This window comes from Malaclemys terrapin, chromosome 8 (genome assembly GCF_027887155.1).
Source record: "Malaclemys terrapin pileata isolate rMalTer1 chromosome 8, rMalTer1.hap1, whole genome shotgun sequence".
Lineage (NCBI taxonomy): Eukaryota > Metazoa > Chordata > Testudines > Emydidae > Malaclemys > Malaclemys terrapin.
The window spans coordinates 98,975-384,769 of record NC_071512.1 but is presented as its reverse complement, the minus strand read 5'-3'; the positions used below and the strand labels follow the sequence as shown (position 1 = coordinate 384,769).

Here is a 285,795-nt window from a genome sequence, read left to right as displayed (position 1 = left end):
CCCCTAAATGCTTTGTTGGGAGACAGTTTTGTTTGAAATCTGGGGTGACTCTTCTGGGGCTAAAAGTATCCTTGAAATAGAGTTGCCAAGGGGGTGATGTTACTCTGGGAACCTTAGCAGAATCCATTACAGTAGAGATTAACATGATTCCAATGTGACTATTTAATTTTACACAAAGTAGTTAGCGATCTGTTCAGGTTGCAGCTCAGGAGACAGATAATATTTAGCACTTTGAATTTTCCTGAGGCCAACAGGCTTCCATTCTGAACAGCTCTGTTGGATGGGCACTGGGTTTCTATCCAGCTTCTCAGCAAGAGGGTTGGTTTGACTAATGCTACTTGGAACTGTCCATCTTTAGAGGTGACCCGAAAAGGATTATTTAAAAAAAAAAATGCTTACTTCTTTTTTTGCCCCTTTATGGATAAACGGGGTCTGAAATATGTGGTAGTTTTTTGTATGTTTTCTTTCCTGTTTATTTTTTACCCTAGAAATATTAGAATGTCAACTCTGGTGCCCCTAGTTTTGCTGGACCACTGTATTGTGATCTCGTTCACCTTAACTGAAAGGGCCAGGGCACTGAATCTTTAACAAAAATATCCTTTCTCCAAATTGTTGAGTAGACGTTGGAGTTAAATGGGTCTTAACAAAAAATAGTTTTAAGCAGTCTGGCTAAAAACTCCCTCTACTTTCAGCTGCAGCAGCTTTCCATCTGTTGTCCTTTTTGATGCCATTATTTCACTAGCTTCAGTCATCATAGCGTCTTCCATTCTAGACAGGCCCTGGATTTCTGATGTAAACAAAGAAGAACAATCCTTTCACAAGCCTTGCAGACCTCTCTACATCATGGAGAAGCAAAACAGTTAACAGGTCCCACTATTTCCCTCCCCCCCCCACCTTCATTATTAATTAAAATAATTACAACAGTAATAATAAAAAGGCACCTATACAAAGCTCTAGGCACCCCTGACAGATTTAAAGGGGTGAAACTGAGTCATCTTTTCTTCTATGCTTGCCACAGAATGGCAGAGCCTGAAATATAACTGAGTTCTTGAAGCCCAGGACCCTGCTCTACTTGCTGGTAAACACTTTTTTCCTTCATAGTGAAGCCTTCAGTGAGATTGTGCTTCTGTGTCAGTCTGTCTCCCTTGTGGCATGTGGCCAGCTGATGGCTGTGTAGATTTCCAGAGATTTTCTCTATCTGTTCACATTTGTAATGAAGGGAGGCAGCTCCCACACCAGGAGCCAAGTTCTCCATGTCACTATTTCTCAGTGGGGGAGTAGTGTTACTGGCCAACCTAGGGAGGGGCAACATCTGCATGATTTCATCTCCTGAGACAAATCTCTTGTGTCACCCCTCTCACTGATGCATGCTACAGAGGGAAGTCCTCTCCCCAGATAGTATGTGTGTGACTCTGTGGACCCTCTCAGTTCAATTACTGTGTTCTGCACTCAGCATCTTTAATCCAAGTCAGGGTCACAGAGTCAGTTTTGCTCTTTCTGGAATGGTTCCAGTAACTGCTCTGAATCCCAAATGAGCAGCCTCTGGGGCTGATAGTTTTCCATCATGCGATGCCTTTTCTATCTACATGACATATAGAACAGGGGATGGTTAACAGGGATGTCAGACACCCTTCAAGGATTCCTGAGTGGCCCTATAAATCCAGAGCAGCAGCAGACTCCAATAACTTCATTACTTTTGGGCTGGGGCCATGACACATTCTGGAGTCTGAGTTCTCATTTCACTCCATAGAGTTGGCTCCGGAGAGCAGAGTGGAAGAAACATTGTCACTTTGCCAGGGCCAGGCCTCATGCTTAAAAGATGACAACTTCCTTCCTTAAAGTTTAAAAAACAAGGAGTCCTTGTGGCACCTTAGAGACTAACAAATTTATTTGGGCATAAGCTTTCGTGGGTTGTATTCCTGTAGTAACTGGGCTGAGAAAGGGGGTACAGAAGCAGTCAAGCTGGGAGAGTGACCTTTTGCAGTTAGGGTACCCTGCTGAAAAGGGGAGTGGGTCTCTGGCATTCAGGGCACTGTGAGCCCAGGGCACACTCATGAGAGGCTTTGCACCTCTATGTCCTAGGAAAGAAGATAGGAAAGAAGTTAGTAAAGTACAGGTAGGAGCTAGCGAGAAACAGTCAAATGAAAGAGTCCCATTTAAATATAACACTTGAAGGCAAGCAACTGAATATTGACAAAATGTAAAATTGCTTATATACAAATTCTAGTTTCAGAGTAACAGCCGTGTTAGTCTGTATCCGCAAAAAGAAGAACAGGAGTACTTGTGGCACCTTAGAGACTAACAAATTTATTTAGCTATATGCATCCGAAGAAGTGGGCTGTAGTCCACGAAAGCTTATGCTCTAATAAATTTGTTAGTCTCTAAGGTGCCACAAGTACTCCTGTTCTTCTTTATACAAATTCTAGAAATCCAAATATTAAGGTGGGTGAATTACAGTATCTGGCATTAAATGAGAATGTTGGGGTCCACTAGGTATAGCTACCAGGTAACTCGGGAGAGCGGAAGGCCAAAAGTGCCGATGAAGCTCTTTTGCTCTGGGCCTATCTGAACCACAGTGACTCCATCTTGGGAACTCTCACCTACTTCTATGCTAACTGCTTACATGCTCTGAAGTAGGCTGAAGCAGAAATGTAATGTCAGCTTTTTAGCAGATGGCTGCAGTTTCACTCACACTAGCAGAAATAATAGAGATAAGAAGCGAGGGAAAGGAGGGGTACTTAGTTTGCAGGCGTCTAATCCAAGGTCGCAAAGTCTGAGAAAGTTTTCTCACAAGCTTATGTAGAGTTTATTGTAACAGTTGTCTGGAGGGAGGGGTAAGGGGAACAGCCAGACAAAGAGATGTATGTAAACAGTTTGGAGTATAAAAGGTAAAAGTTGTTTGTATTTGTTGCACTGGATTTGAGACATGCTGGTCTCCTAGTGCCATTTCAGAGCTCTGAAATAAACTTGGCTTGCTTTCTCCCCTCGGTGTCTTTATTGGTGCCAAGCACACCGGGCGACAAACCCCCTGTTTGCCATCTCGGGCCCAGTTCTGGGCAGGCAACAAGAATATTGATAGGCATTACAGACATTTGGTTGAATGATGATAATCAATGGGGCACAGTAATACCACACCATAAATATATAGGATTGACACAGTGGGGTATGCTGTGAGGGAAGTGGCATCATATCTTAAAGAAAGCATAAAGTCAATTAAGGTAAAAAAATCTTACATTAAACAAATTGTACCATACAATCTCTATAGATAGAAATTCCAAGTTTGAGTAAGAGGTGTGTAGCAGTAGGAATATACTACTGGCCATCTGACCAGGATGATGACTGATTGTGAAATGTTAAGGGAGGTTAGAGAGGCCGCAAAAGCAGAAAGCGCAATAATAACGGTGATTTCAACTATCCTCATACTGACTGGGTACATGTCCCATCAGGGCATGATGCAGAGATAAAACTTCTAGACACCATACATTGCTGCTTCTTGGAGCAGCTAGTCCTGGAACCCACAGGGGGAGAGACAATGCTTGATTTAGTCCAAAATGGAGCACAAGGGGGTGAATATAGCTGAACTGCTTGGTAACAGTGACTATAATGTAATCAAATTTAACATCCTTGAAGGGAAGATAATACTAAAAAAAATCACCACAGTAACATTTAACTTTAAAAAAAGGGAACTACACAAGAATGAGGATTTGTTAGACAGAAAAAAAAGCTGTCCACAAGCATTAAATGCACATAAGCAGCATGAGGACTATTTAAAAAATACCATAATCAAGGCTCAGACTAAATGTATCCCCAAATCAGAAAAGATAATGAGGACAAAAAGAATGTCCCATGGCTAAACAACAGAGTTATGGGGGCCATTAGAGGTAAAAAAGCATCCTTTAAAATGTGGAAGTCAGGTTAAGTATAATAGGGCAGGCCAAGAAAGAATTTGAGAAGCAACTTCCTAAAGACACAGAAACTAACAGTAAGAATTTTTTAAAGTACATCAGAAACAGAATGCCTGCCCAACAGGCAGTGGGACCACAAGATGACCAAAGTGCTGAAGGAGCACTCAGGGAAGACAAGGCCATTGCAGAGAAGCTAAATAAATTATTTCCACGGTCTTCACTGCAGAGGATGTGGGGGAGATACCTACATCCAGGGCCAGATTAACCCATAGGCTAATAAGGCTATGTAGCCTTAGACCCTCCTATTTTTAGGCCCTACTGGCCAGGCGGGGTGCAGCTGGGGTTGGGGTGGTGATGGGGAGAGCGAGCTTGCTCACGCAGCCCTGCTGGAGTGCTCCTGCCAGCAGGAAAGGCAAAGCAGCCCCTTGTGGCTTGGAAGGAACTCAGCTGGGAGCCAGCTGGCAGCCTGCTGCGTCTCCCCTTGCTGCAGGAACACGCTGCCAGGTATCTGGTTAACATTGGTGACTGGACACTAAAAATCCGGTGTCCACGGGAACCCGTGCCAGCCATGGCTGTAGTTTGAGCAGGCATTGTGTCGTCGTTCCCCCCCCCCCCCCCCAATCCTCCCCACCCCTGATTTCTCCTGAGCTCTGCTTAGCTGTCAGGGAGGGAAGAAGCTCCCTCTGTCCCTCTCCTCTGCTGAGGCTGGCAGGCAGCTCCAGGACGCTGCCTCCTGGGTCCTAGTGTCCATCACTGTCATCTTCTATGTGTGCTGAGTCCCATTTCTGGATAAGTGGTGAGTGCCTGGGGGGGGCATGGCAAGGGGGTGGCGGGCGGAAGAGGCAGTACCAGAGCGGTAGGTTGGGAAGCTTGCACAGAACCTGCACACACTCTATCCAGCTCCAGCCAGAACTATTGCCCCTCCCATGTATAAGGAATGAATTCCCACACATTTGTAGGAAAAACAAACCAATCATCCCATTCTGGATCCCAGTCCTTTAACTTTTACAGACCCTGCCAGCGAGGGGCCTCAGATGTATGATGCACTGTGTTCAATACTATATTGAACTGTACTAAAAATCAAAGACATCCCATTTTTTGCTTTAATGTACCTTTCTGTACTGGGATGCACAGGTGTGACCAGGATCCCAGGGGCAGCCAGCTGAGGTCACTCAATTAAGGTGAACTGCAAAGAATGGGGCAGATAATCCCCAACGTTGGTGGATATTTCAATACTTAGATTTACCAAGCCAGCACAAAACAGCTTCTTTATTACCTCACTGGTTGCCCAGAAACCAACAACACAGTTCCCTTAAAGCAGGGGTCTCAAACATGCGGCCCACAGGGCTATTTCCTGCGGCCCGCCAAGCAGCCCACCCCCCCCCGCCTACCTCCAGGCCAGGGGTGGGCAAACTACAGCCACGGGATTGCCCCCCTCAAGCCCTGCACCGCTCCCTGAAGCAGCTGGCATCACGTCCCTGCAGCCGGAGGGAGTGGGGGGAGCAGAGGGCGCCCTGTGTTGCCCTGGTTTCCAGGCACCGCCTCCCCACAGCTCCCATTGGTTGCACCCCTGCTGCACCCCAACCCCCTGCCCTGAGCCCCCTGCCTGAACCCCAACCCTCTGCCATACTCCACACTCCCTCCTGCACCCCGTACCCCGACCCCCTGCCCTGAGCCCCCGCCGCACCCTGCACCCTGACCCCCTGCTGCACCCCTCACCCCTCCTGCACCCCACACCCAAACTCCCTGCCTGAGCCCTTTGCCGCACCCTGGACCCCGACCCTCTGCCACACCCCTCACCCCTCCTGCACCCCAACTCCCTGACCTGAACCTCCTGCCGCACCCTGCACCCCGACCCTCTGCCACACCCCTCACCCCTCCTGCACCCCAACTCCCTGACCTGAGCCCCCTGCCACACCCTGCACACCTCCTGCACTCCCTGCCCTGAGCGCTCTGCCGCACCCTGCGCCCCGACCCCCTGCCGCACCCTTCACCCCTCCTGCGCCCCAACCCCCTGCCGCACCCCTCACCCCTCCCACACCCCAACTCTCTGCCCTGAGCCCCTTGCCGCACCCTGCACACTTCCTGCACCCCACACTCCAACCCCCTGCCCTAACCCCCTGCCACACCCTAACCCCTCCTGTACTCTGCACCCCGACCCCCTGACCTGACCCCCCTACCGCACCCTGCACCCCAACCCCCTGCCGCACCCCTCACCGCTCCTGCACCCCACACCTCAACTCCCTGCCCTGAGCCCCCTGCTGCACCCCGACCCTCTGCTGCACCCCACACCCTAACTCCCTGCCCTGAGGCCCCACCACACCCTTCCTGCACCCTCTGGGGACAGGGAGGGGGTGGAGTTGGGGTGGGGACTTCGGCGAAGGGGTTGGAATGGGGGTAGGAAAGACGTGGGAAGAGGCGGGGCAGGGGCAGGGTCTCATGGAAGGGGTGGAGTGGGGGCAGGGCAGGGGGCAGCGAGGGGGGGGTGTGTCAGTGATGCGGCCCTCGGCCCAATGAACTAGTCCTCATGTGGCCCTCCTGGTCATTTGAGTTTGAGACCCCTGCCTTAAAGTAACCCAGTCTCAGGCCTACATCCAGGTACCCAAGTCAAATATGATGAAGATTTCTGAAAACTCTATTTCATCATATAAAAGCAAAGGTTCTATCAATCCCAAAGGATTGGACACATTACCTCCCATTGCATCCGAAGAAGTGGGCTGTAGTCCACGAAAGCTTATGCTCTAATAAATTTGTTAGTCTCTAAGGTGCCACAAGTACTCCTGTTCTTATTACCTCCCAGGATAATGAATATTCCAGATCTTACCCAAATACATGCTTACAGCCAATTCTTATTAACTAAACTAAAATTTATTAAAAAAGAAAAGCGAGTATGGTTAAAAGATCAATATACATACAGACATGAGTTCAATTCTTGAGGTTCAGATATATAGCAGAGATGGTGACCTTTGTAGTTTCAAAGAGTTCTTTTAGAATTTAGTCTGTAGGTTATAGTCCAATGTCCAATATCATATTCGGGTTTTTCCAGCTGAACTGGAACCTCAATCTTGCAACTCAAACTTCCCCTGATGAAGCTTAAGCAGATCTGAGATGACAAGATCAGGCCCCAAGCCATTTTTATACAGTGTTCTAACATCCACCTGACCATGAAGTCCTGGATAAACAATAGGTTTTTGATGTAACCTTCTGCTTCCTTAACACCACCAGTAATTAGCTACACAAAGTAACATAGGGCAATTTATTCATTAGGCAGTCTATCACAAACTTCAAAGAGACATATTGATAATGATATTATTTCACCCAAGAGTCATCTAAATGTTAATATTCCCTTTTGATCTCTGAATTAATAGTTATAGTGACAGACAGGAACTGTCTGTTTATGTGGCTAGTAGCTAAGATGCACACAATTAGTATCAGGTTTCAGAGTAGCAGCCCGTGTTAGTCTGTATCCGCAAAAAGAACAGGAGTACTTGTGGCACCTTAGAGACTAACAAATTTATTAGAACATAAGCTTTCGTGGACTACAGCCCACTTCTTCGGATGTGTAGTAGGTCCTAGCCGGGGCTCGACCCTTCCGGGCAGTAGGGGAGCCACACCGACTCACTACTCTGGGAATAAGCAGTCAGTTAGTCCTGAAACTCCGGCTCTTTGGTGCAGAGTCGGAGCAACCACAGTTAAAGCTCAGGAGCCCAGGCCCTGGATCAGGGCGGGGCAAACACAGTTAGCTCAGACCCTTGCTTGCTGGGCTGAGCGGGCAAATAGTTCAGAGCCCAGGCCCTGGATCAGGGCGGGGCAAACACAGTTAGGCTCAGGCCCTTGTTGCAGGGGCTGAGCGAGCAAACAGTTCAAAGCCCAGGCCCTGGATCAGGGCGGGGCAAACACAGTTAGGCTCAGGCCCTTGTTGCAGGGGCTGAGCGAGCAAACAGTTCAAAGCCCAGGCCCTGGATCAGGGCGGGGCAAACACAGTTAAGCTCAGGCCCTTGTTGCAGGGAGCTGAGCGAGCAAATAGTTCAGAGCCCAGGCCCTGGATCAGGGCGGGGCAAACACAGTTAGCTCAGGCCCTTGTTGCAGGGGCTGAGCGAGCAAATAGTTCAGAGGCCAGGCCCTGGATCAGGGCGGGGCGAACACAGTTAGGCTCAGGCCCTTGTTGCAGGGGCTGAGCGAGCAAATAGTTCAGAGCCCAGGCCCTGGATCAGGGCGGGGCAAACACAGTTAGCTCAGGCCCTTGTTGCAGGGAGCTGAGCGAGCAAATAGTTCAGAGCCCAGGCCCTGGATCAGGGCGGGGCAAACACAGTTAGCTCAGGCCCTTGTTGCAGGGGCTGAGCGAGCAAATAGTTCAGAGGCCAGGCCCTGGATCAGGGCGGGGTGAACACAGTTAGGCAAATAGTTCAAGGCCCAGGCTTCTGTAGCCGAGCGTTGGGTGAGGGGGAAGCCTGCCACCCGTACGGAGGGTGGCAGGGGGGAACGCAGGCCCACCCACTCCACTGCGTTCCAGCCCGGGGCCCTAACAGCGGTTGCTGCCGCTGCTGGTCAGTGGGGTATCCAGACCGCAACACACTGACATAGGCTCACACTCAGTTGCAGCCGGACCGGGGTCGGCTACCCCCGGGCTACTTCCGTGATCCCCCTCACAGCCTACCTCGGTCGTTGCGCCGGGATCGGGCCAGTCCACCTGCATGGGCTCCTCTCTGCCCGGGCTCGGCGGCAAGTCTGGTAGCTCTGCCGGGAAGTCCGGCCAATGGTCCTCAGGCGGCTCCTCTGGATAGCAGCAGGGGCTGAGGGGTTCGGGTCCAGTCTCACCCTCAGGTTTAGCGGGGTTCGGTTCCCAGGGGTTCTCCCAGTGGCGGGCGTGAACGGGCTCCGGCGGCTCCTCCTCGTAGCGGGCCCGGGGTAGCTCAGGCCAGCTAGGGTCTTCGACGGTCTCCTGGCCGGGAGCTCCCGGCCGCACGTCTGCTCCCTGTGGTGGCTGGCCGCCAACTGAGCTCTGGCGGCCGGCCTTTATACTTCCTGTCCCGCCCCTTGACTTCCGGGGGGCGGGGACAGGCGGTGGTGGTCCCACCCACTCTGGTGCCGGCACGTGGGCTCCCTCTTCTGGGCAGGAGGGGAGCCACACCGACTCACTACAGGATGCATATGCATAAGTGGGCTGTAGTCCACGAAAGCTTATGCTCTAATAAATTTGTTAGTCTCTAAGGTGCCACAAGTACTCCTGTTCTTTTTACAATTAGTATCGCCTCTAATTCTCTAACAATACAGGTTTGCACTTCAAAGTTCTAGTCTATTTACCATGAATGGCCCTAATTACCATTCACATACCTTTCTAACATGACCTTAAAGGTTGGCTTTGGGTCATTCAGCCTGCAAGCTGTTTAATCCTTTCTGGCCATGTATTATACTTTGTATAAGATTCGTTGCAATTATATAACAGTGGTAGCAATAATGATTTGCATGGTTATATTTTAATTAGACAACGTCACAACAGGCAACCAAGTTCTTTCCTTATGCTCAGCCTAGTTCCACAGGCCAACACATCTTTGTACTTTTAAGGGGTTACGAAAGCACTGGAGGAAGCTCAACAAACAATGTTGTATGTTTCTCCCTCAAGGATTTTAAATCCACTTCTTAGCAGGCTATGATAGAAAGACTGACGGAATAGGCTAAAGGCAGGTTCTGTCCATTTGCTGGTTTTCTCTAGCAGTTCAATCCATCATAAAAGTTCCTCACATTTGACTTCTTTTGAGTTTCATTCCAAAAACTTGAAGCTAAATAAACCTGAAGTTAGTCCTCATTTTTCTGTCCCAACTCAAACTAACTTCTTTCCCAAGTGGAAAATGTTGGGTAAGTATGGAATGTGTGTGATTCAAGAAGGAAATGAGAAAACAGGCCAATTCCTGATGACAGTTACACCTGTGTAGCCTTATTGACTTCAGGGAGAACAGATTTTTGCACATGAATAGATTTTGGTCCCTTCTGCTTTTTCACACCTGGTATAAGCAGAATCTCATTCACTTTCCTTCCCTAAACTCTGAGCACTTTAAAGGGAAAAAAGTAAGCAAAGTCTGCTTGATTTACATATGCAAACAAAACAGGAAGCTCTCCCTTCATTCTACACCAGCCCTTAAACAAACATCAGACCTGATGTAACAAGGGTGTCACTACAGCAGCCTTGGTTGGACAGTTCTTTTGAAAGATCCTTCATGGTTTTTTAAAATGTTGATTTTCAATGAGGTCTTTTTGTTCAGGGAGGCAGAGAACACAACAGGGAATAGCTCTGTTTTGTCAGCTCCTAGTCATTCAAAAGCTGAAAGGCTTTAGCTTAAGTTTGTTTAATGTTTGTACAGTGATTTTGAAGAGCTAACATAATGCAGAAGTGCTAAATATTATGACTGGGCAACCACCTAAAGATCTGTGTCATTTTTAGCTGTTACCTTTTTCTTACAGAAAACTTAAAACAAACAAATGCAAACTGTAGGGGGCTGGTGCACACAGAACTTATGCTTAAAAAACTCATGTCAGAGCTACTGATCACACATTCTAGAATAGATAGTAAAAAATATATATATATAATGGAGATATCCCATCTCCTAGAACTGGAAGGTACCTTGAAAGGTCATTGAGTCTAGCCCCCTGCCTTCATTAGCAGGACCAAGTACTGATTTTGTCCCAGATCCCTAAGTAGTCCCCTCAAGGATTGAGCTCACAACCCTGGGTTTAGCATGCCAATGCTCAAACCACTGAGCTATCCCTCCCCCCTAATACTTAGTCCTGCCATGAGTGCAGGGGACCGGACTAGATGACCTCTCAAGGTCCCTTCCAGTCCTATGATTCTATTCTACGATTCTAATTGTGGAAGGACTTGGTGACAGAGTGTCCTGATATGGTGAATCACTGGAGATTAACTACACAAATTGGGTATCATACCACAAATAATATTTGGGTTCAGTGTGAAAACAGTAATTCATTGTCCTCAGCCAGTGCAACACTGGGAGGCAGCTTTCAGAGCAAAGCAGCCTAAAATGCAATGCCACCCAAAGTAATTTTCCCACTATTACTTCCTCTACATCAGTGGATTTTACACCTGAGTGGTTTTCTTTTACATAATAAAAGCTGGCTACCTCCCAGAGTGCAGTCAGTGAGATAGGGTGTGTGGTGTAGAGTCCATAGCTTGGGGAAAACACCTGCAGAGCTTGGCTTTGCACTGTGCCATGTAGAGAGCTGAGGGTAGAAGCACCAGGTTGAAAGAGGAGAGCAGGATGGGGAATGTTGCAGTGTTCATCCTCCTACAGACGAGCACTCCACTACCTAGCAGGAAGGAGGCCTAAGAGAAGGACAGCATAACATCCCTCATAACATACCTCTTACTCAGAAGTATCTGTTTGTTTGAAGAATTGAGTGTATTGAGAGTCGCAGGGACGTGGTGCCGGCCGCTTCCGGGAGCAGCGCGGGGCCTGCGGCGCCACGGGAGTGGCAATCCCGCGGGCCGGATCCAAAGCCCACGAGCCATAGTTTGCCCACCCCTGATGTAGATAAATGTTTGACTTCATGATTTTTTTTTTTTTTTGCAATATGTAATTCATATTTAGGCTCTTCCTTCCCATTAGCCTTAGGTCCCTCATAACCTTAATCCGTCCCTCCCTACATCAGAGCTGTCCTTTTTGGGTGACAATTCTGAAACAGAGTCCCATACTGCTGTTCCTGTAGAAGATGATGTTTTAGAACAAATTGATAAATTACACAGTGATAAATCACCAGGACCAGATGGTATTCACCCAGGAGTTCTGAAAGAACTCAAATATGAAATTTCAGAACTACTAACTGTGGTATGTAACCTATCACTGAAACAAAGCTCTGTACCAAATGACTGGAGGATAGCTAATGTAACGCCAAGCTTTCAAAAAGGCTCCAGAGATGATCCTGGCAATTACAGCCAATGAGCCTAACTTCAGTACCAGGCAAACTGGTTGAAACTGTAGTTAAGAACAGAATTGTCAGACACATACATAAACATGACTTTTTTGGAGAAGAGTTAACAGAGCTTTTTTAAAGAGAAATCATGCCTCACTAATCTGTTAGAATCCTTTGAGGGTGTCACAAGATTGATCCAGTGGATATAGTGTACTTGGATTTTCGAAAATCTTTAACACGGTCCCTCACCAAAGGCTCTTAAGCAAAGTAAGCAGTCATAGGATAAGAGAAGTCTTTTCATGGATCAGTAACTGGTTAAAAGATAAGAAACAAAAGAGAAATAAATGGTCAGTTTTTCACCATGGAGAGAGGGAAACAGCAGGGACCTCTAAGGATCTGTACTGGGGCCTCTGCTGTTCATCGTATAATTTAATTATCTGGAAAAGGGTGTGAACGCTGAATTGGCAAAGTTTGCAGATGATACAAAATTATTCAAGATAGTTAAGTCCAAAGCTGACTGTGAAGAGTTACAAAGGGATCTCACAAAACTAGGTGACTGGGCAACAAAATGGCAGATGAAATTCCACATTGATAAGTGCAAAGTAATGCATGTTGGAAAAAGTAATCCCAAGTGTACATATATAAAGATGGGTTCTAAATTAGCTGTTACCGTTCAAGAAATATCTTGGAGTCATCGTGGATGCTTCTTTGAACTTCAGGTCCGTGTGCAGCAGCAGTGAAAAAGGCTAACAAAATGTTGGAAACTCTTAGGAAAGGGATAGAAAATAAAAGAAAATATCATAATGTCAATTTCTGAATCCAAGGTGTCCCCACACTTTGAATACTTTGTCCAGTTCTGGTCGTCCCATCTCAAAAAAGTATATAGTGGAGCTGGAAAAGAAGCGCAACAAAGATGATCAGGGGTATGGAATGACTTCCAAATGAGGAGAGACTAAAAGGATTAGGGCTGTTCAGCTTAGAAAAGAGACGACTGGAGGGATATGATAGAGGTCTATAAAATCATGAGTGGTGTGGAAAAAGTGAATTGAGAAGTGTAATTTACCCTTTACCACAATACAAAAAAACAGGGGTCATCCTGTGAAATTAATAGGCATCAGATTTAATACAAACAAGAGGAAATATTTTTTCACACAATGCACAATTAACCTGAGGAACTCATTGCCATGGCATGTTTTGAAGGGCAAAAGTATAACTGGGTTCAGAAAAGAACTAGCCAAGATGATCAGGGACACAACCCAGGGCTTTGGGTGACCCCAAAACTCTGACTGCTAGGAGGGGAAGACAGAGTGGATCACTCCAACTGTCCTGTTCTGTACACTCCCCTGGAGTTCTGGAATTGGCCTCTATCAGAGATAAGATACTGGGCTAGATGGACCATTGATCTGACCCAATATGGCTGTTCTTATATTCTTATGCATCTGTCCTGATCTTCAGTTTCTTTATCTTTCAGTGAGCAGCACATCCCCTTCTGTGGTCTCCAACCTCGTGAGGAACTGTCTCCTAGAGAGCCCCATAGAGTAAATGCCACCAATAATTGATAACACAGTGTGCACAGGGGCTGATTGATAGTCCTATCAATCATCTGGTCAAAGTGCCAGATTTTTATTGCGCTAATTAATTGTCTCCATCAGAGCTGAACACAACAATAGGACATTTCAGCTTTTGACCCCCTTCACACTGTCCTGATCCACTTTAATTGCAAAGTAAGCTTTTTCCTTTGGCTGAGATTGTGTTCTGCCTGCTGCCAGGATTGGGTTGCTCTGTTGTAGGATTTAATTCAAATAAGTGTCTTTCTTAGGCCATGGAGCTTTGCCAGGTATTCCCTGGGCATGTTTCTTATTTTCAGCCACTTGGAGTTTTGAACTGAGAGATTGAAAACTGTACTGAAGCATCTAGCACTGTGTTGATGTGGTGCAGATAATAAGATGCTGAAGACAATGTTGGATATTTGTTCTTTCAACCTCTTGTAGCTTCTGAGCACTTTCCAACAGTGGTTTACTTCAGCGTCTAACATTAAACCTCCACCCAGTGCCCTTGATGCTTTCACAAAGGCTGATACAATTAAAATGCAATCAATAATTACAGCATAATGTACTGCTAACGTAACATGAAGGCATTCATATGACCCTTCAGTCTTATTATTCTAGTTCCATTTCATACAGACTAATAGCAGGTTACTAATGAAGACTGGTTGGAAGAAGGAAAACCTCATTCTCCAACATCAGTCGTGGTTGGAAGTATCTGTCTTGCAGCTTCAGCTGAGATTTTCTGCATGGTTTGTGCTTTGAGTATCTGAAACTTCTAGATACAATACTTCTGTCTCTGATAAAGATCACTGTCTTGGCTGAGACCAGGGACTCCGCAAACAGAATAGGTGATAAAGATTCCCCAGTTCAAGAAGAGGAGTTATTCACTTGAAGTATCAGTGGAACAAGTCACTCTTCCTATTGCTTTACAAAAACCCATGATCTAATGAAAACAAGCCATCACTATTCAATACTTTTAGAGAAGGGGTTTCAATTGAGAAGTTTTAGATTCTCCACATTATTAAATATGAACTTGTGTATATTTGAGAGAGGGAGCAGGTGGGAGTGAAAAGTCCCAAACTATGGTGGGGCTTCCACACATTTCATAGGTGAATAGAGCTCAGAAAGCTTTCTCTAATAATCAGCTTACTCATTTTGTTTAACTTCATCCCATTAATTCCTAGTTACACTTCTTAGAATATATGAAATAATTCCTCTTGAAGCAGAGCAACCAGACCAGATGTAATTTTTGATCCATCACTCTTGGTTCCTTAAGATGCGTGGGTGCACAATCAGTCCTGGAGTTATTAGTAACCCAAAGTCTGTATGCATGCTTCATTAGCAGTAACGACATATTCCATTAGGTCATGGCATGGCTCTCACATGATGCGGCCCTTTCCGGAAATGTGCAATGGGCAGCAAACAGCAAGGACTGATGGAAAAAGACATGACCAGAAAACAGAGGATTAGTAAATGGTCAGTTTTCATCATGGCAAAAGATTAACAGTGGGGTTCCCCAAGGAGGTTCCATCAAGGACTGGTGTTTAGTAGATTTATCAGTGAGCTGGAAAAGGGGGTGATTCATGAGTTGGCAAAGGTTGCACAAAAGAATTTAGGTTAATTGAGACTGAGGAAGTGCAGAGTGACTTAATAAAGCTAGGTGAGTAGGCAATATGATTACAGATTAAATTCAGTGTTGCCAAATGTAAGGGATTGTATATTGGAAGGAATAATCTGAACTATTCATGTGCCTTACCAGGATCCAAATTAATGGTAACCTGTCAAGAAAATGACCAAGTATCACTTTGTTCAACTCAATGACAACCTCTGTTCAGTGTGCAGTGATGGTGGTGGGGCAATAAACAAGTGTTAGGATGGATAAAATGGGATAGAAAATAATACTGAACATATTCTAATGCTTTTATACAAGTGGATGAGATGCCCTCACTTGGAATATTGTGTTCAGTTCTGGTCACCCCATCTATATCCTGTCTACGATACAAGCTACTGCCACTCTGCTTCTCCTCTATGGGAGTTCCTAACTTCTGGATTTTGCATATATATAAATTCTTAGTCGCTATAGCTTGCCAAGATGGGTGAAATATTGGCAGCAAGGTATGATTTCCTTTTAGCACAACAGCTGTAATGTCATACAGTAATTTACATATGTATGTTAAGGGTCTTCATTTTGGAGATGGGTTTTCCATTAGGCAGCTCAGCTCACATTCAGAATGTTGCTGGTGGGAAGTTTCTATTTTACATGAGTTCAGTGAGTGACACAGGGCAGAATTTTCAGTATCGTCCTTGTCATATACTTCAGAATGGGACTTAGGCAATGAAAGCAGCTCGAACTCTGTTTTCAGCCGGTGCAGTCTGACCAGAAATGCCGAGGGTGCCTAAATCTGAATGTCAACAGTTGGGGGTGGCCAGACTGTGGTCTGGACCTGGAACATTTAAGTTCTATTTTCTCAGTACCTACAAATGGAACGGGTCTCTAAAGCAGGCAGCTGAAGAAGCAGAAAGGTTCCAGTCATGGCTTTTAAATCAGTCTTGGTGGAAGCCTCTTCATCCTGGGGGCTGGCTGGGTTTTTGCATGACACCAGCTAGTTTAGTTCAGGTTTATCTGAAATAAGTAAATAATACTAATTTACTTGGCAGATTTCTACCCAGACTTCTCTTTCCTTTCCCCGCCATCCCATCAGGCCTCATTTGGCAGGTTGATGGGTGACAGGAGTGTCTTGCTGGCAAGAGCCAATCTGTGAGTTGTTGAAAGAGAAATCCAATTCCTAGCTTTTAGTGGGAACTTTCAGTCCTGTAGATGGAGTGCAGACCTTGTGCTGTGAATACGTGACCAGGGTTTTATGCCTGACTCTGCCACTGATTCACTGTGTGACACATCACAACCTTTCTATTCGTCAGTGTCCCCTCTGTAAAATGAAAATATAAACCTGTCATTGTAACATGCTTTGAGATCCTTGGCAGAAAGATGCACTATCAGTGCAAAGTGTTCAGTGACAGCTCTCTGTTGTGCACTGAAAATATGTCCCTCAATGTAATGTGTGAACAGCTCAAGGTTGGAAGTAGAGAGTGAGAAGAGACAAAGGTGCCCATGCTACATACAAGGTAACCCAGACTTCTTATATGTTACTGAACTGTAGGGCTTTCTCTGGGCTGGTTTGAGAATAAAGACAGAAAAGCTTGGGACAGATGAGAGATCTGTCCAGCTGTCTCCAATAAAGCCTTTGCACAGCTGACAAATAGCCTCTGACTGGGAATAAACCCTTTCCAAAGATGCTCAGATCTAAAACCAAAGAGCATTAGGCTGGAAAAATTAGTTGTTAATCTCACATTTCTGCAAAGAAACAAAGCAATTCCTGCTTTATTGCCCTGACAACATAATGGAGCCCCAGAGGTCCCTGACACAATCAGCCTGAGAGCCGCTAGCACTTACCAGAATTGACTTCAGTTAATCAAATGATTCTGTTAAAAATCCTATGTTCTGTGTTGGTTGCTGGCTGCTGGTCTGGGTCACTGCAAAACAAACTTAGTTCACAATCATTTTGAATGGATGGTTAAGGGAATTCATACCCCAAAGTTAATTTCTGTGTCCTGAAAATGGGGCCTGTGGGCCTACATTGGGCAGGTGCTGGGATCAGTGATATCTGAGAGTAACATCAAATGAAAGAGAGAGAGATTTAGGTGCTGAATTCAGAACCTGAAGCTGGGGGAAAAAGTCAGATCATGGTGGGTCCCATAAGACCAAGAGGGTGGCAAACAAAATGACCCTCTCTCTAGTTCCCCCTGACTAAAATACTTCTTGAGGGAGTTGTAATGTGAATAAATAAGCACATGAGAAGCACAAAGGGTAGAGTCTTTCAGCATATGTCATGTCCTGGGTAGTGATTAGTCATGGGCTCTGACCCTAATATTGCAGATTTTTGGCACCAGCAGCATTTGTTCTGGGGCATCAGTTCTACCATTCTTCCTCAGCCACAGTAAAGTAAAAGCCCTTTCCTAATGGCTACTCCATTATGACTGGATTTAGAAATTGGCTGCAATAGTGAAATTGATAGAAGTGGGAAGACTTCTGAGATGACACAACAAGAGGGTCAGTCTAAACTACATGCCAGTAATTAATAGGATTAACTCCATGGACTCCAAGGACAAGTGTACTCTCCTTCCAGGAACTGCAGCAAGGTCAAGCAAATCTGTCTTTCTTGGGCACCTTATACCTTCACCTCAAACCTCCAACACATGGTCTACACCCCTGCCAGCACAGTTCCCTCCACACTTTAAAATTAGCGCTCTCTGTTGCTGCCCTTCCTGGGGCCATTTGAAGAGCTCCCTTACCCTCCCACTCTGGAGTGCAATGGGAGCTCCCAATAATTCAAGGATTCTGAAAACGGGTACTGCAAAGAATGACTGAAGAGATCATGGATCCTAAGGATTTGAGGTTGGGGTGCAGGCTTGAAGGCACACCACCAGCTTAGAGAATTGAGTAGTCAACTTCCACTCCTTTCAAGAGAGTATGCTAATCTCTGAGATATGGATAGTCCGATATGGGCCACCTCAAAGTCTCTCCTGTTGAACCTGTTCCACTTTGGTTAACTACTTAAGATAGAGCAAGGGTGCATGAATGACTGTGTAACCTGGTGATTAAGGTACCCAGATAGAAGACCCAGCATCCAGTCTTCCCGCTCCAATGACTCTTTATTTATATACAGTAGAACAGATTCTGCAGGAGAGATTGAGCCCCCCTCCCCACATCAGAATATTCTCTAGCTCAGTAGAGCACACTGCTGAAATATGTGGGAGAGCCCTGCTCAGATCCTTTCTCCCCATCAGGTGGAGGGGGAAAGTGAACCTGGGTCTCCCACATCCCATGTGAGTGATCTCACTCCTGGGCTAAAAGCTATAAGGTGGATGATGGCACCACATCCCCCTCCAGTCAGATTTTAATGGGATCCCAGAGGCCGCCTTTGAGCACACCTACCAGACTAGATCCCATGGGTGAGATAGGCAGAAGAGTACCTATCTCCCACTTCATGGGTCACGCTGGGGTTAGGTGGGAGATTAGGTGTCCAGACACCTAGACTGAGGCAGCAGTGTGCATGCCCAGAGACAGAAACTTTCACACCTAAGGAACTTTTACAGTGGAACTGTGGCTGTGGACTCCGATGGACTGAGTTAAGGTGCCAGCAGGGTTAGGTGGCAGCTAAGCAGAGGTTTGTGGATTGTAGTGGTGCCTAAAACTGGGACATAGGGGCCTAAATACCTTTGTGGATCTGGGCCTCTGTCCCTTTGCAAATGTTGCAATGCCTTGTACTTCCAGTTGCAGTTCCACCCTAACCAATAGCAAAGGGTGAGCAATAGAGAAGGGCACAGTTAATACTGATCATAGAATCATAGAATCATAGAATATCAGAGTTGGAAGGGACCTCAAGAGGTCATCTAGTCCAACCCCCTGCTCAAAGCAGGACCAATTCCCAGCTAAATCATCCCAGCCAGGGCTTTGTCAAGCCGGGCCTTAAAAACCTCCAAGGAAGGAGACTCCACCACCTCCCTAGGTAACGCATTCCAGTGTTTCACCACCCTCCTAGTGAAATAGTTTTTCCTGATATCCAACCTGGACCTCCCCCACTGCAACTTGAGACCATTGCTCCTTGTTCTGTCGTCTGCCACCACTGAGAACAGCCGAGCTCCATCCTCTTTGGAACCCCCCTTCAGGTAGTTGAAGGCTGCTATCAAATCCCCCCTCATTCTTCTCTTCTGGAGACTAAACAATCCCAGTTCCCTCAGCCTCTCCTCATAAGTCATGTGCTCCAGACCCCTAATCATTTTTGTTGCCCTCCGCTGGACTCTTTCCAATTTTTCCACATCCTTCTTGTAGTGTGGGGCCCAAAACTGGACACAGTATTCCAGATGAGGCCTCACCAATGTCGAATAAAGGGGTCGAATAAACTGATAAGTGGCCTTACGGAAAATCTGCTTCCATTTTCCTTAGCTGTGGAAGGAGTGGAGGACTGGAGCATCCTTGAAATCTTTCTGGTTTACTTCTGCAAGTAGATGTGATTTATCTCATTCATTTTACAGTGTAGCATCCCAGATGGGTCTCACAGCAGAGAGATTAACTGGTGACTTGTACTGATATTATTTTTACCTTAAGTCTTACCCTTTGCTTTGCCTTCAAGAAGGGTGATATACATAAAGACCGAACAAAAGAGAAGAGGGGAAGTGCATAGGTTCTACAGGGAGGGGCTGTATAGAAAACCCCTAGATAAATAGTCCCCTCTGCTCTGAGTGTGCCCCTAGTGCTTTCCAGGACTTGTGTGTTTATATTGATGAGATGTAGCTGATGTAATATTCACTTGAAGGTTAAATTACTACTAATTAACTTTAATTCAGTCAGCTAATCAATAGAACATCCCTCAGTTCTTCATCTATCCACAGAATTCACACAGCAAATCATTGGCTACACTCTGCTTTCAGATTCATTCCAAGGCAATTCCAAACCAAGACTCATGTTTTCTGTACATCCCAAGTTTCTGTTTTACTCCAGATGGCGGTGACTGGAATTTTGTTGCCTCCCTCCCATACTTAGTAGTAATCCCTGCTACAAAATGCTTTCTAGAGCAGAGGTTTTCAACTTTTTTTTCTTTCTGAGCTCCCCCTCCCCAACATGCTATAAAAACTCCACGGCCCACCTGTGCCACAATAACTGGTTTTCTGCATATAAAAACTAGGGCTGGTGTTAGGGGGTAGCAAGCAGGGCAATTGCCTGGGGCCCCATGCCACAGGGCCCCCCACAAAGCTACATTGGTCAGGCTTCAGTCTCGGGTGGCAGGGCTCAGGCACCTGGGCTTCAGCCCCATGCAGTGAGGCTTTGGCTTTCTTGCCTGGGCCCCAGCGAGTCTAATGCTGGCCTGCTTGGAGGCCCCCTGAAATCTGCTCGAGACCCCTTAGTAGGCCCCAGTCCTCTGGTTGAGAGCCACTGTTCTAGAGGCTCCAGTCTACATCTCTTAGCTCTTCAAGTGTCCTGTGATCCCGGGCATGTGGTGAAACATCAAGCAGATTTGGAGGTGTTGTCTCTAAATGGATTTAACTACCCAAACCCTGTTTATTGAATAAAATTTGTGACCTGACTGGGAGGAAAAAAACAATGAGTCTCATGTCCTGCAAGAAACAAAGTGTTTTTTTTTAACCAATTGGAAAAAAGACAAAGCCAAAATCACACAAGGAATTATCTGTTGCACTGATTTTATGGATGACTTGTTCTTGTGCTATTTCTTCTGGCCATAGGTAAAGACCTAGTTATCGTCAGCATTTATCAGGTACACCATTTTAGTGTAACTGTTTTAAAGTAGGATAGAGACCCTTTTTCATCTGATTCAGACAATAACTCATTGATTCCAAGAGTGCCTTTGTCCTGTAATTATTTAGTACACAATTTAATGTCATTAAACATCTTTGAGTGGACAGAATTGCTCTAAAAGCCTTAGCTCCAGAGCTCTAATATTAGTCTCTTGGCATCCATCCCTGTGTGTGAAAAGCAGTCAGTTTGTTTACCAGGAATTCAGACTCACATTACAGGGGGAATTAGCAGCAAGCTATTAGTCTGATTCATGCACTTAACAATTACTGATCATCTCCTCCTAGTCTGTGGGTAATGGAAGTGATCAGCTGCAAATGGAAAGGATGTGGGGCTATTTTCATGCAGGCATTGGGGACAAAGCACTGTACAGTGTGACCTCTGCTAACCCTGGGGTTTGCAAAAAACCCAAACAGCAAATCACTTCCTGGAGAAGAACTAAGTAACCTATAAGAAGAGCTTCCATTAGAGACAAAACTAAGCTCAGACTCAGAGTCTATCAATTGAACAAAAGTTCCACCCTTGAGTCCCAGAGGCAAAAGTAATTAGCTACTGATTATATTTACCACTCTCTGCTTCTGCATGGGAAGTAAGAGCAGGATAACACCTATTTGTTCCTCTGCAGAAATTTTGATTGTCCCTTGGGAGTCCAGCTGTGGGGTGACCACTTTGGCCCAGATTCTTAAATTTATTTAGGTTCCTAATTTCCATGGATTTCATTGGAAGTTTGGAACCTAAATACCTTTGAGGAGCTGGGCCTCTGTTCCTAGAGCAGTCTTCAAAGGGCTGTTCTCAGAATACATAGATTCTGCAGGGATTACTCTGAAAGATCCCTTCCTTTCTAGCAGCTTTGTAGTTGCTTGTTGTTTTTAGGTTTTGCTAGTGAGGGGAGACCCTTCATCTCTTCCCTGAATCTTAAAGCTGCAATGTTATCCCACCTGTCTCAAATTCTCTGACACTGTCAGCATGTTTCAAGTGTGGGGAGAGAACATAAAAATCGGGATTTATTGTCTGAACTGAAGTTTTGCTTCAGTTGCTTTTTCATATCCATATGATGCTGATCCTGGCTACTGTTTAAAGAGAAATTGCAGTCACGTATAGCTTGCGTTGATACTCCTGTGTGATCAAATGGATTGAGCACAGGTTTAATAATCTAGGGCTTCCAAATAGCAGGCCCATCTCTGGCACCAACTCACTGTATGGCTTATGTCTCTGTCTGTTTCCTCACCTTTAAAATTGGAATAACAGCGTACCTAACTCACAGGGTGATTGTGAGGCGTACCGTATGTGAAGAGAGAGAGAAACAGTATTTATAAGTAAATATTAAATTAAACCACATTAAGGGAATTTTTAAAAAGCTTTTAGAAATCTCCGGCACTGCTTCATCTTCATGACTGATGCTGGGGTGGCTATCAGTGACAGCTGCCATTGCCCTGAGACTTCCTGGCAGGATCTCCTGTCTGATGCTGTAGGTTCCTTTACCTTGATCATCCCCATGGTACTTGAGTGGAGCAGGACATAGGGAATGAATGCAAAGGAAACCAACAGCCTTTCAGAGTTGGAAGGTAAAATTTTCTTTACTATAGATATTTTGGGTTTATCTTACATTTTAAAAAATTAATAGAATTTACATTATAACATCTTAGAAAGCTTCCTCCTTTCTCTGCATTTGATGTAAATCCTGTGCTAGGACTGGCAGAATGGAGAGTTTCTATTAAATTGTTATTCTTGCAATTATATTTAAGACACATTATGGTATCTTTAATGATCTCTATTGCACTGCCCTTTTCATTTAAGCAGGAGTCAGAGTTGTGCTAACTCCATATGTAGTCAAGAGATGGCGCCAGATTCTGATCAGTTACATCTGAGTGAGTAAATCTGGAATTATGCCAGTGATATCAGAGAACTAATCAGGAGTCAACCTCATGACTGTGTCACTGCAACTTCTACTAAAATAAGACACTTGAAAAGCTTATGGGACAGTCTTATCTATCTTAAATGATTAAACAGTAATTGAATCAGGGTTAGTCGCTGAAAATTGGGTTAAGTAAGAAACATTTACTCTACAACTTTGAAAATAAATCTGATTTACTTTTATGCAAATAGCTCTGTGTACATGTGGATGTGAATGTACAGGTGTGTAGAGAAGTAGGGTTGTGTGCACACATGCAGGTGAATAGATGTGAGAGGCAGGGGTGTGTATGGAGGTAAATACAAGGAGAGAGAAGATTGAAGCAAAAAACGCCAGTTGGGATTTCTCTAAGTTTTTGATTAAAGCAGGATTTATTTAACTTTGAAGCACCTGCCCCAGTATGAGCCAAGCATTGGTCCTGGATGTTCAGGACATGAGTTTGCAGTCTCAATCAGTGAGCCAGCCATTGGAGATGGAAGGCTAGAGTCCCAGTGGCACACTGTATATAACAAACAAAATGACAACTCTGTTTATAGTGTTGGGTCTAAGCTGCCCAGATCAAACCAAACACCTGCCTTTGTGAGAGCACTGTGCATCGGAGATAGCAGGGAAGTGGAATTTGGGAAAGCATATAGGTCTAGATCCAAAAAGGGATTTAGGTACCTAACTCCCATTGATTTAGGTACCTAAATACCTTTGAGGGTCCAGTCCATAATGCTGAGGAGAGAGGGGGATGACTACTATGGGGAACACATCATGTAGGGGCTGGAAAAGAGGATACAGAGTACTCAGGGAACATTGCATAGGGGCTTGCTAGCCCCACATTCCTCTGAACTCCTGGCATCTGTTTTATGCATGCTGTGGGGCACTGGGACAGCAATCTCTTCTCCTCCCACCACCAATCTTTGGAGATGGCAACTCCTGCTATACTGTAATAAGGAAGTTTCCAGGGAACTGCCAGCCCTAGCATGTCAGTGTCCAACCAGTGCATGGCCAAATGGAGCCCAGGGAATCCTATAACATGGCCTTCCTCAGCTTGATAATGGAGGTGTAGAAAGCACATGGGGGTCCATGCTCCCTCTTGATCCAAACAGCCAGGTGCCAGTGGGACATCTTGTCATCTGTAGATCAGCCCTCTCTGTTAATGATGGCAGTGGCTGTGACCTTCTCCAATGTGTGGAAATTAGGTGCAGCCCCTCTGCTGGGCAGTGTGGTGTCCCTGCTTCTTGCAGCAGCAGGAAGAAAGTAATGCCTCAGTGAGTGGGCACAGAGAAGACTGGGATTCAAAGTGGAAATATTACCATTACTGAAGGACCGTTCAGAGGTGCAGTGGAGAGACATAATTTGTGCATCCTGACAGGGCCGCCTGGGGGGGGGGCAAGTGGGGCAGTTTGCCCCAGCCCCGCAGGGGCCTCCATGAGAATATAGTATTCTATAGTATTGCAACTTTTTTTTATGGAAGGGGCTCCCAAAATTGCTTTGCCTCAGGCCCCCTGAATCCTGAGCGGCCCTGCATCCAGAGATGAGGGATGCTGTGGTACTCAGGCATCTGGCAAGTGACACAACACAAGATTCCCTTCCTGAGGGACAGGAAGGAATGGAACACAGGGATCAGTAGAAACATCTGACAGCTGCACATCCATTCCAGGAGCATAACATTTGCCCAGCTTCATTGTTTCTTCCAAAGCCACACACCACCTGTGTGCAGAGGAGCTGCTCCGAGTTGGTCTGCCAGCTCTCCTGAAAACATAAGCTTCTCTGATAAGGCAGTTCTTTCATACAATTGATTGTGGACTATTAACCTGCACTCAGAAATCAATATTCACTTGAACACCACATTTTTACAGGCCACTGCAGCGCAACAGAATAGCAGTTACACAACACACATGTTTACACCCAGAATAAATAGGTCATAAAATGGAACCTGACAGAGAGGAGGGAGACTGTGGAGGGGGCAAAGGGTATGTGAAGGGACACTAGGTCACTGCAGCTGTCTGAGGTCTCTGCACTGCAAATCAGCACAGTATGTCCCTAGGGAGCTGTGCTGGGTACAGCTGAACAAGCCTGCATGCTTTCTCCTAGAAGTCCTAGAAAAGCATGGCCTAGCCAGGCAGTGTCATGGAATGCTGGACAAGGTTTAATGGGACTGAGTGAAGAAATCGAGCTGAAATCCAAGGCTACATCTCTTGCTAGCACTAAGAGTGGAAGATATGGATGGCTGAAAGGGACAAGAAACAAGAGCAGAGGCCAGAGCCCAGCTTCTTTGCTTTGGCTTTGGGGCGGTTTTCTTTTACAGGCTTAAAATAATGGATTTGAAAAATGATCAAAAGGATCCTGACCAGAACCCAGAGCTGGTATTTACAGAGTGTCTGGGTCAGTTTGCCCTGCTCTGCTCTCAGGATACCATAGAGGTAGGTCTCTGCCCCCTGGGGCACCAGTCTGGTGCTTTCTGCTCTAGAGGAAAAGCACCAATTGGCCAGGTGGAGGAGTGCTGCAGGTACCTGCAGGAGCCTCTCCTTCTCCTTCATTCAAAAGGCAAACGCTGTTTGGACAGAATTTTGACTAGCTTTGTGTTTACAAACAAACAAAATAGTGCCCTAAAGTCTCCCAGCGGGCTACTCTTCCTCTTGCAGTGCTAGGAGGGGGGGAGAAGATAGTGTTGGACAACCAACCCCTGCAGTTCTAACTGCCGAAGGAGCTGAGTGAAATGACTCACTCCTAGGAGAAGGATGCAGGCCTTCCTGTTCTGGGGTGAGACTATTCAGTTCCTCTTCTCTGGAGGCCTTCAGTTCCCGAAGGGTGAGTTAGTAGGTCAATATCTGGGTGCAGAGTGAGGAGAATTATGTGGAAGGGACAAATGCCTGTTGTGTCAAGTTAAGGTGGGCTGAGCAGGAGCAACAATAGCAGCAGGGCCATTGGGGGCCAGGAAACCCCAGCTCCAGAATACACAGAGGAGGCCATGGGCATGCTGTTGTATTCAGAGATGTCTGGCCATGTCTTTGTCTCGGTGACCTGGGAAGGGAAAGGGAGAAATTAATTCAAATTGGATCGAGTTCACTCCGGCCCCTGGCTGCAGGATCTCCCATTCTGAGATTAGCACTGAGGATTTGGGAACCTACCATGCCAAGTAACATGGCTCTCGCCCCTACACACTGGCTCCTCTGCTAACCTCTGGGACAGAGCAACTAGAATAGTGATGGGGAGAGGCTCTGATACATGCACAGCTCCCTCCTTCAGGTGCCCAGAGCTGCTTGTTTCTCTGATGCTAGTTACTTTCTCTATGCCACTTTACCGGCTGCTTTGTGAAGGTAGAAAAGGAATTCATACCTGGCACATTTCTGAAGCAAGGGAAGTGTTGGTGCTGTCCCCCTGGAAGCTCAGGGAAGGCATGTAAAACAATCCTTCCTGCCCCTCCAGAGTTGCCTGGCTCAGATGCATCTGAGACTGAATTGTATTTTCTGCAGGTAGAAGTCAAACAAACATCTAAGAAGGTGCTTTCCTCATTCGCTCCCCTTGGAACATAGCCCTCCCCCGACAGGCTATGTTGGGGCTTGTAAGGGTGATTTTGCTTTGGGGAGTGTAAATACTGTATGCAGTGGCATATTACTGGGGGGGTGTATGTGTGGTTGGATAAAGTACCACAGAACAGATGCAGGGACCAATCTCACATGGTATCTGGGGTGCAGTGGATTGGTCTGAATGGGGTTTTTCCACCTCTACTTTCTGTCCTCCTCTGGGGGTGTGTCTGTGTCTGAGGTGGGCCGTGTGAGTGGCCTGAGCTGTTCTAATGGTGGGAGATTTCTCTATATCGTAGCTTAGCTCAGTGCTCGAGCTCAGCTTTGCATAGATGAGGCCACGAGTTCAATACATAGAAAATACATTAATATTAAACAATTATATAGTGATGCTGGTTTCTTTATTTGATGCCCTTTGGAAGCTTTTACAGTCAGAAAATATTTAAATCTTAATAAAGCCCATTGCTGGGATGCCAGAGATGGATAAAGGGAATAGGGGCTCTGGACACAGCTACCACTCACAGCTGGGTTTCACCCAATCTCAGCCAGCAGGATCTGAGAGCTACTGCTGAGCTGCTGGCCCAGTGATATGGTCCGTGCCAAGCTGTGATGGGTCAATTTACTATTTATTTTTTGAGCACCCAGGACTGTACTAAGTGTCTCACAGAGACACCTGGAATCCCAGGCTCTGTCCAGCAAATGAGGGTCAGAGGTAAGGGAAGGTGAGGAAGGACAAGATGATGGCAGTGAGATCATGTGGTTATTCAGTAAGCCATGGATATAGTGTGATGCTGGTTTTCTCTCTTAACCTCTCCTACCCCCTCACTTATTATAGGTGAGACTGCAGAAGTGAGTCTCTGGGAGGGGCTGAATGTGGCTAGAGAAATGACTTTGTGAACAGATCTGGGGTTAAGGTGTAATGTGGAAGAAAGTTCAGAGATGCCTGTAAGAGCAGAGAAAGGGAGTATCTAGGCTGATGCTAGTGGTGGAATAGAGAGGGTAGGGAAATGCCAAGAGGTTTGAACTTAATTATGCTGAATCTGTGTCCCAAGTTGCTTGTTGTATAGCACTTACTGAGGAATTTGTTGCTAACGAACATGCTGCGTATCTGGTCACACTCCTCCTGCTGGTTGCCACTGTTCTCGCAGGTACACCATAGCGAAACCTTCGTGCTGGAGTTACCAACATAGTTTGGTGTCATGGCTGTACCTGTCCCCAGTCCCCAAGACATGAGAATCAGGATTTGTTTGTATGAAAGCGTTCAGGTGGGCTGGGAGCAGTAACCCTCTGAGCCAATGAGTAGTACCAGCTACTGCCTCTGACCAGGGCATCACACCATGGCCTTCACACTCGTTCTCTGTGCCTCTAGAGTCCCCTGGACACGCTGCAGGCTAGGGAGGCCCATTCTCTGGGCAGTTTCTATGTACTGTAGCTAAATGATGTTTGCATGTATTACTTTCAATGCATCACAAATTATCATTAAACATAAATGTGCTGAGGCACATCTGCCCAGGGAGGAGCTGGGGGGCAGGGAGCCCTCTGCGCCGAGGCGCGTGCAGTCTGGGGGGCAGGGAGCTCTCTGCGCTGAGCCGCGTGCTGTCTTGGGTACTTGAGAAGTCGGGTGCAAGAGGGGCCAGGGAGCCTGCTGCACCCCACCCAAGTGGTCCTAACAATGAAGCACACTGATTACTGCCTATGGGAAGAAAGCTGTAAATGAGAAGATGTGCAGCCGAGTGCAGAGACACTTCTGCCCCTCTCCAGAAACAGGAGCACTGACATGTGGCAGTGATAGGCCCTTCTGCCATAACTTCCAGTTACCCCTGCCAACAAACTGATGGCCTACGGGCTGTTCCCAGATAAACGTTGTGCAGCTGCAGCCTGGCTATGCGATACAGTTCAGTGACCAAGTTAATACAATGAAGACTTTACAAACAAACAAGGATAGTCTGGAAATGCAGTTAAAGTGCCCACTCATCCCTGGCCTATACAGCTTCATTGTTAGCAGATTCATGTCTATTACAGCTGTCACAGGGAGTGAACCTTGGGATGCCGTGCCAGTTTGGCCACAACCAGCTGTGACCGGGGACATCTTAAATCCCATGAATTTGGCAGTGTCCCTGTGGCCTCTATGAAGGCTTTTGTTGGATATGTCACCAACAATGTCCCATCAGGGCGCAGGCAGCCAAACCATGAGGGAATACAGGGTTTAAGGTGTCTGCAACCAGGACCCCTGAGAATGGATGTTCATGTGGATAGTAAAAGGATAAAATGGCCAGTGGCTGGAGTGTCAGGAGTGTCGATCTCACACAGGTGGGCAGGACTCTGCTGCTCAGGCATTGCAGGATAAGCACCTTTATAAGAAGCAAGATAGATTTGGTATGTAAATTACGTGTAAGAGACATGGGGGTGATGCTGCTATCTCGTCAATGGAGGGAGAATTGGAGAATATATAGTCTCTGGCCTTGTAGGTGGCATAGGTGTTATGGATGCTAACTGAATTCCTCTTTAGGCTCTGTCTGCACTGGGGAAGGGAAAACACCAACATGGGCCAGGCTCAAGTGTCTTCAATACCATGACCTTAAGCTCAGATAAGATCAGGGCATGGACCTCGCCAGTCCTCAGCTCCATACACCTTCAGGCACACCCTCTTGTCACTCCCCCCATCCCCATGTATGCCTGAGAGCATGCTCCTCATCAAGCCTTCTTATGTCCCCCTTTAGTCACCACTTACCAATCATCCCCATGTAAGCCTTCAGGCACGCAGCATGGTTGTGCTGTGAACAGCCATCTGGGGACATGCCTGCAGGCTGACAGTTCTGTTGAAAATCAGCCAGTCGGGATCTGTAGGAAGAAGAAGAAGAAGAGCATCAGAGTCAGGACTGCTCTTTTCACTGGGCTAATGCCCCTTGCTGACAGACCTACTTGCAGATATGGTCTTTGATACAGGAGTCCAAGAGAAGGAGGCAGTTGGGTTTGATGCTGTCTTGGAAGGAGCACTCAGGGACAATGGTTTTCCGGCGTCGCTCCCCACAGAGCTCATCTTGACATGGACAGAACAGGAGCCTCTTGGTGAAATCCTCAGGGACCTTCTCAAAGAACTGTCGTAGCCTTTTGTGGCACTTACGCTGGTCACAGGTGCCTCCAGACTCTGCCCCGTTGGTGCAGCTGGAGGCATAATATGTGCGCAGATGGACACATTTCTTATTCAGGCTGCAGAAGTGAGTTGCTTTCAGGCAGGCATTTGCGCTGTCCCCTGCTAGATGTGAACCTGAAAAGCCAACAGAAACCCAGGGACAGTAAATCCCAGAGGAGATTTCAGGTGTGAGTAGGAGGAGCTGCAGGCTCCTGCAGCCCCTGGAAGAGGGCAGGCTACCATCCCGTTACACTGCAATTTAGTGATCACTCAGCAGGGATTCATGGGAAAACGGGAAGGGCATCAGGCAAGCTGACTGGGGGGGAGTGTTCGTGCTTCACAGGCTCACACCTATGTCTGTTATGGCTCACTCGCTGCCTTATGGAGCAGGAGGAGTTACTCCCCTTCCTCTGATTGCTGGGGAACAGTGTCTGAGAACAGCATTTAAACCTGGTTCTGGGCCCAGTGAACAGTTTTCAAACATTTGTCCTGCTAGTGAAGAGGACAGTGATAAGAGGAAAAGATTATGTCTAAGGTTATGTAAAGTGGTGGTGAACTCCAGCTGAACATAAAGGTCTATGAAAAGAGTTCAGGGCTTTGTTGGCAACAATGACAAAAAAGTTATTGATGTATCTTTCATGAGATTGATTCAATTCCATTATTTGAACAAATAAAAAGAATTGCTCAATGAAATAAAGCCATATCCTGACACACACTCCTTTTGAGGACAGCAACGAAAGATATGTATGATGTAAAGAGCAGTAAACTGAATGGCACATATGTTGGTTTCTGCCACTGACATTCTAGCAGTTGACTGGAAAAAATTGTGAAACACCATAAGTAACATACATTGTAAAATTATCCCCCTATTCATAAATATTCCTAATTGTTCTTAGTTAAGTTTACAAACTAGAAGGCAACTCAGGGAACACTAGACATAAGAGTGGCCATACTGGGTTCATCTAGCCCAGTATCCTATCTTCCAATAGTGGCCAACGCCAGGTTTCCCAGAGGGAATGAACAGAACAGGGAGTCAAGTGATCCATCCCATCGCCCATTCCCAGCTTCTGGTTAACAGAGGCTAGGGACACCATCCCTGCCCATCCTGGCTAATAGATCCATCAATGGCTATCCTCCATGATATGGGCAAGCCATAGGAGGTACTAAATCAGAGGTGGGTGCTTTTTTAGTAATGTATCTTTTCTTGTTAGTTGGGATGTCTTATAGAGAAATTGAGGTGCAGAAAATATCAAAGCATAGGGAAGATTTTTTTCTGTTTGGTAATGCTTTTTGGAATAAGTGGATATTGTCCAATGAAGAGGGAATCTCACCTGTATATTAACTAAACTTTTGATTTTTCTAAACAAGCTAAATGAAAATAAAAATAATGGAGAAAATGCCAATATTTATTGTATCTTAATAGTTTAAAAAAAATCTGGATTAGTTACAAAATGGAAATTGTTAGACTTGTTTCCTTGTTGGGCTTTCCTTGATGCATTTCACTCTTCTGACTCTCTCCCTTTAATCTTTCCCAACCAGTTACCTTTTGGATAGCTTCACTTACATGCAGTGCGATCTACGGATCCACCCCACTCTCTGGCATGCTGACACCAAAAGCTCCACCTGTCCATCTCAGGTCCTCTGGAGCCAATATTCCACTGACCAGTTTTAATGGGGGTATTACCTCAAAATATTTTTCCTCTTAATAATCTTCAGCCCAGTAAGTGGCCCCTGAGAAAGGAAGAAAAAGGGGGAAATGTGTACCTGTCATGATCCCTACCTGAAACCAAAGCTGCCAGCTTGTTGTAGTCAATCTTCCAGGGTTCTTCATTTGCTGGATCCTCATAAGGAGAAGTCTCCAAATTGAAATAACCTAGGCAAGGTGAGACACACATTCAGAGAGAGGTGGGGGGGGGGAACACATTGGAACCAGTTTCTCCTTTTAGAGAGACTTTCATGCACGCACAAAACATATCTGGTTGTACCCACAGGACTGGAGTTCATCCAGAAACGTACTGCTTTACTCAAGAACCAGGCAGAGCCAGCAAGAGCAAACCATGGCCCCAGACCTATCAGAGATACTGGTGTGTTACTAAGCAGCTTTGACATAGGAGTCATTCATTGGCTTCTCTGCGTCCAGGATTAGATCTAGTTTTCATTTGTTCCTTTTCAGTCTCAGCATTCATGAGGATATGTGCACTGTCTCTTTACAATGATAGCAAGGCAGGGGAAAGTTTTAGGCAGAAGCTTTTGACAGTAAAGCAGTGACAGCAGCTTTCAGGATAACATTGTTTTCTCATTTTAATTAATCCCTTGCTCACTGCTGGACAAAAGCAACTTTCTGTTTCTTTAGGTTGCAGCGTAACCTCCCTTCTCACCCCGCCCCTCTCTCTGACCCTCTCTAGTCCTGTTGGTTAGCCTGAGGGTCCAGCCCCAGAATTGTTTCGTGAACATAAACTCACCACCTCATGTCATAAGTTTTAAACCAAATATAAAATCTGTGTCCAAACTTTTTATTCTATTAATTTCTTAAACATGTATTGTAAAGCACCAGTGACTCCTCTTCCCCAGGAGGTGGGAGCCCGTGTGATGTGATTGTCCAGCAACCATCTCCAGGATTGGAGAGTGAGCTGTGGCAGAATTCTCCACTGAACCCCTCTCCTGCCCTTGTTGGGGTGTGTATTCATAGTACATAGGTTTGTGGAATTACTAGATAACGTATAAACAATGATTCCATCTCACCAAGTGTGAAGCTGGAGTGAACAGTCCAGTAGATGCGCAGGCAGTGCTTCTGTCTCCTCATGCGGCGGTGACACTTGCAATGCAGTAAAGGGCTGCTTCTGAGGTCTAGCTTTGCATCCCGGCACCTTGCTCTGGCATCAGGACTCAGCAGGAGGAAACGTGTCTTATCAAGGGAGCAGTTTTCCAGAGCTTGGTAGGTGGCATTGCAGGCAGGGTCCATCAGGCAAATCTTCTCAGCTGCTATGCAGTCTCTTGGCAGAGCAAGGAGGCCTCCTGTTCAAGTAGGAAAACAATGGTAGGGCTTCGTTCATGGAGAGAGACACACAACAATTGTTTCAGTACCATCACTGCAGACTTTCTGTCCTATCTCAGCAAGAACATCTCTGCAAAGGCAGATGTGGGAAAGTTTATTTGATCTGGGTGAGATGGAATCCTCTACCCTTGGTGTAGGACAGGTGGGGAACAAGAGCTCCCTCCCTTTAGAAATGAGAGGAAGGACATCAACAGGAACTCACATTGGTGCAAAGGGATAGCAAGAGATTATATACAAAGCCATTTGCCAGCTTTTTCAAAAAACACTCCTATGGGTGGCTTGCAATCTTCCAAACCTGATCAGGATCCGGGCTGTTCTGTACTTACATGGGACAGGAGATCCCCAAGGAAAACTCAGGTGCTGCAGGGAGTAGTGTGAGGAGTTCTCCTCTCTGAGTCAGCAGTGAGCCCAGTGCCCCAGCATGGTGCTTAGAGTGCTGTGCTTCTGGGAGTGGTGTGTAAGGGGGCTCATCCCCTCTGAGTCTGTGCTATCCCTACTGACACAGCCTGGAACTAGGTATTAAGACCTGCATTTAAAAAGCCATTTGCAGTACAGAACAACAACTATATTGAACCTACGACACTTATGAACAATGCTACATATTCTTATGGTAATAAATGGTACCCTTAATATTAACTAGAGATATATCAGTATATATAAATTTTTTGTATAGGACACTTGTAATATATCTGTCTTCCTATAATGGATGTTAATTGAAATTATTGAATTAACAATGTAGGAATCTTTGAAACTTGGCAACTTTAGGGCTCTTCCACTTAGAGAGGTATTATTTGAAGTCCCTTCCATCTGTTGGTGTTTTTCTTCTGGAGATTTTTGTGCAGGTTGATTAACTGGCACTGTATTTGCCTCCTTCTCAGGGTCACTTGTGGGAATTCATTACACTGTCATTGTCAGTTTCTACTGTAGCTCCTGTGTGAATCTAAGTGGGCCATCTCTTGAGGACAATTGTTCCTTGGTTGTTCTTAGGATACAAGGGTTGTGGCGGTAGAGTTGTCCTTGTACTTCTACCATGTATAGCCTTGGTGCTGCTCTTTGGATACCTGTCCTGGCCCTCCATCTTATCTTTGTCGTTAGGGTGCTGGTTGTACTGTCTCGAGTTCAGGAAGATCTTTGGCACCTCTCATACTATTTGCTGTCACCACTGTTTAATTTGTTCTGTCACCTTTTCCACTGTTGCTGGCTTCAAAAGTTTATTTGCTGTAGGCAGTAGAGTCTGGTTGCATGACATGTGACGCCGTGCTGGACTGCTGCCCATGCCTTCTAATTTTTCTAGTCATGCTGCCCATGAGTCGCTATCATTCTGCTATGCCTTTTTAGTAGTTTCTTGGCAATTGCGACAGCTGATTCTGCTTTGCCATTAGCCTAGCAGTGATGTAGAGAAAATGTGATGTTGTAAGCTCTTAGGTGCAGTGACTGTCTCTCACTATATCTGTGTACCACCATGCCTAGCAGAATGGGGCTTTGATTTTGATTGGGATCTCGAGGTATTACCATAATACAAATGACAAATATGTTCAAAATCTGATGCTGCTGAAAACAATGTAAATTCCCAACAGCCAAACTGGGTTCCAATATCTGTAATAACTTCTGGAAGGTGCAAGAAACCCCACCGTAGGCAGATGTGGGGATAATCTGACTCCTATTTCCTAACAGCTAGACATTGGTATAAACTCTGCAGCATGAGATTTTATATTCCTTCTAATTTTTTTTATATTTTATTAAACTCTGGGTGTTCTTGTTATTCATATCAATGTCCAGTGAAGTGATGTGGGTGACCTTCACTTTTGAGATTCCTTGATTCTTATATATAATTGATGCACAAACAATAATTAATCAAATATTAGGTCAAAAGGACAGGTGTTTTATTCTCTCCCTCATTCCACCTCCTGCTATGTGTTTATGAAATTACAGACTGTTGTGATTATGGTGCCACAAATGCGGCATTCAGTCTTCTCCCCCAGATTATGCTGAAGAAAACAATGGTTTGGGAGCAGGAAACCCTTTCTTTAGTAAACACAAACACAGTTGAGAATTATCCAAAGAGGGACAGAAATCCACAAACAACACATGACAATCAAATGGATTGCATTGTAAGCACCATCAAAAAGTCTTCCCCATATGACAGTGTTGTTGTAGCTGTGTCGGTCCCAGGATATTAGAGAGACAAGGTAGATAATACCTTTTATAGGACCAACTTCTGTTGGTCAGAGAGACAAGCTTTCAAGTTTACAGAGCTCTCATCAGCAGAAGTTGGTCCAATAAAAGATATTATCTCACCCACCCAGAACACCTGCTAGCTATTGGTTTGGCTACCAGCAAAATAGATTGTTTGAGAACATGTGGCACTAGTGGTGATGTTGCAGGTCCCAGTGACTCTTGAAAAGAGGCTGCAGCCACCTCCACCGTCTGTTGTCTCCTCTCAGATCTGCCTCTTCCTCTTGTCTTGGTGGTAGTGGTGGGACTAGGAAGTGTCTCTTTCTCCCAGACCTGGCTCCTCAGGGGCCAGCTTTCAGACCCATGAGGAGTCTTTTTACTTTGAAAAAAGCAACAGAGAGTCCTGTGGCACCTTTAAGACTAACAGATGTATTGGAGCATAAGCTTTCGTGGGTGAATACCTACTTAGTCTATAAGGTGCCACAGGACTCTCTGTTGCTTTTTACAGATCCAGACTAACACGGCTACCCCTCTGATACTTTTTACTTTGACAGGTTTCAGAGTAGCAGCCGTGTTAGTCTGTGTCCGCAAAAAGAACAGGAGTATTTGTGGCACCTTAGAGACTAACAAATTTATTAGAGCATAAGCTTTCGCGCGCTACTGCCCACTTCTTTGGATGCATATAGAATGGAGCATATATTGAGGAGATATATATACACACATACAGAGAGCATGAACAGGTGGGAGTTGTCAGAGTTGGTAAGACAACTCCCACCTGTTCATGCTCTCTGTGTGTGTGTGTATATATATATATATATATATATATATATATATATATATATATATATATATATATATATATATACACACACACCTCAATATATGTTCCACTCTATATGCATCCGAAGAAGTGGGCAGCAGCCCGCGAAAGCTTATGCTCTAATAAATGTGTTAGTCTCTAAGGTGCCACAAGTACTCCTGTTCTTTTTACTTTGAGTAACTCCCATATATTTGTGGGTTATATTTTGGTTCCAGGAACACAACCTTCTGTAAAATTGGTTCTTATGGCAATTATTGGACCCAAGGAAATCCAATGAGTTTGTCTTGGCTGCAAAGAATGAGCCTGGGCAGCTACTTTGGGGCTGTTTGCAGTTTTGGGGCACCTGCTGCTTTGGGGGAATTTATCAGCTGCTTTGCCTCCAATTGAGTTTTCCCCATGAGCTTTAAATGGTTACAAAACATCATTAAACTGGGGCAAAACCTAGAACCTGCTTAGATCACTGGTTGACCCTCTGCTGTAGAAAACGACAAAACATGTAGATAGGTGCCTCCGACCAGGAAAGGGCACGTTAGCAACAACTGGGCGCTAACTCAAGCACACACACACACACACCCCCCGCAGGTCAACTCCCAGAGCAAATGCCGATTGCTTGCTGACGCTTTCCTGCCCTAGCACCCCTTTTGGGTGGCCTGCGAAGGAACCTGTGCCTTCTTGAGAGATGCTAGCTACTCCGTGGGCCCTACGGTAAATAAAAACCACCAGCCTCCTCAGCTGACAGAATAAACCCCCTGCGAATGCAAAGTTCACTTTCGGTGAAGCATCCTATGAACAAACTTCAGCTACCATGGCCTCAAATAAATGGCTTGGCTGCATCGTCCTTATCAGTGCTACAACTTCGCTACAAAAAGGGAATGAATGTCTGGGTTGCTCTGCTGTCCATCGGCCACGAAACACCTGCTCAGAGCGCCTGATAATACAGTCCAGCCTTTCTGCTCTTTGGCACCGAAAACTTCGTCCTGGCGATAACTGCAAGTGACCAGCATGGAGCAGCACATCCCGACCGAAACTCTTAACTGTCGCTTCCGCAAACAGATACAGAGCCTGCCCCACTCTCGGGTTTGGGACCGAATTCACTCCTTTGGCCGAAACCACCGCTCGTGCGAACACGGTTGCGGCGAGTTATGGTGCTTACATGGATCGGGAACCTTAGAGCAGTTCCGCGCCACGGCGCTGGGACACGTTACCGACACCGGGTTCAAACCAGGATAGTTAACCCGGTCTAAAAACTGTCCCTAGACAAGTCGCGAGCCCCGCGGGAGCGTTTCTGGTGCTGGCTTCGGGCAGCGCTGGGACCCCCTCGCCCTTTGCTTATCCGTGCACAACAAAGCGCCTCCGCTTCCAGACCCGGCAGCCCCAACGCGCGCTCCGCTCCCGCGCAGCCGTCCGCGCTCACCCGCGCTCGCTGCGCCGCCCGAGGCTACGCCGAGCCCCTGGGCTGCAAAGCAGCGGGGCGGCCAGGGCCCCTAGGAGCCGGGCCCAGCACAGCCAGGGGCAGGGGCCGGGGGAGAGTCCCTCCCACACCCCGGGCTCCAGGCGGCCAGGAGCCCGCAGGGATCCAGTGCCGGGAGTCCCGGAGCCCGGGCGGGGGAGAGGCAAATCGCAGCCGGAGCCGCTCGGCCCTGCCACGCTCCGCTGCCCGCGGCTCGGCGCTGGCTCCGCGCCGGGAGTCGGTAAGTTCTCGGACCGCCTGTTCCTGTCCCCGCGGAGCCCCAGCCCGGCGAGTCCCCGGCAGTTACCGGCTCGGCAGAGGAGCAGCCCCAGCAGCAGAGGGAGCCGCATGCTGGAGCCGGGCAGGCGCGGAAGGTCCCTCCGGGCGCTCACATGCTCCTCCCGGCCGGGGCTCGGCTCCGCTGGGCAGGCGGCTCCCGGCTCTGCGCTGTCCGAGCGCTGAGCGGGGACTGGGCTGCGCTGCGCTGCGCTCCCCCACTGACTGCAGCCTCCGCCCCCAGCCTCGGCGGGCTCTGCCCCCTCCCCACGCACTGGCCAGCCAGCCCGCCCTCCCCCCAGCCTCCAGCCAGCCCGCCCCCTCCCCACGCACTGGCCAGACAGCCAGTCCTCGCCCCAGCCTCCAGCCAGCCAGCCCTCGCCCCAGCCTCCCTGCTGTGGGGGACCGCACGTGTGCAGCCTTGGCTGGGGCGCTGTTCTGCGCCTGGGATTTTCTACCCGTGTCTGTGGAGCTGCATGTGTCAGGTCTGGCCCGCTGGATGGGCGAGGGGCTCTGAGAGAGAAACCCGGCCCTCAGCAACGTAACGGGCCCAGGAAACAGGTCCAACACCTGTGCCCCGCGCAGCTCCGTGTTCTGCCTCTCACTCAGTACCACACTTCCATCAGCATCTGAAGAAGTGAGGTTCTTACCCACGAAAGCTTATGCTCCCAATACTTCTGTTAGTCTCAAAGGTGCCACAGGACCCTCTGTTGCTTTTTACAGATTCAGACTAACACGGCTACCCCTCTGATACTTCCATCAGATTGGGGATAGGGAAGTGCAGGCGGGCAGGGATGGGTCCCACACCCGGAATGGGTCTGCCCTGCTGGAGAGCACCGCTCACCCAAGTGTGATTAAAGAGAGAGTAAAAAGTCACTGGGGTGAAACAGCCTTTTGGGTCTGGGGGCGGGCGGGCTGAGGGGGGAGTTGTGAGAAGACAAGAACTGGGAATGGGGCTGGTAGTCAAGGTAGTGAAGAGCCCAAGGTACTGCTTGATTCTCACTCTGCTTCCAGCCTATTGGTGGAAATTATTTGTAATAAAGGTAGATTAGGGTCATTGACTAGTCGAGTGCAGCTCTCCGCTCATTTTCTTTCAGACAGGAAATTGCCTGGGTCCAAAGTGCACTAACAGGTAGGAGTGCAACCCATCTGAAAGGACACTGCAGTGACTAGGCACAGCGCCTACCGTAGCTATGGATGTGTTTAAGAAATAATATGTTTTTCAAGGCTTTGTTTGAAGTTTTTAGACATCCTGATCCACGTCTCACTGTCCCCGAACCACGCATTGATCTGCCACTTCACTGATTCTTCCCAACACAACAGCAGTTTAATGCGGATGGTGCAGAAAAAGCAGACAGATACTTTGTCTACACGTCAGACATTTCTGGTTGCTGACACTGACTGTAGCTAAACAGAACTGAACAGGTTTAACTGCACATGTAACCAAGGACACACCAAGTTCAGCATTTGTTCCAGAAAACATAAACTGTCAGTAACAAATAATATTGGTTGCACAGGCAGGGCCAGATAATGTAGCTCCCATTCTGAATGTACAAGGAATTGGTGTAAAAAAGGACAGTTACCTGTTCCGTAACTGGCGTTCTTCGAGATGTGTTGCTCCTGGCTGTTCCACAGTAGGCGAGCACGCACACCTATGTGGAATAGACAGGAGCAATCACTCGAAGAAGAACTGTTGTTTTAGAGTAATATAGGTTTCCTGTTGATTCAGTACAGTATGTATCATTCTTAAATATGTTTCAAGTCAATGGGTTAGTTAATATGTCCAGCAAATAATTGTTTCCCAAAAGTTTAAAAACATTCAATACAATAAATGGTAATATCCAACAAGAAGGTAACCTTTAACCCTGCAAGTGGAAGGACCCTAACTGGCTATTTCACATAACATCATCTTTTGTTTTCCTCTGGAACTCTGTTTTGGCTTGTAAGTACTGGGCTTTACTTCTCTGAATATTCTAAGGCAGGAAGCTCAGTTTTCAGAGTTTCTTCTTCTTCTATGTTCTGGGTTTGGTTTCTTCTTAAAAAAGGGTTTTTCTTAATGTTTTGTTTAATCTAAAACAAAATTAAAATTGTAATATCTTATCTGGCACCAACTCTGAAAGCTTCTTGCCACTGTTGTACATTCTAATGGCAGCGGCCTGACTGGCTAAGGCAGCAACCCTTCAATTTGTAATTTTTATAATATTAAGACATGTACAGTTTTAGGAAGTGGCCTTGTTGCTCCGTCTAGGAGTCATAGAAGAGGTCCATGAGAAATACAGAGCTCGATTCTTTTTGTTATAATAATTGGGCCTATAAATTTACCCTGATTGTGAGCTCAACTGCAAAAGTGAATTACAGTTAATAAAATGTCACAGTAACTGATAACAAGAAATGGTGATGTGAAAAGGTGCAAAAGTGAGACAGATGGACTGAATTAGTCCAGACAAAAAGACCTACTGATGTAACTCAAGGATTGTATTAAGGTTATGCCTGGTAAACAAGAAGAGTGGAACTGGAAATTAATAAACTCAAATTGTGTGTGGTGGAAATAGGCTTAATTCATGGACAAGATGTTGGGCTGTTCCATCCATCGTTTCCCTTTTTAGGTCCTCAAAAATAGACTTTTTTGGGGAAGGCTGGCCAGGGCCGTCCTTAGGATTTAGGGGCCCTACGCAGTATTATTAAACTGGTGCCCCTATGCTCCGCTGAAGGCAGTCCCCAGCTGGTGCCACTGACCCCAGTGTGTCGAGGGGGCACAGCCACCAACCCCGGCCACAGGCCCCAGAAACTCCCCCCATTGCTGTCACACTGGTAGTGGCTTAAGGCAGGCTTCACGCTGTCACATGGGGGCTGCATCTTGCCAGAACCCAGGGCTCTCTTGTGTTGGGGGACTGGGATTCATGAGAGGCACAGTGTATGTGGGCATGAGAGCCAGTCTGTTTGAGAGAGACATTGTGTGTGTGTGTGTGTGTGTTTGTGTGTTAGGGAAGTGTGAGAGACAGTGAGCGCACTTGCACTTTAAGTGTGGAGACTCAACAAATACATGTGACACCTCAGATTCAGGGTGGTAATGCTTGCTTCCATTATTTCATTGCTCCAAGCTCAAGACTGGGTCCTGGCTCTTGACTTTCAGGATACATATTTCCATACTGTCATCCACCAAACCCACAAGAAATACCTCAGATTCACGGTTGGTCCGGTCATTACCAATACAGACGTCTACCCTTTAGACTCTCTACAACACTGCCAGTATTCACTAAGTGCTTGGCAGTAGGACAGATAAGGAAACAGGGACTTTACTTGTACCTGTACCTGGACGACTGGCTGATCAGGGTAAGGCCAGGATGAGACCAAGAGAGTTCTAGACGGAATCTTCTCCCTGTTCTTTCAGCTGGGGCTCCTGGTGAACTATGAAAAATCATCTCTCACCATCACAAATTACAGAATTCATAGGAACTCAACTCAAGGTCAGTGCAAACATATCTGCTGGAAGACAGATTCAGGTCCCTTCAGTTGCTCATATACAACATAATGGCAAGACTGTCCAGTATGGTCAGGAGATGCATGGGATTACTATGTGATGCTGCTTGAGAGACTTAGTCTTTGGACATTACAACACGGACTAAGGACAGTGTACTCAGCCAAGCACTACATGGACAAATTGGTCATGGTACCACCCAAAGTCCTACAAGAACTTATCTGGTGGCTAGTACCATTGAATATGGGGAAGGAAGTGTCCATCTTAACCTCCTCCTCAGCAATGGTGCTTATTATGGACCCATTAGAGACAGTTTGGGGCACCCACTAGCTTCACCTCCAAATGCAAGGAGTGTTGTCTCCATACAATCTGAAGTTGCACATGAACAACCTAGAGCTGAGGGCCATCGGGTTGGCCTGTATAGCATTCCTACCTCTTCTATGGAACTCTGTAGTGCAGATCCTGATGGAAAATACATTGACGAGGCACTGTATCAACAAACGAGGTGCTTGCTTGTCCCACTGTGCCTGGAAACCACTGAGTCTGGGAATAGTGTCACCAACATGGAGTGACTCCATTGTCCCTGTATTTTTCAGGGGTCAATAATAACCTTACTGATTTCTTGATCAGAAATGTAGTAACCAACCATGAGTGGTCACTGCAGAAATCCATCCTAGACCTGATATTCTGGTGATTTCATCACCGCAGAGAATACTAAAATCTTCTGCTTGGTGTGTGGGGTGCAGGGAATGATCTCAGGATCTCACTGGATGTTTTTCTCCTTCAGTTGTCTCAAGGTCTCCTCTGTGCCTTCCCATCAATCCCTCTCATCCCCAAGATATATCCAAGAGCAGATGGGACAAGGAGGCTACTGTTCTCATGATAGCCCCATACTGGTCCAAGCAGTTTTAACTGTCAGACCTACTCCAGCTGTGCAGCCAACCTCCCATTTGCCTTCCCTCTTGCCTGGATACGGTGTCTCAGATTCAAGTACTGCATTGGGACCCACAGTCACTGCATGTGATGGGTTGGATGCTGGCTGAATGAACATCACTGAATGGGAGCACTCTAGACAAGTGCAAGAAATTCTTATGCAGAGCAGGAAAGCTTCCACTCGGAGGATCTGCTCCGTGAAATGGAAGAGGTTTGCCATATGGGTGACCCAAACCAATGTAAATCCAGTTGAAGCCCAGATCCCAAAGATCCTGGATTACATGCTGCTTCAGAAACAGGCGGGACTGGCATTTATCTCTCTAAAGGTCCGCAGAGCAGCAATATCAGTGCATCATGTGCCAGCTCGATCACATTCCATTAACTCACACCCTACAGTGTCAAGATTGATCAAGGGCCCATTTCATGTCTGCCCTCTATCATGCCCCCTGTCATGGATCAACAGGACAGTAGCTATGCCCCAGCTTTTAAACAGTCTCTTGGAGGACCCACTTCAGTGTGCCAGACCCCCACAGGGTCTCAGTCTTCCTTCAGGGTAGGTAATGCAGCCTCTCCACCTATAAGACTGAGCCTCCAACCTCCAGCACTCCTGTTTCATGCTGTTAGCTCTGCTCAGCGAATCCAATTGAGATAGAGTCCTAGTTAAAGACTTGTATGTTCTTCAGGGACTAATGCACCTCAGTAAGTATTTTCAGTGACTGCAGGCAGCGTTTTCAAAACAGAGTAGGATTTATTAGTCAACTGGAACACAGGATTGGAAGTGTTTAGGTTAGCATAGAAAAATTAAGGTTCAAACATACTCCATGTGGCCAAGCCAGCACAATCCACTAGTCACGCTGTAGTGGACTCTATTCAGGCTCAGTCTCTTATCGCTACAAAAGTTTTTATTCTTCTGCTGATAATAGCTCATCTTAATTAATTAGCCTTTTAGAGTTGGGATGGCAACTTCCACCTTTTCATGTTCTCTGTATGTATGTCTATCTTCTTACTATATGTTCCATTCTATGTATCTGATTAAGTGGTCTGTAGCCCAAGAAAGCTTATGTTCAAATAAATTTGTTAGTCTCTAAGATGCCACAAGTACTCCTGTTCTTTCTTTTGACCACTTTGTCTGTCCCAGGTGAAAGCAGTCAGCTTCTTCTTTGTCCTCTGCCTGCCACGTCTCAGTCCTTTGTGCTAGAGCTGGGAATGTGTTCAACTTCCCTGATGTGAAGTGTGGGAGTGGGAGGAGGGGAGAGGGGATCTCCTTCATCTAGGTTGCTGGGTGTGACTGTTCTGGTCATTAGGTTTCAGAGTAGCAGCCGTGTTATTCTGTATCCGCAAAAAGAACAGGAGTACTTGTGGCACCTGAGAGACTAACAAATTTATTAGAGCATAAGCTTTCGTGGGCTAAAGCCCACTTCTTTGGATGCATATCGAAGAAGTAGGTCATTAGGGCTTCCCATTGTCTCAGATTCTGCATTGATATGGGTCACTTTCAGCAGGTTCTAGACACTTCCTTAATGACTCTCACTGCATCTCAGACAGCAAGGCAACACTTACATCTCATGGCCTGTGCTGCCCCCAAAAGCAGACTTAACCCTCCTCCTCTCCTCCACGGTGTAGCAATGCAAAGTATAGAGGGAAACTGAAGTGTGAATCCCATAGGATTCATTAAAAATATTACAAAAAATTCCCACTTCATTACACCCACCTGGGACCTTAATGTGATCCTTTTGTGTCTCATGGAGGCTTCCTTCAAACCTCTATCCAAATGCTCTTTATACCACCTTACCAGCAAGATGGTCTTCTTCGTTGCCATTATGTCAGCACAGAAATTCAGTGAGAGTGCCATCATATGCATAATTTCACAGGGACAAAGTGATGAGACCACACTCCAAGTTCATTACCAAAGTAGACTCAGAATTCCCCATGAATAAGTCAATCACCCCACCATTCTTCCTTCTGAAACCTCATTCTTGTCCAGAATAAAAGAACCTTCACAGGTGAGACATTTCCAGAGCGCTTCTTTGCTTCCTAGACAGGACTATGACCCTTTGTCTCTCTCCTCATCGCTTTGTAGACATACCAGGTCTATCAATAGGACAGACAATCTCCTCACAGAGACTCCAGTGGATTATGCAGTTAATCTCCACCTATTACCAGCTGTCTGGCAAGCCTGTCCCTCTGGACGCCAAAGTACACTCACCGGAGCACAGGAGACATGGTCAGCATGCTTCAGAAAGGTGCCAACCATTGAGATTTGTAAGGTAGCCCGGTGGAGTAATCTACTGCCGTTTGTTAAACATTACATACTTGACTTGGCAACTGAGGCAGACACCAAGTTTGGAAGAGCAGTGCTTCAATCCTTATTTGAGTAGTATGACTGATAGTCCTCATACCCACCATCTGGAAGAGGGTATTGCTTGCTGGTCACCCACCGGGATCCATAGTGACACATACTCAAAGAAGAAAACAGCTACTTACTCTTCGAGATGTTGTCAGTGTGGATCCCACAACCCATCCTCCATCCCTGCTTTCAGGGCCCTGAGCTGCATGGGCTTTGAACTGCATGGAAACTGAGGGAGGGCCATGGCTGCCTTGCTCTTTCTGTCTTTGTATAGGAGCACAAGGAGGCTCGGGGCACGTGTGTGGCTCCCACAGACATTGCTAGTGAAAATAATCCAGTCTGGCATGCCTGAGCCTGCTACTGAGGGATCCGCACTCACTACAGCACCTTGAAGTACCCATCCTTTCTTCATTCTATATCAGAGTTGTTGTCTGATTATCCGAGCAAGGGGTCAGGAGTCAGGAACCCAAGCTCTAATCCTGGTTGTTCTACTACTGGTTTGATATGTGGACTTGGGCAGGTCACTTCACTCCCTTGCCTTGGTCTCCTCATTTATAAAGTAAGGAAAAACATACTTACTTCACAGTGGGGCTGGAGGGGTTAATTAGTTAGCTTAATAATTATACAATGCCTTGAAATTATAAAGTTAGGCTGCTGGTGTGCTGTGACCACCGCCTATCATCAATATTGTCTCATTATTTACTTGTTCTCCCCCATCTGTCTGTATCCATCTGTTGCCTCTTGTCTGATACTTAGATTGTAAACTACTAGGGGGAGGTACCGTCCTTTTTTTCTGAGTTTGTACAGCCCCTAGCACAATGGGGCCCTGGTCCATGACTAGGGTCCCTAGGCACTACAGCAATACAAATAAGAAGTAATGGTAAAATATGAGATAAAACTAAGTACAGTAGAACATCACTATTTCAGGTCAAATCCTGCAGTTCAGACAAATACCGCAGTTCCCTCCTCTTCTCAACAAAGATTTAAAAGCAGAGAGATGTGAGGACTCATATTACTATTTTGGGGGATTTTTTTTAAACTATAACTCTGCTACATTTGTCAGATTAGTACAGCACCTTCTGAGACACAGTAATCACAGAGTCATAGAATTTGCGGCCAGAAGGGTCAGAGCTCACTGCCTCACACAGGCCAGAGAACATTGCCCAGTTCTTCTGCATCCAGCCTGTATCTTGTGGTTGAGTCAGACTATGTTTTTAGAAAGATATTCACTCTTGCGGTAGAGACTCTGTAAGTGATGGAGAATCCACCACTCCCCTAAGATGGCATTTGTAGCTGCACAGTGAGTTGTTTGGCCAGGTATAACAGGAAAGCAGCCAGATCTCAGCTTTCAAAGCATTTCAGTACCCGTGCTTGGGACCCTGTGACACACACTACAGCTTGTTTGGTGTTTTTCCCTTTTCCTTGCTCTGCAGGTAGTACTTCAGCCTTTTCACAAAGCTCAGAGAGTCTGATAATTACCAGTCTCTCAGGACCAGGCTTTCACCAGTTTTTCCACTTGGAATCCTATAGGCCAGGTCTGACCTAGGGGTCACCTACCACTCTAATGTGTAATATCTTAGGGATCAGTTTCTCCAATTCCCCTGCACGTTCTAGTCCTTTGGCCTACTGAAGCAGCTGCAGAAAATGTAAACTGTAAACCCTGATCTGATTTCCCCAGCTTTTAGCTTCATTCCTATGGCTCATCTTTTCTCCATCGCTCTTGACGGGGTTTGACAGGTCCTGACTATTTTGGGGATAAGTAATGTCAGCAGCTTATGCAGGGGAAGCAAATGCGTGACCTTAGGGCCTGGCAGGTGAGTGAATATCCTTTATGGATATTTTGTTTTATTCAAAGCTTTAAGAAATCATCCTTCCTGTGGAATTTAGTGCTACTCTGGGATCTCCTAAATACAAAACTTCAAAAAACACAAACATTTCTGTGTTCTGAGCTGGACCTTTCCCAACCACATCTCTGTACTGTCCTGTCAGCACCCCATGTGGCAGGGCTCATTCCTTATCACTGTAGGATCTGAATGCCTTATAATATTAATGTATTTAAGATCACAAGCCCCGCTGAGGCAGAGCAGTGCTATTGTAGAGAGAAACACAAAGGGACTTGCCCAAAGTCACAGAGGAAGTATATGGCAGGGCCAGGAATTGAACCCAGTTCCAGAGTCTCACTTCACATCCATAACCACAAACCCATCATTCTTCCTCATCTTTGTCCATAAAGAGCTCAGAGAGGTTACTCTCCAGTAACTCCCTCCTTGAAAGTATCTCTTCTGCATAATCCCACTTGTGTGATGCCCCCCCCCCTACAGAGCTGGGGAAAACTGCTGCAAAGCCATGTCAGGGTAATATAAACGCCTGCTCCTGGCACAGAACAGGGAGCAGCTGCACATTCACAACCACCTCACCTCCTTCGGCTAAACCCCAGAGTCCCATGTGAATAGGACTCCTTCTTCCTTGACCAATAAAGCAAGCCAATTCCCCCAGCTTCTAACTCCTCCCCAACCAGATTCTCTCACTCTTTGTCTGAACCAAGAGCCAGGGCCACCGCATGTATCTCCCTGTGGCAGCAGGCTTGTATTTTATAGTTGTCTGCCCTTTGGAGAAGTTGTGTGGTTTTGGTTCTTACTACTGAGAAGCACCAGCCAAAGAAAACAAAGTGTTTATCAATCGTAGGGACTGCATCTCAGCCCCCTGCATGCAGGAGGCTGCACAACCACTGCTAAGCCACCCACCGCCTGCTCACACCTACATGCTCTCTGTAATCAAGGTCTCGGTCATTTTTGTTTTTTTATATGTGATTCTGGATATTCATGTCCTTTGGCAGCTCAGATTAGAAGGCAAGAGTCCCTCAGGGGAAATAGGTTTCAGAGTGGTAGCCATGCTAGTCTGTATCAGCAAAAACAACGAGGAGTCCTTGTGGCACCTTAGAGACTAACAAATTTTAAGGTGCCACAAGGACTCCTCATTATTTCATGGGAAATACTAATACCTAGCTCCTGTATAGCTCCTTCCAAAGCTGCTGACCTCGGCTAAAAAGGGGTCTTGTTCACTAGATTGCCATCAATAAATAGCACCTCCACCTCCTTTTTCTAAAGGTGTTTAGCCTGCTGCCAGCCAGATCTCAGGAGAGAGAGGCTAATGACTCCTTCAGTCCACTTTGTATAGAACTAACTCTGCACACGTCCATAACCCCACACGGCAAGGGAGCCTCAAAATAGGTTACATATAGTTAATTTAGTCTCACAGCACCACTGTTAGGTCAATATTATCTTCATTTTACAAATGGCTAAAGTGGGGAACAGAAAAATGACTGGCCCACGATTACACAGTGAGTCTCTGATGACAGAGTTGGGAATAAAAACCAGGAAGCCTGATTCCCAGTCACTTCTAACATGCCCAGCTGTGTTGTCACTTAAGGCCTTTAAACACTCCCATGAGCATCAAAGAGTCCTGTGGCACCTTATACACCAACAGCTGTATTGGAGCATAAGCTTTCGTGGGTGAATACCCACTTCGTCAGATGCATGTATCAAATGCTTCATTTATCCAGTGTATGGGGGAAGGATTGGGCTCTGGCAGAATTCATGCCTATTTTCTGTTACACCTCCTACAATCTAATAGCTGGCCCAGCTGACCTAAATAAGGGTTTTGTTACTTCCAAGAGCCTTCCCTGAGAGGGCCTGCTGGGGCCCCTTAGATGGATAATTTGTTTGACGTCTTTTAAGCTATTTCCCGTTTATTTAAACAAAATTATTATTTTAAAATTAGGCTGTTGCCCACACACCATAACTCGGGCCCTGAAGAGTGAAACATGGGGCTGGGGCTGAGAACAAAAGCGCCTTATTTTCAAAAGATTTGTTTGCAGCATAGTCTGAAGGTTACTTAGCTGTAGCTTGTTTTATTTAATGTGATCAGTGTCTGAAGAATATAGCGCAGTGGGGATTTGTTGCAGTTCAGAGGCTCTGATCACATGCAATCCAGTTTGGAGTCGAAACCAGCTCCTGCCACTCTGTGCAGCGTAGCCTCGGCTCTTCAGTGAGCAGAGAGAATCTGACAGCTGAGCCTGGGCAAGTTAATCATGAGCACGAACTGGCAGGTCTACACTACCACTTACATTGATCTAACTTTTGTCATGCAGGGGTGTGAAAAAGCCCCCACCGTGACGCAAGTTTCGTGCTGTCACACTAGCGCTATGTCGGGGAGGTGGAGTAATGATGCGGATGGGAGAGCACCCACTCTCCCATTGGTATAGCACATCTTCACCAGACACGCTACAGCAGCGCAGCTGCACCAATCTAGCACTGTAGTGTAGACTTGCCCTGAGGGCAACAGGAGGCAGACTAGAGAAAGGCTGTGCAAACACTCCTCTGCCGGGCTTAATATTTACAGCATCACAGCCCTCTCATGACAGGGACAGACACAATGCACTAACCACACATATTAGCACCTGTGCAGGACAGACAAATTAACCTAAAGTAAACAGCCCAGCGTAAGTTAGTGTCAATATTCAAAGAAACCGAACACCAACTCCACCATTTCCTGACATTGGTACTACTACCCTAAAGAGCTCTGGCTGCTCCTGCCACAGAAGGTTCAGGGACCCTCCCTTCAAATCAGCAGCCCACAAGCCCTTTTCCCTTTCTCTTCTGCACTGTTGGCAGTGGGCCAGTCCTGCCTCAGATTTTTCCCTTCTGCTTGTTCCCATACTGAACATGCTCAGAGTAGCTCCCGCATTTTGGCCTATTTGATTTGATGGCAGGAGTGTCAATAACAGAGATTCAGACTCCTGACCCACTTGGGCCAAAGTCTCAGTGTGTCACAACCGCCAGGCTAGACTCCATCCTAAGCAAAGAGGGAAACAGATGGTCCTCAGTTACTCCCACAGAAACTGGTTACTGCCTTTGGCAAGTACATGCCTGTGTGACTGCGTGGATTCTGGGGCAGCCTGTTTGGGGACCAGAAGGGAGGCTCAGAATGGGGCTTTCCCCAGTCTTTCTCCAGGGGCTGACAGCTATGAGTTCCTGTGGTGTCAGGTTAGATTTTGTCAGCATGAAAAACAGGAACATAAAAAAAAGAGAGACTTGAGTCTACTCAGTTTTAACAACAAAATTCTACAGGACTTGGATAGCAAGATATTTTATGAAAAGTACAAATCCCTTGGCTTTTGGGACATTGTTTTGCCCAGTGTTGTATTTGCGATTGGTGCTGTGGCAGTGCAGCTACTTTCCCTTTCTTTGCCCGAGGTAAAACTAAAACGAATGTGCAGTGCTGTGATCACGTTCATGGTAAGAGAGACCCAAACAGATGCTCCAATGCCTCAGGGCCAGCAGCTGTTCAGATGCCTGGTGTGCTACATTGCACACGATAACAGGCAGCAAACTCTGGAGAAGAAAACAAGCTTTTACTGCTCCTGCAGCGTGGCTGGGCAGATGCTGATTGAAGAGAAATTAAGTGACAAAACAACATTTAAAATTATTTCCCCCATTGATTTGGCAGAAATTCTGATCTGAACATGAGCTCCCAATGTGACACGATGGCCAAAAGAAGAACAGGAGTACTTGTGGCACCTTAGAGACTAACAAATTTATTAGAGCATAAGCTTTCGTGGACTACAGCCCACTTCTTCGGATGCATATAGAATGGAACATATAATGAGGAGATATATATACACACATACAGAGAGCATAAACAGGTGGGAGTTGTCTTACCAACTCTGAGAGGCCAATTAATTAAGAGAAAAAAAACTTTTGAAGTGATAATCAAGCTAGCCGAGTACAGACAGTGTGATAAGAAGTGTGAGAGTACTTACAAGGGGAGATAGAGTCAACGTTTGTAATGGCTCAGCCATTCCCAGTCCTTATTCAAACCGGAGTTGATTGTGTCTAGTTTGCATATCAATTCTAGCTCTGCAGTCTCTCTTTGGAGTCTGTTTTTGAAGTTTTTCTGTTGTAATATAGCCACCCGCAGGTCTGTCACTGAATGACCAGACAGGTTAAAGTGTTCTCCCACTGGTTTTTGAGTATTTTGATTCCTGATGTCAGATTTGTGTCCATTAATTCTTTTGCGTAGAGACTGTCCGGTTTGGCCAATGTACATGGCAGAGGGGCATTGCTGGCACATGATGGCATATATCACATTGGTAGATGTGCAGGTGAACGAGCCCCTGATGGTATGGCTGATGTGATTAGGTCCTATGATGATGTCACTTGAATAGATATGTGGACAGAGTTGGCATCGGGGTTTGTTACAAGGATAGGTTCCTGGGTTAGTGGTTTTGTTCAGTGATGTGTGGTTGCTGGTGAGTATTTGCTTTAGGTTGGGGGGTTGTCTGTAAGCGAGGACAGGTCTGTCTCCCAAGATCTGTGAGAGTAAAGGATCATCTTTCAGGATAGGTTGTAGATCTCTGATGATGCGCTGGAGAGGTTTTAGTTGGGGGCTGAAGGTGACAGCTAGTGGTGTTCTGTTATTTTCTTTGTTGGGCCTGTCTTGTAGGAGGTGACTTCTGGGTACTCATCTGGCTCTGTCAATCTGTTTTTTCACTTCAGCAGGTGGGTATTGTAGTTTTAAGAATGCTTGATAGAGATCTTGATGGCCAAAAGAGCTAGTGAAATCCTGGGATGCATAAACAGGGGAATCTTGAGTAGGGGTAGAGAGGTTATTTTACTTCTGTATTTAGCACTGGTATGACCACTGCTGGAATACTATGTCCAGTGCTGGTGTCCCCAATTCAAAAAAGATGTTGATAAATTGGAAAGGGTTCAGAGAAAAGCCACAAGACTGATTAAAGAATTAGAAAACATGCCTTCCAGAGCTTGGCTAAATAGATTGAACTCTTTTGAGTCTAACAAAGAAAAGGTTGATTACAGTATGTAAGTATCTACATGGGGAACAACTATTTAATAATAGAGTCTTCAAGCTAGCCGCGAGAGGGCTAACATGATCCAATGGCTGGAAGTTGAAGCTAGACAAATTCAAACTGGAAGTAATGCGTACATTTTTAACCGTGAGAGTAGTTAACCCACGGATCTCAAACTCAAATCACCACGAGGGCCACATGAGGACTAGTACATTGGCCTGAGGGCCGCATCACTGACACCTTCTCATATGATACAAAAGTATAGTCAAAAATGAAAAAAATGAAGAGTAATATAGTATGCTATTAAAACTCAATGTATTAACTTTTTTAAAACTGTAATGCGAAGAGGGGTTTTAATAAAATATAAACACCTGTAACTATTCCTTATGTGGTCAGTAACACTGATGATGATCTACACCAGGGGTCTCAAACATGCGGCTGTGGGCCGTTTCCTGTACTGCGTAACCCTTTCCAACCCCCCAGTCAAAGCGTAAAGTCAAGGAGACTGAGGCTCGACTAGGAATTATAAAAATGTTACAGAAAACTTCCACTCCGAGCATGTGGCCCGCAGGTTGTGTGTTTGAGACCCCTGAGTTAACCACTGGAACAATTTACCTTGGTGGATTCTCCATTACTGACCATTTTTACATCAAGGTTGGATGTTTTTCTAAAATCTGCTCCAGCAATTATTTTGGCGATGTTCTGTGGCCTGTTTTATACAGAAGGTCCAATTAGATGATCACAAGGATCCCTTCTGGCCTGGGAATCTATGAATCCCCCTTCACCTCAAGCCATGAGCTGGAGACAAACTACAGGAACAGATACTGCTGGTTAATCCTTTCTTCTCCTCCCCACAGAGGATGCAGCTTCCCACTGGCTCTAGCAGCATTTTTATTTCAGCCAAACTTGTACATTTGCCCTTTTTGATTGTAATAATAGAGCCCTGCAAATCCGTGGACATCCATGGACCATTTTTTGCAGATTGTGGATGGAGGCGGATCCAAATTTTATATCTAAAGCCCTACAAATCTGCAGATATCTGCTTTATATCCACGGATCATTTTTGCGGATCACGGATCAGATGTGGATACAAATTTTGTATCCGTGCAGGGCTCTAGTAATAAAGATGGGCACGTGGAAGGCAGCAGCGCTGGGGCTGGTGTTTGCTTTGCTCCTTATCAGCAGGATCAGGTGCTGCAGTGACTCTACCAGGAGAGACTGAGGTACAGGCCTCTCCCCCACAGCAGGACTTTGAACCACAACACAGCTGCTGTGTCCACAGAGGCAGCATCCTCCAAATTAAGTCCCTGGCAACAGGGTTTTTGGAAGTTCTCATGCCTTTGCTTTATCTTCTTACAGACATCAGCCCCCATTCCTCCCAGCAGAGTAGATTTCAACCAACCTTTCAAGGATTAGTTTAATTATATTTACTGAGTACTCAGCACGTTTAGGCTACGTCTGCACATGTCTGGGTTGAGTCATCTAACTCAGGCTCAGGGAGCTCAAAAATCACTGTGTAGATGCTCACACTCAGACTGGACCCCAAGTTCTGTGGCCCTGAGAGGGGAAGCTAGTGAAGGGAGTTATGCAAGCTCATTCTACAGGTAACTCATTCTTCCTAAGAGACACCTGCAGCTCCTGGATCCATAGATGGCAAGCTGAACTCTGCACCTGGGGACACCTTGGAGGGTCAGCCAGGGGAATAAAGAGAACAGGTTGAGTTGGATGCAATGTACTGAAAAAGTCCAATTTCAGAGGTGTTTGCCACAAGCTCCTGCAGAAGCAGCAGTATGTAGGGGGAGCAGAGAGGCTCTCTCATCTTATGGCCATGTGCACTTTGCTCTCCCATCCCGGGGAGACAGCTTACTACAGAATGGGAGATGAAACCTGGAAAAGAAAAAAAGCCAAACCACAACTCAGTCACAAATGCCCAATCACCAGGAGGAAACATTCCCAGGAAGGCAGCAGGGTGAGGCAGATCAGAGACACCACAGGAACCTGGCACTCACTCCTTTTGGTGAGTATGAAGGCTATGGTGTAAAGCTCCTGGGCTGGCCAGTGGATTACACGGTGGAGGGAAGAGTCCCTTGCATCCAGCCTCTGGGGATAAGTGCAAGATTGCCCCCTGGAGAACACACAAGAACTGTAGGGATGCCCCCATTCTCTGTGCTTCCCCTCCTGCACTGTTTCATGGAGCATATGTACTGGTGTTGACATCCCCTGCCCAGATATCAAATATGCCTAGAGTCCAGCCGACAATGGGGACATCTTCATCTCTTCACCTTAACTATACTGCAGCAGTGCCATCTGGTGGAATTGTTTCACCTAGCAGCAGCTTTGTGCTCCTCCCCAGCCCTGTGCTCCCCCTGAACTTCCTTATACAGTACCCCAGTAAGCTTTACAGACAGCTTAAGGAGCTGGCCTTGTAAGACAGCATGGAATAGGCTAAACATCTCTTCTGTCCAAGCAAACACAGACGTGGAGCTGTGCTCAGAGTCAGGACACTACAAGAACTTATTCCTATCATTGATCTTAGTTACAGAGGCTGTGCAGAAAGAAAGCTTGTGTTCCTCAGAGTCGAAGGAAGATATTTGGACTTTGTTGCTTCCAGATTGGCTGGGATAGATTGAAAGAAGTAAATGTGAACTCACCCAATCTTTCCTGCTTTGTGGGCCCCAGACCTATTGCTTTTCGGGAGCAGAAGGAACAAGGTAGAAGCTACTGACAATGTAAATAGCAAACAAATTAACATTTTCTCACAGTAGGTAAATTCAAAATTCTAACACACAGAAAAATAGCACAGATTGTGTCCAAGACAACACACTGTCCCCACCCTCAGGCCAATACCATCTCCTCTATACCATGCCTTTTCTAATCTACACTGCAGACTCCTTGGAGCTGGGACCATCTCTTACTTAGCTGTAAAGCAGTACACACTCCTCTAGTGTATGGAGAATAATTGTGTTTCAATTAGCATCAGTATTTATTTGCCTGGGTCATTGTTTACCTCAAGAACAAGACAGCCTGTTTTATTATATACATTCTCAATGTCCATGCAAAGTATAACTGGGACATAAGGATTTCTAGCCCAGGGCTCCTGTCAGAGTGCCCCTGCTAAAAGCTTCAGAGGAAGGTGCAAAAAAACAAACCCGTAATGGACAATTTTGGAATAACCTGCCCCTGAGGTCTTCCTAACTTTGGCAGTTGGCATGTGCCTTGAAACAGGATTCATATTCCTCCTAATGGGATGTTCTCCTTATCCATATAAATGGTTAACTCCCCCTCTTTATGGGTGGGAATTTCAAACTTGTCTTTTCCCCAACATTCTAAATGGAGATAATGGTAGAAGTCAATATCCTAGTGAGCCAAGCAGGAAGCAAAGATTTGCATATGTGATTTGATTAGCTGCTGTTCATCAATTCCTTAAGTGACTGTGAGATGCTAATAAGGATGCAGCAGAGATGTTATCTGATTGGTTAACATTGTTCCAGCCTTCAGTGTTAACCTTATAGAGGCTTACACATCACAGGACTTCTCAGCCAATCACAGGCCAGGATTTGGCATCTGTTTAGTCACCCAGGGGCTTCTGCCACAAGATGATTTAATAATATCCTAATGGTACAAATGGGTGGGAGTCACCAGGCTGGAGGGACAGGGAGAGCTGTTCAAATCAAGCACTTTGGTATCTGTTTATTCTGTCACTAAAGAGAGACAATTAAATGCAAAACCTAGAGTAACAGTGAGGAGAAACACGGAGGTTCCTGCTAGAAGCAGGAGATGGAAAAAGGAGTCAAAGCTCAGGCTGTGACATAGCCTGCCCTGCAATGGGGGGCACAACATTGAGAGGCAGCCTAGAACCTGGCCCGCTCTGTGCCTTCCATGTGAAGGAGGCCCCGTTTCCTTACAGACTGCTAGGTCCACCCGGGTCCTGCTCAGCCACAGTCTTTCCAAAATGCAGCATCAAGAATCAAGACCTTTTTTAACCAGCCTTCCTGTAGCATTTGTTAGCATCTGAAATGGCTGAAGGTGGCTGCAGTTTCCACAGGACAAGGCAGGTTCCCACTTTCCAGCCTCTGACTGTCACTGAGTGACCCACTTCCAAGAGAAAAAACACTGTTGCTGTGCAAGGCAGAGCCCTTCCAAGCAGTGCCCACTCAAGGCTGCTGCCTCTGCCCTCACAGCTTCATGAGACGAGCGATTTGGTCGCGTCTCCTCCGGTCTCCAGCCCACAACTTGCTCTTGGTACGGAATTTCAGCAATTCTGCCTTGTAGTCCTGGTGGTGCATTGGACAGTAGTCCTGGGGTTCACAGAGCTCCTGAGAAAGGAAGGGAAGACACATTATCCAGCTAGAGCAAGGGAACTCTAGCCAGCCCATCTAGACAATTCCAATGGTGGGAGCTGGGTCTGCTGTGTTCTCAGTGGTATGGCATTGTTTCTTTGGTTTCACCTCACTGGTAACGAACACCTACTAGTGGGCAGCGGGGCACAGTCTAGTGGTCCAAGCACAGCAATGGAAACTAGGAACTCAGTTCTAATCCCACTGCTAACACCGACTTTTCTGACTTGCTGCGGCCTTGAGGCAAGTCAGCCCCCATCTCAGAAGGTCTGAGACTCCTTATCCCCACCTGCCATTACCTTGTACTCAGGGAAGAACTCCTTGTAGCCTCCCTTCAGGACGTAGAGCTCAGGATAGTGCAGTGCAGGGTACTCATTCATGGCTCGATCTTCTGCCCTCAGATAGCGGCACCTTCAAACAGCAACATGTGGAGCTAAGTCAGACAGGCAGCAGCAGGAGTTATTTCAGCAAGGAGCACCCTCCTCCTGCTAGCAGCTGTCTTTTCCCAGCTCTGACCAGACAGGACCTGCACTCACATCTTGGGGCCCCGTTCTGAGGAGAATTCACAGTGGAACACAAGGACAATGCGTTTCTGTGGCGTGGACGGGAACAGAGGCTTCTTCAGCAAGAACTCAAAGACCTCTTCCTGCCTGTGAAAGTTCAGAGCCCCCTGCAGTGCAGAAATTGGGGGGGGGGGTTAAGAAAGATCAATTCTCAGCAACACATGGGGATACTGACATCCCAGTTCCACCTCCTACTTCAGACCCTCCCCAGTCCCCTCACCTTTATGTGCCCCCCCCGATACTCATAGGGGTAGCGACAGTCGATGATGTAGAATGTCTCAATCAAGCTTTGGAATTGCCCAAAGAGAAGAGCAGCCACCTGTAAAGGATCCAATTTACACTTAAAGGATTCAACAATGAGGGGCAGCTCCCAGCCACACAACTTCCCCTTCTGAGACAGAACTGCTCTTCTTGCCAGGCCAGCAAGAGCCACAGGCTGTGTGCAGCAGGGATTGCTCAGCCAAAAGACAAGAGAACATTCAAGTGACGCTTGTGGCTGGAAAAGGGTGCGTCTAATTATGCTCTAGTGCTAACAAGCTTTGAAGGCTGGATTAAGGAGTCTTTCTCCACATTAATGCAGTCAAGACTTGAATCAGGATTCACAAGCAGCAGCTTCAACAGGCAGGTCAAATAGCCCCCACCAAGCAGCTCTCAGGAGTAACACACAAGGATGTTGGAGGGGAGGGAGAGGCAGAGCTGGGAGCACAGGCACGCTTGGGTGGGGAAGGACACAGTTACAGACACGGGGGCAGGCCATTGCTCACAGTCTCCGGAGTGATGTATCTCAGATCCTGTTGCCTTCCTGTCACTGTTGGCAGCGCATACACCTAGAGAGACATTCTCAGTCCAGCTCAGAATCATAATAGCTGCAAGGACCCTGCTCTTCTAGATCCTCAAACTCAGACTGGTTTCCACCCCCCAGGCCCTTTGGTGACTGTCCCTGTATCCTTCACCCCCCCATCCACTGATTAAATCCATAACTGTTTCTTTGAGCACAGGATTCCTGTGTTTGCTGGGAGGTATTGCTCTCAGATCCTTGACTTACCTGCCACCTCCCTGCGGGCATCAGGATTTGATTTTGAATCAAAGATTGTTTAACATGTAGAAACCAAACCAGCTCCCTAGGAGTGTCTCGGGGGGTTACGGCCTAGGATTCTCATCCCTCTGCTGTGCAGCAAGGAAAATAATCAGCTCTGCACATCAACATTAGGTGGCTCCTTCTCCCACATCAGGGCGTACCCCTTTCGAGAGCTGGGAGACTGCTCAGGGCACAGGTGGCTGGAGCAGACACAGACCTTAGAGAAGTCCCCGATGAGCTGTCGGAAGCCATAGTCCTGATCAAGAACTTTGACAATTTCCATGTCTGAGAGTGAGGCCGCCTTCTTCAGAGTTGCGCCCTGCAACCAATCAGGCAGCCATCAGCAATACACAAGCCAACCAGTCCCTAACCGGCTACTCCACTGTGTGGCTCTGCCCATATGGGCTGGCCAACACCCGTCTTACAGTTTCCCCAAAGCAAAGGCTGGACTACCCCCTCCAAAGTCCCTGGCATAAGAATGGCCAGGCTGGGTCAGACCAAAGCTCCATCTATCCCAGTATCTTGGCTTCCAACAGTGGCCACTGCCAGGTGCCCCAGAATGAACAGGACAGGTAATCATCAAGTGATCCATCCCCTGTTACCCAATCTCAGCTTCTGGCAAACAGAGGCTAGGGACACCATCCCTGCCCATCCTGGCTAATAGCCATTGATGGACCTATCCTCCATGAATTTATCTAGTTCTTTTTTGAACCCTGTTATAGTCTTGGCCTTCACAACATCCTCTGGCAAAGATCCTCTTGGCCTTCATAACATCCTCTGGCATATCCCCCCTTAGTCATCTCTTTTCCAATGTGAAAAGTCCCAGTCTTATTAATTTCTCCTCATATGGAAGCTGTTCCATACCCCCAATCATTTTTGTTGCCTTTTTCTGAACCTTTTCCAATTCCAATATATCTTTTTGAGATGGAGAGACCACATCTGCACGCAGTATTCAAGATGTGGACGTACCATGGATTTATATAGAGGCAATATGATATTTTGTCTTATTATCTATCCCTTTCTTAATGATTCCCAGGTCTGGCTCCCTTACCTGCTCCAGCTCCTCATAGACAGGGTTGCGTCTCAGTTTCACCTTGACTGGAGTTTCATTGTCCTGGCATCTCACTATTCGCTTCAGCACCGGTCTGTCCAACTTCTCTGGCATGGATGGTGAGCGGTACAGGCGACTTCTGTTGATAGAGATCTGCTTGGAGACAGACAAGAGGGGAAGGAAAGGCAAGTCACAAGGGGGCGCCATCTCCCCAGCTCAACACTTTTGGAGCAATGCTCCCTTCCCGGAAGCCTGGGTTGCAGAGGCTCATCTCTGTAAAACCCCTTTGGAGCTGGAAGCAGAGCAGCTCCTCCTAGAATGGCAATAAGTGGCTAGTGAGCAATGCCAGCCCAAGCAGCACCCCCCAGTCCAAGAATGATTTTTGCCCTGCAGGATACAAGCTTTTCCCAGACACCTGGGCAGGTCCGATTTAATGACGTATTAGTAGGTAAGCTCACTCACTTCACTGACATTGATGTCCTGTGTGAGGAGGGGTCCAGAGAGCAGGACAGCCATGCTGGAGGACAGATTCCCAGCCACTGGTTTCTGGGGGGCATAGAAACAGCATTAATCACAAGCACAACTTACCTGAAATCACTGTCAGGCATCCAGTGACCAAGAGTAACCTGTAGCTGTATGCTGCTGTGCCCCGTGATGGAGGGAGAACACACAGCTAGGGATCTGCTAGTGTCCAGGAGGGCTGCTCACCATATCCCAGGTCGCTCCACTCCTCCAACTGTGGAAGGGGAGAGTTGAGCTCTGCATCTTCTCCAGTGGAGCTCAGGCTGCCAATACTTTGTCCAACTAAACACTATCAAAGCTACCCGGCTCCCTAGAAATATCCAGAATGCACCTAAACACCTGCTGGCTCTTGGTAGCCTGTCAGTCCAGACCAGGACAGACTCTGCAGTGTCTACTTCCCCAGCTTGTGAACTGCTCCATGAAGCACACAGTGGAGTACATGCAGAGCAGATGATGACTATGCCTGGCTACTCTCACCTCCATGTCTTCTTGTTCATTGGGGAAGAGCTCTTCAAAGCTGTCCAAGTTCTCTGCCATTCTGCATGGATGCGGTGCCACTGCAGCAATTGGGCTGCCCAAATCTTTCACTTCACACTCCTCCAAGCCCCCTGCATCCTGACAGGGGAAGAAATGGAGTTACAGTCCTGCAACTGTGCCTTGTTCCCACCCAGGCAAGCTGCACTGCAGATCCCAGACCTGCTCTGCCATGCTGTCAGTACCACTCACTGACAGTAACTCCTGATGGTCGAGAACCAGACTCCATATGCATCCGAAGAAGTGGGCTGTAGTCCACGAAAGCTTATGCTCTAATAAATGTGTTAGTCTCTAAGGTGCCACAAGTACTCCTGTTCTTCTTTTTGCAGACTCCATATGGTCAGTCTGTTAACTAATCCCAAAGAGTACTGCCTAGGGCTGTTGCAGAGCAGACTTCCCTGACTGCCGCCAGTGTCAAACCAATTCACAAACCTGTGAACTCTCTGATTCCTGCTCTCCACAGAAAGCAGGGCTTCAGACAAGGCACAGTGCCCCCATAAGAAAAGGGAGATCTGACCCAGCCTGCTCCCGTCCTCCACATCTCAGAGGAGGGCTCATCCCCATCCAGCCCTCTCTATCATCGGGGGAGGGATAGTTCAGTGGTTTGAGCATTGGCCTGCTAAACCCAGGGTTGTGAGTTTAATCCTTGAGGGGGTGCCACTTAGGGATCTGGGGCAAAATCGGTACTTGGTCCTGCTAGTGAAGGCAGGGGGCTGGACTTGATGACCTTTCAGGGTCCCTTCAAGCTCTATGAGATAGGTATATCTCCATATATTATATTAAATATCATTGGCATTATCCTCTCCACACTCACCGTATCAGATCATTGGATACTGAGAAGCCTGAAGCATTAACTCACCAGCTGAGCTGTTGCTCTCTTTCGAAACAGCAGGGACCTAGGCATTTGCCACCCTGGGTGCTTAAACCAGCGGCCCTCCTGAAACAAGAGAAAGGGGAAAGGGCCTTGAGCTGAGAGCTGGCCACATCCTCCACCTCCAGGGTCAAGAGCCTAAGACAGTTTCAAACCTCCCCCGGCATTAAACAGGCCTTGGATCTTGGTTAGGAATAGATTCAGCACCACAGTTAGTGGGGAAGGAGGAAAGGCAATTTGGGGATCTTAGAGGATTACCCCCTTCCATATTCAGTGCTTGGTAAGGATTCTGTGCTACAGAGCTGCAGTACATGTGCTCCCATCTGCCACCACTTCCAGCAAATGCCTGTGCAGCCCCCCCGGCCCCATCCAGCAGGTACTCACGTTTTCCATGTTCAGGGAGTTGTCTATCTTGTTGCCCTCTCGCTGCATGGAGCCTGGGGAACTCGGTGTGCTGCATAATACCTGGGGCTACAATGCACAGAAGGGATTGCTCACTGGGACAATGGTAAACATGAGCCCTGAGACCTGCAGTCAGTGTCCCACTGCACCTAGCCTCCTTACAACAGCCCACAGCATTTCCTGGGCCTGCTCAGATGCCCCAACTCCTCCCGGTAACAAAATAACCTGTCTCCCAATGAAGAGGAGTCACTTACCAGGAAAGATTTTACATTCTGCCTCTGTGCCTCTCTGCAGGGAGAAAAACAGTCTGTCAGTGTCCTGGGGCTTGCTCTGCTGTCCAGCCTGCACGTCCTCAGGGGGGACCCACCCACTTCAGTATGTCCCTGCAGAACTTATGCCGAATGACAATGCTCAGCACTAACACAGCACCCTGGTGATGCTCAGCAGGCAGGACAGGACGATTATCCCATTTTATGGAAGGGACACTGAGTCTCGGAGAAACAGAATCTCGCTCCAGGCCACATGGTGAGTCACTGGCAGAGCTGGGATTAGAACTCAGGGATCCTGCCCCTCATTTTACAGATCATCCCCCTATTTATGCTGAACAGGACATGGCTGGCCAGCTGCAAACTGTCTCTCTCAGATTTACAGAGTCTTGTGTAAAACTGAATAAGAAATAATACCACACCCAATGCAACTGGTGCTCCCAGGATGACCCTAAAAACCAAGTTTCCACATCACAAAAAACACTGCTTTGTCAGTAGGCTCAGAAAAGAGAGATTGAATTCTTCCCTTCAAAGGCCTCCAGACCCAAACTCCACCTGTCCAGGCCCAGGCAGGACTGAAACCAGAAAATACGTACTGCCTGGGGCCAGCTAAAGATGACGTGGGGAGCCGCTCTAGGCAAGAACCTGCAGGCTGTCTATAATCAACGGGAGGCTGCCTCATGAGAGGAACATGTTGATGAGTGTGTAGGAGAGAAAACAGCCATTTCTGACAGCAGCCTAGCCAATGCACCACCTGCTCTGGAATGTGCCCTGCATGGGTGGGCAGAGCTGGGAAGCAATAAGCTCCCATCTAGGAAACTCTGAACAAACGTCAAAGATTGTTCTCTTGTGTATGGCAGTAGTGCCCAAAGGCCCTGCTTGGGCATCACTGCGCCGGCACTGCCCCAAAGAGCTCCGTCTAATCTGAAATAGGCTCGCCAAGCGAGCGTGCCAGACAGAGCAGGGTGTGCATGTGCTGGGGGGAGGGGATCCGATCCAGCCTTAGCCATAGGGCTGGATGCTGCACAATCATCCTGTTAATTTTACAAACTGCACTCAGCCCAGTCAGCCTTGCTGTCATTACATTAAAATCAAAAAATAAAGTGCAGGGTCTCAGCAGAAGTGGTTCTTGAGGAAGGATTTGAGGGAGAAGAGACCAGTGGCCTGCTGTACTAATTTAGATGGAATATGGGCTGAAGGTGTTAACATAACCCAGTCACTGTCCAACATTAAACTCTATTAAACAAGGTCTGGGGTTTGGTATACAGAGACCACAGCCTGCTTAGTACTATGGCAGACACATCATTAAAAATCCTTTTTAATCTTTTATTAAAGATGCAGAAAAGAAGGAAAGCAGTTAAGGCATTTCAAGTGTGAAGTATTAAGTAAGGCTTTCATTTTAACATCCCTTGTTCCCTTTCCTGTTAGCTGTAAGGAGTTTTATAAGAAAAAAAACCCTCGTGTGACAGTCTATTCGATGGTCTCAAAGATGAACTAGGTAATCCTTAGTCCTGCCATGAGTGCAGGGGACTAGACTAGATAACCTCTCAAGGTCCCTTCCAGTCCTATGATAATTACTGTCCTCTTTGGTAAGAGTGAAAAGATTAGTTGAGATGAGCTGAAGCTGTTGTTGTTGCTACTTCTGTTAAAGTCCTAAACTGTCCCTTTGGGGAAAAGAAGTTAGCTGAGATTGATGACAGCTGAAGCAGCAGCACCAGCTCCAGTTTAAATCCAATCTCGTTTCATCTCAGGTGGTGGTTGGGATTCAGCTGGAGCCACTATGGGTGGCAATGTCCTCTGTCTCAGTCTGGTCAGGACGTTGCTCAGGATTAAGGTAACAGAGGCCCAGAAACCCAGGAGATGGTGGGGGTGACAGCCATGGTGGCAAAGCTTGCTTCCATTTGTTCTTCCCTATTTTCTTCCCCAAATCTCTTTCTTTAACGACCGATAAAAGGAACAGTGGGTAAAACAGCTGTTGTAATAACTGGCCCTACAACTTTACCTTAACGGTATGAAAGTTCTAAGATGTTACCTGTAATAACAGATGTTAATGAAAGTAGGTCAAATTGTTTTCAGTAATGAATGTTTATTATTTAGTCCACCAGTTAGGGCTAGTTTCTGACATACCAATTTTGGTTACTTAATTTCTGGTTCCACATCATCTGTTTACCAGGCATGATTTTAATATATTCTTTGAGTTATATCAAAGTTGCCTTTTTGTTTAGACTAATTCAGTTTGTCTGTCTCCCTTTTGTATCTTGTCCCATCAACATTTGTTGTCATAGGCTATTGTCACATATTATGAACGTTTATATACTTATTACAGTTGAGCTCATAATTAAGAGTAAATTTGGAGACCTAATTATTACAACAGGCCTTCAGATTTACTCAGAGATCTTTTTTGATTTTACCTTGCTGCTCTTTTCACATGTGAGCACAGCAATGCAGGTATATGCCAGAAATGGTGCCTGCCTGACCGTGCTGGAGAACGGGACAGGTACTGTATGGACAGCTGCAGCACAGAACTTCATTTCACCCCCTCACATGCCTCAATCATATTTTGGAAGGATCCCATCAAAGGGAATTCAATTACTGTGGCCCATTTAGTCCTTGGTCTCTTCTCCATTGAGGCTGCTGACAAACCAGTGTTTTTATGTGATATGAAAACCTCTGAACTGAGCTGAGGCAGTTTAAAAAACACACAATGCTCATTGCACATAAGAACCAGAGCCACAGAATAGAAACTACTTTTGGTTACTACTAACGGTAGCCAGATCTGAACAGCTGATTGGAGGTGAAGGAGTCCATATCATTACTGACCTTCTCCGTAAATTAATGGTGGTTATGATTAAATAGAGTTCAAAAGGAAAAGGAGTGCAAAGACTCAGCAGCTGGAAAGGAAAGGTTTGCATGACATGGCACATGGCGCACTCCATCTAGAACCTAAATGTTAACACTCCTTGCTTAACTACACAGTATCTTCCAGCCAGGAGTCACTGACATTTTATAAAGATAAGAAAACTATCTGGACAGGTCAGGAAAGATCCCTGCTACTTTTGAGGGGGAATCTCTTCCTCAGCCCAAGCGTGGTATGTATTGCCATTTCAGAGCATATCATTCTTCATCTGATCTGGCTCATTAACAGGAACTACAGATACTGTAGTGATGGGTGCTCATAGAAGAGCCCTGATATACAGAACTTACAGCCCATCCTGAGGTCCTGAGGAGTCCACCTGACCTGCAACTGAAGAGAGAGAAGTCAGCAAAACACAGTGGGCATGAGCATGGAGAATAAAGTAGGAGCAATTATGTGAAATGAAGAAAAGGCATCTAGAGTCTCCTGTGGCCAACATTCTAGGACTACCCAAGATGAGAGATTAAACAGAAAAGGATAATGGTAGGCTGAATATCAGGAATACCTCCTAGTGAGGAGACCCATGCTGTGGAATGGGCTCCAGGAAGTAACTGGAGACATTTCAAACTACAGTGGGAAAAATTCTAGAAATTATACAGCCGGGCTCAGTACTGGACAGTCCCAAGGGATGGATGAGACAAAGTTGAAGATTTTGAAATTCACAAAACTAGTAAAGCAGCGTTTTCTGCTGATTTAACTTGTTCAAGGAAGACTATATTTGTAACCTTCACTTTTAAGGCAGAGTGAGACAGGGATGTGCTCCACTAATATTGCTGATGTGTTGCAACAGCATCCCTAGGTTTATGTAAACTGTAAAAACAAATGATCCCATGTGCCAATGCTTTCCATGCTTTGGCAACAGCACAGTTAGAGAACAGTTCAAGGGAGCATTCTAAGAGAATAGCTACAACAGCCAATCTTTTCACTATAAGGATGGCAGAGTCCTTTCCACCTGGCTAGGCTGTGAAGCCTCAGCCTTGTGGAAGCTGGGCTCATTTTGGACTGTCTCATATTGAAGGGGTATACAGCTGGAGTTGAGGATTCTGAGAGTCTTGGCACCATTATTAACAATTACAAGCACTGACTGTTGGAAATGGCTAGTCAAGTGAGTTGCAGCTACTGCCTATACTATGCAAAACGTGCTTGTTTTACTTGTCTTCACCTAACCACAACCCATCTATCTGTTTAATCCACCTGCTGAATCTTTTCATAATCCCAGAATGAGAGAGTTCTCAGGAACTCTATTACTTATTTAACAGCACATAGCAAAATGAGGTACTGGTCCTTGATTGGGACCCCTAGGTAGACATTCTTGCAATACAAAATAAATAATAAAATAAAATAATGGGAAGGGGCTGAGCTGGCTGACAGTACTAGTTGTAACCAAAATGTTCTTTTGGGTCTTGCCACCAGCATAATAGCAAGCAATAAAACTAGAGCTAAGGCTCAGAATTTTGTCCCAGCCGGTCAGCTCTTACCAGCCATGTCTGGGGAATGGGTGAAATTGAAGGCAGGCATCTCCTCACCACTGCTGAGATCAGACAGATCTAGACAGCACTTTGGTGTATCCCTGCAACAACAAATCAAAATCAAAAGTATCAGGGGATGGGGAAAATTGTGACATTTTTGTAAATCAGCATGTGGACATCAAGGTATGAGACTGCACTGGATCCAACAGCAGGATCTTTGTCAGAACTCTTTTTTACATCATGCACCCACTTAGAGCCGCCGGAACCATAAGAGGTACCTTCCCCAGCCCTACGCAAAGAACTCAGAACCTGAGCTTTGTGAGCCATTTCGGAAGGTCTTGAGGTGCCTTTATAAAAAGATGAGGTTTAGTGGCCATGCTGTTCACATCAAGAAATATTTTTTTTTAAATGAGAAGCCGCCCCCCGAGTTTCTTGCAGGAGCCAGTGCTGGGACAGAGAGTCTTATAGTCCTCTTGGTTCCTTTTGAACAGGCCTTGCAGGCATCACAACCTTTAGACTAAAGTTGTTTTCAACACAGTGATGCAAACACTAAACAGCAAGAAATCCTAAATTTAGGCCTGAATTTATTAACCCTCCCCCCACCCATCAAGAGCAAGCTGCTGACCCAGTCCTTGTAGCAGGAGCACTAGTTGATGTGTTCATCCTGACCCAAGCTGAGCAAAGAGACTGCTCTTACCACCCCCCCGCTTCTTCTCCAATGCCACCTGCACTACTTGGGGACGATCAGAAGCACTATTCGGTCTCTGCCCGCTGGGCAGCCTGAGCGGCAGGTGGATGAAACACCGAAGGATTTCAGCAAAAGAACAAGCTAAGCTTGTACCGGGCCCCCATTCTGCTACGGGGCGTTTGCTGGCAGGGCGGGTGGAGGGCAGATTTCGGTTCCATTGGGTGGATGCCGAGTCTGTCCCCCGGCACTGCACTCGTGCCTGGGGCTGTTCCTCAGCCCCGCTCCCCGTCAGGAGAGTTTCCCCGCGTGCTCCAGCGCCCGAGGCGGCGAGACGGGATTTACCCAGCCAAGGCGCTGAGGTTCCTAAGGCCCCGAGCGAGGGCGGTGACCGGGGTGCGGGGCAGCTCCGGGGTGAAGGGCAGCGAGACCTCGGTGTCCCGCAGCAAGTTCAGCACCATCCTGCAGCTGGCTCGGAAGCCGAGACGCGAGCGGGGGCCGCCGGCTCCCCCGGGGGAGAGATTCCCGGCCATGGCGCCGCGGGACCGCACCTAGGAGCACACAAGCCGGGTCACCCGCGGCCCATCGCCAGGGCCTCCGGGCGCCCGCGGGTCGCGCCCCCACGCGGACAGGCGGGTCCCGGCTCACTCGCCCCCCAGCCGCGCCGCTCCGCCGCGCCCCACTGATCGCTGGCCCGGTCTAGCCCCGGGCCCCGGGCCCGCAGACTTGAATGAAACTAGAGCACGGGGAACTTAAACCTGCCGCCGGATCCCAGCCAATCACAGAGATTGTTGCCGACCGTAGCCAATCAGGGCGAGCGGGGGACGGGACCAAACACAAGAGCCGCTCTCTGATTGAGTAATGTCCGCGTGACTCGAGCGAAGTGAGAACCTATTGGGGGAGAAATGGCGGGCGGGACGTTGCTCTTGATATTGGACAGACGTAAAAGGGGTTCCGCCCATGTCTAGCGCTTATTGGCTCCGTGAAGCCAATCACCGCCCCCGGGAGCACGTGATGCGTGGGGGCGCGGTCTGTAAATATTAGTGAGGGGGCGCGCCGCTTCTTCCCCAGGCGAACCCTGCCTGGTGACGTGACGTGACGCCCCGCCCGCCAGTGGCCATGCTGCCCGCGCCGCGCGCGCTGTGCGGCTGGGAGCCGCTGGCCCGCAGGTACCGGCGCGCGGCCCGGACCCCGCAGCTGTCCCGGGGCTGTAACGCCCGGGCGGGGCAGACCTGGGCCGAGCCCCCGGGCCGTGTCTGAGCCGCGCCCCGCTCCCGTGACTCGCTGCCCGGCCCTGCCCGTGGCGCCCTGTTCCCACGCGGGGCCGGGGGGGCTGCCCCATTCCCCGCCCCCCCGAGCCGCGCCTCCGGCAGCCCTTCGCGGAGCCGGGACCGGGGCGGCTCCCCGGCGCTGGGTGCAGCGGGGGCGGGTGGGACCGTCCCTGTGCCGGTGTCTGTCCCGGTAACTAACGGGGATTCCTGCGGGGGCTTCTCCAGCGCCCGACACGCTGTGACCCTCCTCCGGCTCCCGCTGCGCTGCTGCGGCCTGCGCGGTCCCCGAGCGTGGCGCCCGCCGTGGCTGGGCCAGAGCTGCTCCGGTTGGGGCTCCTAGGCGCTACTGCAAGACACACACACAATGAACCTGGGCGATAGACTGGCCCTGCTGCCTGTGGTGGCACTCGGGCTTCATTCCGGGTCCAGAGGTGTAGGGACAGGGCATGCTTGACACCGTGTTTGCATTACTTCATAATGCTCCTAGCCCGTGTCTCACTGGGCTGACAATCCTCTTTAGGCTCAGATAAATTAATTTGGAGGCTTTGTCACCCATAGCCCCTTGGCTGCCTTCAAAGGTGGTGACTGCTTCCCCTTGGTTTAGAATCATTCTTTGAAGATCAGTTTTTAGCTGACTCAACTTATTTAAGAGAATTCTATCCCTCGTGCCGGCACTGACTTTTCAGAAGTCAGTGTTTTCTATGGGCTGAGGGGTAGGATGGGTCCCTGAGCTAGCTGCGTTGTAGGGAAGGGTTGTGAGCTCTGTCTAGAGTGGAGAATTGATTTTCTTCCATAACTGGCATACAGTTCTCTGTTTCATGACCCTCTTGTTCTTGGATGTGAAGAGCCTGCCTCTGGAAAAGCATCTGTATGTGAGAAAGACAGGTGGGTGGAAACACACATGGTATGCAGAAGCTTTCTGTCTAGATTATACATAGTTAGCAGACATTTGCCTATGGCCTTAGAGAAAAAATGCATATAATTAATGGGGCAAGAATTTCAAAGAAAAAAGAGAGCTGGTGGTGACAAATGTGTCTATTTAGGATTATTTCTATGGCTGCAAGGGAGAACATGATGTTTAATGTAGTGAGAGCTTGGGAGGAAGAATGAGCAATTTGTGCTGGAAAACATCAAGAGTGAGTTGGATGGAGGATGACTAGGGGCATAAGAGCGGCCAGACTGGGTCAGACCAAAGGTCCATCTAGCCCATTATCCTGTCTTCTGACTGTGACCAATGCCAGGTGCCCCAGAGGGAATGAACAGAACAGGTAATCATCAAGTGATCCATCCCATTGCCCATTCCCAGCTTCTGGCAAACAGAGACTAGGGACATCATCCCTGCCCATCCTGGCTAATAGCCATTGATGGACTGATCCTCCATGAACTTGCCTAGTTCTTTTTTGAACTCTGTTGTAGTCTTGGGCTTCATAATATCCTCTGGCAAGAAGTTCCACAGGTTGACTGTGCGATGTGTGAAAATATACTTCCTTTTGGTTGTTTTAAAATCTGCTACCTATTAATTTCATTTGGTGACCCCTAGTTCTTGTGTTATGAGAAGGGGTAAATAACGCTTCCTTATTTACTTTCTCCACACTAGTTATGATTTTATAGACCTCTATCATATCCCCCCCTTAGTCATCTCTTTTCCAAGATGAATAGTCCCCGTCTTATTAATCTCTTGTCATACAGAAGTTGTTCCATCCCCCTCATCGTTTTTGTTGCCCTTCTCTGTACTTTTCTCAATTCCAACATATCTTTTTTGAGATGGGGTGATCACATCTGCACGCAGTATTCAAGATGTGGGCATACCATGGATATATATAGAGGCAATATGATATTTTCTGTCTTACCATCTATCCTTTTCTTAATGATTCCCAACATTGTTTGCTTTTTTTGACTGCCGCTGAACATTGAGTGGATGTTTTCAAAGAACTAACCACTATGACTCCAAGATCTTTCTTGAGTGGTAACAGCCAATGTAGACCCCAGCATTTTATACGTATAGTTGGGATTATGGTTTCCAATGTTTATTACTTTGCATTTATCAACATTGAATTTCATCTGCCATTTTGTTACCCTGTCACCCAGTTTTGTGAGTTCCCTTTGTAACTCTTCACCACTATTTACCCCTCTCCATTCTGAAAACTGACCATTTAATCCTACCCTTTGTTTCCTATATTTTAACCAGGTTTCAGAGGGGTAGCCGTGTTAGTCTGTATCAGTAAAAACAATGAGGAGTCCTTGTGGCACCTTGGAGACTAACACATTTATTTGGGCATAAGCTTTCATGGGCTAGGACCCACTTCATCAGATGCATGGAGTGGAAAATACAGTAAGCAGGTATATATATTACAGCACATGAAAAGATGGGAGTTGCCTTACCAAGTGGGGGGTCAGTGCTAACGAAGCCAATTCAGTTAGGGTGGATGTGGCCCATTCCCAGCAGTTGACAAGAAGGTGTGAGAACATTATTTTTTTCCCTCTGTTGATATTCACCCCTTCTTGTCAACTGGTGGATTTTAGCCCATGAAAGCTTATGCCCAAATAAATTTGTTATTCTCTAAGGTGCCACAAGGACTCCTCATTGTTCTATCTTTTAACCAGTTACTGATCCATGAGAGGACTGTCTCTCTTATCCCATGAGAGTTTACTTTGCTTAAGAGCCTTTGGTGAGGGACCTTGTCAAAGGCTTTCTGAAAATCTAAGTACACTATATTCACTGGATCACCCATGTCCACATGTTTGTTGACCCCCTCAAAGAATTCTAGTAGATTGCTGAGGCATGATTTCCCTTTACAAAAACCATGTTGACTCTTCTCCAACAAATTATGTTCATCTGTGTCTGACAATTCTGTTCTTTACTATCATTTCAACCAGTTTGTCTGGTACAGAAGTCAGGCTTACCGGCCTCTAATTGCCAGGATCACCTCTGGAGCCTTTTTTAAAAATTGGCGTCACATTAGCTATTCTCAAGTCATTTGGTAGATAAGCTGATTTAAATGATAGGTTACAGACTACAGTTAGTAGTTACTTCAGAACTCGGGTGAATACCATCTGGTCCTGGTGACTTACTACCATTTAGTTTATCAATTTGTTCCAAAAAACCTCTTCTAATGACACCTCAATCTGGGACAGTTCCTCAGATTTGTCACCTAAAAAGAATGGCTCAGGTTTGGGAATCCCCCTCTCATCCTCAGCCATGAAGACCGATACAAATACAGGCAAGTCTCATCTTATGCTGGGGTTCCGTTCCGTTGTCAGCATGTAAAGTGAAAATCGCGTATAGTCAAAATTACATTGAGTGTAATGGTGGGCGGAATCGCCTGCACTACAGGTATAGTATTTAAATTATTTTTCTTTTTGTTTTAGTTTTTGCCGACCGTGCAAAGCTGAATTCGCGCATGTTAAATGTGCGTAAGATGAGACTCGCTTGTAATTCATTTAGTTTCTCCGCAATGGCCTTATTGTCCTTGAGTGCTCCTTTAGCATCTCGATCGTCCAGTTGGCCCACTGATTGTTTAGCAGGCTTCCTGCTTCTCATGTACTTAAAACATTTTTTGCTATTACTTTTTGAGTCTTTGGCTAGCTGTTCTTCAAATTCTTTTTGGGCCTTCCTAATTATATTTTTACACCTCATTTGCCAGAGTTTATGCTCCTTTCTATTTTCCTCACTAGGATTTAACTTCCACTTTTTAAGGGATGCCTTTTTGCCTTTCACTGCTTCTTTTATTTTGTTTAGCCACAGTGGCAGATTTTTTGGTTCTCTTACTATGTTTTTAAATTTGGGATACACATTTAAGTTGAGCCTCTATTATGGTGTCTTTAAAAAGTTTCCATGCAGCTTGCAGGATTTCACATTTTGCGCTGTACCTTTTAATTTCTGTTTAACTAACCTCCTCATTTTTGTGTAGTTCCCCTTTCTGAAATTAAATGCTACAGTGTTGGGCTGACGTGTTTTCCCGCCACAGGGATGTTAAATTTAATTATATTATGGTCACTATTACCAAGCAGTCCAGCTATATTCACCTCTTGGACTAGATCCTGTGCTCCACGTAGGGCTAAATCAAGAATTGCCTCTTCTCTTGTAGTTTCCAGGATTAGCTGTCCAAGACGCAGTTGTTTACGGTGTCTAGACACCTTAATCTCTGCATCCCGTCCTGAGGTGACATGTACCCAGTCAATGTGGGGATAGTTGAAATCCCCCATTATTATTGAGATTTTTATTTTAATAGCCTCTCTAATCTCCCTGAGCATTTCATAATCACTATCACCATCTTGGTCAGGTGGTCGGTAATGTATCTCTACTGCTATATTCTTATTAATAGAGCATGGAATTACTATCCTTAGAGATTCTATGGTATAGTTTGGTTCATTTAAGATTTTTACTTCATTTGAATATGCTTTCTTTCACATATAGTGTCACTCCCACACCAGCATGACCTGGTTCTCTGATTCAGATACCGCCCTTCTCCCAGTCTCCTTCCTTGCCCAGAATTCCCATTGCCGCTTTCAGGAAAGTGGCACTACATATCCCAGTAGAGATGTTGCTGTTGCAGAGTGGGACTCTTGGGATTAATCTCCCAGTAGCCTTGTAGACACTAAAGTCCTGCGGGAGTATGTAAAGCTATGGTAAGATGTGGGGCTGTAGATTTAGTTTTGTCACATTGCTTAGTTGTCATATATTTTTACTCCGACAGTTGAGATCTCATCCTATTGTCTAAGCACGGACACTTCTTGACCCTGTATAAAACATACAGTCCCCCACACTAAGAAGCTTAGTCTAAAAGATAAACAGAAAATAAGATGGGAAGAAGGTGTTACATTCAAGCATTTTCCTGAGTCACCATTTTCTGTTTTGTAGATGAGGCTGAAGGGATCCCTGCTGATGGCAATAGGTATTTGGGATGAGACCCCTTGACTTGTTCTTATGTCCTTGGTCTGATAGGAAGAGTGTATAAATCAACCACTGATACTTGCTACATTATAGAAATCTGCCAGTTAATGAAGATTTAGCTTAATTGGCAGTTGGCTATTTGACTCTTAAAGAGAGATACATCTGCATTTTTGAGTTTTGCAGATTTATAATTGTATCTACTTGACTGTTTTCCTTCCCCGTCCTTTGTAAACTCTGGGGCAAGGATTGTCTGTGTCTGTATAACATGCAGCACAACGGGGCTCTGATTCTGAGTGGGGGACTGTGAGTATCACTGCAATACACATAATCTGAGCATATGACTGGCTGCCTTGATCATGTATCCAGGGCTTCCATCAACAGACCCCAGAGCTGGCCTGGTGTAATCCTGTTGCCCTCTCCGGAGAGGTCTGACCGGTCTCAGGGCTTCAGTTCTGAGTTTCAAAGGAATAAACTGTCCCAGAAGCTGGGCTGGATCCTCTGTACCTTTATGATAAGCTGCATTGCCCAGTTTAGTTCTGCTTCCCAGGACCAAACCGATGGCTGGCTAGTCTGTCGGATGCAGTGGTCACACCTGGCTGTGACACAAGCAAGTTTATCGTGCAACAAACTTTCTTTTCCTTGGGACAGGCCCTTGTCATCAAAGCCGTTCTCCCCTGGAGTTAATATGGTCAGCGTGGGAATTGGCACAAGGCCAGGCCCAGCAAGAGGCGCCAGCTCAGGATTGAGGTGTGTTGGATGCATGCTGACCGTGTGGCTTGTCCAGGGCTGACTTTTGTGTCTCTAGTACTAACTTTTTCTCTTCACCAGATCTGACACTGAGACCGATGAGACCATCCTGCAGAGGAGACAGAAGCAGATAGACTATGGGAAGAATACTATTGGCTACCAGCACTTCCTACAACAGGTCCCCAAGTGAGGTGGTCCCTGGCTTTCACCTCCACTTCCCATATAAGCCTGCTGATTCCGACTGTGACCTCAGGCTCCCCACCAAGGGAAGAGATACCTGAAACTGATGTAAAGTGACTTCCTTCCCTTTGATCCTGCCTGAAGGCAACTTCCTTTCCCTTCCCCCTTCCAAAAGTCCCAGAAACTTGACATATTCAGGAATCTTTGGAGTGCGCTTCCTACATCCTACTGGGGTCCTATTAGTGCCATGCTCCTGCTGGGTTAGGGTGGTCTTGATGCTGGGGTGAGGAATGTTTAATGGAAGCATGTGGTCACTGATAAATGTCCTGCTTCATTCCCAGGGCCGCTCGGCAGTCAGGGATTCACCCCCGAACTCCAAATAAGTACAAGAAATATAGCCGCCGCTCCTGGGACATGCAAGTCAAGCTGTGGAGACGGGCATTGCATGCCTGGGACCCGCCCACCCAGCATCCTCTCCTGTGTGGACAAGGACTTCCAAGGAAAGTGCCTGCCAGTTGCTCTTGGCCCCTCTAGGGTCTTACAGGAGAGAGACTCTTGTAGGGAGAGGGAGGGGCAGAAGCCTAGCAACATGAAACATGGAGGATCCACCCAAATCAATGGGTATCCTTCCCAGCACTTCCTAGAATCCCTCTGCATATAGTGGCCATTACACTGAGCTGCCCTAGGCAGCAACTAGCTAGAGTGAACAGTGTGTTAACATGCCTAGGGGGGGCCTGTGAAGCGTGGCACTCTATGGCACTGAGAGTAGGTATCAGGAGCCTTATACCATAGAAGGGAGGGATTGATGCAAGCAAATCCTACCAGGTGCTCAAATGTCCCAGTGGTGAGCATAGTATAAATTCCCCAGTGCTCTGGAAAATGCTTCTCTGTGTTGTATGTGGTGTGCCTGCTTTGCCATCACCCCCAGCTGCACAGTGGGCATTGGGGAGAAAAGCACGGGGACTGGGACCCCAACTGCTGGGTTTGATGAGAGAGCAAGGACTAGGTCCAGCATCTCCTGTCTCTTCTGCCAGTGCTCACTGGAGAGGAGTCCTGCCTACCCCTCCCAGCCTGGACACAAGGAGGCGAAGGGCCTGATCTTTCCTAGGTTTGAAGCATGGAGTGGGATGACCAGTGCTGATCCTTTCCACTGACTGAGTCAGTGTGATTTAAATTGCTGTTTCTTTGCAAGGCAGGAGCTGGTGAGTCTCTCAGGAATGATGGAGACAAACTCTTTATGCGGCTTCTCAGAAGATTGGCCTGGTGCCCTGAGGCCTCTTGAAAATCTGCCAGGAGAATCACTGGGCGGACAGGTATTTGGGCTTTGATTGGGCTTGCTTTCTCCTGTTCCTGCTGGTGACAGGGACTTAGGGCAGCAGTAGGGAATGCTATTTAATGGTTCATTGTGAGCACAGGAGTACATAGCAGAGTGATCATCAGCTTGTCAGGAGGGGGTATTGTCCGTGAAGTGAAGTCTGGAAGTCTTGTGCCTTCCTCTGGACGCTCTCTGATGCTGGAAAGTATTGTTGGTCATTGTCCTGGGGAAGGGGAGAATAGGGGGGGGAAAGGATCCTCAGAGCTCAGCATCCTCTACAGGGGGACACTGCCATACTTTGGATTGCAGGCGTGTGCTTTTCACATCAGGTTTGTTTTCTTTCCTTCCTATTCATTTGTCTGTATCCTGTTTTCACAGTTTGCCGGCCTGTCATCTCCTGGCTGCTCCTCTCCATGGCTGCCCCAGATCCACTCCAACTTGCTGCCCTTCCTAGGACACACACACACCTGCCCATACTGCTCCTGGATGGGTCTATGAGGAGAGTCCAGAGCATTTTCTGCCTCTGAAACGACAGCATGTGGGAAGAGCTCAGGCATCAAGTTTCATACAAGCCCAGCTGCTAGGATCTCCTGAGCTCATGAAGGACATGAGATTATCCTGAAGCTTGCCCCAGGGACAAGGGGTGTTAGTGTTGAGGCTTGGAGCTGAGCACCAGACCACTTACACAATGCACAAATCGAGAGATAGCTGCTGGGTTTGTATCTCCTCACACAGCCCAACTTCCCATGGTGTAGAGAGAATTTGTCACCTGAGTACCTGTAACCCCAGGCATTGCAGTGAATACCAGCATGCATAGGACCAGTTCTTTCTGCTTCCCTTCAGGAATCTGTTTGCTCTCTTGGGTTCCAGGGAGATCTGTATAGAAGGGGTTGGAAAAATGGAAAGGGGGGTCAATAAAATTTACCACAAGACTCTGTAACAGCTGCTGGCTGGGTTCTTTTTCTGTCCCTAGGCCTCTGGGGCTCTGCTCACCGCAGGCAGGTTCAGGGTGGCTTTGGCAATTCATGAGGACTCAGATAATGGGGAGTTGTGATCCTTCCCCTAGTGTGGGCACTCCACAAGCTAAGTAAAGATATCCCTCTGTGCATTGATCTGTAGGAGCAGCCAGACCAGCGACGAGGGGAAATTCTTGGCAGCAGTTTGTCACATCCAGCTGAGAGGAGAAGTGGTGGGGGAGAGGAGACCACAAAAGGAACAAGGAAACCATGAGTCTTAAGGGAGGAAGTTTACCTTGCCTAAGGGTTAATGTTGCCTTAGGGGTTGCTACTGCCCTTCTTGCCATTGGTTAGAGGTGAAGATGATTAAATATTTACTGTGAACAGGTCCGTGGCGATCTGCACCATCCAACCCCTCCACGATTGACTATGATGAGCTAGGCAGGAGGCTCTGGCCAGGCCACGCTCTAGTTACCACCTAGCACTTTCCTTCAGCCTTGGGAAAGGGCTCCGAGGCTTTGAAATCCAGGGCAGGTGCAATCTGGGCAGAGAGGGTGCGGCCTGTGCAGATCTGGGCTAGAGGGAAAACTCCACTCCCTGCTGGCTCCTGCTGTAAAGTCATATGCCCTGCCAATGACCCCACCATGGGAACAGGTGATGTTTCTCCACATCCTGCCCTGACAACACATTCCTTGGGGGGCTGAGAGCCCCCCATCCTGCTGCTGGCTACAGGGTGGGAAGGGGCCTCTCCTGCTGCCTCCCAGTCCCTCCCACCCCAGGCTGGATGGGGAGCCGAGACTCTGCCTCCCCTTGTGTTGAGCTACTCCCTTTTCTCTGCGGGGGGGCTAGAGGGGATGTGGGTCCTGGGGGGAAGGGGCTGGTTTTGTGTGGGGTTATGGGGGGGGGGGAGGCTGGGGGGGAGGGGTGATGCTGGTGCGGGAAGGAACGAAGGGGGTCGGCGGGGGGGCCGCTCGGACGCCCCCCCAGACTACAGTTCCCGTCGTCCGTTGCTGCACGGTACGGTCCGAAGGGGGAGGCGCCGGGGCTGTGGCGGAGCCGGGTGCGGGGGGAGCCCCGAGGTGGGGCCGCGCCGGACCCCGCTTGGTGACTCCGGCTCGGCCTCAGCGGGCGCGTGGCGGGCGGGCCCGGCGCTGGCTCGGAGCGGAGCTGCCCGGCGCGGTGGGTCCCGGACTGGCCCCCTCGGTCTGTGGCGCGGGGCAGCTTGTCTGGTCCCATCGCCAGGAACAACCGGGGGCGGCGGGGCGCCTTGGCCTCGGTGACCCCCTGGCTCCTCCGGGCCCCCCCCCCGCCTCGGCTGACAGCCCCCTGCCTCCTCCGGCCCCCCCCCCCCCGCCCGGGCTGACAGCCCCCTGCCTCCTCCGGCCCCCCCCCCCCCGCCCGGGCTGACAGCCCCCTGCCTCCTCCGGGCCCCCAGCTGCGCCCCCGCCCCGCCCCGGCTGACAGCCCCCTGCCTCCTCCGGGCCCCCAGCTGCGCCCCCGCCCCGCCCCGGCTGACAGCCCCCTGGCTCCTCCGGGCCCCCAGCTGCGCCCCCCCTCCCGCCCGGGCTGACAGCCCCCTGGCTCCTCCGGGCCCCCAGCTGCGCCCCCCCCCCCCGCCCGGGCTGACAGCCCCCTGGCTCCTCCGGGCCCCCAGCTGCGCCCCCCCCCCCCGCCTCGGCTGACAGCCCCCTGCCTCCTCCGCCCCCCCCCCCCGCCCGGGCTGACAGCCCCCTGCCTCCTCCGGGCCCCCAGCTGCGCCCCCGCCCCGCCTCGGCTGACAGCCCCCTGCCTCCTCCGGGCCCCCAGCTGCGCCCCCGCCCCGCCCCGGCTGACAGCCCCTGGCTCCTCCGGGCCCCCAGCTGCGCCCCCCCCCCCGCCTCGGCTGACAGCCCCTGGCTCCTCCGGGCCCCCAGCTGCGCTCCCCCCCGCCCCGGCTGACAGCCCCCTTCCTCCTCTGGGTCCCCAGCTGCGCCCCCCCCCCCCGCCCGGGATGACAGCCCCCTGCCTCCTCCGCCCCCCCCCCCCCACCCCTGCTGACAGCCCCCTGCCTCCTCCGGGCCCTCAGCTGGCAGCCCTGCGTGCCCCACACCCCCCGCCCCAGCTAGCAGCCTCCTGCCACTTTCAGATACAAGTGTCAGAGCCAACCCTGAGGCAGCAGGGGGAGGCTGGGCTGATGTCCCCTAGTGCTGCTCTGGGGTCAGTGGGGGAGAAGGGGGCCTGAGGCTGGCACCTTCTCTGCTGGTCTGGTATTGCCATTGTGGTGGAATGACTGGAGCTGGACATCGGGTGACCTTGCTCTGCTTCAGTGTCTGTGTTTGATTTTCTCAGCCCCTGCCGGGAGCCCTCTCCTCATCACTAGGGTGCCTGGCACTGTAGCCTGTGAGCCTTTGTCCCTCTTTCTGCTCATGTGATCTGTGGGATCAGTTGGCACTTGGCATGTTCGGAGTGGCTCAGGGGTGAGCACATTGTTTCTCTGGGTTGAGGTTTGACTGGGCCCAGCAGCGTCCTGGATGCAGGAGGGGTGAGTTGACTTGAAAGGGTTTAGTCTGAGAATGGGAGATGCCCACTCCCTGGACAGCTGATGCAGGTGGCAAAGGGATCAGAGCAGTTGGGCTCCTTTTACAGCAAAAAGGGCCATAGGGTTAGGTTGGCTGTTTGGTTTTGCTTTCTGCTTTGGAGATTTCTCTGCTCACAGCCTTGGTGTGTGCTTCCTGCTGTAGCTTGCACTAGGTTAGGCAAATCAATTCCCTCTTGCTGTTGCATGTTGTGTGTGGGAAAGAAGCTAGGTGCTGTTGGCTTCCTCCTCTGAGGCTACATCTACACTACAGGGGGGAGTCGATTTAAGATACGCAAATTCAGCTACGTGAATAGTGTAGCTGAATTCGACGTATTGCAGCCGACTTACCCCGCTGTGAGGACGGCGGCAAAATCGACCTCTGCGGCTTCCCGTCGACGGCGCTTACTCCCACCTCCGCTGGTGGAGTAAGAGCGTCGATTCGGGGATCGATTGGCGCGTCGGCGGGATGCGATAAATCGATCCCCGAGAGATCGATTTCTACCCGCCGATTCAGGCGGGTAGTGTAGACCCAGCCTGAGACACTAAGTGTTCACAGACAGATGCCTTAAACCCAAGTCAGCCTGTTCTGTGGTAGTCACTAACCGAAGCTGCAAGGGGCGCTGCATCTGGCTTCTGGTATTAAGTGAGGTGCTGCTGCCTGTTGGTGGCTTTGCCCCATGTGGATCCTGGAGTTTGCACCTGATGAGATTAAATTGTATAAATCAGTGGTTCTCAACCAGGGGTCCGAGGCCCCCTGCGGGGCCGTGAGCAGGTTTCAGGGTGTCCACCAAGCATAGCTGGCATCAGACTTTCTAGGGCCCAGGGCAGAAAGCCAAAGCCCCCCCGAGCCCCACCACCATCATGGGCTGAAGCTGAAGCCTGAGCAGCTTAGCTTTGTGGTGCCCCTGTTGCATGGGGCCCCAAGCAGTCACCCTCCTTGCTACCCCCAATGGCAGCCCTGGTTTTTATATGCAGAAAACAGTTGTTGTGGCACAGGTGGGCTGTGGAGTTTTTATAGCATGTTTGGGGGGCCTCAGAAAGAAAAAGGCTACAAACCCCTGGTATAAATAATGCTTTGCACTCTTTAATGGCACCTGCCAGAGGAGCGTAATGTGCTTTACTAATGTTAGTGGGGCACTCTGAGGCAGAAAGAGCGGACATGACTTGCCCAAGATAACACAGGGAGCCTGTGGCAAAACTGGGACTAGGCCTCAGGAGCACTGTGCAGCCTGTCCATTAGTTATTGTAATTACTGAAAGGGCAGAATGTTTATTGGGTCACAATAAGATTGCTGATTCCACCTGCTGCCCTATGCTTGGGGTGGGGAGTTTGTTTACCAAAGTTGCTTCAGGGTTGGGGAAAGGAGATGACACTCCAACTGTTAAGGAGGGAGAATGGTTCACTTGGTTGGTGCAGAAACCAGAAGCTCGACTTACAACTTGCTTGGTCCTGGGATTACGGGAGGAAGATGAGGGCTAGCTGTAGAGGTTGGGCTCATGAAGTGTGCCTGGGATGTGGGGGCTGAAGGAAAGAAGCCTACATCGGATAGGGTGATAGAAGCAGCTAGAGCTTAGTGAGGCAAGCAAAAACCTAAATTGTCCCAGAAAGTGATGAAACAGATCCTTACGGGATGGTGATGAGCTAGTGTATTCTGGGCCTGGGAAGGCTATGATTCTGGGTGAGGTGATTCTGTGGCTCAAATAAGTATCAATAGCTTGTTTCAGGCTATCTGGGGCTTAGTTTCATTCAAGGAGACTTAGAGCACCAGTATTTTTCTCTCTCGGGCTCTAAGTAGCAAGCCTGGGGTGCACAAGCAGGTTCTCTGACCTTGGGGCTGTGCCTGATGTTGCTAACGTGCCTGTTTGTGTTATAGGGTCGGTGGGGATGGAGTGAGAGGTGTCTAGCCAGGGATGAAGATGGTAGTTCATAGGTACAGTAGCAGCATGATGGCCCTTGAACAAGACTGGACTTGCTGAAGTTGGAGGAAAGATGGCAGGAGGTAGGAGCTGGGGGCTCTAAGGTGGTCTTGGTGCCAGGCCTCAAGGAGTCATGATTGCAGAGCGACTGCAGAAACAGAGTCTGGAAGAGCTGAAATGCACATCCTTCAACGTCAGCCTGGTAAGATGTTTCTCTTCCTCAACCTTGCAGGTTTAGTCCATGTTGGAAATGGTATCAAAATTATTTTTAGTTGTGGGGAGGAGGAGTCCACATTCTGCATCTGTACTGAACCAAGGTCCCAGTGTGGCGTCAGTGGGCGCTGTGCTGCAAGATTTGTTAGCTTTCAGGCTAGCTGTAAAATTGGAGCCTGTGTGACCTGTGGTCACTAAATAGCCCCAAGCATTTGAGAGCTTAACCTGTGGCCCCAACTCAGTTAATCAGATTCTGCCCTCAAAATTCTCCATGCAGTTTTGGTGGGATTCAGCATTCCAATTCACTCCAGCCCTAAACTCTTGTGCAGTGCTGATTGCGCTCTTATTGAGGCTGTTGTCCCTGCCATGGAAGTGGCTGCATACCTGCTGTGTGGGCAGCAAACCTTGGGAGGCGTTCATCTTTTTCTCTTTTGTAGAGGTCTTTGGGATCCCTTAGGATGAAAGGCAAGTTGTTATGAGGAGAAAGTATCTTAGCAGGACTGTTGTAAGGAAGACACGAAATAATTCTTCCACTCTACTCCGCACTGATAAGGCTTCAACTGGAGTATTGTGTCCTGTTTTGAGTGCCACATTTCAGGAAAGATGTGGACAAATTGGAGAAAGTCCAGAGAAGAGCAATAAAAATGATAAAAGGTCTAGAAAACATGACCTGTGAGGGAAGATTGAAAAAAATTGGGTTTGTGTAGTCTGGAGAAGGGAAGACATGATAACAATCTTCAAGTATGTAAAAAGGGTGTTAAATGAGGAGGGTGATAAATTGTTCTCCTTAACTACTAAGAACAGGACAAGAAGCAATGGGCTTAAATTGCATCAAGAGAGATTTAGGTTAGACATTATGAAAAACTTCCTAGCTGTAAGAGTGAAAAGCACTGGAACAAATTACCTAGGGAGGTTGTGGAATCTCTGTAAGAACAGGTTAGACAAACATCTGCCAGGAATGGTCTAGACCAGTGTTTCTCAACAACCAGTCCATGGATTGGCCCCGGTCCCTGCGATCTACCTGACACAGTTTAGGAAGGCAGCAAGCATGGTATCAAAAAGGTTGAGAAACGCTGGTCTAGGTAATGCTTAAGGACTGAACTAGATGACCTGTTGAGGTCCCTTCCAGTCCTACATTTCTATGATTTTCCATAGTTCAGCATGTTACTAACTTTTTTGTAATAAGCCTGGTTTTTGTCTCCTCTTCCAACCCCCAAAATATTAACCAAAACAAATTTGTTATGCCTGAAATCTCACCTGTGGTCTTATGCCCAGAGCAAACTTTTTTTTGTTTGGGGGTGGGGAGGAATCTCTGCTACTTAAAACCCCAGTCTCTCCTTTGGGATCATTGGCCTCTGTGCATAACTCTGGTGCCTGCTTTGGATCTCTGCTCCTGAAAGGTGAGGGGGATGTGGGCATGAGAGAAGAGAGGCGGAAGCACTGGAGTAATGCATGAGTTGTTTGAGCATTGCAATAGCAGCATGTTGAAACTGACAGGTTGCTATTTGAGAGAGAGAAGATAGGTGAGGGAATACCTTTTTATTGGACCAACTTCTGTTGGTGAAAGGTACAAACTTTTGAGCTACACAGAGCTCTTCTTCCTGTCTAGGGAAGGAAGCAGAAGTTGCTGTTTGGAATTTCACTCTGTTTGGGTAGTTAACTTGAAAATGTGTTTGGGACTAAGGAGGGCTTGAAGTTCTTGACCCCTCTCCTGCATCAGCAAATCTCAGTTTTGCTCCCAGACCATACCTTGCTGCAGGCTCCAAAGTAATTTTCCAAAGGGAAATTGTGTGATAGCTCCTCCCTGCTTGTCCAGTCCTGAACCTAAGATTTACATTAGCAAATCTTCTCTCTCCCCATACCCTGTCCCTGCTCCTCTTTCATCTGAGCTTCCCTAGTTTGCATCCTGCTGTGTTGAACCAGCACTGAAACAGCCATTGGTGATCAGTAAGATCGCTTGACTTAAATCCGTGATTTAAATAACTGATTTTTATTAATGATTTAAGTCAGCAAGCAGGAAACTTTAAATAATTGATTTTAATCTTGTTTTGCATTTGTACTTTTAATTATTTTTCTAAAGAGCGGTTCATTTGCATTGGTTGATATAACCATTGAAATCTATAGAATTGCAACTCAATATAAACTTCATACTAAATTTGATACTACTTTCTGCCAACCATGAGGATATACTATATCTAGACACATTTATATAAGCTATTATATAGATCAACATACATTCATTTGGATTCTTAATTTTTACATTTTTTATGACGTTAGAACAGTTGTTCTCAAACTTATTTGATCATACCCCCTTTTTTTTGGTCTGTAATAGTTTACTCTCTCCCCTCCACCACACAAGTCTTATACCGATAAAAAAATCAACATGCAACTCTCACTAAATATTAAAAACAGTAAGGCATTGATTCAAACAGGCTTTTTTGTTTTTCACTTGAGTTGTTTTTTTTCTGTTGCACGAATGAGCCAACAATCCATAGTAATAAAAAATTGGAAAGAGTCCAGCGTAGGGCAACAAAAATGATTAGAGGGCTGGAGCACATGACTTATGAGGAGGCTGAGAGAACTGGGATTATTTAGTCTGCAGAAGAGAAGAATTAGGGGGGATTTGATAGCTGCTTTCAACTACCTGAAAGGGGGTTCCAAAGAGGATGGATCTAGACTGTTCTCAGTGGTACCAGATGACAAAACAAGGAGTAATGGTCTCAAGTTGCAGTTGGGGAGGTTTAGGTTGGATATTAGGAAAAACTTTTTCACTAGGAGGGTGGTGAAGCACTGGAATGGGTTACCTAGGGAGGTGGTGGAATCTCCTTCCTGAGAGGTTTTTAAGGTCAAGCTTGACAAAGCCCTGGCTGGGATGATTTAGTTGGGAATTGGTCCTGCTTTGAGCAGGGGGTTGGACTAGATGACCTCCTGAGGTCCCTTCCAACCCTGATATTCTATGATTCTATGATAATAAGAGCAAAAGCAAAACTGTGATTGTGGTAGATACTTAAAATGAAATGTGCATACCGTGTTGTAGCAAACGGATTAACGTACAGATTGGCAACGACTTTATATAATGCTATGCAAGCTTAACAGAAATCTATCAAAATGTACAGTGCCTTCTGAAGACCTGATATGTCTGGAGCAGCGGTTCTCAAACTTCATTGCACCGTGACTCCCTTCTGACAACAAAAATTGCTACATGACCCCACAGGGGGGACCGAAGGCCGCCCCAGGCGGGGGTGGGGGAGGAACAAAGCTGAAGTCCAAGGGCTTCTGCCCTGGGTGGGGGGCATATAACCTCAGCCCTGGGTGGTGGGGCTTGGGTTTGGGCTTCAGACTTGCTGGGGCCCAGGGCCAACACCAGCCTTGGTGACCCCATTAAAATGGGGTCGTGACCCACTTTGGGGTCCCGACCCACAGTTTGAGAATCCCTGGTCTGGAGGAATCAACTTTACTAGTTATTCATTGGTGTGAGTAAAATGTGCACAGTATTTTTTTCCTAAAGCTTCTCACGCCTCCCCTCCAGAATACATTCTGTGTCCCCCCCCAGTTTGAGTGCTAGAAAATGGAGAGTGACACATGTCTTATTTACTAGATGACTTTCTACTTGTGATTTGTGTCAAGCTACTATTGGGATGGAAATTGGAATTCAATTTCCATCCCAACAAGTCAGGAAAAAGATCTTGGAGTTATTGTGGATAGTTCTCTGAAGATGTCCGCGCAGTGTGCAGAGGCGGTCAAAAAAGCAAACAGGATGTTAGGGATCATTAAAAAGGGGATAGAGAATAAGACTGAGAATATATTATTGCCCTTATATAAATCGATGGTACGCCCACATCTCGAATATTGTGTACAGATGTGGTCTCCTCATCTAAAAAAAAGATATACTGGCACTAGAAAAGGGCAACTAAAATGATTAGGGGTTTGGAACGGGTCCCATATGAGGAAAGATTAAAGAGGCTAGGACTCTTCAGCTTGGAAAAGAGGAGACTAAGGGGGGATATGATAGAGGTATATAAAATCATGAGTGATGTGGAGAAAGTGGATAAGGAAAAGTTATTTACTTATTCCCATAATACAAGAACTAGGGGTCACCAAATGAAATTAATAGGCAGCAGGTTTAAAACAAATACAAGGAAGTTCTTCTTCACGCAGCGCACAGTTAACTTGTGGAACTCCTTACCTGAGGAGGTTATGAAGGCTAGGACTATAACAGCGTTTAAAAGAGAACTGGATAAATTCATGGTGGTGAAGTCCATTAATGGCTATTAGCCAGGATGGGTAAGGAATGGTGTCCCTAGTCTCTGTTTGTCAGAGGATGGAGATGGATGGCAGGAGAGAGATCACTTGATCATTGCCCGTTGGTCCACTCCCTCTGGGGCACCTGGCATTGGCCACTGTCAGTAGATAGGATACTGGGCTAGATGGACCTTTGGTCTGACCCGGTACGGCCGTTCTTATGTTCTTAATTAAACATGCTCAAAACAGCATTTTAAAATTGTTTTTATTTGCTAAATTAAACCATTTTAAATGTGCTGGAGACATAAAAAAGTAAGTTTATCAAAACATGTTACATCAGTATGTTTTAAATACATTAAACAAAGGAAGTATTAACTGTAGTTAGTGAGCTAACAGATTGTTTCCAGTCACCACAGACCAGATTCTCAAAAGTATTTAGGTGCCTGCCTGAAGGTGCAGAAAAGTGCATAGTGGGATTAGGTGCCTAACTCCATTGAAATCCATGGGAATTAGTTACCCAATCTGCTTAGGCACCCAAAAGTACCTCTTAGCAGAGATCAGGCCAATAGGAGTGTTTCCATTATCTTACTTTTATAGTGCCAGTGGCAACAATTATTTTCAGCAAAACTAAACCAAACATTGCAGCATCAAGTATCTGAGAGTGAAACTGACTTTTCATTGTCCCCAAAGAGTGATGTATGAGCTATATTTTAAAAACATTTTGTAATCATCTCTGGTTATTTTAGTAACAGAACAGAGGAAATTTGTTTAAATAGTAAATTGAATCCCTTTATTGTTGCCCTTTTCTGGCCATATCAGTTTTAGGATTTTGCACTGGATCCCATCCCTGTAGTATCAGATGTAGTTTTATTGTTGTGGCATGGAAGCGCCCACACTGCTATGTGCCAACGACACACACAGCAAGATGCAGTCCCTGCTGAAGGAGAACACAGGGTAAGACTAGTAACCAGTGCAGGGAGGGGAAGGGACAAAATGCCCAACCAACATTTTAAAAATCAGTATTAGTGGCTGCTATTAGTTGGCTAATTGCTGGGCTGGGAGAGAATGTTAGAACAGGATTAGATTGATGAACTAGCAAGATAAAACCTTCAACGGTGATATGTGTGTATCAAACTAGTAAAAAGTATCCCGACTCCTGAACAGCTTTCAGAGCTTTTCTCCAGGGGAGTAAAGAGCGTTTTCCCAATCATGAGGGAAACCTCCTCAGAGGGAGGAGTATTTCCCTGGTAATATGTCTTTCACTTTCTCAATGGAACAGCTTCCAGTCCCTCCTTTTAAATAGTTTCTTGCCTGGCAGCAGTTCTCCTCTAGGTGCTTGTAACATTACTGATCATGGGAAAGGGGAAAATGATCCATTCCAGCGAGGCGATACTGTTGATGTCCGTTATAACATTGGCTTGGTCACACAAGTTGGGCCTGCATAGCCTAGTGATCCAGATATTACTCCTGTCTACAGTTCCAGCCCTGATAGTGCTTTACTGTATGGAGTGATTCTCACTGTACGTCTGTATGTCCAAAGTGTGCATGAGTATCTTCTGGGGCCCAGGGCTCTGAGGTTCTCCTCCCTGTGTCTCTTGTCTGAAAGCTCTATTCTCTGTTCCAGAAGCTGTCTGTCCTGGTCTACTCTCTTCGCCTCAGCATGTTTTTGTTCTGGCCTTTTCATGTCATCAGAATTATTCTCAATTATTTCTGGCATTAAATGTCTCCCTACTGCATATGCAGCTGCACAGATTGCTGTGTGCCAGCCCTTCAGGAAGGCTCCTGTAGTTCTCATAAACATGCAGCCCCCGCAGTGAACTCTCGTCTTTCTTCATCAGCCCCCACAGTGAACTCTCATCTTTCCTCATCCATATCTGTCTAAGGGCTGAATGTTGTTCAGCTAGGTTAGCTACTCACTTGTATGTAGGGTTGCCAACCCCTCTAGGATTGTCCTGGAGTCTCCTGGAATTAAAGATTAATCTTTAATTAAAGATTGTCATGTGATGAAATCTCCAGGAATTCATCCAACCAAAGTTGGCAATCCTACTTATATAGGGTTTGGTATCGTTTGCATTCAGTGAAAATTTTCAGCAGTTAAGCAGGCTGTTGGGGAAAGAACAATGCTCAGATAGAAATCTTGCTCTAGATCGAAGTAGTATTGCCCCATCAAGGCTTTGTGAATTGGGGATGTTTGTAGGGACTGGTCAGTAACTGTGGAACCTGCTACACTTTGGTTTATTTTGATGTTCTAGGATTTGTTCTTGCTCACAGTTGCTCAGCACACCATTTTCATTGCTGAGTTCCTCAAACTTAGAGATGTCAATTGTGGAGGAGGTGGCCACAACTTCCCCTCCAATTCCAAACTTCCAGGCAGGATGTCTGTTTGCTTTTTCCCCAGTCCACACCTTCTGCCAGAGCAGAATGTCTGGCACAGGCTTGTCTCTCCATGGTTTCAGCATATCAACATTAGGGAGCAGGGGAGGCTTACCAGTCCCTTTGTTCCCACCTGCTTTGCTCCTCCAGTGTACATCACTCCTTTAACAGAATATTCTTTGCTGTCCCACCTGCCCCCACGTGTTGTCACCTTGCCAGCCTGATCAGAGGGAAGCTGTGCTCAAGGGGCTCCCAGTTTATGAAAGACAAAATGGGATCTGTGTTTGGAAATAAAGATTAAAAGAGCTAGAACTTCTCATGGGTATCAAGTAATGACAGCAGTGGGGGCCAGATGGTGAGTCAGTCAGGACTGCCTGTGCTCATCTTTGTGTGGAACTGGGAACTACCATAGACACAGAATAAAGGGAATCAAACTATAAAGCCCAGTAGTCAGAAATGGACTTTGTTGGGGCAAGCCCTTCTCTACCAGGTGCATGCAGTGCCCACTCCCCAATTAAAGGTTATTTGGAGGACATCAGAAGTTACTGGATAGGGTGTGGTGGCACTGGTCCCTCATCCAGGACTGTAGGACAGCTGGTGAGGCAGAGGCCATGCTGTTAATTCTCTCCCTCTTTTGTGGTGTCTCTTGCAGAGAGGGCTTCCTGGCGGGACCTGATCTCCTGTCCCAGCATACACTTTCAGGACAGCACAGGTTTCAGTTGCCACCACTCCCGCCTGAGTCTGTCTCCTTGCAGCCAAGACAGCTGCCCTAAGAAGAACAGCCTTCCATCCCAAACACTGGCCACGGACCCGCTCACCTTGGGGAAGACCTCTATGGTCCCCACCAAAAGGCACTGCTGCTCACCCTCAGTGCCTGAGAATTTCTTCCACTGGCATCCCCTCTGTAGGCCTCTTGGCTCCAAAGTGTGGACTCCTATCAAGCATCAGGGCAGCAGTGGAGAAAGTGCTTTGGAAGAGCAGCCCCCGATCCCAGACGATGGAGCCTGCAGTCTCAGGTTTGACCAAGCCCCAGGTGCATCTCTTCAGTGTGTCCAAGGTGGTGGTGGCAGTAGCCCCCCCTTTTTCAGTCTGACCCTATCCCGGGAATCCCTAGTCAGCATGTTGTGGGAGAGTGAGAAGACCTTGCAGCCCTTCTCCTTATCACCTGTCCAGTTCCTGCCCTCCCCACGGAGCTCTGCTTCCTCCACACCAGAACTGCTCAGGCACCAGCATGGCCTCCCATCCAGCCAGTCACAGCCCTGTGACCTGGACACAAAGAAGAATGGCCTCAAGCGGTGCCATGAGGAGGATGCAAAGTGGCACCGTCCCTCACTCAACTTCTACAAGATGAACCAGGTAGGATGGAAGGAGTAGGGCAAGAAGAAGGGGGAGCCAGGGTTTTTTGGAGAGGGGGTTGTTTGTTTTTGTGTAGATTTTTAAGGCAGGAAGGAACTATTACCATAATTCAGTCAGATCTCCTGAACAATACAGACCCAAGAACTTCACCCAATAAATGCATTAAGCCCAGAATTTCTGTTTGAGCTATAGCATCTTGGAAAGATATCCAGTCTTGACGTAAAGACTGCAATGATGGAGAATCTGCTAGGCCCTAAGAAAAAATATGCCAAAATTCCCCTAAGTAAAAAGGTAGGACTTGACACTTAATGTTAGAAAAAAAGTCAAAAGAAAAACACAGTTTTAGGCTGTTGAATATACCATGAAAGGTAAACAAGTGTCATGGTCTAGTCAGAAGGGTTTGTATCCTTGTAATGTTCAGCCTAGACAGGTAACTGCAGATGAAATTCTGTGTCCTGTGTAAATGGCTGGTCCTCTTCTGTGTATAGAAGTTGCTCCCAACAGGTGAGGATGAAGAGAGGGGCTGCAGGCTTTATGTAAATCTGTATCTGTGCTATCACTGCAGACTGGGAAGAGGGAAAATTGTCAGGGCCATGTAACTGCACACCTTGCAGACTGCTCCTGTTCCAGATCAGTCCAGGAAGCAGAGAAATTAGGGGCTGGAGCTGGTACTGCAGGCAGGGAGCCATTCCTGGTGCTATGCTAGGGAAATCTCACAACACTGGCACATTCATCCTCCTTGCTAGCACTGTTGGAAGGAAGGGCTCTGTTCTAGGTTCCTAATCTTTCTTGTTTGTTTGACAGAAGCAGTTCTCAGGAGGAGGCCTCTGTTTCTTAGACAAGTCTGAGGAAGGCAGTGCTCCATCATGGTTCTTGGCTTGCAACCCACAAGCCCCTTCAGCCCCCTGCAGTCCTATCAGCAGCTATGGCCAAGTGCTGAGTGAGGAAGAGGAAGATGAGGCAAGGAACCAAAGCTGGCATCTGGCCAGCCAGAGGACTTTTTTCCATCAGGACTTTAGTGACCTGGATCTGAATCTGATTGAAGAGAACTAGGGGTTGCATATACACTCTGGAAACTGCAGAGCAACCCCCCCCCCCCCCCGCCCAGGCGGGAGCGTGCACACCCACGGAGAAGGCGGCTTAGGCATCAGCACCGCTGGGGCTCTGGAGAGGACAGCGGCCCTGGCCAGGATGAAATTTTTAAAGGAAAAAGTGAAAAGTTGCTTCAGTGAAATGCGTGTAACGGAGGGAAGGGCGCTGACTCCTGGCTGGGGGTTCCTGCCCCGTCCCCGCCCCCAGCGGCCGCGGACCCGGAGCGGCCTGATTCCTGCAGCCGCTCCACGCCGACCGTGCGCTGGGATCAAACATGGGCGCGGCCCCGCAGGTCTGTCCGCTTCCCCGGGGCGCTCGCGGCGGGATCGGCCGGAGCGGGAAACGGATGTTGTTTTCGCAGAGAGGAACCGGAAGTGAGCGGCGCTCTGCATTGCGTCTCTATGGCTGCGCGGTCCGTTCCGCTCCGGGCCGGACGGGGCGCTGCCCAGGGACGGGAGCCTGGGGCCTCGCTCGCCGCGGACTCGGCCCGGCCCTTCCGCTTCCTACTGGGAGTCGGGAGCTGGGGCCCGGCGGTGAGTGTGGGCTGTGGGGAGGAGCGAGTCTCCGCCGGCTATGACGCCGCAGGCCTCGCTGTTCCCCGCCCGGGCAGGGAGGGGCGGCCTGCGGGGGAGGGCTGGGGCCTGCCGCCGCTGCGCGTCCGTCTGGTGAAGCCCCTCAGGTTCCCTGAGCGCAGACCCCGCTGGCGCGCGGAGTCCGGCCGCAGGGGGGCTGGAGCCGGGGAGGCGAGGAGCCGCGGCCCGTCCTGGGGGATCCCCCGCCCGGTGCTGACGCCCGGGCAGTGCGCGATTTGCTCGGCCGGATCGGGTGGGGGAGGGGCCCAGGGTTTTTTCCGTCTCCGAATCCAGCTGCCTCGGAGGGGCGAGCGGGGGTTCGGCCACCGGTGTGTGTGGCGTGGGCACGGAGTTCAGGAATAACCGTGATCTCGCACTCCGTCTCTTTTCAGCATTGCTCAGGGAATCTGAGCCAAGTATCCTGTGCAGAGGCTCCCCTCAGGGCTGCTCAGGTCAGTCTTGGCTTGTCTCATGGACAGACACAAAGTGAAGCGTCAGAGGCTGGACCGGATTTGTGAAGGTAACCCTCTATCCCTAGAGCCTTGAGGTTCCGGAGACTGCTCTGTTTCTGGAAAAGGGTGTTTGGGTGAGATGCGTAAACCTGAAACTCAGTTCCTACGGGCAGGGGCAACTGGAATGACTCTCTAGTGAAACTAGGTGCTCTGCTTTCACTTCTTTTCTGTTCAGGCCACAGCCTAGAGAGCCAGAGGATTAGGATTAAGATAATTTGGGACATCTTTAAACCCCATCACTTTTCATCTCCCAGAAGATGCCCCGTTTTTTTGTTCTTGTTTCAGTGAATGAAGTTTTTTGAAAGGCTTTAGAAGATGTAATAGAAATTTTCACAGTGAGATTCAGCTGAGACTGTGGAGGCTGTGACTATTATGAAACAATATCTAAATCCTCTGTTGTATTAGGAGTGCAAGCTAGGGATCAGGCATAGTTCTCCTTGGAGAGAGATCTTGAGGTAGAGAAAGTTTTCTAGGGTGATTATTGCCCTGCCTCCTTGCTGCAGGAAACACTTCTTCGCCCTTGGCACAGCAATCCTCCCTAGTAGTGATTCAAACACTAAGATTGATCTCTGGGAGAGTTGGCTAACGTTGGATAATGAACTGAAATATCTTTAAAAAAAGTTGAAATAAAGTTGCCAGCTGCTTATCCATTTTCTTTTCCTTCCATCTGCAGGGAACAGTTCCGTAGAGCCCTCTGGTTGCACACTTCTGGCTCTCAATAGATGCTTCCTGTCTTTGCTAATATGAGGCAGGAAGTGCCTATTAGGAGCCCTCTAAAAAGGGGGTATCTTTCAAGCCAGGGTCTAGGAGGGAAAGCAGAATGAGCAGCTAGGGACATAAGGAATTGTGAAGAACAGATGCTGCTGTTAACCTGATGTTGGTTGACCTCATCTTTTATTTCCTTAATCCAGAATATGGTGGCCACCATATCGGTAGGAGTCCTTTCCTGTTATATAACATGAATTGAGGACAATTTCTGGGAAGAGAATTCTGTAACAATATTGAGACCCTTGTTACACTTGTGTGTGCATGTTTTTTCTCATTCAGCACTACAGTAACTCCTCACTTAAAGTCGTCCCAGTGAATGTAGTTTCATTGTTACATTGCTGATCAATTAGAGAACATGGCTCATTTAAAGTTGCGTAATGCTCCCTTATAACATTGTTTGGCAGCCGCCTGCTTTGTCCATTGCTTGCAGAAAGAGCAGCCTGTTGGAGCTAGCTGGTGGGGGCTTGGAACCCGGGTGGACCGGCAGCCCCCCTGTCAGCTCCCCGCTCCCCTAAATTCCCTGTGTGGCAGCCGCCCAGCAGGCTAGCAATTGCCGGCAGTTCAGTTGTCCCTCCCCCACTGCCGTGTGCTGTTCCTGTCCTCTGCCTTGGAGCTGCTCCCGGGAGCCTCCTGCTTGCTGTGCGGGGGGCTGAGGGGGGCAATGTCAGGGTGTCCCCCCTGCTCTTGCCCCCCACTTACCCCATCTCCATAGAGCGGAGGGGTGGGGAGGGAACGACAATACGACAGGGCTCAGGATGGAGGGAGCTTGCTGGCAGCAGCTGCTGTCTCAACTTGCTGATCTACTTAAAAAGGCAATGTTCTTAGAGTGAGGTCAGTGTACTTAAAGGGGCAATGTCACTCACTCACTCTCTCTCTCTCTCTGTCTGCCATGCTGTCTCTCATCCCTCCATTTGTGCTGCCTTGTAGAGTGTTGTTAATGTAGCCTCACAATGTGTTAACTATTGAGGGCTCAGCCGAGTGCTAGTTTCTCATTTAGCGGTAAGGCACTCCCTGGGAAATATTCCACCCTCTGACTTCACCACCTCAACCAAGCTTCACAATCATCATTGCTGTGTGCAGTATTAAATTGTTTAAAACATAAACAATTAAAACTTATATAGTCTTTTGTCTGGTGAAAAAAATTTCCCTGGAACCTAACCCCGCCTATTTACATTAATTCTTATGAGGAAATTGGATTCGCTTCACATTGTTTCGCTTAAAGTCGCATTTTTCAGGAACATAACTACAATGTTAAGCGAGGAGTTACTGTATTAATACAATGCTTTGAACCTTGTTTCTGGTGAGGCTGCTCATTCTGGGCCCTCACTCAAAACTTTCTGCTGTGTCCTCTTCAGACCAGAGGCATGGATATTTCTAGTCTGGCTTCATTTTCATCATTTCTTATGAGTTTGGGGACCCTTTCACCTCGCCACTGACCATTTTCTTCCTTAATCTTTTTTATATTGTGGAAGTGTAGCTTCTTGTGCCCCTACTGGATCAGTGCTGACTTATGTATACCCCCTTGCTGATGTTAATTATGGGCTCCAGAATTCACTTGTTCCTCTTTCCTGCACAGCTGATCACTGTTGTCTTTGTCTGTAGGTATACGGCCTCCTATTGTGAATGGCCCAATGCCTGCCCGACCACTGGTTGCACTCCTAGATGGGAGGGATTGCACTGTGGAAATGCCAATCCTGAAGGATGTTGCTACAGTGGCTTTCTGTGATGCTCAGTCAACTCAGGAAATCCATGAGAAGGTAGGGAGACTAAATGAGCCTTTATGGGGATGGAGCTGACTAGCTCTGTGCCATTATGGAGCTGCAGGAGTAGGGAATGGTTCTCAGGCTGGTATGCTTTCTGTTTGTGTTTGTAGGTGCTGAATGAGGCTGTGGGAGCTTTGATGTACCACACTATCACCTTGTCCCGCCAGGACCTGGAGAAGTTCAAAGCCCTCCGGGTCATTGTGCGTATTGGCAGTGGCTATGACAATGTGGACATCAAGTCAGCTGCAGAATTAGGTATGATGACCACAGTATGTCTGTTTTGGGGTTAAAAGTGGATCTATAGGAGATTTTAACATATATTTCTTTTCCCGCGAGAGACAATACCCATGCTGGTCAACACCCACATAAAAGAATTTCAGAGAGAGCCCTTTAGGCTGGGGCTTCTTTAGATACTAGATAGAATGTTTGAACTCAAAGGTTAAAGGGCAGCTGGCCTGAGAAGAGAATTAAGGTTTCAGGTCATTCAGATATAGGGATCATGAAGATCCCTGAGTTTTGGATACAAGGAAGGCTAAATATAATCTTTGGATACTACACTTACAGATGAATAGGTCTTGCACCTGTTTAGATTCAGTTAGGTCTTTACTACAAATACAAAAACCACAAGGAAAGAACTGACTTCTTATTGGACAAGTTCAGTTCAAATGTTTAATAATCACTACTTGCCTTTCCAATAGACTTTTTATGCAACTAAATTCTGGCTGAGCACTGCATAAGGAATGGGTGGAGTAAAAGTGTCAGATATTTGGGATTGAGTGAGTGTAGTCATTGCTGTTCCAACTGCGTGTGTAGGGATCCAAATGAATTTTTTGGATCTCTATTCTATATTACAGGCTCAATCAACAGGTGTGTACAATGCTGAATCATTTGTGCTTTCACTTCCGTCCTGGGTTTCTTTCCTGGTCCTTAGTTAGCTGTTGGGCTACTGTTGTGACTTTTTAGGTCCTTTTATGTTTGTCAAGGCAAAATACTGTGGGCTAAGGCTCCAGAAAAGCTTCCTTTTCCAACTAAATTCCTAGATTCTAGGGTTAAGTTTTGGGGAAGAAGCAATTTCATCCCATTGGGCATGATTTTCTTTTCCTGGCTACTTAAAGGATTTTGTTTGCTGAAAAATTCTCTGGAGATGCTGGCCCTTCCTTGGGATCCTAAAAGTCCTCTCAAGCCAGGGAGACCTAATAGAAGCCAGTATCTAGCAGTTTAGCCAACTATCATTCCAAGAAGGCCACTGCATCAAATCCCTCCTTGTGGTGGATTACTCAGAATATATCTAGGGTTCTCTACAGTCCTTTAACATTTCCCTGCTTCCTGGCAGCAAAGAATCTTTCAGGACCTTAACTCCCTTAGCATTAGAACTTAATTGATCGTTCTTGTCTACGGTATTTTGAGTTTCTGTGTTGCTGTACAGAACAGTTGGTAGTGGTAACTTTAGTAACCATTGTTTCAAATTTAATCGCAAATGGATTTTGAGAAGGATTCCTATGGGTTCCCACTGTGTGTTTAATGACTTAGTTACCTTGTGGTTGCAGCTGCTGGGGAAGCCTGTGTTTTCAGCTTGGCCTTGAGCATCTGGTGCATGAGGTCTGGAAGAGTTCAGCCATCTCTGCTCCTACAGTCTGCTAGTAAATTCCTCAGGAACAGCTCTGGGTTGCATCCTTGGCCATGGACATTCTAGACGCTACTTCCTGTGCTATTTGTACAGCTCAGCTCTCTGATTTTGCCACATTTCTGGCAGTGGTGGTGGTGCAGTCTAAAGGTCCTTTAGAAGCAAGGCAACTTAGGAAACTTTCCTGGAGGTTAAAAGACTGCGAGGAACTTCTCCATCTCAATACAAGGCTGGATTCTGAAACTTGGATGCTCGGGTTGGTGCCGTGTGCTACCTTAGTCCCATGCTCCAGGACTGTTGCTGTCTTCTAGCCATCATGTTGTATGAGTAGAGTTTGCAGCAGAGGTGCTATAGGCGGTGCTGGGAATCTCATTTGTACTTCCTCTTTCTAGGCATTGCAGTGTGCAACATCCCCTCCTCCTCTGTGGAGGAGACTGCTGACTCTACCCTATGTCACATCTTGAACCTGTATCGCCGGGTTACTTGGCTTCATCAGGCTATGCGGGAAGGAAACCGAGCCTCAAGCATGGAGCAAATTCGAGAGGTGGCTGGAGGTGCCGTGCGTATCCGTGGTGAGACCTTGGGCATCATTGGCCTTGGTAAGAAAAGGTGACTGTTAGGCTGAAAAGGGAGCTCTGAAAGCTTTTGGGAATGTTGGTGTCTCTCTCAGCCTCAGGAATAGATGATCTCTCAGTGGCTGCTAACCAGTGAAACATTCTAGCTAACGTCAATAAATATCAGACTTCTAATTTATACCACCCGTGCCCTAGAGTGCAATGCTCCTGCCCCCAGAAGCTGGGCAACAGTCACGGTAGTAAGAACTCTTCTTTTCTCATGCTCCAGTGATCAAAAAACCTGTAAGCTTCAGATGGTCCCTTCCGGTGGTAGTTCCATCACTGTGTATGCTAGCCATGGTGTTGGGAGCTTTCTGTGTGTTTCTGATATCAGATTGTTCCTGAAGCACTTGTAGTCAGGTAACCTGTTCCCCAGTCTGTATGTTGGGCCTGTGGATCAAGGTGCAGACCTGGTTATGTTTCTCCAATGGGCTGAGTGCTGTTGGCCGCCGTAGCATGGGTGAGGGCTAATTTTCATCATGGGAGCAACATAGAACCATATAAATGACCAGTCTCTGCTTTGTCATTTCCCTGAAGGGCTATAGAACCCTTGAGTCCTAGGAATGACTCTTATCCATACTCCGGTCCCCTATCAGCTTTGTTTTGTGCTTGTGTTGCGTTTTGCTTGACGTAGGTATGTTTTCTCCTTTTGAAGGCCGAGTTGGGCAGGCAGTGGCCCTGAGAGCCAAGCCCTTTGGCTTCAACGTGATTTTCTATGATCCGTATCTACCAGATGGCGTGGAGCGATCCCTGGGGTTACAGCGAATAGGAACTCTGCAGGACTTGCTAATGCACAGTGATTGCATCACATTGCACTGCAGTCTGAATGAACATAATCATCACCTCATCAATGACTTCACTATTAAACAGGTGCAGCCAGAAGCTTGGTTTCCCCACAAAGTACTTGGGAAATGAATGAACACAAACTGCTGCTTCCACAGAGGCTGATAGCATGTGAATCCTGCTACCTCTGATGTGTGGCTCCTGCTGCCTTTGGAGGCTGGGAGTGGGTGCATCAGGGTGCCTGGGCTTTGTGCTGTGCAAAATTTGTTCTTAGGAGAAGAGGAGGATTGACACTCTCTGAATAATTTCATTTATAAAGCATGTTTTAGGTTATTAGTTTCAAATTACATTTAAAATGAGTAACTGATAATGTTTGGTAGAGCCAGGAGTGATTAGGTCCGAGGCTGTGGAAGTGCGTTCACACAGCTCTGATAATGGCCCCTCGATCCCAACCCATAGCACTCCATGCTAAGCTGGTCTTAGTCTCTCCTCCTGCCATTCTGCTGATGCCTTTCAATGCTTTCTTGGGATTGAGAACCTCCTGAATAAATCAGTCCAGTTTTCTGCAATTGTGAATCTTGTTTGCACTGATGTACTCCGCTAAAAGAAGTACGTGTCTTTAGGGTGGGAAACCTATGAGCTCCTTTTCCCCCTTCCTGTGTTAGAAGTTAGTTCTGTAGACCCAACTGGCAAGTTTTCTTCTCCCGAATTGGCTCTTAGACTTCTCCTAAGCTTTTCAGGTTACATAAGAACGGCCAGACTGGGTCAGACCAATGGTCCATCTAGCCCCAGTATCCTGTCTTCCGACAGTGGGCAGTGCCAGGTGCCCCAGAAGGAATGAACAGAACAGGTAATCATCAAGTGATCCATCCCTGTCGCCTATTCCCAGCTTCTGGCTAACAGAGGCTAGGGACACCAAGATGGGGAGCTAGGTTCCTGCTCTTTTTGAGAAGTCTCCTCCAGACTCCACGGGAAGGCAGGAATTCTCAAACACATTTTTTCCCCCCCTCTCCAGATGCGCCATGGCTGCTTTCTGGTGAATACAGCCCGTGGGGGGCTAGTAGATGAGAAGGCCTTGGCACAAGCCTTGAAGGAGGGGAGAATCAGAGGAACAGCACTTGATGTGCACGAGTCTGAACCCTTCAGGTAACACCGAAGCCACATACTCGCTGCCATCCTATGGCTCTGCTGCACTGGATAATTCTCTGGTTTCAGTTGGGGCATGGTTACACCTGGGAGGACAGAAAGGGAATTTCGCTTTCCAGCAGAAACCACATGTTTGTTTTTCCATCACAGCTTTGCTCAGGGGCCCCTAAAAGATGCTCCCAATGTGATCTGCACCCCTCACACAGCCTGGTACAGTGAACAGGCTTCCATTGAGTCCAGGGAAGATGCAGCTAAAGAGATCCGCAGAGCTATCACAGGTAACTGGGGAGGCCAGGTCTGCCCTGGTGCTTTGCAGCTGCTGTGGGGATGGGAGTTGTTTATGGGTTTCCTGAGTCAGGACTATGGAGCAGTAACTGCTGACTGTTTTGTTAAAGCTAGGTCTGCTGGGATGGTGCTCACTGACTCATTTCTGGAGCTGGAATACAAGTCACTGGTTGTCTTTGACTTATGAGGGTCTCATAGCTAATGCTGGAGAGAGATTCTTCACTCTTTCTGTCCCAAGTTGTATATGATCAGTACTGATGTCCTATTCCCCTTCCCTCTGGGGATCTGACATCTCATTCCTCCCCCATGGAATGGTTTCACCGATGGCTGCATTGTGCACCCATTTTCTCTTGGGGATGTTTGTGTCCAGTGTTTCCTGTGAAAGGTGGGGACTGGCAATTGCAACACAAGGAGCCAGCCCTTCCCTGAGATCCCAGGGATGAGGAGGGACCATCAATTCATTGAGTATTCCTCTGAGACTCTGTGTGTGTAGGATCTTGATTTAGATCTCTCCCCACCTCTGTCCTATGGTACTGAGGTGGGAGGGGCTGTTGGGTCCCTTCCTTGCTGCTTTCATGTGGAAATATTTGGGCATCTTCACTTCCTATTTGTCTCCTGCTATCCTCTGCCCTTCTTGGTGTCACCACAGGTCACATACCTGATACTTTGAGGAACTGTGTTAATAAGGAGTATTTGCTGTTAGCTGCTCAGTGGCCAAGTATTGATCCTGCAGCTGTTCACCCAGAACTCAATGGAGCTGTGGCTTACAGGTGAGAGAAGCAGGCCCTCTGAGCTCCTGCTTAATGTGCAGGTCACTGACACATGTGCTTATCTTTTACATAAAGACCCCAGCATCCTGGGTAGAGCCCTTTCTTTGGGCTTCTGAGAATTGCTCTTATCTAGCAGCATATCTCTTATTACAAGTTGAATGGAGGTAGGTTTTCTTCAGAAATCTGTCAGCCTCGCTTCTTTAGCTGGTCCATAAGCACTAAGCTTCCATGTCTGAAATTAGAGTGATAGTCTGTACCAGCTCTGGGAATTCAGGATTCTCCTGATCAGTTAATGAACCTTCTGGGCACCAGTTCTCTTGCAAGGATTTTGAAAGGCTAAGTGCTAGAGAAACCCCTTGGTATGTGGTACACTGGTGGGTCCATGAAAAGGGATCTGCCTCCTGGGAATGAAGTTCTGCACCCCAGCATGGAATTATTGTCTGCATACAGCACTCTTTCCTTCATACCACGATTGGACTGTAAATGAGAGGCATCATGGTCCAGTGGATTGGACAAGAGACTATAAACAGGTCTCTGGGGTTCTATTTTTTCTGCCACAGATTCACTGTGTGATCTTGGGCAAGGTTGCTTCACTTTTGTATTTGTTTCCCCATCAGTAACATGGACGCTATGAGGATTGTTGATGTTGGTAATGCCTGCTCAGTTCCAAGGGGGGAATCACTACCTCTTTCCCCTCCCTCCCTCCCCCCCCAAGAAATAGTCAGGGATAATGGGAAGAAAGGAAAATTTTGCTTAGAAGTTGCTAATCTCTTCCTATCACAGCCCAGGGAGGTGTATCCAGTAGCATGTTCCCCTTAGAGAATTGCAACCTCTTGTATATATTGACAATTTCTAGCCATTCAGGGTGTGTGAATGGGGTGTCAGGCATTCTGTTCTCTCTAGTAAAGACAAGATATGTCTCAAAATTTTTGGTGTGTTTAGTGTGACCCTGCGGCCATCTCTGCCCTTAATCCCCGAGCTGGTAGCTGTCTGGGAATAGGTGCCATTTGGATCAACACATAACTGGGCCCATTCAGTCCTGACAACATTTACTGTAGTCCTAGCTCAGGGCAGTTTTGTTTGGAGACCTTTGCTCAGTGCAGCATCATGACTTGCATTTCTTCTGAGCTGCGATAGCCAATTCAGAACATGTGGGTGAGGACACAGCTTTGTTGTCCTTTCCCTTTGTAGTGCTCTTCCTTAGACAGGCATGTAATCTCCACGTGTTTTCTGTTGGTTTCAGGTTTCCTCCAGGAGTAGTGGGAGTAGCAGCCCCTGGGCTGCCGGAGCCAGCGGTTGTGGAGGGGATTGTAGCTCACGGGATGCCCTCTGTGTCTCACTCTGCACCACGTACCCCTTCCCCAGGAGAGACGAGCAAACAGGACCCAGACAGAGAAATCCCCGCTGACCAATAGCATCTTCTCTCTCCCTTCTCCTCTGGCAGCAGAAAAAGTAGGGGGAGAGCTCCCTGCTAGGACCTTTTCTAACACCCCACTGAGACTGTTTCCTGTTCACACAGGACAGGAGAATGCATTTCATTACTGGCAAACATTAGCTCTTGCCTTTCAACAGATATTTTATAACCCATTTAGTTTTAATCTCTTGGTGAATCTTTCCTTGTCTGCGGCAGGAGCAGTGACCTTGCCTCCCTTTTGAAATTTAGTTTAACATGTAGTGTCCCATGACCCTGCCTCTGTTATGTTTCACAGAAAGGCACTCTCATGGGCTTGAATGCAGCAGAACAGGAGCTGGCTGAACAGGGAGGCCTCCCATTGTCTCCAATACCAAACTTGATGCAGATTTTCACTAGTGACGTGCAGTCTCAGGAAGCACAAGTGATGGGGAGTGTTCAAGCAGGACTAGTAAGATGAAGAGAAGTTAGGCATATGATCTGGTGTACTGCATTGCAGGAAAAAGAGAGCCCATGCCCAGTGCTGTGCACTGCCTTGTTCATCCTGACCCAGGTGCCTCTGAGCACAGGCATACCCAGGGTTGCTGCAAATTGACAGTGTGAAGTTTTGCTCTTGTAATGTTAGTGCTGGGCATGAGCACAAGAGCAAGAATGAATCTGAGACTACCAACAAACTGATTCATAAAAGATTTGGGGAGGATTAAAGTAAACCACTCAGATGTACTGTCTCCTGAGATGGTCATGAAGATTTAGGAGAGTCCCTGGAATCTGTGCCCAGCTGAGGGAGGGAAGGAGGGAATGCAGAAGTGTAGGAAATTTGTACTGGGAGGCAGCAAAAGTTAAAGCATTGTGAAGTTGCTACTGCTGGTCCTGTACATGCCTTTATCTCACATGCTGCTAATGCAGTTTATCCACAAGAGAAATGTTATACTAGAATCCTAAAAATTGGAGCAGGAAGAGATGTAGTTCCCAATTAGTCCATCCCCCAAGGCCAGGGAGGATTGTTCTCTTTAGGGCTTAGTCCAATGTTAAATGCCCCTTGGTGCATCTGCCGCTGTCTTGGGGGAGATGATTCTTCAGCTTACTAGACTCCACGACAGGAAGATTTTCCTAATATTCATCCTACTTTTTTTTCATTTAATCACATTACTCCTATTTATATCCTCCTGGGCCCACATAAAGTAATTCTGCTCCCTTCTTGGGTTTTACACGCTTCAGTATTTCTAGATGGTCTAAAAGCTGACAACTCTTTTGGATGACAACAATTCATGTTTTATTCCTGTTGCTCAGGTACTTGCTGGGTGTGTGGAAGCTGAACAGCCTGTGCATATAATTGATGAAGGAGAAGGGGCAGATCTTTTTGTTGTCGGCTGAGAAACAGACTGTCCCTTGTTTCTGAAGAAGGGAGTCTGGAAATTGGGTGGGGAGCAGAGGGAACTATCAAATTAGATAATTGTTTACAGTTTAGGGAACTGAATGAAGCTGTAGAACTTCTCAAGTTTTCAGGCTTTCTCATTCTTTTCTAGTTTTAAATCAGTCTCCAATCCTGTTGGCAAGTACTAGTTTATTTTGTAGACTAGTGCTGACATCTTGGAGTGACTTTTTTATTTGGGGTAAAGAGGCCAGGGAGGAAGGAGTATTTGCAATGAGTGCTTCAACTTCCCCTTTTCCCTTTTGGACTTTCACTTTGACTGGATGATTATCTAGTACTAGTGGATGTGATTTAGTTTTTCTGAGTTGTATGGTTTTTGGTTTTGAAGATGAATTTGGCTGTTTGCTAAGGTTGATGCAGGCACTCGGGTTGTGTGTTACGGATGAGACTGATTCAGTTTTAAAATTCACATACCTTCTTGGTTGCTCAGGATTTTAGAAGGTCGAACTGGGGCACAGTAGGTGGGATTAGTGGTAGGCATGTGTCATGAGGACGAGAAGCCTTTGAGCAAAGCCTGCAGCTCAGAAAAAAATTAATTGGAGGTGAAAGTAGCATTTTCTCTTTCCCTTCAATGATTTGCTAATCTACTCTTATATCTAAAAACTCAACAAGGCTATAATTTAGAAACTGCTCTCCTAATAGGCATTCAGGACAAGTAGGAAGAAAGGTTCCTTTAAGGATTCAGAGAGCTGATTGTAAATGTAATTACTATATTAGACTGTAAAAAGCAACAGAGGGTCCTGTGGCACCTTTGAGACTAACAGAAGTACTGGGAGCATAAGCTTTCGTGGGTAAGAACCTCACTTCTTCAGATGCAAGACTTGCATCTGAAGAAGTGAGGTTCTTACCCACGAAAGCTTATGCTCCCAGTACTTCTGTTAGTCTCAAAGGTGCCACAGGACCCTCTGTTGCTTTTTACAGATTCAGACTAACACGGCTACCCCTCTGATACTATATTAGACTGGTTTTTCTATCAGTAACTATTATTTTCTCAACTTGCTGCTGAAACTACTGCCTTGTATGTAAAGATCCAGGAAGGCAGATAACTTTTGGTTAAGGCGTTCCCAGGTGTGGGATTTCCAAACACAGAATCCTTTCATCTTGTCTCTTCTAGAGTGCAGTGCAAGACACTTAAGAGCCAGCATTTTTTTTTATTCACAAGTATCTCTGAAGACCTATCCAGTAAAATCTCCCTGAGGGAGGAGTGGAGAAGATGATTTCACTTGAAATGATACTGAGCTTCTTAATTCTTGTATTTGGTGCCTAGATACCGTGGTGATTGGTGTACTAGGAATACATATCTAGAAATGTGAGGACTGCTAGCTGCAGTTCTGAATGCTGATAAACTTGACCTAAGCATTAGCCTTGAGGATACTGGTTCCATTAGAGCCAGTGCCACATAGACCTGCATTTGGAAATGAAAGCGAGTGCCAGTTTGGTCAGAGCTGCCATAATGAAGATACAAATGTAAGATTTTTTTAGTTAAAATCAAGCTGAATCCTCCCCTAATGCCAAGGAAGAGCTCTCCAGCTGCTGGTGAACTATTCCAGTCATATCCCAGATAGTGCCTGTGCTTAGTATTGTTTAGCCTGGGGCTGGCCATTATCAATAAAGGGGCTCTTGTAATCAGACTTTTCATAGAACAATGGATACCAGTAGTAAAGCACAGTCATGTTCCCCTCACCAGGATGTCAAGTTCTCTTTTCACAGCACCCTCTTCTGTGTGTTATACTGATCCACAGCCCCCTGTCCCAGGTTTCATGCAGCCTGGAGGGATGGAAGGAAAATGTTTTTTTTCTTAAATTGCCTTCCTTCAAAATGAGTATGGAGCTTAATCCCAAAGAACAAAAACCTTCTATTCCAGGGTGAGGCAGGAGTGCCCTGGTCACACTGATCTGCTTATAGGAGGTGCTTGCTCTGTCCTAAGGTACATTTTGCTTGTTGGGTTCACTGCTGCTGACCAGCTTTTTTATAGAGGATTCAAAGTTTCAGAAATATATTTTTGTAGAGAATGACTAAACTGTGAAACATTTTAAAATAAAGCATGTAAACAAACCTTTATATCAACGTTCCCTGTACAGATGTCTTTCTCACTTCAATTCTCTCCTGGCTCTTGTTAGAAATGTTGTTTATTTCCTGGATATATTTTAATAAAGTTCTCCAACTTACGTGGCTGCAGTTTGGTGGCAGGGGTGGCACCAGACCCAGTGTGTATACTGAGTCTGGGCAATCAATATGAATCAATAGCTGCATCAGTCCCACTTTTTAAGCACCTTATTTCACAAGCAAATTTCCCAAACTCTTGTCATTCCCTAGATTATGTTACTATGGCAAGTGGTTTGTTTCCTTGATATTTAGTGGAAGACAGAATTTCAAGTGAGGAGGGCAAGGGCGTGAAATTGGAAGGAGGGACCTGCTAATGGTCTCTTTTTCTATACTGGTACCCGACTCCACAATTAAAGGAGGTGAGGGGGGTCTGTGAAGATGTGACAATGGGATACAGGGTCTTCGAACTCTATAGGTGGACCATGTAAATTGGGCACTCTTATTTACCCTTCCTTATAATACAAGAACAAGATTATACTTGAAGAAAATGAATAGTTACTTCCACAAGGCAAAATCAACCTGTGGAACTCACTGTCACAAGATATAATTGAAGTCCAGAGCTTTACAGGATTCAAAAAATGATGAGACATTTATGTAGTTAAGAGAATCCACCATTACATTAGATTTTTTTTTTCAATAAGGTCTATAAACCCTTGTGTTTCAGGGCATAAAACCACCACTAATGGAGGTGGGTGGTGGCTTATACCATAATTGTTTGGTGTAGGGTGTCTTGTACCTTTGAAGAGTCTGGGTACTGGTCTTTGTCAGAGATGGCCTACTGGCTTAGCTGGACCACTGATCTGATTCAGCATGGCAATTTTTGTTTTTCTGTTTGAAAAGGGAACAAATAGCACCCTCTGAAAGATGGTGGGTAGCTGAGTTTTTACTTCATTATTAGCATTACTAATAATCTCAGTAGAGAAACCAATAAATGGGCCTAAAGATTTACTTCCCCTCTCTGAGAGATGGTACCTCAAAACTGACCTTGGGGACACTAGAATAGCTTGCATTGCCAATATTCTCTGAATTCAAGGGATTAAATGTAAGACTTTGTTCCAGGGCTGTCAAGATGGCACTTTTCATTAATGCTAATGCATTTAAGTGCACTATCTGTCTGAATCCCATTAAGAATGGGACCCTTAGTAAAATGGTAGCAGAGTACAGAAAGTCAAACCTCTGTAAAAGTGTAGCTGCTGCATTCTGAAGAGGATGTGGAGCAGCATGAGGGCAAAAGGTGTATACCAGTAATGATTTTTTGTCTGTGCAAGTATAAGAATTCCCTTGCTGTCGTGGAAATGGATACTTTAGTCTAGCTATGATAAAATGTTGAGCTAAAGAAGTGCCCTGCCTGTTAAGGCAAAAAAAAAAAAAAGGGGGGGGGGGATCCAGCATGACACCCTGCGTCTTAGTCAAAGCCACAGATCAAACCTCAGCCTAGAGAAGCACTGGGTTCAGCTTTTATCTGTGGCTTTAACCAAAGCTCTTGCACAATGGATCTTGTACCCCTTAAAAGCTCTAACATCTCTGTTGGTGTCAGGCTATTTGCATAAATTATGAAATACGCTGGAATAAACCATTTATACAGTTGAGAGGAGAGCTAGCTCCATGCCATGTCAAGATCTCATTAGCAGTGAAAGCCCTCTGCAAGAAAATGAAAGTTGCAGGATATTCCTGAAGAAAACTGGGCTCCCATAGAAATTAGTAGTGTTAAGGGCAAAGATTCATCTATCTGGGGCCTTTGGCATAATCAAGTAAGCAGACTACACTAGACTGACCCACGTTCTCTGTGTTTTGTTGTCTTGCAGAGTTTAATGCTTCAGAGAAACTTAGAGATGACCTACAAAAGATTTGTGGAAATTAAAAATATGAATAAAATCCCCAATGATGAAAAAATATCTAATTGTTGAACTATTTGTAAAATGGTGTAGAGAATACATCTACCTTATTTTTTACAAAAAGATGCTTTATTATGGTCAGCTCAGATGGGTTAGTTTTTAAACTTAAAACTTCCCACGGACCAGGTCTTCAAGGAAGATGAGCATTTGAACAGACATGAAATACAGATCTCTGATAAGCTGGCTGAACAAAATATTAATATAGGCATGTATGGCCACACTTTCTGTTACTGATTCTGGAAGGGCTCTTCAAAAGAGTTCCTAACTTTTCTTCCACTAAATATCTGATAAACTATGGGGCCTGATTTTGTATCCATGGAAACTCCAACTGGCCATACCATCTTTGAGAGTCCCTATCCAATTGTAATGGCTTGAGTATCCAAATGAAAATAATATCCAATTTCTTAATTTTGTTAAGACCCACAGTGCTGTTCCCAAGGACTGTGCATATGAACTGTTTGATCCTGTTGTTTGGAGGCTTTTCTTCCTTATTTAACATTGTAGTAGGAAAAAAGAAACTATAATTCTTTTCAGCTGAAATTTTCTAGCATCAAGTTTCACTCATTGGATTTCATTATGCCTTTTTCCATTAAATTAAAGGGCCCTGTAGTATTGAATATATTCTCGTTGGTTAGATACTTAAACTGTGACCAAGTTGCCTCTTATCCTTCTCTCTGAGATAGATTGAGCTCCTTAAGTCTCTCACTGTAAAGCATGTTTTCCAGTCCAGACCTCAAATCATCTTTGTAACTTTTCTGGTATGCTTCCCAGTTTTACATAAAGGATCCCGGGACTCTAGTTTTCTACTTCTGCCTTTTCCATCAGCTGCTATTTTTTGTTTTCCAGTTTTGCTTTTTCTATGGTAAATTATGCCCATTGGCTTTTCAACCTGCCTGAGGATAAAGGTTCTGAAGACACTCAGGGGTCAGCTAATTGTGATCCCTTTTGGTGAGCTTGCACCCAAAAGCTTCACCTTGGGTTCCACCAGCTGCAACTTTGCTTTGAACATAGCTTCAAAGTTGCTGAGAACAGAGGGGTGTTTACCAATATAGCTAATCCCTGGACCATTTAGGCCCTTAAAGATGATCTGCAAAGCAGAAATATATCAAGGGTTTTGTGATTTCTTGCTGCTTTATAATATATAAAATGTCCTGAAAGGTGTTTTCAAATGGGAAAAAAAATTCCTCCCCCTTTCCCTTTTTTTATTGGAGGATTTCTTGAATGACTCAAACATTCATTAGGAGCTTTCTCAGCCTGAGCCGTTGGCATAGTCAATGTTGAATTTGTTACAGTGCTTTTCCCCAAATTTTTAAGTTAAATGTTACAACAAAAGTGTTTGAAACAGATGGAATAATTATTAGTTCTTGCAATTATTGATCTATAATTTCCTTGGTAGCGCTAATATAATAAACCTGTGAGTTCTGCAGTTGTCTGGAGTTTTCCAGGGTAGACAAAACATCCAGAAGAAACAAACTATTTTTGCTGTTTAAAAAAATGCCCAAAAACCCATTCAACCTCTTTGTACATCACAAAGAAGCAATAAAATGGCACACGCCTAGTATTTTCCCTTTGCACAGAAACCTTGAAGTGCTTACGGAATCAAATAGGCAGCCAGTGGAGTGAGCAGAAAATGGTATGATGCACTCTCTTGTGGGTGGGTTTTTCCCCTAAATAATGGCTGAAGCATGTTGTACAAGGTGGAGTTTCTATATGGCCTTCACAATCCCACTTAGGTATGCTAAATTGCAGCAAACTAACTTGGAGAAGACAAAAGTGTAGATCACAATGATTCAACTAAGGGAGGAGTGAATTTTCTAGCTAGGTTTAAAACAAACAAATGGATGTATTTCTTCACATAATATAGTCAACCTGTGGACCTTGTTGTCAGGGAGTGCTGTGAAGGCCAAAAGTAAAATGGGGGTCAAAAAAGAATTAGATAAATTCATGGATAGGTCTATCAATGGCTATTAGCCAAGATGGTCAGGGATATAGTCCCATGTTCTGGGTGTCCCTAAACCCCTAAATGCCAGACGGTGGGACTGGAAGACGTGATGGCTCTCTTGAAATTGCCCTGGTCTGTTCTTTCCCTCTAAAGTGTCTGGCACTGGCTGCTGTCAGAGACAGGCTACTGAACTATATGGACCATTGATCTGACCCACTATGGTGATTCTTACAGTTGACCTTACCCCAGTGTAGATGTGGCTAGGTCGAAAGAACCATAGTTATGCTGCTGTAGTGTAGACGTACCATAAGTGTGTAAGTCAGAACAGTGGTAAATCCAATATGACCCTGAGATGGTGTACTGCCTTCAACAGAAGATGAGATTAGTGTCCTGTCGAGCTCCTCTTAAGTGTTTTCCTCTTGCTATCATCAGCTCTTTGTTCTGATGTGGGTGAAGTGGCTGATATTCATCACTTTGTTTATCTCTTCTAGGCACTACATTATCCAATGTGATGACGCTAACGACATCTGCAGGAAAAAGAGATGCGTGCCATCTGCCTATTGGCATAGGAGTCCAAGGCATCTCGCATTCTCCTGTAGAAGTCTCCCATGTATGTTGAAAACTAGAGGAGATGGGATTGTGCCTTGCAATATTCTACAAGAGGGCTGTAGGGAAACAAAAGCTTATGAGATGACACCAATGCCTTAATATCAAAGTAAATGCCTTTATGAATACATAGATAAATTACTGTATGTGAGATCCCAGAATCATCCCAGTTTAGTGCTACACTGTCAACATGTGTAGTCAATAGTGTCTAGTACTTCCAACTCCAAATGTTCAAAAATCATGATTCAGATCCCAATAAATCATGTGATTGTTTTAATACTGTTTTTCATTTGCCTTCTGATTTGTGAGATTTTAGGGAAAAGCTGCCCACCCCCAATTTCTGTGTGATCATTTCAGGTTTAAAATCCAACATTAATGTATACTCAAAAATGTGACCTCCAGATGGCTGCTGGGGAAAGGGGATTCACTCTCTTCTAATCCCAAACTATCTCTACACACATACACCTTTATTGCACTATGCTGACTCTCTCCTTGCTTTACCAGGTCTCCTGCCCCACTCATATTTTCTCTCCAATGTTTCACCACATTCTCCTCTCCCCCTACCCGCTCTAATATTCCCCTGTGCCTCTCCATCTCCTTTATTGTCATCTCTTTAACAACCCCTACCCCCCACATTCCCTTATGCTGCCTTGATCTCCCTCCTGCCTTGTATGTTCCCTCGCATACACCCCACATTCCCATTTTTACAATTTCTTGACCATGGAACTCTCAAGGAAGTTGGCAGCCAATCTCCAGTTTCATTAGAAGCAATGGGTAGTGATGGCTTCACTTTCCCATATAACATAAAAAGATTAGAGAAAAATGGTGGCCATCTTTACTGACGTCAACCTATAATTTCAAGTCTGTTGAAGTGATGGGGAAAATGAACATTTTGATTAAGGCCAAAAATTGTAAGTATGGATGGTAGAAATCGGCAATCATAATAAACACATCTAAAACTGCAAGACTTGTGATAAAATTGCAACAGTTGGCAACTCCCGGTGTTTGCTGCTGACGGAACTAGCATAAAGAAATGTTTTTCATCTCTTCATATCCCCGGGGACATCACCCATCAATGCAACCACAGTTGTTTTGGTGCCGTAGCCTAGGCCTTGTGTACACTAGAAAGGGTTTGGCAGTAAAACTATACCATACAGCAAATGTTCCTAGTGGAGATGCACCTTAGACTAGCAAGACTTATTTTGCTTACCATAGTTCATAGAACAAAGTATGCAATACCACCAGAACAACTTTTTTGATGATATAACTATGTCTACACTAAGGCTTTTGCCAGCACACTTAGGGTGTGTAAGCTCTGTGCCAGCCAAACACAGACCAGGCCCCAGGTTGCCTGTCAGAACTTTGGGATGAAGGCTGCACTTCCCGGCCCTCACTGCTTTGCCTGACAGAAAACTCTGAACAGTAGGAGCCACCTGAAGCCATGTCCCTCATGGTACATCTTCACTACCTGCCGTATTGGCGGGTAGCAATCGATTTATCCGGGATCGATATATCGTGTCTTGTTAAGACACGATATAGCGATCCTCGAACGTGCTCACCGTTGACTCCGGAACTCCACCAGAGTGAGCGGCGGTAGCGCAGTCGACGGGGGAGCCGCGGCTGTTGATCCCATGCCGTGTGGACCCCAGGTAATTCGATCTTAGATACTTTGACTTCAGCTACACTATTCACGTAGCTGAAGTTGCGTATCTTGGATCGATCCCCCCCCCAGTGTAGACCAGCCCTTAGAGGTGTGAGCCAAGCCTCAGCAGGAGCTTCCATAAGAGTGGCCAGACTGGATCAGGCCAAAGGTCCATCTAGCCCCAGTCTCCTGTCTTCTGGGTCAATGGCAGGTGCCCCAGAAGGAATGAACAGAACAGGACATCCATCAAGTCATCCATCCCCTGTCGCCCATTCCCAACTGCTGGCCAACAGAGGCTGGGACCCCATCCTGGCTAAGAGCCATTGATGGACCTGTCCTCCAGGAATGCATCTAGTTCTTTCCCCACCCCGTGCGCTGCCCAGCTCTGCTCTGTCCCGTGGGTCCGTGCAGCGGCGCGAGGCCAGCCGGGATCAGGGCAGGCTGCGCAAATCGAACGGTCAAAGGCTCAGACGGCCAGTCAGAGGGAAAGGACGCCGCAGTGCACGCCGGGATTTGGAGGGAAGTGAGGCTGGTGAGGTGCATGCCGGGAGCGGATCTGGCTAATGCGGGGCATGCTGGGATCAGAGAAGGAAGGGGGAGCTAGTGCTAGCGCGGTGTATGCCGGGATCGGGGCGGGCCGTGCTCGCACTCAGAGGCCCAGCGCGGGGCGGCCGCTCGCTCGGTGTCTCGGGGCGGCGGCGACCGTTGGGGCGGCTCCGGAGGCTCCTACCCGGCGGGGATGGCGGATGCGGCGGCTTCCCCGGTGGGGAAGCGGCTCCTGCTGCTCCTGACGGCCAGTCCCGGCGAGGGTGAAGCGGTGGGGCTGGAGCCGGGGCCTGCCCTGCCCTCTCGGGCTTGGCGGAGCGGCACCGTGCGGGCCATGAGCGGAGCGGTGCCCCAGGACCTGGCGGTGAGACCCTGCGGGGGAAGCCCGGGGCCTAGACGGGAGGGCTTAGGCGAGCGGGGCGGCGCCGGCCTGGCAGGGGGATCCCGGCGGGGCCTGGTCTCCCGGTCTCTCCCCCCCCCCCCCCCCGGGCCTGTGCGGTGCTGGGGAGCAACGGAACAGTCGGGGCGTTTTGTCCCCCTCCCCCTGCGGGCTGGGGCCGTTCTTCCCGCGGCGCTGGGTGCTGCCTCAGGCTGTTACAACGACCCCCGCCTCACCCATGTAGCTTCGTGCTCCTGCCTCGTTAACGGCCTGGGGTGTTTCACGCAGCGCCTTGTTGGGGCAGTTGCGCCTACCCCGTCCAGTGTTGCTGGGACCATTGCGGTTGTTTCGTGTATCAGCCTCTCTTAGTTTGTTTATAGCTTATGTTTCACTTTCACTGTAGTTAGGCGCTAGCTCAGTTCTGCAGGATTTGGGTCTGGCAGAAATATCTGGGAAGGTTTAACCCAAACTGTTTCGTGTGGATTAGATAAACAGCCTTTTTTTCTAAATCAGCCTTACTTTGTGGTTTTGTACAATGAGGCTCTGCAGAGCTGAAAGGAATTTCATTGCTGCTACTGTTTTCCAAAGATCATATGTAGCCTTAAAAGTCACTTAACATCTTAACTTTGAAATACAATCTGGCCACTTGAAAATAATGTATTGTGTAACCACACTGCATTGACTTAAGACTCTGGCATTGAAGTTCCCCACTCACTCTGTACATATATGTCGCTAGGTTTGAGGAGTCTGACCACAGTGGGATGGGGTGGCTGAATATAGGAGTGATTCCAATGGTTTAGTCATCTCATTTGGGTAAAGAAGTGTCTATTGGGTTGGAGGAGTTTGGCTAATAAGGTACCTGTAAAATCTACAACTGCAATATTTGTGAGAAATTAATTCTGAAATGGAAATGGGAGGTTTCTGATTATCTGCTAGGGTTGGGGGGTGTCTATGGATTTAGGCATTGCAATACTGCGCATCAAGGTCCCTAGAAAATCACAGGAACAATACCTCGATCCACAAAGCTGAGTTAGGCTCTTGGGCATTCTGTACAATTTATGGGAAGAGCTAGGTGTCCAAGAACACAATCCATAAAAACTATCACGCAGGCAGGGAGCCACGTAAGCTAGCCAGTTGGAGGTGCCAAGGAGCAGGGTGTGCGCTAAGCCTTTCCCACCCTTCAGAGATAGGTGCCTAAGTCCAGGTTAAAAAACAACAAGGAGTCTGGTGGCACCTTAAAGACTAACAGATTTATTTGGGCATAAGCTTTCGTGAGTAAAAACCTCACTTCTTCGGATGCATCCTGCATCCAGGCTACCCCCTGATACTTAAGTCCAGGTTGCAGGGAGGCACCTAGCTATTCTTGCTGATCCATGAATGGGAAGGAACCTGCCACATGGAGTCAAGTGGGTTAGGCGCTTAATACTTTTCTTGCAGGAGTGAGTTAAGCATTTGCCTTTCTCCACATATGGGGAGGGAGCTGGTGATGCCAACTATATAACTTTTACCCCAGTGGTTAGAGTACACGCCTGGGATGTGGGAGACCCAAATTCAATTCTTACCCCCCTCTGCCAGAGGGGAAGAAGTGATTTGAACAAGGGTTTCTCTTCTTCCCCTCTGGCATAGAAGGAGGGAATTAAACCTGGGTGACCTAGGCAAGTGTTCTAAGGACTGAGCTGAAAGTATTAAGGTGAGCAACTTCTACCACCATTATCATTTCCTCTGGGCGGCTTTTGAAAGGGACCCAATCTGTTAGGCGTGCTTAGAGGTTGCCTATCAGATCGGGCTCTGTATGCAGGTTAGGCAGCCAAACACCTGTCTTCCTTTGGTTCATGATTTGCTCTGGGACTTAGGTGGGAGATAGGTGTCCAGATGCCTAGAGTAAGGCATTGCGCATGCTCAGAGGCAAAAACTTAGCCATTGAGGTAACTTTTACCCTGAAATTTTAGGCATTGAGTCAGTTTAGGTGCCTATGAAGTTCAGTGTGAGTTTAGTGGACTGCAGTGGAGCCAAAACTGGTACTTAAGTGCCTAAATACCTTTGTGGGTTGCGCCCCTAGTGTCTGGGTGCATAAAACCTTGTTAAATACATGATAGATGTTTTTGCTAGAAAGGTATTCAGGTTTGTTTATTAGCATAGGCAGCATCATTTGGAAGCTTTAGACCCAATCTGGGGAAACAGAATTGTTTCTAATTCTGCAATACCAGAGACTTATTCTGCTTTCAGCAGGAGGAATTCATACACCATACAATACCTTTATGTACTTTCTTTTGTGTGTTGTCTTCTGAAGTTCACCCTAACAGAGTTGAGTGAATTTGTAGGCATGCTTCTCCCAAAAAGTATCTCTAATGTTTGCATTTGACCAATTTTTGTCCACAGGTACTGGGAGCACATTTTGGAAGGCCTTTGGTGAAAACTCAGCCCATAAGGTGAAAAATCAAACCAAAATCTGAGGACACAGTGCTCTACATCATAGCACCTATGTACATCCAACTTTTTCTCCCTTTATTTTTCTTCTTGCCCCCGCCCCTTTGCCAGTGATGTCAGGCTTGATAACCCTTTACTCTCCTCTCATAAGTATTTATCTTCTTCCAAGCTGTCTGTGGAACATCCTTCTTGAACCTGTTCAAGCTACCTCCCTTGCCATAGTCTTTGGTGGCAGGGAATTTCTTCTGTCATATCACCTATAAAAAGTGTGAGGGATGCTAGTATACATTTAGGAACAAAGAATGTAGGCCATACTTGCATTCCGGAGGTTCCGTTCTGGGAAGCTGAGACTCTGAAAAAGATTTGAGGGTCATCGTGGATAATCAGTCCATTTGCTCACACCATCATACTGGGAGTTCATTTTCGTCTAATGTTGACCCTAGGGTGCATAAATAGGGGAATCTCAAATAGGAGTAGAGAGGTTATTTTAACTCTGTGTTTGGTACTGGTGTAACCACTATTGCAATACTGTGTGCAGATCTGGTGCCCACAATTCGAGAAGGATGTTGATAAATTGATGAGGGTTCAGTGGAGAGCCACAAGAATGGTCAGAGAATTAGAAAAGATGTCTTACAGTGATAGACTCAAGGAGCTCAATCTATTTAGATTAAGAAAGATGAAGGGGTGACTTGATTACAGTCTGTAAGTACTTAACCAGAGAACAACTATTTAATAATGGGCTCTTCAGTCTAGCAGAGAAAGGTATATAACACGATCCAAAGGCTGAAAGTTGAACCTAGACAAATTCAGACTGGAAATACAGTGTAAATTTTGAATAGTGAGAGTAATTAACCATTGGAACAATTAACAATGGTCATGGTTTGACAATATTTAAATCAAGATTGGATGTTTTTTGAAGAGTTTTAAGAATTATTTTGTGGAAGTTCTATGGCCTGTGCTATGCAGAAAGTCAGACTAGATGATCACAGTGGTCACTTCTGGCCATAGGATCTATGAAACTTAAATGGTTAGCATCCCTTTTTATTTGCTAATGTGTCCAAGTCTTACTGAGTCCTCCTCCCCCTTTTTGATGCTGACTGCTCGTGTCAGTTTTTGATTGTGCGCCCTTTAGGGTAGATGCATTGTGTGGTGTGGGTGGTGGTGGTTTTTTTTTTTAAGGTTCCAGGCATGTCTGGAAGATAAAAAATAACAAGTGGAATGACCTGATTTTCCCACTTGAATACAGTCATTGGACATCTAGAACAGGTGTGAGACATTTGCATTTCAGAATAAACATAAAGCAAATGCAGAAGACATGATTTTAAGTGAGGTTCTGGGCTGTGTGAGCACTGGGCCCAATATGTTAATATACATGTTCTTTGACTGTTTCAAGTTGCTTTAATTGTAAACTAACTCTTAAGGAAAGATTGCTGTAGTGCATTATCTGCTCTACAGGCACATCTCCCAAAAGCAGGAACCCAGCCTTTGGTGGGAATACTTTTTAAGAGGGGAAGGGTTTCAGGGCTGTTCCCTCTGACCAATTTATGGAAGGATAGTTTTATTATTGTATCTGTCATTGTTCTTCATAGTTTGTGGAGGGCTGAGATTCTAACAGCTTTTTTTTTTCCTGGTCAGGAGGATGTGACCTCTTTAAGTGATGCTGCTCTCAGCTCATCCCAATTAATTTTATACAGGTTTTATACAATATTGCGTTAATGCTTGCATCCCTATTTTAACATCATCTTGGTGCAAGGTTTTACCATTGAGCTTTCCAAATCTCAGAATCACAACATGGGGAAAGATTTTCACCAAGTATCCTGGTTAGCTACTACTATCATGGTGCAGCATCTGGTGGTGTAATTGTGTAACATTTGTTTGATTTTTGTTTTGTTGGGCACCCTGCTTCCCTGCCTGCTAGCAGTCTGGGGGGTAGGAACTTCTGTGAAATCGTAGCCCTTGAGATCAGCCTGCTCAAGAGCTCTGTAGGTGTTGCAGCTCTCATCCTGTTTTCCTTCATCACCAAATCTGGCATGAGTATTTATTCCAGAGCCCCGGATAGCAGCATAATAGGAACTGTCACAACTAGGGACGCTGTCATGGTTGGGTTGTCTACTGTGGTCGTTGGTCGGACATGGTTCTTGAGAAAAGGTTCCATCAATCTCTGTTTTGGAGTTTGGTTTCTCTTGCCCGGGCTTGTGGTGACACAAGAATGAAGCCTGGTCGCGCACACACTAACTTATACATAGTTACAGTTTAAACTCCCTTTCTGTTATAAAGCTAACTTTTTTTCCACTGTCCTCTGACCTTGCTAAAGTTTAACCATTTTTCCTGAAAACTTGTTTGCAGGGTCTTTCTCAAGGATAGTTTTTCTGTGAAGTTTGAGGGAAAATGGACAAGGTGTTTCAGAGATTTGCAGGTTCCCTAAGAGCTCTTCTCACTTACTAACAGCTTCTGTCTCAAACTGCTTGACCTAGAAATTCCAAATGTATTTTTGCTGAGCTGGCCATATTGAGGAATTTATTTCACTTTTTGCTGTTGGAGAGGTCTCTAACTTAGATAAATTGAACAATAAATACTTAGTCCAGGGCATTGGAAGGGCTAGTGCCAAGAGTGCTTAACGATGTCTGGCTGTAAGCAACAGCAGTACATAATAAAAGTTTCTCCAAGTCAATCTGTGGCTCTGGTGGGGTTGTTTAACTCAAATTTAACAGCCCATCAACATGAAAATGTCCATACCAGCTCTCGCACATGAAAATTCATAATGACCATCAGCATTACAAATATTCTTTAAAAAAACAATCCAAGACCTGCTTTTTCAGAGTGTGGGCCACATCTTAATAACAAGATTGTCTTATGGACCTCTTCCTTCTCAGTGGCTGAACAACATGGGGCGCCAGCCCCTAAATGTTATGCTCTTCAACCTCGGCACTCTGTTATTCAGTGGCAGAATATTGCCCTCCAGTATAGGCTCACTCGTCTTGCACAAAAATGATTGACGTACAGCTTAATTCCACCATGTGTATTATTTCAGGCACACTTAAATATACTCCTCTACCATGTATCAGGGGGTAGCTGTGTTAGTCTGTATCTACGAAAACAACAAAGAGTCTGGTGGCACCTTAAAGACTAACAGATTTATTTGGGCATAAGCTTTCATGGGTGAAAACCTCACTTCTTCAGGTGCATAGAGTGAAAGTTAAAGATGCAGGCATTATATACTGACACATGGAGAGCAGGGAGTTACTTAGCAAGTGGAGAACCAGTGTTGACAGGGCTCCTCTACCATGGTTACCGGTTCTCTGTTGCTCTGCCCAGTGCTTGCAGAGAGGAAAGCGTAGCTAAGCTTGTGACAAAATTGTGTGATGTGCCATATCTACTGTTAATTAAAGACTTGTTTAATCCACCACATGGTCATCTGTCCTCACATTGCCTATTGTGGCTAAGTTTACTGGCTGAGAGGTTGACAATAGAGGACACGTGGCGAGCTTTAGAGTCTGCAGAGAAAGTGACAAATAACTCTTGTCAGACCCCACTCAACATCAACCTGGGTTTGATTTACTGCAAATGTGATGGAGCCTTCTTAACCGATTTCGTACTGAACATGGAATTTGTGCTGAAGCAGAATTTCAGTGGCGTTTTAGAGGCAGTCCACTACATCAATGTGGGCAGCCACAAACCATGACGCATTGTTGAGGAGTGCAAAATGACGCAACCTCCTGGAGGTCTTTGTCACTTGACCGGATTGCATACACCAAATATTTATAGTGATCATGAAACCATCATGGTGGCAACTGTAGAAATTAATATGAAAAATTAACATTAGAAAATTATGTAATATATTCTGGGGTGAGCATAACCGTTCCCCTTCCGTTAAGATAATGGTAAGAGAGCCATTAAGTTCTTTTATGGAACCAAAAAGCTGAAATAATAGCAAGCCTCCACCCAAAATACAAGCATGTGTCACTTCCCAAAACAAAAGCACATGCAAAGTATGAGGGTGGATTTTACTTAAATCAAATTGATTTAAATCACTAGTCAGGAAGACTCAATTTAATCATGGATTTCTACATAAAAGTGCATTCTTTTTGGTTGTTATAACCTTAATACACATTCTTCACAACTCGGAGATGTAGGTTTCATTTTTAGAAGGTACACACTATACATTTTTTTTAAACGATTTATTCTGAAAACTTTTCACATTAGTTTTACAGCTGTATCAGAAAATGAATGATTGCTTGGTTATTTCATTTACCAAAGGTAATTGGGAGGTGAACTATCTGCTTCAATGATTTCATAAATAGCTCCAGTGCAACAGGTTAATCATTAATATTTGGAGGATTTTCTTGCCATGCTTTGGTAGGAGGAGAACATCAACAGACAGACATTTAAATTGTTGTTTTAGTTAAATAAAACAATGTTATGTAGTCTGGATTTTTTTCTTCAACAGCAAACATATAGTATTTCAAAAATTCATATGCTTGTTTTGTTAAATTTAGTTAAACATTTAAGTTTTTTTAAAATCAGGTTTGTTTTTGTTAAAATTGTTTTTAACTAAAATAGTTAAATGAAATATTTGTTTAAAAACAAAAAAATTAAATTGACTATCAGCCAGGTCAACGTGAGAAACTTAAAACATTGGTTTCTGCAGTTAACCGAGTCGTCTTCACCTTCGTTTTCCTGTTTGTTCATAATCTGGAAAAGAAAAACAAGCTTTCCTGCTTTTCCAGGTCCCAAACAATTTCTCAATTTGAAATGAATTAGAATATTTTCTTCCTTTGGACTTTCTACACCAGCAGAAGCTACTGCTGTTAAAAGTGAGATTATCACTTCAACAGTCTCTGAATCCAAGTGTTTAACTGACTTCCTCCAGTTCACTGATGTGACTTTCTTTAAAACATCATCAGCAAACATATATTTCTTGAATGGTTCACCCTTGGCTCTGAAGTTTATTATAGTTTGCATTATGGAGGAATGATTGCTGGATGTCCATGTCATAGCCAACTACTCTTCTTCAGCAGTTAAGGTTTGACCCTGGTACTGAGTATTGAGACTATTTGCAAGAAAATGAGCTGGAGATAGTGCTTGTTCCATTAGCTGTTTTATTGCTGACGCTGTTGAAATTTGGAAGTAACTGAGTGAGATCTTAAAAAGAGAAATATGCAATGACAGAGTTAAATTACAAGTATTAAAAAAATGATTTCCCTGCATTTTGTTCAGGACTACAGAAATAGGCTTCAGGGTACTCAGCATGTGTTCAACATTTCTCTTAAGCCCAATGTTGAGAACTTTGGCTCTGACAGTGCCATCTACTTTTTCACGATTTTGTTCACAAACTGTCATCAGATTAGGCCACTTCTTGATATAGTGCTCAAAACAGTCCACTACTGAGTTCCATCGCATGTCTTGTGGGAAAGTTAGAGTTCCTCCCACTTTTTTCAGAGCAGCTGCTGCAAAGTGGTTGTTACAGAAGTATTTTGCGCTTTCAAGAACATTAGCCTTTATTTCTGGAACACTGAAGTCTTTGGCTTGGGATGCTCTTCACTCTCCTAAATTTCTTCTCATCTTGGATACGTTTGCAGCATTGTCTGTGACCAAGCTGCATGCTAGACATTTGAATTTTTCCCCACAGTTTGTTATAGCTTTTACTGCTATTTCTTGTAAGTATTCTGCTGTGTGCGCATTTCCTGATGCATCAATTGTTTCTGTAAGGAAGACATTCTCTTCTTCTGTTGTCACACAAGCACATTGTGGACATTGCTCCACCCATCAAGACTCAGGTTAACAATTTTACGCTCTAAACCTTTTGCACACTGCTCAATTTCTCTTTCATACACTTTATCCAGCAATTTGCCTGCAACATCTGCTCTGTTGGGTGGACTGTATCCTGGTCTTAATGACTGAACCATGTTAATGAAGTGTGCGTTCTTAATCATACGGAAAGGAGTTTGTTGCATAAACAAACTGGGCAATTTTGTAATCAATTACCTCTTTTTGTAATCTGCTGGTTCTTATAATAGACTTATCTATGGTTGCTTCTGGATGATGGAGATTTTTTTTTTTCTTTTTGCTACAGGTGATATACTGTGGCTATGTGACATACATGTTGTGACTGAAACACTATAATTGGCAGATAACTCTGAAACTATAGAAAATGATTGTGATCTTGAAGGTGGCTAGTCTTCAGAATCCTGTATGTTGAGGATGGAGTCTCTTAAATAACTGCATTGACTTATTTTGTTTATTATTACCATACTGCTCATTTAGTGTTACTCATTGCATTCACTGACACTCAGTACTACTTTAAAGGTGAAATTGTAAAAGGAAGATCTGCCTATTTCAGCTATTTATTTTTTATCACAACTGCATCAAAAATGATAGTACCATAGAGTAACAACTATATTTTTTGCTCAAACATGAGAATTCAAGAATAGTCCAGAAGGAAGACAGGCAGTCCTTAAGAAAGAAGTATGAAATGAAAGTTTACCAACCTGAAGATCCTGCATGTTCAGACATGTTCCTTTTATCATCTTTAACGCAGCTTCCTCCTGAGTGGTAACAGAGGGTCTGGCTGGAGAATCTTGCTTGCATGCTCGGGGTTCTACTGATCGCCATATTTTGGGTCGGGAAGGAATTTTCCTCCAGGGTAGATAGGCAGAGGCCCTGGAGGTTTTTCGCCTTCCTCTGTAGCATGGGGCGGGGGTCACTAGCTGGAGGATTCTCTGCGACTTCAAGTCCTTAAATCACAGGATTTGGGGACTTCAACAGCTGAGTCAAGGGAAGGGGGTGGGTCAGCTTTTGTGGCCTGCATCATGCAGGAGGTCAGACTAGATGATCATACTGGTCCCTTCTGACCTTAAAGTCTATGAGCTAATTTACAAAAACAATGAGGAGTACTTGTGGCACCTTTACTTGTTTTTGCTGATATAGACTAACACCGCTACGGCTGTGAAGCTAATTTACAGATGATGGCATCTATAGTTGGGATTACTTTGCATTTATCAGCCTTGAATTTCATCTGCCGTTTTGTTGCCCAGTCACCCTAGTTTTGTGAGATCCCTTTGTAACTCTTAACCGTCTGCTTTGGGCTTAACTAAGACACTCCACCTGAATTGGCAGAGGACCTGTGGAGGTTTGTGCACCAAAAGAGATCGCAGCCAGTAGTGAAGAAGATGGAAGCTGATCACCATGAGCTTGCAAGTATAGCTCTGTATGAAATGCGTGATGGGGAAAAGGGATTCTAATCTGGTTGGCAACAGTTTTGAACAATTAAAAAAAGCAATAAATCTGGTTTGTAAAACAAGAAAAATTGGCAATAATGGAAAAATTAAGGGAGGCTGGTGATGTGTGTGTGATAATGGGAGGGGAGGATGGGGGAGAATGGCCACAAAAAGTATTGTTAGAAACATAAGGTTAGCCAGGAGAGAGTATCCCCAATTTGGGATAGGAGGGACACCAAGTTGAAGGAGCAAAGCTTGGAAATACAGGGATCCGCCCGACAATTTTTGGTTAGGTCTTAGTGGTAAACTATAACGGTTTTGATTATTGTGTGTAATAGGATCTATGAAATCCATGGGAGTAGAGAACACTGACTCAAACATAAGTTACTAGACTAGACATGCTAACAAGGCTAGCGAATCGGGGATCCAAAACTGAATCACCTAATTGGTCTCAAATGGAGACAGTGACAGGGATCAGAGTAGCAGCCGTGTTAGTCTGTATCCGCAAAAAGAACAGGAGTACTTGTGGCACCTTAGAGATTAACAAATTTATTAGAGCATAAGCTTTCGTGGACTACAGCCCACTTCTTCGGATTCTTCGGATGACAGGGATGTGCACCTATGGGAAAATGGACCACTGAAATTCAGGCAAGAAGTCTTGATAGCAGTTATAATAGTGGATGAGTGTATTTGGATTTCATTATGGCTAATTATAATAAATACCTGGAAAGGTGTATTAAAATTTCAGTCTGTGGAAATTCCCTTAAAAGTTGTCTCCTCTGTACATTTTGTGCAACAAAGGGAAGAGTTGAAAGCTAAGTTAGCTACCTCTTTTTTGAATTTCCAGGCTTTATATATGTTCAGGGTTGTTCCAGAATGCCAGTGCTATCAAGGTTTTTTTTCTCACATAAGTGACTAGTAGGTACTACCTAAATTCCAGATGAATAAATATTTTTGACTTAGCTGTACCTTGTTTTTCTAATATTTCCTGTGATAAAAGATGAATACCCAATAACAACTCCCATATTCATAAGGTTAACCAAAGTTCATTTTGAAATATTACATAAAGTACAGCTCTGACAAAATATTCAATACCACTTCTGCCTTTAGCATTCTTTCTTTCTCACTAACAGAGTAGTTTCAGTACAGAGAACTGGCAGTCTCTGCCTGATTGCCTGTATGCGTTTGGTGTGTGTACATATATATGTATAAGTGTTTGACCATGCAGGCAAAAAATCCAAACCGAGAAAGACCTAATTTCTATCCTTTACTGTTTTTATGTGTGGGACTCAAACAAAAAGGAAGGTGGCCATACACAGGAGAGAGGGGAAACACTTAAAACAAATTTATAAACTTTATTAACACTAAGAGGTAGATGATGGTTCTCTTTTTTGTCAAAGGAAAACATTTAAACAGTAAATAGGGACATGTATAAACCACTAACAACTGCAGAAGTAAAATTATTAGAAAAATTTTTATGTAATATTTTGTATTAAACATAGCTATTTTGTAAAAATAATTGTTGTGCATAATGAACACTACTCACAGGTTATTGCCTTTGGCCCTGTCCCCTTCCTCTCCTCCTCAGACGGGGATGGATACTGGTTGTAAATGTCTCTTGAGGAAATGCAGGTACACGTCCTGCGGGGTTTCAGTGTCTGATAGACTGCAGTTTTTGGACTCCAGAAGCCCCAGTATTGTCCAATTGGAAAAGTTTCTAGAGGAGGATGCACACACTCCACAGCAGCAGCTGGAGGCAGAGGAGTATGAGGAGGCAGGCGGGCACTGCACTCTGTCAGCCACCATCCTTATTAATGGATTCGTTAAGGAATGCTCCTGTTCTCTGTTATGTCTTTCCTCCTCAAAAAAATGGTCAAACAGTCTCTGTTCCTAGCCAAGGGCACTTGCCCTGAGAAAATCCTGATGCTTCTGGCTCCTCCTCCTTCATTCCAGGAAGCAGGTCCTTTGTAGAACATAAGAACGGCCATACTGGGTCAGACCAAAGGTCCATCTAGACCAGTATCCTGTCTTCCGACAGTGGCCACTGTCAGGTGCCTCAGAGGAAATGAACAGGTAATCATCAAGTGATCTATTCCTTGTTGTCCATTCCCAGCTTCTGGCAAACAGAAGCTAGGGACACCATCCCTGCCCATCCTGACTAATAGCCATTGATGGACCTATCCTCCATGAATTTATCTAGGGGAGGGAGGGATAGCTCAGTGGTTTGAGCATTGGCCTGCTAAACCCAAGGTTGTGAGTTCAATCCTTCAGGGGGCCACTGAGGGCTCTGGGGCAAAATCAGTACTTGGTCCTGCTAGTGAAGGCAGGGGGCTGGACTCGATGACCTTTCAGGGTCCCTTCCAGTTCTATGAGGTATATCTCCATTTATTATTTATTATTCTTTTTTGAACCATGTTATAGTCTTGGCTTTCACAACATCCTCTGGCAAAGAGTTCCACAGGTTGACTGTGCGTTGTGTGAAGAAATACTTCCTTTTGTTTGTTTTAAATCTGCTGCCTATTGATTTAATTTGGTGACCCCTAGTTCTTGTGTTACGAGAAGTAAATAACACTTCCTTATTTACTTTTGCCATGATTTTATAGACCTTTATCATATTCCCCCTTAGTTGTCTCTTTTCCAAGCTGAAAAGGCCCAGTCTTATTAATTTCTCCTCATACAGAAGCTGTTCCATACCCCTAATCATTATAGCCCTTCTGTTCCTGGCTGTTCCCTCTCTGGGGTTCTGGTCCTGTCCTCATGCCGGTATGGTTTTGCTGTCGGGAGCCAAAGGTCCTGCCAATTCAGAGAATTATGTTTTCAGCCTTGGGAAATAGCTGAGAAATCTCCTATATAGCATGATTTTGCTGTAGAAGGCCACAATTTTGATAGTTTTGAGGATTCCATGAATGTAACTTGTCTCCACCTGGTTCTCATTCAACTTTTGCAGCCCATAAGCAAATAGCAGAGACAAATAATGGTGAGAAATTTATTACTGTTTTTAATTGCTACAAATCATTTTATCATATTAAAGGGTTTTACAAATTTTAAATTTTAATAACTTTTGAAGGGCTTCTGGTGAAATAGGGAAATTTCTTCTAGGGGCCATGTTAATTCTTTCTATTTTGTTCCTTTAAAGGTTGGCCAGCATCTTGCGCACTGGTTTTCAAAGTATCTGTAAGGCCCCATGGCTCTAGAACCCAGACTGTACTGCTACGAGGCAGCTGACATCCAGGTTGCCATCTAGCAGCAGCTGTTTTTCCCCCTGCTCCAGCTGGTGTTTTCTGTATGAGTCTCTGTGGGACAGTGCATGCAGAAGGGGCCAAATATCAAGCTTTTTTTTTTTTTTAAACTTTCCACTGAGAGGAATATGCTCTTACTACAGTACCTTTAGTGAATGTTATTTGAGTGCTGGTCCTTGTGTATTCCACCATGGGTATGCATGCACCTGAGACTGGAGATTACTAGGCAAGTAGTGTCAGTTGGTCCACATCTGTGCAGTTGCTCACCTTGTGTTCTATATCCAGAGTGTAAGGGGCCGTGCATACTGATGCCTCTCCAGTACTTTCTTACCACTGCATGACCTGAGTCAGCATCCTCTGGTGTCTAGAACTGATCCTCTTCAACATTCTTTTCTGTAAATATTTAAAAACTTTATACTCTTAGTTAGAATCCTCACTACGGAGAATCCTCTGGCCTCTTGGAGTGGGACTTAGATTTATGCCTAGGCTCCTGGGCTTTAAGAATTGTGCCTCCTGCCCCTGCTTCTTTTCAGTCAGTGACGACCATTTTTCGTCAAAGAAGCTCACATCTCCACTAAGTGAAATGTGTGCTGCTGCTTTCCCATCTAAACTCATCTGGCTGAAGAACTCTGGCTTTGAAGGCACCTAATGGAGTGTGCCATGAGGCCTGTCAGTTCCAGGCTGAGGAGATTCCCCTCACACTCCCTGGTAAATTGGCCTGAGACATTGAGGAGGGAGCTTCCTAACTCTGCCTGAATCAGGAGTTGGTATCGCTAGGCACTCACAAACATAAGAGTAAATCCCCTCCTAGATCTTCTAAGAGAAGGGATCCCTCCCCAATCCTGCCTACATTGGGTGAGTCTTTGTGTCCTTAATTTAATGCTTTAAACATTCACCAAGCCACCCTTTGAACCTCTGGCTACCTGTTCGATGCTTCACTTATCTATGAAGGTGGCCTTCCTTGTTGCCATCACCTTGCCAAATGGGTATGTGAGCTAGAAGGCGAGGCCCTAATGGCAGATACTTCTTATACTAGATTTAATAAAGACAAGGTCTTGGTATGACTACACCCGAAATTCACTCCTTAAAGTTGTTTCAGAAGTTCACATAAACCAGACTATCCCCTTACCTGTGACCTTTCTGAAGTCTCTAGTGTAGAAAAGAGACTTCATTCCCTCGATGTGAGGCAAGCTTTGGACTCTTACCTACAGAGAACAAAACAAATCAGTCACCTAGGCTATTCCATGACTTCCCAGAGGATCTCCCAGTGGATCTCTGGGTGCATCCTACTTTATCAACTGGCAATCCTTCCTCTCCTGCATGTGTACAGGCTCACTCTGAGAGCATAGCCAGCCTCAGTAGTGTCGCTCCAAGAAGTACCTCTGCTTATCATTTGTGAGGCAGAAGTATGGTATTCCATCCATGGATTCAGAAGACATTACGCCTTGGTCCAAGCTGCCTCCTCTGCCGATGCATTATTTGGGATGATGGTTCTGCAAGCGGCCATAGTACCTATATCCTTGCCACCATTCTCCTCTTTGAGTACTGCAGGTCTGTCACCCACAGTAGAATATGCATAGGGACCACATCTTGAAGAATTCTAGTTTTGAAGCGCCAAGTAACCCCTTTTTCTGGAATGTTGTTCCCTTTGGCAAGTGGAAACTCCCTGTTGTATGGGGGAAGAGCAGATTATGGGACAGGCAGCATAATTTTTTTTTAACTGAAACAGATCTGTGCTGAAGTAGCAGATCCTTTGCTAAGAGTGTTTTTTTTTTTTTTTTCCTACCAAGCAGGACTCCATGTGGATTGCAAGGCGTGGGGACCATCTTTGTCCGAGTAGCAGATTGAGAGACCCTGGGGCACAATGATTTCTAATTGGCAAAGTGTTTTCAAAAATTTGCTTTTGAAACACACATACTCTGTAGTTGTTGTTCATCTGAAATGAATAAAATGATTGATTTTATAACTATTTTGCTTGAGCAAGAGAGGGATGGGGCAGACAATGTCACAGTTCAGCAAGGAACTCCATGACACACAGATACAGAGGAGTGCATGCCATGTGGAGATGGATGGCAGGAGAGAGATCTCTTGATCATTACCTGTTAGGTTCACTTCCTCTGGGGCACCTGTCATTGGCCCCTGTCGGCAGGATACTGGGCTGGATGGACCTTTGGTCTGACCCAGTATGGCCATTCTTATGTTCCATATAGAAGAGGACGACAAAAGTAGTTGCATATTCAAATACTCTCAATGTTACAATTGGGCATTTAGCAGTACGAGAGGATGTATTGGTTGGGAGGACTGGAGTACTTTGACTTACCAGCCTTGGGTTCTGGTTCCTGCTGCAGCGCCATTCCACCCTATAGTCATTCTCTGGCTTTAGTAACAGGGTTCTCCAGATATGGGTGGAGAATCACCTCATTGCCCATCTTGTCTTGGGGGAGGGTAGGGGTTAGAGAAGGCAGCTCCATGATCCCTTCTGCCTCTTCACCCTCTCCCTCCTGTGCTCTGCCAGACGGTGAGGCCAGTTGGCTTTATGAAGACATCGTGAGGCACTTCAGGGTCAGTATTGGAGGTGCTGGACAGCACCTGGTCCAGTTCCTCAAAAACAGTGATGTCCCCAGCCTGACTGACTGGAATATCTAGCCATCCAGTACAGGAACTTCAGATACTTCATTCTTTCCCTGCACTGCTTTGCTGTCCGGTGGATGTCTGCCTGTGCCAGCCTCTCTGTAATCTCACTGTAAAGGTGAATATTTCAACTGCTCCGTCCAAAATTGTGGAGTAGAAGGTAGTCTGCCCTTATATTGAGTTCCCAGGTATTGTTGGTGGGCCAAGCGACTGCTTTTGGCGCTTCCTTCATGGTACATTGGTATTGCTGTGAAAATAGTATAATAGGAAGTTGTTGTTCTGAGGTGGTTAATACATGTTGGACATTTTGTCGATATTGTTTATGCAGGATACCACCAGACATTAGTTTAACTATAAATTCCTTTATTGATTTCAAAGGCTAAATGCTATTTAATGCACATTTAAAGCACCCGTATAAATGTTTAAGCAAACATCACACTCATACCAACATACAGTTGTAAGTATCCGATCTTTGCTTATAACAGGAGTAGGCTCAGGATACTGAAATCCATGTTGGCTGGGTCCAACATGGACAGACAGACGTTAGTAATGAACTCTTTAAAAGCTCACCTTTTTATACCTCTTAACAAACAAGTGATGCAATTGCTGACTTTAACTAAGAACCAGTTTTGTGCAGCTTGGAGTTGACCCTTTTTCTTAGGCTGAAGAAGACAAAATTTATGACTGGGCCTCTTTCATAAGATAACATTGGTATGTTAAAGGTTCATTACAGAACAACTTTTAACCAGTTTGTAACCATCTTCTATAATTTAAAGGCTTTTTTTGAGGACTTTTCCTCCTGTCCTATCATTTACCTTTCAGGTTCAGTTTTTCTAATTAAGCCACATTCTTTCAAGGCCTTCCCAACACTACTAACAAAACTTGCACTTCATGTGACCTACACATTTTTTTTTCTCTTTTAACTAACTTATCCTACAGAACAGCACACTAGTCTGGGAGCATACAGGGGATAGGTACCTTTTATAGATTGAGTAAGGGTCAGGAAGAAAAGATTTCAGTGCATTGTGGAATTGGAAGTGCAGGACTGCTGAAAATTGAGTCCTGGTACAGGCCCCATAACCTAGTCCACGCTGCAAACGCATGGTTACAGGGGCGTGCTACACCCTTAAGTGTTCACTTACCCACATGCCTCAGGTACTCAGGTCTACTCATCCTCTGCTCATCTTCAGAAACGTGCTTCCAGGGTTTCCGTTTGGATAACGGTTTATGGCACAAAATCCTGCTTTGACACGTTTATAGTTGCTAGTGTAGACAAACCTTAATTGACTTGATCAAGGTTGTGCAGAAAGCCTGTGAAGGCAGGAAATTGAACTGGGTCTCTGGCTAGCCTCTAACTATTGGAACATCCTTCATTTCAACAGATAAAATTTCAGACAGTTACATAATTAAGGTGATTCAATTTTAGGAATGTCATTTGTATGTTTTTCCGTTTTGCATGTTATATAAAGACCTGAAATGTAAATTTTTTTCTGCTTGTTTTACCTTAGGTTGCATTTACCTTAGACCTTTTTGAGAGCACCAACAGGCTACCAATGATTTTACTACCATATGATCATGCTTGTACCATGTCTAGATTTATTTATTTAGTGTCTGCATAGTCGACTAGCCAAGTGATGGCAGTGGTGTGATGCGATGCAGTTCTTCTAGGCCACCGCTGAATCTAGTCAGCAGGCATTCATCGACAACGTGCATCATCGTCTGTGTTGCACCACAGCTGCACAAAGGGCGGTCACGAAGGCCCCAGTGATACAGGTTGGCTGCACAGAGACCTTGCCCAGTCCGGAACCTAACAGGGATCATTGGCGACGGGGCAGGTCAAAACCAGGCGGGCAAATTGTGGAGTTGGCAACGAGGGACTGGTTTGGGATTATAACAGATATCCATTCCTCTCGCCAGAGTGTTTCCGCCCTAACATCCTGGTGTGGTGGATGAGACCCTAATGGGTGACGTAATGGCAAACATGCAGCTGGTGGTTTAAAAAGGTCATTGTGCAGTGGCAGGCTTGAGTTGGCGAGTACTTTCTCCAGTAACTTGCCAGTGGCAACCTCTTGTCTGATATGAGGAGGAGCAATATTGCTCAGAACTGGGAGCCATGGGAGTGGAGTCGGATGCAGGGTGCTGGAGATGATACGCATGGCGGCAGGTAACTGTGTAACCACCAGTTTGTTGTGTGACGGTTGGCTCCATACTGGTGTGCAGTACTCCGCCACCGAATACGAGGTGGCAAGAGCTGACATCCGCAGAGTTGGACCATGAGCACCATATGACAAACCTGCCAGTTTGCTAAGAAGATTGTTGCGCATCTTAAATTTAGCTGCTGTCTTCTTCAGGTGGGCATGGTCACACCTAGATAGACCGGTTCTACTTCATGCTTCACCTTCTGACCATTCAGATAAACATTTAGTTCTCTGCTTGCGCTGGCGTGACGAAGATGGAACAAACTGGAGACTGTTTTTATGACGCTTGGCTGGAGGCACAAAGTCTTACAGTAGTTAGCTAACTTTGTCGTGTCCTGGTTTAAGGTGGCATCAAGCTCGTGGAACGTCTGGCCCTGGGTACTGCAACAGATGGTGTCTGCGTAAATGAACTTTTGTGACTCCGTTGTTGGCAGGTCATTGATGTAAAGGTTGAACAGGGTTGGCAAAAGCACAGAGCGCTGGGGTAACCCATTGCTCTGTCTCCAAGCACTCCTCTAGATGTGGTGTAAAACCAGTGTATCTGTTTGGTGTCTTGTTTACATGTGTGCTCCTCCTATTGCTGCTATGTATGGAGCTGAATAACTGGTGGGAAACTGCGGTGTTGAGGGGTAAACCTACTGTTGACAAGACCATGGTCTTCCATGGTATATGAGACCTGAATGCTAATGTAAGTAACCAGCTGAAAAAGAACTTGTCGTCTTCTCAGGCCTTCCAGCTGCCTTCATACATCACAAAGATGCAAAAAAGGGGCAAGCTCAATTTTAGTACTTTATTGGCTCTTTAGTGTTCCCCTTTGTTGCAATAAACTAAACAAAGGGTTATACAGCTTTGTCAGGCTGTCTCTACACTGCAAAAATTGGGTTCCTCATAATCCTTGGTAGAATAAGCTTTATTAGAAACTGTTTAGTGTGGATAGAGCCTAAGGGACACTTACTCCATAGGGTGGGGAATTCAGGAACTTGAGCAAGTCTCTGCTTGTCTCACCCCAAGCAGCAGCAGTGGGTTTCTATAGTTTGCTAAGGACTTGTGTACACTAGTCTCTTTCAACAAAATTTCCCAGCACCAGCAGTCAGGTAGTATAAACAAGACACCATTGGTATTCTTATACCTGCTCTGAGCAGAGTTACAGTGTAAAAATGCTACTGGCAGCAGGAGTCCTTGTCTAGACTAGTAACCCCATCAGTGGTAGATATGGTGAGAAACTTTGGGAGAATAAAGGCTAATGTAGTCAAGGCCTTACCATATTATTTAATAATTTTCTCCTTCAGACTCAGAACTGAAGATGAGATCTAATTGTCTTAAAAACCTCTGAAAACATTTTTAAAATGTATATCTGGATAAATCAAGTCCAGATGTAATAAATATTCAAATTAAGGTGTTTGGACACCCAAAACGTCTCTCTTGTTGCAGCACCCTCACCATGGCTTCTTGACATTCCAGCATGTGCGGTATGTTGCTGCCTTCCACCTCTCACATGCAAAGAGTGTATTATGTTTGTTCTCAGATCTTCTTGGCTTTGTCTTTACTTCTCTCCTCTGCTTGCCTTGCAAGAGTCTCTTCTTCCCTTTGCACAATCTCCATGTTATTGGCATCAGCTTCCTTCTGTGCAGCTCTTGCTGTCTTGAACAGCCTCCATGTGAATCTGCATTATACATCACTTTGCAAATAGTCTGAAAATATGATTATTGGTGTATGTGTATCTTTGTTATAGCCACACAGCAATCAATCCACACAAGTATTTCAGGCAGTCTTTACAAGTCATTCTCTGTTTTGTGCATACTCAATGCCAGCCATTTGGGGCAAAATAAAGAACTTATTTTCTACGCTTTGAATGTGGACACTTGAGAGTACAACCTGTTGGTCTCAGGCTGGTTAGCTTCTTCTTTATTGTGCTCCACTGTTTGGAATGGTAGCCTCTGCCACCTCTTCCTTGCATTGGTTGGCCTTGGAGAAGCTAGCTAGCAGATTTTCATGAGAAAAATAATCTGTTTGATACTGGTTCAGAACCAAAAATTGTGTAGCTCTCTATAGTTACATACAAAAACTGTACAGACTGCACACATGTCTAAATTAAGTATCCAAAGATGAAGGAAAAAGGAAGAGGGAAAACACTGAGGACGTGTCAGAAATAGTAACTGTTCCCACCACTTTGTTGCTTATAACTTCTTGAAACTTCTCACCTTCTGAGCTAGAATTTTCTAGCCTTGATCTCCACCAGAGAAATTATTTTTTAAAAAAGCTATCTGAAAATGATGGGAGGGGAGGGGGAAGAAATGTATAATGGGAAAAATTATTTTGGCAACTTTTAACAGCCCTTCTAAAGTAGAAATTTGGCAGGGTGCAAATTCTTGTAGAGTAGAAGTGCCATTCAGTATTCCAGTGAAAATTGGCTTTCATAGGTTGAATTGAGGAAGGTAGCTTGCGTGCACCCACGCATCACTCTGACTAATATTTGTGTCCTAAATTAAAAGGGCTGCCTATATATGCATAGCTAATTTTAGTGATGTAGAATTCTTAGGTGCTAAGGGAGTCTAGGAATTATTTAGGGGAGCACCTACAAATATTATTTCTCCTGTGGAGCTCAGGAGCTTTTTTTGGTGAGAGGTGGGGAAGCATGGGTGGTCTCCAGCTTCTGTCCTTCGCTGTTGGCCCTCAGGAACGTTTTGTCAATTAGTAAAAGTCTTGATTGTAACGTACAACATACCACTGATGTTTTGCACTCTCAGAAGCGTTCTTCCATCAGCCTAGCTCGGGAGGGTGGTAGTGTTACTGCGCTGATGGAAAAATCCATTCCATTGACATAAGCTGTGTCTACAATAGAGGTATGGTGGCATAGCTACAGCGCCTTAGCTATTCTGGTATAGTCCCTGTAGTGTAGACATACCCAAAAGCTTGGAATGCAGCAGCATTAGTGTTTGATTTTGAGAAGGTGTGATGTTGTTGACATGAATTGTGACCGTATGGATCATTATTGCAACCAGGGTCCTATGGCTGCACCAGGTCTTGTACAGAGGAGGTCAAGTGGGGTATCTATGGAAAGGTTGTAGTTTGCTGGTTATGATTATGCTGTCTGTCTGTGTGTATCATTTTTGTATTTGAAGTTATGAATATTGGCTGTGTACTTGTATCTCAGTGTGTTTGATTCTAAGGCCTTGGCTACACTGGTGCTTTACAGTGCTGCAACTTTCTCGCTCGGGTGTGAAAAAACAGCCCCCTGAGCGCAGCAAGTTACAGCGCTGTAAAGCGCCAGTGTAAACATTGGCTCCCAGCACTGTAAGCTAATCCCCTTGGGGAGGTGGAGTACCTGCAGCGCTGGGAGAGCTCCACATGGCAGAGGATATGAAAGGCTCTGGAAACCACTTCATTTTGTCTTCTACCCTGCTTCTTACCTCTGGAGGAACTTTCCTACAAACTGAAGCTTTGAACAAAGGACTGAATGACCCATCCCAACTATGGATGTACTCCAGAGACTTGATTTGGACCTGCAGTTTATTTCATCGCTGCCACAAGCCTGAACCAAGAACTTTGTCATTACTGTATGTAATTGATTCCATTTAACCAATTTTAGCTCTCATCTATATTTTCTTTTTATGAATAAACCTTTAGATTCTAAAGGATTGGCAACTGTGATTTGTGATTTAAAATCTGATTTGTATATTGACCTGGGTCTTGGGCTTGGTCCTTTGGGATCGGGAGAACCTTTTTTCTTTTACTGGGGTATTGGTTTTCATAACCAGTCATCCCCATAAGGAGCGGTGCTGGTAGTGAAACAAAGGAACTGGCGTATCTGAGGGAATTGCTTGTATGACTTCTGGTTAGCCAGAGGGGTAAAACCAAAGTCCTCTCTGGCTGGTTTGGTGTGCCTTAGTAATAAAGGAAACCCAGCCTTGGGCTGTAACTGCCCTGCCTCAGGCCTGGTCTATATTGGTGGGGTGGGGTCTGTGTGTGTCTCTGTGTGTGTCTCTGTGTGTGTGTGTGTGTGTGTGTGTGTGTGTGTGTGTGTGTGATTTAAGTTGCACAACTTCAGCTATGTGAATAATGTAGCTGAAGTTGACGTACTTAAATCTACTCACCGCGGTGTCTTCACTGCGGTAAGTTGACGGCAGACGCTCTCCCATTGACTCCGCCTGCACCTCTCGCCCTGGTGGAGTACCGGAGTCGATGGGAGAGCGCTCAACGGTCGATTTATTGCATCTAGACTAGACACAATAAATCGACCCCTGCTGGATCGATCACTGCCCGTCGATCCAGCGGGTAATGTAGGCAAGCCCTTAGTTGTGTCCCGCCAGAGACCACTTCGTTACAGAAGGCAGTGTCCTTTTAGTGGTTAGATTAGGGACTGAGACTCCTGGATTCTGTTCCTGTCTTCACCACTCAGTGTGTAACTTCAGACTGGTCACTTCAGTGTCTCCGTACTTCCATTTACCTGGCTGAAAAACAGGGATGCTACCTGAGAGATTGAGGGTTAATATGTTAAAGTGCACTGCAATTGTATTTTAGGGGAGGCTTAATATATTACAAAGTTTCTAGTGAGTAGATAAATCTGGATAATCCCAAACACTGACAGAAGTGTGTGTCCATATTTTAGAGAATGGAATAGCAGTGCCCACCCAATGTAAGAGAAGAATTTCCCATTTAGAGTATGCTCTCTGGACATGAAACATACTTGATTGAATAGCCTTTTAACAATTTATCATAACAGTTGGGCAAATCTGTTGGAAACTTAGGGTGGGTTTGAAAGCAGTTAAAAATCCATATATTTGATTAAAGGTCTAGAAAACATGACCTATGAAGGAAGATTGAAAAAATTGGGTTTGTATAGTCTGGAGAAGAGAAGACTGAGATGGGACAACAGTTTTCAAGTACATAAAAGGTTGTTACAAGGAGGAGGGAGAAAAATTGTTGTTCTTAACCTCTGAGGATAGGACAAAAAGCAATAGACTTAAATTGCAGCAGGGGTGGTTTAGGTTGGCCATTAGGAAAAACTTCCTAACTGTTAGGGTGGTTAAGCACTGGAACAAATTGCCCAGGGAGGTTGTGGAATCTCCATCATCGGGAGTTTTAAAGAGCAGGTTGGACAAACACCTGTCCGGGATGGTCTAGATAAAACTTAGTCCTGCCAGGGGACTGGACTAGATGACCTCTCAAGGTCCCTTCCAGTTCTATAATTCTATGATCTTTGAGAGGCCTGTTTGGAGTGTTACTTCCAGCTGGATTTTTAGGGTAAGGGGGCAACTGGTGCATGTCTTTCATATCTCATGGAAAGATACAATACCTGAAATTGGTGGGGTATGCGGGGGAGATGAACTCTTTCCAATTTTCTGTAGTCACCATGCACTTCTCTGATTTGTCTCTTTGGTAATGTGTGTGGTAGCTAAGCAGACATGACGATCTAATATTGATATGAAGCATGTGTTCTCAAGTGATACTAATTTTCCTGACTAAAGCTGAAGTCTTTATCCATGTGGGTTTGTAGGGTTTCCACCCACCTACGGTGTCTGAAACATGTTAAATATGTTTTTGTAGATCTTTGTGGAGTTTGATGGCTGCAACTGGAAGCAACATGCCTGGGTGAAAGTTCATGCTGAAGAGGTCATAGTGTTGCTGCTGGAAGGGTCACTGGTATGGGCTCCTCGAAGTGATCCAGTTCTACTTCAGGGAACTCAGATCTCACTGGCACAGTGGCCTGCACTGGTAAGTATTTGGCCAGAACAGTGACACTATGTAGGGAAGTCATCTCATAACTGAGATTGTGGATATCTTTGCTATAAACCTTTTGTTGCAAAGCCACCTCTTAACATTGCCAACTAAGCTGCCTGAAATTTCTAGGAGCTGTAATCCAGAAAAAAACGTGGGAGATGGGAAAGGTGCAGAGGGGACTTGGACAAGATCTATGTAAACTTTGAAGTTGTGAGAACCTCTGGGTTTTTCACTCCCCCCCCCTCCCCCCCGAAACGGTCTCATTTTTTAAAACATCTTAGGGCTTGTCTACACTTAAAATGCTACAACAGCACAGCTGCACCATTATAGCACTTCAGTCCGACGATGTAAATAATCCTTCTCCTCGAGACAGTAGCTAGGTTGATGGAAGAATTCTTCAGTTGACTTAGCGCAGTCTACACAAGGACTTACGTTGGCTTAACTATGCCACTCAGGGATGTGGATTTTTCACACCCCTGAGTGACATAGTTATGCTGACATAATGTTTTCAAGTAGACCAGGCCTTAGCTTAGCTCATTTATTATGAGGTCCCTGATAAGAATCTCTCTGATATAACTTGGAAAAGTTTGGGTTAAATTTGGAACTATTTTTTTTTTTTTTTTCAAACCTCTGAACCCTGTTGGCTTTATAAAGTCTGCAGAGTCCCTGGAAGACTTCATAAAAGATTGTTTCTTGAGGGCCTGGTCAATACATAAAAGTTAGGTCAACGAAGCTAGTACTGTCAGTGAAAAATTCACAGTCCTGAGTTCTAACCTATGCTGACCTAATGTCTGGTGTAGATGCAGCTAAGTCGATGGGAAAATTCTTCAGTCTACCTAGCTGCTCCCACTCGGAGGGGTGGATTACCTACAGAGTTGAAAAACTCCTGTTGATGTCGGAAATGTCTTCACTACAGTGGCGTAGCAGCAATGCTGTAGCTGTGCTGCTATAGTGCCTGTCGTGTAGATGCGGCTGTAGTCTCTGGCTGAGATTTCTTGCAGAGTCTGTAAATGCCCCTGGGTATACTTAATCTGTGTGGCTTGCATTCCTCAGGAGAGCTTTTGAGACAAGAGATGTTAATGGCTGGCAGAGCAACTAGCAGGGTATTCATAACTTGTGGACTGTAGTGCTTTCTGAGGCAGTTAGATGTTTGAGCGCTACAGGATCTAATGCCGTGTCTAGACTTGGGGGAGGGAAGAACGGGGGGGGGGGGGGAAGAGGTAGTGGGGGTGTGTTATTTTAATCATATTAATACTTGTTATCTAGCATAATTTGAAATACCACTTAGCAACTAGTTTAGACAGTTTAACATGTTTAGAATGGTTAGCCAATCTCTCCCTAGGTTAACTTTTGTGTGAATTTTGTTTTTTTAATAATCAGATTACATACATGAACAAGAAACAGAGCAGTGCAAAGCCTCTCTAGCTCACTAACTCAAGGGTTCTCAAACCAGGGGTCGGGACCCCGCGGGGGTCACGAGGTTATTACATGGGGGGTTGCGAGCTATCAACCTCCGCCCCAAATCCTGCTTTGCCTCCAGCATTTATAATGGTGTTAAATATATAAAAAAGTGTTCTTAATTTATAAGGGGGAGGTTGCACTCAGAGTCTTGCTAGGTGAAAGGGGTCATCAGTTTAAAAAAAAGTTTGAGAGCCACTGCACTAACTGGATCTGACTCTTAATTTGCAATTGACTTATTGGTTTAGTTATCTTGGATACAGGGCAGCTTTTAACATTTTAAAATTATATAAACAAATTTACCAAAATAAACTTCTGAGAAATAAAACTGGCATTTGGCTATTGATGAAAAGATTATTAGTAGCTCTTAAGGCTATGAGGGTCCCCTGTGTCTGGACACCCACCTGTACAAGGTCCCCAGTATGCCCAGGATCCTTAGATTCAAGATCTGCATGGCCTGCTCCCAGGCTTTCTTGGTCAGTGAGGACCACAATATGTTCCTCTATTGCCTTGGTGAAGCCAAGTGCAATATCTGCCAGATCTTTCCTAGATGAACCTGTCAGGCCCATGAATTCAGGCTTGGAATATTCCTCATGGACCACACAATGAGGCCACAGTCCATTCCTGACCTGTCAGACACCCCCCCCGTGCATTGGCCAGAGACACTGAGAAGTACCTCTGCGAGGATGTTGGCTTCTGGCTCTAACATCAGAGCACAGTTAGACCGTCTCAAGCAGATGTGAGGGTGGTAAGAGCAAGCACTCCCATAGGAAACATGAGAAATCCCCTTCCCAAGCTCTTATGCAAAAAGAGAGGACGTCCTTCCTGACACCTCTTAGTCAGGTGAGTCTCTGTGCTGGTATGGGAGTGTCAGGAGTTCACAAGGCATATGGTACTGGTGTCCTGTCACCCAGGGGCAAACCTGCTCCCCAAACTGTCTCTAGTTGAAGGGATCGGACCATCCTCTGGCAAAGGATACCAGTGCTGAGAGGGAAGGAGTTGGTACTGAGGACTGTGGCTTATCTGAAGACAATAACACTGGTGGCACCAGTGAGACAGAAGTCCATTCCACTCTCCAGTATCCAGTTAGATGCACTACTGTGGAGGATATTACTATTTATACAAGCCCCAGAATCGCTGATACTGGGCTTGTCTTCACTACCAGGAGATTGATGCTAAATCGACAGCAGAGTGCTCTGCAGTCAACTCCAGTACTCCAGCTCCCCAAGAAGAGTAAGGTAAGTCGACCGGAGAGCATCTCCCGTTGACACAGCACAGTGAAGACGCCTGTTGTAAGTCGACCTATGTTACGTCGATTCCAGCTACATTATTCACATAGCTGGAGTAGCGTAACTTAGGTCGACTTACCCCAGTAGTGTAGACAAGGCCACTGTCAGATCCAGTCCTAACCAGGGATGTCCCTAAACTTACTGGTACAGTTGAGGCACAATAAGGTCTCCCATACCAATGGCACTGCCAGTTGATACAGAAGCTTCCTTTTCCTCTTCATTCAGAGTCAGTGGGAGAGCTTCCCCAACTCCTCCAAGATAGGGGTCAGCCCTCACAGAGGCTCCAAGATCTCATGAGCACCTTCCCTCTCTCATGGGGGGTGGGGGGTGTAAGTGTGTGGACTCACCCCTGCGGCGCCTCTTGCTGGTCACTTCCGGGAATTAGCTCATCCCACCTCCGGAGCACCCTCTGCAGTCTAGTGTCCCGCTGCTGCTTGGCCCCCGTGTCCGTCCTGGACCCAGTGCCCTGTTGTCTGGGGTGCTGCCCCCTGGCAGTACCCCCACAGTTCTGGGTCTCCCTCCCAAGGGAACCCCTATCCCCACTTCTCCTCAATGTTCGGCTACTGCCCAGTCTCTATCTAGCCCCTGTTCACTGGGGCTGATTGCAGTATCAGCCACTCATCACAGGCAAAGGGGTTCGGACCTGCTGCCACTGCCTACCCGTGAGCTGCCCCCTGCACCCCCCAGTACCTATTAGCCTTATGGTAGGCCGCAGCCTGGGGCTTTCCAGGCTGGAGCTCCCCAGCTCCTCTGCCTTTCCCCAGCCCTGCTCCACTCAGGTACCCTGTCTCTAGCTCCCTGCAGCCAGGCCCATCTCCCTCTACAGTTAGAGGGACTCCTGGCTCCCAGTCTTTTTATACTGGCCAGCTGTGGCCTGATTGGGATGTGGCCCAGCTGTGGCCACTTTCCCAATCAGCCCAGCTTTTAGAGCTGCAGCCCTCTCCAGGGCTGCTTTCAAGCCCTTCCAGGCAGGAGCGGGTGTCCACCCTGCTACAGGGGGACTACCCAGTTCAAGACCAGCGGTACCCTTCTCCACAGGGACCACCTCTTCTCCGCTACATCCCTTTATACTGGTCTTATATGGGTCCCAGGGACCCCACTATGTGACAGCTTGAATCTATAAGGTCACATTAGGAGTCAAGACAGCTTGCCCCATACAGGGAAGAACCTCAGCCCCTTAAGAAACAATCTAAGAAAGAGGAGCAAGCTGACTAGGTGGCACCGCTTGCCACTGTGAGGGTATCGTACTTGTCCCCAAATGAAGCGATCACATCGGCCTCATTGTCACTGCCTAACTACAGAGAGTTTCAGGTCTCCCTGAGCAGAAATATGGATACACTCCACGGCCCCCTGGAGGAAGTACAGGACACCCTATATAAGCTACTGGATATTTTCCAGAGTGCTGGTCCCAGTAAGGTGGCACTGCCACTTAATGAGGCCATCTTTGAATCAGCCATGATGGCCTGGCATACTGCAGCCACTTATCTGTTCTTTTCAGAATGGAAGCATGAGAAATATTTTGTGCCACCTGAGGAACTAGTAATCTGCCACCTTAACACCCGACTCTGAACTCTTTAGTTTTGTAAGCTGTCTCCAAATGAAACAAACACCCAAGTTGGCACCCACTGATAAGGCCAAACATTTAGACTGCTTTAGGAGAAAACTTCACTGTGGGGAACTTACTGTTCCACATAGCAAGTTATTAAGCTTGAATGCTGCAGTATGATTTCATTAATTACAATAAGTTCTTAGAATTCACCAACAAACTCCCTCAAGATAGACTTCAGTTCCAACCAATTATCAATGAAAGTAAATAATTCTAGCTAGATCAACCTCCAGGCCTCAATGGATGCATCAAATTCAGCCTCCTGCTTGATGGCAACTTCCATAGTCATGAGATAGGCCTTGTGGCTCCAGTCCTCTGGATTTCCCAAAGAAGTCCATCCACAGTGGTGGATCTGCCTTCTGAAGGAAATAACCTATTCGGTTAGAAAACAAGTGAACCTTTCTATTCCAGGAGTGGCCAACCTGTGGCTCTAGAGCCATATGCGGCTCCTTGTATAGGCATCGACTCTGGGGCTGGAGCTACAGGCGCCAACTTTCCAATGTGCTGGGGGGTGCTCACTGCTCAACCCCTGGCTCTGCCACAGGCCCTCCCCCCACTCCACCCCTTCCCACCCCCTCCCCTGAGTCTGCCATGCTCTCACTCCTCCCCCCCCCCCTCCGCCAGAGACCCCTGCATGCCACAAAACAGCTGATCAGGAGGTGTGGGGAGGGAGGAGGAGGCGCTGATTGACGGGGCAACCGGTGGGCGGGAGGCACTGGGAGCGGGGGACGGGGGGAGCTTATGGGGGGGCTGCTGATGAATTACTGTGGCTCTTTGGTAATGTACATTGGTAAATTCTGGCTCCTTCTCAGGCTCAGGTTGGCTACCCCTGTTCTATTCCATCAAAGACTTAAGAGCAACCATTCACTTGCAGATATCTGTACATACTCCAGCACTGCAGAGGAAATACCCCAAGGCTCTGTATCACAGACAACAACCAGCTCCTCAACCATTCTACCATCAAAGGGCCATGGGACTGCCTAGGAAACACTGGAGAATTCAGCCTCGTAAACGCAATGTCCTCCCTTTTTTCTTTTTCCAGACTCAGCCTCCCACTAAAGAATCTTTTTGATGGGACTTTCAAGAGCTGCAAGTTAGTCCACCTGTTGCGTTTACCCATTCATTCATTTCTCTATCCCTCTTCAGGGACCCCTCTTATGAGAGGATGCGCTGACTAGTAGAGTCCCTGTCACGCTTGGGAGCCATAGAACCAGTACAGCGTAGCACAGAGGAAAATAATTTTACTTAAGATATTTCCTTATTCCCAAGAAGAAATGAAGCTGGAAGCTATACAAGATCTCAGACAGCTGAATGTCTTCATCTGCCACTCATGTTCAGAATGATCATGCTGGTCTTTATAATTCCTTCACTAAACAAGGGTGACTGGTTCACAGTTCTCAGTTTAAAGGATGCTTATTTCCACAAAGACATCCACGCTGCACACAGATTCCTGAGATTCGCTGTAGGCCCTAGACCACTACCAATACAGAGTGCTTCCCTTTGGCCTCTCAGTGGCACCAAGGGAATTCACAAAGATCTTATTGGTAGTGGCAGCTCACGTACCTCACCAGGGTTTGTCAGTGTTCCACACCTTGATGACTGGCTGCTCATGGGGAAGTCCTATAAAGAAGTACAGACAACATCCCTATCCCTATTTAGACTCCTAAATTTCTTAGGGCTCCAAGTAAATGTAGAAAACAAATACATTTGAGCTCACATGGACTATAGATTTTATTAGAACAGCCCTATATTTAACCAGAGCCAAAGCATACCTCTCGCAGAACAGATTCCAGGCAATGAAGGACCTCTTCACTCAGCTTTGGCAGAACATGCAGACAATAGTTCAAGCTTGTTTTAACTTCCTAGGTCTTGTGGTCATGTATACATGTGACACCCCTCGGAAGACTGTCTTCCATGTCTACAGGCATGATTACAGACAGTCTACGTGCACAACAAGCACAGCCTGGACAAACTGATCTTGCGCCCCCACAGAGTTCTGACCTTGCTCTCCTGGTGGAAGATGGGTAGGTGGTGTGCATGGGGGGCTCCCTTTGCCCCTCCCTCACCCACAAAGGAGATTAATTACAGACACCTCTCTGCGAGGATGGGAAACCTGCCTCAACTAACATGCAAGACAGGGTATCTGGACCCACCAAGAATCCCCTTTGCACATATACATTCTGGAGTTGTGTGCCGTTCAGAGCCTGCAAACGATACCGACGGTTTATTTGAATCCTGCATGTTCAAGTCATATTGGAAAACTTGACAATGGTTTGTATCAACAAACAGGGAGGAGCAAGGGTCACACCTCTTGTCATAGAAACTGTCAATCTGTGGAACTGGTGCATTAGCTGCCAGATCACCATCTCAGCAGTGCACTTCCTAATGATGCACAGCACATTGGTAGACAGCCTCAAAAGACTTTTCTTCAAAGACCAAGAGTGGGAACTACATGACTGGGTGATATGAAAATCTTGCCTGACAGGAACCCCACTGCCGAGATCTCTTGGTGTCTCAGGAGAACAAGAAATTCCCCACCTACTGCTCCAGAGGGGATGCATTATCATTCACGGGTCAGAACTGCTGATGTACAAATTTCCTCCCATCCCTCTTTTACTTTGCATCCTGAGGAAGATCAAATAAGATGGAGCATTGGTGATCCTGATTGCTTCAGTGGCCTAGCTCTGATTCCTGAGCATTCTTTGGATGTTCTTGGGTCTGTGCAGCCATATTCAGCTTTTCCCAGACCTACTGACTAAAGACAAGGACAAACATCCAACATCCCAACTGAGCATCCTTCCGTAAGAACAGCCATACTTCAGAACAAAGGTCCATCTATCCCAGTATCTTGTCTTTCCACAGTGGCCAATGCCACATGCTTCAGAGGGAATGAGCAGAACAGGGAATCATCAAGTGATCCATCCCGTTGCCCATTCCCAGCTTCTGATAAACTGAAGCTAGGGACACCATCCCTGCCCATCCTGGCTAATAACCATTGATGGACCTATCCTCCATTAACTTATCTAGCAGTGTGGTATTTGATGCAACAGTCAAGGATCTTGGACTAATCCACAGGGATTATCTTTTTCTTCATGCTTTGGTTCCTGTTTCCTGGAGGCTTGGTTGGCAATCACCACAGATTGATGGGTCCTTCAAGTAATCAAGGATGGTTCTACCATTCAATTTCAATACATATCTCCTTTCCACCCCTCTTCCTGATCCCTTTTCAGGGACCATTCTTATGAGAGTGCCGTTCATCAGGAAATAGACTGATTAAGCTCAGAGCAATAGAGTTAGCTTATCAGGGAAAACAGAAACCTTTTCCAATATCCTCCTATTTCCTCATATTGAAAAAGAGAGGTGGCTTGCATCCGATTCTAGACCTCAGGAACCTCAACAAATTCATTTGGTATGCCAAGTTCCACGTAGTAACTCCCGCTTCAGTTGGATACCATGGACTGGTTCATTACCCTTTACTTCGATAGAGGATGCTTATTTTCATGTCAGTACTCTTCTCCCCCCACCTGCCCTCCCCTGGAAAGGTATAAACATTTTATGGCTGTAGGGAGTCATTACCAATTCTCAGTCCTATCTTCTGGAATTTCATCAGCACCAAGGGTGTTTACAAAGTGCCTATCAGTAACTGCAGCCCATCTAAACAGACAAGGATTTTGTATGTACCCTTTGCTAGACTACTGGCTTGTGCAGGGGAAGTCAAACACAGATCATAGTGTCCTCCAAGAAACTGATGCATTTACTTTTATCCCTGGGTTTGAGGATTAACTTTAAAATGTTGAATCTGATTCTGTCATAATCCACAGAGTTCATCAGTGCTCCTGGTCTCGCTAGCAGGGAGATTATCCTTCCTATTGGACAGATTTCAGATAATAAAATACCTGATTCTACACTTCAATATTTACCCTCAAGCAACAATAAGGATGTGCCTTAAACTTCTGCGACATATAGCTTCATGTACATTTGTAACCACATTCGCCCAGTCACGTCTCAGACTGTTTCAAGCTTGGTTCAAGTCTGTTTACAGCCCAACAATTCAGGATACATCAGTGAAAGTGCTGATTCCAGCTCAAATTCTATCCTCGATGAAATGGTGGAGGACAGAAGAAAGTATATGTGCTGGAATTCTCTTTGCCCCTCTGATTGTTCCAAAGCTTTGATAACAGCTGCATCCAAGATGGGCTGGGGAGCATATATAGAGGATGGTCAGACACATGGTCTCTGGTCCCATCTAAAAGCCTTGATTCACATAAATGTATTAAAATTAAAGGTGATGAGATTAGCTTGCAAAGCATTTCTACCTGTTACACACAGTTTTTCAATCCAAGTTCTCATGGACAATTGCATGGCCTCCTAGGACTTAGAAAGGGAGGTGCAAGATGAAGCCACTCCCCCCCCCCCCTCCCCCCCCCCCCCAAGGAGCCATAAAATTTTGGGAATGGTGCATTCAGTGTCACAATCAGTCTGACAGCTCTTCTCTTTTTGGAGAGAAAAATAGTCTAGCAACCTCACTAAGCAGGACAATGTACTCTTCCCATGAATGAAAATTTAAAATGTCAGTACTAAATTGAATTTTCCAAGAGTGGTGGCTTCCCCAGATTTATTCAGTTCTAAACAGAAAATGTCTGATATTTTGCTCTTGAGCAGGAGAGAGTCAGCAATCTCAAATAGATGCATTCATGATTTTTTTTTTTTTTTGGTCACACCATTTTATGTATCTTTTTCCTCTGATCCCAAAAGTGTTACAGAAAATAAGTCATGAAAAAGCTCAAGTTATGTTGGTGGCTCTTGCTCGGCTTCACCAGTTTTGGTTCTCAGATAATAAATTTATCACACTCCCAGTTTAGGAAGATGTTATCACAGAGTCACAGTCTGATTCACACCCAGTCCTCATTGCATCTCACGGCCTGGGTGATATTTGAATGCTCTCAATAGATAAGTGTTCTTCAGAGGTGCAGAGCAGTGTTCTTTGGAGTAGAAAATTATCCACTAGGACTACGTACACCACCCATAAAGAAAAAAGTTTCCATTTGGCAAAGACTAAAGGTTATGCTCCATGTCAGTGTTCTATTCCAACAATATTAGATTATTTCTTATCTTTAAAGCACTCTGGACTATCTATCTCGTCAACCAAAGTCCATTTGGCAATGGTATCTGCATTCCATTCTCCTGTAGAGGGATGTACAATTTTCTCTCATCAGTCAGTGAATACATTTATTAAAGGGCTTGGCCACACTTTTCCTCCTGTGGGAAAGCTCACTCCAACATGGGACTTCAAATTTAGTGATTTCTTTGCTGATGGATTCCCTCTCTCTTCCCCCCGCCCCCTTTTGAACCTCTGGCAAATTGTCCAATTAATCTATCATCAGTGAAGGTAGCGTTCCTGGTGGCAATTACATCAGCATGTAGAAAAAGCGAATTACAAGCCCTAATGATAAATCCTCCATACAGTTTTTCACATGGATAGAGTAACTATGAGATTGCATCCACCTTCTATTCCTAAAGTACTATCAGATTTTCATATCTGTTTATTCATTTAGTATTCCCTCCCCCCCCCCCCCAATAACACATTCTTCACCTTTTGAATTTAAATCAGATATCTCAGATGTGAGAAGGTGGCTGTTAAGAACTAGATCAGGGGTTCTCAAACTGTGGGTTGGGACCCCAAAGTGATTTGGGACCCTGTTTTAATAGGGTTGCCAGGGCTAGTGTTAGACTTGCTTGGGCCCAGAGCCAAAGACCAAGGGCTTCAGCCCTGAATGGTGGGGCTCAGGCTTTGGCTTCAGCCCTGTAATTCAGTTTACAGGCCTCCACCGCCTGGGGCTGAAGCTCTTGGGCTTTGGCTTTGGCCCCCCCAACCCGGGGCAGCAGGGCTGGGGCGGGCTCAGGCTTCAGTCTTCCCCCCCCACCCCCCTTCTGGGGTCATGTAGTAACTTTTGTTGTCAGAAGGGGGTCGTGGTGCAATTAAGTTTTGAGAACCGCTGAACTAATCTTTTTGTAAAACTCCAAGACTCTTCATTGCTTATAGTAATAAATCAAAAGGGATGACCATTTCATCACATATTTTCAAAATGGGTACTGTATTAGAACTTCTTACGATATTAATAAGAGTCCTCCATCAAACATCAGACCTCACTCCACCAGAGCGCAAGCTGCATTGATAGCATGCTTAAGTTGGGTTCAAATATCGGAAATATGTAGAGCAGCTACCTGATCTTCAGCTCATAGATTTATGTAACATTAAAACTAGAAATTAATAGTACAAAGAGCTTTTGATCTGGGAATTTGTTCTCTTGTGCTGCTGTCAGGTGTCTTAATAGTATTCCTGACATGCACTTTCATTTGTCAGAAAATGACCGTAACGAAAAATTCTTCCCTTCATTAGTCTGTCCATAATAGTGTTTACTGCTACATGACGTGAAAGTATAAAAGTGCCCCTTTCAAATAGCGATGTATGTAATCCCTTGTGATACTTTGCCTGGGTTGCTGGGGCTCCTAGAAATATTGGGACTCAGCACTGATAAGTCCTAGTGTAATTCCACTTTCTTATAAGGAGAGTTGACTACCAGATGATTTGAAGAAAATGAAATATGCCTTTCACTTTCATTAAATTGCTGGCGGTGGCTCCTCTTGTTTTAAAATTCAGGCTCTGGGAAGTGCAAGCTACTTGACGTGGGCTATTTTTGTTGTTTGTCTTCAGTATTTATGCTGTATTTGTTTAAAAATGTCTTACTTACAATGTTAACTTCTTGGTAATGAAGTATTTTATGAATGATTGAGGCATTCCCTGTGAGGATATGAATCCTGCAGAAGGGTATTACTTGTGTCTGAGTGTCCCCCTAATCTGTTTCCAGACCCTTCATTCAAGTTTTCTTCTTCACAGACCTTCACTCCCTTAGTAGATAAGCTGGGTTTAGGCTCCGTGGTTCCTGTGGAGTTTCTTCTGGACCGAGACCTGAGATTCCTGTCTGATGCCAGTGGATTATGTCTGTTTCAGGTACTTGAAGAGGCATTCTCAGACAGAGTACAGATTTCACTTCATACCATGCTTTCCAGGTTGATTCTTTTTCAAGATGTGGTGGGGGTCCTCATGGGTATTGGGCAGATAGAGAGGGCGTGAAAAAATACAAGAATTGGCCCTGATCTCCAGCTCCATTCAGAAAGTCTTAAAGTCCCAGCTCTTCCCTATCCTTTGTTTTAGGAGCCTCTAGTTGCTGAGTGCTGCATAGACCCTCCCCATCCAGAGGGAATCATTGCTATAGGGGTTCCAAAACTGCTTGTGCATAGTGGTCTTGATCAATTTCCTGGCATATTGAGAAGCTTGTTTACTTTTGTTTTGATGGAGGTCAGATATTCTTCTCCATTAGAGCTTCCAGAATAGAGAGGCCAGAGAGCTGTGGCCCCCAGTAGTATAACTACTATGTTGTCTACTGGCTTTCTTGCATTCAAGACTTCTTTGTCATTGGCAGATGGGAACAGAGAGCCAGAACCAAGTTCTGCAGGAGCAATCTGAACTGAGAGACTCTGTCAACGCATTAATTAGTGACCAGAAACTTCAGGAAATATTTAGCAGAGGTAAGACCAACTGGCTTGCAGCTTGGGGGCTTGGATTGTGCATGAGTTTGTGTTCCGGAGAGGAGTCCCAAAACAAACAGTAATACCCATTGTTTGAAGTTCCACTCTATAAGTTAATATGTCCAAAATTCTTTGTGAGGAGAGTTTAATTATTGCTTTCTTGCAGTTAATTGGAAAGGTAGATTGCTGTTTAACTGGAATTGTCTGTAGCGATTGCTCATTCACAATCACTATAGTTAAGGTTGCAAAACAGCTTCCATTATAATCCAATCCCAGGCATTCACAATTTCCTCAAATATCAACCGTTTGGGCTGAATTTTTAAATGCTTAGTCTGCCTGAAGGTGAATTCTTCTGAAAAATAAAACGTAATCCTTTAAGCCATCTTTGCTATCTTGAAGGCCGAAAACCCACCACTTTGCTGTCTGAGATTCTAATTATGTCCTTTTAAGCATGACTGCACAAATGACTGAAGTTTTAAACTTGGCATCATCCATCCTTACTCATATGGCATTCTGACTTGCTTCAATTGCTGGACCACACAGAGGTTTGTGTGTGCTACAGCTGTTGGCTAACAGACCCTGGGTGTCTTAGCTCAGGCAATAGAGGCTCATAGTTTTCAATACAGAGGCTGCAGAGTTTGAACCCTGCTACCAATGATCTTCTTGGAGCATCACATTACATTGGTATGGACATAGTTCTTGGTGGGTACTAGTGCCTTTGGTTTAACACACACATGAATGTTAGGAAGAAACTTCTCATCCAGGCAGGTTACTTTATTAACTGTCTAGTATGGAATTTCTTGCCCTGTCTTCTGAGGCATTTGGTTATGGTCACTGTCAGTGTCCGCATACTGGACTAAATGGACTTCAGTGGTTTGATTTCTTCTGGCAATTCCTGTGTTCCAAGATTTGGGAAAAAACTGAGCATTGCACATTGGCAGTAGAAAATTTCCTTACATCTGTAGAAGAATTGTGCATACATGTCCAAGTAATTAGGCATATTAGTTGGTTCTGTGAACTTGTTTTTTTGCTTGCAGTTTACACTCAGATGGGATACAAGTGAGGATTCTTCTTCGAGTATTATCTTTATGGGTGTTCCACTTCAGGTGTGATTGTGCCCCATGAACCTCCACAGGGAGGCAAGTGTGGTATTCCGGTACCTCACCAATTGGCTACTGGAAGATCCATTTTACGATGAGACCTTATTAGTCACAAAGAAGGCTATAGCACTGTTCCTAAAGCTAGAGCTTCACCTAAAGATCCAGAAGTCTACTTTAACCCTTGTAGAAGGCCTAGAATTCAGAGGGGCATCCCTAGATGTGACAACCCCCAAGGCTTACTTTCCAATGCACAGGTTTATGACACTATCACACTGTCACTACCATCCAGGTCAGTCTTCAAACATCTGCAAGAAACTGCATTAAACTCTTGGGGCATATGGCAGCTTTGCACCTTCATAGTAAGCCATCCAAGGTTGCATCTTCACTCCCTATAGGGGTGGTTCAGAACCATTTGCCTTCCAAACAAACACAGCGTAGACAGGAATTTGTTCTCTCTGTAAGTTCCCCTAGCCTCTGTTTACCAGAAGCTGGGAATGGGCTGAAGCACTTGGCATTGGCCACTGTCAGAAAACAGGATACTGGGCTAGATGGACCATTGGTCTGACCCAATATGGCCATTTATGTTTTTTGGTAAAGGACTACCTTGATTGGTGGGAAGACTCCCATAGTGTCCATGCTGGTGTCCAGTTTACCCAGCCACCCCCAGCAGTTACAGTAACAAAGTAACAACAGATGCATCTCTATTGAGGAGCGCACCTGGACACTCACCCTGTTCGGGCTGGTGTTCTCCGAACAAGATCACTCTACACATCAAGCTGCTGGAACTCAGAGCAGTTAGAAATGCCTGTCTCTGTTTTCTGCCATTGATCAGGAGCAGGTGCATCAAGATCATGACAGATGATGTGGCCTACATGTTTTATATCAATTGAGAAGAGAGATCCCCTTCCGTTTATGACAAAACTGTAGGACTATGGAATTGGTGCATAGACAATTGTATCCATGTGTCTGCAGTATACTTTCCTGGCATTCAGGACTCTCGGAAGACATTTCTCCCAGGATTACAAATGGGCGCTGGATGCTTGGTCTCTCGATCACACATTTCAGATTTGGGGTCTCCCAGAGGTGGACCTCTTTGCCACGGCCAAGAACAAAGGTGTGCTCAGTTCTGTTTGAGAGGGGTACTGGGCCATCACTCCTGGGGGATGCCTTTCTCCTATGTTGGGCATCAGGACTGCTATATGTTTTTCCCTCTCCAACAACTTTACTACTGAAGGTGGTGAACAAGGTAAGATAGGACAAGACCAGGGTCATACCGATAGTCCCAAAATGGCTGAGACAGACATGGTTTGCTTACCTCATGCTGCTGGCAGTTTGTCAAGCAATGTGCCTCCTGACCATTTCCCATCTCCTTTCCTTCACCCTAGCCTGAGAGTTTGTCATATCGTAGCATGGCTCATTGATGGTTTGCAAGGATAGAAATGATCTGTTCTGTGGAGGTACTGTTAGACTCATTTCTACTGTTTATCTGCAATATCTACCTTCAGAAATGGAAGAGATTCAACTGTTGGTGTGATCTGTGGCATCTTTCACCTGTTTCTTCCTCACTGTCAAATATTCTGGACTACTTCCTGGAACTGAAGAAGATGGGGTTATCTATGAGCCTTATCAAAGTTCACTTGGCAGCTATAACAGCTTTTCATTCTCCCGTCAAAGGTTTCTCAGTGTTTACCTGTTGTATCATAGTGAGATTTATCAGAGTAGGGAAACTTTCCCTCAAATCAAGCGTCCATCTCAGCTTGAGATCTTAATTTGTTCTCAGATGCCTTATGAGACCTTCCTTTAAACCAATGGCAATTTCTCTACTGAAGTTATCTGTGGAGATTGCCTTCTTGGTAGCCATTACATCTGCTCCAAGAGTGGGAGAGAGAGGAACCCAAATGGCACACCCTCTCTTCACAGTATTTTTCAAAGATAAGGTTTTGCTATGCCTACACCCCTAATTCTTACATAAGGTTTCATCTGAATTCCATATTAATCAGGTCATTCATTTCTCAGTTTTCTTCCCTAAATCACATCTGACTAAGGAGGACACTATATTACATATGCTTGATGTTAAAAAGGGCATTAGCCTTTTACCTGGACAGAACTAAATCCTTTTGAAAGTCTCCCAAACTGTCAGTTGCTGACAACTCTAAGGAATCTACAATTTCCAATCAAGGACTTTGTAGTTGGATATCTGGATATATCATTCCTTGTTATCAATCTAATATTCAACCTTCTGTTGGGATATTAACCATTCAACAAAGGGATCACTCTACCTTAGTGACATTTTCCCAGGAAGTTTCCATCAATGAGATCTGCAGGGCTGCCACTTGGACTTCTGTACACACTTTTTCAAAGTAATCCATGATTCAACTTCAGCTGCTGCTTGTGAGTCTGCAGTACTATCTACAACATTGAACTACTCCAAAGCCCCCTACTCCTGCTGAGGCTGCTGCTTGTTAGTCACCTGAAGTGGAGCACCCACAGGGACACTACTTGAAGGAGAGATTACTCACCCTGTAAGTAACTGGAGTTCTTTTAGGCAAGGGTGTGTGCGTCTCTCCCTACAGGTGCTCCACTACGTGCCCTCCTTCCCCTCTACTTCAGCTTTGTGGAGAAGGAGCTGAGGGCAGTTCTCCAGCGCAGCACTATATAGCCTTGGTGTGAGGCACGAGGATGTGTAAGGCACGTGTATGGGCTGAATGAACTCTGCTACCAAAAGACTCTAATCCAAGGTACATAGGGTACGCGGCACCTGAAGTGGATCACCCACAGGGGCACACACTTTGAAGAACTCCAGTTGCTGCACAGGGTGAGGAACCTCTCCTTATAAACTCAAGGTGGAATTTCACAAGGACTTCACAGTAAAGTCACATGGTTACTCACGATGTGTGTATGTCTGGATTTTTTTTTCTAATTATTTATTCATTTGTAGGTGACAGAGGGGAAAAAAGTATTTAGGAGGGAGTCAGTTGCCTTGTTTCAGGTTCTAGGTTGAGTCTGTAAGGCTGGGTTTTTCAGATCTTCTCAAAACATAATTTTACTTGTAAATTGATCAAATTTGACCTAATAATTATTGACACAAACGTGAGCCTCAGTGCTATTTTAACCACATTTTTCAACAGAACTGTGCTTAGATGATGTATTTGCTGTGAGCAAAATCTGTAATAAAACTTGGTAATCTGTTTCCTTGCACCAGGAGACGAGTGCTTTCAACCCTAACTCAGCACACATTGCTGTCTGTATTATGCACCCTTAATGGTACAGTGCAAATAATTTGTCTGCAGATATACTCAGTTGATCTGGCTCTCTTTTTCAGGTCCCTACAGTGTCCAAGGCCAAAGAGTTAAGGTGTACCAACCAGAGGATGAAAATAGCTGGCTCTGTGGTGTTGTGACCTGTCAAGACCCCATCACTCGTCTTATGGAAGTGTCCGTGACTGAGGTGAAGGCCTGAAGCACTTCGTTTGGGCTTCTAAAACATGAGTTCCCTGCATCGCTTGGTGAACATACCATTCTCCACAAAATTTGAATTTTGTTGTCTGTTGGCTAGTGTCTCCTAAAGATGTGTAATCGCATGGTACTTCATGGACAGGTCACTTTTCTTACCTCACAGGGCTTATATTACAAAATATACAATGCACAATTCAGTTAGGGGAGGATGTAGAGAGATGCTTGGCGAGGACAAAAATATTGTAGGAAAATTGTATTGTAAGTATTGTAGGAAGTGGATGAGAAGGAGGAGAGGATATTGGTAGACAAGCAGAAGGTTACTTTTCCATGATTGTCATATTATGGCCATCAAATGCCATCTTTCTTGGCTTCTTCCTTATACGTCACCTTGGTATACACATTGCCTGAAACAGGTGAAGCATGAAGGAGGATTGCTAGGTTCTAGGGGTCAAAATCTCAGTCTGAACCCACCTTTTTGATGTGTAGTCTTGGATGAACAGGAATCCAGGTATCAGTGCTTCCACAAACTTCCAATCAGCAGACCCAAGTGGTGGGTAGCATGATGAATTATAACTGTCTTCAGCACTGACTGTTATGTATTCTTTGTTGTGAGGAGGGTTGTGTTTTGTTTTTTTTTCCCTCCAATCCTCCATGATAAAATAAAATAGGATATCTCCATTAATTTATATTTTATCTCCTAGAACTGGAAGGGACCTTGAAAGGTCATAGAGTCCAGCCCCCTGCCTTCACTAGCAGGACCAAGTACTGATTTTGCCCCAGATCCCTAAGTGGACCACTCAAGGATTGAACTCCCAACCCTGGGTTTAGCAGGCCAATGCTCAAACCACTGAGCTATCCCTCCCCCTAAGATCATTTGTATTCAGATTGAACTTTTTGGATTGTTTGGAGGCAGAACTAGTTCTGGACAGGAACCGAATTTTCTTTGCTTGAATTTTAGCCAATATGACTTGCAGGAGGAGTTTCTGGCCACTCCTTCTGAATCCGATTCATGTATCTCCTGGCTGATGAACTCTACTGAAGAGACAGGGAGTCTGTTAGAAGAGATTCTTAATTGTTTCCATGTGGGAGAGCAAGGTGACATTCTTAAGTAAGGAAGTGATCATTTGGCTCAAGAAACAATCATCTGACATTGATATTGCTAATTATTGACTGGTCTCTAATCTTCCTTTTTGTGGGGGAAGCTAATAGAGAATGGGTGGCATCAACTGACATGTTTCCTTGTCAGTTTAGAAGAAAAGACAAAATTGGAAGGGAATGAATTCAAAGTGGAAGAAGGGAACTTAAGGCTTGTCTACATTATCCGCTGGATCGATGGGCAGCAATCAATCCAGCGGGGGTCAATTTATCGCATCTAGTCTAGACGCGATAAATCGACCACCGAGTGCTCTCCCATCGTCTTTGGTACTCCACCAGGGCGAGAGGCGCAGGCGGAGTTGACTGGAGAGCGTCAGCCGTCGACTTACTGCAGTGTCTTCACTGCAGTAAGTAGATCTAAGTACATCAACTTCAGCTACGTTATTCACGTAGCTGAAGTTGCGTAATTTAGCTCGATCCCGCTTCCCCCCAGTGTAGACCAGACTTTCGTGGCAGAACTGTCTCCAGAGGTGTTCAACAGGACTGATAAATGAATGGAGACAGAAAAATGAGAACAGAGTAGGACCCAAATTTGAGGGTTAGAGAAGTTGAGAAAGGGTGATGAAACAGTTCAAAGAGGAGTGTAGTGAAAGCAGAGATGTTGACAAGTGAGGACAGGGAGAGAAGGAGGCGAGTGAGGGAAAAGAGGGTCTGCAAGCTGTCTTATGTTCATTGTTATCTCTTAGCTGGTAATTTGACTGAATATTTTTTTTCTTTCTTCCTTGTTTTTTGCTGCCCACCTCATAAAAATCAGACTGGTGAGATAAAGTCAGTGGATCCGCGACTGGTTCATGTAGTGATGGACAATTCTGTTCCACCAAATGAGGTACTGTATTGTGTCATGTCTCTGCATGTTTAATCAGGAGCTTTAGAAAGTATCCTGCGATCATTTGGGAGGAAACAACTTGAAGAGGAGTTCTGGTCACTGAGAGTATTTGAGAAGTCCACTGGAGCTGAGAGGAGGGTTTCCTATATGTATGTTGTGGACAATAAAATAGTCAGATTATGCACTCGGCTTCCTTTAAAAGTCCATTTCCTTTTAACACAGGCTTGCTGTGAGTTTAATGAGTTTGGAATTACTCTTACTGGAGAGAAAAGTTGGACTAATGGCATCTAAGGGTTGTCTTGCTTCATTCTAAGGGGTTGCACTGTGAAGGAGGCTGTCCTGGTGATCACTGCCTCTGGTTTCAGGAAATGCCTCCTCTCCTCCCTTGCTACAGCAGTCTATCTCCCCTCCTAACTACAATCCTTTTCTGAAATTTGGGGCTATTATTTCTGTGGATTGAAGAACAGGCTGCCTCCTAGGATGCTGGCAGAGTTGCCAGCTGTGTTGGATTGGAAGTTTTGCCTTAAAGGAAAATGATTTATATCACTGGAATTTATCACTATCGGTATATAAATCATTTCAAAATTCAGTTTTACTTCAAGATGATAACCCACTAACCAGAATTGCCCATTTTGCTGTTGTACCACCACCTGGCAACTTAGCTCCATTAATAAATGAGTGAAACTGTTTGCTATGGAGGACCCTGTTCTAATGTAAAAAAACAAGAGGCCGGTGTGCATACATGCAATTTTATATATTAAAAACTTCCATTGCGGTATCTGTCTAAAATAACTATTTCTGAGTTTAATGTAGTGTATCAAATCTATTATTCTAACAAATGAAATATTTTCCTTTAAGAGATGGGAAAAGAGTGGACCTTCTGGTTCTGGCCTGACAGGCTGGATGACCCTTTGCCTATAGTGATTACTTAATTTTATTTATTCTAGGGAGGGGGCCTAAAAGCAGCTAAATCTTCGAAAGGGAAAAAGAAGAGAGAGAGTATGGAAGGAAAGGATGGACGAAGGAGGAAAAATGCTTCAGACTCCGGATGTGATCCTGCAACAAAGAAGCTAAAAGAGAGGGGTGAAGTGGATAGTAATGAGAGTGATGGAGGTGAGGCAAGCAGGCCTCCTTGGAAAGGAGGCACTGGAAGTGAAACAGGGCTGGATGCAAGGGCCAAGCAGCTGCCTCCTTTTGTTCCTCAGATTAATCGCAATATTCGCTTTGCCACTTACACCAAAGAGAATGGCCGAACTCTGGTGGTGCAGGATGAGCCAGTGGTTGGTGACACACCTGTACCCTTCACTCCTTTTTCTTCAGCCGCTAGTCAAGCACTGCTGGTTGGAGCTGGATGTAAAGAGGCAGGAAAATCACTGGAACAGGTTGGCCAAAGCATGGGGGCTTCTCCAGCAGCTGTTACTACAGCTGCTTTGACACCAACAACTGTGCGGATCTCTGACACTGGCATGTCAGCAGTTACTGGACAAGAGAAACAGAAAACAGGCTGGTCACAAGCTCAGGGAGAGGTGAGTTGCCTGCAGCCTAGAAGATTCAAAGTACAACTAGAAAACTTTGGAAATATATTTTCTAAAGTCACTTATTGTAATAAGTTCCCACCCTTGGGTCTGTGTCTACAGGAACTCTAAAACCTTTACAGTTCTGGGGCATCTCACTCTCCTCTCCCTCCAGCTCTTCCCCCTCTGACATGTGGTACGTTCAGTCCTTGTGGAGGTAAAGTTTCAGTCCCTCTCACTTCCTCTTTTTTTTTTGCCACTTACCAGTAGAGATGCTTCCATGGACAGGTTTTCTGCCCCACCACAAAGTCAGCTTAAAGCTGATAGAACAACCTTTTTACATTTTCTGACAGTCTTCCAGTAGCAGCACGAACTTGGCTCATTTCTGTCTTCTTTCTTTGTTCTTGTTACATGTGAAACTGTCTTTATTAGATACAGTTAATGACTATGTAAAATGCAGTGTGTCTGAGTGAATTGTGTTGATTGAACCTTTAACTTTTGTAATCTTAACTGCTGCTATTGGAACCTTTTTTAAATTGTGCAACCTTCAAATTACCTTAATACACACTACTATATTTAATGTAATTAAGTTTGATATTCTCACATGGAAGATACTATTTAAGAGCATATCTTGCTATTAAGTATTGTACTCTGACAAACTATTGATAGAATCTGCCTGAAGGTCAAAAGTTAAACTGAAAGACATAGAAATGCACTGGAGACTGCTTGAAGATGCTTTTAGTTACAGAAGGTCTGCATATTCAAGGAAGAAAAAAGTAAAAAGGTGGAGGGAAACTGGTTAAATAACAAGGCAGAAGATTTTATGTAGCCTTTAAGAATGAAAATCCAACCCAAGAGAAACTAATAAAGTAGACTTTGCAGGTAAAAGAAGAACGTAAGAACGGTCACACAGGGTCAGACCAAAGGTCCATCTGGCCCAGTATCCTGTCTTCTGACAGTGGCCAATGCCAGATGCCCCAGAGGGAATGAACAGAGAAGGTAATCATCAAGTGATCCACCCCCTGTTGCCCATTCCCAGCTTCTGGCAAACAGAGGCTAGGGGCACCATCCCTTCCCATCCTGGCTAATAACCATTGATGGACCTATCCTCCATGAATTTATCTAGTTTTTTTTTGAACCCTGTTATAGTCTTGGCCTTCACAACATTCTCTGGCAAGGAATTCCACGAGTTGACTGTGCGTTGTGTGGAAAACATACTTCCTTTTGTTTGTTTTTAATCCTGCTGCCTATTAATTTAATTTGGTGGCCCCTAGTTCTTGTGTTATGAGAAGGAATAATCACTTCCTTATTTATTTTCACCACCCCAGTCATGATTTTATAGACCTCTATCGTATTCCCCCCTTAGTCGTCTCTTTTCCAAGCTGAAAATGGTGACTCTGAATAAATTTAAAGACTACTATGTAAATTCTTGGCGAAATGAAGACAGGCAAGCACATTAGAAGTAGGAAGCTCACTGAGTCACTAGAGCTACACAACCACTACAGTGTAAAAGAGATCATATAATGTGATTAGACTGCATAAAGGGTAAATGTTTAATTTGCAGTAGTCTCCATAACCTAGGATAATGAAGGTGGGAAGGAGAGAAATATCTCCCTCAGTGGTTATTCTTCGGACTCTTCTGAGAAATAAAACTGCAATAAATCATCAGGGCTGTGGAATATTCATCAAAGAATTTAGAGGGAACTGAAGTCCAATGTAATGGAGCTACTAACGTCATATTTTATTATGGGAGAGTGGGCACCATTGTACTGGTCTCTAAAGGCACAGAGGGAGATATTGATAATTATAGACCAATGAGACATATAGGGTGACATCTCATTGATCTATAATTATCAATATCTGAGGTGTTAATTGATCCAAGCATCTATATAAGTGGGAGTGGAAGGTTTAGATTTTATTGGTAAATGTCAGTAAATGTTAATTTCACCACAGCCACACACACATTCCCATTGATGATGATTGAAAATTACAGATCGGCAAAGTAAGAAAAATGCTACTTGAGAACTTCTTAGAGTTTGAGTTAAGGATGTTTACTTTGTATATTTTAACATATGATGTTGACAATTTGTGTGTTTAATGGCTATAAAACTTTTTGAATGTCAACATCTACTGTAATTAAATAGTTGTCTGACCCCCCATATTATCCAACACCCCCATAATTTTGCCCAACTGTGAAAATTTAAATAGATAAAAATAAACTTAAATATAAATTGATATTAGCCATTACAATTATTAAATAAAAATTGAATTCTACGAAGCCTAAATATAAGCAGAAAATGCAAGGCACAAGCAAGCCCATATTCTGTAAGGGCAAGTCATTCCTCTGTAGCCTATTAACATTCTTTAGAAAAGACTAATAAAATAAGAGTGCAAAGGAATTGATAAATAAAATTTTTAGCTCTCAGAACAGGCTAATAGAAGAGCCCATTAAAGAAATATGATTACTTTGTGTTGAGTTCATATTGTAATAAATTAAATTGCTGGAGATAGTAAAGTAGGAGGAACTATAATGGTCACAGAGACAGAAATTACCCTCAGATATGAAGAGATTTGAAATATGACATAAGAGAGATTCACTTTGGGGAAATGAAGCTAATACACCTAGGAAAAGATAATCTCAAGCATCCTACACTTGGAGTGTTCCTTCTGGGAGGCAGTAATGTAGAAAGAGTGTGAAGGTTGATCATGGTCAGCAAATTAAACATAGGTTTGTAGTGTGATGGGGCTATAAAAAAAAAAAGCTTATGGGCTATTAGGCTGCGTATGCAGAGGTGTTATGAAGCAGAGAGGCAACTGTTCCACTTTATATGGCTCTGGGGTACCTGCACCTAGAACACTGCATGCAGTTCTGGGTACATTGTTTATGGCAAGATTGTCAAATGGGGAGTTCAGAGAAGAAAACAAAAATGATCATGAGGATGCAGGGACTGACTCATAAGAAAATCTTGATCTCAATATATATAGCTTGATTGAGTGATGGAACAAAGGAACTTGGATACCACCATGATGCGTGAAGTAGAAGAACCTGATAGTTATAGAAGCCTATAAATATATGAAGGGTATAAAAAACAAATGTGATACATAAGAATGGCCCTGCTGGGTCAGACCAATGGCCCATCTAGCCCAGTGTCCTGTCTTCCAACAGTGGCCAGTGCCAAATGCTTCAGAAGCAATGAACAGAACAGGTAGTTTGAGTGATCCCTCCCCTGTCCTCCAGTCCCAGCTTCTGGCAGTCAGAGGCTTAAGGACATGGGGTTGCATCCCTGACCATCTTGGCCAATGGTCATCGATGGACCTATCCTCCATGAACTTATGAATTATTTTTTTTAACCCAATTATACTTTTGGTCTTCACAACCTCTCCTGGCAATGAGTTCCACAGGTTTACTGTGCATTGTGTGACATACTTCCTTATGTTTATTTTAAACCTGCTGCCTGTTAATTTCATTGGGTGACCCCTGACTCCTGTGTTATGTGAAAGTGGGGCTATAAGTAGGAGTAATAAGGTGAAAAAGAGAGAATCTAGGCCAGGGGTGGGCAAACTACGGCCCACGGGCCAGATCCGGCCCCTCAGGGCTTTGGATCCAGCCTGCAGGATTGCCCCCTGTGGTGCTGCGGGCCCCCTGCCGCTCTCAGAAGCGGCCAGCACCATGTCCCTGCGCGCGCCCCCCCCCCCGGGGGGGGGGAGGAGGGCAGAGGGTGCTGTATGTTACCCTTGCCTCCAGGCAGCGCCCCCCCCCCCAGTTCCCATTGGCCGGGAGCGGGGAACCGCAGCCAATGGGAGTTTCGGGGGAGGTACCTGGAGGCGTGGCAAGGGCTGCGCACGCGGAGCCCTCCGTCTCCCGCTCCCCCAGGGGCTGCAGCGCTTCCTGGAGTGGCACGGCATGGGGTCAGGGCAGGCATTCAGGGAGCCTGCCCTGGCTCCGGTGCCTGCCGCTGCCACCCTGGAACCACTTCAGGTAAGTGGCACCAGGCCAGAGCCCGAACCCCTTCTGAACCCCGCCCACCAACTCCCTGCCCCAAACCCCCTGCCTGCATCTCGCACCCCTCCTGAACCCTGAGCCCCCTCCCGCAGTCCGCACCCCTCCTGCACCCTGAGCCCCCCATACACCCCACACCCCTCCTCTGCCCCAATCCCTTGCCCTGAGCCCCTTCCTGCGCACCGCACCCCCTCCCACATCCTGCACTCCGTCCCGCACCCCAACCCCCTGCCCCGGCACTGAATACAATTTCCTCACCCAGATGTGGCCCTCAGCCCAAAAAGTTTGCCCACTCCTGATCTAGGCTAATGGTCAGGAAAAGCTCCCTAACAATGGGAGGAATCAGGCTGTGGAATAGCTAGATGCAATATTGTACCACGAGGAGATATTTCTCAGCTAGCTTCATTATGGTGATTTCAGGTTTTCCTCTGAAATATCTAGCATTGACTGTTCTTGGAGATAAGATTCCAGATTAGGTAGACAATTCATATATCAGTTCTGTGTTCCATAGTGTGACAAGGCATTAATAAAACTTGATTGGCCTTTCCACCCTTAATTTGTAACTGCCATGAGCTGGATAGTTACATCTGTGGGGGTGGCGGAAGGAAATTCCTTTTCTGTATTACTTTGGTAGACATTCCAAACTTTTAAGTTTGGAGAAAGCTGCATTGGTGCAAGTAATGATTTCTGCTGTGACTTCCCATGGCAGGTATGTGAGAAGCATGTGAAGGATGTGATTGTGTAATTAGTAGCAATGGGCAAAGTTCTGCTGGTTTAGCTACTCAATCATCTTTTTAGAGGAAATCATTTTGTTAGTTAACTCTCTTCAATTTTGTTTCAGAATTCCCGAAATTCACTTCTGACCTCTTCTGGATTTGGAGCATCTCTCCCAACTGCATCCCAGCCTTTGGCATTTGGGGATGGAAGAAGCCAATCAAATGGAGTATTGTCTCCAGCAAACAAGCCTGTTGGGTTTCCATTTGGATGTAGCACTGGGCAAGAGACTCAGAAAGACTCTGATCTGTCAAAGAACTTATTTTTTCAGTGCATGTCCCAGAATCTGCCCTCCAGTAACTATTTCACGGTCATCTCAGAGACTTTGGCTGAAGAGCCCTCTAGTCGGGACTCATTCAAACAGAGTGCGGACAGTCTGGGCTCTGGGATCTGTAAAAGTAAATCTCTTCTTGCAGCAGACACTAAACCTGCAGCCCCATCTGGCAGTTCTGTGGACCGGAAGCTGCCCTTGGAGTCTATGCCCACCCTCACTCCAGCCTTTTCACGAAGCCTCTTGAATACTCGACCTGCAGATAATCATGAAAACCTATTTTTACAGCCCCCAAAACTGTCCCGAGAGGAGCCCTCCAATCCTTTCCTGGCATTTGCTGAGAAAGCAGAACTCAGTCCTTTCAGCAGCTTTGCATCTTCATCTCAGACCGTATCTATACCCCCTTCAGCTATGGGTCTAAAGGCTGCTTCTAGCTGGCCAGAATCACACACCTCAACAGACTCTTCTTCTCTAGCTAAGAAGAAAACCTTGTTCATAACAACAGATTCCTCCAAGATGGTTTCTAATGCTCCTAGTTCAGCTGCTGTTGCTGGTGTTCAGAGCCCATCCACTGTGGGGAATGGCCGTTCCAGCTCACCCACTGGCAGCCTGACACAGCCTATTGAGATGCCCACGCTCTCCTCCAGCCCAACAGAAGAAAAGCCATCTGTTGGGCCTGGACAGCAAGACAATCCTCTCCTGAAAACTTTTTCTAATGTGTTTGGCAGGCACCCGCCTGGCTTTTTCTCTTCACAGGCAGAGTTTGCACAGGAGAACAAAGCCCCCTTTGAAGCTGTGAAAAGGTTCTCTTTAGACGAGCGGAGCATGACATCCAGACAGGACTCAGATTCTAGTACCAACAGTGACCTGTCAGACTTGAGTGATTCTGAGGAGCAGCTGCAGGCCAAGGCCTGTCTAAAGGGAATCCCAGAGCATCTGATTGGCAAGCTCGGCCCCAGTGGAGAGCGGAATGCTGAACTGCTGCTGGGAAAAGGGAAAGGGAAGCAGGCCCCAAAGGGCCGGCCTCGCACAGCCCCCCTGAAAGGTGAAGCGTTCAGGGCAGGGCAGGAATACGTGAGAACATGAAGGGATGGGATACTGTTTTTTGCACTGCACACTTTCTGTATGGCAAACCTTATTTTTCACCCTGGTATAAACCCTGCATTACTAGTACAGACACAAAATATTAGTAGGGGAAAAAGCTTGGAGTTTTAAAAAGATGTGATGTTTGATGTAAGAATATCTGCAGGTACGTTCACTAGGGAAAAAGCTAAGAAAGTTCATGGCACAGTTAACAGGGGTATGCTTCAGAATTAAAGATAACCATTAATAGACTTTCCCATTGGCATGTTATTCCACAATTGTTTATTAAGGCAGTTTTACACTTTCATTTGAAGCATATGGTACTATCCAGTGCTTTGAAGCAGAGGACTGGATTGTATACATCCTTGGTCTTGCCAATTTGGTGGACTCTAAACCATGTTGGAGGTGAGAAGAGTAAAGGGTTGGAATTGCTTGGAGATGCATTTTGCTAGTTTTTCAGCATTTTGAGTTTATACAACATTATTCAGCCAAATTGTTTTTCACATTCTGCATTATTTCTTTCTTTCTAAAATATCCATCACTGAAGTGGTATGGCATGTTTGGGGAGCCTATTGTAGGCAAAAGTTTCTATCAAAACTAGGGGGAGCAGTCTGCTGTGCAAGGGGTAACCCTGGGGTTCATTACTCTGGAAGGAATGCATTTTTCAGAGAGGATCTTGGAAAATATGCTTCTTGGAGTTGTTCATTGCTGTTGTAGTTTGACTGATGGGGTCTCATTTTTCCCCTTTCATACAGTTGGCCAGTCTGTGCTGAAAGACATGAGTAAGGTGAGAAAGCTGAAGCAGTCAGGAGAGCCTTTCCTCCAGGATGGATCTTGCATCAATGTAGCCCCTCATCTGCACAAGTGTCGGGAGTGTCGTCTGGAGCGGTACCGCAAGTTTAAGGAGCAGGAGCAGGATGACTCAACTGTGGCCTGTCGCTTCTTCCATTTTCGGAGGTGCTGAATCTCTCTGCTTCATATGTAATGTTTTTGCAGCACTTCAAACTTGTGACGTGCGAAGTATTTTGTTCTTGGACTTTTTAACTTGCCTGAGTATCCTAATGAAGGTTTTGACCATTCCGAAAAACTGTCACCTGGCTAGAGTTCTATCATTGTCCTGCAAGGAGAACAGCTGCCATTGCTGTTATCCCCCTTCAGCTAACTCAAAAGCTACAGCTATATGATACTAACTGGATGGCTTCATGCCAGGTCCCAGGAGACTGAATTTGCTTCCAAATCTCAGTAAAATTTCACTGCTGGATACTAAGGTCCTGTACTGAAATAACTATTCTTTTCCATCTTTCTTTAATGAGGTTGGGACAGAGTTAGTTGTTAGCTAGGCTAAAAATCCTAATTGAATGTTGCCAGTTCAAAGCTAATGTTGGAGAAAATATGTAACTGGCCTTAAGAGTTGCTGTCTCTCTCTCCATGGTACACCAGCCACTTTCCCAATTCCTTAATGGGTTGTATCTCTCGATCTCCTTAACCAGGCCCTCCTGACTGTGTGCTTGCATGGTTTGGAGAAAGATAAACAGCTCATTTTTAGAGAAATAAAAAGCAGTGACTCCGATGTACAGTATACTACTACTAGAAAATCATCATCTTTGAGTACTGACTCACGTACATTCCATATACACCATTATCCGAGATTTTTCCTTCTGTGGTATCCGTCGGCCGGCTCTAGCGCCCTCTGGTGCCGCATGCTCATGCGTCAGTATAAGAAGGGCTGCCAGACATGCACCCTCTCAGTTCCTTCTTACTGCCCGTGATGGTTGCTGGAATAACTCCTCTTGCTTTGGCAAGACTTCTTTTCAGTGGTTTTGGACTCTGGTTCATAGTTTGTTAGTTTAAGTACAGTTTTAGTGCATATAGATATTGTAGTTAGTGTTAGTGTAAATAGATAATCCCTATTGTTGAGGGATTCTTTTCACCCCAGGGGCCAGGCATGCCCTGGTCCCAGGGCTTCAAACCATGTGCCTCCTGCAGCAAACCTATGCCCATGAGCGACCCACACTCTAGTTGCTTGAAGTGTTTGAGAGAAACTCACGTGAGGGACAAATGCCATATTTGTCAGAACTTTTGGACCCCCCCCCCCACAAAAAAAATAGAGAAATAAGACTGAAGGTTATCCTAATGGAACCGCTCTCGGACCGGCCTCAGAGCCAAGCTGCTTTGATTCGACACCAAGCACTTCAGCCTCACTGTGAAGTGCTTCTCTGGCACTGTGCTCTGCCCAGCACTATTCATCTCCAGTGCCAAGGAAGAAGCACAAAAAGCAGAGAACCGAGAGTGCAGAAGAAGGACAAGCATGGGGAAGGCAGCAGAGTGTGACCTGCGTCAGGCAACTCCTCCATTCCCAGTCCCATGGTGGCACTGTTAACTCCACCCACAATATAGAATCCAGTACGGGACCCTCCGCTGACACCTGGAAGCCACCATGGCACCAGCAGTCTGATGGTTCCATTGATCCCTGGGGCCTTTGCAGCGGCCAAGGACTTATTTTGCTCCTGATTCCCCCGACTCTGATGGGATAGCTGCTGGCCCCAATGTCCATGAGCAGGAAGGAGCATGGATCTTGGAGCTCCTTCCTGGGCGCCCTGGGTCCTTCTAGGGTCAAGCTGACCCTGATACTGTTGTCACGACCGTCTCCAGTCCTCGGACCCCCGGCATTGAATGGAGGCAGAGAGAGGTACTACTCCACAGTGGTCACCGAGGGAGGACTTCTGAGTCTGAAGGAGAGCCCTACGTTCAACCTAAGGGCCACCACTGGTATCCAGCCTATGCACCACCAGACCTTGGCGTGAATCCCCCTGCTAGCACCTGGCCAACGGGGCAGTGGCCATATGGTAACCCTTGGGTGTTTCCCCCTGTACTGGGTCCTCCCTCCCATTGATCATACTCTGTGGTTTCCAAGAGGCAGGCAATCGCTCCTTTCTGCTTGGCACCTGACCCCGACCCTGGTATCTATGTTCAGGATGTAGTTCCCATGGATGTCATTGCGGCTGAGGAAGGAGTCCCTCCTCTGGTGAAAGTGGCTGCCTTCTCCTCCCCAGATGAGGCTGTCTTAGGGCCGAGTAGCTCACTTCCTCAGGGCTCATCGGGACCTTCTGAAGGGGATAGCAGCTAACCTGGGGCTGGAGCTTAAGGAATCATCACACAGCCTTATTGACATTCTGGCTGCAGCTGTCCAAAATGGCCTTGCTCATTAATGAGGTTGTAATGGGTTTGGTCAAGGCCCTGTGGCAAACTCCTTCTCTGCCCCCCACCTCAAAGAGGGCAGAAAAGAAATATTATGTGCCAGCAAGTGGGTACAAGTACCTATACTCCCACCCTCCCACCAGGGTCCCTGGTTGTGTCAGCAGCCAATGAGAGGGGCAGGCAGGGCCAGATGAGCACTACCCCCGAAACAAAAGAATGCAATAAAACTGGACCTGTTTGGGAGAAAAGTTTATTCAATGGGTAGCCTACAGCTGCGTATCTGGAGATACGACTACAATCTGTGGGACGACTTAGCCAAGTTTAAAGACACTCTGCTGCAGGACTCAAGGCAGAAATTCTCTGCCCTCTTGGAGGAGGGCATGAATGTGGCTGGGTCATCTCTCCAGGCAGCTCTGGATGCAGCTGACGCAGCAGCCAAGACAATAACCTCTGCTGTCACCATGAGGCAGTGCTTTTGGCTCCAGTCCTCAGAACTTCCTCACGAGGTCCAAGAGTCCATCCAGGATCTCCTCTTTCAAGATTCCTCTTTATTCTCAGAGCAGACAGACATGAGACTTCGTGGCCTGAAGGACTCAAGGGCCACTCTCAGCGTGGTCTTGCATAATATCGGACTGCTGGGTGCTAAGTACAGTGACAATCAGCTATACCTTTCAGGTCTAGGTTGGATATTAGGAAACACTATTTCAGTAGGAGGGTGGTGAAGCACTGGAATGCGTTACCTAGGGAGGTGGTGGAATATCCTTCCTTAGAGGTTTTTAAGACCCGGCTTGACAAAGCCCTGGCTGGGATGATTTAGTTGGGAATTGGTCCTGCTTTGAGCAGGGGGTTGGACTAGATGACCTCCTGAGGTCCCTTCCAACCCTGATATTCTATGATTCTATGATAAGCAGGAAGGGGTAGCGATCTGAGGGCTTGATGAGTCTCCGCAATCTCTCCGTCACATCGTGAATCCTAGCTCCTGGCAAGCAGCAGACTTTTCATTTTTTCTGGTCAGGACGGCAGATAGATGACTCAGTCCCCCTGAGGAGGGAGTCCCCGACCACCACTACCTGCCTTTTTCTTCTTCTGGAAGTCACATGCTGCCAAATTTCTTCACCGTCCTTCTGTCCCCGCTGTGCAGCTTGCTCCAATTCTTCAGAATGTTGTGCCCGTAGAAGCATATCCTGACGTCTGTTTAGGAAATCTTCGTTTTCTCTTATGCAACGCAGGGTTGATACTTGTTTCTCCAGACCTTGAACCTTCTCTTCCAACATGGAGACCAGCTTGCACTTTGTACAGACAAAGTCGCTTCTGTCCTGTGGAAGAGAGACTAACATGGCACATCCTGTGCAGGTCACGACAGCTGATTGCTCACCATCCATTTTATCTTCCCTCTAAGAGCTTCCTCAGCTGTTGCAACAACTACTCAGAGGAGCCTGCAAGTTGAAAGCCTCAGCGGGCTCTCCCCAGGGGAACTCCCAGTCAAACTCCCTCTGTTAGCCTCTCTGCTGTTCTCTGTTCAGCTGCAGCTGACTGCCATCCATCCCACCCTCTATCCTTGTCCCTCTTCAGGGACCCTTCTCATGAGCAACTCCTTGCCCAGGAGGTGCAATCCCTCCTGTGGATCGGGGCCATGGAGAAGGTTCCTCAAGACTTGAGAGAAAGGGGTTTTACTCCCAATATTTCCTGATCCCAAAGGCTAAGGGGAGCTTTGGCCCATTTTGGACTTGTGGCACCTCAATAGATATCTCAAGAAACTGAGGTTCTGCATGGTCTCCCGGGCCTCCATCATTCCTTCCCTGGATCCAGGGTACTGGTACGCCTCCCTCAATTTAAAGGATGCCTACTTTCACATTTGTGTCTTCCGTGGCCACAGAAGATTTCTCAGGTTTATTGTAAACCAGTGCCACTACCAATTCACTGCTCTCCCATTCGGTCACCTTCCGAGCGCTGGGCCTATTGATAAATGAGCAAAAGTCAACTCTTTGTTCCAGTTCAGAGAATAGTGTTTACTGGGGCAGTGCTCGACTCAACCTAAGCCAGAGCTTTCCTTCCGCAAACCAATTCCAGACTGTCGGATCTGATATCCAAAGTCATGTTCTCAGTGGGCGACACCCCTCACCTCCTAGGCAGAGGCGTGGCCAGGCAGCTCTGGTTCACGACCAATGGGAGCTGCGGAGCTGGTGCTCAGGGTGGAGGCAGCGTGCAGAGCGGCTTGGCCAAGCCTCCGCCTAGGAGCTGAGGGAGGGGGATGTTCCCACTTCCAGGGAGGCGCGGAGCCAGGTAGGGAGCCTGCCAGCCCCACCAACCCTCTCCACCCCCAACCCCCCAGCACCAGCAGAAGTCCAGGGCCACTGACAACCCCCCCCCCCCCTCCCCCGAGCATCCGTGGCACCCCTGGGCTGCCCCCGCCCCCCATTTAGTCAGGGGTATGTAGTACAAGTCATGGACAGGTTACAGGCAGAGCATTTTTGTTTACTGCCTGTGGCTTGTCCGTGACTTTTTTACTAAAAATATCCATGACTAAGGCTGTTTTAGTCATCCTGGATCACAAGCTAAATATGAGCCAACAGTGTAACACTACTGCAAAAAAAAGAAAAAAAAAAAAAAAAAAAAAAAAAAAAGCAAACCTCATTCTGGGATGTATTAGCATGAGTTTTGTAAGCAAGACACAAGTTATTCTGCTCTACTACATGCTGATAAGGCCTCAGTTGGAGTATTGTGTCCAGTTCTGGGTGCCACATTTCAGGAAAGATGTGGACAAATTAGAGAGAGTCCATAGAAGAGCAACAAAAATTATTAAATGTCAAGAAAACATGACCTGTGAGGGAAGATTGAAAAAAAAATGGGATTGTTTAGTCTGGAGAAGAGAAGACTGAGAGAGGACATGATAACATACATAAAAGTACATAAGTACATAAAAGGTTGTTACAAGAAGGAGAGAGGAAAATTGTTCTCTTTAACATCTGAGGATAGGAAAAGAAGCAGTGGACTTATATTGCAGCAAGGATTGGACACTAGGAAAAACTTCCTATCCGGGTGGTTAAGCACTGGAATATAAGTGCCTAGGGAAGTTGGTGAATCTTCATCATTAGAGATTTTTAGGAGCAGGTTAGACAAACATCTGTCAGAGATAGTCTAGATGGTACTTATTCCTGCCATTAGTGCAGGGGACTGGACTAGACCTCTCAAGGTTCTTTCCAGTCCTATGATTCTGTGATTCTATCTCTAAGAAACACAGTTACAGAAGATTAGTAACCGTTTTGTCTTTTTGTCGGGGGGATGGTTGCGGGAGAGGCGGTGCGTTGTCTCTCGCTTCATTGGTTTTAAAGCTAAATTAGTACTGGGGTGAGAAGTTTGAAATAAGTTCTTCTCTTAGAATAGAGAGTATAGCAGAAGTGCAAGCTTCCTTGATATGTTGTGGTGCCCCCACCAGATGTACGTCAGCTTTGATCTGGGGGGCTTCCTCTGTGACTGAAGAGTAGTTCTTCCTCTGACAACTGGCATTGGTTTCTGCTGAGACTGGTGGCATGCATGGTGGGTATTTTGCATGTCCAGTATAAGCCAGCCTGAGATTAGTTCTAACATGTCAGCCGTTGAAACAGTTGTCAAGTTACATCAACTTTGTCCCTGGGGACCACGTTTTTAAAGGTACTTAGGCATAGCTGCACTCAGCGTTGCAATGCTGAAGTCTCATTTTTTTTTAAAGGGATTTAAGCATTTAGGAGCTGAAATCCTATTGATAATGTCTAAATCCTGTTAGAAAATGATTTAGGCTTCTAAATCAGTTAGGCATTGTAACGCTGAGTGCAGCAACACCTAAATACCTTTAAAAATCTGGGCCTAACATTGTAGGCTGACTTTGAGTTAGTAGAGAGAGGCTCTGTATCCTATTCCCAATTCCCGATTTATTTATTTCCCCCCTGTTCCCCTACAGCATTTTTTCAGAATCTAGGAAATGACTTGTGCTAAGAGTCAGAATGGAGAACAGTGCACAGGACTTTAGATACTGTCACCTACCAGACCAGATAACTCCAGATGACTCTTATCACCGTGGTCCCTTGACACTTTTCAGTACTGTTATTTCCCAAACCTGAATCATTTTCCTTATGTAGAGCTCTCCATCACCACTTGCTTGTAAGGGATGGATCCGTTTCCTATTAGCTGCCTACTGCCGTTGCCTTCACATAACCTGCTTTGCCTTTCCGGATATAGATATGAATTGTACTGGTTGAAGAGTATAGATGTAGAGGAAACCTTTCTTCTCCTTTCTGGGTGCATGTTGTGACGTGGATGGCTGCAGAAGGTAGATGGCAACCATTGTGTTCCTTGTTGACTAGCTTATACTGTTTTGTTTCAGACTGATATTTACTCGGAAAGGTATCCTACGAGTGGAAGGATTCTTAAATCCCCAGCAGAGTGATCCTGATGCCATGAGCCTGTGGATTCCGTCGTCTTCCCCTGCAGAGGGTATTGACCTGGAGACCTCTAAATATATCCTGGCCAATGTTGGGGACCAGTTCTGCCAACTTGTTATGTCTGAGAAGGAGGCAATGATGATGGTGGAGCCACACCGTAAGCTGTTGGTTTTACTCCTTTTTGTAATGTCTGTACAGTACAGTGGAATGGGACTGAAGTAGGGCTATCAAGCGATTAAAAAAAAAAAAAAAAAATTAAACGCGATTAAACAATAAAAGAATACAATTTATTTAAATATTTTTGGATGTTTTCTACATTTTCAAATATATTGATTTCAATTACAAAACAGAATACAATGTGTACAGTGCTCACTCCATATTTATTTTTGATTACAAGTATGTGCACTGTAAAAAAAAAAAAAAAATAGTATTTTTCAGTTCACCTAATACAAGTACTGTAGTGCAATCTCTTTATCATGAAAGTTGAACTTACAACTGTAGAATTATGTACAAAAAGTTGCATTCAAAAATAAAACAATGTAAAATTTTAGAGCCTGCAAGTCCACTCAGTCCTACTTCTTGTTCAGCCAGTCCCTCAGACAAACAAGTTTGTTTACATTTGCAGGAGATAATGACCACTTCTTGTTTACAATGTCACCTGAAAGTGAGAACAGGCGTTCTCATGGCACTGTTGTAGCCGGCATCACAAGCTACTTACGTGCCAGATGTGCTAAAGATTCATATGTCCCTTCATGCTTCAGCCGCCATTCCAGGGGACATGCGTTCTGCTGTGACAGGTTCTGCTCGATAACAGTCCAAAGCAGTGAGGACCAATGCATGTTCATTTTCATTATCTGAGTCAGATGCCACCAGCAGAAGGTTCATTTTCTTTTTTGGTGGTTCAGGTTCTGTAATTTCCGCATTGGAGGATTGGTCTTTAAGACTTCTGAAAGTATGCTCCACACTTCATCCCTTTCAGATTTTGGAAGGCACTTCAGATTCTTAAACCTCGGGTGGAGTGCTGAGCTATCTTTAGAAATCTCACATTGGTACCTTGTTTGCGTTTTGTGAAATCTGCCGTGAAAGTGATCTTAAAACCAAACGTGCTGGGTCACCATCCGAGACTGCTCTAATATGAAATATATGACAGAATACAGGTAAAACACCAGGAGGCATACAATTCTCCCCCAAAGAGTGCAGTCACGAATTTAATTAATGCATTATTTTTTTTTAACAAGCGTGGAATCAGCATGGAAGCATGTCTTCTGGAATGGTGGCCGAAGCATGAAGGGCCATAAGATGTTTAGCATATCTGGCACGTAAATACCTTGCAATGCCGGCTACAAAAGTGCCATGCAAATGCCTGTTCTCACTTTCTGGTGACATTGCAAGTAAGAAAAAGGCAGCATTATCTCCTGTAAATGTAAACAAACTTGTTTATCTTAGCGATTGGCTGAAAACGAAGTAGGACTGAGTGGACTTGTAGGCTCTGAAGTTTTACATTGTTTTGTTTTTGGGTGCAATTATGTGTGTTTAAAAAAAAAACAAAACAAACCAGAAAAAAAAAAAAAACCCACAACAAAAAAAACCTACATTTTAAGTTGCACATTCACGACAGAGATTGCACTACAGTAATAGTATTTTTCAATTCCTCATACAATTTCTTCTGTTTATCATTTTTACAGTGCAAATTTGTAATAAATCTGTGTTATTTCAATTAAAACACAGAATACAATATACATGAAACTATAGAAAATCATCAAAAATATTTAATTTCAATTGGTAATCTATTGTTTTAACAGTGCAATTAAAACTGATTAATCGCGATTAATTTTTTTAATCCTGATTAATTTTTTTGAGTTAATCACGTGAGTTATCTGCAATTAATTGACAGCCCTAGACTGAAGGAATAAATTTTGATCCTCATTGTAACACTTCTACTTTCCTTCTTTCAAAGAGGTTGTGTTTCTTCCTCTAGAGTGTGAGAGAAACTGAGACCATCTTCAGGGAGTTCCCTCTTCCGTCAGAGCAGTTTGTCGTGTGAAAGAACAAATACATTGCCAGAAACTGTTAATTCTATATTAAATAAGGAAAGCAAAAATTATTTTCCTTCAGCAACTGCCTGACCCAAGACCCTGAGAAAATGGAAATGAATGTAATCTACTGTTCACATAGGCAGCTCTACTTTGGGATCGAGTAAGACTTTGGGCCATTGATCATGGATGCATATACTATTTATTGTGATTTCTTAATGGCTGAACTTCTTGAATCCACTGCTGACTGCCTGTACAACCAAAATTCACTCCTTTGCACCACCCTAACATAGTACAGCCCTCATCTCACCCCATCTTGCCTCCTCTAATGCCCCAAGAAAAAGCTGAGCTGATTATGAGTCCAGATGATGAAGATGTCATCAATGTAGCGCAAGTAGAGTAGGGGCATTAGGGGACAAGAGCTGAGGAAGCGTTGTTCTAAGTCAGCCATAAAAATGAAGAATGATCCCTCTCTCTCACAGATCTTGGGAGACAGGCCAGTCCTCGCTTACAGACAGCCCCCCAACCTGAAGCAAATACTCACCAGCAACCACATACCACACAACAAAAACACTAACCCAGGAACCTATCATTGCAACAAAGCCCCTTGCCAATTCCGTCACATATCTATTCAAGGGACACCATCATAGGACCTAATCACATCAGCCACACCATCAGAGGCTCGTTCACCTGTACATCTACCAATGTGATATATGCCATCATGTGCCAGCAATGGCCCTTTGCCATGTACATTGGCCAAACAGGACAGTCTCTATGCAAAAGAATAAATGGACACAAATCAGACGTTAAGAATTATAACATTCAAAAACCAGTCGGAGAACACTTCAATCTCCCTGGTCACTCAATTACAGACCTAAAAGTTACAATACTCCAACAAAAAAAGTCAAAAACAGACTCCAATGAGAAACTGCTGAATTAGAAGTAATTTGCAAACTGGACACCATTAAATTAGGCTTGAATAAAGACTGTGAGTGGATGAGTCATTACACAAAGTAAAACTACTTCCCCTTGCTAATTTTTTCCCCTACTGTTACTCACATCTTCTTGTCAACTGTTGGAAATGGGGCATCCTGATTATCACTACAAAAGTTTTTTTTTCCTCCTGCTGATAACAGCCCACCTTAATTGATTAGTCTCGTTATAGCTGGTATGGCAACACCCGTTTTTTCATGTTCGGGGTGTGTGTGTGTGTGTGTGTGTACACACACAGAGAACATGAAAAAACAGGTGTTGCCATACCAGCTATAACGAGACTAATCAATTAAGGTGGGCTGTTATCAGCAGGAGGGAAAAAAACCTTATATATATTTTCCACTGCATGCATCCGATGAAGTGGGTTTTAGCCCACAAAAGTTTATGCCCAGATAAATTTGTTAGTCACAATGTGTGCCACAAGTACTACTCGTTCTTTTTGCTGATATAGACTAACATGGCTACCACTCTGAAACCTAAGAAAGAACGTGTAACTTTCCTTAACTCAAATGGTTCAAAATTTTCTTCACACTTACAAAATCAACTTTACCTTTTGGCAGAAACTATAAACAGAGAGCCTTCCTGTTAAAGAAAAAATTTCAAGAAATTGAGTTTGTGAAAAAGGGAAACAGTATTTTTGTAATTAAATATATTCTCTGTTTAAGAGTTAGAACCAGTGGGTTTTCTCTCACTTTGTAACTTTTTTTACATAATTTTTAGCATGGATGTTGTAAATGTTACCTAGATTTACATAGTATGCCTTTTTTTTTTCAAAATTGGAACAAAGTTATTTGACACACCTACCAACATTTACAAACTGTAATCCTACAGGTTTTAGTTTATATTTAAATGAATTCAGATAAATGCTCATCAATTTTGATACATATTAGCAGTTTTACACCCATGCCCGCCTCATATGCCTATTGTATGTACTCCCCAGATACAGTTCATTCTTTAGTCACCCATCCACTGGTTCCGTATGCGCGCACACCCCCAGACATGCTAATTCTACGGCTTTTCCTCATAGACACGTCTAGTCTGTGGAGAAATCTCCACCAATTGGCTGCCTTTCCCCTACCTGAAAGGGAAGGGCAGCAAATCGGAGCTGCTACACATGCTGATAGACAACTTTATCCTTCAACATGTGCAGCAGGTAGAACTCTTGACTTCCAGCCACCTAAACAAAAGACTGAAGTCCTGGTGAAGTACTCATTTTGTTGATACCTAGCTGACTCTCTCAGATCAAATCCTCACCCTTCTCTGGATCTTCTTGCTTCCGCTTTCACTAGCGACAGTGAAGAGAGTGAAAATACTGCTGCCTCTTGTCCCATGAGAGAAATTATTGCCTAACCAGTGAGGTCCCAGTCAGTGGATAAGGTTCCTGGAACACCCTCACCCCACCCACCCTTGGCCAGTGCCGTTCCCTCCTTCCCCCCACCCCTACCCCAAAAAACAAACAAACAAACCACCCACTGAAACCTGAAACAAATGTGTTGCTGTCTCGTGGCTCTCCTCCCCTCTCCCACCCCCCAAGTGAAGGTCTGTATCCTCCCATCTTGCTATCTTTAGGGGGTGGCCCCGTTGTGCAGCCCCCATCCCAGAAGAGCACCAGGATCTTCAGGGGAAGGGACATGCCACTTCCCCCACCCAGCAGGGCCTGGCTTGGCTGACAGACTGAGCTATGCTAGATCCTATGATTCTGTGATCTAGCTCTGCCAGCACAAGAAGAAGCCCCATTCCTGTGGTGATATAGGGGGTTTAACCCATCACATGGGTATGCAGAGGATGGCCATAGGGGAAAGGAGGAAAAGGAGCCAGTTGGAGGGAATTTTTCCTACAGATCTGTCAGCATCTGAAAACCCAGGAAGCTGCTAGGTCTATGATTACTAAATTACTAAAATCCTATGCTTGTCATCTATAGAGGGTTTTAAACTTTATTTACAGATAGTAATTAATATGAGGTTTTCTAGTTTCACAGTAGTTTCTGTAAGTTCTCTTATCTTTTGCTGAAACTCTCTGAATCGCACAAAATACCCCTGTGCTTCTTACAGCTCTTAGAGGCTTAGTTTTTCCCCCTTTTCCGATGGTAGAAATAAGTGTCACATGATCACTACTGCAGATGTCTGTCTGATGTCAAACTGTTCTCTCCCAAACTCCCCTCTCAGGAAGTCTTGTCTCAATGAATGGTTCTATCTGTGGCGCTTCTAAGATATTTCCAAATTTACTTGGGAGAAATGGAATTAAAGCATTGTATTTGAAGCTTTTGCTGCCCACAGATCTCCTTCAGTACTCCCAAATAGCTTTTTCATTGAGACCTACTCTAGTGAAGACTGTCCTGTGCTTGAAGATAGCATGTGGGGCTACGCACTGGGCTGTACAATCCATTATCCTAGCGTTCATTCCTGCAATGTTCCTTCTTTTCTTTGTAGAGAAAGTAGCCTGGAAGCGAGCTGTCCGTGGTGTGAGGGAGATGTGCGATGTATGTGAGACAACCCTCTTCAATATTCATTGGGTTTGTCGCAAATGTGGTTTTGGAGTCTGTCTGGACTGTTACCGGCTGAGGAAGAACCGTCCACGTAGCGGTGAGTACCAGATTTGTCCATACCCCTTTTAACTGCCTAGTTTCCTGAGAACTAGCTGGGGTTTTTAAGGGTGAGTTAGGGAGTACTGGTGTTAGAGGTCGGAGGAGTTTGGCAGAATGGAGGTTTTTTCTTTTCTGTTCTGTTCTGCCCTGTACTCCCCTGCTGCCATCCTATCTTCCCTGTTCGAGTGCTTGTTCATGTTGATTCCAAGTAGGTGTGCATGCACTGCGTGCACAGTCGTTGAAAGGTTTTTCCCCTAGTGATACCTGTCGGGTTGGGTGTGGAGACCCCTGGAATCGAGCCTTTACGGTGGTGTATATAGGTCCTTGCTGACCCACCGTCTCTTCAGTTCCTTCTTACTGCCATTGACAGTTGTAAGAACTGCATGTCTCTCTTGCCTTGGCAAGTATTTTCCCTAGTGATCGGACTTTTGATTATCCTGTAAATAGTTCATTGGTTAGTGTTAGTCTTAGTAGTTAGTTAAATAGAAGTGGGGGGCATGCCTCAATCCCAAGGGTTTAAGCTGTGCGGTACCTGCCACAGCCATGCCATGACTGCTGCCCTAAGTGTCTGGGGGAGGCACATCAGACCAGATCACTGCAAGATCTCCAAAGGGTTCCGCCCGAGAACAAAGAAGGAAAGGTACTTCAGGCTCAAACAACTCCTTATGGAGGCAGCCCTCCATCCTCAGCTGGCCCCGGGCCAGCAGGACTCTGCACCGAGCACCTCTGTGTGGAGCACTCCAGCATCCGTTAGAGAAACGGCACCAAGGAAGGACTCTAGGTATAGAGCTATGGGTCTATGTGAGAGCAGCTGGGTCTAACAGTGCCACTGGTGTGCATCCCGTGCAGGGGCATCTGCCGCCAGTCTCACAGGAGTCAGCACTATTGACTTCGGGCCTGCAAAGGGGTCCGGCGAGTCGAATGCTGTTGGATTCTCCTGCTAGAGTGTGCTCCCTTCCACCCTGGACACGTTTGAGGTGGCCAGGGGCTTGATTGCCATGACGGCTTCGCAGTCCCCCACCAGCCAAGACAGACCTGGCGCCATCTAGAGGCAAGCCTGCAATGATGAGGCACCACTCACCTTCTCCGCTTGGCATCCCCGTGGTCTACATGCTCAGGTTCCTCATCTTTGGATTCAGAGGCGGATTCCTACTATTCTAGGCGCAGTCGTCACTGATCAGAGCGGCTCCGCTACAGGCAGGAGGTGGGGATGGTGCCATGGCAGGAGCTATGCAATGGCTTTTCTGGACCCTATGGTCATACCACCAGGCCCAGGGCACTTTACTCCAGGGACTGTAATTTCAGAAGGACGCACCCCTTTACCACCTTGTCACCATCCCCTGCCTCAAGGTACTGAGACAGCTTCTTTCCACAGTGCAGAGCCCCGTCCGGGTCCTGGCTCCACCACTGGCACCAAGATCACTGTCAGCGCTGAACAGCACGGTACCAAGCAGAAAGTGTCCAGAGGGACTGGAGGGCCTGGTACTGCCTAGGACTTTGTCATTGTCCTCGCCGGATCAGGCGGTGGCGGAGTCTTCGTCCACTGGGCCACCCCTCCCGTTGATAATAGAGCATACCAGGAACTTGCGCAGGGTTGACCATAACATGGGGCTACAGGCTGAGGAGGTGGTCGAGTCTGAGGTCCCCATGGTGGACACATTAACCCCTGAAGAGCCATCCAGGGAGGCATTGCCACTCATTAAAATGATTCAAGCCACTACAAATACTTTGTGGCAGACTCCAGCCTCATTCCCCTTACAGCTGAGGGGGTGGAGAGGAAGTGATGCCGATGCCCCCTTTGCACCATTCGTTGGCTGCTGCACCGGAGCAACAGCTGATGGCACCGGCAACGTGGGGCTTGGTGCACGAAGTGTACTTGGAGGTCAGGGTAGATGAGCGAGTGCCCACCCCAAAACCCCCTTCCCTGTGGAGGATGGTGCCCCGGGGCCGTGCCCAATGGTCCAGTCCTCATCCTCATCCCCGGACGAGGTGGTGGTGGGGCCCTCTAGTACCAGCCTCAAAGAGCACCAGGCCCTGCTGTGATGGGTGGCTGAGAAGTGATGGGCCTGGAGGTGGAGGAGATGGCTGAACAGGCGCTCTCGGCATCTACTCCTGCCCATGATGCATGATGGGGGTCTTAAAGGCCCTCTGGCAAACCCCATCGTCCATGCCTCCCACCTCCCAGCCAAAGGGTTCGAGTACTTGTAAACTCCAGGCTCACTGGTCCTCTCCGCGGCCAAAGAGAAGGACAAATGGGCACCCTAGTTTGACCCACAAAAATAGAGGCCAAGAGACTGGACCTTTTTGGGAGGAAGATTTATTCCACTGCCAGCCTTCAGTTCTGGGTGGCGAACCACAAGGCTCTTTTGGGCAGATGCAACTTGGGACTCCCATAAGTTCAAGGAGTCCCTACCCCAGGACTTGGCCTAGGAGTTTGGTACCCTAGTGAAGGAGGGTACTGCAGCAGCAAAATGCTCCCTCCAAATGGCGTGGGACGTGTCCGACTTGCTGGCTAGGGTGGTTGCATCGGCAGTGGTCATGAGGTGCAGCTCCTGGCTTCAGACTGCTGGCCTGTCGCAGGAAATGCCGGCCTCAATTCAAGATCTTCCATTTGATGAGAATGGTCTCTTTGTGGAGCAGAGTGATGCAAGGCTGCATGGCCTAAAGGACACTCTGGCCACCCTTCGCTCCCTGGGTCTGCACACGCCACTGCATACGCCAGCGAGGAAGCAGTTCCAGCCGCTGCCAAGGCCTTGGCAGCCTGGACAGGGGTCTGCAAGGAGAAGGGATAGAGACACGAGCTTTAGTCATCGCCACCCTTCCTCCTCCCACTCCCCCGTGCACCCCAGCCAGGCAAAGCATCTTGGGGCCAGAAGCGCTCATTTTGAAGGTGCGCTCAAGGTGCGTTCCAGTCAGCTCCTCAGATCCGCCTTGTTCTTTCCTCAGCGTCTTCGTCCCTACCATTCAATCTGGTTGTGGGTCACCTCGGACCACAGGGTGCTAGGGGGACTTGAATCTCGTGCTGTCGCAGCTCATGGGGGCACCCCTTTGAGCCTCTGGCTTCCTGTTCTCCTCTTCTCTCCTGGAAGGTTTTGTTCCTGGTTGTGATAACGTCTGCACACAGGGTGTCTGAGATCAGGGCGCTTACTTCAGAACCACCCGTATGGTATTCTACAAGGATAAGGTGCAGTTGCAGCTGCACCCAGCATTCCTGCCCAAGGTAATTTCCAAGTTTCATACTGGCCAGGACATATACTTGCCTGTCTTCTTCCCGAAGCCTCATAAATCAGAATAGGAACGCAGGTTACGTGCCCTGGACGTCAGGAGGGCGCTGGCCATCTACATTGACAGGACAAAGCTGTTTTGCAAGTCAACGCAGCTGTTCATTCATCCTGGATCACTGCCTGCATCCGCTACTGCTATGAGCTGGCGAAAGTGCCTCTGCCGGCAGTCGTAACAGCATGGATCATCTAATTTGACCTTTGTATATCACAGGCCACCAACCCCACCCAGGACCTGCACACTAAACTTAACAACCAAAATATCTTTGCCTACAGGAGACTAAACTATTATGTGCCAAAAGCAGAGAATAGGAGGATCCAAGCTGCACAGTGCCTGAGGCCCCTGCAGAGTCAGGAAATTAATTGAGTTATACTCAGATAATCCTGTCAAGTGACCCACATGCTGCAGAGGAAGGTGAAAAGCTCCCAAGGTCACTACCAATCATTCCCAAGGGGAAAATGCCTTCATGACCCCACATATGGCAAACAATTAGATCCTGAACATGTGACTGAGAGAATGTTTGGTGCCATGTCAAAAGTCTATACATGTCTAGTCTATACAAACAGACTAGACATGTTATCCCTGTCCAAAAGATCTTGCAATTAAATTTAAGATACGATGCCATGAGTGGAGTATGAAATGGGAGATAGAGGAATGGGGTAACTATAAATTCCTACGGTTGAATAGGCTGATATGGTAGGCACAACTTGATGGTTCAAAATGAGGTTTTTAAAATAAACTTCTTGTGTCTCAGACTGCCTTTCAACCCAGTCATCGTTAGTTGGCTGGCATCTGGTAGGTATCGTGGCAGAAGTAGATTCTGAGAGATTTGAAGATGGAAGGGTAGCTGCTTTGTAAATTAGTTCAAAGAAGGTGTTCTATGTGTAAGGCACAGCAGGGAAGAAGTAGACAAATGGATGGGCAAGGCTGGCAGTCTTTGACTGGAGGAATGGGAGTGTGACAAATTAAGCAGCAAGGGATAGAATATGAAGAGCTTTAAAGATTAGAATAAGAAGCTGGAACCTATCTAAAGGGGGGTGCTGTGCTCAGAGCAACATGATTTAGCAGCTTTGTTTTTGTATGAATTGGAGTGGGCAAAGTGGGAGCCAGGAAGTTGATGTGGGTTCTGTACTGATTGACTTTTACTGCATATCCCTGGGTTACCATTTCACAAAACTTTGTGCTCGCCAAAACTGGGAGGTGGTTAATCCATTGTTCTTTGCAGCCCTGAGATTAAACTGAAGCAACAAATAGTCACATAGTTTGTCTTCACTGCATTGTTAGCTCAAGGGATAACTTAGCTTTGCCACTAACCAGACTGCTGTCCACATGCAGAAATACCTAGCTTAAATAGTGCTTTGAACTCAAACCAGCTGGTTCCTGTAGTGCAGAGGAAGCAAATTACAGCTAGTAATGCTGTGGGGATTCAGCAGTTTGAGTTACAACAGCTCATCAGCTGCTAATCAAATCACTCTCTGCAACTTGAGAGTGTTTTTGTAGGGTGGTTGCTCAATCAGGCTATGGAAGCTAGGCTAGCTGGAGTGGAGTAACAAGTATATTCAAGTCTTGTGTTACAGCAGTACAGCTACAGCGCTGTGGCAATGCTCTTGTAGTGCTGTAGCAGATGCTTTCTACAGTTATGGAAGGAGTTTTTCTATCCCTGTGGTAGCTAGGTTGATGGAAGCATTCTTTTGTCAACCTAGGTGCGCCTACACCATAGGTTAGGTTAGCATAACTATGCCAAATGCACCCCCTGAGCAATGTAGTTATGTCTATCTAAATTTTAAGTATAAATCAGGTCTAACTTGAGCTAACTGTTGCAGTGAAGAAATACATACAGAAACAGCTTGCTGCACTGTAAAGCTTCAGTGACTTTTGTAGGGTAGTAAATGATCTGGTTCTGTCCGTTTCAGAGACAGAGGAGATTGGTGATGAGGAGGTTTTCTCATGGTTGAAGTGTGCAAAGGGGCAGTCCCATGAACCAGAGAATCTTATGCCAACACAGATCATCCCTGGAACAGGTAATACATGAACAGCTTCCTTCTGGTTTCCAGATATCTTCTTCCCTATTTTGGGAGGCAGGAGAGGAGGCGGTGTGATAGTTTTGTTTTCTAGTTGTCTCCTTATTTGGGAGGGATCAGGGAGGCAGTAATATTGGGGGTGGGGGGAAGACATTCTCTTGGAGGAAGGTAGGGAGAAAAAGATAAAAATAGTGCAGATAAGAATGAGTTGCTAATACAAGGTGATAAAACATTTCCAATATGCTGCTCCTAAGATTTGCAGATACGAAGCACATGACTCTTGTTTTAATTTTCAGAAGTCTTTTCAAAAGATATGAACCAAATGCAGTTTAATTTGAGAGGACAGTACTAGTGCTCTTGTCCTCTGAAGGAAAATATAAGTATTCAGTTTTATAATTATGTCTCTGACTGGATTTTGAAAGGCAGTCGTATGTGCACATAGTTATGCAGCACTATCAGATTAACACGTGTATCTTGATCATGAAGCCTTAAAATGTAGGATTCTTGTTGTGACTAGGGGGAAAAACTGGTCCTGAAGTTCAGTCAAGGCTTCACTTTATAGTTTTTATGGACATATGTACTAAAACTTGTAACTTTCTTCCTAGCTCTTTACAATATAGGAGACATGGTACATGCAGCCAGAGGCAAATGGGGGATTAAAGCTAACTGTCCATGTATTAACCGGCAAAACAAATCTGTGTTGAGACCTGCTGTCACAAATGGGATGTCACAGGTACGTGAGCTGGAAATCCGTGGATAGTATTCCTGTTCTTGATCTTTTGTGGACACTGGATATTGCATTCATAGATTTTAAGGCCAGAAGAGACCATTAGATCATTTAGTCTGACCTCTGTATAACATGGGGCTTAGAATCTCAGTGGTTTCTGCTGGATGTCTTGACTCAATCAGGATTATCGCAGAGCATCGCTACTGCTGGCACCCAGAAACTTGTTGAGGTGAGGAGCATGTTGTGCCCATCTTTGCTATCTGGATGTCTGTGCTAGGCTTGTTTTTTCTTCTGTAGAAGTTACGGTAAAAGACTTATGGTATCTCTGCCGAAACTTTGAAGGAAAAGTACAATGGGGAATATGCAATAATGCATTTCCTTTATTTCTCATGGCTTTCTGAAATATTATGCTGATTTGACATATGCATAGATTTTGCTGTCTCTTTGATAAAATTAGCAGGATAATGATGATGGGGGACTTCAAACATCCACATATAAGCAGTAAAATAGCACAGCAGGACAAAATTTTGAGAAATGATTCTTGACACTTGAAATGATTGACTGCTTCTTGGAATAGATAGTTCTTGAAGACACTATTCTCTAGTTAATTCTAAGTAACACAAATGAGTTAATTCAAGAAGGAGTAGTGCTACTAAGTGATAGTGACCACATTCTAATTAGGTAGCTTCAGCATCCTAGGGGGAGAAAGGGTATCAAAAAATGACATTAAATTTTAAGAAGGGAGACTTCAATAAAATGAGAAGGCTAATCAAAAAGACTGTTTTTTACTTCCTTTACTTTTAACTTTAGAGGTGACATAGATGCTACTTACAAAAACAATACGTCTCAAAAGGCATGTGTACTGATGAACAAAAAGGAAATGAAGAAGCCAAGGGATAAACGATTATGGCTAAATGGTACATTAGAGAGGCTATTTGAGCCAACCAAATCCTTCCACATTTGAAAATCTGACCCTAGTGAAATCATTAAACATGAGCATAAAGTACATCATGGAAATGTGAGAGGCGTATTAGAAGTGCCAAACAGTATGAGGATATTGCTGAGAAGCTAAATGATTTCTTTGCATCAGTCTTCTCTGCAGTGCATATTAGAGATATTTACTTCAAACCTGCTCTTTTCTGGCAATAAAGGTGAGGTATTATCCGAGACAGAGGTGTCAGAAGAAAAGATGCTGGGACAAACTGACGATCTAAAATAAATCACTAGGCCACCTAGCAAAAATATGTAATCTCTCATTAAAAACAGCTACAGTCCTAGAGGATTGGAGGGTGGCAAATACGTTGTACCTATTTAAGAAAAATGTCTGAGAGCAGCCTGGGGAATTGCAGACTAGTAAGTGTTATATCTGTACTTCGCAAATTGATTGAAACAATAATTAAAAATAGAATAGTGTAATATTGGTTATGATTAAGGCTATGTTTTAGTCACTGGTATTTTTAGTAAACATAGTGGACAGGCCACGGGCAGTAAACAAAAATTCACAGCCCGTTACCTGTCCATGACTTGCACTATATACCCCTGACTAAATCTTAGGGAGTGGCCCGGGGGTGCCACGGGTGCTTGGGGGCAGCGGGGCCGGCAGTGCACAGCCCGGGACCTCCGCTGGTGCTGGGGCGGGATGGGGATAGTTGACAGGTCTGGCAGGCTCCCTACCTGGCTCCACATCTCCCCGGAAGTGGCAACATCCCCCTCCCTCAGCTCCTAGGCAGAGGCGTGGCCAGGCACCTCTACAGGCTGTCTTCACCCCAAGCACTGGCTCCACAGCTCCCACTGGCTGGGAACCGTGGCCAATGAGACCTGCTGGGGCAGTTCCTGCAGGCAGAGGCAGCACGCAGAGCTGCCTGGCTACGCCTCCGCCTAGGAGCTGAGGGATGTTGCTGCTTCCGGGGAGCCCCCCAAAGTAAGCGCTGTCCAGAGCCCTCACCACATCCCATGCCCCTGCCCCCTCCCACACCCAAAATAATGCTGCGGCTGGGAGAGGGGAGCGTGGTGGCTCGAGACTGCCCCAGCAGCAGCCAGTGAGACTGGCCCAAGGGCTGCCTGAGTTACACGGGCGGCTCCCAGGCCAGGCGCACCAGCCGCTGCAGAAGTCACAGAGGTCATGGAAAGTCACAGAATCTGTGACCTCCGTGACAAACTCGCAGCCTTAGTCATGATAGAATAGTCTAACTATCACAGTGTCTGTAAAGAAAAACGGTCTCTCTAATCTGTTAGAATTCTCTGTTTCAATACAGTCGTGGATAAAGGAGAAGCGGTTGATGTAACTATTTAGACTTTCAAAAGACCTTTGATAAAGTCCCACTCAAGAGACAGCCAAGGAAAATAATAATTAATGAGAAATAAGCTACAGTACTGTCATAAGTCAGAGTGGGATTAAATAGTTAATCTTTTGCCAGGATGAAAATTAACATCAGGGTGTCACAAGGTTCTGTAATAAGTCCAGTGTTTATGTTTTATTAATGATCTGGAAAGGGGAGTGAGTAGTGAGAGAGCAAAATTTTCTTGTAACAGTTATTTAAATAAGTCAGAGAAGATAGTTAGGAAGTTGAGACCTAACCACGCTAGGTGAATGGGCAGCATGATGACAAATGAAGCTCAATGTCTGCAAGTTGTGGGGAAAAAATTAAACTGCAATGGACCTTACAAGGTTCTAAAACTAAATCCCTCTGGAGAGGGACCTGGGTATCATTGTAGAGCTCAGTGAAGAGGCAGTGTGGTCTAGTGCAGTGCTTCTCAAGCTGTCTGATGTGGGGAACCGGCAATTTTTTTCCCCAATGTGCCAGGGACCGGTGCCATATTATCCTATTTGACGCTCTTATGAGGAAACTCGCCGTGGACCAGCACCGGTCCGCGGACCACCACTTTGAGAAGCACTGCTCTAGTGGATAGAGCACTGGACTGGAACTCAGGAGTTCTGGTTCTATTCCTGACTTGGCCACTGGAGGGTTAATGATGCTTACCTTTGTAAAGTGATTTGAGATCTGCTGATGAAAAATAGTACATAAGAGAGAGGCATTTATTATTTCCTATTCACTTAATGAAAACCCCCGCTCAATGTGAAGCTGCAGGAATGGAATGGGATTGAGAATAGTATAGAAAATCGTATAATGCCTTTGTTTAAATCAGTGGATGCTGGATTAGATGAAGTGTGGGTCTGATCAGTCTGGCATTTCACATGTGCCTGTGTTTTATTGCCAGTATGAAATATTTATTCAGATTTCTAAAATGGGACTGTGGGCACCTATCCCGAGATGCCTATTCCATAAAATAAAAACACAAAGTAATGCAAAAAGACTGCTCATAAATATATCATCATGTGTTAGTGTAGCACTTAAAGACCCCAGTTAGGTATCGGAACCCCATTGTCCTTGGCATATGATAAAAGGTGAGCTCTTTATAGCAAGGACTGTTTAAGCATGTGGCAAGAGCTGATGAGTGGATAAGAAAAAAGGGGGGGGAGTTGTTGCAATGTTACTTTGCCCTTCTCAACTCCCCACAATCTCCATATTTATTGGGATTGGGGCTCCACTGTGCTAGGTGATAGAGATGGATGCATACAGGCCTGTCCCAGATTATCATTCATAAAAGTACAGATCTGATTGGTCACTGAACATTCAGATCTTGAAGGTCTTCAAGCCATTTCAAGAATCTTCATGGCTTTGGAGTTAGAAAATCAATAATCTCCACATTCTTTTAAGATGAAATGTATTCAGCCTTCTACCAGCCTCACAGCCCACCGTGTCATATTGTTGTTGTCTGGTTAATTTTTTCCCCGGTCCGTCAAAAATGTAATTCCCTTTCCAAAGTCAGCATTTGACTGCAGCATGTGTGATCTTTTTTGTTTTTAGCTTCCCAGTATAAATCCTGGTGCATCAGCCTCTGGAAGTGAGGGCACCTTCTCCAGTGGGGCAGGGGCAGTAGGGTTGGGGCAGCTAGAAATGGACACTGATCCTAAACTTGAGGCCACAGATGGAAGAACTGAGGAGTCTGCGAAAACAGAGACCTCGCCAACCAGCAACCCCACTGAAACAAAATCTAGCAGGCCACTGTGTCCAGAAACATCCCCCTCGTCAGCCTTGCACTGGCTAGCAGATTTAGCAACACAAAAAGCAAAAGAAGAAACAAAAGGTGAGGAAAAGATCTCTCCCTTAATGTTTGGTAGCAAAGGAGTGCTGCTTGGTTACCATCTTTGGAGGGAGTCCCTAGTGCTTAGGGAAGACCAGGGTCGTTCCTCTGCACTTGCCTCTTTGGATCTTTTTTCTTTAAATAGGGGTTAACCATGTAGAAACCTCCTGAAAGAGATTGTGAAGTAACATACATGCAGGAGCTGGAGGGATATGGGAGCGGGGAGGGAGGCTGGAGGGGTGGGCATATTTATCCAGTACCCATTCTGTTACATATGCTGTGTCTTTTCTGTGAGTATGTAGAAATGATCTCTTGATGTAAAGTCTAATTAACATTCACTTCAGATAAGAATTAGTTACGTTAGGGAAACCGGTGCTAAAATTAATGTTGGTATTTGGCTTGCAATATAAAGAGTGCATTTCCTAAGCACCTAGAGGCTGAAGGTATGCTTAAGGAAGGGGTGTTCCAGTTGAAGATTTTTAAACGCACACGCACACACACCTACCTACCTACTTACACATCAGGAAAGAAACGCTTCATTGCAGAAATATATCTTACAGGATATAACTGTCAAGAGTGTGACCTATTCACAAAGGCAGCATTACATTCAAGACAGGCTGGGCTAGCTCTTGTATACTGTACGTAGCTAGAAGTACAGGAATTATAGCACACAATTTTATATTTTGTTCATGGTTATCTGTGATGGACATTTTTTTAACAATCCCAGAAAATCTCTTCTGTTTTCGCTTTTCAATTTCATGTTCACAAATGTTTCCTTAGTTCTATAGGCCTAATCAACAGTAGTGTTCTCTACTGCATTTAAAATCCTGCAAAAGGGTTCTTTGTTCATTCAGAAGAATCCAGAACTAATTTGGAAGGCGAAAGCATTAGTTGGTGAGCATCTGATTCAAACAAGAGTGCAGTTCCTTGTAAATTAAATACTTCAGGTCCAAATCATCTACTGGACCATTCAAATTCTTAACCTACCATGATGTATTAAGGCTGTTGGTGAGGCATAGCTGAAACAGGATGCTTAAATTTGCAAAAGACACCTCAGTGCCTCATCCAGTATTGTACAATATCATTCTTGAGCCTTAACATCCAGGTAAACTGTACTGTGATTTGTCACAGGATTATAGCCATGTTATATTGGAGGATAATACTTGGACAGTCCTCTTCACAGGACTTTCCCTTTTGTGGATCTTTAATGATGTTTGTCTCACCCAGTTGTGATTTATCTTCCTTACAGAAGCTGGATCCCTGAGATCGGTGCTCAATAAAGAATCCCATTCGCCCTTTGGATTGGATTCCTTCAACTCCAGTACAAAGGTTTCTCCATTAACCCCCAAATTGTTTAATAGTCTCTTGTTGGGCCCAGTTGCATCCAGTAACAAAGCTGAAGGCTCCAGTCTCAGAGATCTGCTACACTCTGGGCCAGGAAAGCTGCCCCAGGTCCCACTAGATACAGGAATCCCTTTTCCTCCAGTCTTTTCTGCAGCTTCCACGGTGAGTAATGTTGTCTTTCCTGCCTTTTTTCCTGCAAAGGGGATTGTTCTAAGGGGAATTCCTTAGGGTCTATCAGTTTTATTTATATTTCAACAGAATTATTTTGGAACATGTGGTAGAAGCAAAAGCATTATTTTTCAAAAGAGCTGTAAGTTTTAACACAGTTGTTAGTTTTATGGGGCTTCATCTGGTGCAGTCATGGAGAAATTCTGCGAGGGAGGAAGCAGTTAGTTAGGTACTGCTTCTCCATAAAAGCTTGATTTAGAAGCAGTCTTTTCTCAGAGGTCCTGCTTTATTTAAGTCCATTTTATCTCTGGTGTTGGTTGTGGAGATCCAGCTATGGGACGAACTTCTAGAGGTGATTAGGTAAATCTAGAATCTGAGTGTCATGAGAAACAATGCAAAACTTTCCTCTTTAAAAACGCCTTTCTGTCCAAAGAACGACACACCACATTGACACACACCCTTCTACTAAAAAAAACAACTCCAACAAACCTCTTTCCCCAAAAAATTAATGAAGAAAACCTAAACAATCAAAACCAAAAACGCTACCCCAACTGGACTTTTTACCACAAAAAGAAAAGCCAGAGGTTCCATGAAATCCACTGTGGACTTAGCTGTTGCTGTTAATTTTTATGTGAAAGGCACTCAAATTATGCTGACGGCTGGTGGAAGAACAAGGAGAACTGAAGAACAAGGAGACAGTGCCTGTCTAATATTTATAGTAGGATACTTGAACTTTGTTTCAGTTAGGGAAGATGGGGTCTTAACAACTTAAGTTGTTTGCCATTGGTGGAGAGAAGAATGGAATGTGTTAAAAGGGAGAGGCGTTCATTACCACAGAAAACCAAGGCCAATAGTTGTGAATAGATTTTTAAAAGGCTCTGAAAATATTGACACTAAGAATATATGTAGTTCTGCAGACTAAGATGATGCAGGTGATCATCACATGCTTCAAAGCAAAGGGATTACTTCATGGGTAAGGACGGAATGTCCTATGCTCACCCCATTTTCCTTAACCACATACTCTCCCTAGCAACACTGTGACGAGGTGCATTATAGTTTCTTCGTATTCCTCAGAGAATTGGCAGTTTTCACTGCTGCTCTTCAAATGCACAGATAGGGCACAGTTAAGATTGTTTAAGTGCCTGGTGGTGACGCCATGCAGTATTCATATGATTAAGACAAGTATCAGGGGGTAGCCGTGTTAGTCTGTATCTACAAAAACAACAGAGAGTCTGGTGGCACCTTAAAGACTAACAGATTTATTTGGGCATAAGCTTTCGTGAGTATAAACCTCACTTCTTCGGATGCATAGAGTGAAAGCTTTCACTCTATGCATCCGAAGAAGTGAGGTTTATACTCACGAAAGCTTATGCCCAAATAAATCTGTTAGTCTTTAAGGTGCCACCAGACTCTTTGTTGTTTATGATTAAGACAGTGGTTCTCAACCTTTTCCATACAGGTACTGAACCAAGCCCCCCTGACAGTTAGCAATAAGGGGCACAAAATTCTGCTCCTGAAGAGAAGCATTCAGTGCAAGCCAGTGCTAGTCAGTGAAATATTCACAAGAGCAGAGCCAAATGCATCAAGAAAAATCTATTGTTGCTTTTCAAACACTCAATTAAAAGCTTTGCTACATGAAAGCCAATGAAGTTCAGTATGGAGTAAGAAAGGCCAATGTCAAGTACCCATTTCTTTATGTACGATATCAAAGAGGCCTGTACTAGGCTTTTTTTATTAAAATTCACAACTTTTACAGCCTCTTTCAGTTTCACTTGCATCTGTCTTCCCTCAAAAACTTCCCAGGGAATTGAACAGGGAGTCCAAATGGCTTGGAGTGCAATCAGCAAGATTCTAGTAACAAGGTTACAGTTTTTTGTTGTAGTTTGAGCACCATTAATGCAAATACACACATCATTGCCAACCCAACTCTTCTGGAAAGACGATTGTCGCAAAGCTTCAAAGACCCTTTCCCCCCCATACCATGTGCTCTCAGTCCACTGTAAAGCAGGCAGTCCTCATCTATGGCTCGTTCCCACTAAGACCGTATATATGATAGCTAGGGGAAAATGCACATGTAGTTTCATACAGTTGTATTGAGAAATATTGGCCCTGAACAGTATAAACAGCTGTTCCTGAACATCTGCAGCCATGTCATGGTTTTGTCAATTGACTGCATAATTGGAGAGGGAAATAGCTTTGAATTGACTGGCAATAGAGATCCCAGTATAATATTGATATTCAAGACATAGGGTGTAATCATTGTTTTCCCAATTATGAAGGTTGGCTGCTTTCAGTACTCACTGTGACACGAAGTATGATGTTTGAAGAGCTTCCTGTCCTGCAACGAGCTTGCACCCCTCCCAGCTTGGTGTCATCTGCAGATTTTTATAAGCATACTCTCCACTAATGAAAATACTGAATAGTACTAGACCCAGGACTGACCCCTCTATGGGACTCCACATAATGTGCCCTCAAAGTTTGAGAATGAACAATTGATAAATCCTCTTTGAGTGTTGTCTTTCAACTAGTTGTGCACCTACCTTATAGTAATTTAATCTAGACCATACACATTGGTTATGAGACTGTCATGATGGAGTATGTCAGAAGCATTACTAAAATCAAGACATATCACATCTATTGCTCCCCCCTCCCATCCACTAGGCCAGTAACCCTGTCAAAGAAGGCAGTTATGTCAAACAAACCTGTTTTTGTTTTGTGTTTTTCCCTTGACACATTCATGCTGGCTGTTGCTTACTACCATATTATCCTCTAGGTGTTTTAAGAATTGTTTAATTTATTCCAGTTTCTTTCCAGGTATAGAAGTTGAGCTGACTGGCCTATAATTCCCCGGGTTTTCTTTGTTCCCCTTTTCAAAGATACATATTCTGTTTGTTTGTTTGTTTTGCCTTTCTCCAGTCCTCTGGGGCATCACCAATCCTCCATGAGTTTTCAAAGATAATCGCTAGCGGTTCTGAGATTCTTTCAGGTAGTTCCTTAAGTACCCTAGGATGAAAGTTATCAGGCCCTGCTGATTTTTATTTATCTAAATATTCTTTAACCCATTCTTTCTCTACTTTGGCTTATCTTCCTTCTTGTTAATATTGTGTTCAGTATCTGTTCACAATTAACCGTTTTAGTGAGGATTGAAGCAAACCAGGCTTTAAACACTTCTTGATGTCATCCGCTATTAGCTCGCCTTCTTAATCTTTCTCTTGTTCCTAACATATTTACAGAACCTCTTTTTGTTGTGTTTTCTGTCCCTGGCTAGGTGTAACTCATTTTGTGTGTCATGTGCAATGGGTAGTTTTTTAGAAGATATTTAGGGATTAATGGTCTTTCTTTTATTTTAATAATTGAAATTTTCAGTTATTCCTGTTCAAAATGTCTGCCCTCTCTTTGTTGTCAATGGGACTGAAGCCAACAGGTACCATCAGGGAAGATGGTCTGCCCCTATGCTGTGAACAGCTGGAGACACTCCATCCCATTGAGAACGATGAGAGAGACAAAATGTACCCTTCTCAAAATGGTCACCAACTGTGAGGGCACTGTGGCTTTAGTCCCATTAACAATAGGAGATGATCACCATTTTGAAAGAAGGTAGGGAGTTCTTGGAGTTCTCTGAAGTAGAACATTGTACCCTTCAGCCTCTACTGAAGGAGAAAGTTTCCATTATGAAGAATAACAGAAAGAATCACCATTAATTCTGTGGGGGGGAAGTGAACTCAAGACTGCACTATAGTGAAATGAGTAACTTTTTGGGAAGTGTGAAGAGTCTGTGGTGTCCTTATTGAGATTAGGAGCTGAAAAATCTGTCACTATGCAAAATTTATTAAAAGGCTTACTTTTAATTTTAATTCCCAATCTAACAAATTTACTTATAAAATCTCAGAAAATTAATTCTGTTACTCAAGGTAATCTTGGGAACTATATGCTATACTTCTCATACATAAGATCAGATCATAGTCATATAAATGTAGGACTGAAAGGGACCTCGATAGATCATCTAGTCCAGCCTCCTGAACTGAGGCAGAACTAAGTATTATCTATTCTTAAAAACTCCACAACCTCCTTAGGTAATTTGTTTCAGTGCTTAACCACTCTTAACAGTTTGGAAGTGTTTCCTAATGTCTAACCTAAATCTCCCTTGCTGCAATTTAAACCTATTACTTCTTGTCCTAGTCTCAGTGGATACGGAGAACAGTTTATCATCCTTCTCTTTCTAACAACCTTTTACATACTTTCATGTTCTCATGTCTCCCCTTAGTCTTCTTTTCTCCAGATTAAACAAACTCAGTTTTTTCAGTCTTTCCTCATAGGTCATGTTTTCTAGACCTTTGATCATTTTTGTTGCTCTCCTCTGGACTTTCTCCAGTTTCTCCACATCTTCCTGAAGTGTGGTTGCCCAGAACTGGATACAGTACTCCAGTTAAGGCCTTTTCAGTGCTGAGTAGAGTGGAAGAATTATTTCTTGTCTTGCTTACAACACTCCTGCTACTACATCCCAGAATGATGTTCCCTTTTTTTGCAACAGTAAATAAGAATATAAGAGTGGCCATAATGGGTCAGACCAATGGTCCATCTAGCTCAGTATCCTCTCTTCTGACAGCAGTCAGCTTCCAAAAGCTTCAAAGGGAATGAACAGAACACAGCTATTTTCAAGTGATCCATCCTCTGTGATCCACTCCCAGCTTCTGGCAGTCACAGGCTAGGGTCACCTGGAACATGGCTTTGCGTCTCTGACCATCTTGCCTCATAGCCATTGATGGACCTATCCTACATGAATTTACCTAATTCTTTTTTTAACCCAATTATACTTTTGGCTTCACAACATCCTCTGGCAATGAGTTCCACAGATTGACTGTGAATTGTGTGCGGACGTACTTCCTTATGTTTGTTTTTAACCTGTTGTCTATTAATTTCATTGGGTGACCCTCGTTCTTGTATGAAGGGGTAAATAACAATTGGTTTCTCTACACCACTCATGATTTTATGGACCTCTATCATATCAGTGGTTAATCATCTCTTTTCTAAGATGAACATTCCCACTCGTCTAAATCTTTCTTCATATAGAAGCTGTTCCCTACCCCATATCATTTTTGTTGCCCTTCTCTGTACCTTTTCCAAATCAAATATATTCTGAAATGAGTTGACCAGAACTGCATGCAGTATTCAAGATGTGGGTGAACCATAGATTTATATAGTGGCATTATGATATTTTGTCTTATTATCTATCCCTTTCCTAATGGTTCCTAACATTGTTACCTTTTTTGACTGCCACTGCACATTGAGTGGATGTTTTCAGAGAGCTACCCATAATGACTCCAAAATCTACTTCTTGAGTGGTAATAGCTAATTTAGACCCCATCATTTTGTATGTATAGTTGGGATTGTTTTCCAATGTGCATTACTTTGGACCTACCAACACTGAATGTCATCTGCCATTTTGTTGCCCTATCACCCAGTTTAATGAGATCCCTTTGTAACTGTTTGCAATTAGCGTTGGACTTTATTATATTGGGTAGTCTAGTATCATCTACCAGCTTTGCCACCTGATTGTTCACCTCCTTTTCCACATCATTTATGAATATGTTGAACAGTATAGGTTCCAGTACAGATCTTTGTGAGACCCTGCTATTTACCTCTTTCCATTGTGAAAACTCACCATTTATTCCTACCCTTTGTTTCCTATCTTTTAAACAGTTACTGATCCATGAGAGGACCATTCCTCTCATCCCATGACTGCTCACTTTGCTTAAGAGCCTTTGGTGAGGAACCTTGTCAAAGGCTTTCTGAAAGTCCACATACACTATATGACTGGATCTCCTTTGTCCACATGCTTGTTGACTCCCTCAAAGAATTTTAATAGATTGGTGAGGCATGATTTCCCTTTACAAGAGCTGTGTGAACTCTTCCCCAACATATACTGTATTATCTGTGTATCTGATCATTCTGTTCTTTACTATATTTTTAACCAGTTTGCTTGGTACTGAAGTTACGCTTATTGTGGAAAGAGAGCACCTGAGCCATAAGGCCTGGTATGAGGCCTGAACTAAAGTAGTAGTTGGGCCCCAATGAAATAAAGCAAAGTTAGCAGAAGTCAGGCCCAGTTACATAATATGCTTGCTTGCACATTTACAGGACCTGGCAAGAACAGGCCTGGTATTGCAAAACCACAAACATTCCTAAGAAGTGCTAGGCACAGGACATTCATGTAAACACATTCCAGAAGAGTGGTACCAGGACACCCCGATACCAAGTATGGTATGAATGCACTCCCTGAAGACCACAGGGACATACTGACCCCTCCTAAAGATAAAGTCAAGATGACACCGTAATGGATAGAGCTGTTTTGATAGAATCAACATGTCTAAGATAAAAGGTGGTAACTAGCCACATCAGAGGGATAATACGTAACTTGTTTGTATCAGTGTAAAAAGAAGGGTTTCAGAGGGGGTGTCTTTGTCCAGCCGAGGGGGGAATGGAAAGTCCTGCCATTCACTGAGCCGTGTCCATAGCATATATGTGCTGGTGCTAGTGTAACTGTAGACATTGATCCGGGCAGCTAGGACCATGCTTTGTTGACAATAAACCTGGCCAACTTCCTTCGCTACGGAACCAAGTCTGTGGTCTTTCTGGGCAGTTCAGTCCGAGTCTGCTGTACAGGCTATCTGACCAGAGCCAGTGCAGCATGCAAAGAGAACACACACAACAAACAATTGACTACACTTACCAGCCTGTAATTGCCAGGATCACCTCTGGAGCCTTATTTAAAAATCAGCATTACGTTAGCTATCCTCCAGTCATCTGGTACAGAAGCTGATTTAAGCAATAAGTCACATACCATAGTTAGTAGTGGTGCAATTTCACATTTGCGTTCCTTCAGAATTCTTGGGTGAATACCATCTGGTCCTGGTGACTTAGTACTGTTTAATTTATCAGTTTGTTTCAAATCCATCTCTATTGATGCCTCATCCTTGGACAGTCACTCAGATTTGTCACCTTAAAAGAATGGCCCAGGTTTGGGAATCTGTCATATCTTCTGTAGTGAAGACAGAGGCAAAGAATTCGTTTAGCTTCTCTGCAGCTTCTTTGTCTTCTCTGAGTACTCCTTTATAACTTTGATTGTCCAGTGGCCCCACTAATTGTTTGGTAGGCTTCCTGCTTCTGGTGTACTTCAAATTTTTTGTTGTTAGTTTGTGTGTCTTTTGTGAGTTGCTCTTCAGATTCTTTTTTGGCCTGCCTAATTATATTTATATTTGACTTGCCAGAGTTTATATTCCTTCTATTTTCCTCAGTAGGATATGACTTCCAAATTTTTAAAGGATGCCTTTTTGCCTCTAACCATCCCTTTTACTCTTCTGTGTAGTCATGGTGGCATTTTTTTGGTCCTCTTATTCTTTTATTACTATAATAATTATTATTTACTATTATTATTATTATTATTATTAGGGGTACACATTTGGTTGGAGCCTTCTCTAGTGTTCTTTAATAATTTCTATGCAGCTTGCAGGTATCTCACTTTTGTGACTGTTCCTTTTAATTTCCATTTAACTAGTTTCCTTATTGTTTTAAAGTAAAACGCTAGTGGGTTTCTTTGGCGTTTTTCCCTCTGCAAGAATGTTAAATTTAATTACAATAGGGTCACTATAAGTGAGTGGTTCAGCTATATTCACCTCTTGGACCAGATGCTGTGCTCCACTTAAGACTAAATCAAGAATTGCCTCTCCTCTTGTGGGTTCCAGGACTAGCTGCTCCAAGAAGCAGTCATTCATCGTGTCTAGAAATTTTATCTCTGCATCCCACTCTCTGGTGATATGCACCTAGTCAATATGAGGATAGTTGAAATCCCCCATTATTGGGTTTTCTGTTTTTGTAGCCTCTTTAACCTCACTAAGCATTTCACAATCACCACCACCATCCTGGTCAGGTGGTCAGTAGTATATTCCTATTGTTACACACTTATTATTCAAGCATGGAATTTTTATCCATAGAGATTCTATGGAGCAGTTTGATTCATGCAAGATTTTTACTTTATTTGACTCTATGCTTTTTCACACATAATACCATTCCCCCACCAGCACGACCTATGCTGTCATTCCAATATATTTTATACGCGGGTATTACCGTGTTCCTCTGATTATCCTGATTCCATCAAGTTTTTGTGATGCTTATCATATCAATATTCTCATTTTAATACCAGGCACTCAAGTTCACCCATCTTAGTATCTTAGCATATGTATACAAACACTTATGAAATCTATCAATATTTAGTTGTCTGCCTTAAAGTGATGCAATTGAATGGGATTTTTTGTTTGTTTGACTGTTTCTCTTCAGTTCCCGTCTGCACTTTATCAACTTCTATCCTATCATCTTTTAAAGGGACACTCTATATCCTATTATAAATCCACCCCGAGGGATGTTTCTGTCCGAACTGTATGCTCCTCAACACCTGTGGCTTTCACCCAACCCTTAGTTTTGAAACTCCTCTATTACCTCTTTAATTTTACATGGCAGGAGTCTGGGTCTGTTTTGGTTTAGATGGAGCCCATTCTTCCTGTATAGACTCCTCCTTTCCCAAAATGCTCCCTAGTTCCGAATAAACCTGAATCCCTCCTCCCAACACCATAGTCTCATCCACACGTTGAGAACCTGCAGTTCTGCCTGGCTAACTGGCCCTGTTTATGGAACTGGAAGCATTTGAGAATGCTGCCATGGAGGTCCTGGACTTGAATCTCGTACGTAGCAGCCTAAATTTTGTCTCCAGGACTTCTCTCCTACCTTTCCCTACGTCATTGGTACCTACCTGTACTACAGCTACCAGCTTCTCCCCAGCACTGCACATGTGTCTATTTAGATGTCTCAAGAGGTCCACAACCTTTGCACCAGTCAGGCAATTAACCATGCGGTTCTCCCAGTCATCTCAAATCCAACTATCTATATTTTTAATAGTCAAATCCCCCATTACTATTTCCTGTCTTTCCTAATGACTGTGGTCCTCTCCCCAGGAGGGGTATCCTCAGTGCGAGAGGATACCATGACATCTGCTGGAAGGAGGATTCTCAACTACAGGATCACTTCCCATTACATTATTGACTCATATTCACTTTGTGATCCACTATAACCCTCAGATCCCTTTCTATAGTACTCCTTCCTAGGCAGTCATTTCCCATTTTGTATTTGTGCAATTGATTGTTCCTTCATAAGTGTAGTACTTTGCATTTGTCCTAATTGAAGGACATTTGTCATCCTATTTATTTCAGACCACTTCTCTAGTTTGTCAAGATGATTTTGAATTCTAATGTTGAATCTCTGCTTTAAGTGCAAAACTTAATCAAGTTAAAACATAGTATGTTCAGCCACTGATACATGTTGTCATAATGCATACGGGGGTGGGTGGGGGGGTGGCAAATTAAGGTTGAATAGCCCTTCTTCTGGAAAGATTCATAGAGAGGAAAGATTCATTTTAAAGCCAGAAAGAGGACAATGATCTAGTCTGACCTGCATAACACAAACCATTAAAATCTTACCCCGTTGTTTCTTCATCAAGTCTAAACTTCTTTTTGAGCAATAGCATATCTTTTAGTATGATCTGCAGTCTTGATTTAAAGACTTCAGCTGATAGAGAATCCACCATGTCCATCACCTTAAATTGTTCCAGTGGCGAATTACTTTCTTTAAAATGTGTGCCTTTATTTCTAAAGTCTGAATTTGTCTAGCTTCAGCTTCCAAATTATGCATTGATTATGAACCATGCTAATGCTAGATTAAAGAACCATCTGCTATCAAATCTCCTCTCTATGAAGGTGCTTGTATAACATGATCAACTGACTTTTTAACCTTCCCTTGGATAAACTAAATAGATTGAGCTTAAGTCTCCCACTATGAGACATGTTTACCAGACCTCAAATCATTCTTTTAGCTCTATTTTGAACCTTTATCCAAATTTTCAGTCCTTTTTGAAGTGTGAACACCAGAACTGGACACAGTATTCAAGTAATGGTCTCACTAATGCTATATTTGGAAATAATACTCCTGGGGGAATTCTGCGCCAAAAAAATTTAAAATTCTGCACACAGTATTTTAAAATTCTGCATATTTTATTTGTCAAAATAACACAATATAATCACACCAGTTTCAATTATTTTTGGTCATTTATTTCAAAATACCTGTCAGTAAGTATGTCTGTAATGACACAGACAACAAAAAAGATTCAGGAAATATTTTTTGACAAATAGATTCCTTACTAGGCATAGTAATACAGAACTCTTGAGTAACTGATTTAAACTACAATATACTACAGAACTGTATTTCCCGCACCCTTCAGAAGCAGTGCAAAGGCTTGGAGGAGTCGAGGGTAACGGAGGCACTGAGGGAGAGGGAAGTAAATTGATGGGAAGGAGCCTGGGTGTGAACTTGGAGGATTGTTAGGTATGGGTGGGAAAAGTATGGAACAAGGTTTTTTTTTTGGGGGGGGAGAGACGGATTGTTAGGAAGCTTCCCCCCGCAGATGCTGGTGGACCCCTAGCCCATTCAGTCAGCACATTTGTCCCTGTCCCCATGTGTTCCTGCACTCCCATGTGTCCTTGCACCTGCTATCCACATGTCCCTCCATCCCCACTCAGACACCCATTCCCATGTGGTCCTGCACTCCCCTCCCCTGTCCCTATGTGGCTGTGTACCCCCTCCCCCATTCCCATGTTTCTGTGCCCCCACTCAGCCACTCCCCTGTCCCTAGGTGTCCCCGTGTCCCCTCGCCCTGTCCCCATGTGTCTTTGCCCCCACTCAGACACTCTCTGTCCCTGTGTAGCTCTGCACGCCTCCCCCATCACCATGTGGCCCTTGCCTCCACTCCCATTCAGCCCCTGCTTCAGTTTGTCCTCCTCCACTAGCCCTTATGAGCCTCTGTCTGACCCTCCCCCCCCCCCCCAGCACTCCATGCTGTCTGTCTCCCCATAGCCACTTTCTCTTGACCTGGCCCACTGTGAAGAAGGCAGGCCACTTTCTCTTCCCTCGCGGACTGGGAGCTGCTGCTTTGTTCTATTGCTACAGTGCCCTCTGGTGGGCAAAAGGGGGAACTGCAGCAACATTTCAGCAGAAGCTTTTTTCTGCATAAAAAATTAAAAATATTCAAGGCTCATTAATTATGCACGCACGCAGTAGCACAGAATTCCCCCAGGTGTAGAATACTGCCTCCCTACTCCTACTTGGTATTTCCCTGCTTATATATCGGAGGATCACATTTGGCCTCTTAGCTGGGAAGTGAGGGGAATATGAACAACAAAAGCAAGAAATCAAAGTTACACTTTGTGTGTTTAATATTTTTTAAATATTACAATGAAATACAGGAGAAAACTAACCTTCGAGTGATTGCACATGTCCATTCCGATTTAAGTATGTGAGCGCTCCAAGCACAGCTGTTGGAGATTTTTCCCCTAGTGGTATCCGTAGGCTCAGCACTAGCACCCCCTGGTGTTGCACGCTCATAGTGCCAGTGTAAGGGGCACCCGCCAAGCCCACACACCTCAGTTCCTTCTTCCCCCCTTTGCCTTGAGCAAAGTGCTTTTAGTGGTTTCCACTGTTCCTTCATTGTAAATAGTTAGTTTCATAGTGTGTCCAAGTGTAGTTCTAGCAGTTTAGTTTAGGACTGTGATTCCTCTCCATATTCGGAGAGGTGGTACATCCCTCCCCCGGTACCGGGGCGCCGGGGTTTAAACTCTTCGTGCGGCAAGCCTGTGCCTACTAGTGACCCTCACTTGAGTTGTCTCAAGTGTTTAGGAGAGGGTCATAGAAAAGAGCACTGCAACATCTGCCGGGAATTTAAGCCCTGTACGCAGGACAGCAGCAAGGCTGAAAGTCCTACTTATGGAGGTGGCACTGAGACCCACCTCGGAGCCAAGATTGGACTCAGCGCAGAGTACTTCGGCATCAGTGCACAGTGCACTGCCAGCAGCTAGGGGCTCTCAGCACCGGTCCTCCTCACCAGTGCCGAAGAAGCAGCAGCGCCAGGGCCACCGGGAGAAGACTTGCTTGCCAGCACTGAAGGCAGACAAGCGAGCACAGCGGGATAGAGCGAGACCTATGCCTGGCCATTCTCCCTCCTCGGCACCATGAAAACAGCTGGCAGAGACACCAGTGCTGGCACCACAAACCCCAGCACTTGATTAACCTACGGCTCCGCACCGAGCGGACCAGTTTGCAATGCCATTGACGCCGGAAGCCTACGCCACCGCTAAGGAGGTAATGACTGTCGGTGCTGAGTCTGGCTGGGACACAGCAGGCGGCACCAGCAACGCCACCCAGCGGCACCAAGGCATTGACCGCTTTTAAGCTGGTTTCAAGACCAGTCTCTAGGGGAAATCTCCTCCCCCCCCCCCCCATTCCCCTTCATTGCCTCATCAGAAATGTCTCCATAGCACCAATTGCTGACACCAGGAGGATAGGCCCCACCGTGGTCACCTAGGTCATCGTCCTCAGCGTCTTTGTTAAGCTCTGACTCGGGATCCGATTATTTGAGACATTGGCACCAAAGGGAAGTTCCACGCCAGTCCCCACAGACAATGCTGCCATTGGGAGCGCCAGAAGCAGGAATGACCCAAGGGACTTGGCCTATGGACCCGTGGGGTCCAGTGCCCCTGCAGTGGCCTTTTTGGAACCCCTGGGGGCTTCCCCCAGGCCAAGGGATTGGCTCACACTGCTCCTACTCAGCGTGCTCAGAGACTGTAGTGGCACCAGTGGTGCACAGAGATACCCCAGAGCCGACCCCTGGGACCAGTGCAGGAGCAGATCCCAGTACCGTTGCTGGTGCCAATACCAGTACCCAAGTCTGTGAACCTAGGGAAGAGGCGGCAGGGGACGCTATGGCAGCGCATGTCTCTTCCTCAACATCTCCAGAGGACGAGCTCATGCTCAGAGTCTTTCCCACCGCAGGACGACTTAAGGGCCCACCAAGACTTGTTAAAGAGGGTGGCCTTTAATCTTGGATTGCAGGCAGAGGTCATCAAGGAACCTTCAGGCAGGTTCTTGGACATTGTCAGCCGCAGCCTCTGCTAAGGTGGCCCTGCCCCTATACAATGTCATTTTGGGATCAATTAAGGCCAGACTCCTGCCTCTCTACATATACAATTTTCTTTAAAGATAAGGTACAGCTGGGGCCGCACCTGAAATTCCTCCCAAAGGTCGTGTCCCAATTCCACTACAGTCAGCCTATATTTCTACCGGTCTTCTACCCTAAGCCTCATGTGAATAGGGGAAAGGAACGACTGCACTTCCTGGATGTCAGACATGGTCTGGCGTTTTATATTGAAAGAATCAGTTTCACAGGTCGCCCCATCTCTTCGTGGCTATAGGTGACAGAACGAAAGGGCTTCTGGTCTCCTCCCAGAGGATCTCATCTGGAATCACATCCTGTATAGGAACATGCTACGACCTCACAGGCGCTCCACCTCCATCTAATTTAACAGCCCACTTCACAAGGTCCCAAGCCTCTTCGGCACCCTTCTTAGTGCAGGTTCCAATCCAGGACATATGCAGAGCAGCAACATGGTCCTCGGTGCATACCTTTTATAACACACTATGCCATCATGCAGCAGGCGAGAGACTGTGCCCTCTTTGGATGAGCAGTCCTACAGATAGCTTGGACTTAATCTCTGAGCCCACCTCCAGATCTACTGCTCGTTAGTCACTTAAATCGGAATGGACATGTGCAATCACTCGAAGAAAAAACAGTTACCTTACCTTTCATAACTGTGGTTCTTCAAGATGTGTTGCACGTGTCCATTCCAAGGCCCGCCCGCCAGCCCCTCTCTGAGAGGTAGGTAAGAAGAAACTGAGGAGCGTGGGCTCGGCAGGAGCCCCTTATACCAGTGCTATGAGCATGCGACACCAGTGGGCGCCTGCTCCAAGCCTACGAATACCCCTAGGGGAAAAATCTCAGACATCTGTGCTCAGGGCACTCACATACTAAATCGGAATGGACATATGTAACACATCTCGAAGAACAACAGTTACGAAAGGTAGGTAACCGTTTTTTTCATAACTTTACAGAATAAAATGGGGGGTGAGGTTTGGCTTGAGGCATAGGTGTTATTCACCTTAGTTGGTAGTTTTACTACTTAGGGTAGCAGATAGTTCAGCAAATTTTCCAAGCCTTAACTGTATAGGACAGTCCATAGTACTCCTAACCTTGTACTGATTTGTTCACCGGTTCTTCTGCTAACGGAATTTCCTTGACAGAAAGGAACTTACATAAGGATAACATCTCTTCGATGTAACAGAAAGACAAGAGGCTTTTACACCCAAGAGCTGTTATCTATATGCAAGTTATGTAAGACTAAACTTGTCCTGTGGGTTTGTATCTTCTAGGGGGCCAAGAGCAAAGCCAGTCTGCCCAACTTCCTGGATCATATAATTGCTTCTGTGGTGGAGAATAAGAAGACATCTGATGCTGCAAAACGAGCAAGTAACTTGGCTGATACACAGAGAGAGGTGAAGGAAATGGTAATGGGATTAAATGTGCTGGATCCACACACCTCACATTCCTGGCTCTGTGATGGAAGGCTCTTGTGTCTTCATGACCCCAGCAACAAAAACAACTGGAAGATCTTCAGGGAGTGTTGGAAACAGGGCCAGGTAAGAGAAAATAAATAGGCAGGTTTTCTCATTGGAGACCCTGGTGCAGGTATTTTGAAAGTAGTATTGCACTTATAGCCTGTGGGCTACTTTAAGCTCTTCTACTCCTGCTCTTGAAGATCAATGAGTGTGAGCAATTTTGTGTGAAGTATGAGGGAGGGTATAAAATAGAGTTGAATTTTGTGGCATTCCATATGATTTTGAGAGGAATGTTTCTTAACATATAGAAACAGATGCCATTAGGTTACAAGTGTAGATTTATCTAGCTACATATACATTGCTTCCTCAGATCCATTTGGGATGGGGAAGATGTGGAATCAGACTAACCTCCAAGGACAGCTGCACATTGTCTGAAACGGAAATTTGATTTGCTGACTTTGCCTCTTAATAGCTTTTTTTGCTTGATGTGCAAGGATTGGATTTATATGTAAAAGGAAGCTGATTTCAGGTGCCTTTCTTCTATGTGGTGTTGGCCAAGAATATCCCAGCTCTTGAGAATGAGAGCGATTTGGCTGAATGTGCAATAGATTTGGCAAATTGTGGAATGAGCACCTGCCTTTCTTTCCCCAGCCTGTGCTGGTCTCTGGAGTCCATAAGAAGCTGAAATCAGAGCTCTGGAAACCAGAGGCCTTCAGCCTAGAATTTGGAGACCAGGATGTTGATCTGGTGAACTGCAGGAACTGCGCCATAATTTCAGATGTGAAAGTGCGTGACTTCTGGGATGGCTTTGAAATCATTTCCAGTAAGTGCAGGCCGATGGCAGAGTAGCACATTTCATTATCTTACTTCCCTCTCCCATCCTCTTCTTCTCTCTTCCCCCCCCCCCCACAAAAAAAAAAAAGGTAGATATTGTGTTCTAACTGATGCCCCTCTTGCTGTAAAGTCCATGCCACTCCTTAAATAACTGTGGGGCTTGCTACAGAGTGGATGATGGAATGGTGGAGAATAACGTTAGGCCAAGCTGCACTAACTATCCAACTATTTCAAACAGCAGATAACTCAGGTTTACGGCAGTGTGTATTGATGCACCTATCAAAGAGGATCAGTATCATAGGAGATCAGTACTCTTAAGGTTCCTGATTAGAGATCATGGGGGATGTCTTTCAATTTCTCGCCTACTGCTTTTTGTTTTTACCTCTTCTCCTGTGCTGTTATAATTGCTTCTGTGGGAAAGCTAAGTTGAAACTAGTTTTACACTTCACATTGATGATAAATCTCACTGCCTCCATTTTTGTCTTCCCTGGAAATAAGTTCCCAAAATGTTGGCTCTGCCGCTATCTCCCACACTTCATCCTTGAGTCTGGCTATTTCAGAGCTCTGGAGGAATGTATGTTGTGGTCCTCCAACAATATGCCTTGACAAGTGTTTTGAAGTGGCTCTCTGCTAGTTTCTTGAATACCTCCTTCAGATTGGGAGGTTTGGCAACAGGAAGGAATTTTCAGTGTAATCTGGATCCAGAGATGATTTCTTGGGCAAACCTATGGTATGTTGGGAGCAAACTGTAGAGAGGGAATCGTATTGTCAGAAGAGGTGGAAGGTGCTCCCAGACATCTTTTACCTGCCAAAATGGGCATGCATTCACATCACAAGTCTGAGTCAGTGTCCTTCAGCAATTCTAAAATGTCCTGCTCTATGAATATGCTCTATTCTGTGAAACAGGGAGGTATGCGTTCCACCTGGTGTTCAGCATATTGGTTGCTACCTTTGAGTAAGAGCATCACCCAGATGTATGATTGTCTAAGAAGCACATTACTCGTTCCTTGCATTGGGCAGAAAGGATTTTGGCGTGGTTTGGAAGCAGTCCAAGTTGGCAAAAGTGATATAGGGTGGGATTTTCAAAGTCACTCAACATTGACCTAAATCTGCTGCTGTTAAAGTCAATGATAAAACTCTGACCTCAGTGGAAGTAGAATAAGGGTGAATGATTAAGAAAACTCCACCTTTCAGGCCCAGAAAAGTTCTGCAGGGTGAGATTTAGCAGGTTAGAGGGATTCCTCAGCCTCTGTTTTGGGTGTGTGGTGTGTCTCCCCCTCATCTTTTTGATTAGTCAAAACTTGGTTTTTGTTTTTGTTTGAATATTCTAGTAGTGCCTAAGAGCCCAAACTGAGGTCAAGGTCCATTGTATGCTGGGCAGTATACAAAGTCTCTGCCTGAAGGAGTTGACAATCTAAATAAATAAGACAAAGGGCAGAGGGAAAGGATGTAACATGCTGAGTAAAATTTCTCTCTCTTGCAAGAGCGTCTGAGATCAGATGATGGGCAGCCAATGGTGCTGAAACTAAAGGACTGGCCTCCAGGGGAGGATTTTAGAGACATGATGCCTACGAGGTAAGTGAGCTGAACAGCAGCACCTATGGGATCCTGTGTTACACTTGTGCTTATTCAGCAATATAGTTCTGTTGGTGCTGTCGTCCTACTCCTGTACTCTCTGCTGTTCCTCTTTAGGTTTGAGGATTTGATGGAGAACCTCCCTCTCCCAGAGTATACCAAGAGGGATGGCAGACTGAATCTGGCCTCTAGACTGCCGAGTTACTTTGTACGGCCTGATCTGGGTCCCAAAATGTACAATGCATATGGTATGTGTGAAAAGGTCTGGAGATGGCCTTTTTTTTTTTTTTTTTTTTTTTTTACTATTCTTTACCACACTGTCTCTATCCTTTGATCTGTGTTCAGTGAACAATTGGAACATACAGAAGCTAGTGCAATGAACTGTCCTACAATGCATTAGCTTATATCATAGTAAGTACTAGTGTCTTTAAATTTGCTTATTTTCTTTCTCCATAAGATGCCATGTATATATTTGGCTCCTACTGTGCATAGTGATAGCTCTTTAGAAATGTGTGTAAATTTATAGTGCTGCAAAAACAACTAATACTAATATACACAAGAATAATATGTAGCTTTAAGGATCAGAGGGGTAGCAGTGTTAGTCTGTATCCACAAAAACAACGAGGAGTGCAGTGGCACCTTAAAGACTAACAGATTTATTTGGGCATCAGCTTTCGTGGGTAAAAACCCCACTTCTTCAGATGCATCCCACGAAAGCTGATGCCCAAATAAATCTGTTAGTCTTTAAGGTGCCACCGGACTCCATGTTGATATGTAGCTTTATATTCCATGACTGTTAATGCACTAGGAGGATTTGATGACCTCAGTATTGAGAATTTAAGATACTTGTCTTGCAACCCCCTAAGGATACCTTTACTCACAGGGAATAGCTCCATTGATTTAAATTGAACTACTTATGTGCTTAAAATTTAGCATGTATATAAGTGTTTCCAGTATAGGGGCTAGAACTGTGTATTTAGCAAACTTTTTTCTTAATGACATAAAATCATTGTCTCCCCAAAATGTCTTCAATGTTAACAATGAAAAGTTATTTAGGCCTTCAATACATTAAAGAAGTTGTTGTAAACTTTTTTGTATAGTGTCCAAAAATTTCAAAAATAGCATAAAGTTAGGCTCCTGATCCAATATTTAGACAGAGAAGGGAGGGATTTTCAAAGCCACCTATTTCAGAGTAGCAGCCGTGTTAGTCTGTATCCGCAAAAAGAACAGGAGTACTTGTGGCACCTTAGAGACTAACAAATTTATTAGAGCATAAGCTTTCGTGGGCTACTGCCCACTTCTTAGGAATCATATAGAGTGGAACATATAATGAGGGGATAAATATACACACATACAGAGAGCATGAACAGGTGGGAGTTGTCTTACCAACTCTGAGAGGCCAATTAAAAACAAATTATTTTTTCCCTTTAATTAAAAAAAAAAGCATGATTTTATCCACCCACAAAACTAAAGATGATTCTTCAGGCATAGCACATACCTCCGCCCCCACAAAGTAGGCACATGGAAGGAAAATACTGGCATAACTTTAAAAGTAAATTGCAAAGGTTTTGCTAAAAGTTTAACTTTGTAAGATAAATAAGGTGTAGGGTTTTTTTTATAGCCAGGGTAACTAACCATTGGAAGGAACAACAGGCCTAGGGATACAGTGGATTCTCCATCACTTGAAGTCTTTAAATCAGGATTGATTGTTTTCTAAAACATATGCTTTAGCATAATCACAAGATAGCACCCTTGAAAATCAGGTCACTTTATTTAGGTGCCTAAAGCAATATTTAGTGCCTAACCTCAGGCATCCAGGTTTGAAAATTTTAGCCTTGGCCTTTATAAGTGGAAAATAATTAATTTAGATCTTCCAGATTGCTTCTGCTCCAATATAAAAGTTCAGCCTTTAATAAATAAATAAATACATAAATAAATAAATTCCTCCTCCTCCTCCTAAACTGAATAGTTAAATCCATGTTTCCTATTATAGATTTACCTTAAAAACTGTTTTTTCGTTCCTCACATTGGATGTAAAATATGGTTTCTGTCTTCCGATGTTCTCACAATCACAATATTAGATTACTCTAGCAGACAATCCAGCCAAATGTTCTAATGCCTGGAGCACCTACAGGTGAGGCTGGAAACTTGTACATTTTCTTCTTTGCAGGAGAAGTAAAATTTGGTTTTAGCAGGTTCTGAATACCATGAATTCCAGTTCCATGGTACCTTCTATTCTCATATTATGTAAATTCTTTCTTGTAATATTTTCCAAAGTCTTGTTTCATAGGCAGCATTATATCTGCTTTAAATTGCTGCAGCTCACTGAGTCTTTGTAGTTAGATGTTCTTGTCTAATTATAATTAGAAAAGTTTCTTGGAGAGGCTCATGTGTCCATTCCAGTTTTAAAATCCACTGAGAAAAGATGTCTGTTAGCCTCCTGTCTAGAATCCTTAGCTAGCATTAATGCCCCATTAATGAAGGAGTAATGGACTCAAGTTGCAGTGGGGGAGGTTTAGGTTGGATATTAGGAAAAACTTTTTCACAAGGAGGGTGGTGAAGCATTGGAATGGGTTTCCTAGGGAGGTGGTGGAATCTCCTTCCTTAGAGGTTTTTAAGGTCAGGCTTGACAAAGCCCTGGCTGGGATGATTTAGCTGGGAATTGGTCCTGCTTTGAGCAGAGGGTTGGACTAGATGACCTCCTGAGGTCCCTTCCAACCCTGATATTCTAGGATTCTGATACTAGGTGCTATACAGAGTAAGGCCAGCTCTACGCGACAGACATGTATCGGTATAACTATGTCGCTCGAGGGTGTGAAAAATCCACACCCCTGAGCAACGTAGTTATACCAAACCCCCTCGCCCCGTGTAGACAGAGCTATGTCGACGGGAGAGCATCTGCTGACATAGCCACCGCCTCTCAGGCATGTGGATTAATTACGCCAACGGGAGAAGCTCTCTTATTGGTCTAGTAGCATCTTTGCTAAAGTGCTACAGTGGCGCAGCTGCGCAGTATATGAAGACAAGCCCTAAGAAAATCCTTTCTCAGAGTTTACAGTTTAAATAGACAGGACACACAGAGTAGTGCAGAGAAGATAAACAAGCAGAGTAACAGCATGATGATCTGCAAACATCAAATTGATTCCATTAATTTTTGTTTTTTCTTTTTTTAATTTTTGGATAGGGTTTTTTGGGAGATTTCCTAAACCAAGATAAAGGAAAAAGAAGGGGACACTACAGAGAGGAGGATGAGGGGACAAAGGAGGAGAGAAGGGAGGAAAAGGGGAATGGAAATGCAAGTACCAGTAAAGCAGGGGAGAGAGGATTTTTGCTATGAGCATTGCCAAAGCAAGTCTCCTCGCTTCAACTGGGAACAAATGACCTGTAGATACACAAAGCTGCAGAGCACAAATTCAGACTTATCTTCAGAGTTAATTATTTCCCTTATAAACAGGGACAGACTAAACTTCTAACATGCTGTTTTTGTACTAAACTTTTAACTAGCTTTCAATACATTTGCAATTTTTTCATGTCTATCCCAGTATGAAAAATAAACCTTTTCAGTTCTGTTACAAGCTAAGCATTTTTGCTGGGTGATAGCAGAAAGCAAAAGTAGCACGCATAGTGGGAAGCATTTCCACTCTTCCAAAAAGGAGGATATTTTTGTAAGAATTAAAGCTTGCTTGTTTTACAATATTCATCTTTTTACTCTCCTCTTTTTTCATAGGGTTAATAACTGCAGAAGACAGGCGAGTTGGTACAACCAATCTCCATTTGGATGTGTCTGATGCTGTTAATGTCATGGTGTATGTTGGCATCCCCATTGGGGAAGGAGCCCATGACGATGGTAATGTTTAAATAACTGTCTTTGGACATTTTGGGGTGTGGAAGGAGGTCTTCCTTGGGTTGTTCAAAAGGCCTTGAAATCTTTGCCAGCTATAATAAACTGCTTTGGCAATTTGGGCTATGTCTCAGTAGATGTTCAGAGGCATAGACAGTGGTCACTAGTCATTAATGCTTTTTCCAGGACATTACTATGAAAGTAATAGTGGTGTTGTAACTGGATAGATCTAACCCTTTCTTGGGGGGAAAAAACAAAGGTTACTCTGGTCTCAAACTAGAGATTTCTTATAACTAAGTTATCATGCTTCCTTCTAGATAGCTATTGACTGGCAGGCACAATGTCAAAGTTTGTTATGCCGACTTTTGCATATTAAATACAGGAGCTGTAAATTCATGTGACCTTGTTCAGCTTTTGTGTGGATCCTCCTTTCAGAAGTACTGAAAACAATTGATGAGGGAGATGCTGATGATGTGACAAAGCAGCGAATCCATGAAGGGAAAGAGAAGCCTGGAGCACTGTGGCACATCTACGCTGCCAAGGATGCTGAGAAGATCCGTGAACTTCTCCGAAAGGTATGATGGTGATTGAAGGAGCTTATGGCCTAACAGGGCCTTAGAAAGGTTTATCAATAGGGATCTTAAGCTTCAAGTTGAGTCTGCCTCAGCTGACACTCATGAGCATAAATACAGATGCACCTACAAAAATCCCAAATGTTTCCCTCTTCTATGAATATGGTTTAAGAAAATGACATGTACAGCTGGTCGTATATTCAGTGACAAACTACTATCGTGCAGCCTGGATATGGTTTATACTAGTAAATCTGTATGGGCATCATGTCCCAGTTTGAGAAAACTGGGAATGAGTTTACGCCCAAGCATGGAGGAAGTGTAAGCTTTCACTGTGGACTAACATTTCAGGGGTGAATGTGGAAGGGATACTTACTGGTACAGATGTCTTGACCTTAAAATTATTTATGATCTGAGTTGGTAGTCTCTCACATTGAAGTAGCTTAAGATCGTGTTTGTCCTCAGTATGTTGGTGCAAAGTACTTTATGAGAAGTAGGACCACTGAACTGCAATATCTTTGTATAAATGTTTTTGTATCTTTGTATTAGGTTGGAGATGAACAAGGTCAAGAAAACCCCCCGGATCATGATCCAATTCATGACCAAAGTTGGTATCTGGACCAGACCCTACGTAAGCGTCTTTATGAGGAATATGGAGTACAAGGCTGGGCAATAGTGCAGTTCCTGGGAGATGCTGTGTTTATTCCTGCAGGTGCCCCCCACCAGGTAAATGTCATGCTGTAGAGGCCATAAAGATGATGGCAAGTGAATTTGGGACACTATAAAACTGTAGTTATTTGGATTTATGATTTGGCTCCCGAAAGAACTCTGAAGTAAGGCTGCTGTCTTGGGCTCTGCAGTTCTAATAATACAGTTCTACAGGAGTTATTTAATAGTGCTCAAGCATCACATTGAGCATGATTTATATATATATATATATATATAATGTGGCATGGTGTGGGTGTAAAGTAATGGGATGAAATTAAGAAAGGGAACAGTTAGGATGAATGTGAGGAAAAAACTTTCTGATATGTAGATCTCCTTAGGCCACTGAAGAGACTCCCAAGGAAGTAGTGGAAGACCCATCACTTTGGACATCTAAATCTATGGTAGCTAAAATACTGGAGCAGGGTTTCCCAAACTGCGGTGTATGAGCTTGATGGTCTGTCAGTTCCCTTCACAGCACTTTTTTTTAAGAAGGTAGCATGTGAACCAATAAAGTTCACTAGAGAGTGTACTGTGGAAATATGGGCCAGCTGGGATCCAATAGGTTTTTTTGGATCTCTAACTTAAGATACAATTATGTGAACTGTCTTACAGGAAACTGGAGTGTTTCAATCTCTTTTTGGTAGATGTGTGTGCAGGAACCTATTGTACGTGGATTCGTTTGCATTAATTCTGTTTTGGGTCATTTAGTCTTGTGGTGTATCTAACGTCTAATACTACTACTTTTTTCAGGTTCATAATCTGTACAGTTGCATTAAAGTGGCAGAAGATTTTGTATCTCCAGAACATGTAAAGCACTGCTTCCGCCTGACCCAGGAATTCAGGCACCTATCTAACACTCACACAAACCACGAGGATAAACTGCAGGTAACTGTCAGTCCATCCTGCTGGAACAATCTCTGAGTAGATCCTATATGTTGGAAGTTTTGAAGCACTTATGAACATGCATATGGCTAGTGAATCAGGAAAAATAAATACTTTACAACTTTGGAGCTTTTAATTTGATAGAAGCATTCCATATTTTTGGCAAAAATCTACATCCTGGGATTTAGCTACCTAAGCAAAGGACTAGCACTAACCTCAAGTGAGCTGTCCCTGGACAGGAACACTTTCATCCTTACATGATGGATCATATTGCTTGGCTCAAAAATTATTAAAGTCTGGTGAGGGTAAACAGCAGAAGACAAAGCTGCCTATTAAATCTCTTGTGTTGTTGTAAGAAGTCAAGTATTAGGGGGTAGCCGTGTTAGTCTGTATCTACAAAAACAACAAGGAGTCTGGTGGCACCTTAAAGACTAACAGATTTATTTGGGCATAAGCTTTCGTGGGTACATCTGAAGAAGTGAGGTTTTGACCCCCCAAAGCTTATGCCCAAATAAATCTGTTAGTCTTTAAGGTGCCACCAGACTCCTTGTTGTAAGAAGGATTTTACCTTTGTTTCATCACAAGCAAAGACTGTCCTATTTATAATTATAAAATAAATCACGACACCCCTCCCCCCCAAGGTTAAGAAACACTGATATAGTATATAGAGCTGTATAAACAAGTCATTGGCTGTGTGAAATTTTAGTTTGTATTGACTTCGCTAGTGCTTTTTCATACAGTCTGTTGTAAAACTAGGCAACTATCTGGATGAGTTGATGTACCCCCTGGAAGACCTCTGCGTACCCTCAAGGGTATGTGTATGCCTAGTGAGAACTGCTGCACTAGACTATGTTATTCTTCTGATATAATGATGCAGATGTGCAAGTGCATCCTTAGATGAGTAAGTTGACAGAGGTAGTGAAAACAGAAAAGCTAGTAGTTGCATTCTTTAAAACAGGTGTCTACTGGTCTGAATGGGCCTGATGTCTATCTCTTAAAAGCCAAAAAGGAATTGGAAGGGCTTTATGATTTTTCCTTTGTGGCTGTAATGGCTGATCTTCATGAATTTATATATAGGGCTTGAAAAATTAAGCACATAATAATCAAAACTAAACCGGTCAGCTAAAGCTAATACTGAGCACACATGTGCATGCTTCATAATGCAGTTATGTAAACTTAATAATTAGGTGATTAGCCAGGGCACAGGCACTAGGAAATTAACTATCTTGAAGCTTTAGAATTGATAGTGTGTCTATTCCTTGTTGCTCTTCTATTCTTATACTGTTACTTATTTACTTTGCATTTTTAAAATGTTTGTTTAAAAACTGGTTTAAACTGAGTTGCATAACCTACCTGTTTCAGTGGTGAAGTGAACTCCACGATTAGGAATAAAAATCAATGCATTACAAATGGAAAAAAGAGGAAATAGATAGCAGTCAATATACGTTAGGAGTTAGGAAGGGTAGAAAATTGTTGAAGACGTCAGGGAAAAATCCATTGCTGGCAGGGCTAAGAACAATAAGGAGTTTAAGTATATTAGGAACACAAGAAACCCTAGAAATGATATAGACCGAGTACTAGATGAAGATGGTAAAATTGTTAATGACACAGACAAGGCAAACGTGTTCAATAAAAAATTCTGTTCCATTTTTGGAAAGAAGCAGGTTGATGTACTCTTGTCATATAAGGATGATAAACTTTCCAAACCATTAGTAAATCAGGATAATGTTAAACATCTAGTAGGGAATAAATACTTTTTTTTAATTGGCAGGCCTGAATAACTTGCACACAAAAGTTATCCAAGAGTTGGCTGAGATGAGCTACAAGGAGTCTGGTGGCACCTTAAAGACTAACAGATTTATTTGGGCATAAGCTTTCGTGAGTAAAAACCTCACTTCTTCGGATGCATCCGAAGAAGTGAGGTTTTTACTCACGAAAGCTTATGCCTAAATAAATCTGTTAGTCTTTAAGGTGCCACCAGACTCCTTGTTGTTTTTGTAGATACAGACTAACACAGCTACCCCCTGATACCTGAGATGAGCTGTGGCTCACCAGTGTTAATTTTAATAAATCTTGGCATACTAGGGAAATTTCAGAAAGACTTGAAGAGTGATAATGAGCGACGTTAATGCCTGATAAATGATGGAGAAACGGATTTGGGAGTCAATCAATAAAGAATTAAAGGATGAGAATATCATGCTAGTCAACGTGATTTTGTGGAAAATACCTTTGTCAAATAAACCCAGTTTCATTTTTTGATTATTACAAGTTTGATGGATAAAGCGGGTAACTGTAGATGTAAAATACTTATCTTTGTAAGATGTTTGACTTAATACTGCATGATGTCCTCATTTAAAAAATTCACATACACAATATCAGTAAAGCACATGTTAAATAGATTAAGAACTTGGAACTGACAGATCTCAAAAAGTAGTGGTCAGTGGGAAGTCATCAAATGGGGATGTTCTATTGGGGTGTCATGAGATCAGTACTAGGCCCCAAGCTATTCAACACGTTTTCATCAATGATCTGAAAATTCAATACAAAATCCCTGCTGATGAAAAAAAATTTGTGGAGGACACAAAGATTAGAGGGATAGTAAATAAAGATGACCAAGGTAGTCATGCAGAATAATCTGGGTCACTTGGTAAAGAGGGCCCATTCAATTAGAATGCGTTTTAATATACCCAAATACCAGTTATACATCTAAGAAAAGTGGAGGCAGTACCTCCTGAATTGGTGGGGGGCAGACTGTATTCTAGAAAGCAGTGACTCTGAAAAGGAGCTAGGAATCATAGTGGACAAGCAACTCAACTAGGACATCTAGGCACTATAGAAATACAAATAAATTATCGTATGAGCTCCTAGAGTGATGCTGTGGCAAAGAGGGCTAATGAAATCCTTGGATCTATAAGGAGTAGTTGAGTAGGACTAGGGAGGAGGTGACTTTTTCCTCTGGATATAGCATTGCTCAGATCCATACTGGAGTAATGCGTCCTATTCTTATGTCCACATTTTTAAAAGGATGTTGGAAAAATTAGAGGGTGCAGAATAGAACACAAAAATGATTTGAGGACTAGAGAAAATGCCTTATTGTGAGAGAATTAATGAGCTCCATTTGTTTATCAAAAAGAAGATTGAGAGATGAGTTGATGACAGAATATATGGGAGGGAAATACTGAGTACTGAAAGACTCTTTAATCTAGTGGAGAAATGCATAACAAGGAACAATGGCTGGAAGCTGAACCCAGACAGAAAATTGTGCCTAATTTCTAATTTGAATTTAAGTGAGGGTGATTTAACCATTGGAACAAACTACCACAGGCAGTGTTGGATTCTCCATCTGTTGATGTCTTTGAATCAAGACATGCATTAGTCAAAACCTTGCACTCAGTATAGAGATAACTGGATGAAATTTATGGGTCTCTGATATAGAAGTCTGACTAGATAATATAATAGTCCTTAGTCTGTGAATCTATGAATAATTTGCTCATAACATACAACCCATTTGGGCAAGAGTTTAATATGAAAGACTTAATATTTTGCCTGATCAAGTGGCCTTGCAAGGAGAAGCTTAAAATCTAAAAAGATAATAGCCAATAAATTAATCCTGGGTTACCATAAAGTGGATAAATAACATAGCAGTGCAGTTGTTTAATATTAAATTTTGCATGGGGTCTGATTTTGACATTTATATAACAGTGCTGTTTGCAACTTCGTGAAGCAGCAATAGTATTATTTAATAAGTTTAGCATTTTTGGTGTCTCTCTCTGTCTCTGACTTCATGTTTGCATTTTACATCTATTATATATTCAGCCCCCAAAGTCTAGTAAATAACTGTTTATAGAGCAGTAGGAGTCACTTGGGTTAGTGTGTGGATGCTAGATTGGATTAGTGGCCTGTAATATACAGGAGGTCAGACTGGATGATCTAGTGGTCTCTTCTGGCCTTAAACTCTGACTTCTTGCTAGGGTGGAGATGCTGCTCATGATGACAGGTTTAAAAGTTTGTATTGATTTTTTTTTCTGTTTCTTACAGGTGAAGAACATTATCTACCATGCAGTAAAAGATGCTGTTGGCACACTGAAGGCTCATGAATCCAAATTGGCTAGGTCTTAGGAGTTGCTAATTCTAACCCTCCCCCCCCCCCCATATGAAGTAAGCCTTTTCTCACAGTACATACAGGGACTGCACATGACTTCCTCTGCAGGAGCAGAGGCCTCTCACTAAGAGCTGGTGTGGTCAGTATTACATACACCCTTCAGCCACTGTTTCTACACTGCCTCAATATTGAAAGTCTGATGGAAGATCGCACTGTTACATGCAGAATTCCTTATTCTAATGAAAGGTGCCGTGTCCCTTTCCTGTGGCCTTTTGCAAATTGGAATTGCCTGGAAACCATGTGGTGGTCCTCCATATTATGATTAGAAGTGGTATAAGAGTGTGGACATTTTTCCTCATGCCTAGTTAGTCTCCAAGAAGTTATAAGGAATGTGCTAGAGGTGGGGTATCCTACTGCAGACCTAGGTAGATAGCTGCTGAATGAGTGTGATCAACAGGAGTCCAACCACAGACATACACACAATCCTCCCTAGTGCGATACAGGAAAAGGATAAAGCTGTTCTTCACACACCCCTTCTTGTAGCCATTTCTCTATACACTGTAGAATTACAGATATACAGGGAGAACCCACTGCTTTTCCCAGGAGGCTCCAGGAGTAGGAGAATTGTGTATTTAGTGAAAAACTAGGTTTGTAGTGAAACAGTTAATATTTCATGAAAGTAGATATTTTTAGTATTTTTGAAATATCACAACTGTTACTGGATTTACAAGGAAAGGCACATTACATTTAGTCTTCCTTTCAATAAAATCAAGAAATGATTTATAGAAATCAGTCTAAAATAGCACAAAATCAGCCAAAGGAGAGCGAATAGAAACTGACTCCTCACTCCCCACAGATTCCACAAAGTGAGAAGTAAAACAGGACATGTATTTTGTCCTGACATGGAGATGTTGTCCATCTCCCCCTGCACTGGTAGCTCCAGGCGATATTTCCCCAAGTACCAGTGGTAGCTCGGGATGTCTGTCATTTCCCAAAACTGAAGGAAAATTAATTTTCAATATTGGCTTTGTCCAGAAATATTTTCAGTAAATTCAGTTTGGTAGAACTGTATCCAGAATTAACTAAATGTCAGCATTGAAGCGATGATTTCATTGTCTGGGTCCATGGGGAAATGTATCTACCTTCTGCCCAGCTGTACTGTAGTGCCACCTGCAGGCCTGTTAATATGTTCACTTTTTAAAATAAAAGTCATTTACTGTACCACTGGTCCCTATCCCTTCCTGCCAGTCTCGGCTGCCTCGGCCTTCACAATGATCAAACCACACACAGCACAGCTCCGAGCAACGTTTTATGCGAGGAGAAGGGGCGTGCACAGGGGGGCAGTCCTCCATGGTGCCAGCTAGGCTTACTAGCAGAGCACTCCTGCACTGCTTCTGCCAGCTGGGGGGGATCAGGGGGGTCAGTCAGAGCCCAGATACAGCCTGGGCTCCAGCTCCCTACCCTACAGCTAGAGAGGTGTGGTAGGGCAGGATGAGCTGCCTCATGGGCAGAGGGCAAGGTCCACCCTTGCAATGGGCCTGAGTGGGTGCAAGGCCACCACTGCACTTGGTGGGGGGAGGGAAGGGTGCTGTTGGCTCACAAGTTCAGAGGGTGGAGCTGTTACGGGTGGATGGCTCCAGAGAGGCACCGTGACCAGGTGGACCAGGGGCAGTGCTTGTGATCACGAAGTTCATCCTGCTGCTTTTGGCTCCACCTTGTCACTGCCTCCCCCATGTACTGTCCTCCCCTTCCCACTCAGGCCAGGTGGCTGCTTCCACCACCACCACCCTTTAATTCCCTCAGGCCAGGTAGCTGCTGCTCCCCCATCTCCCTCTCAGGCTGGGTGACTGCCCCATTTCCTTTTCTCCACTACCCACCCCTCTGGCCCACATGTTCAACCTGTACAGCCCCCTGGCTCACCTTTGCAGAAGGATGTGGTCATCCAGTGTGTTTCCATGAAGAGTCCCAGGGTCCTAGTCTGGGAGATGATGGTGGCGACAGCATCGCTTCTCTTGGCGCTGCTTGCTGTATTCCAGGTAGGTGGATGGTAGTGAGTGCCTCATCTCTGAGCTGCCTCTGCCTCCTCTACATACACTTCACAGGTGCTGTCTAACAGCTTCTTTGACTGAGGGCAATGATTAGAACACTTAGGATCATGGCCAGAAACAGTCACATCCCTTACCATGCCTTGCTTGGTAATCACTCTGAAAGGAACTATGAAACTGGCTAGGCATGATGGTCTGGTCTCTTGGTGATTCCAACATCTATTCCTATTCTCCAGTGTCTATGGTGTACCTGTTGTCAGAGTCTGTGCGCACAAACCATTCCAAATTCAAAAACGCACTTAAAATACAGCTCCACGTGAACAATAGTTGGTATCTGAGGAGGATGAAGTTAATTCCTTAGTTCCAATTTCTTATTTGTGGGTCCCAGTTTCTTAGCCAAATACCACATTTTTTTAAATTATTAAATCTAAAATTAAATGTTTTGGAAACTTCACCATAAATGAGTGAATTTTATAGCAATTAATGCATTATTTAATTTTTCAAATCAATTTGAATAATAAATACTTTGAAATAAATACTTTGGCTATAAGTAACAAAATACTTATTAGGTCCCCCTGCAAGTGACATGTTCTTGTAACTATTAGACTGTTCTTAAGTGGATGTCCTTCTCCAAACTAAAGCATTATTCCTGAGCAATAACATAACCACAACCCCACTTCCATTTTGTAAATAGCTCTTGAATAAGGAATTAGGTTTAGACTTGGCTACATGTGACAAAATACTTTGTAGTCTCCTCAAGGAACATGTACCTGCAGCTGTTATGAAGTGATTTAGAATATGCCACTCCCAGAGCCAAAGTTTCATTTCTGGGCTAAACTTTTCCAAATATCGTACTCCTGCTTCTATTTTTGTATTTTAGTGAATGTACACTATGCATGTAATATTCATCATTCAACCAATTTTTTATAAAGCCAGCTGTAATGGTTTCACAGAAACTTATGGATAATTACAAATTAAGAAGTATATAGTACCCCTGGTTTGTCTTTAGACAAATTAAGAACAGGAAAAGTGAGTAAATTTATCATTTTACTTCATACAAGTATATACATGTATGTAGTTGGCTTTATCAACTAAATACGTAATCTCATCAAAAATTAAATGGCATTTGTATGACAATCTCTTTTCCATAAGCATGTTGACTGACATGAATTATAATCCCATTCTTTATTGACTGACTTTCATATTCGCTTTTCTGTTTTGCCCAGGATTAATGTCAGGCTCGATTAATAGATTCCAAGACCAGAAGGGACCACTGTGATCATCTAGTCTGGCCTCCTGCATAGTACAGGCCAGAGAACTTCCCTGAAATAATTTCTAGAGCATACCTTTTAGAAAAACATCCAATCTTGATTTTAAAAACTGCCAAGGATGGAGAATCCATCATGCCCCTGGTAAATTGTTCAATGGTTAATTTTTAAAATTTTTTTAATAGTTTAAGCTTTGTCATTTAATAGTGTTAAACCTTTCTCTGCTACAATGAAGATCCCTTCGTCAAATTTTTGTTCATGATGTAGGTACTTTTAATGTGTAATCAAGTCACCTCTTTACCTTCTCTTTGTTAAACTAAATGGAAAATATGCCTATAGAATCAATCTAATCCTTTAATCATTCACCAAGGGCAAGTCATGCCTGACTAACCTAATTGCCTTCTATGATGAGATAACTGGCTCTGTGGATGAGGGGAAAGCAGTGGATGTGTTATTCCTTGACTTTAGCAAAGCTTTTGATACGGTCTCCCATGGTGTTCTTGCTAGCAAGTTAAAGAGGTATTGGCTGGATGAATGGACTATAAGGTGGATAGAAAGCTGGCTAGATCATCAGGCTCAACGGGCTCCATGTCTAATTGGCAGCCGGTATCAAGCAGAGTGCCCTAAACAGGGCTGGCTCCAGGCACCAGCCAACCAAGCACGTGCTTGGGGCGGCACCTTTTAAGGGGCAGCCAATGTTGGGCTGGCGGGGGGCGCTCGCGGTGTAGTTGAGTTTTTTTCCGGCAGGGCGGCACTCGAGGGTTGGGGTTTTTTTGTTTGTTTTGTTTCGGTCACGTGACGCTGGGGGGGGGGGTGGCCCAGTGCAGCGCTCCGGAGGGGGCTGGGGTTTGGCTGGCGCGGCGCTGGGGGAGGGCTGGGGTTTGGGCTGGCCAACGCGGCACTGGGGGGGGGCTGGGGTTTGGGCGGGCCGGCGCGGCGCTGGGGGGGGCTGGCCGGCGCGGCACCCCTGGGGTTTGGGCAGCCCGGCCCAGCGCTGGGGGGGCGGGGGTTTGGATGGCCCGGCCCAGCGCTCCGGGGATTTGGGCGGCCCAGCCCGGCGCTCGGTGGGGGCAGGGGTTTGGGCGGCCTGGCGAGGCGCTGGGGGGAGGGGCGGTGTTTGGGCGGCCTGGCGAGGCGCTGGGGGGAGGGGCGGTGTTTGGGCGGCCCGGCGAGGCGCTGGGGGGCTTTGGGCGGCCTGGCAAGGCGCTGGGGCGGGGGGGTTGGCGGCGCTCGGGGGCAGTGCTGTTACAGCGGGGCGGTGCTCTTCTTTTTTGCCTGGAGCGGCAAAAAAGTTAGAGCCGGCTCTGCCGGCATTGGCCCCAAGGGTCGGTCCTGGGGCTGGTTTTGTTCAATATCTTCATTAATGATCTGGAGGATGGCATGGGTTGCATCCTCAGCAAGTTTGCAGATGACATTAAACTGGAAGGAGTAGTAGATATGCTGGAGGGTTGGGATAGGATATACAGGGACCTAGACAAATTAGAGGATTGGGCCAAAAGAAATCTGATGAGGTTCAACAAGGACAAATGCAGAGTCCTGCACTTAGGACGGAAGAATCCCATGCACTGCTACAGACTAGGGACCGAGTGGCTAGGCAGCAGTTCTGCAGAAAAGGATCTAGGGGTTACAGTGGACAAGAAGCTGAATGAGTCAACAGTGTGCCCTTGTTGCCAAGAAGGCTAACAGTATTTTCAGCTGTATAAGTAGGAGCAGTGCCAGCAGATCGAGGGATGTGATCATTCCCCTCTATTCGGCATTGGTGAGGCCTCATCTGGAATACTATGTCCAGTTTTGGGCCCCACTCTACAAGAGGGATGTGGAAAAATTGGAAAGAGTCCAGCGGAAGGCAACAAAAATGGTTAGGGGGCTAGAGCACAAGACTTATGAGGAGAGAGGCTGAGGGAATTGGGATTATCTAGTCTGCAGAAGAGAAGAATGAGGGGGGATTTGATAGCTGCTTTCAACTACCTGAAAGGGGGTTCCAAAGAGGATGGATCTAGACTGTTCTCAGAGGTACAGATGACAGAACAAGGAGTAATGGTCTCAAGTTGAAGTGGGGGAGGTTTAGGTTGGATATTAGGAAAAACTTTTTCACTAGGAGGGTGGTGAAGCACTGAAATGGGTTCCCTAGGGAGGTGGTGGAATCTCTTTCCTTAGAGGTTTTTAAGGTCAGGCTTGTCAAAGCGCTGGCTGGGATGATTTAGTTGGGGATTGGTCCTGCTTTGAGCAGGGGGTTGGACTAGATTACCTCCTGAGGTCCCTTCTAACCCTGATATTCTATGATTGATTACCGACCATCTGACCAGGATGGTGATTGTGAAATGCTCAAGGAAATTAGAGAGGCTATTAAAATAAAAAAATCAATAATGGGGAATTTCAACTATCCCCCTGTTGACTGGGTACATGTCACCTCAGGTGGGATGCAGACATAAAGTTTCTTGATACCTTAAATGACTGCTTCTTGGAGCAGCTAGTCCTGGAACCCACAAGAGGAGAGGTAATTCTGGATTTAGTCCTAAATGAAGCAAAGGATCAGGTCCAAGATGTGTGAATAAAGCTGGACCGCTTGGTAATAGTGACCATAATATAATTAAATTTAACATCCCTGTGTCGGGGAAAACACCACAGCAGCCCAACACCATAGCATTTAATTTCAGAAAGGGGAGCTACACAAAAATGAGGTTAAACAGAAATTAAAAGGTACACAGCCAAAAGTGAAATCCTGCAAGCTGCATGGAAACTTTTTAAAGACACCATAATAGAAGCTCAACTTAAATGTATACCCCAAATTAAAAAACATAGTAAGAGAACCAAAAAAGAGCCACCGTGGCTAAACAACAAAGTAAAAGAAGCAGTGAGAGGCAAAAAGTCATCCTTTAAAAAGTGGAAGTTAAATCCTAGTGAGGAAAATTGAATGAGCATAAACTCTGGCAAATGAGGTGTAAACATAATTAGGAAGGCCAAAAAGGAATTTGAAGAACAGCTAGCCAAAGACTCAAAACATTTTTTGCTATTACTTTTTAAGTACATGAGAAGCAGGAAGCCTGCTAAACACCCAGTGGGGCCACTGGACAAACGGGATGCTAAAGGAGCACTCCAAGACAATAAGGCCATTGTGGAGAAATTAAATGAATTCTCTGCATTGGTCTTTATGGCTGAGGATGTGAGGAAGATTCCCAAACCTGAGCCATTCTTTTTAGGTGACAAATCTGAGGAACTGTCCCAGATTGAGATTTCACTAGAGGAGGTTTTGGAACAAATTGATTAACTAAACAGTAATAAGTCAGCAGGACCAGATGGTATTCACCCAAGAGTTCTGAAGGAACTCAAATGTGAAATTGCAGAACTACTAAGGGCTTGTCTACACTGGCAAGTTTTGTCACCAAAAACTGCCTTTTGGCGACAAAACAGCGATAGTGTACGCACTGCAATGCCTTTTTTCCGATTTTATTGGCCTCCAGAAAGTGTCCAGGAATTCCCATGCTCCACTATGGTCAGCAGTTTGAACTCCGGTGCCCTTCAGCCAACCTGCCCCTCCCCCTTGCAAGCCCTGGGAATTTTAAATCTCATTTCCTGCTTGCTGGCTTCCTATGTGAGCTTCGAGGTAAGCATGGCTGGCTATCGCACCAAACCCGCTCCTGCTTGGACCACAGCTGAGCAGTTGTATCTGATCAGTATATGGGGAGGGGAGTCTGTTCAGTTGCATTGCGATTGACCCACAGGAATCAGGACACGTGGGCAGATTTCTCAAGGCTTGTGTGAAAAGGGCTATGATCGGGACACACAGCAGTTCAGAGTGAAGATAAAGGATCTGAGAGGCATACCATAAGGCATGGGAGGCAAACCATCACTCCGGTGGTGCACCTAAGACCTACCGCTTCTATAAGGAGCTGAATGCTATCCTCAGTGGTGACGCCACCTCCATCACCAATAGCTCCGTGGATACTTTGGAGGCAACAGAAAAGGGGTAACCCGGAGGCTGAAATTCTGGATGAAGAAGGGGAGCTAGAAGAGGATGTGGAACTCCCAGGGGGATCGCCCGGTGGGGCAGGCAGCCAGGAATTTTTCTCCACTCCAGAAGTTCTCTACAGGGAGCAGGAAGCAGATGAGACACCGGGTAAGTTGCTGTGGCCTGTGTAGGGAATCAAAAAGTGGGAGGCAGGTAGTGTGTTTATGTGAGCTGGACATTGCCCTGTGTAGCTAATCTACGTGGCCAAGCAGGGTGTCGATGGACATTGAGACCTGCAGAAAATCCTCCAGAGAGAGGCTCTGGAAGGTTTCCAAGAGGTACTTGTTGTTCCTCTGCTGCAGATTCCAAGGGATTGCAGCCTTGTTAGTTCCCCTGTTGTAGGAAACTGTCCCATGCCATTTAGCAATCACTGGAGCTGGGACCAAAGCGGTGCATAGCTGAGCTGCATATAAACCGGGGTGAAAGCCGCAAGCATTCAGCAGCTGTGCCCTGGTTTCTCTGGTCACCGCAGCAGTGAGATGTCAGCCAGCAGGTTGGCTGCTTGTGAAAAAGTGAGAGAATTTTAGAACGAGTTCCCTGCAAAGCTGCCTTGCAAGCCATGACCGTTTTGTCCATGTGCACAACCGCCTTCCCCCCACTCCTGACACTCACCATGATTGGGGTGCTTGTGGAGCTGTGTGCTTGCCTAGAGTCAATGAGAAAGTGATTGCTACTAGTTGCAAAAGGCCCTTGTTACTGAAATGTTTCAATCGTTTGCTGGAATGTAACGATCACTCTTCTGTGCATTGCCCACAGCAGCCGAGACCTTGAGGAACACACCACGCACTCCTGCCGACTGGCTTCGGCAGATAAGGAAGAAACCAAGACTCAGCAAAGAAGACATGTTCACGGAGGTATTGCAGTGCGATGAGGCAGACCAGGGAACACAGAGTGCTGGGAAGCCAACGTAGCATTTGCTAGGCAAACGACAGAGCGTATGATAAAAATTATGTAGGATCAGACAAATTCTCAAGTCTTTGATACAGCTGCAGACTGAGCAGTTCTGTGGTCGACCTCCACTGCAGCATGTGCACATGTACAATTCTTTGCCAACTTCACCCCCCCTCTATGCCCACATGTTCTTTTTCACTTCACAGCACTCCTGAGTTTCCCCATCACTCCTCCCCCTCTCACAGCTTGAACAATGATAGCTGGAGCTACACACAGTTGTGAGGTTTTACGCTTTAACAATAAATAAAGGCTAAGGTATTTAATGGTACAGCGTTTTTATTCTGTTCTCTACAAAAGCGAATAGCAATCAATTCACTCTCGGGAACAGGCTTCTAAAGCATTGTGTTGCATGGATCTTGGGCTCAAAATTGTACATGGATGCACCAGGGAAGCAACTCCAAAGCAGACATGTATCAGTGCCCCTCATTGTCAAAGTGGTTCCTCAAGGCCTCTCTGATGTTAATAGCAGCCCTCTGGGCTCCTCTGACAGCTCTAGTATCTGGCTGTTCAAACTGTGCAGCCAAGCGCTCTGCCTCAGTGCTCCACACCTGAGAAACATTTCACTCTTAGATTCATACAGATTATGCAAAGTGCAGCACACGGCTGTGACCACAGGAATATTATCTTCAGTAGGGTCTAGCCTGCCATTGAGACACCTCCAGCGAGCTTTCAAATTGCCAAAGGCACATTCGACTACCATGCAGCATCTGCTCAGCCTGTTGTTAAAACGCTCCTTGCTGCTGTCCAGGTGCCCTGTGTAAGGTTTCATGAGCCTGGGCTGTAAGGGGTAAGCCAAGTCTCCCAGGATTACTATGGGCATTTCTACATCCCCCACTGTGATCTTGTAGTCTGGAAAGAAAGTCCCCGCCTGCAGCTTTTTGTACAGGCCACTGTTCCTGAAGATGCATGGGTCATGTACCTTTCCAGACCAGCCTGCATTGATGTCCGTGATACGCCCCTGCTGATCCACAAGCGCCTGCAACACCATGGAGAAGTATCCCTTCCTATTGATGTACTCTGAGGCAAGGTGGTCTGGCGCTAAAATTGGATTGTGTGTGCCATCAATCGCCCCACCAAAGTTAGGGAGACCGATCTCTGCAAAACCATCCACTATTTCATGCATGTTTCCCAGAGTCACGGTCCTCTGTAGCAGGAGGTGATTTATTGCCCTGCACACTTGGAGTAATATAGCCCCAACAGTGGACTTTCCTATTCCAAATTGATTTGCAACTGACCGGTAGCGGTCTGGATTCACCAGATTCCACACAGTGATTGCAACACGCTTCTCCACCGAAAGGGCAGCTCTCATTCTGGTGTCCTTGTGCCGCAGGTCGGGGGCCAGCTCAGCACATAGCTCCATGAAGATTGTTTTACGCATCCTAAAGTTCTGTATCCGCTGGTTGTCATCCCATACCTGCATGACAATGCGATCCCACCAATCAGTGCTTGTTTCCCTAGCCCAAAAGTGACTACCAAAAGCACTGATAAGTTGCTGCTGTCCATATCACACTCGGGTGCCTGTGATTCATCCTCTGTCAGTAACTTTGCGAGTAATTCTGCTGCCCTGCACGATGTCCTCATGACGGTTAACAGCACATAGGAGAGAAGTCCGGGATCCAGCCTCTCACTGCAGATGCTGGCATGCACTAAAAAGACCGACAGTTAGGAAAACGGTGCAAAAGGAAAGCCAGAACGGCGCGAAAGGAACTCAGAAACCATTGGAGGGCTGGGATACAAAGCGGTGTCTAACGGGACATTTTGCACATCCCAGGATGCACCGCGCTCCATTTCTGCCTTCCCACAACATCTAGCAACAGATGCTGTTGCCAGGCACTGTGGTATACATACCTCACAGTGCATTGTTCACGCTGTCAACAATGGTGCCTTGAATGTGGACACAATCTGTTGACAGAGGGAGCAAATGTAGACTTGCTTTGGCAACTTTGCTTTTGACAATTATTTCGTGTCGACATTAGTTTTAACAAAATTTACCCGTGTAGACAAGGCCTAACTGTAGTTTGTAACCTATTATGTAAATCAGCTTTTTTACCAAATGACTGGAGAATAGCTAATGTGATGCCAATTTTTAAAAAGGGCTCCAGAGGTGATCCTGGCAATTAGAGGCCGGTAAGCCTGACTTCTGTACCAGACAAACTGGTTGAAACGATAGTAAAGAATAGAATTGTCAGACACAGAGATTAACATAATTTGTTGGGGAAGAGTCAACATGTTTTTTGTAAAGGGAAATCATGCCTCAGCAGTCTATTAGAATTCTTTGAGGGAGTCAACAAGCGTGTGGACATGGTTGATCCAGTGGATATAGTGTACTTAGATTTTCAGAAAGCCTTTGACAAAGTCCCTCATCAAAGGCTCTTAAGCAAAGTAAGCTGTCATGGGATAAAAGGGAAGGTTCTCTCATGGATTCATAACTGGTTAAAAGATAGGAAACAAAATGTAGGAATAAATGGTCCATTCTCAGAATGGAGAGAGGTAAATAATGGTGTCCCCCCAGAGGTCTGTACTGGGGCCAGTCCTATTTAACGTATTCATAAATGATCTGGAAAAAGGGGTAAACAGTGAGGTGGCAAAATTTGCAAATGATACAAAACTACTCAAGTATCAGAGGGGTAGCCGTGTTAGTCTGAATCTGTAAAAAACAGATGGTCCTGTGGCACAGTGTGGCAACTACTCAAGATAGTTAAGTCAAGAAGCAATAATTTAAGGTCTCAAGAAACTTTCTCTGCATCCCATCCTGAGGTGACATGTACCCAGTCAATATGGGTATAGTTGAAATCCCTCATTGTTTTTTATTTTAATAGTCTCTCTGATTTCCCTAAGCATTTCACAGTCACTATCAGCATCCTGGTCAGGTGGTCAGCAATATATCCCTACAGCTATAGTCGTCTTAGAGCATAGAATTACTATCCATAGAGTACTATCCTTTGGCTTTCTAACAGACCTGGCTACCTTGATAGTACTAGTAATCAAATTAGAAGCTGAAGTCTTTTCTGATACTACAGTGATGTGTTTTTCAGGTTTGTTTTGATACATCAATCCAAGCTTTGTGGACAATTCAATATTTCCTGGATGCTGTCTACTTTCTCAATATCTGTTCTCCGTTGTATATCATAAGAACATAAGAACGGCTGTACTGGGTCAGACCAAAGATCCATCTAGCCCAGTATCCTGTCTACCGACAGTGGCCAATGCCAGGTGCCCCAGAGGGAGTGAACCTAACAGGTAATGATCAAGTGATCTCTCTCCTGCCATCCATCTCCACCCTCTGACAAACAGAGGCTACGGACACCATTCCTTACCCATCGTGGCTAATAGCCATTAATGGACTTAACCTCCATGAATTTATCCAGTTCTCTTTTAAACGCTGTTATAGTCCTGGCCTTCACAACCTCCTCAGGTAAGGAGTTCCACAAGTTGACTCTGGGCTGCGTGAAGAACTTCCTTTTATTTGTTTTAAACCTGCTGCCTATTAATTTCATTTGGTGACCCCTAGTTCTTGTATTATGGGAATAAGTAAATAACTTTTCCTTATCTACTTTCTCTACATCACTCATAATTTTATAAACCTCTATCATATTCCCCCTTAGTCTCCTCTTTTCCAAGCTGAAAAGTCCTAGCCTCTTTAATCTCTCCTCATATGGGACCCTCTCCAAACCCCTAATCATTTTAGTTGCCCTTCTTTGAACCTTTTCTAGTGTCAGTATATCTTTTCTGAGATGAGGGGACCACATCTGTATGCAGTATTCAAGATGTGGGCGTACCATTGATTTATATAAGGGCAATAATATATTCTCTGTCTTATTCTCTATCCCCTTTTTAATGATTCCTAACATCCTGTTTGCTTTTTTGACCACCTCTGCACACTGAGTGGACATCTTCAGAGAACTATCCACAATGACTCCAAGATCTTTTTCCTGATTTGTTGTAGCTAAATTAGCCCCCATCATATTGTATGTATAGTTGGGGTTCTTTTTTCCAATGTGCATTACTTTACATTTATCCACATTAAATTTAATTTGCCATTTTGTTGCCCCATCACTTAGTTTTGTGAGATCTTTTTGAAGTTCTTCACAGTCTGCTTTGGTCTTAACTATCTTGAGCAGTTTTGTATCATCTGCAAACTTTGCCACCTCACTTTTTACCCCTTTCTCCAGATCATTTATGAATAAGTTGAATAGGATTGGTCCTAGGACGGACCCTTGGGGAACTCTGAAAATTTACCATTTATTCCTACCCTTTGTTCCCTGTACTTTAACCAGTTCTCAATCCATGAAAGGATCTTCCCTCTGATTCCATGACAACTTAATTTACATAAGAGCCTTTAGTGAGGAACCTTGTCAAAGGCTTTCTGGAAATCTAAGTACACTATGTTCACTGGATCCCCCTTGTCCACATGTTTGTTGACCCCTTCAAAGAATTCTAATAGATTAGTAAGACATGATTTCCCTTTACAGAAACCATGTTGACTTTTTCCCAATAAGTTATGTTCTTCTATGTGTCTGATAATTTTATTCTTTATTTTTGTTTCAGCTAATTTGCCCGGTACTGACGTTAGACTCACCGGTCTGTAACTGCCGGGATCACCTCTAGAGCCTTTTTAAATATTTGCATTACATTAGCTATCTTCTAGTCTAGCTATCTAAACAAAAGTCAGGACTAGCTAGCCCCACTCTGTGCATCCATGCATTCTAGCTCAGAGTGTATAGTTCCATGGCCAGAAGGGACCATTAAATCATCTAGTGTACCCTCTTGTATATCATAAACCACAGAATTCCACCCAATTACTTAAGGCTGAGCCACAATAAGCTGTTTGTCCAAAGCATATCTTCCAGAAAGTCATCCAGTTTTGATTTGAAGACTCCAACAAATGGAGAATGCACTGCTTCCTTAGTAGTTTGTTCCAGTGGTTAATTATACTCACTGCTAAAAATAAAAAACAAAACAAAATTGTGCCTTATTTATAATACAGATTTGTCTGGTTTCAGCTTCCAGGCACTGCTTCTTGTTTTGCCTTTCTGTACGAGATTAAAGAGCCTTTTAGTACCCAGTATCTTCTCCCTCTGAAAGTATTTGTAGACAATAATCAATTCACATCTCTTTTTGATAAGCTAAACAAATTGAGCTTTTTAAGTCCCTCATTGTAAGATATTTTCTCTAGCTCTCAAATAATTTTTGTCATTCTTCTCTTCACTCTCTCAAATTTTTCAATATCCTTTTTAAAATGTGAACTGGACACACTATTCCAACATCAGTGTCACCAATGCCAGATACAGAGCTAAAATCACTTCCCTACTCCTATTCAGAACTCCCATTTATACAGTCCAAGGATCCTATGAGCACTTTTTGCTACAGCATCATACTGGAAGTTCATGTTGTATTGCTTGTCTACTGTGACCACCAGACCTTTAGAATCACATCTCTCTAGGATACAGTCCTGTATTCTGTAGGTATGGTCTACGTTCTTTGAGTAATTGCATGTCCATTCCACTTCAGGGGTGTGCCTACCCTGTGCACTGTTAAGATTTTTTTCCTCAGCGGTACCCATCATGGCAGGACATGTGCCCTCTGCTGCCTTGCACTGCTGCATGATGATATAAAGAGAAGAGCCTCTAGCCTCCCTCAGTTCCTTCTTACTGCCTGTGACAGATTAAATACTCAATTTGCTATCAAAGGTTTCCCTTACTTTACGTTTGTATATAGTTGATACTCAATAGTTTTGTATTAGGATAGTTTAGTAGTAGGTTTCCTTTAATTTGGGTACTTTTTTTTTTTTTAAACTCTTTGGTTCCTGGTTTTTGGGTACTGATACCCAGTGCTGGGCATGCCTCGGTACCCAGGCTTCAAGCCCTGCGATGCCTGCAAGAAGCCAGTGCTGGTTAATGACATGGACTCCAGGTGCCTGAAGTGCCTAGTCAAGGCTCACACCAGAGAGAGGTTGCAAATCTGCAAGGACTGGGACGTCAGATGGACTACTAAAATGGACAGGGACGTCAGACTAAGACACCTGGTGGAAGCAGTCCTGTGCCCACCCTCAGAGACTCCCTGTTCAGAGCATGTACAGAGTACATCTGCTTCAGTTAGGAGCGCTCCTCCTATTTTGGCAGACTATTCCGGAACCGAAGAAGTGGCACTTAAAGATGGCATTGAAGCTCTTGGATTCTAGGAGGAAAAAGTTATAAGAAGATCCCCCACCACCTATTTCTTCAGCAGTAGCTAGTTCAGCCAAACAGCCAGGGAACTCCATTTTGATGTGATTATCGAGGACAGTCTCCAGTTTGCCAGTTTCTCCTTCTGCAGTTGGAAAGCTTCTCACACTTCCTAAGTGCTTGCACCCACATCACTACAGATCAGTGGGTCCTAAGCAGAGTGGAATTAGGATATACTCTTCAGTTTATTTCTAAGTTCTCTTCCCCCCTCCTTTTCACATCCCTTTTCAGGAATCACTTTCACAAAGAAGTTCTCCTTCAGGAGGTTCATTTTCTCCTCTAGCTAGGGACCATTGGGGAGGTTCCTTCGCTTCACAGAGGGAAGGGGTTTTATTCTCACTACTTCCTTATCACAAAAGTGAAAGGAGGTCTCAGGCCTATACTAGACCTGCACACGCTCAACAAACACCTAAAGTCATGGCCATGCTGGCTTCTGTTATCCCCTCTCTGGATCCTGGAATGCTGCCCTTGACTTAAAGGACATGTATTTCCATGTGGCAATAAATCAAAGTCACAGGAAATTCCTGGGTCGACCAATATCACTACCAGTTTACAATCCTGCTATTTTAGCTGTCCGCAGCCTCACATGTATTCACGAAGTACACAGCAGTGGTGACAGCGTTCCTGAGGAAATCAGCAGTTTGTGGTTCCCTACCTGGACAACTGGTTGGTGACAGGCCTGTGGAAGGGCCAAGTGCTGTCCAGTGTGGCCATGATCCAGTCCACCTTTGGTTATATTAAAACACATTTTGTCTGAATGGACCTACCTTACCAGTCAATGTAGGCCCCTCTGAAATACTGTGTGCAGTTCTGGTCTCCCATGTTTAAGAAGGATGAATTCAAACTGGAACAGAGACAGAGAAGGACTACTAGGATGATCGGAGGAATGGAAAACCTGTCTTATGAAAGGAGACTCAAAGAGCTTGGCTTGTTTAGCCTAACCAAAAGAAGGCTGAGGAGAGATATGATTGCTCTCTCTAAATATATCAGAGGAATAAATACCAAGGAGGGAGAGGAATTATTTAAGCTCACTACAAATGTGGACACAAGAACAAATAGATATAAACTGGCCATCAGGAAGTTTAGACTTGAAATTAGACGAAGGTTTCTAACCATCAGAGGAGTGAAGTTCTGGAATAGCCTTCCAAGGGGAGCAGTGTAGGCAAAAGACAGATCTGGCTTCAAGACTAAGCTTGATAAATTTATGGAAGGGATGGTATAATGGGATAGCCTAATTTTGGCAATTAATTGATCTTTGACTATTAGCAGTAAATATACCCAATGGCCTGTGATGGGACACTAGATAGGGTGGGATCTGAGTTACTACAGAGAATTCTTTCCTGGGTGTCTGTCTGGTAAGTCTTGCCCACATACTCAGGGTTTAGCTGATCACCATATTTGGGGTCGGGAAGGAATGTTCCTCCAGGGCAGCTTGGCAGAGGCCCTGGGGGGTTTTCGCCTTCCTCTGCAGCGTGGGACACGGGTCACTTGCTGGAGGATTCTCTGCACCCTGAAGTCTTTAAAACACAAGTTGAGGACTTCAGTAGCTCAGATATAGGTCAGGGGTTTGTTACAGGAGTGGGTGGGTGAGATTCTGTGGTCTGTGTTGTGCAGAAGGCCAGACTAGAAGATCATAATGGTCCCTTCTGACCTTAAAGTCTGAGACTTTGACCTTATCCTTATTTACCATTCTGTCAACCTTCGTATCATCTGAAATTTATCAGCAGTGATTTTATATTTACTTTCATATCATTGATGAAAATGTTGACTAGTATGGGGCCTAGAACCGATCCCTGTAGAACCGCACTAAAAAGCCCATCAATGAGATTCCCAATTGATGACTACTTTTTGAGATCTGTCAGTTAGGCAGCTCTTAATTCTTATAATGAGGGCTTTGATACTGTATAGTGCTAATATTTTAATGAGAATGTTGTGCACTACTAAATTAAATCCCTTACAAAAGTCTTAAGATAACTACATAGATGTCATATACTTATCAATAACATTTGTAAAAAAAAATCCTTTTTTGATGAAATTACAAAAACATAAAGCCATTTTGACTGCCATTAATTATATTCACATCCTTTGATTTGTTATGATTTGAATCTTGCATCTGTTGTTCCATTATTTTGATTGTCAGGCTAATCAGCTGTAATTACCCAGGTCATCCTGCTTGGTCTTTCTGAATACTGATACAACCCAAGCACCCTTCTAGTCTTCTAGAATTTCCCCTGTATCTCAAGATTTAACATCAGTGGGCTGAAGACCTCCTCAGTCCATTCTTATACTTTTGGATGCAAACTATTTGAGCCTGCTGGGGTAAAAATGTTTATCCCAAGTAGATGCTATTCAACATCTGCCTTAGCTATCAATGGACTGGAAAGTACTTCATTATCCTCATGTGATATGAGTACATCATTCTGCTTCTTCCAAATACAGAACAAAAATCTCTATTGAATACGTCTGCCTCTTCTGCATCATTATTAACAATTTTACCATCCTTATCTTGTAATGCATTCATAGATTATATGAACAGATAGGATGACTGTAATCATCTAGTCGGACCTCCAGTATAACTCAGGACATAGAATGTTCCTGAATTAATTTGTTTGAACTAGAGCACATATTTTAGGAAAACAGCCAATCTTGATATAAAAATTGCCATTGAAGGAGAGTACACCACAACCCTTGATAAGTTATTCCAATGGTTGTTACCATCATTATTTACCCTCATTTACCCTCATTATTAAAAAAATTGTGCCTTATTTCCAGCCTGAATTTGTCTTCCTTGGACTTCCAGCCGCTGGATTGTGTTATACCTTTCTCTGGTAGAATGAAGAGCCCTTTGTCAAATTTTTGTTCCCCATGTAGGTAATTATAAACTGTGAACAAGTCACCCCTTACCCTTTTCTTTAAGCTAAAATGTTTGAGCTGCTTGAGTCGCTCACTGTACGGCAAGTTTTCTAATCTTCTCTTGGCTCTTCTGTGAACTCTCTCTGATTTATCAACATCCTTGAATTATGGACACCAGAACTGAGCATAGTATTTCATTAATGGTTGCACCAGTGGCAAATACAGAGATAACATAACTTTCCTTCTCCTATTCTCCTCAATATTCACCTGTTTATATAACCCGAGATTGCATTAGCCCTTTTGGCCACAGCATTGCACTGGGAGCTCATGTTCATCTGATTATCCACCACAATTCCCAAATCTTTCATAGAATCATAGAATCATAGAATATCAGAGTTGGAAGGGACCTCAAGAGGTCATCTAGTCCAACCCCCTGCTCAAAGCAGGACCAATTCCCAGCTAAATCATCCCAGCCAGGGCTTTGTCAAGCCGGGCCTTAAAAACCTCCAAGGAAGGAGACTCCACCACCTCCCTAGGTAACGCATTCCAGTGTTTCACCACCCTCCTAGTGAAATAGTTTTTCCTGATATCCAACCTGGACCTCCCCCACTGCAACTTGAGACCATTGCTCCTTGTTCTGTCATCTGCCACCACTGAGAACAGCCGAGCTCCATCCTCTTTGGAACCCCCCTTCAGGTAGTTGAAGGCTGCTATCAAATCCCCCCTCATTCTTCTCTTCTGGAGACTAAACAATCCCAGTTCTCTCAGCCTCTCCTCATAAGTCATGTGCTCCAGACCCCTAATCATTTTTGTTGCCCTCCGCTGGACTCTTTCCAATTTTTCCACATCCTTCTTGTAGTGTGGGGACCAAAACTGGACACAGTATTCCAGATGAGGCCTCACCAATGTCGAATAAAGGGGAACGATCACGTTCCTCGATCTGCTGGCAATGCCCCTACTTATACAGCCCAAAATGCCGTTAGCCTTCTTGGCAACAAGAGCACACTGTTGACTCATATCCAGCTTCTCGTCCACTGTGACCCCTAGGTCCTTTTCAGCAGAACTGCTACCTAGCCATTCGGTCCCTAGTCTGTAGCAGTGCATGGGATTCTTCCGTCCTAAGTGCAGGACTCTGCACTTGTCCTTGTTGAACCTCATCAGGTTTTTTTCTGCCCAATCCTCTAATTTGTCTAGGTCCCTCTGTATCCGATCCCTACCCTCTAGTGTATCTACCACGCCTCCTAGTTTAGTGTCATCTGCAAACTTGCTGAGAGTGCAGTCCACACCATCCTCCAGATCATTAATAAAGATATTAAACAAAACCGGCCCCAGGACCGACCCTTGGGGCACTCCACTTGAAACCGGCTGCCAACTAGACATGGAGCCATTGATCACTACCCGTTGAGCCCGATGATCTAGCCAGCTTTCTATCCCCCTTACAGTCCATTCATCCAGCCCATACTTCTTTAACTTGGTGGCAAGAATACTGTGGGAGACAGTATCAAAAGCTTTGCTAAAGTCAAGAAATAACACATCCACTGCTTTCCCCTCATCCACAGAGCCAGTTATCTCATCATAGAAGGCAATTAGGTTAGTCAGGCACGACTTCCCCTTCGTGAATCCATGCTGACTGTTCCTGATCACTTTCCTCTCCTCTAAATGTTTCATAATTGATTCCTTGAGGACCTGCTCCATGATTTTTCCAGGTACTGAGGTGAGGCTGACTGGCCTGTAGTTCCCCGGATCCTCCTTCTTCCCTTTTTTAAAGATGGGCACTACATTAGCCTTTTTCCAGTCATCTGGGACCTCCCCCGATCGCCATGAGTTTTCAAAAATAATGGCTAATGGCTCTGCAATCTCACCCGCCAACTCCTTTAGCACCCTCGGATGCAGCGCATCCGGCCCCATGGACTTGTGCACGTCCAGTTTTTCTAAATAGTCCCGAACCACTTCTTTCTCCACAGAGGGTTGGTCACCTTCTCCCCATGCTGTACTGCCCAGTGCAGCAATCTGGGAGCTGACCTTGTGCGTGAAGACAGAGGCAAAAAAATCATTGAGTACATTAGCTTTTTCCACATCCTCGGTCACTAGGTTGCCTCCCTCATTCAGTAAGGGGCCCACACTTTCCTTGATTTTCTTCTTGTTGCTAACATACCTGAAGAAACCCTTCTTGTTACTCTTAACATCTCTTGCTAACTGCAACTCCAAGTGTGATTTGGCCTTCCTGATTTCACTCCTGCACGCCTGAGCAATATTTTTATACTCCTCCCTGGTCATTTGTCCAATCTTCCACTCCTTATAAGCCTCTTTTTTGCGTTTAAGATCAGCAAGGATTTCACTGTTTAGCCAAGCTGGTCGCCTGCCATATTTACTATTCTTTCTACACATCGGGATGGTTTGTTCCTGCAACCTCAATAAGGATTCTTTAAAATACAGCCAGCTCTCCTGGACCCCTTTGCCCTTCATGTTATTCTCCCAGGGGATCCTGCCCATCTGTTCCCTGAGGGAGTCAAAGTCTGCTTTTCTGAAGTCCAGGGTCCGTATTCTGCTGCTCTCCTTTCTTCCTTGTGTCAGGATCCTGAACTCGACCATCTCATGGTCACTGCCTCCCAGGTTCCCATCCACTTTTGCTTCCCCTACTAGTTCTTCCCTGTTTGTGAGCAGCAGGTCAAGAAAAGCTTTGCCCCTAGTTGGTTCCTCCAGCACTTGCACCAGGAAATTGTCCCCTACACTTTCCAAAAATTTCCTGGATTGCCTGTGCACCGCTGTATTGCTCTCCCAGCAGATATCAGGGTGATTAAAGTCTCCCATGAGAACCAGGGCCTGCGATCTAGCTTCCTAGAGTCTCTGCTTCCTAGGGTAGAGTGTCCATTCTGTAAGTAGGGCATACCATCTTTGTTCCTAGATGTATAACTTAACATGAAGAAGAAACCTTTGTAAGCTTGAAATTTTGTGTCTCAACAACAGAAGTTGGTCCAATAAAATATATTACCTCAGCTACCTTGTGTCTCTAATAGCCTAGGACCGACATCGTTACAACAACACCGTATATAACTTTACATTTGGTCATATTAAAATACATTTTATTTGCCTGCACCCAACTTCCCAAACAATCCCGATTATTCTGGATTAGTGACCTGTCCTCTTAATTATTTACCACTCCCTTAATCTTTGAGTCATCTGCAACTTTCTGTAGTAATTCTGTAGTTTTCTTCCCAGACATTGATAAGGATATTAAATAGTATAGGGCCAAGAACTGATTCTCTGCAAAATCCCACTGGAAACATACCTGCTTGATAACTATTCCCATTTGCAATCACCTTTTAAGATGTATCAGCCAATTTTTAATCCATTCAGTGCATTCCAGGTTAATTTGATATCTTTCTAGTGTTTTACTCTAAAGGTCGTGCAGTACCAGGTCAAATGTCTAAGTATTTTACATCAGCATTATTACCTTATCACCCAAATTTGTAATCCCAACAAAAAAAATCAAGTTAGTTTAACAAGATATATTTTCCATAAACCCAAACTGATCTGCATTGATTACATCATCCTTCTTTAATTCTTTATTTAATTCTTCCATATCAACCACTTAATTATCTTGCCCAGAAGTGGTGTCAGGCTCACAGGCCTATAATTCCCCAGATCATTTTGTTAACCATTTTAAAAAGTGGCACATTAGCTTTTCTCCAGTCTTCTGGAACTTCCTCTGTGCTAAAAGACTTATCGAAAATCAACACTAGTGGTCCAGGGAGCTCCTCAGCATGCTTTTTATTTAAACTCCTGGATGCAAGTTATCTGTACCTGATGATTTAAACATGTCTAACTTTAGTAGGTTCTGTTTAACAACCTCCAGAGATACTAGTGAATGGAAAGATTACCACCACCATCTGATGAGACTATATCCTCTGTTTCCTCCCCTCCCCAAATATAGAACAGAAATCTTTATTGAATGCTTCTGCCTTTTCTGCATTATTGATCATTTTACCATTTCCATCTAGTAACAGACCAATACCATTGTCAGGCTTCGTTTAGTTAATATATTTTTAAAACTCTTAATATTGTCTTTAGCTCTGCTGGCCACAGATTTTTTTTTCCTCATATCCCTTACCTTTCCTTATCAATTTTGTACAATTCCTAACTTCTGATTTAATTACCATAATTAATATCAAGTCCTTGTCCTTATTCTGCTGCTCTCACCTCTTCCTTGCCTTAGAATCATGAAATCTATCATTTCATGATAACTTTTGCCCAAATTGCCTTCTACCTTCAGATTTACAACCAATCTGCCCTGTTAGTCAGAATCATGTCAAAAATGGCTATCCCCTGGCTATTTTCTTCACTTTCTGAAACAAAAAAGTATCCCCAATAAATTGCAAGAACTTACTGGAAATCGTGCTTTGCTGTATTACTTCTACCACAGCTGTCTGGGTAGTTAAAGTCCCCCATAACTACTGGGTCTTGCATTTTGGATATTTGTTTGTTTTTGAAATGCATCATTCACCTCCTCTCTCTGATCTGATGATCTATAGCAGACCCCTATTAAGGACCTGGAAGAAAACATAAGATCATAATTGATAAAGTTTGCAGATGACATAAAAATTGGGAGAATGATAAATAAGGAAGAAGAGAGGCCACTAACAGAGTGATCTGGGTTGCTTGGTAAACTATGTGCAAGCAAACATGCATTTTAATATGGCTAAATGTAAATGTGTATATATAGATGTGGTATCCTAGAGGGGGGGAAGGGGTGCTGTGTGGTAGCATGGAGGGAAGATACTGGGAGCACTGTGTGGTAGAATGGAAGGGTATGGGGGGAGGGGTAGCCTGAAGGAGCGTTGTGTAGTTGTGTGTGGGGAATACAAGGGAGCAGGCACTGTGTGGTGGTACAGAGGAGTATCTAGGGGGAAGGGGCTCTGCTGTGATGTGGACAATAGCCAAGGAGGAGGGGTGCTGTGTGGTGGCACGGGAAGTATCCTGGAAGGGGAATGGGAGGCTGTGTGGTAGAGTGGCATGGGGAATGGGTGGTGTGGGGAGGGGTACAGTACCGAGGGGGGTGCTGCATGGTGGTGCGGAGTGGGGTATGGTACTGGAGACTCCTTGTAGTGGCACGGAGAGGAAAGAGGGGTGCTCTGTGGTGACGCAGAGAGGTGTGCTGCCTCGCGGCACAGGAAGGGAAGGTACTGGGGGAGCACTATGTGGTGACGCAAAAGGGTATGGGGGGGCACTGTATGGTCATGGGGAGGGGTAGTGTGGTAGCATGGGGAGGAGGAGTACGGGGGGTGCTCTGTGATGACACAAAGAGGTATGGTACTGGAAGTACTGGGGGTGCACTATGTGGCAATACAGAGGGAGAGTATGAGGGTGCGCTGTGTGGCAGTATGGGGAGGGGATATGGGGGGAGTGTCGCTGTGTGGCAGTGCATAGGGGAGTACTGGGGGTGCTGTATGGCAGCGTGGAGAGGGGGTACGTGGTGCGGAGGAGTACTAGACAGGGTGCTGTGTGGCAGTACAGAGGAGGGGTACAGGGGCTGCTGTGTGGTGGTGTGGCGGGGGTACGCGGTGTGGAAGGGTAGCAGGGGGTCGCTGTGTGGTGGTGTGGAAGGGTAGCGGGGGGAGGATATGGAGATGGATGCTGTGTAGCAGCTCGGAGAGGTACTGGGGAGGGTCGCTGTGTGGTGGCACGGAGGAGTACGCGGGGCATGAAGGGGGAGGAATGGGGGGTGCTGTGGGAGGGAGGCACAGAGGGGTACGGGGAGGTGCGGAGAAGGTTATGGGGCTTGCTGGGTGGCAGCGCGGAGGGGTACCGGGGGGTCGCTCTGGCAGCACTGAGGGGGAATTAGGGGGAGTGCTGTGTAGCGGGGTGTGTGTGTGGGGGCGGGTATGCAGGGCAGAGGGATACCGGGGGATACTATATGGCAGTGCGGAGGGGTACGGGGGGGTCGGTGTGGGGTACTGTGGGGTAGCATGGGGAGGGTACTCTGATGACACAACGAGGTATGGTACTGGAAGTACTGGGGGTGCGCTCTGTGGCGGCACAGAGGGGGAGTATGGAGATGCGCTGTGTGGCGACGGAGAGGGGATATGGGTGGGGGGTGGCGCTGTGTGGCGGTGCGTAGGGAGGGGATGGGGGTGCTCTGTGGCGGCTTAGAGGGGTACTGGGGAGGGTCGCTGTGTGGTGGCATGGAGGAGTACGGGGGGGGCATGGAGGGGTACCGGGAGGTGCTGTATGGAGGCACGGTGGGGTACCAGAGGAGTGCTCTGGTGGTGCAGAGGGAGGACTTGGGGGTGCTGTGTGGTTGCGCGAAGGGGGGGTACACGTCGCGGAGGGGTATGGGGGATTGCTGTGTGGTGGTGCGGGGGGGTACCGGGGGTACGCGGCGCGGAGGGGTACGGGGGATCGCTGTGTGGTGGCGCGGGGGGGAATACGGGGGGTGCTGTGTGGCGGCGCGGGGGGGGTACGCGGCGCGGAGGGGTACAGGGGATCGCTGTGTGGCGGCGCGGAGGGGTACGGGGGATCGCTGTGGGGTGGCGCGGGGGGGGAATACGGGGGGTGCTGTGTGGCGGCGCGAGGGGGGGTACGCGGCGCGGAGGGGTACCGGGGGGATCGCTGTGTGGCGGCGCGGAGGGGTACAGGGGGATCGCTGTGTGGTGGCGCGGGGGGGGGGATACGGGGGGTGCTGTGTGGCGGCGCGAGGGGGGGTACGCGGCGCGGAGGGGTACCGGGGGGATCGCTGTGTGGCGGCGCGGAGGGGTACAGGGGGATCGCTGTGTGGCGGCGCGGGGGGGAATACGGGGGGTGCTGTGTGGTGGCGCGAAGGGGGGGTACACGTCGCGGAGGGGTACGGGGGATTGCTGTGTGGTGGCGCGGGGGGGGGGTACCGGGGGTACGCGGCGCGGAGGGGTACGGGGGATCGCTGTGTGGTGGCGCGGGGGGGGGATACGGGGGGTGCTGTGTGGCGGCGCGAGGGGGGGTACGTGGCGCGGAGGGGTACCGGGGGGATCGCTGTGTGGCGGCGCGGAGGGGTACAGGGGGATCGCTGTGTGGTGGCGCGGGGGGGGGTACGCGGCGCGGAGGGGTACCGGGGGGATCGCTGTGTGGCTGCGCGGAGGGGTACAGGGGGATCGCTGTGTGGTGGCGCGGGGGGGGGATACGGGGGGTGCTGTGTGGTGGCGCGAAGGGGGGGTACACGTCGCGGAGGGGTACGGGGGATTGCTGTGTGGTGGCGCGGGGGGGGTACCGGGGGTACGCGGCGCGGAGGGGTACGGGGGATTGCTGTGTGGTGGCGCGGGGGGGGTACCGGGGGTACGCGGCGCGGAGGGGTACGGGGGATCGCTGTGTGGTGGCGCGGGGGGGGGATACGGGGGGTGCTGTGTGGCGGCGCGAGGGGGGGTACGCGGCGCGGAGGGGTACCGGGGGGATCGCTGTGTGGTGGCGCGAAGGGGGGGTACACGTCGCGGAGGGGTACGGGGGATTGCTGTGTGGTGGCGCGGGGGGGGTACCGGGGGTACGCGGCGCGGAGGGGTACGGGGGGATCGCTGTGTGGTGGCGCGGGGGGGGGATACGGGGGGTGCTGTTTGGCGGCGCGAGGGGGGGTACGCGGCGCGGAGGGGTACCGGGGGGATCGCTGTGTGGTGGCGCGGGGGGGGATACGGGGGGTGCTGTGTGGCGGCGCGGGGGTGGGTACGCGGCGCGGGGGGGGGTACGCGGCGCGGAGGGGTACGGGGGATTGCTGTGTGGTGGCGCGGGGGGGGTACGCGGCGCGGAGGGGTACGGGGGATCGCTGTGTGGCGGCGCGGGGCGGGGATACGGGGGGTGCTGTGTGGCGGCGCGAGGGGGGGTACGCGGCGCGGAGGGGTACGGGGGGATCGCTGTGTGGCGGCGCGGAGGGGTACGGGGGATCGCTGTGTGGTGGCGCGGGCGGGGATGCGGGGGGTGCTGTGTGGCGGCGCGAAGGGGGGGTACCGGGGGATCGCTGTGTGGCGACGCGGTGGGGTACCGGGGGGCGGTGTCGCTGTGTGGTGACGCTGCGTGGTGGGCGGGTAGGTGGGACATACTGCGCCGCACAGGATTCGCACTGAGGAGACGTTGCTCTTGGGATGCTCTGGCCCCAGGTTCCCTCCGACGCGGCGAGGCCTACCCTTTAAGAGCCTGGGGTGGGGCCATACTTGCTGCAGGAACCTGCCCTTTAAGGATCATCCGAGGCTACCCCGAGCCGGCTGCCGCGGACCAGCTGCTCGCGGACCTCGAGCCGGCCCGGCTCCGCCATGGTTTCGTGGATCATCTCCCGGCTCGTGGTGTGAGTGCGGGGGTGGCTCTGCAGCATCCCGGCCCCCTGCAGTCTGCGGAGCCGCGGGTCGCACACCAGGGCCGGGAGACCGGCCCGCGCGGCGCTGCGCGGCGCCCCTCAGAGCCAGCGGCTCGGGGGACCTGTACGAATTGCGGAGCGAGCCGCAGCCTGTGGCGGCGCGCTGCGAGGCCGGGGTGTGTGGGGTGGGAGGCTCCGTAGGCTTAGTGCTAGCGCCTCTTTCCATGAGAGCGCCAAGCCCTCGCCCCCCTCCCAGCGACACCGCCCCCGCCCCCCAGCCGCTCTGCAGCCTGGAGCCCACCTTGCCGGGCGTCCGCCGGCATTAGCTGCATCTGGTAGGGGGCACTGGCGGCTATTCGGGAACGGGGGGGGAGGGGAGTGAATTTGAGACGGGGTCCCTGTCAGCACCCCCTTCTTCTCGTAGGAACGAGACACATAACTCAGCCCACCCGCGAGAGTCATCCTGAAAATGGATGAGCGCTGTGAGCTTTATAGGTCAAAGCTAACCCATTAAACCTGGCTTCTTGGTTGTCAGCAGTGCTAGCTGGAGCACTTGGGCACTGTGTCCATTGCATGAAATGCAGCAAAATTATTTACTAATGTACATTTCTGAATAGTCTTGAGGTGAATCACCTTGTAATGTGCATTTCATATTGTTGTAATCCCCACCATCCCCAGCTGCGAGAGGCATGGAGAGACACAGTGGTAGGAAATTCAGGGAGCTGAAGCTTTCAGATATAAAAGGAGGGTTTGGTGCCAGTGGAACTGCCCTAGGTGAAAGCCTGCAGTGGCTTCAGGCAGGCTGTGAGCACTCCAATAACTGAATCTTAATCCTGAGGTCAAAGGATGGGTTAAGGGAGGAGGGGTGTTTGTGTTAAGCAAAATTAAGATGAGGTGTTGGGATCCAGGAGGGGAGGAACATCAAGTGGATAAGAAGGCTGAATAGTTCTCATGGGCTCTGTTTTATTCTAGGCTAATATTTGGCACTTTATACCCTGCATATTCCTCTTACAAGGCCGTGAAGACGAAAAATGTAAAAGAATATGTAAGTGTGAGTCGCCGTGTTGTGTTCCCACTGGCAACCCCCCCACCTCCCCCCTGGCAAACCTGACTCTCATCCTGTTTTCAAGAATACCATACCATCCAAGATCCTCCCCCTTCTGAGACCAGCTTTTTTTCCCTTCTCTGTATGGGACAAAGCATATCTCCTATCATTTGAGTGTGTGTGGTAAGCTAGAGGCCAGCCCCACAAGGCTAGGTGTGGATGGAGTGTATTCAGACTCTGCCTCGCTAAGTTCAGACACTGACTTCCTCTGACTTTGCTGCTCTGCATCTCCGTTTGCCCGTCTGTAAAATGAGAATACCAGCCTCTCAAGCCTGTGAAGGTTAGCTGATGTTGACCATAATGCTTTACCAGATATTTCCAACAGAATTCTGCTCACACAATTGGGGCCAGATTTTCAAAGGAGCTCAGCTCCATTTAAGCACCAGAATAAAGGGACAGGTTTTCAGAAGAGCTCAGCATATTGGGTGTTGAGCTCTTTAGGCATTTTGGCTATAACTGTTACACGGGAACAGCTGGCTACTGAGCAAGCTTGAAAATCTGGTCTTATGTTTAGATACCCATAAGGAAGCAGAGCTCTCCTGAAAATCAGGCTGAAGTCAGACAGGATACTGGGCTAGATGGACCTTTGGTCTGACCCAGTATGGCCGTTCTTGTGTTCTTCTGCTCTGCAGGTGCTCATTATTGATAGTATTAATGGATCCTTTAAGGAGGTGTGGTGTTTCAGATTTGCTTATTGGGAGGAAGGGGTGGAGGATATTAGTCTATTCTAATAAGGTCTGACAGCAAAACCCTGGCAGAAGGGACCAGATTGAGATGGCAAGCAGTGCTTTATCAAAACACTACTTCTCTGGCGGCACCATTTAAGTTTCCATTTAAAACTCCTTTCGTTTCTGGTCCTGAAGGAAATGTGTGCCCCCATACATGGATGTCACACTGATTCTCCGCAGACAGACAGACATCTTGGAACAATATCTTTTTAAGAAGGGTGAGCAGCTCCAGAGTTGATAATTTAGTTGTCCAGATAATTTTATTAAAAATATTAAGGCTCTCAAATTATGAGGGGCCCTTTTATCCAGGTTGTAGGCTAATATGTTACCCCTACCTATTGACAGATTTGGAACAAAAGGAGATGATGTCATGGAAAGAGGCTGATTTGGCTGGAGGTTTCAAATCCTAAATCTAGTTTGGCAGAAGAGACAGTGAAAGAGTGAAAATGTGGTATAATCTGAAAGTATTTAAAAGTCCAAACAGATGAGATGCTTTTCCCTCCCCTCTTCATTGGAATATGGCTCTCTAGCCCGTTTCTTCTGCCTCCTTTTGTTACTCTTCAGTCTTCCTTAGTTTTCCTTTTGTACATTGGATGATTTATTCTGCCCTGTTTCTTCTCTTGAATGATAAGAGACTTCTGTCAGGCTGGATTTTCTTCAGCTTTCTTTTAGGGCTTATTTCTCTTTAGTCTCCCCACCCTTGTGGTTTCTGCCCATGGTGTCGCAGTGGTTTGGAAAGTGGACTTTCCAGCAGCAAGCAATGAGTCTCCTGATTGGAGGCACGGTGCTCCTCTGAGCATTTCAGAACACCACCTCAGTGGGAGAGGTGATATCTGGCTGGTATTTGGGTGGAGTCTAATCCCCCTTCACTCTTCTTTGCCTGCTTCACTGCTGCCTCTAAGGGTATGTCTACACTACGAAATTAGTTCGAATTTATAGAAGCCGGTTTTATTGAAATCGGTTGTATACAGCCGATTGTGTATGTCCACACAATAAAATGCTCTAGGTGCTCTAGTCGGCAGACCGCGTCCACAGTACGAGGCTAGCGTCGACTTCCGGAGCATTGCACTATGGGTAGCTATCCCACAGCTATCCCACAGTTCCCGCAGTCTCCGCCGCCCCTTGGAATTCTGGGCTGAGATCCCAATGCCCGGATGATGCAAAACAGTGTCGTGGGCGGTTCTGGGTACATGTCGTAAGGCCCCTCCAGTGGGCAAATCTACTGTGGGGGCTGCTGTGATCCAATTTGCCAGGGCAATGAAAGACCTGGTGATAGCAAGGGTAGTGACTCTGGGCAACGTGCAGTCAATAGTGGATGGTTTTGCTGAAATGGGATTCCCAAACTGTGGCGGGGCCATAGACGGAACCCATATCCCTATCTTGTCACCGGAGCACCAAGCCACCGACTACGTAAACCGCAAGGGGTACTTTTCAATGCTGCTGCAAGCCCTGGTGGATCACAAGGGACGTTTCACCAACATCAACGTGGGATGGCCGGGAAAGGTACATGATGCTCGCGTCTTCAGGAACTCTGCTCTGTTTCGAAAGCTGGAGGAAGGGACTTTCTTCCCGGACCAGAAAGTGACCATTGGGGATGTTGAAATGCCTATCGTGATCCTTGGGGACCCAGCCTACCCCTTAATGCCATGGCTCATGAAGCCATACACAGGCAGCCTGGACAGTAGTCAGGACCTGTTCAACTACAGGCTGAGCAAGTGCCGAATGGTGGTGGAATGTGCATTTGGACGTTTAAAAGTGCGCTGGCGCAGCTTACTGACTCGCTCAGACCTCAGCGAAAAGAATATCCCCATTGTTATTGCTGCTTGCTGTGCGCTCCACAATATCTGTGAGAGTAAGGGGGAGACCTTTATGGCGGGGTGGGAGGTTGAGGCAACTCGCCTGGCCGCTGATTACGCGCAGCCAGACACCAGGGCGGTTAGAGGAGCACAGCAGGGCGCGGTGCGCATCAGAGAAGCTTTGAAAACGAGTTTTGTGACTGGCCAGGCTACTGTGTGAAACTTCTGTTTGTTTCTCCTTGATGAACCCTCCAACCCCCCCCCCCCTGACCCGGTTCACTCTACTTCCCTGTAAACCAACCACCCCACCCCACCCTCCCCTCCCCTCCCGCTTGCAGAGGCAATAAAGTCATTGTTTTTTCACATTCATGCATTCTTTATTAGTTCCTTACAGAGGTAGGGGGATAATTGCCAAGGTAGCTGGGATGGGTGGGGGAGGAGGGATGGAAAAGGACACACTGCATTTTAAAACTTTAACTCTTATTGAAGCCCAGCCTTCTGATGCTTGGGCGATCATCTGGGGTGGAGTGACTGGGTGGACGGAGGCCCCCCCACCGTGTTCTTGGGCGTCTGGGTGAGGAGGCTATGGAACTTGGGGAGGAGGGCTGTTGGTTACACAGGGGCTGTAGCGGCGGTCTCTGCTCCTGCTGCCTTTCCTGCAACTCAACCATACGCTCGAGCATATCACTTTGATGCTCCAGCAGACGGAGCATTGCCTCTTGCCGTCTGTCTGCAAGCTGACGCCACCTATCGTCTTCAGCCCGCCACCTCTCCTCTCGTTCATGTTGGGCTTTTCTCATCTCCGACATTGACTGCCTCCACGCATTCTGCTGTGCTCTATCAGCCTGGGCGGACATCTGCAGCTCCGTGAACATCTCGTCCCCCGTCTTACGTTTTCTCTTTCTAATGTTCACGAGCCTCTGCGAAGGAGAAACATTTGCAGCTGGTGGAGGAGAAGGGAGAGGTGGCTAAAAAAGACACATTTTAGGGAACAATGGGTACACTCTTTCATTACAAGGTCGCATATTTCGGCTTGCAGGCAGCCATCGTAGGCCACAGTGTTTTGGCTTTTTTAACCTTCTTAACATGCGGGAAAGGTTGCAAACAGCAGCGCATTTCCCATATCAAGGATGAATTGGGTTGTCCATTTAAAATGGGGTTTCAATGTAAAAGGAGGGGGCTGCGGTTTCCCGGTTAACATGCGGCACAAACACAAGTAAACCACCCCCCCCCCACCCCCACACACACACACGATTCTCTGGAGGATTTCCGCTCCATCCCCATACACGTTAACAGACTTGCTTGCTTTTTTTTTGTAATGTTTACAAATATTTACAAAGTTACACTCACCAGAGGTCTCCTGTGTGCCCTGAGGGTCTTGGGTGAGTTCGGGGGTTACTGGTTCCAGGTCCAGTGTCACAAACATATCCTGGCTGTTGGGGAAACCGGTTTCTCCGCTTCCTTGCTGCTGTGAGCTACCTACAGTACCTCCATCGTCATCTTCCTCGTTCCCCGAACCGTCTTCCCTGTGTGTTTCTCCAGTGAGAGAGTCATAGCACACGGTTGGGGTAGTGGTGGCTGCACCCCCTAGGATCGCATGCAGCTCCACGTAGTAGCGGCAAGTTTGCGGCTCTGCCCCGGACCTTCCGTTTGCTTCTCTGGCTTTGTGGTAGGCTTGCCGTAGCTCCTTAATTTTCACGTGGCACTGCTGTGTGTCCCTGTTATGGCCTCGGTCCTTCATGGCCTTGGAGATCTTTTCTAATACTTTTCCATTTCTTTTACTGCTACGGAGTTCAGCTATCACTGCTTCATCTCCCCATATGGCGAGCAGATCTCGTACCTCCCGTTCGGTCCATGCTGGAGCTCTTTTGCGATCCTGGGAGGACTCCATGACGGTTACCTGTGCTGATGAGCTCTGCGTGGTCACCTGTGCTCTCCACGCTGGGCAAACAGGAAATGAAATTCAAACCTTCGCGGGTCTTTTCCTGTCTACCTGGTCAGTGCATCTGAGTTGAGAGCGCTGTCCAGAGCGGTCACAATGAAGCACTGTGGGATAGCTCCCGGAGGCCAATAACATCGAATTCCGTCCACACTACCCCAATTCCGACCCGCAAAGGCCGGTTTTATCGCTAATCCCCTCGTCGGAGGTGGTGTAAAGAAACCGGTTTAAAGGGCCCTTTAAGTCGAAAGAAAGGGCCTCGTTGTGTGGACGTGTCCAGGCTTAATTCGGTTTAACGCTGCTAAAGTCGACCTAAACCCGTAGTGTAGACCAGGCCTAAGAGGAGCAACAACACTGGTGAGTAGGATACTGGTGTGGTGGAGTTGATGTCTGTGGTATGACTTGTGGTTCTCCTACTTGCAGAGCCAGGAATGGTATCAACAGTGAGGGCTCCAGGACCTAGTTCTGCAGTGTCTCCTTCTGTTTCTTCAGCCTTCTAAAGTTCTATAGAGCTTTGCCTGTTGAATCCAGCCCACATCAGTAGTGACTCGGTAGTGGTGTCATTTTGAGGGAGAAATGGGTTTTGATGGAACAATGCAGAATTAAATGGCACACATTAAATGAATTAAACATTTTACATTTGTGCATTTGATTTTTTCCTTCCTAAGTATAGTACTTTGTACTTGTGGTTAGATGTTTGGCTGCATGTGTGCGTTTTTTTTTCTTGTGTGCTGTCCCAGCTTTGCGCAGACAGGTGGCACAACAGACCTTGAGCGAACATCTCAATGACCACAGGATTCATTAAGGAGCGAAGGCACCAGGTCAGGTTTATTGCTGACAAAGCACAGTAATAGCACCTGGCAGATTTACGAGGATACTAAGACATGTATGGCCATGACAATAGATGCAGTTTAGTGAATAACAGGACTTTTCATTCCCCCCTTGGCTGGACAAAGATACTTCCTTTGAAATACATTTTTATACCTGGATACAAACAAGTTAGTACTGCCTCTGACATAGTTCGTTTCCCCTGATGTGGCTAGTTACTACCCATTACCTTGTACATGTTGGTTTGATTAAAACATTTTTATTACGTACTGTTATCCTGACCTCATTTTTTTTTTAGGAGAGGTCAGTGTGTTCCTGTTATTCTTGGGGAATGTTTTTTGTACCATTCATGACATTGGGATGTTCTGGTACCACTTGATATCGGGATGTGTTTGCGTGAGTACTCTGTGCTTAGCACTTTTTAGGAATGTGTATTTCTGCAATATCAGTCCTGTTCTTGCCAGATTTTGTGAGCAAGTCCTGCCTTATATCAGGCCTCTGATACAAGGGGTTATGTTTCAGGTTCTCTTCCTTCTACATTTCCCCGCTTTTTATGGGGAGAAAAAGCATAATGCATGAACTGAAGAGGACCCAGTGGGCTAAACACTGTTATGTGGCAACCAACTGATTTGGCTCATAACTGTTTTCAGCTTTGTGAAACTAGGCCTTTTTACAGCATCAGGTATTACTGGTTTGGGCTTTAGTCTGTTGGCACATAACAAATGTGGTCAAGTCATGAGTACTTGTACCTAAGCTACCACTAATTTTTTGTTCTGTTATCAGTTCTTCTTTATATATCAAGATGTCTCGTATAGAATTCCCTCATGTTGGATGCAACACTTCGAGTTAAGAAATTGTCATTTTTAATATTTAGAAATTCCAAGGACATCCTAATACTGCCAGCATGAGACCTATTATTCTATAAAAGTATGTTAAAAGAATGTGTTATTGGAAAGTCAAGCACTTGAAAGTTAGGAAATATTATTGTTGCCCTATCAATCTGAATAACTGGCATTTTCTAACTTTTAAATGTTTGATTATGCAACCTTAATGTTTATAGTATAGGGTTTTGGCTTATAATTTTTACAGTGCCTGAAAGAGTGGTACTTTAAAGAACACAATTATATTTATTCTTTTCAATTAGCAGTCTGCCAATTATTTAAAACTACAAAAACAAAATGAAAAACTAGTAGTCCTTGCCTTGAAAAGCTCAGTCTAAACAACAGACAACACTGGCAGAGAAAAGAGAAGAATTTTTATCTATGCTCATTTGACCTCTTTTTTTTTTTTTTTTTTTTTTTAATTCCTGCCTTACATGGCCAATTTACCTTACTTGTCCCACTGTCACCCACTTGACCAATGCTTTTTCTTCTAGTTTGTAGCAAACTCAGCTTGTCCCTTTTCCCCTGTTTTTGCAAACCACAGGATCTAGCTTCCTTCCTGGCTTTTTTCTCCTTCGGCCTCTGCAGCACTGAACGGTCCAAGCAGTTAACAGATGGTTGACTCTGTTAACATCAGTGCAGCCCCTAGTTGTGTGAAGTCATCTATTCTGGTGTAGCCCAATAATTTCTGTCTTTTGGGGCGGGGTAATGATTGGAATGAAGCAGCCCAGTTTCTTTAAAGGAAAACTGTGTGTCTTTGATGTAGAATTTTGAGTCAACAGAATAATGGGTAAAGGAGAATCAGTCACTATAATTTAATTTGAGCTTTCAGAATGGCTTTGATAAAGCCTCTTGCAAGGGGCTGTCAGAAAATAAGAGTAGGAATACATAAGAATGGCCATAGTGGGTCAGACCAAAGGTCCATCTAGCCCAGTATCCTATCTTTTAAACAGTGACCAATGCCTAGGATTGCTAACTTTCTAATTGCAGAAAACCAAACACCCTTACCCTGCCCCACCCCTTCTCCGAGGCACCGCCCATTCCATCCCTTCTCCCTCCGTTGCTCACTCTCCTCCATCTCGCTGACTTGCTCATTTTCACCAAGCTGGGGCAGGGGGTTGGGGGTGCAGGAGGGGGTGTGGGCTCTGGGGTGGGGCTATGGATGAGGGGTTTGGAGTGCGGGAGTGGGCTCAGGGTTTGGGTTTGGGGTGTGGGAGGGGGTTGGGGCCAGGGGATTGGGGTGTGGGAGGAGGTGTGGGCTCTAGGTGGTGCTGACCTCAGACAGCTCCCGGGAATTGGCAACATGTCCCTCCAACTCCTAGGTGGAGGCACTGCCAGGGGGCTCCACATGCTGCCTCTGCCTGCAGGCGCTGCCCTCACTGCTCCCATTGGCTGTGGTTTTGACCAATGAGAGCTGCGGAGCCGGCGCTCGGGGCGGCACCTGCGGGCGAGGGCAGCGCATGGAGCCTCCTTGGCTACTCCTCTGCCTAGGAGCTGGACATGCTGGCTGCTTCCTGGGAGCCACGTGGAGCCAGGTAGGAGCCTGTGTGCCCCGCTGCACCGCCAACTGGAGTTTTAACGGCCTGGTCAGTGGTTCTGACTGAAGCCACCAGAGTCCTTTTTTGATCGGGTACTCTGGTCAAAAACGGACACCTGGCAACCCTACCAATGCCAAGTGCTTCAGAGGGAATGAACAGAAGAAGTAATCATCAAGTGATCCATCCCCTGTCACCCATTCCCAACTTCTGGCTAATAGAGGCTAGGGACATCAAATAAATGGCCAATTTGTAATGTGACAAAAAGAGAAGTGAGACAACATAAAGTTCTATATTGAGACCAATAGTATTCAGTATATTGTGGATGTTTGTCGGCTGTGGCTCCATAGCTAAGGCTGAGTTGAAGTTTGCAGGAATTCACTTTCTTATGTACAAGGATATGCTGTATTTTTCTCCAAAATTACAGCACTTGTTGAGCATAGGATGAATTTTCTAAGACTTTATAAGTAAATTCATTAATTAATTTGAAATAAAATTTAATTAAGGTGGTTCTGTAAGAAATTTAGCATCCTATATCAGATCTTATTTTTTTTCTCCCAAATTATCTTAATGACACTCTTCAAACTTCTTCATCAGAGAGGAAAATGTAAACTTCAGCGCATAAGCTTCTTCTAGATAATTCCACACACACTTCCCCTATTTCACAATGGCTACCATCTGCCATTATTCTCAGTGACATTGAGACTACAAGTTGCCTTTAGCAAAGATGGCCACTACCTCCATTTATGTTCTGCTTGCAGTGCTTCTCTCTACCTCCTAACAATACAGGAGGGCTACCATCTTCCCTGAGGGCATCTTGACTTTTCTCCTATTGGAAACAATGGGAGTTAGTGATAATTTTGAAAAAGGGCAACACTTCATGCGTTTCCTCTGAAGGAGAAAACTTTATTCTTCAGTCTCTAACAGATATTCTTTCAGTTATGAATAATAGCAAAAAGTGATCATTAATGGCGGGGGGAGGGATAGCTCAGTGGTTTGAGCATTGGCTTGCTAAACCCAGGGTTGTGAGTTCAATCCTTGAGGGGGCCACTTAGGGATCTGGGGCAAAATCAATACTTGGTCCTGCTACTGAAGGCAGGGGGCTGGACTCGATGACCTTTCAAGGTCCCTTCCAGTTCTAGGAGATAGGATATCTCCATTAATTAAAAAAAAAAAAAATTTAAATTTAAAAATGTCTTTAAATATGTCTTTTCAAAAATTACCCGATGCACCAATTCAAAAGGGAGGGGAAATTTTGTTGGCTCCAGAGTGTCAAAAAAACAATCAGGACCCACAGGGAAATATGTCCCTAAAAGTTTAATAATAAATAAATAAATACACTTCACCAGAAATATCACATGGTAACAGTTTCTATGGGTTTCTTGTTCAATGCTCACTTATAAAACTTTTAATTAAAATGAAAATTCCCAAACAAACTACATCAAAGATGGAATTAAGGTTTAGAGTACATATCGGTAATTTAGAATAAAAGTAGCAACATGCCTGTAGTACTGTATATATCTTCAAGCATGACAAATCCAGGAAATTCAGGGTCAAAGTTAAAATTAGAAGGAAATCCAAACATGTTGTGATTTATGGCAAAAAGAAAAATCTAATGTTCAGTCAAAAAGTCTTGATCTAGTTTGGGACTATAAACATTAAAATGCTGTAATCATTTGGTATTTTATGGTGTCACTACATAATAGAATTAAGGTTGTTTGGGCGTTCCTAGCTATGTGTTTACATATCTTAATTTGTTTGGATTTTTTTTTTAAAGGTTAACCTTAGCTGACATTTTCCTGTGTTCATAATTTCATATTTTATGGATAATTATGACATCCATTTAATGTGTTCTATCCTAAATTACTGATACATACCCTCATCCTTAGGATAAAATTAACATCTTGAGGTGACAAGTCATTTGACAAGGAAGAAATCCCAGTTTTTGGGTTGTAACCTAGTGTTTGTGTTTTTTGGTTTATAATGGAATAGCTGTCCTTTTACAGGTGAAGTGGATGATGTATTGGATTGTGTTTGCCTTCTTCACCACAGCAGAAACACTCACAGATATTGTTCTTTCCTGGTGAGTATCCAGGCTGTTCATTACATATGGGGAAGGGAGGGAAAGCTCTCAGACATTCTTCTAGGATCAGCTGCTGTGGGATACAGGAGGAAGGGTCCTTTCCACTCAAGGACTTTTTTTGTAGCCATTGTGGCTGTAAGCTGTGACTTAGCCTCTTTGCCTTTTGTAGACATAAATGCCTGGTGGGCTTCAGAGCCTGAGCTGCAGCCTGAGCCGCAACTACAAACGCTGTCTACACAGCTACAAACCCAAGTCTATGGAGACATACCCAGAGAGGCCTCAAGGAAGTGTGTCCCAGAGGTTCAGGAAGGACTCTGTTACATTGCTGGCCTTGTCATGATGATTCTGTTCCATTTCTGAATCTTCTCTTTACTAATCCGATCTAGGACTATCTGTCTATCTGTATCTGTCTCTGACCTGCTCTTGATTCCAGCTTCTCCATCTCTCTCAGGTTTCCGTTCTATTTCGAGTTGAAAATCGCATTTGTGATCTGGCTGCTCTCTCCTTACACCAAGGGCTCCAGCGTCCTCTACAGGAAGTTTGTGCACCCAACGCTCTCCAATAAAGAGAAGGTACTTTTCTATTGCCATGGCTATTGACCTGCCCTGGAAGTTGGGTGACTTTTGACCCATTTAGACCATAATAAAGATCCTGATGCATCAAGTCATATTTGTGCTGCCTACAGAGGATGTAGGATGTGTTACTTTTGTAACGCAAGGCGGGCAAAGTGCACCCTATGGAGTATTCCAATATGACCTATAGTAGCTGTAATTTTTAGTATAGATGTGTGGCTTACAGATGTGATGGGTTCCCACATGGACTGCTCCAGCAGTTAGACTGTTTGAATCAAGGTGGAAGCCATGCATTCTAGAACCTGTGGCCTCTACAGGCTGCAAGTTCATATTATTGGTAGGCGCAGCTATCCTCTGTTCCATCTTCTGTAAATTAGATATAGTTCACTGCTTTTTGACAAGTTGCAAATGCAACCCTCCACTGGGTGCAAGCCTGCTGTAAATGGGAGGGGGATGGCGGTGACAGAAGTAATGCCTAGTACTGGTGCTATTAGTCTTGGAGAAAGGTGCCTGATGAGCTTTTGGTTTTTAATGGGGAGGATCTCTGTCCATGTTTGTAACCAGGAATCTAAATGTTGGGTTTCCCCACTTCTTTCCTAGGAGATTGATGAGTATATTACCCAGGCCCGTGACAAGAGCTATGAAACCATGATGCGAGTCGGCAAGAAAGGTTTAAACTTGGCTGCCAATGCAGCAGTTACTGCAGCTGCAAAGGTAACACAACTGTGTGCTGCATCCACTTCTTTAGCCTCTGAGACACCAGTCTGCTCCCAGCAGGATAACTTCCATAGGATTGGAAGGGACCTCCTTGGTCATCAAGTGCATTGTCCAGCTATCGTAGGCAACCATGTCATATAATCCCATTCATACATTTATCAAATTCTGTTTTAAAACTATTTCAGTTCCTGTTGCTGTGTCCCTCCAGCTGATTCCCTGTTGGTTTGGAGGGAAGCTGATGGGTGCTGCTGACCTCACTCTCCTCCTGCCTTCCTCCAGTTTGCATTATTCTTCACACAGCATTTCAGCTTGGGGCGGGGCTGAGGGGGAGATTTCTCTAGATCAGTCTTCTTTCCTGTTGGCTTCTAGAGCATGCATGTCTCTTCCTCTTGAGTCTCTTTGTGGGGAATGGGACATTTTCCCTCTCTTTCCAATTTGTGTCTGTGAAGAATCCCAGATGACAGAAGCCATGTATGAGATATCCATGGCACTAACTATGATGTCCTGTTAGGGTCAGGGAGTTTTGTCTGAGAAGCTGAGGAGTTTCAGTATGCAGGATTTGACTCTGATCCGGGATGAAGATACTGTGCATCTACGGAGCCCCAAGCCACAGCTGCGCACCTCCACTAGTGGCCTTGAAACCATTGAGGATTCAGGTATATAATACTCCTTGTAGGCTATTCTATGAGGCCCTGAACAACAGGGGTAAGGGGAGGGTATCGAGGCTTCAAGATAGTAGTAGGTGCTGCCAAAGCTTTGGATTTTGTTTTGAATGCTGTATGTAATACAGGAGTATAAGTTGCCTGTTACTTGGGGGAAAAGAGATTTTTGGAGTGAGTTCCCTTCCAGATGAATCTGCTGTCATCCCTGGATTTTTTTTATTTTTAAAATAAATCTATTTAAAATTAAATTTGAAAATGACAGCCTACATTAATATAGTAAGTTTAGACATTAAAGTCATTTAAATTCATGAAAAAATGTTCATACAATACATGTCCACTACCATAATTTTTAAAGAATGCCACATCACTGAACTGGTGGAAGTTGCTGGCTATGCACCTGGAACCATACCTTTTTTTTTTTTTAGTGCTAAACTAGCTTTTTCAGTAGTAGCTTCTTCTGGAGGTACGAAGAGAATTCTCTTCATTTCGGTTTATTCAATGAGTGCAGTTCAATATCCAGTTCCTTAAAGGTTAAAAAAACAATAGGAAAGTACAAAAGCAGGAAAGCTTGTTTTCCTTTTCCAATCTAAGAGTAAAAACTGGGTGTTAGAGTATGAGCTCTACTAATTCTAAAATCTTGAAGGACACGGTGAACAGAAACAATAGATCAATTCAAAAATTACAGATAAATACCTTCCTTCTTTGCTTAATCAGTTTCAAATGCAAAACATCTGATAAACTTTTTTCTTGTGTATCCAGCACATTTAAGGTAGTTTTCTTAAATGTGATTTGTGTCAAGTTCTATTAAAAATGCACAAAAACATCAAGTAAAAATCAATCCTCTAGTAAATAAGAAGTATCATTCACTATTTTCTAACATAGAAGAATGTAAAAATGAAGTCTGAAAAAATGTTTTAAACTGTAGCAGCTTAAAGTAAATGTGTATAACTATAGAATATCCTCCTGTTAACAAAAGTACCAATTTTAGTGTACTGTTGTGTTTTAATGGTTACCAGTCAATGAGAATCAACCCCTCTTTATGAAAATAACTAAAAGGTAAAAATGCAAAATGAGTAAAATTGATTATTGAAATCAAGATTTCCTGCTTGCTCATTTAAATCATGATGAAAATCAGTGATTTAAATTGTTTGATGCAAATCAATCCACCCTGGTTAGGGGGCATGAGTCTTCTACAGTTTCCCCGTCCTTCCCAGATTATGGGCATGTTTGCACACTCTTGGGTATCCCTCAGGCCCTGAGTAAGAGCTGTTGACACCTCTCTCCCCTCCTGACAGCCCTGATTGGGAGCCCCTTTTGGATGGACTTGGTACTGAAAAATATAAAAGGTGTTTTTGTTTTCTTCTCGTGCTTAGCTGCTTCCTGTTACTCCTCAGGAGAAGAGGCCAGTGTGTCTCAAAGGTCAAATGGGGCCCAGTCTGATTCTAGAACAGAACCTTCAGATGAAGATGCAGGAGACAAAACACCAAAACGCACCCAGAGCCTCAAAGCTCCTAAGAAAGTGACAAAAGCTGAGGTGAGCTGGTATCTGAATGACTTCTTCGGCTGGAGCTGGTTTGTATAGTTGAAATTATAGTAAAGAACAGAATTATCAGATGCATAGATCATGATATGTTGAGGAAGAGTCAACTTGTCTTTTGTAAAGGGAAATCATGCCTCACCAGTCTATTAGAATTCTTTGAGGGAGTCAACAAGCATGTGAACAAGAGTGATACAGTAGTGTACTTGGACTTTCAGGATGCCTTTAACAAGGTCCCACGCCGAAGGCTTTGAAGCAAAGTAAGTGATCATGAGGTAAGAGGGAAGGTCCTCTCATGGATCAGTAACTGGTTAAAAGATAGGAAACAAAGGATAGAAATAAAAGGTCAGTTTTCACAGTGAAGAGAGGTAGATAGCAGGGTCCCCTAGGGGATCCGTACAACGTATTAATAAATGAAGGGGTAAACAGAGTAAAGTGGCAAAGTTTGCAGATGATACAAAAGATAGTTAAATCCAAAGCTGACTGTGAAGAGTTACAAAGGGACCTCGCTAAACTGAGTGACTGGGCAAAAAAATCGCAGATGAAGTTCAGTGTTGGTAAGTGAAAAGTAATGCCTATTGCAAAACATAATCCCAGCTATGAAAAACGATGGGGTCTAAATTAGCTGTTGCCACTCAAGAAAGAGATCTTGGAGTCGTCATAGATAGTTCTCTGCAAACATCTGCTCAGTGTGCAGCAGCAGTCAAAAAAAGCCAACATAGGGGGACAGAGAATAAAACAGGAAATATCATAAAGCCACTATATACATTCATGGTATGCACACAGTTGAATGCTGCATGCAGCTGTTGTTGCCCTATCTCTGTACTTTTTTCCAATTCTACTATAGCTTTTTGAGAAGAGTATGGAACAGCTTCCATATGAGGGAGAGATTAAGAGGAATGGAACTGGTCATCTTAGAAAAGAGACGACTAAGGGGGGTATATGATAGAAGTCTATAAAATCATGAATGGTGTGGAGAAAGTGAATAGGGAAGTGTTATTTATTCCTTCACATAATACAAGAACCAAGAGTCACCCAATGAAATTAATAGGCAGCAGGTTTAAAACAAACATAAGTACTTCTTCACACAATGCACATTCAACCTGTGGAACTAATTGTCAGGGGATGTTGTGAAGGCCAAAACTATAAATGGGTTCAAAAAAGTAGTAGATACATTCATGAAGGATAAGTCCATCAGAGGCTCTTAGCCTAGATGATGAGGGATGCGAAACAATGAGACTTCCACTTCCCTGAGACAGTTCGTGTCAGGAAACTTTTACTGATAGATACAGCCTGTGTCTTAGAAATGCCCTAGATATATAACTTGATCCTGTTACTCCCCTTTTGGCCTTTTTTCAGATAGGAGTTGATGGTTATTATGCCTTCCTTCCTTCCATTCACATCTCTAAGCCTTGCCACACACTAGAATGGGTGCATTTATGCCCAATATAGTTTCCATTCTAACCCCCTCTTTTCAGATGTTCATAACTCTGAAACTTTTGTTTTTTGAGCTGAAACTTTCCAGGCTTGGGCTTTTGCTGAAGGTCTCCCCAACATCATAATTTGGATTACAAATGATAAATATGTTGTTTCTTCCTATTATAAAGGTGGGAGCCATTTTTTGCTCAGCCTAACTCAAGCTGCTAAACTTTGAAACATTTAGTGATGGATTGATAGTTTGAATTGCACCATCTGTAGTAACATGGCATTAATATTTAAACGTTTAGACTGGGTATGCTGCACACTTGGGTGTCTAGTTACCTGTTAGGCAAAATGTCTGGTCTGATGAGATGCTTGAAACCTGCCTGGATTTCTGATCCTAGAAGCTCCTCTGGCTTGATCCTCCTGCTCTCTTCCCTAAAAGGCCCTGTGGCCTAGAACAGTGAGCATAAACTGCTGCGAAGCAGGAGGGCCAGATTCTATTGCAGTTCTCCTATTAATGGGTGTTAAAGGTGATCTGTAAAGTGCAGGAGGTGGGGGGGGGGAAGGAAATAGGGACTGTGTCCTTTTCTGCTGCTGCTTGACAGATACAGAAGGTAAGGTGCTTTTCAGGAAGACTTGTTTCTTCCGCTTGGTCTTTCTTCAGAACTTTCAAGTCCAATTTCTGTTCTTTTGTTGTGGGAATTCTTAGACGCTTTTTCAGAAACATGCTTTGGGCAACTTCTCAGCTCTGTCAATGGTGTCAAGTCTTCACAACTCAGTGAATCCACTCCCCTCCCTAAGGATCTGGAATAAGATAAGCAATTGAAGCAGAGTGTACAAAGTAGTCCAAGACGTTAATGGCTCTCTTTCTGGAAGAGCAGGATTGTGGGTACTATTTAGAACCAGAAAAGTTGGAATAGAGACTGATTGATTTGAAACCTAGTCTCTTTTCTCCACCCCACCCCCACCCCCAAGCCACTCCTACTCTCAAGGCCCCTTGCTGGTTCTTGTTTTTTTTCTATTACAATTTCCTATGGTTTAAAATGTTTTTCATTCCCTGTTGCTATGTGAAAGACCCTCTGAAACAACAGAAAACTTAATGACTATACAATGACACTGACAAAAAAAAGTTAAATATCAAGCAGAAGTCAGATTTTTGAGCAGACTGTGTCCCTTCAGCCATGTTTAAGGGGTCAGCATATTGGGTTAAATAGACTCCTTGTGTTCTGCCAACTCTCCTTGCCGTGTTGTGTTGATCTATGCTCCCCCTCCTTTCTGCTCTGTACTTGTGCCCTACATGAACTGATAGTTTCTCTGTTTTCTTTTGCAGCCTCCACTAAAGAGTGTGAAAGCTCGCCCCAAGAAGAAAGCTGCAGGCTCCATTGCTGCTGGGGAGTCAGCCTAAGGACAGCCCCACCCATCTGACCCAGGATTTGCCTGTCACTTTGAAGGGACACTTCCCAAAGGAAGAGAGCTGAGATACATGTACATAACAGCTACTTCTTTGTAGAGCTTATTCCAAGGCGAGGGCGTGGTAGGGATTCAGCATGTGGCGTGGAGGATGCACATCCTCAGAAATTATTTAGTCTTCATCTCTCTGTTGGAGGGAATGCTGATCTATCTGTACATAGCCTGTTGCTTTGGGATCCCCTCTCTGCATAACCCTAATAGGGAAACTCTGCTGGAAGAACTGATTATTATTATTCTTAACATATGTACAATGTGCCTCAGGTGGCACATGACCAGGGTTCATCACCAAATTTGGTCCGCTGGTTAATTAGGGTTAGAGCCATCCCTTGTGCAGAGGCTGGAAAAATATTCAGGATGGGGCCACTGAAGTTCCATTTGGGGTGGAGAGCTCCCGAAAATGTCTTACATCAGCCTGGGTATCCTCCTGTAGCTACTGAGGGGAATTATTGGTAGGAAGTGCCTGTAGCAAAGTGGCTGGTACCAGTTCCTTCGTAATTCAAGCCCATTCTCGTAGGGAAGGGGACTGAAGCAATATGTGGCTGATGCTTTCCAGTTTCATTCATGATTGACTTGGAGGAGGAGTGGAATTGTGTCAGGGTTCCAGCATATGCTGCAGATGGACTCTCAGGAAGTGAGGCTGAACAGCTTTCTTTGCTTTTCAGGGAGAAGGAAGAGAAGGGAGGGAGCTGAGACTCCACAGTGGCTAGGAGGACATGAGTGGGTGTGTGAGTGTGTGCACATGCTGGAGTATATACAAGTGTGTCTGCTGGAGAACTGACTACTTGGCAGTCCTGGAGTTTATGGTCCCGTCTCCAGAATTGCTTGAATTTTATTTTGGATTCCATAGTCCAATCCAAATCCTGTATGGCTGATGTCAAAAAGGGTGGGTGTGTGAGGCAATGCGGGGGCCAATGAGCCTCTCCTGGCAATGCGTTGGGTGGACTGTGAGGATGTTACATTCACACCCAATGGCTGAACTCCACAGCACCCCAATGCTAGTTACCCTAGAACTAATCTGACAAATTCTTTCATTCTAACAGATGACACTGGAAAACCTGGCTCAATGCAGTCTGCAGACTTACTTGAGTAAGTGTGAGGTGGAACAAATCTAGAGGCCCTTCTATCCCAACTCAGAAGGCTCCAGGAGAGCCAATCCACGGGGCGTGAGAGTTTACAAATAACTGAAGTATGAAAACTTCATTATCCTGATACCAGGACTCCATTCTTCAGTTGGGGGGAAAAATACAGTATTGGGATTGATCAATCCTTCTGCTGCATCTCACTCCAGCCCTTGAACAACTCTTCATGTATTTAACAATGTGCCAAATCCATCAGTCTCCTGGAACCTGAGCAACATGTAAGATTCAAGCCAGAAATACTTTTGGATATGGGGTATGTAATGTGGGGGTTGGACGTCAGTAGCACTAACATTAAAAACAAAAACAAAAAACACCTTTGAGGTGAGTCAATGAGAATAGCTGAAGGGATCCCCCCTCCTCTGGGTGAGAACACATCCTAACCTGTACCCATCTGTAGATCTTTCCCAATGTCTCTTGGTGAGGGGATCCAGAAGATGAGCAGGGCCCCTCATATCACTGTTATCACTTGACTAATGTCTTGGAGATGAATATTTGGTGGCCTTGATTTTTCACTGAGATTAGCTGCCAAAGGAGCTTTCCTGTCTATTAAAGACCATTCTCTCTGGATTTCCTCCCATTTCTGTAGCCTATTTTCTCGCTTCTAAAACTATGGCAGAGCTCTTAGCCTAAACACCTAGTTGTTATGTTGTTGGCAGTGTATAGGAACACCTCCTGTAGCTTTCTTCAATTTTTTATAACTTGACTGCCACCTTTTGGGCTGAAATTTTGCACGTTTCTTCTTGGCCTGGGCATAAATTTTATGAAAAGCTCATCTCTTTCAAATACAGAGAGAGAAGGGATACAATTTTTGCCATTTAAAAACAAAAAAATCAAGCATACTGACCAGTTCTAATGTCTTGGTAGGCTGTGGAAGAATCTTGTAATTTGTCAGGGATGCTAGCCCTAAGTAGTAGATAAGGTGGTCTAGTGAAAGTCCTTTTTGATTTGGCTGAGGCATTAAGATTTACAAGCTTACTTTGTGCATGTGCATTGTATTTTTTTCTAAATTATGATCTGCCAGTGTTCCAGTGCTACTGCACTTGCATGTGTTTCTATCGAAGTGGAAATTCTCATTCAGGATACAATCTCTTATCATTTGTGATCTGGACCCGCATAAGAAAGTGAAGAGGAACTTTTTATTCCATAGAATGACATGTGAAGGTGCATTTGGAAAGAGACTTGACTGTGAAGGAACCATGTCCAAGTCTATCCTATATTGGACAGGACAGGGCAATTATGCTGTATATAGTAAGTAACTTTGCATGATCAGATTTCATCAGGTTTTTTTTTTTTTAACCTAAAAATCTCCATATCAAATTCTCTGTTTAAAAAACTGAAGGACTCAAGTCTAGAAATACCAAGGGTAAGGCAGCCCATATTCTACTTCCAACCCCCATTGCCCTCTTTATGCATATTAATTTCCATACAATCCCTAATTACATGATCCTCATACTATCACTTTCCACAAGACCTCTGCCTTGCTCACTCCAGAAGCTGGACAGTGTGAACTGAAGGAGGTAAGTTTATCCAGTGAATAAGGCAGAGGCTCCTTTCCTGTTCTTGTGGAGGAGTTGGCTGGTGTGCAGTGTATGGAGACAGGAACCACACACTGAACAATTTATAATAAAAAATCATGAAAGAGCTGCTTCATTCACTGTGCACGATCCGTTCTGTATGTTGAAAGGGGCAGTGGTTCTCTGGGAAAATTGGTATGTTATCATGCAATTAAATACTGCATTGTAATCTGTGCACACCCACATTAGGGGCAGAGTTGAATGCATAGCCTTAACTGTCATTTTCTGACCCGTGAGTGCTTCACTGTTTAGCCTTAAAATTCCTTTGATAGCCTTTTGAATATGAATTGCATTAGTCTGTTATCTATCAAATATTCTCACTGTTCTGCAGCTGTCTTTCATTTTATCCTTGAATATAAATCCATGGCACGCCACACCTTGAAAACTGTGTGCAGATATGGTCGCCCCATCTCAAAAAAGATACATTGGAATTGGAAAAGGTTCAGAAAAGGGCAACAAAAATTATTAGGGGTATAGAACGGTTTCCGTATGAGGAGAGATTAATAAGACTGGGACTTTTCAGCTTGGAAAAGAGACAACTAAGGGGAAATATGATAGAGGTCTATAAAATCATGAGTGGTATAAAGCAAGTAAATAAGGAAGTGTTATTTATTCCTTCTCATAATACAAGAACAAGGGGCCATCAAATGCAATTATTAGGTTGCAGGTTTAAAACAAACACAAGAAAGTATGTTTTCCCGCAACGCATTGTCAACCTTTGGAACTCCTTGCCAGAGGGTGTTGTGAAGACCAATACTATAACGGGGTTCAAAAGGGAGCTAGATAGCCATTGATGGACCTATCTTCCATGAATCTATTAGCCAGGATGGGCAGGAATGGTGTCCCTAGCCTCTGTTTGCCAGAAGCTGGGATTGGATGACAGGGCATGGATCACTTGATGATAACCTGTTCTGATCATTCTCTTTGGGGCACCTGCCATTGACTACTGTCAGGGGACAGGATACTGGGCTTGATGGACCTTTGGTCTGACCCAGTATCGCCGTTCTTATGTTCTAAGGTCAAGCTAGCATCATTGTAATTATGTATTGTAGAAAGTACAGAGTGGGATACTGTAACTGTTCAGAGTAAAATTCACCCTCTTTCTGCTCTATTGATCCAACTTGGGAAGCCCAAGCTGGGGGTATCTAAAAATCGGTGTCCTGGCTGGGTAGTTGCAAACATGAGTTTATAGACACTAGTGGGGCGTGGAGGGCAACTTTACTACCAGTAAAAAGAAGAACAGGAGTACTTGTGGCACCTCAGAGACTAACAAATTTATTAGTCTCTAAGGTGCCACAAGTACTCCTGTTCTTCTTTTTGCGGATACAGACTAACACGGCTGCTACTCTGAAACCTTTACTACCAGTGCAGAGAGCAGATGAATAGAGTGGTGGTGCCAGCTCCATTGCCTGGAATAGCAGCAACACACTGTCATGCTCAACTCCTTCCACCAATGGCCTCATGCACTCTATTCTCTGAATGTGTCTGTGGGAGGTAGAATTAGGAGTATTGTGTTGGAGAGGTACATGCAACCCACTGGAGAATGAAGCCGTGAGGCTACATTGCCGTATCCATGCTAGGCAAAAGATTTGGGATCTTTTGGGGATCAAAAGTTACCTTCCCTTGCTCACTGCCCCTCTGGTGAATTGGTCAACAACACATCCTCTGCCTCTTTCTCTTTGTTGAGCTCTTAGCACTGCTCAGCAATTAGTGCTGCTCCTGTTATCTCTTGCTTGCTGCTGCCAACCCCTGCCCTTCCAAAGCAGGGCTTTTGGTTGCTTTTAAGGGCTCAAGTCTCAGGGGCCTGGTCTCCTGCCTTCCTGTGCTAGGTTAATAGAAAACAAAGTTGATATTTAGCACTACATAATCACTAATCTCCAAGCTGTCAGCAAAGGTGGGTCAGTATCCCTGTCCCCACTTTATACCGAGGTTTAATGACTCAGCTGAGGTCACAGTGTGAGACTGGTGGAGCCAGAAATAGAAACCAGGTCTCTTGAATTCCACATCTTGTTCCCTATCTCCTGGGCCAGGAAGCAGCAGAAAGTGACTCTTATTCTTAGCAAGAATAAAACCTCAGCATGGCCTGTGTGCCTTGCTGTCAGCTTCCAACGTGAGCACCAGAGGGAGGCTAGGCCTGATCCTCATATGGGATGTAAAGGCTTTGACCAGGTAGATCTAAAACTAATTAAACATCCATGTGATAGTTTATAGTCAGTTCCCAGGCCTGGTTTTAAGTATGGATGGGTGGTAGCGTGTATAACCTCTTTCCCTTAATGAAAGCTTTCCACTTGCTGTTTCAGTAGCATACTTACTAGCTGCTGTGCCTACAACACCATTATGTGGCAGAAAATGCTGACACTGCCCCACATTCAGTGGTTTCCTCAGGGCTCAGACTGATGCAGGTGAATTGTTATATGTTAAATCTTTACTTTGCAGCAGAACCTGTTGCACCCAATAACACCCCCACAGCCGGTTGCTTATATGTCTAGATGCAGAGATGTAAGTGGGATGATAGAAGAAGAAATGACTCTTGGGTGTTCATTACTCGTAGGATGAGTAAGCTATAGCACGCGAAGTACATGAAATCTGTACTGGAGGCAGCTTCACTGGTGGTTCCTATTCACATCAGTGGCGTAGCCAGGTGGAGGGAAGAGGGGCAGCGGGGGGAAAAAAAAAGGCACCACCCGCTCCGTAGGTCTTCAGCAGCATTTTGGCGAGTGAAGGTCCCGCCGCCGCCAAAGACCCGGAGCGCCGCCCCGTCAGTAAAAGCGCCGCAGCGGGTGGCTCCTTTTTTTTTTTTTTTTCCCCCCCACTCCCGGGTGAGTAAAATTAAAAAGGCGCCACTTGTGCTCGGTGGGGGAGCGGCCACTGCCCTGCTCCCCCCCCAGCTATGCTACTGACTCACATAAAGGGGAAATGCCATCCTTCCACCCTAAGAGCCTATGTCATGCTGCTGGAGAAGGAAACCTTGAGCCATGTTTTCCTTTCCTTATGAAACATGGTGATCTTGCATCGTGCTGCATAAGAAGGGAAAGTTGTACCATTCCAACTGCCACGCTTCCTCCTCGCTCCCTTACCATGTTCTGCTGCAGCCTGAGGAGGAGGAAATGCTATGTCTGTCTGTCTTAGGGTTTTATATAGCTGCCCATCGGTGTTGTATTTGAGCACGTTCCACATAAAATCATTATTGATAGCAAAGGTCCTAATGCACGTTATGGAATCCCTGGCATCTACCCCACCCCACCCATCCCCCCCTTTTTTTTTTTTAAATAACTAAAAACTGATTAGAGGGTGAAGGATTTTGGTTTGTGGATGGGTTTTTTAGATTTTCACTCTTTTTGGTGGTAGGGATATCAATATAGTCATTCTGATGGTGAAAAGGGTTTTTCAAAGAGTACTCCTCTTCCCCATCCTGATGCAATAAGATCCACCCATCTGTCTAACTATTTATATGGCCCTTATCACCATAGTATCTGAATGCCTCTCTCCTTCCATGTTCCTGTTGGGAGAGTACTTCCTCCGCAAGGTCCCCACCCATGTTACCTCCGCTCCTTGAAGGGCTATTGTTCCTGAGAACATTGAGTTCCCACCACTTGTGCTTTTGAGCTTTAATTCTTGTCTAAGCTTGTGATCTTAGATTACGAGAGGTCCTTGGTGTGATGTTCTGTACAGTATGGAGCACAATGCTGGCCCACAAAACATCCCATGAGCCACCATGTCCTGCTGCCTAACTAGGAAATGCCATACCACATGCTCGTGAGACTCTGAAACCCAATGTCCCATTGCCTAATGGGGAAAATCCAAGCCCTCAGGCAGTGTAGGAAACATGGTCTGCTGCCTAAGGAGGAAACTCCCTACCTCACTTCCCAAGAATATCACATAGTATTCCCTAATGGGAATACTCTACCATCATCCATCTGAGAGAGGAAATCTGCTGTTGCCTAATGGAGAAATGCTGTATCACACCCCATGAGAAACCATCACTCTTCCTGGGATGAACCTTAGCTTTCTTCACCACATCACCAAGCCACTGGAACTCCACATACCATGCCACTTCTTGATTTTGTGTGTAAAACAGGCTTATGGAAGCCCAACAGCTGCAGGTGTTAGCATTCTGAAGCTATGTATGCGTGTTTCTGGTGTAAGTGCTTAAAGCTAGTGTGTGTGTGTGTGTGTGTGCGCGTTCATTTGTAGTGTTCCAGAGTGTGCATGTACACCCATCAGTGTTACTACTTGAGCCTCTGGTACTCTCTCACCTGAAATGGGTTTATGCAAAGATTCAGGAAGGCTTGTGTTACAGTTTCCTGTAAGATTTCTATAAATATTATTTATAAACAGTAATTCCAGAGGTCCCTAGAGACTTCTAAATTCAAGGCCAAGGGGTCCCAGAGAGGTCTTAAGTGGTGTCCAGAGCAATGTGTATTTGGGAACAATTGGTATGTATGATGACTGAGCGATCCTTCCACTTTCTGTAGCACCTGAGACCTTTCCACGTAGGGTGGGGCGGGGTGGGGGAAAATATGGGTTACAAAAATTGTAAAGGTATGTCCAAAGAATGTATTTGAATCAGTTTGAGCCTTAAGCACAGCTTCCACGCTGCAGCCCACAGGTTAGATCCTGACTACCCACAACACCTCTGATTATTTCAAGGAGGGCAGGATGGTGTTAGTCTCTTCTGTCACTCTATGTAGTAAATACACCATATGGGGCAAACACTGAAAGTGGTGAATGCCCAGTGACGACCTTAGGCTAAGAAATGGATTTTTTCCTAGGAAACTCTCAACTGTATTTGGGGCCAAAATGATGAATTGTAGTGCTTGAGCTTTAGGTTTCTGAGGATGACTCATGTTTGAACAAGTGTGGCAAAATCAAATCGCAAAACTGCCACTGTTCTGTTTGCAATGAAGAGTTGGAATCAGAAATAATATGGAATGTAGACAAAAATCCACATCTGCCTCTGTTTCTTTTTAATGTTGCAGGTAAATGTGAATCTGTGCTGTTATCACCAAAACCTTTTCATAAGCTCCCTGTGCACAAATGCTCTTCCTTCCATGGAATTGCTGTGCTGCTCACTTTGCATCCTCTCATGTCCTAGGTCCATTTCTCACATTCTTCCTTATATTAAACAAGGAAGCACATCCAGTCTGCTGGATACCAGGACAAAATTCCACTTTTAATACATTTTGTTTGGTATTGAGACATAGAGGCTAGTGCAAATTCTGCACATAGGCTTATCCTCTTCCTCCTTGATTCACTGCCACCCACTGCCATGCTCCCATGTCTGCCCATTTCACTATGAGAATCCAAGTTCAATCTTCTGGAGGCTAACCTCAAGTCCTGATGTTCTGTTGTCATTAGATTCTCCATCATTTATTCTGCAAGACATGGTTTCAGGCTGGGCCAAGAGCTAAATTTAAGCAACTCTTGCACCAGCATATGTCCATGGCATCTCCCATAGTGATTTCTGGTTCTGGGGAAAATTTACTTGTTGCAAATACTTCCTTTGGCAGAGAAGACAATTTTCTGTTTACTTCTGACCTTGTGTGGTTAATGTCCTTGCAGGGCTACTAACCGTCTGCAAGGATGCGGAGGTAGGAGTTAGGTTTGTCTTTCCCAAGTCTACTGTATGTGACAGCCTGAGCCTCCTCTAATGCCAAACTCCCCAAGCAACCCTTCTCAGAAAGAATGTCCCTAATAGGATTAATAGGAGCATTAGAAATACCTTTAGTTTGAATTGAATCCCATCAAAGATGTACAGAGATAGGGAAATCTTTCTCTGCAGCAAGCTCAAGGAGTAGTAGAGTCAAGATGAATGAGCAAGTGTCTGGCCATAAGCAATAGTGTGTCAGTTCAACTATAATGAATGATTTAATAGAAATTAACCCTTAAGCATCTATATACAATTACCTTTGTAATTATTGATTTGGCTGATAGCCTGGAAAATGCCAGTCTTCTAAAGTTTAATGGTGCTTTAGTAACATTAATTCGATCTAAAATATGTTCTTCTATTGTTCAGGGCCCAGGCCTTGGACTAGACTGCTCTGTACTGCCATGCAGGAGACCAGAATAAAATTCTTGTTCCTGAGGATGGAAGAGCTTTGCAATGCCATTCCATACAGGTGCTATGGGTTCGAGTTTGTCTATTTCCTGGGGCAGGGAGTGCCTGTTTTGCTATACAGCAGAGAGAGATTGGATGTATGCTCTCCAAGGCCAATTTCTGAGACCTAAAGTGAAGAGAACTGCAGGCAGCATCGTTTGCTAGTGTGTTTAATCCATTATTTTGCTCTATAGTAACTCCTACCAGGTGAGTAGAATTTTAATTCCCCTTGTGGAAGAACTGGTATTTCTTAACTTATATGTGTGTTGTCTAGATACCATGGTAGTGGGTGCATTTGAGTTGCATCTATAGGCATTGTTAGGGTGCTGTCTGGCCCTCAGACACCTGGATTGTGAATGACAGTAATTCAGAAGGGAGAAATTAAAATTAAGAAAAGATAGAGAAAACTCCAGTGAAGAAACCACTATTAGAAGTTTATAAGAAAATGAAATGCTCAAAACACAAATCCGGTGAAAGAGGAAATGTGGGGATGAATGATAGCCTATATAACATATGGCAATGCTGAAATCTAACAATTGAAGGAGTTGGTTATACTGCCCATGTCCCATCCATATCAGGTCAGTGCTTTTACCAAATTTCTCCTGCATGTACAGAACATGTATCTGTGTAGATACTCACATGATTCCCATCATAATTATGCTGCTGCCTAACTTGACCCTTTCATACAAACTTCCCAGCTTCTATTATGGGGTGCATACTAATCACTGTCTGTAGGTTTCCGGGGTTACCCAATGGGAGGAGCAAAAATTGCCTCTGTTAGTCAAGACTGGAGAAGACAGTAAAGAACTTCCGAGGGACCTAACCAAATGAGATAAGTGGACAACACAATGGCAGATGAATTTGTCAGTATTGAATTTCAAGGTAATGCACATTGGATGGAATAATTTAAACTATGCATACACCTTACCAGGTTCTAACATAACTGAAATAACCTGGGGGGAAGCAACACCAGGGATAGACTCACTGAAGACCTTTGCTCAACATGCAGATTAAAAAAAAACAACCCAGCCCAGACAATGTTAGGATGCATAAAGAATGGTATGGAGAATAATACTGAGAGTATAAAGAACAGGAGTACTTGTGGCACCTTAGAGACTAACAAATTTATTAGAGCATAAGCTTTCGTGGACTACAGCCCACTTCTTCGGATGCATACAAGAGAAGTGGGCTGTAGTCCACGAAAGCTTATGCTCTAATAAATTTGTTAGTCTCTAAGGTGCCACAAGTACTCCTGTTCTTTTTGCGGATACAGACTAACACAGCTGCTACTCTGAAAACTGAGAGTATAGAGTCAAAGTGTAGGACTGGAAGGCACCGCCATAGGTCATCTAGACCAGTCCCCTGCACTCAAGGCAGGACTAAGTAATAACTAGACTATTCTTGATAGATGTTTGTTTAACCTGCTCTTAAAAACTTCCAATGGGGATTCCTCAAGCTCCTTAGGCATTTTATTCCAGAGCTTAACTACCCTGACGGGAAGTTTTTCCTAATGTCCAACCAAAACCTCCATTGCTGCAATTTAGACCCATTGCTTCTTGTCCTATCCTCAGAGGTTAACAACAACAATTTTCCACCCTCTTTGTAACAACCTTTTATGTATTTGAAAACCGTTATCATGTCCTCCCTCAGTCTTGACCTTTATTCATTTTTGTTGCTCTCCTCTGGACTTTCTTTAATTTATCTACATCTTTCCTGAAATGTGGCGCCCAGAACTGGACACAGTACTCCAGTTGAAGCCTTATCAGCATGGAGTTCAGAGGAAGAATTACTTCTTGTGTCTTGCTTACAACACTCCTGCTGATACGTCCCAGAACACTGTTCACTTTTTTTTGCAATGGTGTTTTTTGTTAACACCCATGAAGGATCTGCACAAACTGTCTCTTGTTTTAATACCTTTTCACTTAGTGAGTAGGAGATGTCTAAAACTTCAGTAGATCACGATTTGTATGTTCTTGCTGCTGTCTTTTGATGACTTTGTAAGCTGACAGACTCCACCACTTTAATTTTGTGATTATTATTTCCCCTTTAATATTTTTTTGCCAACATTTTAAGTGGAGATAAATTATATTTTTGGTTTTGTGGAATGATCAAGATCATAACTAAACTTCAGAGTGTTATTCTCCAGGAGGGGATGCCTTGGCTTGCAAAATCCAAGGGGAAATGCATGAGAACTGGGGAAATATGGAGAAATACTGCTTCTATGACGGCTTTGACAATATGAGCGGTAACAGAAAAGACTTAACTGAGTGCCTGAATGAGACACAGCATACCAGTAAATTATTTGAATTCATCCTTTTGGTGATGTGGTCTTCTCACTCTGGTATGGAAAAACTTAACAAAGCTCTTGTTAGCACTCCTGAGGAGCAGGAGGCTTGGGTTTGAGAACTTATTCCCTGACTTAATAACTCAAGGATCAGGTATAAAAAGTTGGTGGAAGTGAAGTAAGCATTGTTTTTTGTCCACCAGATTCATAGATTTTAGGACTGGAAGGGACCTCGAGAGGTCATCGAGTCCAGTCCCCTGCCCGCATGGCAGGACCAAATACTGTCTAGACCATCCCTGATAGACATTTATCTAACCTACTCTTAAATATCTCCAGAGATGGAGATTTCACAACCTCCCTAGGCAATTTATTCCAGTGTTTAACCACCCTGACAGTTAGGAACTTTTTCCTAATGTCCAACCTAGACCTCCCTTGCTGCAGTTTAAACCCATTGCTTCTTGTTCTATCCTTAGAGGCTAAGGTGAACAAGTTTTCTCCCTCCTCCTTATGACACCCTTTTAAATACCTGAAAACTGCTATCATGTCCCCTCTCAGTCTTCTCTATTCCAAACTAAACAAACCCAATTCTTTCAGCCTTCCTTCATAGGTCATGTTCTCAAGACCTTTAATCATTCTTGTTGCTCTTCTCTGGACCCTTTCCAATTTCTTCATATCTTTTTTGAAATGCGGTGCCCAGAACTGGACACAATACTCCAGCTGAGGCCTAACCAGAGCAGAGTAGAGCGGAAGAATGACTTCTCGCGTCTTGCTCACAACACACCTGTTAATACATCCCAGAATCATGTTTGCTTTTTTTGCAACAGCATCACACTGTTGACTCATATTTAGCTTGTGGTCCACTATAACCCCTAGATCTCTTTCTGCCGTACTCCGTCCTAGACATTCTCTTCCCATTCTGTATGTGTGAAACTGATTTTTTTCTTCCTAAGTGGAGCACTTTGCATTTGTCTTTGTTAAACTTCATCCTGTTTAACTCAGACCATTTCTCCAATTTGTCCAGATCATTTTGAATTATGATCCTGTCCTCCAAAGCAGTTGCAATCCCTCCCAGTTTGGTATCATCCACAAACTTAATAAGCATACTTTCTATGCCAATATCTAAGTCGTTGATGAAGATATTGAACAGAGCTGGTCCCAAAACAGACCCCTGCGGTACCCCACTCGTTACGCCTTTCCAGCAGGATTGGAAACCATTAATAACAACTCTCTGAGTATGGTTATCCAGCCAGTTATGCACCCACCTTATAGTAGCTCCATCTAAATTGTATTTGCCTAGTTTATTGATAAGAATATCATGCGAGACCGTATCAAACGCTTTACTAAAGTCCAGGTATACCACAGCCACAGCTTCACCCTTATCCACAAGGCTCGTTATCCTATCAAAGACAGCTATCAGATTGGTTTGACATGATTTGTTCTTCACAAATCCATGCTGGCTGTTCCCTATCACCTTACCACCTTCCAAGTGTTTGCAGATGATTTCCTTAATTACTTGCTCCATTATCTTCCCTGGCACAGAAGTTAAACTAACTGGTCTGTAGTTTCCTGGGTTGTTTTTATTTCCCTTTTTATAGATGGGCACTATATTTGCCCTTTTCCAGTCTTCTGGAATCTCTCCCGTCTCCCATGATTTTCCAAAGATAATAGCTAGAGGCTCAGATATCTCCTCTAGGAGCTCCTTGAGTATTCTAGGATGCATTTCGTCAGGCCCTGCTGACTTGCAGGCATCTAACTTTTCTAAGTGATTTTTAACTTGTTCTTTTTTTATTTTATCTGCTAAACCTACCCCCTTCCCATTAGCATTCACTAAGTTAGGCATTCCTTCAGACTTCTCGGTGAAGACCGAAACAAAGAAGTCATTAAGCATCTCTGCCATTTCCAAGTTTCCTGTTACTGTTTCTCCCTCTTCACTAAGCAGTCTTTGGTCTTCCTTTTGCTTCTAATGTATTGATAAAAAGTCTTCTTGTTTCCCTTTATTCCCATAGCTAGTTTGAGCTCATTTTGTGCCTTTGCCTTTCTAATCTTGCCCCTGCATTCCTGTGTTGTTTGCCTATATTCATCCTTTGTAATCTGTCCTAGCTTCCATTTTTTATATGACTCCTTTTTATTTTTTAGATCATGCAAGATCTCGTGGTTAAGCCAAGGTGGTCTTTTGCCACATTTTCTATCTTTCCTAACCAGCGGAATAGCTTGCTTTTGGGCCCTTAATAGTGTCCCTTTGAAAAACTGCCAACTCTCCTCAGTTATTTTTCCCCTCGGTCTTGATTCCCATGGGACCTTACCTATCAGCTCTCTGAGCTTACCAAAATCTGCCTTCCTGAAATCCATTGTCTCTATTTTGCTGTTCTCCCTTCTACCCTTCCTTAGAATTGCAAACTCTATGATTTCATGATCACTTTCACCCAGGCTGCCTTCTACTTTCAAATTCTCAACGAGCTCCTCCCTGTTTGTTAAAATCAAGTCTAGAACAGCTTCCCCCCTAGTAGCTTTTTCAACCTTCTGAAATAAAAAGTTGTCTGCAATGCAGTCCAAGAATTGGTTGGATAGTCTGTGCCCCGCTGTGTTATTTTCCCAACATATATCCAGATAGTTGAAGTCCCCCATCACCACCAAATCTTGGGCTTTGGATGATTTTGTTAGTTGCTTAAAAAAAGCCTCATCCACCTCTTCCACCTGGTTAGGTGGCCTGTAGTAGACTCCTAGCATGACATCTCCCTTGTTTTTTACCCCTTTTAGCCTAACCCAGAGACTCTCAACACTTCCATCTCCTATGTCCATCTCTACCTCAGTCCAAGTGTGTACATTTTTAAAATATAAGGCAACACCTCCTCCCTTTTTCCCCTGTCTATCCTTCCTGAGCAAGCTGTACCCATCCACACCAACATTCCAATCGTGTATTATCCCACCAAGTTTCAGTGATGCCAACAATGTCATAGTTGTATTTATTTATTAGCATTTCCAGTTCTTCCTGCTTATTACCCATACTTCTCGCATTTGTATATAGGCATCTAAGATACTGGTTTGATCTTTCCTCCCAGTTTTGTCCTGACCCTCCTTTCTCTTTGCCAATATAGCCCACACTCCCTCTCATTTCTGACCCATCTCCCAGGTCTCCATGTTCCCCACTTACCTGCGGGCTTTGCTCACCTGTCCTCGTCGAACCTAGTTTAAAGCCCTCCTCACTAGATGGTGCAAATACAGCAACTGAATCAGTGGAGGTGGGAGATATGCTAAAGTGACTGGCAGGGACTAGTTTGGAATTATATATTCAACACTGGTTGAAAGTCAATCTTTTCATGTAAAGTCTGGACCTTTGAGGGTGAAATTGTTTCCTGTCTAGAAGTTGTGAAACAGCTGGGGCTTTAATGGAGAAACATCAAGTGCAATTGCCATTAATTAATTGGGGAGAGGGTTAATTGAGCATTGGCCTGCTAAACCCAGGGTTGTGAGTTCAGTCCTTCAGGGGGCTACTTAAGGATCTGGGGCAAAATCAGTACTTGGTCCTGCTAATGAAAGCAGGGGGCTGGACTGGATGACCTTTCAAGGTCCCTTCCAGTTCTAAGAGATAGGATATCTCCATTAATTTTATTTAATTTAATCTCTTGCTTGAAAAATTGGCTCTGCTCCTGGAATGTGGGGTTGGAAGAATATCCATTCTCAGGTCCCTACACTGCCCAGTCAGACTGTGGCAGTATGGCCGTCTTTTCAATGAGCAGCTTTGTACATGGCTTTGTTTCCTGTTGTTATATGCACTTTGAAGTGCTTTTTGGTATTTCAGCATCACTGCTCTGATTTGCACAGTGCAAATACTAACTAACAAATATAGATGTATCTAATAGTTTCCATGGCAATTGGTGACCATGGCAACTGAGAACTAGCTTTGCAATGAATTTGATGGACAGATTTAAAAAAAAAAATCAACCAACTAATTACCAAATGTTTCAGGGAAAATGCTGAATTTTAACTCTGCAGGATCTATAGGTCCAATGGGAATTTGTCTATGAACATTGCTTGAGCGCTAAAAGGAAATATTGCGCTACTGCAGATTTAAAACTGTGTCCCATGTGAGCCGGCAGGCTGCTTGATGTGAGGTATTTACTGAAGAGAGATTTCTTCTCTTGGAGTTTATGCTTTCTCTTCCCTTTCAGACCTTTACTAATGCAAAAATATTTCCAAACTAATTCCAGATACCTGACCTCTCATTATAAGAGATTGGAGGAGTAGAGAAGAGAGATTGAGGATCAGTTCCACTAAATGTTCCCATCATGGTAGATTATTGCTGCTTCTCTGTTTGACCTAGATACTACTTTAGAACAAAACAGAAGAATAATCCAAACCATTGCTTGGAGATGCAGCTAGAATGTGTTTCTAGTACTTCCTGTACCATGAAGGATGCACATTCACATGGGCTAACTCTCTCCATCACCTCTGAGTGTTCTTATGTGCAGAATAAACAGTGGGTTTAAGTAGTGTGCCCTCAGAAAATTTAGCCTTTCCCATTTTAAACCATGTATGCAGTTTAAGATGCAATATCCGCTTGAGATTTAGGGCTCAGCAAGAAATTAATTTGTCACCTAGGGCTTCACTGTGCTGTTAATTCTTAGTACAGTTGTTTGTCAGGACTCCTAATAGCTAAGTTTTATTTAAAAGACTTTCAGCACTGTGTTGATTATTCTAGTGTAGCATGCAAATGTGTCATGTTACAAAGATAAGAAAATAAACCCAATCCCATCTGTTTCTTTGCATTTTTAATTATATTAACTCTCTTTGGACTGATCTGCAGTGCAGGACCCTTCTCCTTCTGATCCTTTTATTCCACCAGAGGAATGTGAAAATCTTTGACTGCACAGCCAGACCAGAATGACCATCCTCAAGATGAGGGATGAGACTGAATCCCCAACAATAAAATTTTATGCTGAGAGCTCTGTGCTCTCTGGGAGAAAATAAAAAAAACCCAACTAGTACTGTATTGAAAGGAGAGTTTATTTGACTTATGAGTATTGAAAAGAACCTTAGTATGCAGGCTCGCCTGCACTGAATTATCATAAACCTTTTATTCTCTTTGGCTGAGATGGTCCTGGATTTATACAGACTAAGAGATGTGATGTCCTGGGCCACCTGCATGGGAGAGATGGCGATACTTTTGGGTATGAAGAGAGAATTCTGTGACTGAGGGGTCCTATTGGAGAGGATCAGAAGAGTAGCTCAGGGGATTGGGCTCTCCTGAGAGACCATCGGGAAATGTGGTTGCTGCTTGGAATTTTTGTCCTGTAGCAGACCAGTTATTGCCATGAATGGTGAAGTTTTTAAGGGAGAAGGAATAGGAAAGGATTCTTCTTTGAGCGTTTGTCCTTCTGCATATTACACTTCTGATACACCCAAGACTGGAAGGTTTTTGCTAGCAATGTCTTTTGGCCCGCAAATGTGCCCCACCTCCGCTAGTGCTCCCTACAGAGGCTATAAAGGATGGTGCTGACCAACTGCCTTTTCAGTTTCTTGTCACTGACCTTGGCCTGAGATGATAAGCTCATATTCCTATCTAGCTGAACACTTGGCTCTTCTTCGAGGAGTGTTCTTGTGGGTGCTCCACTTTAAGTGTCTTGGCGCCCTGTGCTTGTAATCGGAGCTTTGTAGTAGCAGTGCCCGGTTGGCTGCGCACACGCGGCAGCTGTCTCGTGCCACTCCAAGCAGCTACCCAGCGTGCACAGCCAACTGTCCCCCGTTCCTTCTCTACTGCCTTCAGCTTGAGTCGGAGCGACAGCAGCGCTTCTCTTACCTTAGATCAATAGTTTTGTTTTCCCGGCCTTGTTAGCCCTTCATTTCATTCTGTTTATCCTCTATTTTATATTTTACTTAACTTTTTTTTCTAAAAATAAAAAAATCTTATTTCTTTCACCCTGGCGGGTCCACGGCTTTGAAAGACAACAAAAACGGGTTTATTCCTCTTCTTTCTTCAAAACAAGTATCCCCTCAGGCATGTCCAACTCTCCTGGCTTTAAAAGCTCCGGACTTGGAGACTGAATCGATACCGGTTCAGATGGTCACACAGTCAGTCCGCTGCCTTGGTGAGACACACGTCACTCAATAGTATCTCCATTGCAAAAAATTGACTGCTAGCAAGGAAGGCTATAGATCTCCAGTTGAAACTCCTGATGATGGAGAAATCCCTCAGACCAGCCTCCAACCCCAAGTCCAGGACTTCTCCTGGCCAACAGTCGCCAGTGACAGCATCTGACAGGGGATTTGCTTCAAAAATGGCTGCTAAGGAGCCTGCTCCCAAATAGGCTACCAGAAACGGCCTCACTCATCCCCACAGCAAGTTTTGCCTAAAAGAATGCGATCTCTGAGTGAAAAATCTGCCTCACAACTGATGGTACTGAGAGCGCCAGACTGTGAGGCACCGGGAATGTCTGGCACCGAGACTTCCCGAGGGAGCGGAAGAAAACCTCCGCACGGAGCAGTGCAATGGCACCATCTGCTGTACCTACACAACACAGCAAGTCATCAGCACTGGCAGCTCTGACCCTGATTCCGAGCCAGTGCATACTGCAGTCCCTGGCACCGAGCCTCCTGGTTCCGCAGCAATTTATGAGACAAGTGGACCTCATAGTTGCTTCAATGCCAGGGACTCCCCTATTCAGTACTAATGGTACCCCAGCGAGACCGGAACCAAGACTGATGACCACCCCCGGTGGATCAGCCCCTCCCCTCTCCAGTGATGAGGAAGAAGAGGACGAGGCAGGGATATACACCCCTCGCCACTCCTCCCCTAAACCGGGACCTTCTCAGCACAACACATTTGCTGACATGCAAGGCTGGTAGGCTCAACTGTGGGTACCGCCTACTATGACCTTTCCACCCAATTGGGTATACTGGGACACGTGGACCTTATATAGGGCCCAGAACCTCAGGCCCCCCAACCCACCAAGGTCCAGAACAACATGGTCCACGTCATCAACTGCCCCAGCTTCCTCAGAGATGCGGGATGACGAGGTCGAGGAGCCTGAGAGTGATACCTTGCAACCCACCCACATTTCATCTTCATTGCCGGACGAAACAATAATGCCACCATCCCCCACTTCGCCAGATGATTTCAAATATTTACAGGACCTATTCAAAAGGATAGCAGAATCCCTGGACACTTCCTTACAGAGCTACCAGAGACCCAACACAAGCTCACAGACATACTTCAGGCATCTGCAATAGCAAAGATTGTACTGCTGATTAATGATGCCATAATGGACCCTGCAAAAATAATCTGTCACCCTCTTGTAAGAGATCTGACAAGAAGTATTATGTGCCAGCAAAGGGGGCTGAGTTTCTATTCACCCACCCTGCACCAAACTTGCTGGTAGTAGAGGTGGTTAATCAAAGGGGAAAACAACACCAGTCTAGAACCACCCGTTATGATAAGGACTGGAAAAGGCTAGACCTTTTTGGGTGGAAAGCCTGTTCCTCAGTTACACTCCATTCCGCAAAGCTAATTCTTCAGTCCTACTAGCCAAATACACGCATAATCTGTTCTCCAAAACGTCAACTTTTATTGAAAATCGACCAGAAGACCTAAACGAACTGTACAAAGCAAACATCTCTGAAGGGTCTCTCATCGCCAGAATGGATCATTCACATTGTCCATTTCCCTGAGGATGATATGGTGGTGTGACTTTTAGATATACCATATAGGTGACACAGTTGCTGGATCTCTCCAGCTTCAAAGTTCCTCCCCTGATCTGAGTGTAGCCTGGTGGGACACCCATAATGCTAACCAATTTTTCATGATTGCTTTAGCAGCTGTGTAGACAGTCTGACTTCTGGTAGGCGCTGCCACTGTATTGGGTTCCAACAGTGTATAATCCATTGCTAACACTTCTAAAGGTGCTGATACGGTCACACAAATTATGGCCACCCTCTCTTGAGGAAATGCATCCCTAGCAAGAGCATACCTCTTGCACTGTTGTATCCAGTTCTGTACATCTTGAGTCACACCAATCCTATAATAACTCCTCCTCGTGATCTCTAAAGTACCCTATTCTCCAAAGTGACCTCCATGATCATGTTTAGCTTCATATATCTCCCTTCGCAGCTGTCTGGGTACTATCAGTTGTAGCAAACTCTTGCCGTCCCAAGGGCATGTCAGGCGGTGATATAGCAGACCTCGATGTAAAAGCAATCTGTTCTGCTGCCACCTCCATTTCTTTCTCTTAAGAGTGAGAGCATCACATTTATCTTGGTCTTTCTCTTCACCCTCAGTCAGAGCAACAGGACCAATGTCCAGATCCTTCATCTACATTCTTCTCAATGCCTCAGGGGAATAACTCACATCCTGTAATAAACTCACTGGACAGGACAACCCCACCATTCTTGTTTCCTGAGAGTTCTCTTCACCCTTTTTCATCCATAAGCTAGACCACACCTCTTTTTTGGTTTAATGAGGATAAAATCATTTTGCTGATCTTTTCCTTCAGGTTCATTCCATACAGGCAATCTGGATAGTTCATTCACATATCCATTCATTTTTTCTGGTTTGTAACAGATTTCAAAATCTAATTCAGTGAGTTGTGCCAGCCATGGGTGTTCCATAACATGCAAATCTGCTGAGTCTAACTACTTGAGGGGATTGTGAGCTGTCTTCATAGTAAACTTTTTTTATACATCAGATACTCCTTGAATTTCTCCATAGCAGCCCACTTTAAAGACAGCAATTCCAACTTGAATGTGCTGTAATTATGGTGTCACCTACTAGTGTATGCTATCACTCGTTCCGCTCCCTCCTGTACCTGCTCAGTACAGCTCCTAAGCCACAGAAACTAGCATCAGCAGTCAGTATAAATGGCAGCTTGAAATCTGGATATGCTAGAATTGGAGTAGTCATCAGTCTCCTTTTCAACTCTTCAAAAGCTTATTGGCACTCTGGTGTCCACTCAAAAGGTACTATCCTAGCCCCTCATTTGAGCTTCCCCACTAGTTAATTCAAAGGATGGAGATCTTCACAATCCCAGAAACAAATCTTCGGTAGTAGTTTATAAAACCAAGCATTCTCTTGACTTCAGTTGGACTTTTTGGCCTGGGCCAGTTTTCCAGTGCCCTGGTCTTCTCTGGATTACCAGCAGTTCCCTGAGCAGACACCACATGTCCTGGAAATTTTAACTTCGAAACTGAGCAATTGACGTTTACTAGGTTTCAACTTTTAGTCCAGGTTTCGCAAGCTTGACCAGAACCAAGTCTAATTGCTCTAAGTCAGGACCAGCTCTAGGTTTTTTGCTGCCCCAGGCAAAAAACAACAACAACAACAAAACCTCAGAGAATGCAACTGCTGAAGCGAAAAAAACGGAATGCCGCCCCTGGAATTCTGCCGCCCCAAGCATGAGCTTGGTTTGCTGGTGCCTAGAGCCGGCCCTGCTCTAAGTGTTCATTAAAATTCTGTGAGAACAAGAGTATGTCATCTAAATGATTTAGGAGACTCTCAAATACCTAATCTCCTAATACTGTCTCCATCAATCTTGGGAAGGTGGCTGGAGCATTGCATAACCCATAGGGCATGCAAATACACTCAAACAGTCCAAATGGGATAGTCATGGCTGTTTTCCCAATATCGTCAGGCCCCATAGCTACCTGGAAATATCCAGCCATTAGATCAAGAGAGGAGAACAGTATCTCAACCCAGTGCATCTAGTAATTCTTCTATCCTTGTCAATGGATAGGCATAATTCTTTGTCACCATGTTCAGTTTCCTGTAATCAGAGCAGAACCATATGGACTCATCCTGTTTTCTGATGGTCACCAGAGGAGAAGCCCAAGGACTGCCGTTTTCTCTGAGAATTCCTTGAGACACCAAATTTTTGTATGTGGTTCTTGAATTCCTTGTACACATGGGGAGAAACTCTTCTATGTCTCTGCTTTATGGGTCCTTTGTTTCCAGTGGGTATACAAAGCACCACTACTTCAGTATATCCCAGGTCACTATCAGATTTAGAAAACACATCTTTGTTTCTGGAGCTCTCTCAACTGCTGTTTCTGAACAGGACGCAACATTTCCCAGTCTACTTTTAGAGAAACAGTTTCTGGCTTCTGCTCTTGTGGTAGTGAGTCTTTTTCTCTCTCTTTTCCTGAGCCTCCTGAACCCTCACTACAGTGCCTTGTTCAATCTCCAAGATTTCTGGAGGCACTATCCTGACTGGTCATACTATCCCAGCCACTCAGGTCCAGGGTGATAACTAGGCCACCCGGACACTGATATTCAACATTTGGACTGGCGACACTCCTTCCTAAGATTTGGCCATATATGAGCTATGACAACCCCTGCTGGTAAGCTTGTCATCATAGGTGGAGTGACTAAAACTTGGCATGAGGGTATCCACTGTAGACAACAACGACCTTGCACCTGACACTCGGTGGAATTGACACTTTTATTCCCAGCTACTTGTACATATCCAATCCTGCCTGGCTGTTAAATCTTCTGACACTGAGCATTTACTTTAGCCCAGATGCAGGACACTCTCCTCTTAGTACAGTACTCCTGAAAGCTGCACTAGGGCCCAAAGAGTCTATATAAATCCTTCAGGATGTTCATGTCCAGGATCATGGGAACTCCAATCCCGCCATCTCAGGCTCAAATAAGCATCCCAGACAATAAAAACACCCTTCTAAGGCAATAAGTGCACTAAGCAGTGACTATCTGCCTCCAAATCTCCAGTCACCAGAATATCTAATCCATTAGCTGTTGTCAACTTTATGCAGCTGGTATCTTCGATGGCATGAGGTCTTACATGGTTCTTATAAAACTAATTTGCCATACTTCAGACTCCGTGTCAAGTAAACACCATTTCTTCAGCCTTCCAATCTCCACTTATACAGTGAGGTTGTCTCCAAAAGCTCTGATGCCTTCTTTTCCTCTATCTGCGGACTGGCCATAGTTCTAACCATCTATAAACCCACTCCAGGTGAAGTAGTGGTGGTCTTGTCTCTTTTCAAGAGTCTCTTCTGCCTTCACTTCAGTTTTGAACTTCAACTCTCGCTCTCTACCAAGAGAGTAAATTCTTCCTCGATCCTTTCAGTTACATGGACATTCTCTCCAGACGTAACCAGACTCATGGCATCCATAGCAAACCAGTTTTGCCCTGACTATCTCTTAATGGAGATCTCCTGCAGTTTTCTGCCTCTCAGAATGCATTGTTGTCTCAGTGAAAGATCTGGTTGATATACTACTCTAAACAGTTCTTGTTGATCACTAACTCTTTGTACTGCTTTGTTCAAACTCGCTAAGACAGTGGTGTTATTCTCCAGATCAGCCACAATGGTTCGGATAGCTCCTTCATTTTGTTTCCCTACAACTACCTTTATTTCCAACTCCTTCAAATAAAAAATTCATCCTGTGACACTCTGTACCTCGAGGGAACACCCTGCATCCCCATGTTCATTCTTATAATTGATTGTGTGGTATCCAATGCAAAGTTTGTCATGTCAGGTGTCTTCAGAAGGCTCATGATGCATTGAGCATTGTTATAGTAATGTTATAGGTTATAATTTCATGTATAGAGTTATGAGACTGAAAATGTGTCCTCGTGGCTTAAAACAAGGCCAGGGAAAACTCACCAGGAGTAGAGGGGCAGTTCACACCTCATCAGGGCAGGTATGGGACAAACCCACCCCAGCCTCACAGGCACAAAGGACACTGGCCTAGGCAGCAACAAAGGATCTGTTGGACTCTCGAGTGAGTCACCCCCCCTTTCCCTTGGTCAGTTTGGGACTACGATCAGGTAATGTTCACCTGATTCTGAAGTGGGGGGGGGGCAAATCCAAGGGGAAGAAAGAACATGATAAAAGGGAGAGACGTTTTCCATGCTCTCTCTCTCCCACCTCCATCTACAGACGCTACCACCAAGCAACTGAAGCGCTGATCAAAGGGGAGAGCCTGGCTGAAGGGCAACCAGTCAGCCTATGGTGAGAAGCATCTAAGTTTGTAAGGGCATTGAAAGTGTTAAGATCAGCTTAGAATGCGTTTTGCTTTTATTTCATTTGACCAAATCTGACTTGTGCTTTCACTTATAATCATTTAAAATCTATCTTTTGTAGTTAATAAATTTGTTTGCTTATTCTACCTAAAGCAGTGCATTTGGTTTGAAGTGTGCCAGAGACTCCCTTTGGGATAACAAGCCTGGTACATATCAATTTATTTGTTAAATTGACAAACTCATAAGCTTGCAGTGTCCACCGGCCATAACTGGACACTGCAAGATGGAGGTTCCTAGGCTCGTGTCTGGAACCAGAAATATTGGCTAGTGTCTTTTGGTTGCTCAGTTGAAGCAGCGTCTGGCCAAAAGTGCTCACTCACATAACTGGGAGCAGCTTACATACTAGAGGCTGTGCGTGAACAGTCCAGGAGTGAGAGTTCTCACAGCAGAGCAGGATAAGGCTGGTTCCCAGAGTTGAGGATTGGAGTGATCTAGTAGGTCACCGGTCCAGATAACACTAGAAAAACATCACAGATCTTCCTCAGACCACTCAGTGCCTGCCCTCAGGTCAGAAAAAGACAATGTAGGCTGCTCCTTGAATTTCCGCTTCATTTCATGTCTTAACCCATCATCCCTCATCCTATCACTTGGCTCTCCTCTTGATTTTGCACTTTGGAGTGTCTCTCCTGTAAATTCTAGGCAAAATTCCTGTTTCACCCTCTTCTTGCTTCTCTCATAAAATTCTCGCAAGCAAGTTTCAGAAGGGCCTTGTTGCCTTACACGTTAATCAGCAACTTGAAAATGTTCTTTGCACTGCTAACCAGCTAGACCTGTTTGTCAGGAATCTTGTTTGTCACCATGTCTACAGTTCCATATTGCAAGTTATCAATCACTCATGGTAAAATATGATTTTAGTAATTACAACTGTTTATCTGAGTTCACAATCTGCCCCAGGACTGCAGATAGCAGTTTCAATCCATCATTGATGAAAGTCAACTGCTAGCCAGAAAGTCCTTTTAAGCATCAGTGGATGCAGCAGATACTGTATCTTGCGCCCTGGCAATAGCCATGCTCATGTGATGGGCAGCGTGGCTCCTTTTGTCCTGCATCCCAAGGGAAGTGCAGATGGCAATGGAAGATCCTCCCTTTAGCGGGTAATAATCTGTTCAGTGAGAGAATTGATGAGTCACTGTACACCCTCAAGGATTCTAGAGCCATGTTTAGATCCTTGAGGATTTACACTCCAGCACATACAAGAAAGTACACTAAGTGGCCAACATATCATAGAAAAGGCCTACTACTCACCCTCCTACCACCAGTAGCAATACAAACCACGTTGCAAGTGACAGAAGGTGCAAAGAAGGAGATCTAATGCACCACCTTCATTCTCCTCTAACAGGGCTCCTCAGTCAAAACAGCCATTTTGATGGGACTCTCTGGAGCTGCAGACCAACTAACATGACAGGGTAGGATCTTCTCCCCCCACATTCCCTTTGGAGGTGGACTAGCCCAATTTTCAACAAACTGGCAGTCAGTTACATCAGACAGGTGCTGGTGAGTCTTAACAGGATATACTATCCAATTTCACTTCACTACTCCCTCCAAATCTACCCATCCCATCCCTCTTCAGGGACCCCATGCACAAGAAGATTTTCATTCAAGAGGTGGAATAGCTTCTACAGCTGGGATTCATAGAACCAGTGTATCCTTGGCACATAGGGTACTTCCTCCTCTCCAGGAAAAGAGGAGGATGAAGACCTATTATAGACTTCAGGCTACTGAGCGCCTACATTTGATGTCTGAGGTTCAGGATGGTCACCTGATCTACCATAATCCATCACTGGATCAAGGTGGATCACTGCTAAGAGTTTTCATAAGGCCTTTGGGTTTTTGCATGCCTTTTCCCCTGCACAACCAAAGGCATGCCAGCAGGGAGGTTCCTTGTTCGCACCAGTTGAGTTTTTGCCTGCTGTCTTGCTTTCGATCTTAAAAATTATTTTCATGTAGGCATTCACCCAGCATACAGGAGAACTGCCTCCTAAAGAATCTTCATTATCCCTGGATCAGACAGTGGCTTCACCCCTGGTACCTCAGCACCAAATGACTCGAAGGCATTCCAGGAGCTACTGCCTAGATTCAGACCCTGGATATTGAGACTTCTGTAATCCAAGAAGTATCTCAATTTTTTTGACATTAAGTTCCTCAGCTCCCTGTTAATGAGGGAATATTTAATCCTGCAAAGATGCCGTGGCAAACACCTGACACCCTTTCTCCTACAGCCAGGAGAGTCAAGAAGAGGTATCAAGTGCCACACGGGACTTAAGCAATTCTCTATTCACCCCAGTCCAGGATCCTTGGTACTGTTTGCAGTGCAAGAAAAGTTAAAATCTGCAGAGTATCCCCAAAAATTCAACCTCTTGATAGAAAAGGAATACTCCTCTTCCTCAATGCAGCTTCACATTGCAAGCTGCCAAGCCCTCTTTGTGAAGTATAATTTCCTTATGTGGGACAAGGTAACGTCAGGACTCTAGGCAGAAGCTCAAGCCCATAGTAAAAGAAGGCTAGTTGATGTCAAAAATATCCCTGCAGGCCGCTATGAATGCCTCTGACACAGCTGCTAGGGCATGGACACAGCTGTTACAATGCAGAGATCCTTGTGACTGCAAGATCTGCCATTTCAGGGGATGGAGCAGTTCAATAAGTAGATAGATGAGACTTTATTCCCTCAAAGATCCTAGGGCCACATCGTGTATACTTCAGCGTCCTATCACAAGCCCTATAGATATCAACCACAGCAGAGACAGAGGATGCCCACCTACTCTCAAGCAACCTGACTAACCTCTTAGGAAAAAGCATAGGTATGCCAAGAGGCACCTGCCGTCCTCCTCACGTGCTTTGAGGTAGCAGGTCTGATGGGAGTGTGAAGAGCCACAGGAGCCTTTCCAGAGCTAAATGTCTTCTTCAGAAACCATCTTGTCCCTTTCCATCAGGCTTGTTCTGCCATTACATCTGACAAATGTGTGTGTTACATATAATCATCCATGACTACCCTATCCAATTCTCTAATCTTTATTCCCCCTACACCCACCCTTTTCCCCAGCTTCAGGAGCCCTTCTCACAAGAGCCAACTGAAGAAGTAAGTGGCCACTTTCCTTAGTCTAGGAGCCACAAAGGAGCACAAGGGAAGAGGCTCTATTCCTGGTGTTTCCTTATCCTGAAGAAGAGAAGAAAGGTGGTCTCCATCCTATCCTAGACCCTAGAAGACTGAACAAATGCATACTCTGTCTCACATTCAGGATCGTATTGCTTCCCTCCATCATTCAGTCCCTTCAGGTTCAAGAGTGGTTCATGACTGTCAACTTACAAGACTTATACTTCCATATAGCCATCCTCCCTCACCTCCATACCAACACTTGGCACAGGAACAGTGATAGTGATAACCATGCCCACTGTTTACCCCCTAGGATCATTACTTCATAGAAGGGATAGGTACATGGGAATTACTCAGACATCAGACCAGCAAGCCACCTAGTCCAGTCTCCTCTCTCTGACACTGGCCAGTGCGAAATGTTGAAATCCTCTACTGGATGATTATGAAATAACCTGCCTATAGGAAACGTTTCTTCCATCAGTTAATGATTGGTTTGTGCACTGAAGAATGAGGGTTTGTATCCTTTTTTATCTAATCTCTTGTAACTCTGGATGTTCACATTAGCCATATAAAATCTAATTTTTGTTTTAACCCTATAGATTTCTTGGCCCTGGATATCTGGTGGCAGTGAGATCCATAGATTGATTATGCATTGAGAATTTGAAAAAAAAATCCTCAATTTAAAACTTGTTGCCTTTCAACTTAATTGAGTGTCCTCTTGTTCTTGTATTTTATGAGTGAGCAGCTAAGGGCACTTGATTTACCTTTTATCATTCTTTTTTCTGTATATTACTATTCTGTCCCTTGCTAGGCTATTTTCTAAACAGTCTCGATCTTTTCAGTCCATTCCTTATGCATCCTAACATTTTATACATTCCCACCTGGACTACTGTGCTCAGTTCTGGTCACCCTGTCTTAAAAAAGATCTAATAGAAATAGAGCAGCTCAAAGATGGGTGATGAGGCCTGGAAAAACACATTATTCCAGGTGAGGCTATAATAGATAATGGCACTGTAATGTTAAAAATATTACGCTTTGTCACATTCCTTATGCTTCCTAAAGCTGTGTTTGCTTTTCCGACCTGCACATTGATTAGAGGTTGTCATTGAGACTCTCCAGTGTGGTCCATGTCTTCTGCCTTATTACAGTTACTTCAAAATGCCAAAAGGTGTATGAGCTGTTCAAATTATTCCTTCCAAATATAACAATGCATTTGTCAGCTTTGAATTTCATCTGCCCATCATATTGCTCATTCACTTAGCTTTGTTAGGCTCCTTTGAAGTGCCTCAGCTTTTCTGTTGTTTACTAACCTGAGTAATTTTTGTGTCAGATGCAAATATTTTCATTTCACTACTCACTCCATCTTCTAGATTAATTAATACATTACGTAACACCAGATCTAGCTGCACCCAAGCAGAATACTGTTCCTGCAAAGAGCCCTATCAACGTCAATAGAGATTCCTTTTTTGAAGATCCAGTTGCAGGATAGGGGCCCAAGCATGGAACCTTCTAGCACACCATTGTGAATCTTCAGCGATGGTCAAAATTGACCATTTAGCCCTACAGGTTTTGTCCCTTTCCCAGTTTCCAGTCCCAAAACTTAGTTTTCTTTGACAAAGTACCTCTTAAAAGGATAAAGAGTTTTTGAAAGTCCAACTCAATTATACCAACCAGTTCTCTTGTGTCCACTATCTTGCGACGCACATAAAACTCTAATACTTTAGTGAGTCATGATTTTTCTTTTCAGAAGCCATTCTGGTTTGTCTCTATCGTATCATGTTCATATAGGTATTTTGTAATTCTGCTTTTAACTGTTTGTTTGATCCAATTTGCTAGTGCTGAGGCGTAAGATTTATTTGTCTGTAATGCTCAGGATTACTTCAACTGCCTTTTTAAAAAAATAGGCACAACACTTAGCTATCATGCAGTTCTGCAGAGTTTAGTGAAATGCATATTTTTGGTAACAACAGCAACACTCTATTATTATGTTCCTTCGTTGCTTTTGGGTGTAACCATATGGGCCTGGTGACTTGTTACTATTTAATTTGTCATTATAGTCCAGGACCTCTTCTTTTGACAGCTCAGGCTTGTACTGCGCTCACTCTTTTACCTGGAAATAGCTGGTCTCTCTCCCAACATCCTCTGTGGTGCAGAGTCATTAAAATAAAATGTTTACTATCTCTGCAATGTCCTGCTCCTCAGCTTTTCACTTTAGCCCTGATATTCCAAAGGATCCATTGATTTTCTGGCAGCTGATGCTTTAAGAGGAAACGGGAGAGTGCTGCTGTGGTACACAGACTCCTGTGTTCCACTGGGTGGCAGCAGAGCCTCTGTTCAATTGTTAATTCTCAGTTATTGTGACTTTGTTTCTGCTAGAAGAAGCAGTCCCAGAGTCATACCCCTGCACGAGGAGTATGAATCTGTAAATGCAATTTGTAATGTATTGAGAATTGTGTTGGAATTGCAAGCTATAACTTTTTAAAAATTTTTTTGGTTGTTTTGTTTTGGTGGGGGAAAGGGTGTTCCTGGTCATATTTGCAAGCCAAGGAAGCTCTGAAGCAAAAAGTGCAATCTGAGTCAGTCTGAAAAGAGCCATCTTAAAGTAAAGTCAGATGAGTTGTGCCTTGCTGCATTAGAGAGCTCCCACTTTTCTCTGTCTGTTTGGGGGTTCTTGTGTGGTGGTCGTGGTCTGAATTCTAAGAAATAGAAGTGTTAACATTGTTACCTTCCAGCAAGAGTATTTGGTTTTTTTTTTAATCTAATTTCTCTGTGTGTATTCTGGGAACATAACACAATCCATACATCGGGGGTTAGAGAATATTTAAGATTGCTTCTTTGGTTATATTACATTTACTCAGGCTTTATCAAGTTGCTGAAGGGTATATCTGTCCCTGTAGGACAAGGAGATGAAGCCCAAGGATTGTTTTAGTTGAAGCTTGTATTACTCCTGTGTTTGCAAATCAGTCATTTCTGGATGTAGATTGTTCCAGCACATGACAGAGCAACTAGACATAGTGCGGTGCCACTACACACAAAATGTTGTTGTCATCATAATGGAGGTGTGCCTGCTGATGCCATTTTTGTAATATGCTGTTAAAAGCTATTACCTCTGTTTTCTGTTTCCTCTTCCCATTCACCTATCAAACAAATGTTTGCACTTAAATCTACATGTGGCATTAGAACTGGATTATGGTTTGCAGGCAGAGCTATTTTTCACTGCTGAGTCTTGTATCAGAATATCTTGCTGATTTGTCCTCTCTGTTTTCTCTTGACAGTGCTTGTCTCTCATTTGCTGGCCAGGGTGCTAACTGTTCTTGCCTTCTTCTCAATCTGAGTCTACTCTAATTGGTGGTTTTCATGGGCAGCGGGTGGAGCCCCCCTTCAGGAAGGCTAGCCCCTTCCTCCCTCTCCCTCCTCCCCTGCGGCCAGAGCCCTGAGCTCCCCTGCCCCCTCCGTGGCCAAAGACACAAGACCACCCCCCTCGGACAGAGGAACCCTGGGCCGGGCAAAGCCCTGAGCCCCCGAACCTCCACCTGCCCGGAGGAGCCCCAGGTCAGCGCGCCTCTCCTCCTCTCCCCTTCCCAGACCCAAGCTGCCCCGGGGAAAAGTGTCTCTTCACAACGCTTTTGATATGCCCCATGCAGGTTTCGGGATGGCTAAGGGGGCAGTATTTGCTAATCAGCTTCCTGGGTTGATCGTTAATCTCTCTGGAGTTGAGGGAGATTACTGATGAACCTGGGAAGGTGAATAGCACATACTGCCTTCTCAGCTGCCCCAAAACCTGCATGGGCATAATAAATCAAAAACTCCCTCCTGCACCCAAGCCCCGCAAACACCCTCCCACCCCCAGCCAGGGGTCCGTTGGTCACAGCAGTGCTATTATACCCGCCGCCCATATAAAGTACGTGTCTAAACTGAATAGCTCCATATATAGATTTCCTTTGTTACTTTCCTTGTGTTCACATTCTTCCACCTTCCTTCGTTTTCCTCCATTACAAAGATCTGACAGCTTCAGATTAAAATCTGAAATATAAAAACAAGCTACTTCCTCTGGTTTGAAAACTGAGGAATAGATTTAAAAAAAAATCCCTAAAGTCTGCTCACTGGATTAGGCCTTGTTTCCTTAATAGTTGTTTGTCTGTTTTCAGGCTGTTATTCAAGGGTTTAGATTCACAACACATGTCCAAACCATTGTAGAAGTTCTTATAGGGTGGAATGGGCGGCGCTACCAATGAGCCATGTAAATAAAAAAAACTTGGAGTGAGATTTTTAGCTTAGCCTTAAGTGGACCTCTGCTTGTAGGGCCAAGCAACATCACTTTTATACATCTAAGTGATCTAAATTGCACTTGCAAATAACTGAGTGTAAATTAAGTTTGTATTTATTTGCATGTGCAAATCATGGGTTTAAAAGCAGAGATCAGTCTGAATACTTGGCTCTTTGTGAGTGTAAAGGCACTAGCTGATTAGCACACCTAACTCTGAAATATTAAACTGGTCAGAAACTAAAGAAAGTCCTGCAGAAAGGACTCCAATACCCAGCCAAATTGCTAAAATACCTGCTGTGTAGGGATGACAGGGAGAAAGAGAGGATAAGGTGACTGGAGAGAACAGGGGCAGTAGGGAGAACTCTCCAACAGTTTTCCTCCATCACAGTGTGACTGGCCCCGTTAAGATGGAGCAAGGTCCAGTGCACCTACTGTCCCTAGGGAGTTTCTTGTGTAAGTGGAAACACTTTCTCTTCTTCCCCCTTGCTATCAGTGCTTTGTGCCAATGTTGTTATCAGATGTGCCAGCTCTCTGCCTCCACAGGTATCCTCACTAAAGGGGCAGGTTTGCCACAGCAGTAACAGCCACCTCAAAGATGAGATTCCCACCCCAGAAGTGAGAGGCTGAGGGGAAATGTCTGTGTGTTTTGAGTCTATGCGTCTGTGGGTGGGTGGCTGGGTGTGTGTAAGTGCATGGTACATCACAGAAACATACGCCCAAATGCACATGGAAACAAGTTATTTTTCTGTGTGTTTGCATGTCTCTGTAGATGTCTTCGGTGTTTCACTTTTTTTCTATGTATATTAGGGGTGTCGATTAATTGCAGTTAACTCATGCGATTAAAAAAAAATTAATCGTGATTAAAAACTTTAATTGCAATTTTAATCACGCTGTTAAACAATAGAATACCAATTGACATTTATTAAGTATTTTGGGTGTTTTTCTACATTTTCATATATATATTGTATTTTGTGGTGTAATTGAAATCAGTGTATTTTTTATTACAAATATTTGCAGTGTAAAAATGATAAACAAAAGAAATAGTATTTTTCAATTCACCTCATACAAGTACTGTAGTGCAATCTTTGTCCTGAAAGTCAATTTACAAATGTAGATTTTTGTTGTTGTTACATAACTGCACTCAAAAACAAAACAATGTAAAACTTCAGAGCCTACAACTCCACTCAGTCCTACTTCTTGTTCAGCCAATTGCTAAGACAAACAAGTTTGTTTACATATACAGGAGATAATGCTGCCCTCCTCTTATTTACAATGTCACCAAAAAGTGAGAACAGGCATTTGCATGGCACTTTTGTAGCCTGCATTGCAAGGTATTTATGTGCCAGATATGCTAAGCATTCTTATGCTCCTTCATGCTTCAGCCACCATTCCAGAGGGCATGCTTCCATGCTGATGACGCTCATTAAAAAAATGCATTAATTAAATTTGTGACTGAACTCCTTGGGGGAGAATTGTATGTTCCCTGCTCTGTTTTACCCACATTCTGCCATATATTTCATGTTATAGCAGTCTCAGATGATGATCC

The 285,795-nt window shown here is 45.3% G+C and overlaps 8 protein-coding genes across 24 annotated transcripts; 5 read left to right on the top strand and 3 right to left on the bottom strand.

Moving 5' to 3' along the window:
• Window positions 1-24,477: 24,477 nt before the first annotated feature.
• On the bottom strand, window positions 24,478-37,284 carry GFRA3 (GDNF family receptor alpha 3). Its single transcript, XM_054036943.1, has 8 exons — window positions 37,112-37,284; window positions 32,047-32,319; window positions 31,085-31,177; window positions 29,094-29,439; window positions 28,903-29,012; window positions 27,246-27,380; window positions 25,984-26,114; window positions 24,478-25,668 (listed from the first exon to the last, which is right to left on the bottom strand). The coding sequence occupies exons 1-8, from the start codon at window positions 37,152-37,154 to the stop codon at window positions 25,531-25,533; spliced, it is 1,269 nt and encodes a 422-aa protein (XP_053892918.1). The 5' UTR covers window positions 37,155-37,284; the 3' UTR covers window positions 24,478-25,530.
• Window positions 37,285-50,161: 12,877 nt separating this feature from the next.
• On the bottom strand, window positions 50,162-66,060 carry CDC25C (cell division cycle 25C). Of its 3 annotated transcripts, XR_008445909.1 has the most exons (16): window positions 65,744-66,060; window positions 64,723-64,814; window positions 63,535-63,574; window positions 60,319-60,352; window positions 60,047-60,133; window positions 59,651-59,728; window positions 58,735-58,872; window positions 58,198-58,281; window positions 57,736-57,888; window positions 56,902-57,003; window positions 56,371-56,433; window positions 55,827-55,925; window positions 55,580-55,713; window positions 55,343-55,454; window positions 53,358-55,022; window positions 50,162-52,593 (listed from the first exon to the last, which is right to left on the bottom strand). XR_008445909.1 is itself a non-coding variant. In XM_054036940.1 (15 exons), the coding sequence occupies exons 1-15, from the start codon at window positions 65,929-65,931 to the stop codon at window positions 54,882-54,884; spliced, it is 1,545 nt and encodes a 514-aa protein (XP_053892915.1). In that variant the 5' UTR covers window positions 65,932-66,060; the 3' UTR covers window positions 50,162-54,881. The 3 variants fall into 3 exon arrangements, 2 of the variants coding, with proteins under 2 accessions (XP_053892915.1, XP_053892916.1); XM_054036940.1 differs by having other exon boundaries at window positions 50,162-55,022; XM_054036941.1 differs by lacking the exon at window positions 56,371-56,433 and having other exon boundaries at window positions 50,162-55,022.
• Window positions 66,061-66,514: 454 nt separating this feature from the next.
• On the top strand, window positions 66,515-74,745 carry LOC128841679 (oocyte-specific histone RNA stem-loop-binding protein 2-like). The gene is made up of 7 exons (XM_054036944.1): window positions 66,515-66,567; window positions 67,477-67,554; window positions 72,212-72,310; window positions 72,392-72,496; window positions 72,832-72,991; window positions 73,684-73,803; window positions 74,184-74,745. Exons 1-7 carry the CDS (start codon window positions 66,518-66,520, stop codon window positions 74,301-74,303), a joined length of 732 nt encoding a protein of 243 aa, XP_053892919.1. The 5' UTR covers window positions 66,515-66,517; the 3' UTR covers window positions 74,304-74,745.
• A 982-nt stretch (window positions 74,746-75,727) lies between these two features.
• On the top strand, window positions 75,728-89,552 carry FAM53C (family with sequence similarity 53 member C). 5 transcript variants are annotated; one of them, XM_054038687.1, is made up of 5 exons: window positions 75,728-75,778; window positions 79,192-79,436; window positions 86,715-87,418; window positions 88,223-88,802; window positions 89,475-89,552. In XM_054038687.1, the coding sequence occupies exons 2-4, from the start codon at window positions 79,412-79,414 to the stop codon at window positions 88,469-88,471; spliced, it is 978 nt and encodes a 325-aa protein (XP_053894662.1). In that variant the 5' UTR covers window positions 75,728-75,778; window positions 79,192-79,411; the 3' UTR covers window positions 88,472-88,802; window positions 89,475-89,552. The 5 variants fall into 5 exon arrangements, with proteins under 5 accessions (XP_053894662.1, XP_053894661.1, XP_053894663.1 ...); XM_054038686.1 differs by lacking the exon at window positions 75,728-75,778 and adding an exon at window positions 75,829-75,940; XM_054038688.1 differs by lacking the exon at window positions 75,728-75,778 and adding an exon at window positions 76,803-77,047.
• Window positions 88,827-107,016, top strand: LOC128842571 (C-terminal-binding protein 2). Of its 7 annotated transcripts, XM_054038682.1 has the most exons (11): window positions 88,913-89,043; window positions 89,475-89,602; window positions 91,965-92,119; window positions 92,236-92,380; window positions 94,142-94,348; window positions 95,019-95,233; window positions 96,162-96,292; window positions 96,443-96,570; window positions 97,227-97,347; window positions 98,591-98,799; window positions 106,625-106,708. In XM_054038682.1, the coding sequence occupies exons 2-10, from the start codon at window positions 89,554-89,556 to the stop codon at window positions 98,760-98,762; spliced, it is 1,323 nt and encodes a 440-aa protein (XP_053894657.1). In that variant the 5' UTR covers window positions 88,913-89,043; window positions 89,475-89,553; the 3' UTR covers window positions 98,763-98,799; window positions 106,625-106,708. The 7 variants fall into 7 exon arrangements, with proteins under 7 accessions (XP_053894655.1, XP_053894657.1, XP_053894656.1 ...); XM_054038680.1 differs by lacking the exons at window positions 88,913-89,043; window positions 98,591-98,799 and adding an exon at window positions 88,827-88,884 and having other exon boundaries at window positions 106,625-107,016; XM_054038681.1 differs by lacking the exon at window positions 106,625-106,708 and having other exon boundaries at window positions 98,591-100,961.
• A 1,992-nt stretch (window positions 107,017-109,008) lies between these two features.
• Window positions 109,009-212,053, top strand: KDM3B (lysine demethylase 3B). Its single transcript, XM_054036861.1, has 24 exons — window positions 109,009-109,291; window positions 132,566-132,733; window positions 143,991-144,104; window positions 144,577-144,682; window positions 149,105-149,229; window positions 151,147-151,218; window positions 152,166-152,744; window positions 157,574-158,822; window positions 159,616-159,817; window positions 166,419-166,633; window positions 171,932-172,084; window positions 177,282-177,389; window positions 177,995-178,122; window positions 181,986-182,265; window positions 183,512-183,768; window positions 198,136-198,402; window positions 198,973-199,144; window positions 200,640-200,730; window positions 200,848-200,978; window positions 204,458-204,577; window positions 205,007-205,146; window positions 205,690-205,866; window positions 206,599-206,733; window positions 210,769-212,053. The coding sequence occupies exons 1-24, from the start codon at window positions 109,121-109,123 to the stop codon at window positions 210,847-210,849; spliced, it is 5,241 nt and encodes a 1,746-aa protein (XP_053892836.1). The 5' UTR covers window positions 109,009-109,120; the 3' UTR covers window positions 210,850-212,053.
• Window positions 212,054-219,384: 7,331 nt separating this feature from the next.
• Window positions 219,385-232,587, bottom strand: LOC128842275 (uncharacterized). Its single transcript, XM_054038143.1, has 2 exons — window positions 232,570-232,587; window positions 219,385-220,751 (listed from the first exon to the last, which is right to left on the bottom strand). The coding sequence occupies exon 2, from the start codon at window positions 220,523-220,525 to the stop codon at window positions 219,548-219,550; it is 978 nt and encodes a 325-aa protein (XP_053894118.1). The 5' UTR covers window positions 220,526-220,751; window positions 232,570-232,587; the 3' UTR covers window positions 219,385-219,547.
• Window positions 232,588-236,297: 3,710 nt separating this feature from the next.
• Window positions 236,298-256,803, top strand: REEP2 (receptor accessory protein 2). 5 transcript variants are annotated; one of them, XR_008445958.1, is made up of 9 exons: window positions 236,298-236,481; window positions 237,463-237,535; window positions 247,309-247,385; window positions 247,837-247,957; window positions 248,558-248,671; window positions 249,186-249,330; window positions 250,710-250,870; window positions 253,626-253,780; window positions 254,806-256,803. XR_008445958.1 is itself a non-coding variant. In XM_054038144.1 (8 exons), exons 1-8 carry the CDS (start codon window positions 236,450-236,452, stop codon window positions 253,698-253,700), a joined length of 798 nt encoding a protein of 265 aa, XP_053894119.1. In that variant the 5' UTR covers window positions 236,298-236,449; the 3' UTR covers window positions 253,701-256,803. The 5 variants fall into 5 exon arrangements, 4 of the variants coding, with proteins under 4 accessions (XP_053894119.1, XP_053894122.1, XP_053894121.1 ...); XM_054038144.1 differs by having other exon boundaries at window positions 253,626-256,803; XM_054038147.1 differs by lacking the exon at window positions 236,298-236,481 and adding an exon at window positions 236,741-236,825 and having other exon boundaries at window positions 253,626-256,803.
• Window positions 256,804-285,795: the final 28,992 nt, after the last annotated feature.

What these genes read in the sequence shown, in the direction of transcription:
- GFRA3 (XM_054036943.1), bottom strand. Translation starts at nt 37,154, where the DNA reads ATGCGGCTCCCTCTGCTGCTGGGGCTGCTCCTCTGCCGAGCCG. An exon ending in TCACTCCAGCTTCACACTTG is followed by an intron (nt 31,178 to 32,046) that starts GTGAGATGGAAT and finishes CACCTTGCCTAG; the next exon opens with GTTATTTCAATTTGGAGACT. An exon ending in GGCTTACATGGGGATGATTG is followed by an intron (nt 27,381 to 28,902) that starts GTAAGTGGTGAC and finishes GACTGGGGACAG; the next exon opens with GTACAGCCATGACACCAAAC.
- CDC25C (XM_054036940.1), bottom strand. Translation starts at nt 65,931, where the DNA reads ATGGCCGGGAATCTCTCCCCCGGGGGAGCCGGCGGCCCCCGCTCGCGT. An exon ending in AGAGAGCAACAGCTCAGCTG is followed by an intron (nt 58,873 to 59,650) that starts GTGAGTTAATGC and finishes TTCCCCTGTCAG; the next exon opens with GATGCAGGGGGCTTGGAGGA. An exon ending in ATCGGGGGGGGCACATAAAG is followed by an intron (nt 55,714 to 55,826) that starts GTGAGGGGACTG and finishes TCTGCACTGCAG; the next exon opens with GGGGCTCTGAACTTTCACAG.
- LOC128841679 (XM_054036944.1), top strand. Translation starts at nt 66,518, where the DNA reads ATGCTGCCCGCGCCGCGCGCGCTGTGCGGCTGGGAGCCGCTGGCCCGC. An exon ending in GGCGCCAGCTCAGGATTGAG is followed by an intron (nt 72,311 to 72,391) that starts GTGTGTTGGATG and finishes TCTCTTCACCAG; the next exon opens with ATCTGACACTGAGACCGATG. An exon ending in GAGAATCACTGGGCGGACAG is followed by an intron (nt 73,804 to 74,183) that starts GTATTTGGGCTT and finishes CTGTTTTCACAG; the next exon opens with TTTGCCGGCCTGTCATCTCC.
- FAM53C (XM_054038687.1), top strand. Translation starts at nt 79,412, where the DNA reads ATGCACATCCTTCAACGTCAGCCTG. An exon ending in CATCCTTCAACGTCAGCCTG is followed by an intron (nt 79,437 to 86,714) that starts GTAAGATGTTTC and finishes TGTCTCTTGCAG; the next exon opens with AGAGGGCTTCCTGGCGGGAC. An exon ending in ACTTCTACAAGATGAACCAG is followed by an intron (nt 87,419 to 88,222) that starts GTAGGATGGAAG and finishes TTTGTTTGACAG; the next exon opens with AAGCAGTTCTCAGGAGGAGG.
- LOC128842571 (XM_054038680.1), top strand. Translation starts at nt 89,554, where the DNA reads ATGGACAGACACAAAGTGAAGCGTCAGAGGCTGGACCGGATTTGTGAA. An exon ending in CTTGGGCATCATTGGCCTTG is followed by an intron (nt 94,349 to 95,018) that starts GTAAGAAAAGGT and finishes CTCCTTTTGAAG; the next exon opens with GCCGAGTTGGGCAGGCAGTG. An exon ending in AATGGAGCTGTGGCTTACAG is followed by an intron (nt 97,348 to 106,624) that starts GTGAGAGAAGCA and finishes TATCTCTTCTAG; the next exon opens with GCACTACATTATCCAATGTG.
- KDM3B (XM_054036861.1), top strand. Translation starts at nt 109,121, where the DNA reads ATGGCGGATGCGGCGGCTTCCCCGGTGGGGAAGCGGCTCCTGCTGCTC. An exon ending in CGGTGCCCCAGGACCTGGCG is followed by an intron (nt 109,292 to 132,565) that starts GTGAGACCCTGC and finishes ATGTTTTTGTAG; the next exon opens with ATCTTTGTGGAGTTTGATGG. An exon ending in ACCACGAGGATAAACTGCAG is followed by an intron (nt 206,734 to 210,768) that starts GTAACTGTCAGT and finishes TGTTTCTTACAG; the next exon opens with GTGAAGAACATTATCTACCA.
- LOC128842275 (XM_054038143.1), bottom strand. Translation starts at nt 220,525, where the DNA reads ATGCAGGTATGGGATGACAACCAGCGGATACAGAACTTTAGGATGCGT.
- REEP2 (XM_054038144.1), top strand. Translation starts at nt 236,450, where the DNA reads ATGGTTTCGTGGATCATCTCCCGGCTCGTGGT. An exon ending in CGAAAAATGTAAAAGAATAT is followed by an intron (nt 237,536 to 247,308) that starts GTAAGTGTGAGT and finishes GTCCTTTTACAG; the next exon opens with GTGAAGTGGATGATGTATTG. An exon ending in ACAGATATTGTTCTTTCCTG is followed by an intron (nt 247,386 to 247,836) that starts GTGAGTATCCAG and finishes CATCTCTCTCAG; the next exon opens with GTTTCCGTTCTATTTCGAGT.